Source organism: Carassius auratus, chromosome 46 (genome assembly GCF_003368295.1).
Source record: "Carassius auratus strain Wakin chromosome 46, ASM336829v1, whole genome shotgun sequence".
Taxonomy (NCBI): domain Eukaryota; kingdom Metazoa; phylum Chordata; class Actinopteri; order Cypriniformes; family Cyprinidae; genus Carassius; species Carassius auratus.
Window position 1 is genome coordinate 16,067,486 of NC_039288.1, and position 288,358 is coordinate 16,355,843.

General features: G+C 35.8%; 13 protein-coding genes, 1 long non-coding RNA gene and 1 pseudogene across 24 annotated transcripts; 6 read left to right on the plus strand and 9 right to left on the minus strand.

The window, feature by feature from the left end:
- Window positions 1-12,233: 12,233 nt before the first annotated feature.
- Window positions 12,234-18,691, minus strand: LOC113063758 (proteinase-activated receptor 1-like). Of its 2 annotated transcripts, XM_026234081.1 has the most exons (3): window positions 18,515-18,691; window positions 13,980-14,045; window positions 12,234-13,670 (listed from the first exon to the last, which is right to left on the minus strand). In XM_026234081.1, exons 1-3 carry the CDS (start codon window positions 18,576-18,578, stop codon window positions 12,631-12,633), a joined length of 1,170 nt encoding a protein of 389 aa, XP_026089866.1. In that variant the 5' UTR covers window positions 18,579-18,691; the 3' UTR covers window positions 12,234-12,630. The 2 variants fall into 2 exon arrangements, 1 of the variants encoding a protein (XP_026089866.1); XR_003278734.1 differs by lacking the exons at window positions 12,234-13,670; window positions 13,980-14,045 and adding an exon at window positions 17,375-17,454.
- A 2,588-nt stretch (window positions 18,692-21,279) lies between these two features.
- On the minus strand, window positions 21,280-34,568 carry LOC113064373 (proteinase-activated receptor 1-like). Of its 3 annotated transcripts, none has more exons than XM_026235137.1 (3): window positions 34,408-34,568; window positions 25,559-25,654; window positions 21,280-22,807 (listed from the first exon to the last, which is right to left on the minus strand). In XM_026235137.1, exons 1-3 carry the CDS (start codon window positions 34,469-34,471, stop codon window positions 21,714-21,716), a joined length of 1,254 nt encoding a protein of 417 aa, XP_026090922.1. In that variant the 5' UTR covers window positions 34,472-34,568; the 3' UTR covers window positions 21,280-21,713. The 3 variants fall into 3 exon arrangements, with proteins under 3 accessions (XP_026090922.1, XP_026090921.1, XP_026090923.1); XM_026235136.1 differs by lacking the exon at window positions 34,408-34,568 and adding an exon at window positions 26,613-26,780; XM_026235138.1 differs by lacking the exons at window positions 21,280-22,807; window positions 25,559-25,654 and adding exons at window positions 29,806-31,362; window positions 31,644-31,709 and having other exon boundaries at window positions 34,408-34,565.
- Window positions 32,366-35,005, plus strand: LOC113064374 (uncharacterized). Its single transcript, XR_003278814.1, has 3 exons — window positions 32,366-33,013; window positions 33,926-33,959; window positions 34,918-35,005. It is a non-coding gene; the product is annotated as an uncharacterized LOC113064374 (long non-coding RNA).
- A 3,921-nt stretch (window positions 35,006-38,926) lies between these two features.
- Window positions 38,927-43,425, minus strand: LOC113064376 (proteinase-activated receptor 1-like). The gene is made up of 3 exons (XM_026235140.1): window positions 43,217-43,425; window positions 40,567-40,662; window positions 38,927-40,441 (listed from the first exon to the last, which is right to left on the minus strand). Exons 1-3 carry the CDS (start codon window positions 43,278-43,280, stop codon window positions 39,357-39,359), a joined length of 1,245 nt encoding a protein of 414 aa, XP_026090925.1. The 5' UTR covers window positions 43,281-43,425; the 3' UTR covers window positions 38,927-39,356.
- Window positions 43,426-46,879: 3,454 nt separating this feature from the next.
- LOC113064375 (proteinase-activated receptor 1-like) lies at window positions 46,880-51,645 on the minus strand. The gene is made up of 3 exons (XM_026235139.1): window positions 51,399-51,645; window positions 48,639-48,734; window positions 46,880-48,513 (listed from the first exon to the last, which is right to left on the minus strand). The coding sequence occupies exons 1-3, from the start codon at window positions 51,460-51,462 to the stop codon at window positions 47,411-47,413; spliced, it is 1,263 nt and encodes a 420-aa protein (XP_026090924.1). The 5' UTR covers window positions 51,463-51,645; the 3' UTR covers window positions 46,880-47,410.
- Window positions 51,646-53,686: 2,041 nt separating this feature from the next.
- On the minus strand, window positions 53,687-63,951 carry LOC113064377 (proteinase-activated receptor 1-like). Of its 2 annotated transcripts, XM_026235141.1 has the most exons (4): window positions 63,506-63,945; window positions 62,396-62,479; window positions 58,697-58,819; window positions 53,687-56,510 (listed from the first exon to the last, which is right to left on the minus strand). In XM_026235141.1, exons 1-4 carry the CDS (start codon window positions 63,759-63,761, stop codon window positions 55,312-55,314), a joined length of 1,662 nt encoding a protein of 553 aa, XP_026090926.1. In that variant the 5' UTR covers window positions 63,762-63,945; the 3' UTR covers window positions 53,687-55,311. The 2 variants fall into 2 exon arrangements, with proteins under 2 accessions (XP_026090926.1, XP_026090928.1); XM_026235143.1 differs by lacking the exon at window positions 62,396-62,479 and having other exon boundaries at window positions 63,506-63,951.
- A 19,260-nt stretch (window positions 63,952-83,211) lies between these two features.
- LOC113064378 (olfactomedin-like protein 2A) lies at window positions 83,212-100,500 on the minus strand. Its single transcript, XM_026235144.1, has 8 exons — window positions 100,387-100,500; window positions 96,277-96,537; window positions 94,623-94,730; window positions 93,423-93,611; window positions 92,893-93,148; window positions 87,651-87,920; window positions 87,112-87,297; window positions 83,212-86,322 (listed from the first exon to the last, which is right to left on the minus strand). The coding sequence occupies exons 1-8, from the start codon at window positions 100,453-100,455 to the stop codon at window positions 85,709-85,711; spliced, it is 1,953 nt and encodes a 650-aa protein (XP_026090929.1). The 5' UTR covers window positions 100,456-100,500; the 3' UTR covers window positions 83,212-85,708.
- A 2,132-nt stretch (window positions 100,501-102,632) lies between these two features.
- Window positions 102,633-122,543, plus strand: LOC113064379 (nuclear receptor subfamily 6 group A member 1-B). 2 transcript variants are annotated; one of them, XM_026235145.1, is made up of 11 exons: window positions 102,633-102,821; window positions 107,859-107,894; window positions 110,351-110,425; window positions 115,498-115,725; window positions 117,088-117,143; window positions 118,246-118,406; window positions 119,522-119,728; window positions 119,886-120,140; window positions 120,251-120,372; window positions 120,460-120,612; window positions 121,167-122,543. In XM_026235145.1, the coding sequence occupies exons 1-11, from the start codon at window positions 102,665-102,667 to the stop codon at window positions 121,280-121,282; spliced, it is 1,566 nt and encodes a 521-aa protein (XP_026090930.1). In that variant the 5' UTR covers window positions 102,633-102,664; the 3' UTR covers window positions 121,283-122,543. The 2 variants fall into 2 exon arrangements, with proteins under 2 accessions (XP_026090930.1, XP_026090931.1); XM_026235146.1 differs by lacking the exon at window positions 110,351-110,425 and having other exon boundaries at window positions 102,636-102,821.
- Window positions 122,544-129,257: 6,714 nt separating this feature from the next.
- Window positions 129,258-146,670, plus strand: LOC113064380 (nuclear receptor subfamily 5 group A member 2-like). The gene is made up of 7 exons (XM_026235147.1): window positions 129,258-129,494; window positions 130,317-130,435; window positions 130,904-131,045; window positions 132,371-133,116; window positions 142,024-142,143; window positions 142,715-142,862; window positions 145,089-146,670. Exons 2-7 carry the CDS (start codon window positions 130,334-130,336, stop codon window positions 145,340-145,342), a joined length of 1,512 nt encoding a protein of 503 aa, XP_026090932.1. The 5' UTR covers window positions 129,258-129,494; window positions 130,317-130,333; the 3' UTR covers window positions 145,343-146,670.
- Window positions 146,671-152,930: 6,260 nt separating this feature from the next.
- LOC113064381 (proteasome subunit beta type-7-like) lies at window positions 152,931-157,209 on the plus strand. 2 transcript variants are annotated; one of them, XM_026235148.1, is made up of 9 exons: window positions 152,931-153,079; window positions 153,971-154,064; window positions 154,155-154,252; window positions 154,364-154,504; window positions 154,895-155,010; window positions 155,199-155,257; window positions 156,123-156,274; window positions 156,646-156,672; window positions 156,994-157,209. In XM_026235148.1, the coding sequence occupies exons 1-9, from the start codon at window positions 153,018-153,020 to the stop codon at window positions 157,103-157,105; spliced, it is 861 nt and encodes a 286-aa protein (XP_026090933.1). In that variant the 5' UTR covers window positions 152,931-153,017; the 3' UTR covers window positions 157,106-157,209. The 2 variants fall into 2 exon arrangements, with proteins under 2 accessions (XP_026090933.1, XP_026090934.1); XM_026235149.1 differs by lacking the exon at window positions 156,646-156,672.
- Window positions 157,210-158,087: 878 nt separating this feature from the next.
- Window positions 158,088-166,588, minus strand: LOC113064382 (serine/threonine-protein kinase Nek6-like). Of its 2 annotated transcripts, none has more exons than XM_026235151.1 (10): window positions 166,462-166,588; window positions 161,899-161,976; window positions 161,583-161,723; window positions 161,285-161,347; window positions 161,090-161,200; window positions 160,521-160,629; window positions 160,322-160,429; window positions 160,079-160,173; window positions 159,396-159,509; window positions 158,088-158,798 (listed from the first exon to the last, which is right to left on the minus strand). In XM_026235151.1, the coding sequence occupies exons 2-10, from the start codon at window positions 161,959-161,961 to the stop codon at window positions 158,688-158,690; spliced, it is 915 nt and encodes a 304-aa protein (XP_026090936.1). In that variant the 5' UTR covers window positions 161,962-161,976; window positions 166,462-166,588; the 3' UTR covers window positions 158,088-158,687. The 2 variants fall into 2 exon arrangements, with proteins under 2 accessions (XP_026090936.1, XP_026090937.1); XM_026235152.1 differs by lacking the exon at window positions 166,462-166,588 and adding an exon at window positions 166,232-166,404.
- A 2,753-nt stretch (window positions 166,589-169,341) lies between these two features.
- Window positions 169,342-172,775, minus strand: LOC113063683 (LIM/homeobox protein Lhx2-like; annotated as a pseudogene).
- Window positions 172,776-174,340: 1,565 nt separating this feature from the next.
- On the plus strand, window positions 174,341-194,863 carry LOC113064384 (DENN domain-containing protein 1A-like). 4 transcript variants are annotated; one of them, XM_026235154.1, is made up of 24 exons: window positions 174,341-174,508; window positions 175,813-175,877; window positions 178,291-178,334; window positions 179,893-179,942; window positions 180,745-180,864; window positions 180,968-181,037; window positions 181,790-181,870; window positions 182,007-182,060; window positions 183,102-183,212; window positions 183,304-183,404; window positions 183,911-183,956; window positions 184,126-184,227; window positions 184,385-184,510; window positions 184,685-184,786; window positions 185,408-185,495; window positions 185,615-185,655; window positions 185,765-185,836; window positions 186,022-186,078; window positions 186,183-186,299; window positions 187,310-187,396; window positions 187,876-187,946; window positions 189,062-189,190; window positions 190,662-190,944; window positions 191,381-194,863. In XM_026235154.1, the coding sequence occupies exons 1-24, from the start codon at window positions 174,492-174,494 to the stop codon at window positions 192,368-192,370; spliced, it is 3,024 nt and encodes a 1,007-aa protein (XP_026090939.1). In that variant the 5' UTR covers window positions 174,341-174,491; the 3' UTR covers window positions 192,371-194,863. The 4 variants fall into 4 exon arrangements, with proteins under 4 accessions (XP_026090939.1, XP_026090942.1, XP_026090941.1 ...); XM_026235157.1 differs by lacking the exon at window positions 189,062-189,190; XM_026235156.1 differs by lacking the exon at window positions 187,310-187,396.
- Window positions 194,864-195,071: 208 nt separating this feature from the next.
- Window positions 195,072-212,318, minus strand: LOC113064383 (protein crumbs homolog 2-like). The gene is made up of 13 exons (XM_026235153.1): window positions 211,961-212,318; window positions 202,517-203,176; window positions 201,755-201,950; window positions 201,451-201,590; window positions 201,197-201,367; window positions 200,842-200,955; window positions 199,790-200,767; window positions 198,927-199,507; window positions 198,667-198,832; window positions 197,633-198,503; window positions 197,204-197,320; window positions 196,966-197,092; window positions 195,072-196,859 (listed from the first exon to the last, which is right to left on the minus strand). The coding sequence occupies exons 1-13, from the start codon at window positions 212,028-212,030 to the stop codon at window positions 196,638-196,640; spliced, it is 4,413 nt and encodes a 1,470-aa protein (XP_026090938.1). The 5' UTR covers window positions 212,031-212,318; the 3' UTR covers window positions 195,072-196,637.
- A 6,119-nt stretch (window positions 212,319-218,437) lies between these two features.
- Window positions 218,438-220,480, plus strand: casp21 (caspase 21, apoptosis-related cysteine peptidase). The gene is made up of 6 exons (XM_026234082.1): window positions 218,438-218,528; window positions 218,625-218,710; window positions 219,334-219,468; window positions 219,548-219,726; window positions 219,817-219,940; window positions 220,044-220,480. Exons 1-6 carry the CDS (start codon window positions 218,500-218,502, stop codon window positions 220,286-220,288), a joined length of 798 nt encoding a protein of 265 aa, XP_026089867.1. The 5' UTR covers window positions 218,438-218,499; the 3' UTR covers window positions 220,289-220,480.
- The last annotated feature ends 67,878 nt before the right edge of the window (window positions 220,481-288,358 follow it).

Below are 288,358 nucleotides of genomic sequence, written 5' to 3' on the forward strand. Positions count from 1 at the left end.
CAGATCGGGACTTCGGAGCATATTCGCGACTCGGTTGATTCAGATCGGCACTTCGGAGCCTGTTCGCGACTCGGTTGATTCAGATCGTCACTTCAGAGCCTGTTCGCGACTCGGTTGATTCAGATCGGCACTTCGGAGCCTGTTCGCGACTCGGTTGATTCAGACAGGCACTTCGGAGCCTGTTTGCGACTTGGTTGATTCAGATAGGCACTTCGGAGCCTGTTCGCGACTCGGTTGATTCAGATCGGCACTTCGGAGCCTGTTCGCGACTCGGTTGATTCAGATAGGCACTTCGGAGCCTGTTCGCGACTCGGTTGATTCAGATAGGCACTTCGGAGCATGTTTGCGACTCGGTTGATTCAGATCGGGACTTCGGAGCATGTTTGAGATTTTTTTAAATTCAGATCTGGACATCGAAGCAGGAAGTGTTTGTCAAACAGTTAATTGGTGATGAATGGATATTTGGACTTGAGGCTTTTTTTTTTTTACCTGTCAATTCAGCATACATGGACACACACACAAAGGTGGACAAACTCTAGACTTAATCATCAGTAGGGCTCTAAACTTTTCATTCATTGTTATTAAGGACGTAGTGTCACGGATCACAAGAGGCGAAGAGTGCAGGCAGATGGGAAGACTTTATTTATACGTCACCAAAATAAACAAAAACACAACTGAAACCAGAGGAGCGTTCAAAGTTATGAGACATAGACTGAAGTCAGATTCCCAGTGAAATGCTCTCAGACAGCAAATGCAATGAGTTTGCATCCTTTTCTGAGAAGATCATCAATATCAGGAAGGCGATTAGCACATCCTCAAGTAATGCAGAGGTCAGACAGATTCAGCCACAATATCAAAAAGATACTATGTCTATTTTTGAACCAATTCTGGAAGACATAGTGCAGCACCTAAAATCGTCAACCTGCTATCTTGACACACTTCCCACATCTTTTTTCAACAGTGTGCTTAACTGCTTAGAAGCAGATCTCTTAGAAGTGGTGAACACCTCACTTCTTTCTGGGACATTTCCAAACTCCTTAAAGGGGGGGTGAAATGCTATTTCATTCATACTGAGTTTTTTACACTGTTAAAGAGTTGGATTCCCATGCTAAACATGGACAAAGTTTCAAAAATTAAGTTGTACGTTTGTTCCCAAAATACTCCTTCCGGTTTGTCACAAGTTTCGGAAAGTTTTTTTAGAGTATGGCTCTGTGTGACGTTAGATGGAGCGGAATTTCCTTATATGGGTCCTAAGGCACTTCTGCTGGAAGAGCGCGCGCTCCCATATAGCGAGGCTGAGTAGCACAGACATTTCACTGATCAGAGCGAGAGCGTCGTGAAAAGTCACAAAAGAAGTGTGTTTTTGGTTGCCAGGGCAAGACAACCCTGCACAGATTACAAAAAAAAAAAAAAAAAACAGCATTAAGGGACCAGTGGATGGAGTTTATTTTTACAGAGCATCAACAGAGTTGTGCAAGTGTTTTTGTTTGTTCCCTGCCTGGATCTGATTCTGGATCATAAATAAATGGCTGAATCTGACTGTAAGCCATGGTTTGTTTTGGATGATGGGTTTTCCCTCACTGTAATGTCACAGCTTCCACATGCTCTCAACGCAAAAGCCTATTCGCGCTCCTGATTCTTTAGCTCCGCCCACACGTCCACGCCTCATCAAGACAGCATTTATTTGATCAAAAATACTGGAAAACATGTAATATTGTGAAATATTATTAACATTTTTCTATTTTAATATACATGAAAGTGTAATTTATTCATGTGATGTGCAGCTGTATTTTAAGCATCATTCCTCCAGTCTTCAGTGTCACATGATCTTCAGAAATCAGAATAATATGATGATTTATTATTAGAATTATCAACAGTTTTGCTGATAAACATTATTTTGGAATCTGTGATACTTTTTTCAGGATTCTTTGATTAATAAAAAGTTAAAAAGAAGAGCATTTATTTAAAATATAAGTATTTTCTAACAATATTCACTACAGTTCAATAGTTTGCGGTCAGTACATTTTTATCCTTGCTTTTTGTATAAGAAATTGTATTCTTTATTAGATCTTAGAATCTTTTATTCAGGATGTGTTAAATTGATAAGAAGTGATATCAAAGATTAATATTGTTAGAAGAGATTTATATTTTGAATAAACGCTGTTCTTTAAAAAAAAAAAATATACAGCGAAGAATCCTGAAAAAAGTATCGCAGATTCCAAAATAATATTTGGTAGCACAACTATTCATAGTTCTAATAATAAATAATCATATTTTCATGATTTCTAAAGATCATGTGACACTGAAGACTGGAGGAATGATGCTGAAAATACAGCTGCACATCACAGAAATAAATTATATTTTAAGGGATATTAAAATAGAAACCATTATTTTATATGTTTTATTTTGATAATTTTGAATTATTACTGAAATACAACCTTTTTTGTATCAAACAGTTCATTGAACAATAATAAATGAAGTACCTGAAGCTGACAATGAAGTAAATGTATAATTAGCAAAGATGATTAAATTAGCGCTGTAAACGCGTGTGTGAGGGAGGCGGAGACGCGCCGCGGAGCGTCAGACGCGCGTGAGGACCAAACACAGCAGAACGGTAGGAAACTTCACTCCTCTTATTACTTCTCTTTTACTATAGCGATTTATTTTTAGATACGTGATCTGAGTCTTTCATAGAGTTGTAGAGTTATTAGAGTTATTAGAGAAATAGAGTTATTTTTTACATTCTTTGGTCGAAGTTTTCAGATCGGCACTTCGGAGCCTGTTCGCGACTCGGATGATTCAGATCGGCACTTCGGAGCCTGTTCGCGACTCGGTTGATTCAGATCGGCACTTCGGAGCATGTTTGCGACTCGGTTGATTCAGATAGGCACCTCGGAGCATGTTCGCGACTCGGTTGATCCAGATCGGCACTTCGGAGCCTGTTCGCGACTCGGTTGATTCAGATCGGCACTTCGGAGCATGTTTGCGACTCGGTTGATTCAGATAGGCACCTCGGAGCATGTTCGCGACTCGGTTGATCCAGATCGGCACTTCGGAGCCTGTTCGCGACTCGGTTGATTCAGATAGGCACTTCGAAGCATGTTCGCGACTCGGTTGATTCAGATCGGGACTTCGAAGCAGGAAGTGTTTGTCAAACAGTTAATTGGTGAGGAATGAATATTTGGACTTGAGGCTTTTTTTTTACCTGTCAATTCAGCATACATGGACACACACACAAAGCTGGACAAACTCTAGACTTAATCATCAGTAGGGCTCTAAACTTTTCATTCATTGTTATTAAGGACGTAGTGTCACGGATCGCAAGAGGCGAAGAGTGCAGGCAGATGGGAAGACTTTATTTATACGTCACCAAAATAAACAAAAACACAACTGAAACCAGAGGAGCGTTCAAAGTTATGAGACATAGACTGAAGTCAGATTCCCAGTGAAATGCTCTCAGACAGCAAATGCAATTAGTTTGCATCCTTTTCTGAGAAGATCATCAATATCAGGAAGGCGATTAGCACATCCTCAAGTAATGCAGAGGTCAGACAGATTCAGCCACAATATCAAAAAGATACTATGTCTATTTTTGAACCAATTGACAGCAACATTCTGGAAGACATGGTGCAGCACCTAAAATCTTCAACCTGCTATCTTGACACATTTCCCACATCTTTTTTCAACAGTGTGCTTAACTGCGTAGAAGCAGATCTCTTAGAAGTGGTGAACACCTCCCTTCTTTCTGGGACATTTCCAAACTCCTTAAAAACTGCAGTTGCTGATATGCTCACTGAATATAAACCTAACAGAGCACTCAGATCATTAGGATCAAGTCCGTTAGAAATACCAAGGGTTCACACAAAACAAGGGGAATCTGCTTTTAGTTTCTATGCCGCTCGCAGTTGGAATCAGCTTCCAGAAGAGATCAGATGTGCTAAAACACTAGTCACATTTAAATCAAAACTTAAAACTCATCTGTTTAGCTGTGCATTTATTGAATGAGCACACTGTGCAATGTCCGAACTGATTGCACTATATTTTCACTGCTTTTTTTAATGTAAAATAATTTTGTAACTGTTTTTAAATTCATTTTAAGTAAATTGTTAAATCATTTTAAAAGTTTTAAAATAGCTTTTTTTTATTTTTGTTATAATTTTTCTTTATGATTATTTTACTTTTTTTTTTGTAAAGCACTTTGAATTAGCATTGTGTATGAAATGTGCTATATATATAAACTTGCCTTGCCTTGCCTTGCCTAGTGTGTTAGTGGGCGTATGTATATATATATATATGTATATATATATATATATATATATATATATATATATATATATATATATATATATATATATATAAAACACACATACACACACTACCGGTCAGAGTTTGGGATCAGAATGTTTTTTAATGTTTTTTACAGGAATTTATTTTACTCATCAAGAGAGCATTTATTTGATCAAAAATACTGGAAAACATGTAATATTGTGAAATATTATTAACATTTTTCTATTTTAATATACATGAAAGTGTGATTTATTCATGTGATGTGCAGCTGTATTTTCAGCATCATTCCTCCAGTCTTCAGTGTCACATGATCTTCAGAAATCAGAATAATATGATGATTTATTATTAGAATTATCAACAGTTTTGCTGATAAACATTATTTTGGAATCTGTGATACTTTTTTCAGGATTCTTTGATGAATAAAAAGTTAAAAAGAAGAGCATTTATTTAAAATATAAATATTTTCTAACAATATTCACTACAGTTCAATAGTTTGCGGTCAGTACATTTTTATCCTTGCTTTTTGTATAAGAAATTGTATTCTTTATTAGATCTTAGAATCTTTTATTCAGGATGTGTTAAATTGATAAGAAGTGATATCAAAGATTAATATTGTTAGAAGTGATTTATATTTTGAATAAACGCTGTTCTTTAAAAAAAAAAATATACAGCGAAGAATCCTGAAAAAAGTATCGCAGATTACAAAATAATATTTGCTAGCACAACTATTCATAGTTCTAATAATAAATAATCATATTTTCACGATTTCTAAAGATCATGTGACACTGAAGACTGGAGGAATGATGCTGAAAATACAGCTGCACATCACAGAAATAAATTATATTTTAAGGGATATTAAAATAGAAACCATTATTTTATATGTTTTATTTTGATAATTTTGAATTATTACTGAAATACAACCTTTTTTGTATCAAACAGTTCATTGAACAATAATAAATGAAGTACCTGAAGCTGACAATGAAGTAAATGTATAATTAGCAAAGATGATTAAATTAGCGCTGTAAACGCGCGTGTGAGGGAGGCGGAGACGCGCCGCGGAGCGTCAGACGCGCGTGAGGACCAAACACAGCAGAACGGTAGGAAACTTCACTCCTCTTATTATTTCTCTTTTACTATAGCGATTTATTTTTAGATACGTGATCTGAGTCTTTCATAGAGTTGTAGAGTTATTAGAGTTATTAGAGAAATAGAGTTATTTTTTACATTCTTTGGTCGAAGTTTTCAGATCGGCACTTCGGAGCCTGTTCGCGACTCTGTTGAATCAGATCGGGACTTCGGAGCCTGTTCGCGACTCGGTTGATTCAGATCGGCACTTCGGAGCCTGTTCGCGACTCGGTTGATTCAGTTCGGCACTTCGGAGCCTGTTCGCGACTCGGTTGATTCAGATCGGCACTTCGGAGCCTGTTCGCGACTCGGTTGATTCAGATCGAGACTACGGAGCATGTTCGCGACTCGGATGATTCAGATCGTCACTTCGGAGCCTGTTCGCGACTCGGTTGATTCAGATCGGCACTTCGGAGAATGTTCGCGACTCGGTTGATTCAGATCGGCACTTCGGAGAATGTTCGCGACTCGGTTGATTCAGATAGGCACTTCGGAGCCTGTTCGCGACTCGGTTGATTCAGATCGGCACTTCGGAGCATGTTCGCTGCTCGGTTGATTCAGATAGGCACTTCGGAGCATGTTCGCGACTCGGTTGATTCAGATCGGCACTTCGGAGCATGTTCGCTGCTCGGTTGATTCAGATCGGCACTTCGGAGGATGTTCGCGACTCGGTTGATTCAGATCGGCACTTCGGAGCATGTTCGCTGCTCGGTTGATTCAGATAGGCACTTCGGAGCATGTTCGCGACTCGGTTGATTCAGATCGGGACTTCGGAGCATGTTTGAGATTTTTTTTTAATTCAGATCCGGACATCGAAGCAGGAAGTGTTTTTCAAACAGTTAATTGGTGATGAATTAATATTTGGACTTGAGGCTTTTTTTTTTTTTACCTGTCAATTCAGCATACATGGACACACACACAAAGGTGGACAAACTCTAGACTTAATCATCAGTAGGGCTCTAAACTTTTCATTCATTGTTATTAAGGACGTAGTGTCACGGATCGCAAGAGGCGAAGACTCATATGCAGGCAGATGGGAAGACTTTATTTATACGTCACCAAAATAAACAAAAACACAACTGAAACCAGAGGAGCGTTCAAAGTTATGAGACATAGACTGAAGTCAGATTCCCAGTGAAATGCTCTCAGACAGCAAATGCAATGAGTTTGCATCCTTTTCTGAGAAGATCATCAATATCAGGAATGCGATTAGCACATCCTCAAGTAATGCAGAGGTCAGACAGATTCAGCCACAATATCAAAAAGATACTATGTCTATTTTTGAACCAATTGATAGAAACATTCTGGAAGACATAGTGCAGCACCTAAAATCGTCAACCTGCTATCTTGACACATTTCCCACATCTTTTTTCAACAGTGTGCTTAACTGCGTAGAAGCAGATCTCTTAGAAGTGGTGAACACCTCCCTTCTTTCTGGGACATTTCCAAACTCCTTAAAAACTGCAGTTGCTGATATGCTCACTGAATATAAACCTAACAGAGCACTCAGATCATTAGGATCAAGTCCGTTAGAAATACCAAGGGTTCACACAAAACAAGGGGAATCTGCTTTTAGTTTCTATGCCGCTCGCAGTTGGAATCAGCTTCCAGAAGAGATCAGATGTGCTAAAACACTAGTCACATTTAAATCTAAACTTAAAACTCATCTGTTTAGTTGTGCATTTATTGAATGAGCACACTGTGCAATGTCCGAACTGATTGCACTATATTTTCACTGCTTTTTTTTATGTAAAATAATTTTGTAACTGTTTTTAAATTCATTTTAAGTAAATTGTTAAATCATTTTAAAAGTTTTAAAATAGCTTTTTTTATTTTTGTTATAATTTTTCTTTATGATTATTTTACCTTTTTTTTTGTAAAGCACTTTGAATTAGCATTATGTATGAAATGTGTTATATATATATAAACTTGCCTTGCCTTGCCTAGTGTGTTAGTGGGCGTATATATATATATACGTGTGTTTTATATATATATATATATATATATATATATATATATATATATATATATATATATATATAAAACACACGAGCATTTATTTAAAATATAAATATTTTCTAACAATATTCACTACAGTTCTTTATTAGATCTTAGAATCTTTTATTCAGGATGTGTTAAATTGATAAGAAGTGATATCAAAGATTAATATTGTTAGAAGAGATTTATATTTTGAATAAACGCTGTTCTTTAAAAAATATATACATCAAAGAAACCTGAAAAAATTATCGCAGATTCCAAAATAATATTTGGTAGCACAACTATTAATAGTTCAAATAATAAATCATCATATTTTCATGATTTCTAAAGATCATGTGACACTGGAGACTGGAGGAATGATGCTGAAAATACAGCTGTACATCACAGAAATAAATTATATTTTAAAGGATATTAAAATAGAAACCATTATTTTATATGTTTTATTTTGATAATTTTGAATTATTACTGAAATACAACTTTTTTTTTGTTTCAAACAGTTCATTGAACAATAATAAATGAAGTACCTGAAGCTGACAATGAAGTAAATGTATAATAATTAGCAAAGAATAATTTAGCGCGTTTAAGACGCACGTGAGGACCAAACGCAGCAGAACGGTAGGAAACTTCACTCCTCTTATTATTTCTCTTTTACTCTAGCGATTTATTTTTAGATACGTGATCTGAGTCTTTCATAGAGACGTAGAGTTATTAGATAAATAGAGTTATTTTTTACATTCTTTGGTCGAAGTTTTCAGATCGGCACTTCAGAGCCTGTTTGCGACTCTGTTGATTCAGATCGGGATCGGAGCCTGTTCGCGACTCGGTTGATTCAAATTGGGACTTCGGAGCCTGTTCAGGACTCGGTTGATTCAGATCGGCACTTCGGAGCCTGTTCGCGACTCCGTTGATTCAGATTGGCACTTCAGACCCTGGTCGGGACTCGGTTGATTCAGATCGGCACTTCGGAGCCTGTTCGGGACTCGGTTGATTCGGATCGGGACTTCGGAGCATATTCGCGACTCGGTTTATTCCGATCCGCACTTCGGAGCCTGTTCGCGACTCAGTTGATTCAGATCGGCACTTCGGAGCCTGTTCGCGACTCGGTTGATTCAGATCGGCACTTCGGAGGATGTTCGCTGCTCGGTTGATTCAGATCGGCACTTCGGAGCATGTTCGCGACTCGGATGATTCAGATCGGCACTTCGGAGGATGTTCGCGACTCGGTTGATTCAGATCGACACTTCGGAGCCTGTTCGCGACTCGGTTGATTCAGATCGGCACTTCGGAGCCTGTTCGCAACTCGGTTGATTCAGATCGGCACTTCGGAGGATGTTCGCGACTCGGTTGATTCAGATCGGCACTTCGGAGCCTGTTCGCAACTCGGTTGATTCAGATCGGCACTTCGGAACATGTTCGCAACTCGGTTGATTCAGATCGAGACTTCGGAGCATGTTTGAGATTTTTTTTAATTCAGATCTGGACATCGAAGCAGGAAGTGTTTGTCAAACAGTTAATTGGTGATGAATGAATATTTGGACTTTAGGCTTTTTTTTTTTACCTGTAGACTCAGCATGTAGCTACATGGACCCACAGACAAAGGTGGACACACTCTAGACTTAATCATCAGTAGGGCTCTAAACTTTTCATCCATTGTTATTAAGGACGTAGTGTCACGGATCACAAGAGGCGAAGAGTGCAGGCAGATGGGAAGACTTAATTTATACATCACCAAAATAAACAAAAACACAACTGAAACCAGAGGAGCGTTCAAAGTCACGAGACATAGACTGAAGTCAGATTCCCAGTGAAATGCTCTCAGACAGCAAATGCAATGAGTTTGCATCCTTTTCTGAGAAGATCATCAATATCAGGAAGGCGATTAGCACATCCTCAAGTAATGCAGAGGTCAGACAGATTCAGCCACAATATCAAAAAGATACTATGTCTATTTTTGAACAAATTGATAGCACCATTCTGGAAGACATAGTGCAGCACCTAAAATCGTCAACCTGCTATCTTGACACATTTCCCACATCTTTTTTCAACAGTGTGCTTAACTGCGTAGAAGCAGATCTCTTAGAAGTGGTGAACACCTCCCTTCTTTCTGGGACATTTCCAAACTCCTTAAAAACTGCAGTTGCTGATATGCTCACTGAATATAAACCTAACAGAGCACTCAGATCATTAGGATCAAGTCCGTTAGAAATACCAAGGGTTCACACAAAACAAGGGGAATCTGCTTTTAGTTTCTATGCCGCTCGCAGTTGGAATCAGCTTCCAGAAGAGATCAGATGTGCTAAAACACTAGTCACATTTAAATCTAAACTTAAAACTCATCTGTTTAGCTGTGCATTTATTGAATGAGCACTGTGCAATGTCCGAACTAATTGCACTGCTTTTTTTTTATGTAAAATAATTTTGTAACTGTTTTTAAATTCATTTTAATAAATTAATTTTTTTAATCATTTTAAAATTGCTTGTTTTACTTTTGTTATAATTTTTCTTTATGATTATCTTACTTTCTTTTACTTCTTTTACTTTTTAGTGTGTTAGTGGGCGTATATATATATATATATATATATATATATATATATATATATATTATATTATATTTATAGCCCCAGAGGATGTTATAATTTGGTTATATTTTTTTTATTTCAAACATCGCTGATTGTTTCTCAATTCAACTGATTGTTTCTTCAAGCCAACTGGAAAATAGTCCATGAGGCCAGAATCTGTAACAAAACACAGCACAGTCAATCCTTTAATTGGCTTTAGTGCAAAACAAATCCCATATGACAACAGATCTCATTTACTATAACAACTACAGATCACGAGGATAATAAATTACTGTATCACTATTTTACTGATGTATCTCTGAAGTACTTAACGATTATTGTAAGATCCGTAAATGAAGGAAATTCACTGAAGTCCACCATGATTTCCGATTAACTGTCAGTTTCAAGAATTGTTCAATTTAAAATCATCAAACTTTAGAATCTCTACATGGACAGATGCAGCCATGCAGTGTTGTGCTGAAGAAAGTGATTTCTTATGTGTGAAGATGGAAGGATGTGCTTTAAAATGAGGTGACATCACTGAAGTCTTCAGTGTGTGAGATGTGAAGACAGATGTTGATTGGTTTGGGTGTGACTTTCCCAAAAGTGTTACCAGAATCAATTCATTTTCTGCTCTGCAAAACAAACCCTCACATATTAATACATATAGTCAACTTGTTTCTATGTCTTTGTATTTATGATCAACAATATATTTTGTTTTTCTTGTTTTCATTTATCACTTTGATACATTTCAAAATAAATAAATAAATAAATAGTGGTGCAAATTTGCTCAGTCCATGTGTTTGTATATATATTGCATAGATCTGCAAAACATATTACACGCAGCACAAGGAATACTTAATGGACATACTATTAACAATAGCACTCCTTTTAACATTGCGCACTGAAAACAAACCTATAATAATATAAAACAAATCTATAATAATATAAAACAAAACTATAATATAAAACAAATATATAAATAATTCACAATGAAGGGGAAATTACACAATGCATTTCAGCGCCTTGTGGTCTGAAGATATGCACTTTCCTGACCATACATTGAAGCATGTGGTTAGAACACAAATGACCACAGAATGTGTAAGAGCCCAAGTGATGTTGCATGTAATGAGCAGATCTGGAAACTTGAGGCTAATGATAGTTTCTTAGAGGAACCATTTATGTGTGATGGGAAATTTTCTTTTTGGGACATCCTGAAGTGATCTGCACGTTCGCAGTGACTGTGCACCAACACCAAGAAATTAGACAATTTCAATCAAAACTTTACAAATAATATTACATTCATCTGCAATTCAAAGTGACTGACAGGAATATAAAGTAGCTACTCTGTTAATGTGATAACAGATACACTTTGATGATAATTCTATACTATTATTACACATACTGTAAATAACTGATGTCTCTGCTATCCCAAACCAACCCAAACATATTAAATGAATCGCAGCATAACTGTTCAACAAGGTGTATTTTATTAATTATTGGAAAATACCTCACAATAATAATAATAAAATAGATGAGCCAAATCAATATGTATTGTAGTATTGGGTATTCAATGAAAAAACTAAACAAAAAAGAGAAAACAATATTTAACTGTGACACTAAGAACTAACTGCTTGGTGACGATAATTTATTACGTGACGTAAATTATTACTGTTTATCAAAGTGGGATGAGTGATGAACGTCCCAGGACACAAGCTCAGGTTGAAACACAATGAACTCATACGGCTTTATTATAACTAATGATGAATTACTCATGGCTTTGGTGTAATACATTTTAGGATATAGCTAATCTTTTAAGTTTAAAATGCATTATACACAATTGCATGTGTATTTACATTGATTAGACATATTGATAACCACCAAGAAGATTGCTTTCTCACAGCCTCTGTGTGACGACGCTTGTCACGATCATCAGCTGAAGTGCCCATGAACTCTAATAGAGGACACTCCACTCAGGACTATTGCATTTGGTGTCCATTCCCATTTCCAACTCCATTCCCCAGAATCCCATGGTTAGGGCTAATCGCCACCAGGTGTTCCCCATTATCACTCCCCTATATATACTGTGTTTGGACTCTCAATGATTGTGAAGTCATGTTTAGTTCTGTCTGGCATTTTCTGAGCGGTTTCCCTGTGTTTGTTCCTTCCGTGTTTGATCTTGGATTGTGTACATGACTGTGATTCTCTGCTGCCTGCCCCGACCTCTGCTTGTTTCTGTTTTGCTGATTTTGGATATCCCCTGACATACCTGATGCTGTTCTCTGATCTCTGCCTGTTTGACCACTCTTTAAAATAAAGTACTCCATGTAGATCCGAACGTCTCGTAGAGTGCAATCAGTGATTAAATGGCTTTAGTCAAATGTTATTAAAGATTTTATTTATTTTTTATTTATATATTAATATAAATAATGTTATGTATTGAGCAATATTCTCCAATACTTCCACTGACACATAAATGGTACATATTGTTAATATATTTGTGCATACAGAGACAATGAACAGCTGCACTTTATTCCATGTTGGTTAATACTGGAAAATAAACAAGCAAACAAAGGATACAGCTCAGAATATAGATAGATGCTGTTGAGATCTGCTTCTCATTTAATTTTTTCCTGTGAAGCTGTAGTGCAGTGAGAAGTTTTTATGTGTGTGACAGCATTTTTGCTCTCTTTTTTGCTTTATTGCACCAAAACACAGAGCGGATCTGCTTCCTGCATTGAGACGAGCCGTAGTAGTACAACATAGGATCCAGAAAAACACTTGCACTCCCCAAACACACTGCCAACAGGTAAGCCGCATATGATGAATCTCGGTGGCCTCCATTAGCTAAACGATAACAGTGGTACAACATGATGCCATTGGTTGGAGCAAAGCACAACACAAACTCAGTCAGCACGGTGACAGCCATAATCACAGCTCTCCTTCGGCTGCCTGAAGATGAAGATGATGTAGTTAAGAGATCAGACTTTACACTTAGTGCATATATGATGGTGATGTAACTCACTAAGGTGATGACCAGAGGCAAGAAGAAGTAGAAGCAGGAGAGGATGGAGAACAGGTACACATAATACATTACTGTAGTGTAATTTTTGCGTAGCACATCATGGCACGTGATCCCCACATTTTCAGTCTTAACTGTTTGTCTCACTAAGAGAAGTGGCACTGTACCAGCGATCGCCAGCAGCCAGACCAGCACACATATGTATGTGGCTTTCCTTGTGCTCCTCCAGGTCAGAGAGGGGATGGGAAACACCACGGCCAGCAGCCTGTCCACACTCATGCACATCATCAGCAGTATGGAGCAGTACATGTAGCAGTAGTAAGCTGCACTGATCACACGACACACCGCCTCACCGAACACCCAATCTGAAGCATTCAGCTGGTAGTGGATCTTCAGAGGCAGCAGCAGGGTGAAGAGCAGGTCCACACACGCCAGGTGAGACATGTAGATCACAGCTGGTTTCTTCTCTCGAATCTTACAGGTGAATGCTACCAAGGCCAAAGCATTCAGGGGCAAACTAATGAGGATGATGATGATGTAGAATGAGGGCATAATGCGTGTGACCTGCAGGCCTTTGAGAAAGTCAACAGCCTCGTCTGAGATGGACAATATGTCATTACTGTTCTTATTCTTAGGAGTGCCTGGAATCCCACCTGGACCATCTGAATTGTTTTGATGACCTGTAACCAACAAAAAACACCACAAGTTCTCAAACTACTACCAGATAATAACAAAATCAACTTTAATACATGAACAGCTACATATGTTGAATGACTCAAGGAATGGTGTGGTTTGATAATTAAGTCACTGCGCCCAGAATATTATAAACCTGAAAATGTAACTATTATATGAGCCAATTTTGTATGCATTTGTACAATGTTAATCATACAAAAACATAGCATTATTACAAAAAAGGTAAGTGTGCACACTTAAACATAACTGTCAGTGGTTATAGTTATGAATTGCTATAAGATTGTGTTGCATATTACTCTGTGTTAATGAAGAGTCCAGATTAACGATGTTTTTGTTGCAAGATGGTGGAACACAGCCAGAATCTGTAATCAACACAAAAGACCATTAGTGAAAGCTCACATATTACCATCAGACAATAATTAGGAGGCGACATTTGCTAAAAGGCTTTGATGGAATTTATGTAATATTAAAGTAATTGAAATTCAAGGTTCAGGATATTTATAGTGCATAAATACACTTTATGATACTTATGAGGGATGATGAATAAAATATGATACAGCAATTGGCAATGTTAAATGAAACCTTCACCACTGATAGAAACCAACTAACAATAGTGCTTTATTGTGAAATAAACTTTCTTCATGGCAAACAAAATCCAATGTAAAACATATTATCTACCTGAAAGTAGCTGTTGCTCTCATAATATATAAATGAAAATGAATAACTATTTCTATCACCAATCTATATTATATACAGCACAGTGTTGTTAATATATATAACTAACGTTTTTGTAACTGAAATTATACTGCAATAAAATAAAATCTAAATATTAGATGAACAATATAAACTAAGAATCTTAAAATGTGTTCACGACATGTAGTTTCACAGTATATTTCTACATTCAGATGATATTACAGGCAGGCTTGGCAAAAATGTATATTTCTTCATACAGAAATATGTAAGCAGAAAAGCTGCTTGTAACACAACCTGTAACAATAACACCAACAGTGAAAGTTCTTGTGAAACTGCATTGCAATGGAGTAGTTTATTGAAGGGGTAATCCACAAATGTAATCCAAAGGGCAGGCAAAGATCAAACACAAAGGCAAACCAAAACAATGACAGGATCAGGCTAATTCGGTTCTCTGAACACGTCTGTTGTTGATGATTAGTATAAAATTCAGTTTGTAAAAATTGATGCGTTTCAGAAGGCGGGTCATAGAGGAGAAACAGTAATGTACGATATGTCGAAAATAATGTGTTTATCGAACCTTAAACCACATAAACACATTTCATTACACCAAATAATGTTTTTTTTAGCAGCATCATATATAAAATGGGTTATATATCGATATTCAAAACCACAATTATCAATGCAGCAATTGGCTGGTGGCAAGACAGCAATGTAATGACAATATGTAATTAAAAAACTGACGAAAGACTTGACAAATTTGTAAACTTTTATAAGGAAACAGCCAAGCTCACAAAACTGCATAATGTTACAATAGATAAATTAAATGTGCACTTTTTTTTATTTTGATAATTTTACATGATTACCAAATATTTATCTATAGGCTATTTATGTTTTCTGTACAGGCTTTACATTTTTATTTCAATGTAGCAATTAGCAACTCATTTAATTTAATCTTTGAAACAGGTTTGTTTTGTGCCAGCATTAATTAAAGTTTCAAGGGTCAAGACCATGTTATCTGCATCTAAAATAAAACTGGCAGCGAGTAAAACTGGCAGGGTTTACAGTATTATAGGCTACATAATATTATTAGCATATATTATAAACCTGATTTGCTGTCAATAGTAGTGAGAACACCCAAAACAACATCAAAGTTGCTGCTAGTGTGAATGCAGGTTAATCCATAAAACAGGCAGAATAACAAAGACTATATATAACAGGCTTAAAATGAAAGATAACACATACAAAGCTTAGCAAACAATTCTTCTTCTTTCGGTTTTATGGCAGGTAGCACCAAAGTTAGGTGCATTATCGCCACCTACTGTGTGTACCAGAGTTTACCCTTTCAAAACGTAAAAAAAAAAAAAATTATTTAAACAATTAACTGACTGTTTTTCTAAATTCTGTTAATCAGCTCAGTTCTCTAAAGATACAAAATTAAACTCTCTTATCCATAAATAAATATTGTTTCAAGATTTGGGTTATCCCCTTCCATCTTTCGAAGTTCATTTTTCATCGTTTCTCATTCATTATTATATTTTTGACAAACACAAATAACATGATCTACTGATTCTTCCTTTTCACAATGCTCATAATCCTGTAGGATGTTTATTATTTTTAAGGTTTTATTCAGTTTAGTATGCCCAACCCTTAATCTTTTTAAAATATCTTCCTCTTTGGTGCTTCGTTTAGTTATTCTCACTACTCCTACTTCTTGTTGTATTTCATAAAGTTGACGTCCTGTATTTCCTGTATCCCATTTATGTTGCCACTCCTTAGTAGGATATGCTTTAATTATTGCTTAGCAAACAATGGCAGTGAGAACTGGGTTTATAGAGGGTGAGCTAACCATGCTAATGAGACACAGGTGCAAACAATGAGTGCTCATGAGACATCAGGGCTGTGTTCAGCACCCGACAAAACGTTGCACAACGTTTTTTAAACAGAAACGGTGATGAGTTGAACACACTGTTCTGATGACGCAAGTGTTGCAACTATTGCAGCTGAGAAGGCCATTCTTTGAAAAAAAAAAAAAAAGGCCATTATTTGTGTTCTTTGTGAAGAATTTTCGGAGCCATCTATTTAGCCTCACATACTGACTTTATTTGTAGTTCATACGATTTTAATACCCTGTATTTTCTTTCAAAATTAAAAACACTTAATTACCATTGTTTATTTCTATACCAAATGTCATACACTTGCAATGAAGCTAAAAATATAAACAAATACATCATTATGTTGATATCCTATATTTTTACAATAAAACTTACGACAAACATCTCTTCTAATATCCTCAGTTGTTGTGTATAACGAGCTGCAACGAACACATTTGTACATTATTTTCCTTGAAGCCATTGTGCGAGTTCACTTTAATACCGCGTGCTTTATATACATGTTGCTGCTGATTGGACTGCAGTTCTGACACAACCACCAAACAAGAGAAAACGCATCTCAAACCCCGTTGCACACCGGTCACATGACGTTCAATCCGGAAACCGTAGCAAAACGTTGCGCACCGTTTTGAACTTGAACATGCCCCAGAGGATTGTGGAGAATTAAGGAAGTCCTGGATAAAGCTGGGATGGAGTGCCCTCTAGTGGACAACCATGTAGAAGATTTCTTTATCACAGTTTCAGTGTTAAAGGGTAAAATGAAAATTCTGTCTGTATTTACTCACCCTCACGTAGTAAAACAACAACAACAACATATGTTTATTCATCTTCATCTTTTAATGATACCTGAGAGTTTTCTGTCCCTCTATTAGAAGTTCACACAACCAAAACTCGGAAAAGATCCAAAAAGCTCATAAAAGCATTGTAAAACTAATCCATATGAATTAATTTTCTGTATGTTGTAGGTTAGGTGTGGAATTTTAATTGGAGGTACAGAAACTCAGGTTAACTCTCAGGTTACAGTATTTTTTATTTTGTGTTCCACAAATGTATCAGTCTTTTGGGTTAGGAGCAACATGACAGCAAAATCTACCTGGTGACCCTGAACCGAGATCATCAGACATCTGCGTTGAAGACTCGCCGTCATCAGTTGGCTCATCAGTCTGTTCAAAGCTGCTTACAGAGCTCTCTGCAACCAAACATGTCAAAACACCATCAGTGAAAACACAGAAGCGGGAATTGGGTACCATTTGCAAAGAGGCCTTTACAATGTCAAGCTTAAACATTTCCATTAGCAGCCCATCTCTTAGCTGTTGGATCACTTTTAATTTCAGGCAGATTCTTTAACGATTCTGAAGACAAAAGAAAACAAACTCATAAGACAGGCAGACTCATAGAAAGCATTACTAAGACTTCACAGTTCACAGGAAATGACTAGATGTGACCCAAATGCAATGAAGCCTCTTTATGTAAAATATAATAAAAGCAACACTATATTTTTTTAATGTCAATGCATCATAAATAATTAATATGAAACTCTAGCATACATAACACATTCAAACAGCATGCAGAACTTGTCAGTGGCGGGACATTTAAAGGGATAGTTCACCCAAAAATAAAAAATCTGAAGATTCTTTAAGAATATTGGTAATCTAACAGCTACTGTTGACTTCCCTTGTATGGATAGAAATTATGACATTTCTCATAATATTTTCTATTTTTTTTTACAGAAGAAATAAAGTCATACAATTTTGGAACATGAGGGTGAGTTGAAAGAAAAGTTGAAAGAAATTTTATTTTTTGGTAAGCTATCCTTTAAGTGCAGTTTAACCTTGTTGTCCCAGGACAAATAACACCTCACTGAGATTAAATGTCAGTTTAAATTAGTTGTTTACACTTGTTTTATAGGTGTAGAAGCACACCTATATTAACCTGTATACATAGATCAATTGTTACTATGTTTTTTTGTATAAAGACAATATGGTATTTGAAGTTAATATGGTAATTGGCGTACCATAAAAACACCATATGGAAATTAATCCAATTTAGATTAAAGTAAAAAATAGCATAGGAAATTAAAATGATACCATAATATATGAAATGTTTTGCCAATTTAAAGTATAAAATCAACACAAAACAAGCTTACACAGATAATATGGTCAAGGTTTCATCTGCACAGTTAAACACCGTCAAAAGACTGTAATTAAAAGGCAAACTTCTGTCATGCACAGCTGCACTCATGTACTTACCGTTAAAGGTGGCAGTATATGCATGCAGAAGTACAAAGAAAAACAAAATAGTTTTGACCCCCATGAATACCGACCAGGGTTCACTTTCAAACTGTAGATGAGTCTCAGTACAGACAGTGCTTCTTCACTCTCTGAGTGCTCAGTCTCTTCTGTGAGGAGAGTCTTGGATTTAGATATGATGACATCACTGGACCCTCCACCCTCCACTGAGCCTATATTTATTGCTATTCATTGCTACAACCTACAGAGAAAATGAGAAATCCAGCTTTAATTGACAGACATCACAGCTCCAAATGAGAGATAAACAAATCATAGTTTATTTGGGCCTTTTCTCTAAAGCTCCAATATTATTTCATTATATATTGCCTTGATGTGCCCGAAGGCCCTAGTATTATCAGTTCATTTGGCTGCCAACTTTGTAATTTTTGTAATTTATATCAGCATCAGTATATGCAAATGCATTTTTAATCCAATTCTGTTTTTTATTTTTCCTTTTTTATTCCTAAATGTTGCTCCAGCACCCAGTCGTTCACATGTTGCCTGCAACACATCTTGATAAACCTTCTTCATCGATATGATGGGTGTCTCTTGGCCAATTTTTAGCCGTTTTTCCATCTACTGTAAAGTTTTCGCTCTGTTTCACTGCACAGCTGATACCGCCAGCAAAAATCTAGCCCTCAACACATATGAACACATACTTTATAAAACGATCATGTATTTTCATTTGAAAATGTAACTTTAAAACATATTACAGTGCATGTGGCATTAACTACCAAACAGCCATGCACAAATGATTAAAGAAAGTGACTGAATGATACTTTTTGCTTGTTTTATAATGTTTTGAAAGTGAATCAGCATCCACATACAGTGTAGTTGAATCCATTGTCCATCCTCATAGCTGTTGTTTATATTGCTAATATGGATAATGAAAGTTATGTGCTGTTTTCTGGTAATTTGTTTCTGTTTGTACTTGAGCATAGAAAGAGGTTTGTAGAACAAAGTTAAAAATTAGTACAAATTCATATAAGAATTCAGGAGATTAGTAAGCCACGAAAGTCATAGTAGACCTAATTTTAATTACTACTGATGTTCTTACCACATGTATGCACTAAAATAATAGAAAGCAAGAGAGTTTTGACCCCCATGAGCACTGATCAGATCTACTAGACTTTAATGTCATCAAATGTCAGAATCTGTAGATGGACCCCCTCTGGACTGTTTATTGTGGTTTCTCCCTCTGTGTCCATATTTGGTTGTTGCTGTTCTCATTATTAGTTAATCACCTCATTATGTTTACCTGTCTGGCCCTCATTATTGGCTCTATATTAGTTCCTGTCTCTTGTGTTATAGTTTGTCGGTTATTAAAAGGATACTCCACCCCAAAATAAAAATTTTGTAATTAATCACTTACCTTCATGTCGTTCCAAACCCATAAAGCTTAGTTTCTCTTCAGAACACAATTTAAGATATTTTGGATGAAAACCGGGAGGCTTGTGACTGTCCCATAGAGTGCCAAGTAAGTTACCAGCTGTCAACAATTCCTTTTTTTAACAGTCTCTGGCTCTCCACATCACTCTAAATGCTCAGCTGCGCCACAAGGATGCACTGTTTCTATGTGTATTTATGCTTTGATTTGAAAGAAAACAGCGGATCCTTGTGGTTTGGCTATTATTTTTGTCTTCGTCCTCGTTCGTTCGTTCGTTCCCTCGTGCACCAAACCATTACAGAATAACCGACCAAAAAGATGTGATACCCCTCTCAGTTTTATTTCCACTTTTCCAAAGTGTTTTATTTTCAGTTATGGATTATTTAAAATCTCCTTCCCCTTATTTAACTCTGACACTATCCAGATGTCCTCCTCCTGCTGGACCGCAACCTGGACAGCAGTTTCTGTGGATTCTTCCTGGCAAGCTTCAACGAGGTGTGGAGAGCATGGCTATCTGGAGGTGGACCTCGGGAATCATTCGCCGCTTTTGTGGAGTGGGTGCTGGTGAGCAACAAATCGCCTTTGAGCATCATTATCGCCAAGTAGCATCTCACCAGTCCCACTCCAGAACCAGAGCCCAGCAAACCATCACCCCGCTGTGCGGAGCCGAAGCCAGAGCCCACCACGACAAATGAGTCATTACCGAAGAGAGCGACAGAGCTAAGGATTGCCTCTGAGCTTGAACGGGACGCATCTGACCAGGTGCGAGAGCCGGCAAATGAGTGTGCACCAGTGGCATATGCAAGGGAGCCTGAGGGCTTGGAGGAAAGCTTCGCCCACTGCACCACCACTGAGGGTGAGCTGTGCTGAACTCTGAGGAATCTATTGACTTTAACAGGGATTTATTAACATGGTCCCTGACTCTGCCTCAGCCGGTCGATCCTTCGGCTCCGCCATGGCTCCTAGCTCCCTCGTCTCCACCATGGCCCATCAGTCCACCAGCTCTTTTTGTTAATGCTTAAAAACCAAAAAGATTAATATAGTCCCAATGCAATTGAAGAAAGATATCTTATGTTTTACAAGTGTGACATATTTGCTAAAATGCAAGAATGTTTGTACTTTGTGTTTATCAGCAGCTTAGAACAATCAGATTTTATCCAAATATGATCAAAACATAACAGGATTCATTTATTATAGCTTTTGAGCATCATGTCAAGAAATAGGCCTATAAACAGGCAATTGTACCACTTTAATGAAAAAAAAAAAAACACCAGGTTGACATGCATTTAATACGTGTTTATACTTTATTTATTTTATTTTTTTCTCTATGCCAGATATAGATGTATATTTTTTCCCTCCACAAAGAAATCTTTATATGGACTACTATTTCACTTCTAGTTTGTGGAAAAAAGACTTCATTTTACATATCAACGCGTTTCGATTACGCAGCAACATTGCTGAATAATGACAGTGTAAACTATCACAGAGTACACATATTTACAAACAGACGTCTTAACAGTATTATAGCAAAAGCAACCCCCTGAAGTTTATAAATCAAAGACAGTGTGAAAAAATTACATGTGACATTAAAAAGTAGGGGAAGTACAACCTTAAGTTTTGCAAAAGACATCTATGATTAGGCAACAGTTACACATCCCTTCTGCTTTTGAACAGACAAACGCAACAAGTAGTAGCATTTTAACAATTGATGCAAGATATATATCATATAATATATTCAAAATGCAATTTATGGAAACCACATACTGTACTTGTTCAGTTTTTTTCACACTTTACCAAAAGCCTGTCTTTAGTAGCATCTGCTGATTTTGTCTGTGTATTACATGGTGAGGTTGTTTTTTCCCTCCTAAACACAGAGCTGATCTTCTGTCTGCTCTGAGACGAGCCGTAGTAGTACAGCAGAGGGTCCAGAAAAACACTTGTGCTCCCCAAACACACAGCCAACAGGTAAGCTGCATATGATGAATCTCCCTGGCCACTGTTGTTTCCAGTAGCTAAAACATAACAGTGGTACCACAGGAAACCATTGGTTGGAGCAAAGCACAACACAAACTCGGTCAGCACGGCGATAGCCATAATCACAGCTCTCCTTCGGCTGCCTGAAGATGAGGATGATGTAGTTAAGAGATCAGACTTTACACGAAGCGCATATATGATGGTGGAGTAGCTCACTAAGGTGATGATTAGTGGCACAAAGTAGTATAGGCAGGAGAGGATGAAGAACATGTACACATAATACATTACTGTAGTGTAATTTTTGCTTAGCACATCATGGCACGTGATCCCCACATTTTCAGTCCTAACTGTTTGTCTCACTAAGAGAAGTGGCACTGTACCAGCGATCGCCAGCAGCCAGACCAGCGCACATATGAATGTGGTTTTCCTTGTGCTCCTCCAGGTCAGAGAGGGGATGGGAAACACCACGGCCAGCAGCCTGTCCACACTCATGCACATCATCAGCAGTATGGAGCAGTACATGTAGCAGTAGTAAGCTGCACTGATCACACGACACGCCGCCTCACCGAACACCCAATCTGAAGCGTTCAGCTGGTAGTGGATCTTCAGAGGCAGCAGAAGAGTGAAGAGCAGGTCCACACATGCCAGGTGAGACATGTAGATCACAGCTGGTTTCTTCTCTCGAATCTTACAGGTGAACGTCACCAAGGCCAAAGCATTCAGGGGCAAACTAATGAGGATGGTGATGATGTAGAATGAGGGCATGATGCGTGTGACCACTGGGCCTTTGAGGAAGTCAACAGCCTCGTCTGAGATGGACAATATGTCATTACTGTTCTCATTCTTAGAAGTGCCTAAAAACGCACCTCTATGACGGAATTCGTTGTCAATACCTGTAACCAGCACAAAACAGCACAAGGAAAGTTATCACACTAATACCAGACAATAACGAAATCAACTTTAACACATGAACAGCTAAACTGAATGACTCAAGGAATGGTGTGGTTTGATAATTAAGTCACTGCGCCCAGAGTTTTATGAGGAGGCGATTTTGTATGCATTTGAATCATATAAAAACATAGCATTATTAAAAAAAAAAGTTAAGTGTGCACCCCTAAACATAACTGTCAGTGGTTATAGTTATGAATTGCTATAAGATTGTGTTGCATATTACTATGTGTTAATGAAGAGTCCAGATTAACAATGTTTTTGTTGCAAGATGGTGGAACACAGCCAGAATCTGTAATCAACACAAAAGACCATTAGTGAAAGCTCACATATTACCATCAGACAATAATTAGGAGGTGACATTTGCTAAAAGGCTTTGATGGAGTTTATGTAATATTAAAGTAATTGAAATTCAAGCTTCAGGATATTTATAGTGCATCAATACACTTGATGCTTAGGGGAAGTCGTGGCCTACTGGTTAAAGGATTGGACTCCCAATCGAAGGGTTGTGAGTTCTACTCTCGGGCCAGACGGAATTGTGGGTGGGGGTAGTGCATGTACAGTTCTCTCTCCACCTTCAATACCATGACTTAGGTGCCCTTGAGCAAGGCATCGAACCCCCAACTGCTCCCCGGGCGCCGCAGCATAAATGGCTGCCCACTGCTCCGGGTGTGTGCTCACAGTGTGTGTGTGTGTGTGTGTGTGTGTGTGTGTGTGTTCACTGCTCTGTGTGTGTGCATTTCGGATGGGTTAAATGCAGAGCACAAATTCTGAGTATGGGTCACCATACTTGGCTGAATGTCACTTCACTACACCTCACTTGAGAAAATAAGAAATAAATTGAGAAATAAAATATGACACACCAATTGGCAATGTTAAATGAAACCTTCACCACTAATAGAAACCATGAATAATCAAATTTCTATCTCACATCTTTATTATATACAGCGCAGTGTTTTCAACTGAAACTAACATTAAACTATTAAAAAATATTTTTTGTTACTGAAATGAAACTGGAATGAATTAAAATCTAAATATAAGATATAAACTTAGAAATTTGACTGAAATTTAAGTTGAACTGGGAAAATAAATGAATAAATAAAAAAAAAAACACAGATCACAGTTGGTTTCTTCTCTACACTCCTTAAAGTGAACTTCAACTCCAAAGCATTCAGGGGCAAACTAATGAGATGAAGGTGTAGAACGAGGGCATAATGCGTCTGACCATCAAGCATTCAAGGAAATCAATAGCCTCATCTGAGATAGCAAATGTGTTCAAGACATGTGGTTTCATTGTCTTTTTTTATATTCAGATGATAATTGCAGGCAGGCTTGAAAAAAACTTGCATTTGTCCATCCTGATCTATGGAAGTAGAGCTACATGTACACTAACTAAACCTGTAACAAGAACACCAACAGTGAAAGTTCTTGTGAGGCACATCATATACAAACTTTTATAAATACTTTAAATGAAATTAACAATGGTCATTGAACTGCAAAGTGGCAAGAAGATAGAGAACACAAATAGTGTAGTTTGTTGAAGGGGTAACCCACAAACGCAATCCTAATAGCAGACAAAGGTCAAATATGCAAACCAAAAACAATTACAGAATAAGGGGCTGGAGCAAACGTAGTCATCCAGAAAACAGTTAACACAACAAGACCAGGAACCAAGACACAGGAGAACAAGGCACAGAATTGCAGATACACATACATAGCAAGGTCTGCAAGTGAGAACCAGGCTTATATAGGCGGAGCTAACCATACTAATGAGACACAGGTGTAACCAATGATTGCTGATGAGACCATCAGAGGATTGTAGAGAACAAAGTCCTGGATAAAGTGGCAGAAAGCTGGGATGGAGTGCCCTCTAGTGGACAACCAGGGGACCCAGCAGGTGATCAGAACAACAAGGCAATCAAAGGCTAGACTTACAGTATGTATAAACTCTGCCAGAGGATTTCTTAACACAGTTTCAGTGTTAAAGGTTAAAATGGAAATTTTGTCTGTATTTACTCCCCCTCACATGGTAAACAACAACAGCAACATACATTTATTCATCTTCATCTTTTAATGATACCTGAGAGTTTTCTGTCCCTCCATTAGAAGTCCACGCAACCAAAACTTGGAAGATCCAAAAAGCTCATAAAAGCATTGTTAAACCAATCAATATGAATTTGTTTTCTGTATGTTGAGATTCAGGTGTGGACATTTATTGGAGGAACAGGAACCTCTCAGTGGCAGAGTGACAGTATTTCAAATACATGTTTTTGTATTTTAAATTCTTAAAAAAAAAAAAAAAAAAAAAAACATCATGTAGTTTGCATTTAAACTTTTAATCTGAGTATTTTTTAATTTTCAAAAAACAAAAAAAAAAAAGTATCAACCTCCTTAATAAACTGCTGATTTCCTGAAGGAATGGACAATATTACTATTTTGTATTTAAATACCTTAAAAAAAAATCCAATTTATTTTGTATTTAAATACATTAATCTTAGTACATTTTAGTTTTTAGTATTTCTGTATACTTGATAAAGGTAATCAGAAGTCTGATTAAGTTTGGCAAAAAGTATTTGATGTATTTTGAAACTACAAAAATACTAAGATTAAATTTATTTATATACAAAATAGTATATTTTGAAATACTGCCCATCTCTTGTTACACTATACATTTTTTTTATTTTGTGATTATCTACCTGGTGACCCTGAACTGAGATCATCAGACATCTGCTTTGAAGACTCGCCATCATCAGTTGGCTCATCAGTCTGTTCAAAGCTGCTTACAGAGCTCTCTGCAACCAAACATGTCAAAACACCATCAGTGAAAACACAAGCTACTAGACAATTTTCTATATTTGCAAAGAGGCCTTTACAATGTCAAGAGTAAACATTTCTGTTAGCAGCCCATCTCTTAGCTGTTGGATCACTTTTAATTTCAGGCAGATTCTTTAATGATTCTGAAGACAGAAACAAAAACTCATAAGACATGCAGAGTCAAAGCATTACTAAGACTTCACTGTTCACAGGAAATGACTAGATGTGATCTAAATGCAATGAAAGCTCTTTATGTAAAATATAATATGAATAAAGTGGCATAACAGCAACACTTTGATTTGTAGATATCAGTGCATTGTAAATAATTCATATGAAACTCTAGCATACATAACACATTCAAAAAGCATGCAGTACTTGTCAGTGGCGGGACATTTAAAGGGATAGTTCACCCAAAAATAAAAAAATCAGAAGATATTTTTAAGAATATTGGTAATCTAACAGCTACTGTTGGAACATCATGAGGGTGAGTAAAGTATGAAAGAAATTAAATTTTTTTGTAAACTATCCTTTAAGTGCAGTTTAACCTTGCTGAATTTAAATGTCAGTTTAAATGAGTCGTTTACACTTGTTGTTGTAGAAACACACCTATATTAACCTGTATACATAGAAAAATTGTTTTTTTGTTTTGTTTTTTTTTGTATGGTGGCAATATGGTACTTGAAGTTAACATGGTAATTGGTGTACCATAAAAACACCATATGAAAATGAAGCCAATTAAAAAAAAAAAAAATAGTAAATGAAAATGATACCATAGTATATGAAAATAAAGCCAATTTAAAGTATAAAATCAACACAAAACAAGCTTACTCAGATAATATGATAAGGTCAAGGTTTCATCTGCACAGTTAAACACCGTCAAAAGACTGTAATTAAAAGGCAAACTTCTGTCATGCACAGCTGCACTCATGTACTTACCGTTAAAGGTCGCAGTATATGCATGCAGAAGTACAAAGAAAAACAAAATAGTTTTGATCCCCATGAATACCGACCAGGGTTCACTTTCAAACTGTAGATGAGTCTCAGTACAGACAGTGCTTCTTCACTCTCTGAGTGCTCAGTCTCTTCTGTGAGGAGAGTCTTGGATTTAGATATGATGACATCACTGGACCCTCCACCTCCACTGAGCCTATATTTATTGCTATTCATTGCTACAACCTACAGAGAGAATGAGAAATCCAGCTTTAATTGACAGACATCACAGCTCCAAATGAGAGATAAACAAATCATGGTTTATTTTTATATTTTCCCTAAAACTCCAAAATTATTTCATTATATTATGCCTTGATGTGCCTAAAAGCCTGCCTTCATAGAGTATTAAATATTTTCAGTTTATTTGGCTGCCGGGACAACTTCTGTAATTTTTGCAGTTTATATCAGCAGTATATGTACATTCATTTGTAATCCATTTTTGTTGTTGTTCACAGGCTACCCACACACATCTTGATAAACCTTCTTCATCGTTTATGATCCATTGGTTGTTAACTAAATATTAAACTATTCAGTGCACTTTTGCTGTAGGCCTATTTTGACTGTTTTCTAAAATATGACGTTGATGAAATGAGAACTCTCATGTTTTGTTTTATTTTATTTGTCACATTTATACAAATTGTAAGTACAGTAGATTATAAAAAGGGGAAGTTACACTCATCAGCATTGCAAATGCGTGTTTACATATTGCAAAAGAAAGCATGACTATACAAACTTTACAAACACCTTCATTTTTTAGATACAAACTAAAGGCATTTTAATAAAAATACAATGTTTTCAAATTTCAAAGACACAATATGATTGTATATATGCTATAGGATATATTATTGTACACAGACAAATATTACAAATATACATATCAAGCAGTCATTTAAAACTGGCACTTGAAGACACTGAACATCAATTATCTGACATTTTTTTAATTAATCTTTAGAACAAAACAATAACCATCATATCCCAGCTTAAAGTGTTCAGCTCAGGTTAGAGGTTTTTGTTTGACTGGTTGTGTTTGTTGGTATAGTTGTGCTTTTTGTCTTTCTCCAGCAAATCAGAGAGCTTCCCCTCCTCGCTGCTGCCTCTGGTGGCTAAACAAACACATTGGTACAGCAAGATGCCATTGGTTGGTGGTGCAAAGGACATTACAATCCCATCAGCACAACTATAGCTGTAATCACAGCTCTCCTTCGCTTGTTTGTGGATGATGTTGCCAAACAATCAGACTTTACACAGAGCACATATATGATGGTGGAATAGCTCGCTCAAGGTGAAGCCCAGTGGCAAGAAGAAGTGCAGGCAGGAGAGGATGAGAACAGGTACACACACAGACGTGTGTGATACAGTGTTCATTTAAAAAAAAAAAAAGTGATTTAGTTTTAGTCATAGGCTTTTGACAAAAATGCCATTTAGTTTAAGTCATATATTAGTCATAAATCTACAGTAAATTTAGTCGGCTAAAATCTAATGGGTTACAATGCAATTATTAAGCATTTCTCTACAATTTATAAATTCATTATATAGGTTTAGTGATTTATCATAATAGACCGATTTAACTGTGGTGACACACAACATGCCTTTATGTTAAAATGAAATAAAACCACTTCTCATAAAGATCAAGAAGATGTTCTTCCAGATGAATGAAACACCAATGGTTATACAGGCTAATTATGCACACTTTATAGCAACTTGTTTATCATATTCTTCATTCTTTCAAGCAGACATATTCATTTATATAAATACATTTAGATTAATCTTTAGGGCTACTAAATTTCTTCAGTCAAGAGCAGCGTGTGATTTTCTTTCTTTCTTTTGTTGCTTGATTAACATAAATTATTATTTTTATTTTTTTTCCTCCACGAAGAAATCTTTACATGGACTACTATTTCACTAGTTTATTAAAAAAATAAATCAAGACCTCATTTCTTTGAAAATCATTTTACCTTCCCTCATTTTACATATCAATGCTTTTCCAGTTCTCAGCAACATTACTGAGGAATGACTACAATCAATGTAAACTACAATCACAGAGTACAGATATTTACATATAGAAGTCTTAACAGTATTATAGCTAAAACAACCTGCTGAGGTCTGAGTCAAAGATCGTCTGAAATAAAAATTAAGTGACTTTAAAAAATAGGGAAGTTAAACCATATCTAAGTTTTGCAAAATACATTAATGGCTAGGCAACTGTTACATGTTCCTTCTGCTTTTGATCAGACAAACTCAACAAGTACAGTAGTAGCATTTTAACAATTCATGCAAGATATCATTTCATTATAAAACATCAAAAATGCAAGTTATGGAAAACCAAAAGCCTGATTTTAGTAGCATCTGTGGATTTTGTCTGTGTGTTACATGATGAGGTTGTTTTTTCCCTCCTAAACACAGAGCTGATCTTCTGTCTGCTCTGAGACGAGCCGTAGTAGTACAGCAGAGGGTCCAGAAAAACACTTGTGCTCCCCAAACACAAAGCCAACAGGTAAGCAGAATATGATGAATCCTCATCCTCACTGTTGTTTCCAGTTGCTAAAATATAACAGTGGTACCACAGGATGCAATTGGATGGAGCAAAGCACAATCCAAACTCAGTCAGAACGGCGATAGCCATAATCACAGCTCTCCTTCGACTGCCTGAAGATGAGGGTGATATAGCTAAGAGATCAGACTTTACACGGAGCACATATATGATGATGGAGTAGCTCACTAAGGTGATGATTAGTGGCACAAAGAAGTAGACGCAGGTTAGGGTGAAGAACAGGTACACATACAGCTTGTAATGGATCTGCACATCATGACAGGTGATGCCCACATCCTTGATCTCGAATGTTTGTCTTATTGAGAGAAGTGGCACTGTACCAGCGATCGCCAGCAGCCAGACCAGCACACATACATGGGTTGCATGCAATGCCATATTTGCTAAAATGCAAGAATGTTTGTACTTTGTGTTTATCAGCAGCTTAGAACAATCAGATTTTATCCAAATATGAACAAAACATAACAGGATTAATTTATTATTGCTTCTTAGCATCTGGTCAAGAAATAGGCCTATAAACAGGCAATTGTACCACTTTAATGAAAAAAAAAAACACCAGGTTGACATGCATTTAATACGTGTTTATACTTTATTTATTTTATTTTTTTCTCTATGCCAGATATATATATATATTTTTCCCTCCACAAAGAAATCTTTATATGGACTACTATTTCACTTCTAGTTTGTGGAAAAAAGACCTCATTTTACATATCAACGCTTTTCGATTACGCAGCAACATTGCTGAATAATGACAGTGTAAACTATCACGGAGTACACATATTTACAAACAGACGTCTTAACAGTATTATAGCAAAAGCAACCCCCTGAAGTTTATAAATCAAAGACAGTGTGAAAAAATTACATGTGACATTAAAAAGTAGGGGAAGTACAACCTTAAGTTTTGCAAAAGACATCTATGATTAGGCAACAGTTACACATCCCTTCTGCTTTTGAACAGACAAACGCAACAAGTAGTAGCATTTTAACAATTGATGCAAGATATTTATCATATAATATATTCAAAATGCAATTTATGGAAACCACATACTGTACTTGTTCAGTTTTTTTCACACTTTACCAAAAGCCTGTCTTTAGTAGCATCTGTGGATTTTGTCTGTGTATTACATGGTGAGGTTGTTTTTTCCCTCCTAAACACAGAGCTGATCTTCTGTCTGCTCTGAGACGAGCCGTAGTAGTACAGCAGAGGGTCCAGAAAAACACTTGTGCTCCCCAAACACACAGCCAACAGGTAAGCTGCATATGATGAATCTCCCTGGCCACTGTTGTTTCCAGTAGCTAAAACATAACAGTGGTACCACAGGAAACCATTGGTTGGAGCAAAGCACAACACAAACTCAGTCAGCACAGCGATAGCCATAATCACAGCTCTCCTTCGGCTGCCTGAAGATGAGGATGATGTAGTTAAGAGATCAGACTTTACACGAAGCGCATATATGATGGTGGAGTAGCTCACTAAGGTGATGATTAGTGGCACAAAGTAGTATAGGCAGGAGAGGATGAAGAACATGTACACATAATACATTACTGTAGTGTAATTTTTGCTTAGCACATCATGGCACGTGATCCCCACATTTTCAGTCTTAACTGTTTGTCTCACTAAGAGAAGTGGCACTGTACCAGCGATCGCCAGCAGCCAGACCAGCGCACATATGAATGTGGCTTTCCTTGTGCTCCTCCAGGTCAGAGAGGGGATGGGAAACACCACGGCCAGCAGCCTGTCCACACTCATGCACATCATCAGCAGTATGGAGCAGTACATGTAGCAGTAGTAAGCTGCACTGATCACACGACACACCGCCTCACCGAACACCCAATCTGAAGCGTTCAGCTGGTAGTGGATCTTCAGAGGCAGCAGCAGGGTGAAGAGCAGGTCCACACACGCCAGGTGAGACATGTAGATCACAGCTGGTTTCTTCTCTCGAATCTTACAGGTGAATGTTACCAAGGCCAAAGCATTCAGGGGCAAACTAATGAGGATGATGATGATGTAGAATGAGGGCATGATGCGTGTGACCACTGGGCCTTTGAGGAAGTCAACAGCCTCGTCTGAGATGGACAATATGTCATTACTGGTCTTATTCATAGTGCCTGGAAACCCACCTGGACCAGGGAAATTGTTGTCATTACCTGTAACCAGCACAAAACAGCACAAGGAAAGTTATCATACTAATACCAGACAATAACGAAATCAACTTTAACACATGAACAGCTACACTGAATGACTCAAGGAATGGTGTGGTTTGATAATTAAGCCACTGCGCCCAGAATTTTATGAGGAGGCGATTTTGTATGCATTTGAATCATATAAAAACATAGCATTATTAAAAAAAAAAGTTAAGTGTGCACCCCTAAACATAACTGTCAGTGGTTATAGTTATGAATTGCTATAAGATTGTGTTGCATATTACTCTGTGTTAATGAAGAGTCCAGATTAACGATGTTTTTGTTGCAAGATGGTGGAACACAGCCAGAATCTGTAATCAACACAAAAGACCATTAGTGAAAGCTCACATATAACCATCAGACAATAATTAGGAGGCGACATTTGCTAAAAGGCTTTGATGGAGTTTATGTAATATTAAAGTAATTGAAATTCAAGCTTCAGGATATTTATAGTGCATCAATACACTTGATGCTTATGAGGGATGGTAAATAAAATATGACACACCAATTGGCAATGTTAAATGAAACCTTCACCACTAATAGAAACCATGAATAATCAAATTTCTATCTCACATCTTTATTATATACAGCACAGTGTTTTCAACTGAAACTAACATTAAACTATTAAAAAATATTTTTTGTTACTGAAATGAAACTGGAATGAATTAAAATCTAAATATAAGATATAAACTTAGAAATTTGACTGAAATTTAAGTTGAACTGGGAAAATAAATGAATAAACTGAAAAAAACCTAAAGATAAATATAGATATAATAAAAAAAAAAAAAAACACAGATCACAGTTGGTTTCTTTTCTACACTCCTTAAAGTGAACTTCAACTCCAAAGCATTCAGGGGCAAACTAATGAGATGAAGGTGTAGAACGAGGGCATAATGCGTCTGACCATCAAACATTCAAGGAAATCAATAGCCTCATCTGAGATAGCAAATGTGTTCAAGACATGTGGTTTCATTGTCTTTTTTTATATTCAGATGATAATTGCAGGCAGGCTTGAAAAAAACTTGCATTTGTCCATCCTGATCTATGGAAGTAGAGCTACATGTACACTAACTAAACCTGTAACAAGAACACCAACAGTGAAAGTTCTTGTGAGGCACATCATATACAAACTTTTATAAATACTTTAAATGAAATTAACAATGGTCATTGAACTGCAAAGTGGCAAGAAGATAGAGAACACAAATAGTGTAGTTTGTTGAAGGGGTAATCCACAAACGCAATCCTAATAGCAGACAAAGGTCAAATATGCAAACCAAAAACAATTACAGAATAAGGGGCTGGAGCAAACGTAGTCATCCAGAAAACAGTTAACACAACAAGACCAGGAACCAAGACACACGAGAACAAGGCACAGAATTGCAGATACACATACATAGCAAGGTCTGCAAGTGAGAACCAGGCTTATATAGGCGGAGCTAACCATACTAATGAGACACAGGTGTAACCAATGATTGCTGATGAGACCATCAGAGGATTGTAGAGAACAAAGTCCTGGATAAAGTGGCAGAAGGCTGGGATGGAGTGCCCTCTAGTGGACAACCAGGGGACCCAGCAGGTGATCAGAACAACAAGGCAATCAAAGGCTAGACTTACAGTATGTATAAACTCTGCCAGAGGATTTCTTAACAAAGTTTCAGTGTTAAAGGGTAAAATGGAAATTTTGTCTGTATTTACTCACCCTCACATGGTAAACAACAACAACATACATTTATTAATCTTCATCTTTTAATGATACCTGAGAGTTTTCTGTCCCTCCATTAAAAGTCCACGCAACCAAAACTTGGAAGATCCAAAAAGCTCATAAAAGCATTGTTAAACCAATCAATATGAATTTGTTTTCTGTATGTTGAGATTCAGGTGTGGACATTTATTGGAGGAACAGAAACCTCTCAGTGGCAGAGTGACAGTATTTCAAATACATGTTTTTGTATTTTAAATTCTTAAAAAAAAAAAAAAAAAAAAAAATCATGTAGTTTGCATTTAAACATTTAATCTGAGTATTTTTAAATTTTCAAAAAACAAAAAAAAAGTATCTCCTTAATAAACTGCTGATTTCCTGAAGGAATGGACAATATTACTATTTTGTATTTAAATACCTTTAGAAAAAAAGTCAAATTTATTTTGTATTTAAATACATTAATCTTAGTACATTTTAGTTTTTAGTATTTCTGTATACTTGATAAAGGTAATCAGAAGTCTGATTAAGTTTGGCAAAAAGTATTTGATGTATTTTGAAACTACAAAAATACTAAGATTAAATTTATTTATATACAAAATAGTATATTTTGAAATACTGCCCATCTCTTGTTACAGTATAATTTTTTTTATTTTGTGATTATCTACCTGGTGACCCTGAACCGAGATCATCAGACATCTGCGTTGAAGACTTGTTGTCATCATTGATATTTTTTACAATGTTGGTAATCTAACAGCTACTGTTGACTTCCCTTGTATCGATAAAAATTATGACATTTCTCATGATATCTTCGTTTATTTTTCCCAAAAGCGAGAAAGCCGTACATGTTTGGAACATCATGAGGGTGAGTAAAGTATGAAAGAAATTTTTTTTTTTTTTGTAAACTATCCTTTAAGTGCAGTTTAACCTTGCTGAATTAAAATGTCAGTTTAAATTAGTTGTTTACACTTGTTGTTGTAGAAACACACCTATATTAACCTGTATACATAGAAAAAAATTTATGTTTTTTTTTTTTTGTATGGTGGCAATATGGTACTTGAAGTTAATATGGTAATTGGTGTACCATAAAAACACCATATATAAATGAAGCCAATTTAAAAATAAATAGCATAGTAAATGAAAATGATACATTAATATATGAAAAAATCAAGCCAATTTAAAGTATAAAATCAACACAAAACAAGCTTACACAGATAATATGGTCAAGGTTTCATCTGCACAGTTAAACACTGTCAAAAGACTGTAATTAAAAGGCAAACTTCTGTCATGCACAGCTGCACTCATGTACTTACCGTTAAAGGTGGCAGTATATGCATGCAGAAGTACAAAGAAAAACCAAATAGTTTTGACCCCCATGAATACCGACCAGGGTTCACTTTCAAACTGTAGATGAGTCTCAGTACAGACAGTGCTTCTTCACTCTCTGAGTGCTCAGTCTCTTCTGTGAGGAGAGTCTTGGATTTAGATATGATGACATCACTGGACCCCCCACCCTCCACTGAGCCTCTATTTATTGCTATTCATTGCTACAACCTACAGAAAGAATGAGAAATCCAGCTTTAATTGACAGACATCACAGCTCCAAATGAGAGATAAACAAATCATGGTTTATTTTGATATTTTCCCTAAAACTCGAAAATTATTTCTTTATATTATGCCTTGATGTGCCTAAAAGCCTGCCTTCATACAGTATTAAATATTTTCAGTTTATTTGGCTGCCGGGACAACTTCTGTCATTTTTGTAGTTTATATCAGCAGTATATGTACATTCATTTGTAATCCATTTTTGTTGTTGTTCACAGGCTACCCACACACATCTTGATAAACCTTCTTCATCGTTTATGATCCATTGGTTGTTAACTAAATATTAAACTATTCAGTGCACTTTTGCTGTAGGCCTATTTTGACTGTTTTCTAAAATATGACGTTGATGAAATGAGAACTCTCATGTTTTGTTTTATTTTATTTGTCACATTTATACAAATTGTAAGTACAGTAGATTATAAAAAGGGGAAGTTACACTCATCAGCATTGCAACATAATGAGTGTTTACATATTGCAAAAGAAAGCATGACTATACAAACTTTACAAACACCTTCATTTTTTAGATACAAACTAAAGGCATTTTAATAAAAATACAATGTTTTCAAATTTCAAAGACACAATATGATTGTATATATGCTATAGGATATATTATTGTACACAGACAAATATTACAAATATACATATCAAGCAGTCATTTAAAACTGGCACTTGAAGACACTGAACAGCAATTATCTGACATTTTTTTAATTAATCTTTAGAACAAAACAATAACCATCAAATCCCAGCTTAAAGTGTTCAGCTCAGGTTAGAGGTTTTTGTTTGACTGGTTGTGTTTGTTGGTATAGTTGTGCTTTTTGTCTTTCTCCAGCAAATCAGAGAGCTTTCCCCTCCTCACTGCTGCCTCTGGTGGCTAAACAAACACATTGGTACAGCAAGATGCCATTGGTTGGTGGTGCAAAGGACATTACAATCCCATCAGCACAACTATAGCTGTAATCACAGCTCTCCTTCGCTTGTTTGTGGATGATGTTGCCAAACAATCAGACTTTACACAGAGCACATATATGATGGTGGAATAGCTCGCTCAAGGTGAAGCCCAGTGGCAAGAAGAAGTGCAGGCAGGAGAGGATGAGAACAGGTACACACACAGATGTGTGTGATACAGTGTTCATTTAAAAAAAAAAAAAGTGATTTAGTTTTAGTCATAGGCTTTTGACAAAAATGCCATTTAGTTTAAGTCATATATTAGTCATAAATCTACAGTAAATTTAGTCGGCTAAAATCTAATGGGTTACAATGCAATTATTAAGCATTTCTCTACAATTTATAAATTCATTATATACAGAAGGTTTAATGATTTATCATAATAGACCATTTTAACTGTGGTGACACACAACATGCTTTTATGTTAAAATGAAATAAAACCACTTCTCATAAAGATCAAGAAGATGTTCTTCCAGATGAATGAAACACCAATGGTTATACAGGCTAATTATGCACACTTTGTAGCAACTTGTTTATCATATTCTTCATTCTTTCAAGCAGACATATTCATTTATATAAATACTAGTGCCGTCAAAATTAGCGCGTTAACGCATTCGATTAATTTGAAATATTTAACGCGTAAAAAAATAATAACGCAATTAACGCGGTTGCAGTTTTTTTTATTTCCAGTTGTGGCCTATGTGTGTTCAGCGTGCAAAGAAATATGGATAAGACCAAGGAAGGACTTTTAGACGGAAAGTTTCAGTATAAAACTCTGCCGGATTACTCTTCAGTCTGCCACAAGAAACATTACTCTTCATTCAGTCTGCCACAAGAAACAGCAACATTAAAATCATGAACTCAAATGTCATTGTTTAAAAAAAAAAAAAAACAATGACTGTAAATCAGACCTTTCTGTAACGCTAACGTACGGAAGTTCTAAGCGGCCATGCATTATAATTTTTTTTCCTTTTTGTTTTCTCGTTATAATGACTTAATTTTCTCGTTATCTCGACATAACGAAAGTCGTTTTCTCGTTATAACGACTTATTTTTCTCGTTATCTCGACATAATGAAGTTCGTTTTCTCGTTATAACGACTTATTTTTCTCGTTATCTCGACATAATAATGTCTACAATACTGTATATAAATAAAGGCTGATCAATCACTGTTGATTTTTCCAGAGACAGTACAACGAACGTTTTGTTTTTGTAATTAACATGTTTAAATGGCAACACCGCGAAATTAGAGCTGCTTGGATTAAACTCACTTTTCATTTTCCCTTTATTTGAAATAAATTATATATAATTTGTAATTTGTAGTAGTCATTATATGATGTGGCAGATATCATGTGTGTTACAAGCTTCTATTTGAAAAGAGCGTCCATGTGTACATGTAGTGTGTGTGTGTGTAGAAAAAACGATTACAACATTATAGAACAAAACTGAATTAAATAAGCCTATGGATTTTACATATATATCACATTTCTCATTAATATGGTTAACAATAAAGATTAGTAATAAGGAAAAGAAGCACATCAGCCTACATCGTTAAATCCCGTCCTACTGTAGATAAACAGAATACAGTTATGTCAACCTTGTATTGATAAGCAGTTATTTTATGACACAGAACGCGTTGGTGAAACTCATGCATCTAGCAGGAACTTAATACACAAAATATTCATATTGATTCAAGCATATTTAACATTTATGAATTAATTAAATGTCAGTAATGAAGACTGCACAAATTATAGCGATCACGAGGAAGGTCCACGTACAGTAAAGTGTATAGTATACAACACCCCATCAGTTATATTCAGGTCTATAGTGCCACCTGCTGGCGCAGTTTTGTAACTTCTTAGAGAAAACTTGTTCGTTATAATGAGAAAATGAACTTCGTTATGTCGAGAAAACGAACTTCGTTATGTCGAGAAAATGAGAAAATGAAGTCGTTATAACGAGAAAACGAACTTCGTTATGTCGAGATAACGAGAAAATTAAGTCGTTATAACGAGAAAACGAGAAGAAAAAATATTATAATGCATGGCCGCTTAGAACTTCCGTACTAACGTTAATAAGCTTAAACGAAAATAACGAAATAATTGTGTAGCGCGAACTGTCAATCTCTCCTGTACGCGTGCATCACTGTCCTCAGCTGCAGCAACTTGCGCTCTCTCTCTTCATCAAGCTTTAAAACACAAAGGGGACAAAAAGATAATATTGTCTTTGTGCATAGGCTATAGATTAATTAGATAAATGAATATCTAAATTTGTGCCTTGCCGTCTACAGTATTTTTTTAGAACTTAGAAAAAAGATGCTGCAGCCAATGTACAGCCAGCGGGGGCTGCAGGACGACTCAACCTCCGCAGACAGTTTTTAATGTTTATCAGACAATAAATACTCAAGATTTTGCTTTAGTATAACTCACAACGAGTTTCACACACCTTCTCCGGCCATGTTGAGTTGTTGACACTTAACAGTGGGAAAAGCGACACATGCGCTATTCACTTGTATAACTTAAGGGTGAATGGGTCATGTAGTTTCTGCTCTGGGTGGGATGAATTAGGAAGCTTGCATTGTGAAGGGCGCTCTGAAAATCGGCAGTGCAGGTAAAAGATTAAAACCTCTATTAAAGCAGATGTCCAAATGAGCGTACCGGTACGCTAAAAGCACGTTCTGGGTGCACAGAGAGGTGGCGGTACGCTCAAGAGCTATATTTGGAAGTGGCGGTACTGAGTACCAGTGCATACCGGCCCACTTAAAGCACTGGCAATGACTATACTTTGGAATTTTTTTGCAGTCCACTTAGAATTCAACATGGAAATCATTTTTGTTTTTTATTGGCATTGATTGTTTTGAAATTCAAATGGTACTTACATGCCTGTGTTTTTATTTCTGTAATAAATATGGCTTTCAAGCCAACAGTTAATTTGGAGGATATTGATGGTTTATTGCAGGTATGTTGTTTACATGAGAAAATCTGTGTTACAAGTTAAACAAAAATTCCAATAAACAATCATATTTTGAATTTAAATAGTTTCTTTGTCTTGAGTTTACATTAATTCTTTACATTTTACATTTACATATCCAAAAAGTTTCAGTCTTTTAATTGCGATTAATTTTAAAAATTTGTGCGATTAATTAGTTCATTTTTTTTAATCGATTGACAGCACTAATAAATACATTTAGATTAATCTTTAGGGCTACTAAATTTCTTCAGTCAAGAGCAGCGTGTGATTTTCTTTCTTTCTTTTGTTGCTTGATTAACATAATTTTTTTTTTTTTTTTCCTCCACGAAGAAATCTTTACATGGACTACTATTTCACTAGTTTATTAAAAAAATAAATCAAGACCTCATTTCTTTGAAAATCATTTGACCTTCCCTCATTTTACATATCAATGCTTTTCCAGTTCTCAGCAACATTACTGAGGAATGACTACAATCAATGTAAACTACAATCACAGAGTACAGATATTTACGTATATAAGTCTTAACAGTATTATAGCTAAAACAACCTGCTGAGGTCTGAGTCAAAGATCGTGTGAAATAAAAATTAAGTGACTTTAAAAAATAGGGAAGTTAAACCATATCTAAGTTTTGCAAAATACATTTATGGCTAGGCAACTGTTACATGTTCCTTCTGCTTTTGATCAGACAAACTCAACAAGTAAAGTAGTAGCATTTTAACAATTCATGCAAGATATCATTTCATTATAAGTTATGGAAAACCAAAAGCCTGATTTTAGTAGCATCTGTGGATTTGGTCTGTGTGTTACATGATGAGGTTGTTTTTTCCCTCCTAAACACAGAGCTGATCTTCTGTCTGCTCTGAGACGAGCCGTAGTAGTACAGCAGAGGGTCCAGAAAAACACTTGTGCTCCCCAAACACAAAGCCAACAGGTAAGCAGAATATGATGAATCCTCATCCTCACTGTTGTTTCCAGTTGCTAAAATATAACAGTGGTACCACAGGATGCAATTGGATGGAGCAAAGCACAATCCAAACTCAGTCAGAACGGCGATAGCCATAATCACAGCTCTCCTTCGACTGCCTGAAGATGAGGGTGATATAGCTAAGAGATCAGACTTTACACGGAGCACATATATGATGATGGAGTAGCTCACTAAGGTGATGATTAGTGGCACAAAGAAGTAGACGCAGGTTAGGGTGAAGAACAGGTACACATACAGCTTGTAATGGATCTGCACATCATGACAGGTGATGCCCACATCCTTGATCTTGAATGTTTGTCTTATTGAGAGAAGTGGCACTGTACCAGCGATCGCCAGCAGCCAGACCAGCACACATATGTATGTGGTTTTCCTTGCACTCCTCCAGGTCAGAGAGGCAACGGGAAACACCACGGCCAGCAGCCTGTCCACACTCATGCACATCATCAGCAGTATGGAGCAGTACATGTAGCAGTAGTAAGCTGCACTGATCACACGACACACCGCCTCACCGAACACCCAATCTGAAGCGTTCAGCTGGTAGTGGATCTTCAGAGGCAGCAGCAGAGTGAAGAGCAGGTCCACACACGCCAGGTGAGACATGTAGATCACAGCTGGTTTCTTCACTCGAATCTTACATGTGAACGTCACCAAGGCCAAAGCATTCAGGGGCAAACTAATGAGGATGATGACGATGTAGAACGAGGGCATGATGCGTGTGACCACTGGGCCTTTAAGGAAGTCAACAGCCTCTTCTGAGATGGACAATGAGGAGGAGTTGAGCTTTGCTTGGTCCAGAGTAGAAATATTGTCTGGTCTAGTAGTAAAACTGCCAACACAGTTGACTGCAGATGAACATACAAAAACACATCACTATTATTGAAAGTTACCAGGGCTATGTGGTTATGCCAGGATGTTATACAGGCAACTTTCAACTATTCAATGTAAACAGATGCTTCAGCAAAAGTACCTGGTGCTCCTGAACCAAATTCATGAAACGTCTGGTTTGAAGACTTCTTGTCATCAATTGGCTCATCAGTCTGTTCAAAGTTACTCACAGAGGTATCTGCAACCAAACAGGCCAAAACACCATCAGTGAAAACACACAAGCTACTAAAGATAACTGGGTCTCATTTGCTAAGTGACCTTGATTATGATGTGAAGCTAAGTAATTTCCTATTAGCTCTATTAGCAGCCCATCTCTTAATTGGATCTCTATTCATTTCATGCAGATTATTTAATGATTCTGAGGGGAAACAGACTCTTAAGACATGCAGGTATATAGAAAGCATTGCTAAGAGTGCATGTAGTTACCTTACTTCTATGCACGAACATAATAGAAAGGAAAAGAGTTTTGAGCCCGATAAGCATTGATCAGATCTAACTTTATACTTTAAAGTCATGCACTAAAAACATGTCAGCTGCAAATGTGAATAATGATATATTTTTTGGATCTGTGACCGCAGTATTTTCTACAGCCCGAGTCTGGCTGTAGAGTCCGGGCCATTATTAGCAATGACTCGGCTTGTTTCAGTCATAGGTGGTTATATTAATATAGTAATAATTAACATAAAACTGTTTTAAACTTGACTTAGGACCTTTACAGTATCTTATAGCCTAATGTTAACTACACCTTAAATGTCATGAATCTGTCAAAAACAAAATATCTGCAATAAAATGTACGTAAAATACGTGACAGTGAAGATTTGATTTTGTGTTTATAAGGTCGTTGTTTTCAAATAACCTCAACTAAATACATAAGCTAGTTTCAGTTATTTTTATGATGAGAATGTTCTGCAGTCATATATGCATCAGTATTTCTGAGACCATCTGCTGTAGCTCTGTCCTGCCAAATACATGTGACTACAACACAAACACAGAATCACTTTTGTAGCTACTTTAATTGTTTCTTTACTCAGAGACACACAGAATTAACTGATTATTTCCCTTAACATTCTACAAATTAATTTGAATATTTCTATGTTTTGTAGTAATCAAGAGTGATCTCTGAAGGAATGGCAGATGTTTCTCAGACACCTGTAAACACAGAGCAGTGGTTGTAGTCCAAGACAGTGGACATCATCTTTGTTATATTTATTATATAACCATGTTATTTTCTGCAGTCATTGCAGGGAATATTAACTGAAGATACATGATCAACAGCAAGCTTTGGATCTACTGAATGTGTATTTTTCAAACATTTTATTGCGGTGTGCAGTGTTATTTTTCTGTATAGTGATGACTGGTAAAAAAGTGTTTATTCATTTACTTCAATGTATAGTTATCCAGAATTCTGTCCATTATGTTTTACCAAATCTCTGACTTCTGCAGAACTCAAAAGAAGATACTTTGAAGAATGCTGATAATCAAACCCAAGAAATTTGTCAGGTATATGAGCAACATGAAGGAAAGTAAATGATTTTAATTTTTTGGGTGAACTCTCTTTAATTAGTATGCTACACTAAATATGAATCATGCTGGGGATAGCCACATATTGTGTCATTACAGTTAGTGCTGCAAATAGTCTGTCAAACAACAGGTTCATTGCTACAACATACATTTTATGTAGTTCATGTTGATGCCTTTACATTAGAACTTTACTAATAGATACTTTTTAGATACTCTTTACAGGTGCAGAAATGAAAGCTTCCAAACAAAGATGTAACTGGATTAAGATGTGGAAAGACATGTTACAACACTGCAAACAATAAATCCTGAGCGATTTGGAAATAGGCAACAACCAAGGAAAAAGTACTCATTGTTTCACTCAAAAATGATCCATGGTAATAGTTGTAAATTATAAGATAAAGTACAAAATGTGTTTAATTTTAAGTTTTGGTGTCTCTTTAAAATAAGGTATCATTAGTAAACATTAGTACATTTTGAAATTAACATTAAATAAGCAATAGTTTTGTTACAATATGCATTCATCTTTGATACTGTTAAAAAATCAACAACTGTTCTTTGTTAGTTCATGTTACTGTAGCTCAGATCAATTAATGTCAACAGGCACAACGTTTGTAACCTTATTTATAAAATGTAAAGTGTCACCTAAGTGTTTAATGTTTATACTTGTTCAATTTTAGTATCCAAGTATAAATAGATGCAAAGGTAATTTCGTTAAATGTTATGTATACTTTCTATATAACTTCAATATATACATTTTATTTTTGCTGTAATTGCTTAGTATTGTAAAGTGTTGTGTAATTTTTATTTCTCACGCCAATTTAATCAAGTGAGTTCTTTACTTTAAAAATGCGTTCATCATAATGAGATGTTTATATCTGTATAATTAAAATGAAAGTAAACGTTTTGTCTGCATATCAATTTTAAATGAAAGATTAATGAACAGTAAAGTAGATATTAAAAATGAATCCGGGCCACGTCCTGCGCGCTGTGTAACTACTTTACTATCTGGGATAAACCCATTGCCTGGTTTGTCTAACAATCCCTTGGATGCAACATCTATTGGATTCTTTAATTGGCTTTGAATTTACCTTAACTTTTTTTTCTTCGTTTTTTTCCTTTCTTCTTTTAACATCGCATCTAATAACATAATCGAACATAACATATGGTCCAGCTTTTCTCATGAATGTTGAAGTGACGTAAGCTATACTTACCATTAAAGGTGGCCATGCATGTATGGGCGATTACAACTAAAAACAATAATGTTTTGATCCCCATGATGATTTGCCTTTCAACTCCAGATTTTTACTCCAAAATCTCTAGTCAGATAGAATCATCCGATTTAGCGGAATCTTTTCACTGAATCAGTTGAACCGGTTGAACCGAGCTGAGCACAGCTTTTCAGTCAGTCTGCCAAGATGATGAAAAACTGAAGTAGATCTCTCAACATTGTCAACCAAAAAAAAAAAAAAAAAAAAACGCTGGGTAAAAAAAAAAAGGTAAACGCCTGCTGAGGTCAGACGATACGCGACTCATAAGCGACTCATTTAAAATGAATGATTCGTTTGACTGTTGCTGCTTCAAAAGCAGATCATACCGGTGTAATGAGACCCATGCGGCATTACAAGTCCCAGTGGTGAAAATATTACTAATACAGTTTTGAATGCAGGTAGTACAATTTGTTTCAATAAACAGCTATCTATTATAATATATATATATATATTTTAAACAAAATAGAACACAGTTAACATTAAACTAGGCTAGCATTACGTAATGACGTAAATGTGTTGCTGAATGTGTTGAATAGGTTCCTTCAAACGAACTTTTAAAAAGAACCATTTTTTATTTTTATTATTATCCTACAAAATTAGTACAAACATATTCATCTCGCAACAAATATAAAAATATGCAAAATGGTATAAAAAAACGTATACACAAATATGTGATGAAAAATATATTTCCCAGGGGTGCAAATGTAGCCTAAAACATTGAATTAACCAAATTTAAGTGACGTAGTTCTTGATAATTCTTTTCAGCATTTTTGTTTCTAATATTGTGTAAATATTAGGCTACCTTACAGTTACATTTATTTTTATAAAATTATCGAAATTTATCTTAGCTTTAGCCCATTTCTTTACATGGATGATGAAATACAAGTAAAATGATTTGTTGTGTAAGAAAAGAGATTATAATTTTAGAATCAATGGTATCTTAATTAAAAAAGGTTACATCATACATTTCAATTTGAATGTTTCGAACATCCTAGAAATGAAGTTAGAGACATAGCTATAGCAAAATAATCTTACACAACACTACTAAAAGGCCACAAAAGTGTTTTTTTCCCTCTCACCCTGGACACAACCTGTTTGCACTTCCCCTCTCAGGCAGATGCTACAGGGGCCTGGGGTCTCACGTATAAAACTTTCCTTAGATTTCATCCTAAAATGCATATGCACTCTTTTACTGGCGTATTAGCGAAGCTTTATGATTTCAGACTCTCTTTTCATTTCAATACAAACATTTAGATTAAATATTCCGTTTGATTCTGTTAGATTAAATATTGACATTACATAAAGTCATTATTCAAAAGTTATATTAAACATATGCATTTAGATATTTAGACTCATTTGTAGTGGATGCGCTGTTTTTGAGCTGGAATACATCAAGCCCTGTACCGATACTGTCACTGTGGACAAATACATCCGATCTATCCCAACACAAAGCCCTGGATCACAAAAAAGGTGCTCCACCTGCTCAGGGAGAGGGACACAGCCTTCAGGTCAGACGATCAGGTGCTATATAGTGTTGCAGGGGCTGATCTGAAGAGGAGGGTCAAGGACTGCTTCCAGAGTAACAACCCCAGGCAGGTGTGGCAGGGTCCAGCATATGACCAACTATAGACCAAGCAACTCTCGGCCACCGCCATTGACGCCTCACTGGCGGAGGAGCTGAACCACTTATTCGCCCGCTTTGGAGGTGGAGCCAACAGGGATCACCAAAACACATCCACCAGCCCACAGCAGCCACATGCTCATGGTGGAGGAGCATGAGATGTGTCGCAAATTGAGGGCTGTGAACCCAAAGAAGGCTATGGGTCCTGATGGTGTCTCGAGACAGGTGCTGAGGGACTGTGCGGGCCAGCCGGAAGGGGTCTTCACCAAGATCTTTAACCAGTCCCTCTCTCAGGCTGTTGTTCCATCCTGCCTGAAGACCTCCACAATCATCCCAATCCCAAAGAAGAACACCATCAGCTGTCTGAATGACTACTGGTCTGGAACCACATAGTCTCAACCCTCCCACCCAGCTTCGATTCTTACCAGTTCGCCTATAAAGCCAACAGGTCAACGGAGGAGGCCATCGTCATGGCTCTCCACTTGGTTCAATGCCACCTGGAGTGACGGGGGAGCTACGACGGCTGCACTTTGTGGACTTTAGCTTCCCTGACAGACTGGTGACCAAACTGCTAGACCTGGGAATATTTTACTTCATCTGTCTGTGGATTAAGGGCTTTCTGTCTGTTTGCCCGCAGAAGGTGAGGGTGGACCGACACCCCTCCTCATGCCTTAGCCTCAGCACCGGCTCTCCCCAGGGCTATGTGCTAAGTCCTCTTCTTTTCACCCTATACACCCATGACTACACCCCCACCCGCTCCAGCAACACCATCATCAGGTTGCTAACATCAAGAAGGCACACCAGAGACTGTACTTTCTGTGAACTCTTATGAAAAAAATAACAAAACTGTTTATGTCCTTCTACTGCTGCTCCATAGAGAGCATCCTCATATACTGCATCTGTGTGTGGTTTTCCAGATGCACAGTTTCAGAGAGGAAGGCACTCCAGAGGGTCATCAAAACGGCCCAAAAGATTATGGGTCACCCCCTCCACTTCCTGGAAGACCAGTATTGTTCCCACTGTCTCAAGAAGTCACAAAATATTCTATTGAACTGCTATTGTAATTTAACAATTTTTTTTTTTTTTTTTATCTGGCTGGATGAATTAAAAAACTTAATTTGTCTGTTTCACCCCAATTTGAATGGTGCTGTATAGAGTTAGAAATTAGTACAAATTCACAAAGTAATTCAAGAAGATTAGCAAGCCATGAAAGTCATATTAGGCGTACTTTTAGTTAATGATGTACTTACCACATGTATGCACTAAAATAATAGAAAGCAAAATTCTATTATTAAGATTCTATTACACTGATCAGATCTAACTCTAGACTTTAATGTCATCAAACGTCAGAATCTATATATGTACCAACACCTGCTCATGTGTCTCTTTTTTATACCAAGATATGATAACTATCCAGTGAAAAGAGGTGTTTCAGAATATGTTAAGCATCACCCTCAGGAGTTCTGTGATGTTTGCCTTTCCTGTTGAAATGCTGTTTCAAATATGAAGTTGTGTGATTTTGATGAACACAAACTATAACCATTAAATCAACATATAAATTATAGATAATACATTTAAAACTAGCTAGGGTTATTTTGTGTTCAATAACAGTTTACCAATATTAAATATTAGTTCTCATAGCAAAAAAAAACAACAAGACACTTTCACATATCACAAAAGAATGATATAAGATGTTGTTTCATTTGGTTGTATCTCCTCTTACTCGGAATGACTGAATGAAATTAATTTATAATTGATTTTGCACAATTACCATTAGTGGCCATTGTACATCCATTAAACAAGAGTAGAAAATGATGCATGTGATTGTGTGAGTGTTTGTACTTTATATGCGCAGCCATCCATGCCCCAACCCAATTTATGTTAAAGCTTAAAAACCAAAAAGATTAATATAGTCCCAATGCAATTGGAGAAAGTAAACTTATGTTTTACAAGTGTGAATGGATTGCATGCAATGCCATATTTACTAAAATGCTTAAGAATGGTTGTGCTTTTTATCATCAGCAGCTTAGAACAATCAGATTTTATCCAAATGTGAACAAAACATAACAACAGGATTCATTTATTATAGCTTATGAGCATGATGTTAAGAAATATGCCTAAAGAATAATCCAATAATCACAGGCTCTAGATACCACACGCAATAGTACCACTTTTCATCCACAGCAACATTACTGAAGAACAATCACAGAGTTCAGATACTGTATTTATATTTAGAAAGTCTTAACAGTATTATAGCTAAAACAACCTGCTGAAGTCTATGAGTCAAAGATAGTGTGAAAAAAATTACATGTAACATGAAAAAAGGGAAGTAAAACCATATCTAAGTATTGCAAAAGACATGTATGACTAGTCAACTGTTACATGTCCCTTCTGCTTTTTGTCAAACAAACAACAAGTAGTAGTATTTTAACAACTAATGCAAGATGTACATTCAGAATAATACATTTATAATATAATATACCGAAAAATGCAATATATGGAAACAAAATACATAATCAGTTTTTTTCACACTTTACCAAAAGCCTGTTTTTAGTAGCATCTGTGGATTTGGTCTGTGTGTTACATGATGAGGTTGTGTTTTCCCTCCTAAACACAGAGCTGATCTTCTGTCTGCTCTGAGACGAGCCGTAGTAGTACAGCAGAGGGTCCAGAAAAACACTTGTGCTCCCCAAACACACAGCCAACAGGTAAGCTGCATATGATGAATCTCCCTGGCCACTGTTGTTCCCAGTAGCTAAAAGATAACAGTGGTACCACAGGATGCAATTGGATGGAGCAAAGCACAACACAAACTCAGTCAGCACAGCGATAGCCATAATCACAGCTCTCCTTCGGCTGCCTGAAGATGAGGGCGATGTAGCTAAAGGATCAGACTTTACACAGAGCGCATATATGATGGTGGAGTAGCTAACTAAGGTGATGATTAATGGCGCAAAATAGTAGAGGCAGGAGAGAATGAAGAACAGGTACATGTACAGCCGATCTGCAGAATTGACATAGATCAGCACATCATGACAGGTGGTGCCCACATCCTTGATCTTGAATGTTTGTCTTATTGAGAGAAGTGGCACTGTACCAGCGATCGCCAGCAGCCAGACCAGCACACATATGTATGTGGCTTTCCTTGCGCTCCTCCAGGTCAGAGAGGGGATGGGAAACACCACGGCCAGCAGCCTGTCCACACTCATGCACATCATCAGCAGTATGGAGCAGTACATGTAGCAGTAGTAAGCTGCACTGATCACACGACACACTGCCTCACCGAACACCCAATCTGAAGCGTTCAGCTGGTAGTGGATCTTCAGAGGCAGCAGAAGAGTGAAGAGCAGGTCCACACACGCCAGGTGAGACATGTAGATCACAGCTGGTTTCTTCTCTCGAATCTTACATGTGAACGTCACCAAGGCCAAAGCATTCAGGGGCAAACTAATGAGGATGATGACGATGTAGAATGAGGGCATGATGCGTGTGACCAGCAGACCTTTGAGGAAATCATCAGCCTCGTCTGAGATAGACAATGAGGAGGAGTTGAGCTCTGCTTGGTTCCGAGAGGACAAAATGTCTGGTATAGCAGCAAAACTGCCTACCATAAATTTCTCTGCAGATGAACATACAAAAGCACATCACTATTATTGAAAGTTACCAGGGCTATGTGGTTATGCCAGGATGTGATACAGGCAACTTTCAACTATTCAGTGTAAAGAGATGCTTCAGAAAAAGTACCTGGTGCTCCTGAACCAAATTCATTAAACGTCTGGTTTGAAGACTTCTTGTCATCAACTGGCCCATCAGTCTGTTCAAAGTTACTCACAGAGCTCTCTGCAACCAAACAGGCCAAAACACCATCAGTGAAAACACACAAGCTACTAAAGATAACTGGGTCTCATTTGCTAAGTGACCTTGATTATGACGTTAAGTGAAGTAATTTCCTGTTAGCGCTATTAGCAGCACATCTCTTAATTGGATCTCTATTCATTTCATGCAGGTTCTTAAATGATTCTGGGGTGAAACCAGAATCCTACATATTAATGGAAAATGATCTGACTTATATTACTTTCTTTGGATATATAAAAATTTTTGTGCTCTCAGACATTTGCAGTTTTTCTTGTTTTCATGTTCTGTGCTTGCTTTTCCAAATGTTGTTTAATGTTTCCAAAAGTGTTTAATGCAAATCAGGGCAGGCTTAGGTGTCATCTTGGTCCACTAGTTCCACTAGTTCTGGAGCTGTCAATCTAAAACCAGTGAGCCAGTGATGACACAAGACCGCCCTGATTTACATGAAACGACCACAACATTTGGAAAAGCAAGCACTGAACAAGGAAACAAGAGTGAAAAGAAAAAGAGCCAGTGCCAGCCCATGGGTTTTTGGGCCTAACCTGATTTTACCAAGTGAGACATGTTCCTGGGACAACATCGTTGTTGACCCTGGAACAACATTGTGATTAACCAATCATTTCCTCTGATTTTAGGGATTACTCATGGTTAAGGTTAGGTTTAGGTGTAGGGATATGGTTAAGAATATATTTTTGGAGTAAAATGTTGTTCCAGGGTCAACAAAATATGTTGACCTAGGAACACATCGGACTTGGCAAAATCAGGACGTGCGGTTTTTGGGGCCCTAGGCAAGATAATGAAAATGGGCCCCATCAATACTAACCATAATATTACAATTAACCCCTAAAAACATGACAATTGCAAACGTGAATAATAACTTCATGTCAAATATTCACATAAACAATTCATGCAGCAAAATGAATGTAGGCTACATAGAAAATGTGCACAGATATGTGTAAAAATGTAATAAGCTAAAAATCTGCGAAACCAAAGTAATTAATTAAGTAATTACAAATTAATTAGCATATTTAACATTAAATAATATAAATAGGGCCCACATTTAAAATAAATTAATAAACGTAATACATACAACAGTACGGTGCCCGTAAAGTGACTTGTTCGGTTTGCTTAGTCTTGTCGTGGCCACGAAATAATAACTCGTGGGAACGTGATAATATGTCGTGGCCACGGGAGATTGATTTGTGGGAACGTCATATTAACTCGTGGGAATGTCATATTATGTCGTGGCCACGAGATCATTTTGTCGAGGTAACGGCATCCTTATGTCGTGGCCTCGAGATGCTATGTTGAGGGAACAACATCCATTTCTCGTGGCCACGACTTCTTATGTTGAGGGAACAATATGTTTTTCTCGTGGCCACGAGTTTAATGCGTAAACAAACCTGCGTGACCATAGAAACCCAGGATTATCAGAAATGGATTCATTCATATTTTATTTTGATTTAAGTAATTATTATATTAACCATTTGCTCTGGCTACTGGGCTGTATTACATGCGATCGTCAGCATTCAAATGAAGTTTATCATACATAAATATGACATGTGCATAATAAAATATAAAAACTTTTTTTTATCCATCCTACAGTCTTGTAAGTCCATTAACTGATAGTACTTCCCACGTAATATGTGTACATTATTAATATTATTAGCCTTATATTGTTGTTTTTTTGTTTAGTTTTTTTCGTTTATATACATTTTTTTGCTTCAATTTCGATCTCTTTACTTAACATTCTGAATACTTTTGTAAATAATAGCATACTGTAAATGCTCGATATTAACATAAAATGTCATAAATGCATACATTTTATATGTATAAATAATATAATAATTTCTTAATTCAAAATAAAATATGAATGAATCCGTCTCTGATAGGCCTAATCCTGGGTTGCTATGGTCACGTAGGTTTGTTTACACATTAAACTCGTGGCCACGAGAAAAACACATCGTTCTCTCAACATAAGAAGTCGTGGCCATGAGAAATGGATGTTGTTCCCTCAACATAGCATCTCCAGGCCACAACATAAGGATGTCGTAACCACGACAAAATGATCTCGTGGCCACGACATAATATGATGTTCCCACAAATTTATATCTCGTGGCCACGACATATTATCACGTTCCCACGAGTTATTATTTCACGGCCACGACAAGACTAAGTAAACTGAACAAGTCATTTTAGGGGCACCGTAGATTTCCGTTTGTGATCAAGTGATTTTCAGTTAGGAGCTACTGCGATGCATTTTAAAGCATTATACAAATGTAATGCTAATTAAATTTGTCTTTATTTTAATGTAATAAAAAATATTTTTTGTCAGTAATGGAAATGTAATTTAAGACGTGTACGCAAGTTTAGTTTGAAAAACTTTAATAGTAAATACACAATTAGACATTTTTTTAATTAAATAATAATAATAAGAAGAAATATTTAAAGTTATCTGCAACAACTGATGGAGTGCTGAATGATGCAAGCATGTGCAGTGTTGTCAAGATAACCTTAGGTCAGTAATTTCCTTCGTCAAGGGAGTTCCAAATGCTTAAACGAGACAGTAATGTTCGGCACCCTTCAAAGAACACACTTCAAGGGCTCTGATGAAACATAATTTTGTGAAGTGAGGTAGGCTAAACTTACCATTAAAGGTGGCAATGCATATATGTGCGATTACAACTAAAAACAATAATGTTTTGATCCCCATGATGATTTGCTGTCCAACTCCAGATTTTTACTCCAAAATCTCGTCAGATAGAATTAGTCGTACTAGCGGAATCTTTTCACTGAATCAGTTGCACCGGTTGAACCGAGCCGAGCACAGTTTTTCAGTCAGTCTGCCAAGATGATGAAAAAGTGAAGTAGATCACTCCCATTGTCAACCAAAAAAAAAAAAAAAAAAAAAAAGGTAACCGCCTGCTGAGGTCAGACGATACGCGCTCATGTAATAACTGTCTCATAAACGACTCATTTAAAATGAATGATTCGTTTGACTGTTGCTGCTTCAAAAGCAGATCATACCGGTGTAATGAGACCCATGCGGCATTACAAGTTCCTGTGGTGACAATATTATGAATATAACATAACGAGCTGTATGACAATTTTACATGCATGTAGCCTAATTGGTTTCAAAAAACAGCATTTTATTAATATATATATAACTAAATTATATATATATATATATATATATATATATATATATATATATATATATATATATATATATATATATATATATATATATATTAACAAAATAGAACATCATTTACATTTAACTAGGCTGGCATATTACCTCATAGCGTAAATGTTTTGCAGGATTTGCTTTGAATAGGTTCCTTGAAACGAATTGTTCAAAAGAACCAATTTCTTTTATTATTATTATCCTGGAAAATTAGTCCAAACATATACATATCGCAACAAATATAAAAATATGAAAAATGGCATTCAAAATACCTGTATAAACAAATGGCATGTACATATAAAACATTTCATTAACCAAATTTAAAGGTGCTGTAGGGAACTCCTGTAAAAAAATTTTTTTTACATATTTATTAAACCTGTCATTATGTCCTTACAGTAGAATATGAGATAGATAATCTGTGAAAAAAATCAAGCTCCTCTGGCTCCTCCCAGTGGTCCTATTGCCATTTGCAGAAACTCCATCGATCCCGGTAAAAAATAACCAATCAGAGCTGCGGTCCGTAACTTTGTTTGTGTTCAAAATGTAGAAAAATGTATATAATAAGTGAGTACACCATGAATCCATTTTCCAAACCGTGTTTTTGGCTTGTCCTGAATCACTAGGGTGCACCTATAATTAGTGTTTATATTCAGACTATTTTAGATTGCTTCGGGGTACCGCGGCGGAGTAATCCAGTACCTTTGTGATTCTTCATAGACATAAACAGAGAGAAGTAGTTCCGGCTACGATGATCTTCCGCAAGACGCAAGCAGTTCTGTTTATTAACCGCTAGAGCGTCAAAAGTTCCCTACCACAGCTTTAAGTCACGTAGTTCTTGATAAGTCTTTTCATTTTTTTTTCGGATATTGTGTAAATATTAGCCACAATCTTACATAACACTATTTTCAGAGGTTGTAACAACAGAGGTTGTACTTCCTTCCTCAACTGAAAAAAGGCGCAGATGACAGTTTTACACTCTGTTTTGGGGCAGCCAGAAACGGGCTTTGTTTATACTTAAGTTAAATTTTTTTAGACTGAAACTCGCCAATTTCCTTATCAATAGTAACAAACTGCAGATGTAGACTACGAACGATGCAAGTGAGAGAATAATTTAACATACCGAGTATGGACATTGGTCATAAGAGGAATTATGAGTGCTTAAGCTAGACTGACTGTTCTCTTTAAGAGTGTGTTCTTTCACTGCATGATTCAGTATAATAAACTAGCCTATTATATAATTTCATATAGTTAATCAATATCACACAACAAGTGTTTTTTCCCCACAAAAATCACAAATGTAATATTGATTTTATACAACAGTTAAATAAAAAAAAGTTGAGAGACTTACATTTTAGACACCATATTATTATTTTTTTGCTCCATTTTACCAACAAAAATGGTTCTTCACTGATTTGTGTCCGTTTCTTTTCTGAATGAATCAACCATTTAAATTATTCGGTTCAATCGCAATGACTTATTAACAGCTGCCAATTGCTGCAATTTTAATTTCACATTTAAAGTACCTTTTCATTTTTTTTTTTTTACATTTTCAAATACCAGTATTAACGTTTTAGGATTAAAGTATCAAAACATTTATGCATTTGAAGGTTAAATGCATTCATGTCTTGCATTAAACAGTGTCTATCAATGAAGTGATTATTTAGTACACCTAATTCTATGATCATCGTAAAATAAACTTTTATAAAGTTTATAAAGAGGACAAGACAAGACAAAAAAAAAATTGAATCATATTTATACAAAGCTTTATTTATTTTTTTGAAGGGTGCATGGGGGTGGGGGATTTGGTTTGGGATATCCCCAAGAGCTTTGACACAATTCGAACACTGAAAGTTCCTCTGTTATGGATTTTTGAAAATGACATTTTATACAATGTGTAACACACAGGTCGAAGTGAATGAAAACATTCTGCAAAGTTTTAAATCTGAAAGTGTATACTGTGTATAAAATTATTGTCTCTCAAAAGCAAGAGTCAACTGTGAATCATTGAAATAAGTCCCAAGCCTTTTCAAATTGACGTCAATGTTATTTATGGAATGGGGAATTTATGCTTATCTGTACATCAGATAAATACAATGTGACAGAACATGGCTAAGCTTGTCTCTGCTGTAAGACAAGATTTTAGCATTTCCATTTTGCCACGACCTGCATGAGGAAAGAATTATATACAGATACTTCAGCAATAAAATATGATATAGGGGAGAACAGGGCAAGTTTTTACACTTTTTACTCCAATCAAATTTTCATTATATTTCTGAGACCAGAATGTAAATGTTTGAGAAAATAATATAATAAAATAAACTTTTTTGACAATTAACCCCCATATTACAAATATAAAAGCTAAGATCAGTTATAAAATATAATTATCTTAGAAAATGTGCACAGATTATCCATATATTATTCATATGAGCATATAACTGAATATGCAGAATTATTTACACATTCGAGCTGTTGGTTAAAAATAGCAATTTAATATAGTGGAGTGAACCTGTAAAGAAAGATAGGTTATATCTTAACTGAATACAGAGATGGAAAAAAGTATACATTTAAAAAAATATACTCAAATATACAAAGATAACATGTCTGCATGCAAAAAAATTCTTACAATGGCTGCAGCTTAACTTTTTGCCTCCAGAATTACAAAACAGTCAATATCATGTTTTTTCCACCTACACACTCTCTGGGATTGACTGCTTTAATATGCTGTATTTTGACTGCTGGCATGTTCCACAAATAAGGCACTGAATAGAGCATGAAATGTTTTCATTATATCTTTCTAAACAAATATTTAGTGAAAACAGGTGCTTAACTTTTAGAAAATGCTGATTAATATTACAGAAAATATTAAAATGATCTGTTTTATTATCTATTCATTTGTAAAAAAAAAATTGTCTAAAGCCCTTATTTGTATACTTTTGTAATTGTCTAGCAATTAAAATTTTTTAAATAGATGTAACTGTATCAAATAAATGTTAAAATAACATATCTTTAAAAAAATGTCTGCTATACAATATTCTGTTATGTTTTAGACAGATTTACTGCCACTTAACTCCAATTTCTTTAGCCTGAAAAAATGGTATCTAAAATAGTGATCTAAACAGGGCGATGTAAAATGCTTTCAGTAACACTGTGTTTCTCACATTTCCATGTCACAAACAGGAAATGGAGTCTCTTAAGCAGTGAATAGGTTCAATCAATTTGACCTGGATGCTGGATTTTACAGCAACAGCATGGAAGGGATATTCATCCCACTTTAACATGAATCAGGATTCCTGGCCAAAAAAGAGATAACTTTGAATTCCATATTCTTTCAATGGCACATTATATGAATATACAACTGCTGAAATTTCATTAGCTCTATGTTGAAACAATTCCCACCTTAACGTGCGCCTGGCTGTACTCACAACTCACAAAAGAGGATTTTGTCTCAGTGTTTGAATTTGATAAGGTGGTTTTCCCCAATCTCCACCAAAACACAGACTTGATCTTCTGTCTGCTCTGAGACGAGCCGTAATAGTACAGAAGAGGGTCCAGAAAAACACTTACACTCCCCAAACACACAGCCAACAGGTAAGCCGCATATGAAGAATCTCCCATCTTGGTGTTGATTTCAGGAATAGTTGCCACATATGATGAGTCTTCCTTCCTGCTGTTCATTTGAGCTAATTGAACACAGTGGTACAACAGGATGCCATTGGTTGGAGCAAAGCACATCACAAACACCATCAGCACGACAATAGCCATAATCACAGCTCTCCTTTTTTTATCTGAGAGTGATGAGGATTTAGTAAATTGATTAGACTTGGTACGAAGCGCATATATGATGATGGAATAACTCACTAAGGTGACAATAAGTGGCACAAAGTAGTAGAGGCAGGAGAGGATGAAGAACAGGTACATGTACAGCTGATCCGTAGGGTCATCATGTATCAGAGCATCATGGCATGTGACACCCACATGCTTGATCTTGAATGTTTGTTTCACTGAGAGAAGTGGCACAGTACCAGCGATCGCCAGCAGCCAGACTAATGTGCATATGAATGAGGCATTCCTTGCTTTCCTCCAGGTCAGAGAGGCAACGGGAAACACCACGGCCAGCAGCCTGTCCACACTTATGCACATCATCAGCAGTATGGAGCAGTACATGTAGCAGTAGTAAGCTGCACTGATCACACGACACACCGCCTCACCGAACACCCAATCTGAAGCGTTCAGCTGGTAGTGGATCTTCAGAGGCAGCAGCAGGGTGAAGAGCAGGTCCACACACGCCAGGTGAGACATGTAGATCACAGCTGGTTTCTTCTCTCGAATCTTACAGGTGAATGTTACCAAGGCCAAAGCATTCAGGGGCAAACTAATGAGGATGATGATGATGTAGAATGAGGGCATGATGCGTGTGACCACTGGGCCTTTGAGGAAATCAACAGCTTCTTTTGAGATCTTGAGTATCAGGACTAGAGTCTGGTTGCATTTTGTTCCATTCAGATCAGTGACATTACATGGATGTCCTCCTTTATTAGATAGGGACGCTTGTTGGCGTGTCTCTGTAACCCGACCTACAAAAACACAACAGCATCAGTAATAGCTCTCACTAAACAAATGAATATGACTGAGAGGCCTCGATGAAGATGTTTAAGACATTCACACCAATAATGATGACTAGCATTCACAACAACAGGCGATAACGTTATGTTTATTATAAAGGTGCATATCAGTAAATTAGAATATCGTGGAAAAGTTTATTTATTTCAGTAATTCAACTCAAATTGTGAAACTCGTTTATTAAATAAATTCAATGCACACAGACTGAAGTAGTTTAAGTCTTTGGCTCTTTTAATTTTGATGATTTCAGCTCACATTTAACATAAACACACCAATTCACATAATCTCAACTAATTAGAATACTTCATAAGTTATTATAAGTACATTTTTAGTGAATTGTTGGCCTTCTGGGAAGTATGTTCATTTACTGTACATGTACTCAATACTAGGTAGGGGCTCAGTTTGCTTTAATTACTGCCTCAATTCAGCGTGGCATGGAGGTGATCAGTTTGTGGCACTGCTGCGGTTGTATGGAAGCCCAGGTTTCTTTGACAGTGGCCTTCAGCTCATCTGCATTTTTTGGTCTCTTGTTTCTCATTTTCCTCTTGACAATACCTATTGCCGGCCAGTCAAGCACACCAACACTATGGTAATTTAACCAATTTTTGCTGCTTTTGGCAGTATGGGCAAATCCAATTAAATCAGCATTTTCATAAAGCTGGTCAGCAGAAGGAAGCATGAGAAGGAAGCAGTGCTCCAACATTTCTCGGTAAATGGGTGCAGTGACTTTGGTTTTCAAAAAACACAATGTACCATCACCAGCAGATTTCATTGCACCCCAAATCAGCACAGACTGTGGAAAATTAACACTGGACTTCAAGAAACTTGGGCTATGAGTTTTCCACCCTTCCTCCAGTCTCTAGGACCTTGGTTTCTAAATGAAATACAAAACTTGCTCTCATTTGAAAAGAGGACTTTGGACAACAGTGGAGTTCTTCTTCTCCTTAGCCCAGGTAAGATGCCTCTGATATTGTCTATGGTTCAGGAGTGGCTTAACAAGAGGAATACGACAACAGTAGCCAAATTCCTTGACATGTCTGTGTGTGGTGGCTCTTGATGTCTTGACCCCAGTCTCAGTCCATTCTTTGTGAAGTTCGCTCAAATTCTTAAATCGATTTTGCTTAACAATCCTCATAAGGCTGCGGTTGGTTATGCATCTTTTTCTTCTACACGTTTTCCTTCCACTCAACTTTCTGTTAACATGCTTGGATACAGCACTCTGTGAACAGCCAGCTTCTTTGGCAATGAATGTTTGTGGCTTACCTTCCTTGTGAACAACTGTCAGCAGTCTTCCCCATGATTGTGTGGCCTAGTGAACCAAACTGAGAGACTATTTTGAAGGCTCAGGAAACCTTTGCAGGTGTTTTTAGTTGATAAGCTAATTTACATGTATCCATATTCTATTTTGTTGAGATTTGGAGGGTTTTTGTTAAATGTGAGCCAAAATCATCACAATTGAAAAAAAAAAAACAAATACTTAAACAACTACTTCGGTCTGCTTGCATTGAATTTATGAAATACACAAGTTTCACAATTTGAGTTGAATTACTGAATTAAATTAACTTTTCCATGACATTTTAATTTATTGAGATCCACCTGCAAATTCACATATTATTTTTGTCGCCTGCCACTTTAAATGCTCAAGCTCATTAAAAGCAGGATTCTGATTGATTGTCAATATTTATATAATTCATCGGTTGGAAGAAACCATTCTGCAGTGTTGATATCCTTCCTCTGTGTTGTTATTGCTATAGTGTGAATTTTATATTCATAGAATTAGAATGAGTTTTAACACTTATCGTTACTGTTCTCGTTGTGAACAGTTCTTTATACCACAACCCCAATTGCAGTGATGTTGCAGTATAAACAGTGTTAAACATACCTCTGTCCCAACTATTTTGGAGTGTGTTGCTGCAGCCATCAAAATGTGTTTATATTTGCAAAACCAAATTAAGCTGGAAAGTGTAAACACTGGATTTGTTTTTTGTACTTTAGTCAGTTAAATAAAAGTTAAAAAGTATGAACAAATAACATATTTTGATGGCATTTCACAAGACATTCCAATCTTCTGGAATTGGGATTGTAAAGCCTCAAAATCCAAAAACAAAGACAAGGTCTGTCTGCTGGATATTGTACGTACCTTTACGAGTTTCATTTGGAAATAAATAAGAGTCAGGCGATGTCTCATCCATATTGAAGTCAATCGGCTCATAAGTCTGGGTTTCATAGTGATGCTGAATATGAAAACTGCGTCCAGAGGGGCCTGCAACCAAACACACAACCATCACTGATGGCTCTCATAACCCATCCTGATAAGGAAAGAAAACTGGGACACATTTGTCTTTATAAGTTACTCCTAGCCAAAGAAAAAAAGGAGCAACATATTTAGCATATTGTTGCCTGTGTATTTTACAATTTAAAACTGGATATTTCATTAAAGTGCCCCATTATGGATTTTTGAAAATGACCTTTCATGCTGTGTGTAACGCAGCTCTAAGTGAACGAAAGCATCCTGCAAAGTTTTAAATCTAAAAGTGCTCCATGTATAAAGTTATTAAGCTTTTTTTGCATACATTTTTGGCCATATGACAGAGATCTGATATTATATTTGATTTATTTGTGTTTTGCATAAAACTGAAGAATATTCGGTACATCCTATACTGTATTTTAAAATGACCTGATATTAACTTTTGCATGAATTTTATAGAAAAGAGCTTAGGCTCATGCCACCAGAAGTTTTAAGAAGTATGAATATTCTTTTAAGTTTTTCTTGCCTTGTGGGTTTACAATATTCTAAACAAGCAAAGCAATTCAACATTAATTTCCAGGTGTGTCTGCAACACAGAGGAACCATTATAGTAGTTTTGTGCATGCATGAACATCATTTAGGGTGACCATATTTTAGTTTTCCAAAAAAAAAAAGGACAGTGGGTATGGGCAGGGCGGGGGACTGGGGTGTGATTGGTTGGTGGCTTTTGTCCAAAGTGCAATGACCATATCCCCAGTATCAAAACTGAAAATATCATTTCCATACCTAAAATACATATGTTACAGTCACTGTTATGAATATGTTAATTATGCAATATTAGAATGTTTGCAGGGAGCGAGCGGGATTGGACAAAACAGAAAAAAAATCTGAAGAGCACACAATAATGGTCAGAAATTCAGTGGGAGCAGGATAAAGAAAAAAGTCCCTCGCAGCACTTTAATACAAAAACGCACTGGCGACTGTAGAAAGCAAAAGCCAAATTCCTGACAATTTGTGCGATTTAGAAATCCAGGCCAGACGCATTTTTTTAGGTCCAAACAGAGGAAATGTCCAGGAAAAAGAGGAAAAATGGTCACTCTAACGTCATGGCAACATACAACATAAAGTATCTCACGTGCGAAACACTTACTACGTAACCGCGTAAATGCACGTAACTAATGGAAATCAAGCAAGATTCTATGCATAGACCACAAATTGTTGGCGTAATAACACATTAATGGAGGGAATAATACTGATTTTTTTCCAGAAAACATCTTGCACAAAATAAATTCAAGCACTTTCAATGACCTGCATCAATGTATGTTTATTTTCAAAAACTTTCCAGGGACTTGTTTTTTTTTTTTTTCAGATTCACAAACTTTCAAGGATTTCAAGGACCTAAGGGAACCCTGTTTAAGACATAGCCTGTCTTTTCATGCGCATCGCAGAGCTAGACAAGACGAGCAAAAAGTGATTTTTTTCTTTTTTTTTTGACTGATTGATTCATTATATAAGTTGCGACTGATAAATGATTTGCGACTGAAGAAAGGGAGACTTGAACATCTTGGATCTATGGATGAATAGTGAATGTTTGTCATTGTTATTACTTGTAGTTCTGATAAAGAATAGAGCAGTAAGTTGGTGTACAAACTGCAGTGCTTTATCAATACATTTCTGGTTTGGGCTCATATAACATGGCTGTTTGAGTGTTTATCACCGAGCTGTGGGCTAAGTAACAGTGATGGGCATTTTGTACTACTGCACGTAGTAGACCAATCATGACAGACTGGGTAATCAGACCAATCACCGCAGTTTAGCATCACACAAAGGAGGTGTATGGAAAAATGAATCATTAAACGAATCATGTGGGAGTCGTTGAGCAAAAAAGGAAAAAAATAAATATATATTTTAAGACTATGAAAGTGTCTTTTGACCTTGCATGCATTTCAACCTGTTGTTGGGGACTCCCAAAAACAAAATATGAACCTTTCATTACCCATAATAGGGGCACTTTAAGTCCTACTGTTAACATATACCAAAATCAGAAGTTTTTCCAAACTGTAATACATTATAGATTACTTGTTAGAGTAATTTAAAAGTAATTCCTTACATTACAATATTACTGTCTCAGAATTGTAATGTGTTACATAACTCCTGTATTACTTTTGAGTTACTTTCACCAAAATAACTTCAGAAGCAGACCTGCCAACCTTGGAAAAGACTTTTTGAGTACCATCAGTGTTGAGGGGTGGGGGTTTGGATTAAACAGATTACAGTTTACTGTTTACCATACATGTTTATTTATTTATTTTGCTATTTAGTTGTTTTATGCTTTTTTTAAAAAGAAAAGAAAACTCCAGCACACTTCTGTATAGGGGTGGCTGATATGAAGAAACATGTATATCTCTCTATTTTTTGTCTGATTTGTGGTAAGGTAGCCTATATCTCGGTATTTTGTATTAAACAAATAAAGTGAATGTAAGCATCTAGGCATATATTATGTACAAAAAAGGGTTAAAATCACATTACATTGTAACACTGCAATCTGATATATATATTAAAGCAGAAGTTAAAAATAAAAAGCACAGACTGAGTAAAAAGGCTTTTTTGATTACCCCATTACACATTACAGTTAGTGCTATCATACAAATACACTTACGTATAGGTTTAAGACTCTACATATGTCACATTTAATGTCCAACTATAAATATTTCAGCTGTTTGGCGCGCATGCGCGCGATGGCACTTGATTAGCAATTGGCATTGTAATTGAATAGCTAAAGCAAAAGCTCATGCACTTCTGACAGTAAAATATGAATATTTCCATTGTTTTTTTTTACATTTACAGATGGAGAATATACCTGTGAAGTGCAAGTTATGCATAAAGAAAAACAGCAACATCTCGAACACATTAAACAGCGTGTCTCTGTCAGCCTCACATGCAGCCTTTCTGTCAGAGCTTTGAACTGAAACTATAAACTAGGCTACTAGGAGAGAAATAAAACGCAGAAATTTAAATGCAAAACAAACACCACAAGCAGCTATTGACTGACCACGAACCGGAAATAGATCTTATTTGCTTCATTTTTGTTTTGTTAATGTCTTTTTTTTTTTGAACAATTACATTTTTGGCTAAAAGTGTGTTGTAACGCAAGCGTTACTGAACATGTAGCGAGTAAAATATTACTGAAAATGTATTACTAATGGCTTACACTACTGTGTTATGGCAAAAAGAAATATGTTACTGTAATGCATTACTTTTGTAATGCGTTACTCCCAACACTGATAAACACCATATATGGTAAAACACAAAGACAGAATACCATCAGGGTAACAACACACATGGCACAAGAATAATGCAATAAACATAGAGAACATAAAATACAGAAAATGTAACATAAAACAATGTTTAATATTTTTTATATATATAAAATATAATAATAAATTATACTTTATAGTTTTTATGTGCAAAATGAAAATGTTGACAGCTTTTTTTTACAGTAAAATTATATAAAATGTGATGTTATATATATATATATATATCATGTCATTGCTTCATGTCCGGTTTATAAATGTAAGACAGTAACTATACCATTTCTGGGTTTCTCATGAAGATCCTGTGGATAAGCCGGCTGAACAATTGTTGTATTTTCAGCTAAACTGTCTTCAGCACTAACTGTAATCAAACATACAAAAGAAATACAAGTAAATTCCTATGTAACATTACTAGATAAATACAAGAAAGCAACCATATCTGAAAACTCCATAATGCTAATAATACTTTCAACCAAAACACAGGGACATTTAGGAATGCTGTGATCAGCCTCTTTATCAGAGCCTGTTGCTTTTGCTGTGCCTGGAAGGATTAAGTTTGAGTATAAACTTTTTTGACAGCTTATATTTCAAAGACTTGTTGGCTGGTGCTAGTAGCTGTGTTTTGGAACATGGTAGATGCTTTCTAGCTGATCTAAGATGGGGATTTAGTTGGTCTATTTTCCATATCTAGGAAACACAGGATGAATAACCGATGGATAGAAAAAAAAATTAAAGTCTACGTCTTTATGTGATTTAGCCTACATAAACCAGCCTCTTAACATCTACATGTCTCCACTTAATATTCACTTTATCAGTAAGATATTCATCATTCTCTCACATTGACATACTGAAAGTGTCAACCTGTTTGCACATTTGCCTCTTGTGCATTCCTGTGTATCTTAATATTAAGACTACAGTATAATGTACATATGCACATTACCTCTTGTACAACCCTGGGTATCTTAATGTTTAAGACTACAGTCTACTTTCATGCACATTGTTTTCTATTCTATATTTTACAGAGTAATTTTTTTTTTTTACGTTATATTCTTATATTTGTATTGTTTACTTTTATTTCATTCTTTCATAGCTATATTTATATATATTTTCATCTGTGTTGTATTCTTTAAAAATTGCACAGTCCATGGATCGGCCCTGACTCACATTTCACTGCTGGTTATATATAATCTATCTATATAATTGTGTACGTGACGAATAAAAATCTTTAATCTTTAATCTTTAATCTTGAACATGGCGATGGAGAGAAACAGTTAGAGCGAGTAACAATTAATAATAAAATGATACAAAGTAACTTTCTTCAACTCCTCCCATCAATTATTCGCGTAAGTTAAAGCGCACCAGAGAAAACACCAGAAAATCAACTTACCGTTAAAGATGGCAGTGCATGTGTGCGCATTTAGAATTACAAACAAGATAGTTCTGATTTCCATAACGTCCGTTTCTGCTGCCCGTTTGTAAAACAAAAAGTATAATTTAGTTCGAAAGTAAAACAAACTCTTCAAACTGAAGAAAGCAGTTTTGAAAAGTCGTGAGTCGCTATATGAACATATAACAGCTCGGTCTGCTCTGAGGTGTGCCTCGAGCGCGCGAGGAGGATGTGCGTTCCAGTGTGATGATGACATCACCACCCTGAGTCCCCTAGCTGCTATTATTAAACCCAGACATTGCGCCTGAGTGTCCCACAGACAGGTCTGTGTGGTTGATATGCTAAGCGATATGTTATGAATATGTGGGAGTGCTAAGAAAAAAAAATGATATTGATGACGGCAGAGTTAGCCTACTTCATAAAGAAATTATCCTAAAGCGGGCCTATAAAAAATTCTGAGGGGGCACAGCACAGACATCAACACCGAACCGAGCTATCCTTCACCTGAACGAACAAATTCAATTCGCAGTTTAAACAAGCAAACAGAAAAGACATGAAAAAGCCCACTTCAGCTACATGTCTAAAGTGCTTCAACACCGAATTTTGCCTCTTCTTGCTTCATGTAACGACAAATAGCTACATAAAAAAAATTATGTCAAAATACCATTTTTGGAGAGTTTTTTCGAAAAAAACTGCCTGTTATGTCTAAAGTGAAAGTAAAGAGTGGAGAAAGAAATCGGATGTCTTCTATCATTATAATGATGCATCTTAAAGTGACCGCGCGGTTAATTTACCATCTGCTGTCGGTGTCCTTAATGTTAATTCAAATGAAAGAAAGTAAACCACTAACTGCTCTTCACTGATTTAATTTGTAGTTTTAACAAGAAATAATCCATTCAAACCAAAATATTCAGACACTTTGACCTGACCATGTTTTGCTTAAGTGTTTTTTTACACCACAGACGGAACAAAATCAAGCATTGCATGGAAATTGATGAAAGCCTTGATAGTAGTATTGACAGTTGTGTTAATATTGTCATACTAACAGTTGTCTGAATTTTTAGGTTGATTGTAATTCATTACATAACTTTCTATCAAAGTTATCTGATATTATCAAGATGAATTTGCTCTGACAGTTTCTTTTTTTTATCACCATTTTCTAAAATAGCAAATAAACTGTGATAATGAGAGAAATGTTGAAGGTGTCTGAATAAATTTTGGTTTGACTGTATATTTCATTTTTACAGTAAAGACTATGCAGTGCTATTTTACATTTGATTATTCGGGTTCGGTAACTGGACACCTACAAACTTGAAAAAACATAAACATTGTGTAAACAATAGAAGGAAATAAGTAGAAGGAACAAACAAATTACATAATTTCAAACAGGGTCTATTGGTATAACATGCACCGGGGCCCCGCAAACCCCAGATACGGCCCTGTTTGCTTATTCATGTGAGACTCTAGACTTCCGGCAGATTAAGATAACAGACTCTCTTTCTTTCTCAGTGGACATTTCCGGTTTATATACGGGAAAACCTTTGCTGGGCAGGCAAAGACATGTCCACTGGAAAACGGAGGAGATCAGTATCTAATTGCTGTGTTATTCCAGTCAACTAGCTTTTTTAAAACAGTGTTTCGTTTCTGACTGTGAACACGTTTACACACTGAATGTCTCATTCCTCATGCTCATTTAACTAGTAATTGACACAGATTACTGTCAAATGTGGCTCATTTTAAAGAGATTCACTTTATGTATTTGAAATATGTATACTGTATTTATATTCACAAGGTTTGACATAGACAAACATAAATAGATACAAATAAAAATAAATTAGACAAGAACTGTCAAACTGACATTTGTATATGTGGTGAAAGAAAATAGTTCTGCACATAAGAGTGTTTTGTGTATAAGTGTATATACATCAAAGTACCGCGAGAGTAATTAGAGAGCAGACTCTTTAAGTTTTTGTATCGCTCTCTCAGCACTTTTTTGTCATATGCCAATCGGTCTGTGCATCGCTGATGCATCTCAAACAAGCCTAAAGTTAAACTCATTCTTTTGACTTATATACAGGCCTATGGATATGGAAAAGCAGATATTTCAATTGAACATTTTTATTAACACTAAATTCAAGTCTAATGATTTTACTGAATAGAGAAATCTGAAATGTACATACAACAAATATTGAGCTTTGTCTTGGCTCACGTGCATGTTTTCAAAAAACCTTGATCTGGAAAAATATACACAAATTAATCACCATCTGTCCAGAGTAATACTGGTTTTATATGAATGCATAGTCACATTCCATTCACAGTACTCAGAATGTGGAATGCTGATGATATAACACACACACACACACACACACACACACTCACACGTGGTTACTGAGACATATGACTAACTATAAAGTCTTTTAAAACTTGAAAAAAAAAATTATTTTGTTGCATTTTATTGGAAAAGATTCAGTAGGAACAAAATAACCCTGGGATCTCTGTCCTCTGGAGAGTTTGTTTGAGATGGCCATCTGTTGTTTATCCTACTTTACTGCTTATATATACAGTCTAAATAGTTCCCCTCATCACACTAGGCTAAATATTCTGAACAACTAAGCTCATTCAGTTATTTAAACAGAGAAAATATAATTTTCATTCTAATTGTATGCCATAGTAAGATTTTGTTTTATTGTACTTCATGCTTAATAATTTATACACTCAGATCAGAGTTGTTTTAACTGTCATACACAAAAGATCTTTGTGACTCTACAGTGACAGTAGGATGAAAAAAATGATGAATTCTATAGAAAGATTTGTTTATTGTAATATGTTTGTCTCTCTGATTATTCCCAAATGACTGTTTTCCCCTAGATGTGTTAGTATGAAGTAAGCAAGGGGAAGTTTTTTTTGTAAAGTATGTTTGAACTTAGAGCTTAAAGAATATGTGTATGAGTGCAGTTTTCCCTATTTTTTTTTTTTTTTTTTTTTTAGTTTTTAGTTTTTTTCAAATCATGAAATTAGTAGTACTTTTAAAACGTTCAGAATAATTCTAATATAATGCTGTCTCCTCGCCACAAGGCGTCAGTATAAGTCCACTTGATTGTCACATCGACTAATACAACACAAACATTACTGAGTGCGCCTTTCACTTAAGCTTTTGTGTTTATCGTACATCACGACGTAATATTAATTTAGCTGGAAGCAGAATAAAAGTTACAGAGAGATTTATTTGTAAATCTCATTCCGAGCGCAGCACTGTGATTCCTCACACTTGATTTTAGCTGAGATGTCATGTTAGGCTTCTTTAATAACGGCATTCTCAGACTCGACTCTCGAGCTATTCAAAATTAATAATGCACATTCCATTAGTCATAATGACATATATAGCAAGCCATATTCACTGATTCACTGAGTAATACAAATGAAATGGGGACCATTTTTAAGGTCATAAATTATTTTCCTGCTTGTAGGTAGGATATTCTGCGTTTTGAACTATTAATTATAGGGCTGTCCATTTAACTCGTTCATTTAGTTTTGTTATAAAAAAGATAAAAGATTCATATTTCTTGTCTTAATTGTATTCCGTGCTATTATCTGCCTAAATAAAGCTTCTGAATTATCTTAATTTTTATCAAAAACAAAATATGTAATCAGTTGTGATTACATATTTTGTTTGATAAAAATTAAGATAATTCTTAATTCTTAAGAAAATTATGCAATCTTAAATTTCCTAAACTTTTCCTTTCCTTAGTTCTGAATACACTCAGGTCATACTGAGGAAATATGGTGCCATTTGTATCCGAAAGTTAAATCATTTTATTTGAAATGGTTACTGCAGAATGTATAAGAAATCCTTACTTACACTGTAACCACAATATAAAAAAACCTCTCTAGATAGTAAAACCTTTATTAAGCAAGGATGCATTAAATTGATCAAAAGTATTTTTTGTGTCTGTTTCAAATTAATGCTGTTCTTTTGAACTTTTGATTCATCAAAGAATCTTGTAAAAATTATTGTAGTTTGGATACAAATATTTAACAGTATTAAACTATTTTCAATGTTAATTATTAGAAATGTTTTAAATAAAATGTATTCAAATAAAACAGTTATTTTTAAATGTGGAGTGCCACAAGGATCTGTCCTAGGTCCTCTGCTATTTACAATATACATGTTGCCCCTTAGTAATATTTTTAGAAAATACGGGATTAGTTTCTACTGTTATGCTTGATGATACTCAACTATATATCTCAATGAGACCAGATGAAACTTCTAAATTATCTAAGCTAACAGAGTGTGTTAAAAAGGTAAAAGATGGGATGACCAATAATATGAACTAGCTTTTCTGCATTAGAAACAGGTAATATATTTCGTTTTCATAAACCACACACATCAGCTCTAAGTAGAGCTAGATCTCCAATAAGAGCGTGTGGATGAGTAAGGAAGAGGAAGGGAGGTGATATGTTCTTGCTACTGATATTAATTATAATGATCTCATTCAATAAACATCTGCCAATAAGCCAAAGCACATGCACACAACAGATGTTTTTTCTTTCTTTTAAAACTATCTGTCTAGTGGAGTGTGGAGTGGAGGATTGGTAAAGAAAGTGTGATGCTCAGCAGAAATTTAGGTTAAATTTGTAGAATATGCAAAATTCCAAGTACAACAATGGAAGAAGAAACAAATACGTATTAATGTCAGTGATTCTTATAAGATACCATGTTTGAGCAGTCGCCCAATGTTGGAGAAGCACTAAATTGATTTCTTCTTTTAGCTTATCAGAGACACTTATACACAGCAGTTCAATAGACATTTGATTTGACTGCCAGATGTTGTCAATGCTGTGTGGAGGGGTGTTTGTGTGTGTGTCGTACAGCTGATCTCTGAGGAAAATATCTATATAACTACAGACTTAATATACCCTTTTATTCACATATTTACATTGATCAGCGAACGTAAACAGAAGCTTTGTAACATATGAGTATGAAGCCCTGTACATGGCATGCATGAAAAAAATAGTAGGTTAAATCGTGCGCACAATTTACTAATTCGTTCTCTCGATTTATAAATTGTGCACAAGATTTACTAATTAATTCCCTTGATTTACTAAATCATGCACATGATTTCTAAATCAAGAGAAAGAATTAGTAAATTGATTTAGCAAATCAAGGGAATGAATTAGCAAATTGAGGGTACAAAATAGCAATCGTGTGCACGTTTTAGTACATAGAGGGAACAAATTAGTAAATTATGCGCACAATTGATTTATTTTTTCTTGCATGTTGTGGGCGGGGCTCTGTACATAAGAATGAACCTCAACCAGCATGCTTGAGCTTACGTTTGCCATAACTCATGTGTGTGTTGATTAATGTATAAAAGCCTAAATTAAATATGTCCGTCATATAACGCAATTGAGAAATTTGGACTTAACCGCTCAGTTCCTATGGTATAGTTTTACAATCTCTGTGTGAACTTTTTGAATCAGTGGAGGGAAAGAAATCTTTCAGATTTCATTAATAATATCTTAATTTGTGTTCCAAAAATGAACGAAAGTCTTACGTGTTTGGAATGACATGAGGGTGAGTAAATGTTACATTTTTGGGTGAACTACCTCTTTAAAATTATGCCAAAATTACACGTCACTTTTTGTAGTGCAGGATCAGCATTGCTGAACAGCTTTGTTCTGTTTACACATTCATAATCGGGTTGATCCAAATGTTTCCTTTTCTTTTCTTAACAGTCTTAAGTCACTTTCCAAATCCCTGTAATGATTTTCATCTGTTGCTGCATGAAAATAAACATGGCCTGTCTTCCAAAAGCGTGTCTCAACCACTGTACATCCTTGTGGGCGTAACTGCAATGACAGTTTTCCAGCAGAGCCGGAAACGGCCAGCATTTACAGTTACAGTTAATGCCATGACAACCCATTCTTTGATTTTGTTTATATTCCATTACTCTTGGGTGCAATTGTTTCCTTATAAAACATTTTCCACAGCACTGACCACAGATGTGAGTCTGTTTTTCCTTAACTCCTTAACTGTGGCCCTGACCCAAATGGCACACTTCACCTGCACTTGTGGACTTACAGTGCATTGGCGGCCACATATGTGTGTCCACTATGTCCATAAAACCAGGGTGTCCAATTTGTGATTTCATATTTACTACAATATTTTGTCTTCACAATTCTTGAAAAAACACATATCATAATTTCTGAAGTAACTATTTTGTGATAAAAGTAATATTGCAAAAGAAATGTAAAATTGTACAAATTCATCAGTTCAATGGAGTTTGGGGTGTCACCTGGTGGCTATTTTTGGTACAGCACCTAAACAAAATCACAGTTAAGACTCGAGGTTCAATAACGAAGCTCATCCTGAAGCATGGTTTAATATACTTCGTCTGTTTAGATGTTCTATCATTCTAACCCTGTTGAGTTGTCTGTATGTTCCTCAGTAATCCAGGGGTTAAAAGTCAAGTCTATAGGTTAATGGGATTGACGCGCTCCGTCTCCCTCTCTTTGTGTTTCTCTTGGAGAATATCTCTGACCTTTCTATCCCTTTGAAGACTGGAAAATTTGAGGAGAATTCGCTGGAAGAATGAGTGGGAGAGAAACATAGTGGGGGTGGAATGTCAGTCGCGTCCCATGAACCCGGTTATACACAGTTTCTTGGACAGCTATTTCTGCATTATTCTAATAAACCATGCAAAGGTCAGTGATGCTCTCAGAAGCAGACGGTGATAAAAAAATAATAATAATAAAAAAGAAATATGAACAGCATTAATGTGTTGCTAAGTGAATTATCCTTATTATTTTTGTTTTTGCATGGAGACACAAATGAAATAAAAAAATAATTAAAAAATATGTATACATAGAATTTATAAAAAAAAATATATAAAACAGTATATAAAGAATTTATTTAAATTAAAACTTTAAAAATAGCTAAAAAACTGAAATAAGTAAAGTAAGTAAAGTTACTAAAAAATAATGATATAAAAAAACAGGAAAAAAGCATAAAATGTAAAAAAGAAAAAAGAAAAATACAATTAAATGTGTGTGTGTGTGTATATATATATATATATATATATATATATATATATATATATATATATATATATATATATATATATATATATATATATACACATATATAAAATACTTGTGTAGTTTTATTTCATTCAACTTTTATGATCTCATAGAGACATAGAGAATATTTGTTTAATATGAAGTTAATTTGTCAACAAGGACCTTTAGTGTAGCCAGTAAAAATGCAAAAGATACACTTTCCATGTATACACTTAATGGAACAGATACATATACTTCTTAATATTATGTTATATGCACTGTGTACAACTATATGGTTGTTTGCATTTTATTTTTATTTTTTTTTGCATTTAGCATGACATTAGTAGTTCTCTAATGCAAGTGTTCTGTAAAGCCGTTTTCTAAAGCAGACCCTGAGAAGCATCTGGTTTGTGTTACTTGAGCAAAAGCACTTAACCTGTGCCCTAACCCTGCCATGAATGCACTGTAAGTCACTTCAGATGAGAGTGTGGTTTGTACAGTAGTACCCTCTCTCTCTCTCTCTCCCTCATAAATACACACTTTGATCTTACGCTAAGGTTGATGACCTTGTGGAAAACCAGAAAACATGTTCCACATTCAAGTAGCAGATCAAATGTACTGAGCAAACCCTACAGTATGCGTGTATGTGGGTGAAGCGTAAGTCAGACTGATGTTTGTGCTTGGTTAGCTTGGACGATGTAGATGCTCATGCTTTCCCAGCATGCTGTCGGTCTGGAGGGCATCAGGTGAATGACCTATGACTTCAGAATCAGCAGGTTTATGAGTTAATGACCATCATCACCTGATCCTTACTTCTCTTTCACACACACAGAAAGCAGCTGGTCATGTGCCTGTAAAAATCTGTGAAAGTTATAGTAAAAAAAGGCTGTTTTTGGCAGAACTTTACTGTAAAAATATGGTAGCATAGTTTTTATGAACTGAACATGAATCAAATTTCAACACAAGTAGCTTTTCACAAGCTGAGGAAAATACTAAGATACAGAAGGTGCCCACAAATACAAAACCCCATCATAGTAACACCTGACACAAATAATGCAATACATATTCATTTAACAACATAAGATTACAAAAATAATGCACATAAATGATAATAAATCAGTAAGAAGAACATATGAAACTGTCTAAAATAAAAAGTCAGCTAAAGTCCCCATATAATCAGGCTTGTTTTCGGATGTTATGGTGCCTCAAAATGCTAATTCTCATTATGGGGTAATGACTTCCTGTTGATTTGCATACCTTGTATTTAGAGCACTGTATGCAGTGTACAGCTTAAAAAAAAGAAGGAATTTCTCATTTATTTTTTCATTCACATATCCAACATATTGCTATTAAAATGACTGTGAGATGCATCAGGCAATAAATACACACTCTGGCTTCCAGAGAAGGAAATTCCCCTCACTACGCCCAATTCACTGGGAATCCCCCAATGTTGCCTTTCAACAATGGAGTATCTCACATTTCTTAAATAAAGCCTCTTTGTTTTGGCCAAAACATGCATGTACAATTGATTTGAAAAATGACAAATCCTTTTAGTGTGACATGATATATGATAACCGCCCTTTCCAAATCATGCAGCTCGCTTCTAATTGATTAGTTTTGTTGACAAAGGTTTTCTTCTGGGGATTATCTAATTGATAGACTGATCTTAAACTATTTTGACTAGCCAATTGCTTTACAAACCTTCACCCACAAACACATACCTCAAACGCTTTCCAAACACACCCATGTCAAAATCAAAAGCCAGCACGGAGCCCAGAATCTGGCATGTGTCACATGAATGCATGACTGTAAACCGAGCAAAGGGTTTTTTGTGGTTATGTTTTATGACAAATATATCAAGGAAATTTAGACTCAGTTTAGTGTCATAGAATTTTTAAACATGCTAAATAATTCTGGCTGATGTTTGAAGGAGGAAAGCTTTTTTTTTTTTGGTAAAATAATAATACATTTATATTTTATATATGTTTTCATTTTATATTTTGGTAGATATAATATTGCAATAAACTCCATCAAATTGCTCATTATTATTATTTTTTAAATAATGTCAATATCAATATCAGTAGACAAAAACAATAATATGAACACTAAACTAAATGTTGCAAAAAACCAACTGCATCTGTATTTCTGAGCACATCATTGTTGCAGTTATTGGCTGTTGGTTACAAAGCCCCGCCCATTTGAAAGCACAACCAATCACCATACATTAAAGAGAAGATGGGCTTCCAAGAGGAAAAAACGCATTGATTAAAAATCCTGTGATAACAATCAGATCATTTTACCCATGCAAACAGCGCTCATGATGCTCAGTTGTTACCCAGTGAACACTGATCTTTGCTCCATTGAAATGAATGCTGCAAGTTTCTGCCATAGTGTCCTATTTAAACTCAACCTTACTCCTAAAATGAGTTTCGCATGATGCTCAGAAATACTAATAGTTAAGGATTAGGAATGCATGTCAATAGCACTTGCTAAACACTTTCTGTATTTGTATTTCAGTTTTTAGCTGTGTGCCTTCCTAGCTCTACACGTGTTCAGCAGCTTTATGATGGCATTTGTGTGCGTGTGTGTGTGTGTCCAGGATCTTAAATGATTCCTTCATATTAATTAAAGAAATCAAGTATGGTCTCAATCAAATAAGTTAATTTCCCATGAAGCAGGATGTAATAAAATAGAAAGAGGTTTATTTTGGGTTATGTATATGTTAAAAGCAGCAGATGTCCTCCAGGCAATGCAGAAAAACAGTAACAAGAATCATCTGCAGCGGATATAACTCACTCTCTTCTGCTCACTCCACTTCTGCAGCTTCTCCTGCAGTCTTTCTGCCACTCTGTTATCAGGCTTGATTCTGTGATTAATCATTTACTGTCAACTGAAGTGATGATGCCACAAAATTCATACTGATAATAATTATCAACAAAATTGCAATATAACCTGGGTGCCATTCTGTTGTTGTCAGTGCTTTGGACTTGTGTTTCCTTGTTTTAGCCCTGTCTTGGTTCCTGTTTCCCTTTTTTGGTCATGTTTCCTGTTCATGTCCTCATTATGTTTATTTGGTTCCAGCTGTGTTTTCCCTCATGTCATCATGTTCATTATTTCCAGGTGTTCCCATCTTAGTTTCCTTGTCTACTTAAGCCCTGTGTTTCGTGTTGGCTGTTAAATGTCATCATTGAGTTGTTGTTGTTGTTGTTATTATTATTGTTGTTGTTGTATACCTTTGCTTGTTGGCTTAAAGTCTCAATTGAAGCATTCTCTTGTGTCTCCTCATTCCTTCCCCGAGTGACCTTGACAGTTGTAGCCTTTATCGATGTTTCATTCATTTAATTCTTTTACTCTCTTGGTTTACTAGGAAAAGTTTAGGTACAAAATAATTTTCAAATTTTAATAGGGTTTAATACAATATCCCACTATATATAAGACACAACCTCTATTTCTGGAGACAACAGCTGGCACACAGGAGGGAGAATGGCCAGCGTCCAGACACATGCACAATTTATCTTGCTATAATCGAACATTTAGATTTTGATTGATGATATAAAGTGTAATTTTATTACTTTTTTTTTTTTTTTTTTTTTTTGCTGTCAGCTACGTAAAGTTAAGCCAAAGTGCATATATGCTAGTGTGTATTAAAAGTCAGTGACATTTTACATGTTTGTGTATTTGGCAATCTCTCCGCAAGCCTGTGTTCATTGTGAAGGAAAGATAGAGAAAGAGTATACATTTGTGGCGTTTGAAAGAGGGTATGCATTGATCTATGGAGTAAAGAGCTCTTTGTTCCTGCAACAGAGAGCAGAACATGACACAAGCTAATTAATCACATAGCCTTTAACAAGCCACGGCCTGAGCAAGATTGAATGAGAGAGATATCGAGTGAGACATGGGAATGGGATGAAGAGATAAAAGGAAGTCAGTGAGGTACACAGAGTACACAGAGACATAGCAGTGAAAAAAGTGAAAGTACCAGCTTCATGATGCTCAGGGCATCCAGTTAACATTAATAAACGGTTAATAAAACCCATTAAACAGACGATAAACAGTTAATGAACAGCTCATGAATTGGTGAAGATAAAGCCTTTGTATTATTTAAATTTGAAATTGCTGTTTTTGTGTTAATATGTGTGTGCAGTTTCAAGCTGGCGTGGATGTTCAAGTGGATGTTTCAGTTCATTATTCAGAAACATGCTGACATGTCTGTAACAATCATGGTTTTGTATTGCAAAAGAATTGTGCATGCTTTGAAATAAACTGTTCATGTCTTAGTCATAGTCATACAAGTTTTTATCATGTTAATTAAAATATAATAAATAAAAATAATAAAGACAATAAATGAGATTGTTGTGGTTTTCTATTCCTTTTAGTTATGTGAAATATACTTAAAAAGTTTTAGTACAAGGACATAACTATAGAAAACAGGCTTGCTAAAATTGCAACTGTTTAACATTGCAATATTTTTTTATTTTCATTTTATTTCGGAAATTTGACATTTGACTCAAAATTAATAACACACCTATCTTCAAGCTGCGTGATTTTTGGCATCATTCATGTCAATACCACACATTTTGTGGGAAGAAATATACTCTGAAGTTTAATACTTATGGATAGGGGAAAGCAGGCCATTTAACATAAAACTGCACTTTATATACTGTAGTTAACTGCTTATATTCCTATATAATCTATATTTCCTCCATAGCAGAGTAATCTTTCTGAGCAATGTGAGGTTAGTTCTGATTTCAGTTAGTGCCAGACCACTAAGTTTAACATCTGTCTGTTTCTGATCTAACCTGTGGTTATGGAGTTTGGTTTTAATCATAATTCTTTGCTGTCATTTTACAGTGAGGTCCAGCAACCCGCAACAAACCTGGAGCAGAAAAATCTAAACAGTCGCTCACATCCCATCACGTCACTCACTGCTCTGGATCTGGGGATTTCATGGACGATCTCAAATGGAGCAGCCAGACATCTGATGGAGATTTTAGAGGCCTTCGTGCCATCATACACTGCTGTCATTTCTTCATCAGCTAATGGATGGCCAGGGTGTAGGTGCTGGTCAGCGTCTCCGTGAGTGATGATGATAGTTGGTGTGGAAATGTAACAGGTTAATTGAGTCTCATTTTATGACTCTGTACTGAGTGAGAGATTAATATATCAAATGGATGCCAGACTCCCTAGAGGTCTGAAAAGGTGTTGTGTCATTGAAAGAGGGGAGGGGCTATTACTGTGAGGAGGTGGGGCCAAGACTAGTTACTGTGTACTACTAGGTACATGTGTGACAATACTTTGATCATGATTTTGAACATTACTTTTATTGCTTTATTAAATTTTTTAATAAAATATACACTTGTTTTATATACGTATTTTATTAATAAAATATATTTAAATAAAAAATGTGTAATTTAGTTATTTATTTGTTGCTTAAAGTGTGCCAATGCTATCTTAAAAATGAAATAAAAATGTAGTTTAATTTAAATTTAAATTTAAATTTAAATTTTAATTTAATTTTTTTTAATTTAATTTAATTTAAATAGCTAAAAAGGTCAAAGCAAAGTATTGTGATTTTGCAAGCAAACACAGTTAATCACTGGTGCACTCACATGTAGAGAAGAATAGCATCTCAGTTCTCAGAGGCCATTTATCTGCTAGCCAATCTCATTATTAAAACAAAGAAATATCTGCTGTACATTATCATGAATCATGAATACTGACTGAAAATCTAACACACATGCACACGCTATTCTCACTCTCAGTCTGTTATCTGTTTCCTACCACTGATCTGAGCCATCCAGCCATCCAGCCATTTCTTATGAATAAACCATTAAAACCTTATATTTCAAGACACCTAGCCATTGAGAATGAAGATGGATGGGAGATTAGACATATATACAGTATATAACTAGCAAAAGAGGTGATTTAGCATTGCAGTGGTGGTGTTTAAAGTGTTCTTCCTGACTTTAGTTGCTCACCAAACATATCCAAATGCTGACGTTTTCCTGAGAACAGTAGTGGCATATAACAATGACATAACAGGGAGAGATATCATCTCCACTCACTTTCTGTGGCATGGGTGTGTTTTGCATTCATGTGTGTGTGTTGTGTGTGTGTGAGGGAGAGGTTTGTCCATGTGCAGACCTTTCCTCGCCTCCAGCTCTGGCCGGATAAAGAAAGAGTCCGTTGTGTTGTTTCTGAGACTCTCTTATCTGCTTCTGAAGGACTGTGTGAGTGTTTGAGCTGCGATATAGACAGACACATGATTTTTGCAGAAAAGTATTTGCTGTTGACTGAACATTCAAGGTCAGCTGAGAGCAAAAAACCTTCAGATGCCTCTTAAAAATACACATTCTCTCCCACTGGAGACTTGAAGTACTGAGATAGCAAATATTAATGCTTTTAATTTGTGTGTGTGTGTATACACACACACACACACACACACATATATACAGTATTGTTCAAAATAATAGCAGTACAATGTGACTAACCAGAATAATCAAGGTTTTTAGTATATTTTTTATTGCTACGTGGCAAACAAGTTACCAGTAGGTTCAGTAGATTGTCAGAAAACAAACAAGACCCAGCATTCATGATATGCACGCTCTTAAGGCTGTGCAATTGGCCAATTAGTTGAAAGGGGTGTGTTCAAAAAAATAGCAGTGTCTACCTTTGACTGTACAAACTCAAAACTATTTTGTACAAACATTTTTTTTTTCTGGGATTTAGCAATCCTGTGAATCACTAAACTAATATTTAGTTGTATGACCACAGTTTTTTAAAACTGCTTGACATCTGTGTGGCATGGAGTCAACCAACTTGTGGCACCTCTCAGCTGTTATTCCACTCCATGATTCTTTAACAACATTCCACAATTCATTCACATTTCTTGGTTTTGCTTCAGAAACAGCATTTTTGATATCACCCCACAAGTTCTCAATTGGATTAAGGTCTGGAGATTGGGCTGGCCACTCCATAACATTAATTTTGTTGGTTTGGAACCAAGACTTTGCCCGTTTACTAGTGTGTTTTGGGTCATTGTCTTGTTGAAACAACCATTTCAAGGGCATGTCCTCTTCAGCATAGGGCAACATGACCTCTTCAAGTATTTTAACATATGCAAACTGATCCATGATCCCTGGTATGCGATAAATAGGCCCAACACCATAGTAGGAGAAACATGCCCATATCATGATGCTTGCACCTCCATGCTTCACTGTCTTCACTGTGTACTGTGGCTTGAATTCAGAGTTTGGGGGTCGTCTCACAAACTGCCTGTGGCCCTTGGACCCAAAAAGAACAATTTTACTCTCATCAGTCCACAAAATGTTCCTCCATTTCTCTTTAGGCCAGTTGATGTGTTCTTTGGCAAATTGTAACCTCTTCTGCACATGCCTTTTTTTTAACAGAGGGACTTTGCGGGGGATTCTTGAAAATAGATTAGCTTCACACAGACGTCTTCTAACTGTCACAGTACTTACAGGTAACTCCAGACTGTCTTTGATCATCCTGGAGGTGATCATTGGCTGAGCCTTTGCCATTCTGGTTATTCTTCTATCCATTTTGATGGTTGTCTTCCGTTTTCTTCCACGTCTCTCTGGTTTTGCTCTCCATTTTAAGGCATTGGAGATCATTTTAGCTGAACAGCCTATCATTTTTTGCACCTCTTTATAGGTTTTCCCCTCTCTAATCAACTTTTTAATCAAAGTACGCTGTTCTTCTGAACAATGTCTTGAAGGACCCATTTTCCTCAGCTTTCAAATGCATGTTCAACAAGTGTTGGCTTCATCCTTAAATAGGGGCCACCTGATTCACACCTGTTTCTTCACAAAATTGATGACCTCAGTGACTGAATGGCACACTGCTATTTTTTTGAACACACCCCTTTCAACTAATTCAACTAATTGCCCAATTGCACAGCCTTAAGAGCGTGCATATCATGAATGCTGGGTCTCATTTGTTTTCTGAGAATCTACTGAACCTACTGGTAACTTGTTTGCCACGTAGCAATAAAAAATATACTAAAAACCTTGATTATTCTGGTTAGTCACATTGTACTGCTATTATTTTGAACAATACTGTATGTATATATATATATATATATATATATATATATATATATATATATATATATATATATTTTTTTTTTTTTTTTTTTTTTTTTTTTTCATGAAGACTTTAAACCCATTCATTGTTTTTACATGGATATCCTGCTATTCAGATTTTTCTCCGGGGGCAAGTCCAAATAAAACTTTCCTCTGCCATGCTTAAAAACACAATTCAAAGAGCATGGCCTCCTTAAGTTTCCTAATTTAGAGCTGATATTCATAATTTGCTCCAGAGACAAAGAGAACGTATTTGAATTCCCATGAAGGCAAAGAAACATGCTAGAAATCTAAATTGTTTACTTATTTTGATGATTCTCCCATTTAAGGGCATCCATGAAGAATTGCTGCTATCCTGACATCAAGATCAGCTCCAAACTAAAGCTCCTCATTTCCTTGTGTTTGGCTTGGATTGTGCACATTAAAACACTGAGGATGTTTTCACTCTGATTGAGTAATTCTCTATGAAATAAATCTGACAGCGTCATCCACACTAAATATACTAAATATCATTGTGTTTTCACTGAGGAATAAAGCAAATCGGGTGATGCTGCAAACATTTGCATGCCGCAGTTCCCGATCTGGCAGGCCAGAACCTGATTCAGCTCTATAAAATGTCAAAAGAGAGCATTACTCTGCTGTGGGTTTGGGTTTATGCCTGTTCATAATGCTCTTCACTGTTATTTGATGAATTACTGCTGTCATGATCAATAAAAATGAACACAAACGTCTCTTTTTAATAATTTTTTCTTTATAGCCTGCTATACTCAAAATTAACTGCAGCAGGGAAATAATGCTGAGTTTTTATTATAAGACTTATCAGAAAGCCATGAATGAACTAAAATGAATGACCTGATAATTATTCAAATTTTATCTTTTTTTCCTGACACAGGTTTCAGAAAGCATCAGGGCAAGTAAATAATGAAGATTTAATGTTTATTTTTATTTAATTTAATCATTTGTGTTCATTTATTTATAACTTTTTATTGTTTTAACTGAACTCTGCACTATACTGTATATATATAAAAAAAAAAAAAAAATGACAGCTGTGGTTGCCAGAATTTTACCATAAAAAATACGGTAGCAACGTTTAAGGTTTTAAGTTTTAACCTAAATTTACAGTTAAATACTGTAATTTCATTACCTTTATAATCCTAATATACTGTACCAACATATTGATGCACTGAAATCTGTTTTGTACCTTTGTAATACCCTGATAACCATCAAATGCAGGTGGTGATGAGAAAGTAACATTATTAATCAAAGCCCATCTGAAGCAGCTTTTAGTTATTAACATTTTTAGAAGGTGCCCAGTGTCATTCACACAAACACTAAACACCATCATGGTAACACACGTGAAACTGAAATAATTTAATAAACATTCATTTAACAAGATTAGTGTAACACACAGCCCTAAGATTAAAAACTGATAAGAAAAAAAAAAATAAATAAATATCAGATTTGAAATGTAACACAGGGAATTGTGGGAATGTCAATTTACGATCATTGACTGTAAATAATACAGTCCTTTTCACTTCTAAAATCAGTATTCTAGCATAAAATGTACAGTATGTCCAATACATGTAACGTCCAATACAGATTTTCACAGTATATAGTAGGGGAATTTAACCATTTAACAGGTTTTTACTACAGTATTCTTACAGTCTGTTACCGTAAAATTCACGGTAATTTTTTACAGTGTGAGCATTTTCTTAAATGGTCTCAGTTTGATTCACTTTAAGAAAATAAATTTCAAGCCTACACATATCAAACAATCAAAAAATACTGCAGTGAGTGCTATCTTAGTTTATAGGCTATAGGCTATAGAATTACAGTATTTATTAACATTTTAAATTAGCTTTTATTTTTCGGACCTGCAAATGGGTGAAAATTTCTTAAATCAGCATCGGAAATAATTTCTGATAAATTCTGATATTGGAATAGAAATAATTGTAATAATTTTAGTTATCGATGACAACATCAGTATTAAAATGAATATTGTTGCACATCTTCAATCTTGGTTGAGGATGAACCAGAAACAAGAATCACAAATGCCATTTTGCAAACGTGCCCTTGACCGCAGCACTTAACCCCAGGAAGTCTTAGAGGGATTATAAATTATAACATATGACACTCTGGTGTCTGTATGTAGAAGCACAGTTGGAGGACCATAGCTTACTGACAGCTGCTACCCCACCCAAATACCACAGGATGAGATGCTAGATAATGAGAGTGAGTTCCCTCTGTTCCATCTAATCTGGGGCTCAGTTTTAATCCCTAAACCCTTTGAGGCCTTAACAAGTGCACAAACACATATGTGGCCTGAATGTATGTGTCAGCAGAACATTAGGTCTAGTAGACCTCTGTAGTCCAACGAAACACCAGTCTCCATGTTCCTTAAATTTTAAATTTTTAAATTTCCTTATAATTTTTATTTAATAATTACATTTTATTTTATAAAGTTTTTATTAAGTTTAAGTTTTTATTTATATGTTTTAGTTATTTTAGTATTTCAACTTAAACTAAATTTTATATATTATATATATATATATATATATATACAGTACAGACCAAAAGTTTGGACACACCTTCTCATTCAAAGAGTTTTCTTTATTTTCATGACTATGAAAATTGTAGAGTCACACTGAAGGCATCAAGGGCTATTTGAGCAAGAAGGAGAGTGATGGGGTGCTGCTCCAGATGATCTGGCCTCCACAGTCACCGGACCTGAACCCAATCCAGATGTTTTAGGGGTGAGCTGGACCGTAGACAGAAGGCAAAAGGTCCAACAAGTGCTAAGCATCTCTCGGGGAACTCCTTCAAGACTGCTGGAAGACCATTTCAGGTGACTACCTCTTGAAGCTCATCAAGAGAAAGCCAAGAGTGTGCAAAGCAGTAATCAAAGCAAAAGGGGGCTACTTTGAAGGACCTACAATATGACATATTCAGTTGTTTTACACTTTTTTGTTATGTATATAGTTCCATATATAATTCCACATGTGTTAATTCATAGTTTTGATGCATTCAGTGTGAATCTACAATTTTCATAGTCAGAAGGTGTGTCCAAACTTTTGGTCTGTACTGTATACACACACACACACACACACACCTTTGCATTTTATATTTAATATTATTCCAGTTAATTATTCTTTTGTTTCAAGTAGTGAAAATGTACTTTAGTGAACGATTATAATGTAGCGTAAAAACATCTGTGATGTTACCATGTGTCAATTATTAAAAGCATTTGTTCATTCTCACATGATCTGTTTTTCTGAGAAACTATAGTGTCTTCTCTCTCCTCCTCAAACTATCTGTAGCTCCAGCCAAAACCATAAAGTGCTTTCAGGCACGTCTCTCATCCGCCGCCTGATTCTCTCCATTGGAAGTTTGATTAATTGCAGATTACAGTTTTCAAGGTTTAGTTCTCCATAACATCACTCCACAGTTATTAAAACTCCTCTTGTGTTCCGCAGAGTTAATTCAAATGATTTACAGACGTGACTACTGCCAGAACCACTGGACTACCACACAGAACCAGAGATAGAAAACCACTCAAAAACAACAAAACACATTAACTGACCAATTATCCACTGACAAGAACTCTAACCACTGCAACAGAAAAAACTCCATTTGAATTCAGTCATATACTGTACATCCTCACTGCAATGTATATATACTGTATACACACACACACACACACACACAGTCTTTGCTTTCCTGTGATCTCTTGTATATTTACAGATTACCTGAAATAGTTTGAAGTTCACAATATATGCTGGCACTTGTGTTCCCCAGAATGAATTGTGGCATTAAAAAAATCAAGCAGTAATTTAAAATGTTTAAATGTTAAGTCGTAAAAAAATTACAATTACATTCTGACCATGTGCAACCAGTTACTTCCTGATAACACTATTACACCAGGGAGAAAATTAAGCAAATAAGATCCAAGTTCTCAGTCAAAGATAACACTAATTATGAAAATGGAGAACTGTTTACACAGATCCCACAATGCAATACAGTTTCTTCTTTTAGAGATCAGAAATGTGACACCCATCATTACCTTCCTAAGTAAAATTCTGAAAGCCAGTTAAATATTTTGTAACAAGTTATTGTTAAATGTCATAAAGTTGACATGAAACAAACGTTGCAACTGCCTTTGCTGCCACTATGTGAAAATTTCTTTTGCACAATGCGACCAATTGGTAAAGTTTTTTTTAAGAAGATGTTTTTGACCTAATATTTATGATCCATGAAATGGAAGTTGCAACTAACTTTACTTCTGTATTGTGGTACATTTTAATATGAACTATCAAATAAATAAATAAAAAACTGTGTTGGTTTTCCATGTAAGCAAGTAATATAACAAGAAGAGCAAGTCACATTTTGATTAAAGATTGCAAAGTCAAAACAAATATAAAAATGCACGGATGAATCATTCACAGTAAGACAAGTGTCATAAAATAGGGTCAGTTTTGATTTCATGGCCTTCGAGGCTTTCTAAACAAAACCCATACAATCCCACGAACCAGAAACTACTCCCACTTCTGTACCAACAGTCTTTTTAATCTGTTTAGAAATACATTTCACAACACCAAGTGCACATTTAACAAAATCCAATTAGAGTTTATTAAATTCAGACATGCTGCATTGACAAAGTTAAAGATTGTGTTTCTAAAACTCAGTCAAAACAAAATAAAAAATTATTCTGCTGTTTACAGAGGGCACAAGGATGACAAACTGCTTTAAAACACATTCTAAATGCCGTTAAACTGTTTATACATGACATATGTATCCATATCCATGCATCACAGGCTTTCTTCGCACGACCTGCCTGTTAAAAACATTCTATACATAACCCTGCCCAGTCATTAGAGAGACTTCCAAACATAATTATACACTCTCATTAGCACACAAATCACCCTTTCTCCATTATGATATCATGCTTTACCAGTGCTCTTAGGCTATACGGGCCAAAACACTGAAAGACAATTTTCTGGCACATTCTTAATATGAAAATATACACCACTTTTCCCACAAGGTGTGTCTTGGATGCTTGTTATGTTTATAAAATATCATTACAGGTACATGAAACATGAGGTTACGTTACGGTGTTGGTGTGGTTGACATGACAAGCTTTTATTTGTGTTAAAAAGAGCAGGTCACGAAACACTTAACTTAATGATTTGCACATGTCCTAACCAGGAGAGATGCGTAAGACATGGGTCATCAGCAGGATTTCAGAGCAGTGAGATGCCATGGAAGGCAAATCCTATTCTAAATATGTTTTTGTCTAATTTACCTGTTACAATATATATGCTGTAAACAAGATTGATTCATTTGAGATGCAAAATACATTATATTTTAAATATTAAAAACTAAAAACCTTTTTTTTTTTACACTTAAAACTGATAAAAATGTAAGTTACAAGACAAAATACACTTGTATTAAATCCATAAAAAGGGTTTAGGCAGTAATTCTTAGTAGTAAAGTTATAGAGTTTTGAGATTATTAGATTTTTTTTTTCTTCAAAATTCTATTTATTTACTTGCATTGTATTATTTAATTTTTACATTTTATTTATTATTCTTTATTAATTAAATAAATGTATTATATACAACATCTTTATTTTTAATGTTTGTTGCTTTATTGCAGCATACCTGGTTAGGACGGTGTAAATTATGTAAACATTTGTAAGGGCTTTTTAACAGATATTAAAATTAACTTAAATTTCTAGAAGCAGAATCTGCCATTTTTGTCAGACAAACTAAGCAGTCAGGAGAGTAGATTAATGTTGGCTTGAAAAATGGTGTGTGTTGACATTTTTCCAAAGTTGAAACAAGGTATCTTCTGATTTTCATTCATGTTTATTTCATGCTATTACTAGTAAAAAGAGAAAGAGATGATCAATTCGTGTGCCGCTTGAACTGAGGCGCTACAGCGATCTCTCATGAGACATTAAAGAGCCACAAAACGGACAGACAAAATTTGAATGCTCAGACTTTGTTAGTGTCCTCTTTGCTCCGTGATGTATTTTCCACTGCGTGAGAATATGATTTGTGGCGTGAGAGCGCCGTGGCTTGTCGGACGTAGCAACAATAACTAAAAGGGGCGGGTCTTTGCGAAGGGTCAATTGTGAACTCTTTAGAACCTTTCACATGAATTGTATTAGATATTGTATTGGACTTCAGGACAAGTGTTATGTGCTAATAAAGCCCCATTCACACTGCCATTCCGGCAAATACATGGGTAAAGTGTTCTGGGCAATTGTTCGTAACGACACGTGCCATCAGGGCGTGAATGTGTAATGTACGAGTCGAAAACGCTAGGCACGTTATACTTTCACTGAAGCAAGCGAACGATCTTGGCACGGAAAGTGAGTAACTAACTGATCTCTGCTTGATTACAGTTTGCACAAATTTTTTCGTTGCGAACGTTGATCTTCCTTCAAAACAGCCGGTAAAAGAGTCGCGCCATAAGGTGCGTCATCACTTCGACACGGCGTTAGATCTGGCTTTTGTTCACACAGCGCTCGTCCCGGGTCGAACCCGGCAATGTTACTAGGTCCCCGACCCGGGTTCAATGCCGGAATCAATCCCGGAAGTGTTTGCTTTCACACAAAAGGTGACCCGGCAATGTTCCGGCAATTTGCCGGGTCTGACATGCAGTGTGAAAGGGGCTTATGAAACCCTGTCCTGTTCTTAGGTTAAGTCGCAAAAAAGAAGGAACGTCATACAAATTTTGCAGTAATCATGCTTCAGAATGTCAGTGGAATAGCTTTGTTCCCTGGAGCTCAATGTGAATCATCTGAAAGGGCCTTTAGATTTCATTAGTTGGGATTCTAGATCTTGCATTGAGTTCTAGAGCAACGGTTATGCAATCCCTTTGCTATATAATCTCTAACAAATGGCTATTAAAGTTCATGAGGACCCGATGAACCGTTTCAAGAGAGCGGTTGTCAGTGGAATCAATGAGACCGTTACAATCAGATACACCGGAAAAGGCCATTGCTTCGAGTAGATAAGATTGATAAAGTCTGGTTTCATTTCCTTTCCTGCTCTGCAAAGTTGATGTTGTAGGTGAGCTGGTGTCCACTGTCCCAGGCATACAGAACTTTCTCTTTCGGGTTGTAATCGACTTGTGTGGTGAACCCGTATTCATTAATGAAAGGTAAACGTGGAGAAGCCTCGGCCCCTGTGAGCGTATCATATGCATATGAAACCTCCCCTTCCCTCTGATTGTAAATGTCCACCGCATACAGGACGCCACATATTATGAAGCAGTTCCCGAATGAATTTCGCCGCAGTCTCGTCCTCCATGTGCTCTCTTTTTTGACAGACAGGTCACCGGGATCTAGTCTACTGACTACAATGACCTCGGTCTGACCGTAGTCATCGTCAACAGACGGGTAAATGACCCAAAGTCCGTTCTCGTCCACGGCGAAGTCGATATCAGAGTGGCCTTTCCACTTCCAAGGTGTGGTGTCTTCGTAGACGACGTCATGGAGCTGAGCCCAGGCGGCTACAAACCGTTGCTTGAGGTCATATTTGATGATGTTCTTGGTGAAGGCACGGTTATAGTAAAACCCTCCTCTGTACACCACATGACCCGTCCCGATCCAGTTATAAGGTAGCTTGTACAAGTTACTCCAACGGCCTGCCAGGCAAAGAGAGAGAAGTTGGTAAATGTTGCTATATTTTTGGAGTAAAGGTGCCCAATCATGAAATTTCGCTGGCAAAAAAAGTTAATTTGCTTTTGTCAGTAGTGTAGTAGTTTATAAAGCAAAGCGGTTTTCTATTGGTTGATATATATATAATTACAAATCATTATATAAATTGTACTTTAAAAAAAATAAAAATAATAATGTAAATTGCGACCAAACTTAAAGCAGTAAAAAGTTGGCTATCTTGCCTATCTTGCCAAGCAAGTCAAAACTGCCACTGTTGCCCCTGAAAAAATGTAGTGTATGACTCCCCTGGCTCTTTCTTGAAAGGATATATTTTTAGAAGTCTATTAATACCAGTTTAAACAGTCACACACTCACACACTCACAGAAACGCACATTAAAATCAACTGTAACGTCTTCCAAACTCTTTCTCTTGTTCCAGGGCCAGACTGACACACACACACACACACTTACACACATATTCACTGAGCAGCACACAACCGGACACAAAAGCAAACTGGCTTGCTCTCAAGCACAGACATCGACACCATTCACATTTACACTTATTTAGAAATCCAAACCTTTTCCAAGGAAAAACCTTTTCATTGTTTCCTTAAAACAATATGAAGACCTTTTAATTCAAAACACTTCTGTGTCTTCTGTGAACTGATCTGTGTCACACAAAAGGTATCGCCCGAAATGTCTTTCATTGTCTCTATCTAGACAGCTGCATTCAATAAATGATTACAGCATTAAGTTGGATGAATTATCTTACACACCCTGTTTAAAGTTGTCCAAGTTCCGGAACTCCACAAGGTTGTTGCCATAGTAATAGTTGGTGACGTAGATTTTGGAGTCCCTGGCGACGGGGTCCTTCATCCATGCGCCCTCATTTCTACCGTAACTGTGCTGTTTGACCGGTAGATCGACCGAGGCCAGCGTCCCTTCACAGCTGTGCTCTTTAACTGCCAATAACACATGAACATCAGCTCAACAACAGCTTCAAAAACACACATGCACCAGGATGTTTGTCTTGGTTTTAGTTTAGGATCATTTTTTGTTATGCTTCTTTTCAACTGTATGAATTTCATTCTAAATACAATCTGATCTCACAGGAAAACGTAACTACTTTGTTATTAGGTGTTGATTCCGTATGAATTTTTAGACAACGTTTAGAAAAAAGTAGGCATGAAGCTCTCACGCAACCATCACTGTGGCATAAGCAGATCATATGAAATACACTATGAATTCATCTGAAGTAGCTATCAGTTTTTTTTTATTTTTAATTGCCATGAGATTGGGTTGAAATCTAACATACCTGTGATGTATGAGTTATTGCTGGTGTTGTCCAGCACTAGTGCAATGGTTGGAGCCGGTCGCTCCTCTCTGTATAATGTTCTGCTAGTTGTTGTCGGAATCTGGCTTGTTGTTGTTGTTGTTGTGGGAGGAGTGGTTGTTGTTGTAGTTGTTGTCGTGGGCACGGTTGCCGGGGTTGTCTCTGTTGCTAAGGTATCAGAAAATATGGTACTTTCTTTTTCCTCTACCTCTACCTCAAGCAACATGTCTGTTTCATCAGGTCTCTCTTCACCTGAGAAAGAGAAACATCAGAATCCCCTCACATATCACACTTAAAGGGATACTCCACCCCAAAATGAAAATTTTGTCATTAATCACTTACCCCCATGTCGTTCTAAAGTCTTCGTTCATATTCAGGACACAATTTAAGATATTTTGGATGAAAACCGGGAGGCTTGTGACTGTCCCATTGAATGCCAAGTAAATTACACTGTCAAGGTCCAGAAAAGTATGAAAAACATCTTCAGAATAGTCCATCTGCCATCAGTGGTTCAACCGTAACATTAAGAAGCAACTAGAATACTTTTTGTATGTGAAGAGAACAAAAATAATGACTTTATTCAACAATTTGTCTCCTCTGTGTCTCTCTGCATCACCATAGTGCCATTTTGGAGAGAATCCACTGAACGCAAGCAGTGTACGCACTTCTGTGTCAGCTTCGCTGCATGGATGCAGTGTTTTTCGTTCAAATCAAAGTGTAAATACATATAAAAAACGTATCCTTGTGTCGCAAGTGACACAGAATAGCATACTGAATGCAGTTTGTGGTCAGTGGATATTGTCCAAAATGGTGCTACGCTGATGTGGAGTGACACAGGGGAGACAAATTGTTGAATAAAGTGGTTATTTTTGTTTTCTTCGCATACAAAAAATATTCTTGTTGCTTCATGACATTACAGTTGAACCACTGCTGACAGATGGACTATTCTGACAATGTCTTTCATACTTTTCTGGACCTTGACAGTGTAACTTATTTGGCAGTCTATGGGACAGTCACAAGCCTCCCAGATTTCATCCAAAATATCTTAAATTGTGCTCCAAAGACGAACAAAGCTTTTAGGGTTTTGGAATGACATGAGGGTAAGTGATTAATGATGAAATTGTAATTTTCATTTTGGGTGGAGTATCCCTTCAAATGAAAAACACTGAAAACAGAAACTGAACAGCAAAAAAAAACTTCAACTCTTGATAATAAGAAATGTTTTTTTGAGCAGCAAATCAGCGTATACCATGTGACATTGAAGACTGGAGTAATGATGCTAAAAATTCAGCTTTACTGAATCTAAAATAAACTCAATCTACAATCTAACTCAAATAGAAGACAGTTCTCTTAAATTGTTTTTCAGAATATTATTGGTTTTACTGCATTTTTGACAGAAATAAATGCAGCATTGGTAGGCACTTCAAAACAATCTTCATTATTCCAAATGTCTGAGTGGTATTTCATATGAATTGACATATTCTGAAATAATAGACAAGAACAGATTCTAGCCAAGTACAGACTATTTATTTCCTACACCTGCTCTGTGTGGGTATATGAAGTCTCTGGAAACATTGTCATCAAAAAAAAAAAAAAAAACTTGTTGACATGTCAAAGTTTGAGTTTTAAATTAGTTTCTATTAGTCAGAACTTCCAGGACAAGGTGACTCGCATCTAAAAACAAAGTATTTATAAACTGACTGCTCTCCAACAATATAAACACACCTGGTTTCTCATGTCGAGAATGTAACACGCTCAATCGCACCAGGGTTTTTCATATCTTCACCTGCTGGGGTGGCACAGGATTGTGGGAAAGTTATATTTAACGAGAGGCTGGATTCGATTACTGTACATTAGATCACAGGGTGGGATGACGAAAATAAACTGCATTTAATAGTAAAAGTAATTTATGTTTATTAGAACATATTTACTTGACTTGCCCTCTGTCCGCTGGTTTTTGTATTTACTTTGCATTCCTGTAAGGATAGATCATAATGAATCTCCATCACAACTCTGTTATACATTATCTTAAACCAGTCAAACAAATCCAGCCCAATAGCCAAGATGTGCTAACAAAGTTAAATAGACATTTGGTCACAGGAGACACCATATTCAATTTGACATGAACAAAAACAAGGCTTCTGAGGTACAGTTTTCTTTAACTGATGAAACACTGAGAAAAAAGTAGCATCATAATTATAGCTGACAATCAACATTTAGGGAACATGAAGCACAGATTATGAAAATTAGAAGTGACCTAGGATCTAAAGACACTATATACAGTTAGCAAATTATTTTATCCACAATAACATACATCAATGTCAAGTTAAACATTTAATCAGTTCATGCATTCCCTGGGAATCGAAACTTTTTATTTTTTATCTGTAAACCAATACTGCAATGAGACATTTCCAAAATGCTACTGTACAGACTCATCTAAGGGCCATTAGTTTACAGTATTTTATGCTTTAATCAAATTCATTGTGATTGTTTCTAGCATGCACTGACATAGTTGGGAACACATTAAGGGCTTAAATAGAAAGTGGGGCCCAATATGAATGGAAACACTGTTGCATTGGAGACATTTGGCTGTTTTTGTAGAAACCCTGCAGCCGATATGAATGTCATGTGTGCATCAGAAACTAAAGCTAGTTCATTAGCACATGTTGACTATCATTTCAGACTCTAAAGTCACTCTCTGGCTGGCGTCCTACACTAGTATCCTGTTAATGTGAGTGCTGGATCATCAAGTCCCAAGATCCTGGGATCCAGTTTCACTAAGACTCCAGTGTGTTTGTACTTGGCTATAGTTTCGGACCAAAAATATCCCCAAAAGAGAGAGAAATCTGACAAAACCTCCCTCTGGGGACATTCAAGGACATCCTCAAATGGAAAATGTAATCAAAATATCACTTCATCTGGCAGATTTACATAAAATATCTCTCTCTCTGTTAGTATTTTGATCCTATGGAAACGTATTTGCATCTTGGGATAAAACTGTAACAATTCTGACTTTTTTTTTTTGAGAATTACAAGTTTATATCTCGCAATTGTACGTTATAAATTTGTATTTGTGAATTTACATCTTGCATTTAATCCTGATACCTTCTTGATTGATAGCTTCCTGTATTCGCTACATACGTCTCCTATGTCCAGCGTTCAGGGGGGGAACGAGTTACAAAGTTGGTAGGGCCTAGTTATCACAACATTGTCAATCGCGTCAACAATCACAAACGATAATTTATTAAAACGTCTCGCTACAGCAACTACCTACAGTAGCTTAATTTGTGGAGGAGGAAGAGAAAACACCCATTTGGTAAATGAGCCAGTGAGAAATAATAACTTTTAAGTAGGGTCCAGTGCCTTTTCAATACTTTTAAAAGGTACCGGCGCCTAAACAGTGCCTGAACCGATACTTTAAAAAAAGAACCTCAACAAAACTATGGATAACTTTAAAGAACATTACAAATAGTTAAAATAAATCCATCGATTTCACCTTGGATGCTCTCATTTCCCAAAATGTGCTTCCCTTAATCTAAGGCTAATAAATGTATTTCACAATGGTCATTATTTAATACAAAACCACACATAATATTTCTACTGTATATCTGTCACTCACTCTGATATTTAGTTAAAATGAGTGCTGTCTGTCACTGTCTTTAATCAGTTCTGTGAATTACTGTATGGTCATTCTTTATAAAATAGCAACGTTTTTAAAATACGGTACTGTGCAAAAGTCTTATGGAAAAGAAAAAATTGTATTTTCACCCCAAAAAAAGGGTTTTAAGCCAGTTATTTATATCCTTTGCTGTATTGTGTCCATAGGAAATATCAGTTTGCCATTAATTTTAATAATAATCTAGTGCGATTTTGAATGAACAAGCAGTTTGACAACGGCAAAATGAATGTTTGGAAATGTAAACTGATATTTTCTACTGACACACTACAGCAAAATATATAAATAGCCCAACACCATTCTTTTAAGTGAAAATACTAACGTGCCTAAGACTTTTTCACAATAGCTAGTGTATGTATAAAGTACTTATGAATAAGTTTAATTAAAGTATGTGTTCGTTCATATGTGTTAAGGGCTAGATTGTCGCTGGAGGAAACGGCTGTGGTGTGATGAGTGGTGACAAGCGAAAACTTTACAGTAGATGAGAAAGCGACTGCTTCTTCGTGACCTTTTGTAAACTGTATTTATGACAAAGAACTGCACAGATACGGATATTCTAACAATCTATCGATAAACACACACCTTGTGTCCTCTGTCTCTGTTTGAGCTCACGCTGCTGCGCCGCGGTCTGTGGATTGAAGAGCGCGCTGAAAGACGGGAGGAGACCGGTCTGACGCCGGTTTCATATGAACTTTAAGGGGAGAAATATATTTTTTGATGAACCCAAAACTGGCTACTCCTTGCTGGAGTGTGAGGTGATTTGTGTCATGTGCAGGTGCGATGGATCGCGTACAGACCAATAGGGTGTCGGAATGGTATCTGTTTATACTTCTCATCCAACCACAATCAAATTCACTCCATCCGGGTGGCGCGATTTTTCTGGATACGTTTTTTTTTTTTTTTTTTTTAAATGATGACAAGCCGGAATGAAAACAAGCCCAAATTAAATGAATAAAGCAGTAACGAGGCTATTTTTAAAATGTAAGGAGTAGAAAGTACAGATACTTGCGTGAAAATGTAAGGAGTAAAAGTAAAAAGTCGGCTGAAAAATAATTACTCAAGTAAAGTATAGATACCCAAAATTTCTACTTAAGTACAGTAACGAAGTATTTGTACTTCGTTACTTGACACCTCTGTTAATAACTGTATGCCAGATCTATATAAGAACTTTTTATACTACCAGAAAACAGTTTTGCATTTTCAACAGATGACGTGGTTTATTGTCTGTTTGTTTACTGTCTATTAGTTTATTGGCGGTGTTGATATGAATGTGTGCACATGTGTTTTAGGTTATGAGAGTATGTCTGTGCTAATATCGAATGAAGTGTGTGTCTAAACTGGCGTGGACACAAGCAGCTGTGCTTCTATGGGGAACACAAAGGAAACAAGTTTGTCTCTATAAGAATGTGTGTTTCTGGGTATGCGTGTGTGTGACAAATCAATTCTTTTGTGGGCAAAACTGGTGAACATTTGTATAATGCATTTACTCAATGCCAAGTTATTTGTGGTTCAGATTGGCTATATAGAAAATAATTGGCTGTGTCTTACCTTTTTGGTTGCCTGTCTCATCCGTTTTAGTGGCTTTGTAGTATGTGATTCCCCGGATGAGTCCTGGCTGGTTCTGTAATGGTTTGGTTTTACTGGGCAGTTCTGTTTGCTCTGGTTTACCGGGTTTGTTAGGTTTTGTGGTCTCTTTCTTCAGCTTGACTGGCTTTTCCTTCACTGGCTTTGGTGGAGGTTTTCCTTTTTCTGGTTTCTTTGCTGGAAATTTTGAAGCATCTTTGATATTTGTCCCCAGTGTGTCCTACAAACATAATGCATGTCTAACTCAACAGATGTTAGAGATCTCATCCCAAAAACTCCATAAACCCTTACATATTCTCTATGTAATTATATAAGCACGTCTCCTATTACAACTGCACGCAGTGTGCATATTTTTTCTGCACACTCTGCAACAATCTCAAGTTTGACTTCTATTACCAGCATAGCAAATTAACTAGAACTTATTTTTTTTTATTTTTTTTTTATATAATCAACTTAAATGGCCGAAGTCAGAGATGAAAGATCATGACCATTACCTGTGCTTTGCTTTTAGGGCCCGAGCCGGTGGAGTCTTTCTGGAGCAGCTGAAGGCCCAGATTGGACAGTTCCTTCTTTATGCTCATCATGATGTCAGAATGGTTCTCATACTGCCGTAGTTGGTTTGTCAGAGTCGCCACACTGTCTCTCACAAAGTCATTCTCCCGAGAGAGGTTCATCTTTATCATCTAGAAGGAATGCACAACTTAAAATCACTAAATATGTTTGCATATATACAGCAGCATGAACTTAAATGCTCATCTTTCTCTCAAACCGTTATGCTTATAATACAGTGCTACACACTACCATCCAGAAGTTTGGTATAGGTAAGATTCTCCATGTTTTTAATTAATTATCTTATGCTCACAAAAACTGCTGTTTTTTCAAAAATACACTAAAATATTTTATTTTGAAATATTATTAAAGTTTAAAATAACTGTTTTCTATTTCAATATATTTGAAAATGTAATTTATTCCTGTGATGCAAAGCTGAATTTTCAGTATCATTACTCCAGTCTTCAGTGTCACATGATCCATCAGAAATCATTCTAATATGCTGATTTGCTGCTAAAGAAACATTTCTGATTATTATCAATGTAGAAAACAGTAGTGTATCTTAATATTTAAAAAATATAACACAAATCAGGATTCTTTAAAGGCTGGATTCAAAGAACATCTTTATATTTGAAGTAATAGAGATCTTTTTTAACATTTTAAATGTCTTGTTTACTGACTTTTGGTCTATTTACTGGATTCTTTCTGAATAAAAGTATCAATTTCTTTGGAAAACTAAATAATCTTTCAACTCCCAAACTTTTGAATGGCAAAAATGCAAAACAGGAGCATTTTCACGAGCAGTCTCAAACTTTATAACTAGGCCTTTGACAATGAACCACAGTGTACTTGCTGGAAATCTTTTGCGGTGCAGATTTCCAGCCCAGCTTTACCTGATAATGAACAAAATTTTATTGAAAATAAAAACAGTACATAAGTTTGAATATTTCATGACTTTCGACATTCCTCTCTCTGTCCTGCTATTTTTTACACGTTCATTATTTTCCCATCCCTCAAGGCAAAGTGGAGCAATATAACAGATAATAACTTCAGCCAGAGCATTGTGGGTAGCTACAGAATGTCCTGAGTCCAGTTAAATGTTCACGTGTATGTTCACACGCACTGGGCAGTACAGTCACACTCACCTCCTCCAGGTTATTCATTTGAGACACCACCTTATTGATGTACGAGTGAACTTTGAGAAGGTCCATGCTGAAGAGAGTTCCTTCCAGAAGGTCCACCATGGACTGCAACTGCACACAAAGAGACACGTGACTTTCAAACATCAGTGGAAAATTAGTTTGGAGGTTAACAAAGCAGATACGGTTTCATGAAACTTCAATGGTTATATAATAACTAATATATTCCTTTCTAATATATTCCCACCAGGTTTACCAGAAAAATGCTGGTCCATCGGCTACATTCTTAATAATAAAGGTTCTTTATGGGCATTGAAGGTTCCGTAAAGAACCTTTAACATCCAAGGAAACTTTTCATTCCAAAAAGTTCCTTTTTAGTGGAAAATGGTGGAAAAATGCCCTTCATCCTAAGAAAAAGATGGTTCTTCTATGGCCATCCCTTTCTGGAACCTAAAAATATTTCTGAATGTTCTCTGAAAGTTCAAAATGTAATATATATATAAATAATATATATATATATATATATATATATATATATATATATATATATATATATATTTGAACATTAGGTGAACATTCCATTTGATCATTATGCAAACGATAAAGGAATGTTACTTTTAAACATTCTCTCAACATTCTAAAAAAAGTCACATTTAAAAACGTTAGTCAAACATTTCAGAACAACATTCCATTAATGATTTATAAATAACTTTTTTTTAAATGTTTTTTTAGAACATTTTTTGATAAGATAACATTGAACAAACTTTCTATTGAATGTATGTTTATAGCATTTATTATTGTTTATAAAATTTGTTTTCTGTATTTAAGAGTGAAGACCATAACAAAAACTAGTTTGGATTTAATCAGTTTTTTTTTTTCAGCAGAAAAAAAAGTTGAACAGGAGCATTCTTTTCTTCATGAGAGTGAATTCCTCATATGCTTATTGCAGAGAGTTCAGTCGTGTAACAGCTTGACTGTCATAGTTATTTATGGCTTCATGTGGCATCAACAGATATGAAGAAACTTTCAAAACAGATCCACATGTTTGGAGCTAAACAGCACAATATCAGTAAATGTTTGAGGTGGAAATATTAAAACCGTTGTGTTGAACTACTGACTAATTGATTTTGAGGCTTTTAGCAGAGTTGTAGTAATACAGGACCAAACCTGGCTGGATTGTCTTGTGGCTTTCAGTGTGTGTGTGTAATGTGGAGATATGGACGGAAAGAGTGAACCAGACAGGAATGGTGCAGAGGAAAGAGGACAGGTGCTATAAAATCTGCCGTCCCAACATTCTCTAGTGAATCAGTGTGCTGTTAACCTCAAAAAGAGCACTTCCTTTCCTGTTTCTCTTCAAGTTATGTCACAGTTGTGTATCAGTGATGTATTTTTATAGTAGCATATATATAAAATATGTTCTAAGTATGTTTTGCTAATATTCCCATTAAGTTCTGAAAATATTATTTATGAAATTTCACATTTTTTCTTTTTTTCCCCCTTTATTATGTTTGTTTTTCTTGTTTATATGAATGTTAAGGGAATGTTCCATTTTTATATTTTGTAAACATTATGGGAATGTTATGTTTGAACTACAGTGTTTGCCAGAAGGGCATGAAATAAATGTAATTATTAAGGTAAGTAACAAGTGAATGAGGCCTACTTTGAGCAGCTCTGGTGCCTGTTTCTTGAGTTTTTCCATCTTCCATTCGTTCTCGCAGGGGTTGAGAGAGGAGGGTGGAGCCGTGCAGGTACATTTACAGTCGGCCCCGGAACTCACCGTCTCCACCGTGTAAAAATCCTCCACGCGCACACTTCCTGTCCGCAGGCGAGCACATGCGTCCCGGGTCAAAGGCCGCATGATGCACTTACAGCGGCAGTCGGATCCCTCTGATGTCATGCGGACTTGTTCCTCCCCGAAGATCTGAAAAGGAAATGGATTGAAAGAGAAGGAAATTACATCATGGCCTACTTCAGTGTCACTTTAGTTCTCTGTAGAGATTAAAATACACTCACCTCACCTAAAAGACATTCAAATGTCTATTTTTTATATAGAGGTCAGTCTCAAATCAACCTAAGGCTTGAGTTTATTGATCAGCACTTTAACTGCTGACTTCTTGACATAAGATATGAAAGTTTGAGGTCAAGAGGTCACCAGTGCCACACGGCAGAATTGAGCCACATGTGCCTCAGTGACCTATGACCTTTCCTCTTCCCAAGCTCCACGTGTCCATTATTACTCAATTACTAAAATGTAATTAGTGTTTAGTCGTAATGGCGAATGAACTTTTGCTGTTAATCATATAAACTCAAATCCAACAACACAGAATCTTTTCTCAACCTTTGAGCTTCAACAGACCAGTCTGAATCAACTAGTCTGTGTTAACATGGATAAATCAGTCTCATGAGCTGTAGAATACACCATCTTTAAGGTGACAGAATTACTGTTCATCTGTCTTCTGGGCCATTATTGTCAGTGGACTGAGTGGAAAACAAGCAGATGGTTTCAACAGAGTGACCTTTGACCTCTAAGAAAAGAAAACCACATCTTACAAAGTGTATCCTAATTCAGATCGATTTGGATGCTGTTTAAAGGAAGTATAAATGCATTTAGTCAATTTCTTGCAGGTATATGTGTGTGTGAGAGGTGGTTTAACATCTTGGATTACTTATATCCTCTCCAGCAAAACTCAGACCTTCTGTAAAAACACATCGAGACACACATCATCACACCCTGCTAGCTTTGGTAATTTAAAGCTTAAGGGAGATCGTATTGCTTGATCTGCACGTCTGATAATGTGGTTGTAAAGAGCATGTGGGTGATTTATGAGCTAACTAGCTGTTCGAACATGTTTTTTATTCTATTGCCCTGCACTTTTATGTGTGTTTGGATTATTCTGAGGCATCAGTTTATTGACATAGATGGCAGTTTATTCAGAATATAATTAGCCAATGTCATATTACCGTGGATGTAGTCACCCTTTCCCAGCTATTATCTGGCATGTTTAGGATAGCAACCAAAGTCCAAACAAACAGAGGGCAAGTGTCAGCTGTGTTGTGCTAAAATAAGCGAATCCACTCTGATTTCCTCAGCAGGGATGCATTTCTTCCACTGAAATGCTGGCTGCATGACAAATCCCCTAGAATTAATAGCTATATTGAGTTATACAGATCGAACTACTGTATATTGAAGTAATATGTTATTTACACTATATTTAAACATTCTGTAACACAATAAATGTAGCATAGTAGACTAAATTCTTCTTATAAAGTCATACATAAGGTCATTATCAACTGAAAATAGTCTTCACTGCAACTCTTAAATCACATGTGACCCTGGAGCACAAAACCAGTCTTAAGTCGCTGGGGTATATTTTTAGCATTAGCCAAAAAAACATTGTATGGGTCAAAATTATAGATTTTTCTTTTATGGCAAAAATCATTAGTATATTAAGTAAAGATAATGTTCCATGAAGATATTTTGTAAATGTCCTACTGTAAATATATTAAAACTTAATTTTTGATTAGTAATATGCATTGCTAAGAATTCATTTGGACAACTTCAAAAGCGGTTTTCTCAGTATTTTGATTTTTTTGCACCCTCAGATTCCAGATATTTAAATAGTTCTATCTCGGCCAAATATGGTCTAATCCTATTAAACCATACATCAGTGGAAAGTTTATTTATTCAGCTCTCAGATTATTGAAATTGATACTAATGACTGCTTAATAAACATTTCTTATATTAATAACTGTTGTGCTGTTAATAGTTTTGTGTAAACTGTGATATAATTTTTTTCAGTATTTGTTGATAAACAGAAAGTTCAAAAGAACAGCATTTATTTAAATAGATTAAATAGATAGATTTATTGAAATAGATATCGTTTGGAACATTAGCTTTACTGACACTTTTGATCAATTTTATGGATCCTTGCAGAATAAAAGTATTCATTTGTTAAATAAAAGAAATCGTACTGACTCCAAACTTTTGTCTATTCTGTCCAAGCTGAATTAGTATCCACATCTCTCTTTGTTGCCCCATACATCAGCTCTGACTGTGACCACAGGGCCTAACCACCCAACACAGGTGCAGAATGATGATCAACATGACGACTATGCTTCAAACCCCGTGTGGCACACATACATGCACTGATAAAAGCACAATCTCTGATTCACACAGCAGCTGACATAACAACTGTGAGAACGCTGAAATTTAAACCTCACAAGGAGAAGACAGATAAAAGTAGAAGAACATGAGAATTCTTCTTACAAGTAAAATCCTGTGTAATCCCATGCTATGGACCGGACTGGCTTGTGCCACCAACGCTGCTGTCCAGCAGAGATGAGGACTGTTTTTAAGTTTTTTTCCACTGAGAATCTTCTCAGTTTATTACGTCAAAATAAGAAAAGATGTGATCGCAAATCAATCAGAAAAAAAGGGCATTACATGCAAAATTTTTACATGTAAATCTCTCTAGTCGTGACCAGGGGCGACCTAAGCAAATACCTCACTCACAAATAAATATTTTTGGTTGCAACTGTGTTAAGTTGCAGTCTGGAGCCCTGTTACATTGAAGTTATGAGCCATATCTAGAGAGCAGAATATTGGAGACTTGGCCAGTCAGTAACCACCTACAAAACATTCACAACATCCTAGTAAAACCATATAACAATGTCCTGGCAACACCCTAATATCATGGCATTGGGCATTGGACAAGTTATTTCTTCTCTTTTTTTTTAAAAGTGAAACACACACATTTTCTTACGCCCAGAACAGGTAACAATTTTGTGGAAGGAATGAAACAAAAAAATCCATCAACAGTGAGGATTGGGGCCCTGTCGTCCTCTCCAGTGAGCCGTGACCTGTGATAAGTGCGGCTCCTGATGTGTCATGACTCCTCAGAGTCGTTTTCTCATGTGCAGTTTCGTGGTAAATCAACCGTTTTTAGTAAGTGACTTTCTCTGTGCACACATCAGCCTTTCATCCGTCCTCCACAGCTGGAAAGGCTTAAAGACAAGCTTCCAATGAAGTGGTAAACAATTCTCATTAGGTGCAATGTGAACAATTGGGGTGAACAACTTTGAAGATGTTCAAACTTTTAATTGTAACATTAAGGCTAAAGAGCTGTGAAAGAGCAAGGTGTTCTTCTGTGCAGGTAAACACTATTCGAATATAGTTCGAGCAGCACGGCAGAAAGCTTCAGGAGCAGGATTGAGCATATAAAGGGATTTTAGACTTTAGTGTTATTATTATATTATATTTTTTCTCTCCAGAGCGCGAGACCTTTGACCTCGTGCCCGAGGTGCGTTGCGCGCATTGTGTCTGCCCTGCTGGAGATTTTAATCCAAACACTTTCAAAGCGCCCACCCGTGCGAATAATCACTGAAACTATAAAAACACCAAATCCCAAAGAACTGAACATATCCGCTTTTATTTTGAAAACAAGTCATCCCACAGACTAAACTTCCAACTGATAACGTCATCTCATGCGTGGAGTAGCCTACATAAATAAATAAATAAAATGACTGAACACCAATGTATTTGTATGCAACAGAGTAAAAAAACAAAACAAACAAAAAAAATACAAAAAATAATGTTCTATATTTTAATACTTCGCGCATAAAAGAATGAAACTCTTTAGTATGATTAGCATGATTACAGATTAATTAATTAATTCATTTATTTTTGCATGATCTAGTTTTGCAATAATGCCTTTTTTCAATAAATGCACATAAATGCAAAACTAATTCTCAAACTCTGACTCTTTCTTACCTTGTTCAGAGATGATACGTGACTTGACATCATAAGTAAACACGCCACGAGCTCCACTATCCGCCACATCTCGGTCTCTGAACCCCTCTGTGTGAGTGTGTGTGAGATGCGACTACACACCCAACATCATCACCACCACCACGACCAGACCCCCCCCCCCCCCCCCCCCTTCCTCTCTCTCTCTCCTGTCTCTCTCTCTCTCTCCCTCTCTCTCTCAACGCAACGCCTCCACCTGCTGGACGCGTGAATCCCTAAAAAAACGGTACGTAAAAAAAATAATGGTTTAGTAAGCTACTCAAATTGTTTGTATTATAATAAATGCCAAAGTATGTGGTAAATCATATTTAAAAAACATATAAGAAAATCTTCAAAATATTGTTATTGTATTTATAATTATCTGATGTATAAGTAAATTTTATTTAACGCTGACCAAAGTTCTGAACAGAGTATTAAAAATAATAATAAAAAATAAATACAAACCCGATTCCAAAAAAGTTTGTACACTGTACAAATTGTGATTAAAAACAGAATGCAATGATGAGGAAGTTTCAAATTTCAATATTTTATTCAGAATACAACATAGATGACATATCAAATGTTTAAACTGAGAAAATCTATCATTTTAAGGGTAAAATAAGTTGATTTTAGATTTCGTGGAATCAACACATCTCAGAAAAGTTGTGACAAGGCCAAGTTTACCACTGTGTGGCATCCCCTCTTCTTCTTTTTTTTCCTTTTTTTTTTAAAAAAAAGGGGGACTGAGGAGACAAGTTGCTCCAGTTTAGGAATAGGAATGTTGTCCCATTCTTGTCTAATACAGGCTTCTAGTATTAGGTAATCTTTGTTGCATCTTCCTTTTTATGATGCGCCAAATGTTTTCTATAGGTGAAAAATCTGGATTGCAGTCTGGCTATTTCAGTACCTGGATCATTCTTCTAAACAGTCATGATGTTGTAATTGATGCAGTATGTGGTCTGGTCCGTCTAAGGGCCAAAAGATCACATCCAGTATGGTTTTCTGGCCTTGACCTTTATACACAGAGATTGTTCCAGATTCTCTGAATCTTTGGATGATATTATACACTGTAGATGATGATAACTTCAAACTCTTTTCAATTTTTCTCTGAGAAACTCCTTTCTGACATTGCTCCACTATTTTTTTACCACAGCATTGGGGGAATTGGCGATCCTCTGCCCATCTTGACTTCTGAGAGACACTGCCACTCTAAGAGGCTCTTTTTATACCCAATCATGTTGCCAATTGACCTAATAAGTTGCAAATTGGTCATCCAGCTGCTCCTTATATGTACATTTAACTTTTCAGGCCTCTTATTGCTACCTGTCCCAACTTTTTTGGAATGTGTAGCTCTCATGAAATCCGAAATGAGCCAGTATTTGGCATGTCATTTCGAAATGTCTCACTTTCAACATTTGATATGTTATCTATATTCTATTGTGAATAAAACCTAAGTTAATGAGATTTGTAAAAAAAAAAAATTACTCACAATTTGTACAGTGTCCCAACTTTTTTGGAGTTTTTTTCAGGTTTTTAAATAAATAACAAATAAAATAAGATTAAAATAACATGGAAGACAATATACTAAAAAAACACAGAACTAAGATATAGGATAGTATAGGATCTATATAAAAATGCTTTCATAATCATTTTATTTTATTTTTCCACTACAAATAATGAACAACTAAATAAAGAACAAACTTTGTTGTGCACAGAAAAACAACAACAACAAAAACATTTAAATTACATAAAAAAAAATCTACAATATTATTTGAACATTAAGTGTAGGCTATTTGGAACTAGTTTCATAACTGGCATTAAATATATGTAATGCACAGTTAATTACAGGTGTGTTGAAGTAAATTACCACAGGGAGGCAGCAGAGGACAATAACACTGTCGTATGACAGCGAACAGCGCTGGCCTCTGTGTCTGTGTCTAAGAGCAGAGTTCATGATGGCCATCATAACAAAAACATCATGGTTATCACATGAACCATCAGATACAATTTCATATATTAATTAAATAAATTATTTAACATAAGAGATATAAATGTGTCTATCTATCTATCTATCTATCTATCTATCTATCTATCTATCTATCTATCTATCTATCTATCTATCTATCTATCTATCTATCTATCTATCTATCTATCTATCTATCTATCTATCTATCAACCCTAATCCTATCTGCTTCAAGAACTGCAAATCCCAGAAGGCGTCGCGGGGGCGTGTCGTCACGTGACCCAAGCAAGGTGTTTTCACATGAGAGCGCGGAGAGCAGAGGGCTCACAGAGGTCAGAGCTCAGAGAGTGCAGGCGGACCGCAGAGAGACACGCTCAGTTCATCTTCAGGAGGATGGAGGTGGAGAACCGACCCAACGGATTTGACTTCTCCAAACGGGACAAATTACTGAGCAGCGGTGAGTTTCTGGTGCTCGTGCACAGTTATGCGGTCTCAGATAAAAATTAAGACGCTTCAGTTAGTTTTGAATCTTATTATAGATTCATGAGGGCATAACTCGGACATAGTGTGTTTTGCTTTATTGTTTCTAAAAGTATCCTTTCCAGGTGTGTTATAAATAGTGTAGTCTACTTTTAGAGCTTTCTCAAAGGAATTATGTGCAGTGTTTATGCAATGTGTAATTTTACCCCTGTATGGAGTAAAATGTGATGAATGGACATCCAGAGCTGGAGTTAGGGGACAGTGAGGTCTTTTAAAGGGTTGCTGAGGAATGTTTTTTATATGCACGTCCGCGAGGAATCGTAAAAGATGAACTTTTGAACTTGAGCGAATCACCCTCGAGCGCCACAAAAACACGTCAGTGGCAACAAACAAGCAGCTGTAGCATTTTTAATCAGCGAAAATAAATCAATGAAGAGAAAAAAAATTCAGATTGTATGTAAAAAAAAAAAGTAAAAATATATTTTTTATTGCATTTATTAATTAATTTACATCGTTTAGAATATTATTAATAATAATACATTAATTATAAACTTTTTGTTTTTGGAAAGATTAGGAGAGTAGTTATTTAATGCTTTTTTAAATTTTAAAATCTGGAAAAACATTTAAAGTTGAATATATTTGCTCTGTTTACTAATTACTAATATAGGTTCTTTGTCTTAATCTATGATTCCACAATGGACCTATTTATGGGTCAGCTATTAATGTAATTTTTCCAAGGGGTTCCAGGACCTTCAATGTCTATAGTGATTATGGCCCTGGTAATATGGAAAATAATGTGAAATTTGCATGAAAAGGAAATGAATCTCCCTACTATGTAATTAATCACTGGTTTCTGCTGGTAAAGCGGACTCATGACTTCACCCTCTGGAAAGAGATGCGTCAGATGGACTGGTAATAAGAGAATGATTTAACATTACTGTCTGAAGACAATGAATGAATGTTGTTGGTGTAAATGCATGCATTTACTTAAAATTTCTATATGAATAATGTTGCATTTATTAGGTAAGGACTACAAAAGTACTATACGTATGTATTTATTTATTTATTGCACTTTTTTGCATAATTTTTATTTAATCAGGCTGATTCAGTTATATATATATATATATATATATATATATATATAAATTTTTTTTTTTTTTTTCGTGAAAAGCCCAAAGCTTTCAGTCCATGAAGGAGATGTACATATACTCTTAAGTTGACCAGCTTGTTTTTAGCGCACACAAAGGTTGCCAGGACTTTCAGATTTTACAGCTGCATTTCCAGCATCTGTTTGACACAGATATGTACACACACACACACACATACAGCAATTGCGGACAACAAAAACACACATAAACACACACACACATGTTGCTATAGAAACACTGGATTGTTCACTGCACATACCAAAATACAACTGTATAGTCAACAGCCTTGACCTTTCACTTCTGAGTGACCTTTCTCCTCTCACTGCCCTTACAGAGCAGAAAAAAAGGAGATGCCGACATGTATGTGCTTTATATGCACATGCATTTAAATACATTTTCACTATAAAAAAGTAATTATTTTTTGATGATTTATATAAACTACTAGACTTTAAATTTCAAGCTGAAAAAAACAAAACTCAAATTTCCTTTACTGATCATACAATTACTGTGAAAGGGGGTTTGTGTGCGTGTGTGATTTAAAGATTTTACCTATAAGGTTGGTTGCCCTTCCCCCACAAAAAACAAACACACAAACACATCATAAATGCATAGAAGATAAACTTCCTGTCCTCCCACCCTCACAGGGATCATAAACCCCCCCGCCCCTGGCCATTCCATGACCCCTTGTTTTGACCCTCTTGTTGCCATAGAAACCTTGACGGACATGTCAAACAGGTAGATTTGTTCTGCCCCATGAGAGTTTTTGTTTTTCATTAATTTGGCCTTATAAATTGTGTTTTTAAAGCAGGAGACTATTATTGCATTATTGCAAGGGATAGTTCAGCCAAAATTGAAAATTCTTTTAAATCTCATGTCATTCCAAACCTGTATGACTTTTCTTTCTTCTTTGAAAGACTTATTTTGAAGAATATTTGTAAATAAACAGTTTAGGTTTCCATTGTCTTCCATTGTGTGGACGAAAATAGGTTTGGAACGACATGAGGGTGAGTAAACATTTGAGGGAACATTGAGTTTTCATTTTTGGCTGGACTGTCCTTTTAAAGGTGTTGGAAATCTTTTAGGTTTCATTTTTATAGATAACATAACAAACATCTTAAAAAGATGCTTAACATCCCAGCTTAACATTTTCTCTTCTTTTCCTTATTTGAACCAACTTTTATTTTGAATCGCTTCTAAAAAACCATGCAATAAATTGCTGCCAGGCAGGAATTAAATCTGATTCTATTGTAAATCAAGCAACTAGATTTTGAAATCTTGAAGCTAAAGAAAATGCAAGTGGTTGCTTCTGTGCAAAAGCATGCACATGGTTCATAATAAATAGATGCAAAAAAAAAGCAATTTTCAGTGTTCTTACATTTATGCCTGGATATGTGAGTGTAGATGACCACACATACTCATATGCACATTGTGATGAGCAGAGACCGGGGGGTCAGCTGGGATCTCATATCCTCGGATCTGAATGATGAAGCTTTGGAAAATGGAAAATAAATGGATATTCAGGTTACGTATCACCACTACATCTGTACAGCTCCCCTCCCGATCCTCCTTTCCTTCCACCAGCCAAGTGGAACAGAAGGCATCTGGGCAGCCTCATCCTTCTCTTCTGCAGACGGGGGGTGGGGTGTTGGTATGTGTGAGTGACTGTGCTTATACACATATGCCTCTATACCGGTGTATATGCATGCCTGGACTGTGTGTGTGTGATTGTTGTCCTATGTGAATACAGATGGTGCAGTGCAAGATCATGCAGAGTTTTTTTTCCGCTTACAACCTATTCCATTATTTTTGTATTTATATTGTATTATTAAAAAAATCTAAATACATTTTATATAAAATAAATTGTGTATAAAATGTGAATTTATTAATATAAATATATTAGGTATTGTTTGTAAACACCATACATTTTTTATTATTAAATTTTAATTTAAATTGTAAATAAAATACACATTTTTTAATATATGAATTTTTTTTATAAAATTTTTTTTGTTAATGAACAAAAGGGAACTGGAGCTCTGCTGGTATCCCTTGTATCCTCTGGTGCTCATGGAAGGGTAAACTGTTCATGAAAAAGAATTTGGAAAAAATCCAGGTCCAGGCACTCAGTAGGATGCAAAAGTTAAAAAGCCTTTATTGTTTAAAAGGGGTAAAGCATAAAACAACCAGCATCGGGGCGATACGCGTTGGTGCTTTATGCTTTAGCCCTTTTAAACAATAAAGGCTTTTTCATAAACTTTTGTTAATGTTGATATTTATTTTTTTCATAAATAAAAAATAAAAAATCCACTTGATGACATTAAACTGTCATTTAAATTGTATGTAAAGTACATATTTAGTTAATGTATTTAATATTGTTTATAAAAACATTTTTTTACCATCATTATATTAATATCACTAAATTGGATAAATTAAATTAAATTTTACAAATGTAATTTTATAAATATTTTCAGTGACCACAAAGTATTTGCAAACTTTAAAGGCACAAAATGTATGAATTGCATTGATTTAGATTGAAAATATCATTTTAAGTAGTATAAATTTAGAAAAAAAAGAGCCACTGTATATATAGCTGAAAAACACAGTTTGGTGAACCACTAATGGAAATTTAGCAGTATTTCTAGATTGAGAAGATCCAGCCCTAGATATCTTACCAGTTAAACATCATCCAGAAGTTAAATACTGTAACTTAATGTTCTGAGGAGGGTTGAGTGGGATGGAGAAAATGTATGGCACAGAAGGCAGACGGTGAGCATTCGCTACTGTAGCTCAGTGCCAATGGCCTACAGCCATCACAGATATTAGATTATCTTCAAGGAGCCTGCGGTTGGTGGAGTGTGTGTGTGTTCTGCTCCACCATATGCCATGGGTAGCTGGAGTGTGTGTGTGTGGAGCCCTGCGTGTGGCAGATCAAAAATCTGCAGATGTCATCGAGCCAAAGAGATTACACTCATACACACACACACACACGTGGCACTTTCTGAAGAGGTCGCGGAGGTCACATCCTGAGGGACAGAAGTGAGAGGTCTGGGCAGATGGGTGTATGTGTGTATGAGAGGAAGATAGATAGAGAAAGTGTTGTTTTATGAAAGAGAGGAGGCTTTGTTTTAATGCGCTCTTGATGTTTTGTGTGGTATGAGGAACTGCTGTTCAACATTTAAGTGTGTCCATTGTAAGAACATTTTAATGTTCATTATAGCTTGGACCTCAATGAAGGACACAATTTTAAACAAATTTAAAATTTGGTTAACCTAAACTAAAACTATTAAAAAATTACAAATAGTTTTAATTTGGTGTTAATTGAAATAAAAGTAAAATAAAGAAAAATATATTCATTTATATAGAAAAACATTCTAAAACTGAAATTACATATAAATTAAGGCTAAATAAAAAAATTAAGAAATTAAAAATGATAAAATTAAATTAAAATTAATTAAAATCCAATTCAACATATTAATAAATGTTATAATGATAAATAAATAATACTAAAACCTAAATAACATTAATTTAAATAAGTCAAAAACGGTAATAACTAGCATTTACCCAATGATTTCACTGTGATTTATATATTGTTTAATTGGAACAGTGTGAACAAAACCAATTACTAAAATGAGTCAGATTTTTGCTGTTTGTAAAAACTGCAAGCACGATAGATGTGGAAAAAAAAAAAAAAACATATAGAGACTATTTGTTGATAAGGACAAAAGGCTCATTACCAGATTCCAAAAGTTGTATCATTCATTCTTATGTCTTTTTAGATTTTTTTTAAAATCTCCTGTATAAATACAAACTTCCTAATGTCCTCTTTTTCTCTTCCCTTCATATCCTCTCACTCTTTCTCTCATCTGCAGGTTTTTATGAAGAGAACTCCCTTCAGGACGACACAGGTGAGGGAACTGTCTGTGCTTGATCTCCATGCTGACAACTACTCGTTTCTGTGCTTTGTGTCTCAAACTTTTTTTTTTTTTTTTTTTTTTTATCTTAAGGAATAATTACGATTATATTGTGTGGTGATCTTCTGTGTTTTTATATTTTTTAAAGCAGAGTTAGGGATAGTAAAAATAAAAATTCTTAAATGAACATAAATATGAACATTCGTTCATCATTTACTCACCCTCATATTATTCCAAACCTGCATGAGTTTCTTTTACTCAGTTAAACACAAAGGATGATATTCTGAAGAATAGTAACCAAGCAGTTGCTGGTAGCCATTGACTTCCAAAGTATTTCTTCCTCTTTCTATGGAAGTCAATGGCAAAATATCTTCATGTTTAACAGAGGAAAAGAGCTTGTACACCTTTGGAACAGCTTGAGGGTGAGTAAATTATTAAAGAATGTTCCTTTTTTGGGTGAACTATCCCTTTAAGAATCAAATAAACTCAAATAAAGAGGGAATTAAAAAATATAATGTAATGTAAAATGTGACCAGTTGAGCATGTCAGAAAGCGCTCTCTCTCTCTCTCTCTCTCTCTCTCATTCTCCAAAGCTCTGGTGAAATTGCATCTTTTAGGGGTTAAATTAGTTCAAGAGCTTCTGATCTCATGTTGCCAGCAAATTCTTCTCTGATGCATGCATGTTATTGTAAAGCTGTACAAGTAAGGGTTAAACATTGTTAGAGAAAGAAAGCAGTTGATTTATGTGAGAAACCAATTAAGCCGTAAAGAGGCGGAAGAGCATTTCTGAAGCACACACACACACACACACACACACACACACACTGTACACACACATACTGGTGACATCACCTTCACTCCCTGTGGCAGTGAAGTCAATGTTAGTTCAGCAATCAGGCACCAATAACAAACAAAATTGTAGGCATCTGATTGGCTAAAAGTATTCTATATTTAAATATCATAATATTTAAAGAAATATTTCACACAAAAATGAACATTTGCTGAAAATGTCCTCAACCTCAGGCCATCCAAGATGTTTGTCCAATAGAACAGATTTGGAGGAAATGCAGCATTACATCTTCTGCAGTGAATGGGTGCCGTGAGAATGAGTCTAAATAGCGGATAAAAACATAACAATAATCCACAAGTAATCCACAAAACTCCAGTCCATCAATGAATGTCTTGTCAAGTGAAAAGGTGCGTGTTTGTAAGAAATAAATCCATCATTAAAAAAAGTGACGTGACATAAGTATTCTGAGTATGGTGTATGGTGACCCATACTCAGAATACATGCTCTGCATTTAACCCATTCAAAGTGCACACACAGAGCAGTGAACACACACACTGTGAACACACACCCGGAGCAGTGGGCAGCCATTTATGCTGCGGTGCCCGGGGAGCAGTTGGGGGTTCAATGCCTTGCTCAAGGGCACCTCAGTCGTGGTATTGCCGGGGCGAGACTCAAACCCACAACCTTAGGGTTAAGAGTCAAACTCTCTAACCATTAATCCAAAACTGTCACTTCTGGCCAAAATATGAGTCCATAATACATAATAACACTTCGTCCTGTGAAAACTGTTTACGCTTGTAAATGCTGCTTGATTTGTGCCCATTTCTCTCCTGATTCAGACAAGAAAACTTTTCCACTGGAGAAAGCAATATTATGGATAGAGGACTTTTTTGAAGTTAAAAGCATTTTAATGATGGATTTGTTTCTTTACAAACATGCAGTTTTTCACTTAGCATATCGTAAATTGATGTACTGGAGTCTATTTTAATTGAGGATTAATGTGATGTTTTTAATCAGCTGTTTGGACGCTCATTCTGACGGCACCCATTCATTGCAGAGGATCCATTAGAGAGCAAGTGATGTAATGTTACATTTCTCCAAATCCGTTCTGATGAACAGACAATTTTATCCACATTTTGCTTGGACTGAGAGTGAAATTAGTTCAGCTAATTTTTGGGGGAACTACTCCTGTAATATTATAATTAATATAGTAGTCATAAAATTAACATATTACACAACATAATTATTCAGTTTAGTCTCACTCTATGAAAATATCTGACCACTGAACAAATATTTTAAACTCCAAGATAACTTTAATAAAAACCAACAGTACCACATTACTTACCTTACAATTTACACCATCCTGTGCTTGTTGAGTGAAAGTTTGAGAAGTTTATGCTGTTTTCTCAGCTAATTTGACATCTATAGGTCAGTATTTTGTCCGTTAATAGTTTTTTAGGTCTTAAGGTCACAAATGCAATGTCTGAAATGTCTTATCAGACGATGTTCCAGTGTTCCTACTGCAGTGTGCACTCATTGGTCAGTGAGTCGCTTGCATGTTAAACCCAACGACATCAATGAATGTATATCGCAGTCATGAAAATGAGATCAAGCAGTGTGTTAGGAGAGAATTGACATGTGTAGTATATGGTGATTTCAGGGCACAGCCAACGGTCGATGGTTTCTTATGCATCCAAACTCACCGACAGCGTTGAATGTTCCCAGAATGCACCAGGTGTGTCTTTTACATATCCCGACCGCAATGTTAAATATGCTGAATCTTATGTAGATTTATCCTTCGATTCAATGCGTTTGTTAGATCACACTGGGATGTTGTATAATTATATGCTGATTGTTTTATATAATTACTATCATGTGCTCAGAGAAAGCACCTATTATTATTTCGAGGGAAATTATGTGGTTGTAATCATCTGCTATTGTATTCTGCTCTTTAGTGGTATTCATTTGAATTAGAAATGAGAAAGCGAGTCATACACCAAAGCACAGTTATACACTATTATCCTGTAAAAGAGTTGCTGCCATTTGAGAATGCTTGAGAAGCTTCTAATGCTACCAAATAACCAAAAACCATGTTTTATTTTATTGTTATTTGAAATACCATATAAATAGATTGGTTTCTGAGTGTAGTAGTCATTTCATACCATGGTATATATATATAAAAAAGCTCGATTTTCTTTGTGTACCATTATGCTCTTTGGAGCACCATTTAAATACCATGGTAAATGGATGTGAAAACAATTAAGTAGCTGGGTAAAAGTACCATGGTATTAGTATGTTTTTTGATCTATGTACCATGGTATGGTACATGGATATGATAATCATTCAGTACCATGGTATATAATATGGTGCCGTAATTTTATCACAATCCCATAATAGTTCTTGATGCAATACAGACAATGATTTCTTTTAATATAATAATTAGATTCTAATCAGCAATGCAGTCACTTGCATTTGCAGTCATTTTACATATGCAAAATCTGTTTAACTGGGTCAGTGTCAACAATGCATAAAACCAACTGAATCAGACAAAAGAGCAACTGAACTTACAATGAGAGATGGAGAAATCTACAAATACATTAAAAGAGAAAGCATAAGAAATTCTTACCTTGACATATTTACCTTGAATCTCCAGTGTTGACACTAATCAGATAAACAAGACTAGCTGCTTGTCGTCTAAAGAGTTAAATGATAACTGGAGAAATGTCTGCTTCTTCTCTTTCTGGCATGAAGAAACTGCCATGCTAAACAAACATGCTGGATGAGGCACTACAGAGCGAGCATCCTCATTGTTAGCTTGCTGTATTTGAGATGAACTATATATGACCCAAAAGATGTGCCGCTACGAATTTGGACATGTGCAATAAGTGATGGATTTTGATTGGCTGAGATTCCTGATGCTCTGAAATTGAGCTCTCTGATTGGCTGGGGCTGAATTCATTTGCATAGATGGAGAGAAAGACAAAAAAAGTCAAACAGAAAGAGGCGAGAGACTCTTGGGAATAATTGATGAAAGATATAGTGATCAAAGAGAATAGAGCAGATGTGGTAGATGGATATTTCGCCATCGGCAGTTATCATCTGCTTAATTCATACGGTTTGTTATGCTCTGCTTTCAGCTGGGAGCAAAAACACACACGTCTGAAAACAACAAAAACATTTGCATGTGTGTTTGTGAGGTTTTATCTTCTATGTCATCTATGTCAATCATTCTAGACACTCTAGGGGTGCATTTCCCACAATCCTCTTTGCATGTGGTGACCCTCTTGCACAACATGTCTTAACTAGGTCAATGCATGTACATAGGAACATATGAAGTTACCAGGCACATCTAAAACCCCATAAAATAGGACTGGGGCTCACAGACCAGTGATCTAGATGCTGGATCCAGTCACACCAGGTTCTTCTGCGGGTTTAAATCCTTCATTCTTTCAAATCAGAAGGAAGACTGATAAGTTACACTCCTCTGTGAAAATGACATTTACAGCAACAATACTATGTAGTGCACTTTTTGTGAGTACTTAATACAGAAATAATATACTTTAAAATATTAATAAGTGCAAATTTAAAGTGAAAGTTCACCCAAAATTAAAATTGTAATCATTTACTCTCCCTCAAGATTTTGAAAACCTTTGAGTTTTTCTTCTGTTAAACATAAAAGATGTTGTGAAGAATGTTGGTAACCAAACAGTTGATGGTAGCCACTGACTAGAATGGAAAAGATACATGTATGCCATGTATTTAAAAAATATTTGTAATTATTACATACTGTATTTGTAATGATCAGTTTACAGTTAAATTAAATGTATGCATTTAGCAGACGCTTTAACCAAACCGACTTACAGTACATTCAGGCTATCAATTTTTAACTATCATACAGTATCACCTATCGTACAGTTAAATCTATAACTATATAAAATATAATTAATTTTTATTTAAATGTTAAATAACACACTACAATTAAATAAAAAATCAAGTAATTAGTAAATTTAGTCCTTAATAGTCAATTAAATTATTATGTGGTTTAATTTCAAGTGCATAGTTTGGTCAACAAGTCACAATAAGTGGACTTTAAAGCACAACAAAAGATTAAAACAATGTTTTAAAATTTACTTTTAAGTAAAACTTAATTTAAAAGTGTACTTAAGTGTGTTAATAAACATAGTCATGGAAGTTTATTTGCTTAAGTACACCTAACTTCACTTAAGTACACTTAAGTGGTCTTTTATTTCATTAAAGCGGTCATATGATGCGAAAGACTCAAGTCTCAAAAAGAAATGTTCTTTATCAAAGTTAAGAGTCTGCCACACCCCCCTAAAACAACTAATTCCGACACGCCCCCACATGTCTACATCACTATGTGAAAATATTTGTGCAATGCCACCCAAATGTTCACAAAAAAGAAAGAAGGCGTGGTTACCATATGCTTTTTTTAATAAAGATTCAGCATGTTGTTTTACATAGGATAAATGTATACTTAGTGTCACTTTAAGTTTAGCATGAACAATTAATTGGTTATTTAGCCAACCAGCTAAATAAGACTAGAAACCAATACAAAGGATACTTGATTGTTGAAATGTCGCTTTTTAAATGTATATTGCTATTATCTTCTTTAGCTATGTCAATCTTCAGATACTTAAAGACTATTGTTAAAATCATGATGGCATGAAGTAACACCTGATCTGGTCATTTTATTATTAACAATTTCCTCTAAAGCTGTTACTTCATATTTTCAGTGGTTTGGTACTCTCTGAGTGATATAAACAAGCTAGAAAGATAGCAAGAGACATTGTGATTTTTATTGCTTCTGAATGTAGGAGGCAGTAATACACACTGACAGATCTAGAACAGCACAAACGGGATAAAGAGATGTGCAGTGAGAATGACAGCGGGATGTTGGGAAATCAAGGGATATGTTGCTCCTGTTGAGAACTAGATGGGCCGGCATCATCATTACACGCTGACTGTGAAATGACCATTCCTTCTGATCAGCAGAATCACATGTCTGTTCAGAGTAGAGTAGTAGATTACTGTATACTATATGCAGGAAGTATACTTTGTTTAAACTGCATGTGGAACAGTATGCATTATGCAATGATACACATTTGAAACACTCGTACACTACTTTGTTGGTGCATGACCTAAAAAGTGCTATGAGCACATGCACTCTTAAGCCTACCAAGGTTGCATTTATTTGATCAAAATACATAAAAAATATTGTGAAATATTATTAACATGAGATTGGATGTCACCGTGTGTTATATCCCATTAAAATATGTGCATATATAGCACATTGACTGGCTTGTTTATTAATAGATGATGCTGCTATGTATATCAGAAAAAATTTCTAACCGTTTATTTTAAAAGTCTTAAATTCCTTGAAATCAAACATAAAACCAGTTAAGATGAAAACAAACTGCAATGGTCCAACTGCTGGTCTATGATATTCTCTCTCTCTCTCTCTATATATATATATATATACATGTATATATAAATTTGCATACTGTATGCTGATTGTAGTATGCAAATTTTGAACAATGATATGGTTAATTTCATATTATTATTATTTGCATTTAAAATGGTTTTGTTCTCCATGCTGTCTGAGTCTGATCAGACCTTTGACTGATTTCTGGAATGCAAACTTGCAACCCACCACTTTTATTTTATTATTTCTACCTTTTTTTTTGTGGCATTAAGACAATTAATCCCTTTTTTTTAGCATGTGGGTGATAAAAAAAATCTCTTGGTTTTATTTAGGTATCGGACACATTAGATGGAGTGAGAGAGAGCGGATGTGTGTCAATTTTAAAAATGTGTGTTCCATAGTTGGTGTTGGCTATAAAGTTTGACCTGGGTTTGACCCAATCCACACAATACTGTGCCCTTACATCACACAGCCTTCTTGAGGGTTGTAAAATGGCTCTAGAGTTCAGGGTTAGGTTGAGTGCTTTCCATACCAGTTTATGACACTCAGGCTTTTAGGAGACCTTTTCGTGACCCCGACACTCACCTGCTCCCTCTACAGTTCACCGGCATTCTTGAGAAACCAATGTCTGCCAAGTTTAGCTGATTAATTTCTGTGCATCAGTTTATCTAGGCATTCAAAACTATAGATTGATTTGGAATAATAATTGCTAAAGGTTGTACGTAGAATTGTACATATTTTTGGAAAATTGAACTACTGAATATCAGTCAAACTGTGAGACTGTGATATTGTTTAAATATAGATTTCATTCAGTTGTCTCACTTTCTAACGTGTCCCATCGCCGCTCCTGTCAGCTCGGTGTCTCTGTGGTTTGTAGTGAATCTGGGTCACGCTGCATGATGCTGTAAGTCATCTCAAACGCACAGCGAGACTGGAGAAGATTCCTGGCGCGTGTGCGGGTCGCTTTATTTGTGTAATCCTGCTCTCTGTTGCATTGAGATTTAGATAAGAACTTTTAGGATTTTATTTAACTTTATAAATTTGAGATTAGAATGATTTCATCAGCTCCGTAAACCTAGATTAACCTACTGTCAGACGTCACAGAGATAGCAGTGTGTGTCATTCTTTCACTATGTGAAAATATAATTGTATTATTTTTTTATTATTATTTTTTTATTTTATCAATATATTTATAAAATCAGTGTATTAATGTATCTGATTTGAAGACATACCTTACCTATGACTTCTGTTGTTTTTATACAAAGCTGATAATAATTAATATGGACCTCCATGTTATTTTTGAAAACGAGGCCTCACTCGTTGATTTGTGTGTACTTAAATGACATCTCTTTCTTACTCTGTAGAGGACGGTGGTGAGCGCTGGTGTCTGATCTGTGGGGACCGGGCATCCGGGCTGCACTATGGCATCATTTCCTGTGAGGGGTGTAAGGGCTTCTTCAAACGCAGTATTTGCAACAAGCGCATCTACCGCTGCAACAGGGACAAGAACTGCCAGATGTCCCGCAAGCAACGCAACCGCTGTCAATACTGCAGACTGCAGAAATGCCTTCAGATGGGAATGAACCGCAAGGGTGAGAGAAACACGAGCAACACACACACACACACACACACACACAGGTAATAATGATTCAAACCAGAAGATTGTGTCCTGATTAAATCAGCTGTGCTTAAGAAATAAAGTGGCAAACCTATTTAAATCATGGATGTTATTATTATTATTGAAATGAAAATTAGATTAAAAATTAAACATTCATTAACTAAAAAGATATCATAATATATGCATAAAAATAATAGAATTTAAAAAGAACAATGTAATATAATTTCTATTTATTTCTAATTCTAGTTTATTATTAAAAACAATATAATTTATGTATAAATGAAAACGTTATTTTGTAAATAAAAACATATTTTAATTATCATTAACATAATCTAAAAGAAAATAACCATGATTTAATTTCAGTTTAAGTTTTTGATGCTTAAAATATTATAAAACTTTAGATCTTTTAAACCTTGGCTATTAATTGGCTAAAACATCCTTTTATCTTCTGGTTTGGCCTTGTTTTTTCTTATCTTTACCTGTGTAATTTTCTTTTTCTTTCACTTTTTCACACACATCCATTCAGAATTACAATTTCACCCTAATTATGCAGCACGTCTTTTGTATAAACACAAAAACATAATGTTCAAGGATTATGCACTTTTTATAATTTATTTACATCTTAACTCTGTCCACCTCATCTGCTCTTTGATGCTTAGAAGCAGATATCAGATTTTTCTTCTATGTGAAGAGATATAGATCAGGGTTTGATCGGGCGTGCCTGAAGAGAAAAACGCACAGAAATCAGATAGTAGATCTGGGTTGTGATGCTGATAACAGATGATTTCTTGGTCCAGAGCATGCTGTACCTTTCTTGGCAAAATTCTCTCTCACACAAATATAAACATATAAATAATACACATTTTCTAGGCTTTAGCCTACGACACTGCTGATTGTACTTGCCTGCGGTTTACACCAGAGGGAGCTGTTGCTATTTAATGCTCGATCAGCCACCAACTTCCTTCATCCCTCTGGCAATATTTGATTTGCAATAATAGCAATAATAATTACTTATATGCTGTATAATGCATTACATTTAGGTATACCAATGCGGGTAATTTCTAAATAAATCAATTTTATGTAAAAAAAAATAAAAATAAAATAAAATATCTTAAATGTTTGTGGCTCCATTGAGAAAGCTTGATTGATATTGCTGGTTAATTTGTCAAATTGAACATACAACAACATATTGAGATAATTGCATTGTTGCATATAATATTTGAGATGTGATCGTATTGTTTCTGGAAAATAATGATAAATCGTCCAGTATTTAATACAAAAAAACTCGCTGAAATAGTATGCAGTCCAAAACATAACATTTTGATCTCTTTTTCAGCAATCAGAGAAGACGGGATGCCAGGAGGGAGAAACAAAATGATTGGGCCTGTACAGGTACGATTTTTTCTCGTAGCTATATTTTTAGGGCAAATTAGTCCTCAGAAGTGACCTAAATCTGATAAAAACACTATTTTGAGACAATTTTTAGTAAGTTTTTAGTAAGGTATGTGGGATATCCTTATTTAGACATTTAAGCTAAAATTAAGCTTCCACAAAGGTAATACATAACACATCTGTTTTCAGCTTTCTTGAACATCGAATCAACATATTAGAATGATTTCTGAAGGATCATGTGACACTGAAGATTGAAGTAATGGTGCTGAAAATTCAGCTTTTGCATCACAGGAATAAATTACATTTTAAAATATATTCAAATAGAAAACAGTTCTTTTAAATGGCAATACCATTTCACAATATTATTGTATTTTTGTTCATTTAAAAGCAGCCTCGGAGAGAATTCTTTAAAAAACATAAAAAAAAAATCTTACCGACCCCAAACCTGTAGTGAATGTGTGAATTAAACCTGATGTGCTTCTCACCGCCGGGTACTATTGCTTGCGTCTCATCTTTGTGTTTCCTCTGAGAGCTGAGTGAGATTCTGAAGGCCACGAATGGAGCAGATCGATTGTTCTTTGATACAAACAGAAACCCTCTCCTTCTCTCTCTCTCTCTCTTTATTAGTATGTATACAGCATAGAAATCTATAGAGCATGTGAACGAGATGCACAGTGTGTGTTTGTGTCTCGGCGTCCTTGTTATATGAACTAAAGTGTTTATTAGCCTTGTCGCTCATTTTTATTTCTCTCATTCTAGCATGAGTTCAGTCATTCGTTTACATCTCGCTCTGTTTAAAAACACAATAGACGAATCTATCGCTTTCAGTCCGAACCGGATGACAGTCGAGGAGGGGCACAAGATAAGCAAGTTTGTTTGGAGCCGAGTGTCTATCCAAGCACCCCGTGTCACTATTGATTTAGTCTTATTATTGATGGAAATAAAACAGATAAATACAAGTACATTCTCGTCAACAATTTCAGCTTATTCACAACAAATCGCTCTGTATTGACCGATCTCAATCCTTTATTTCCCAGCGGCGTTCTGCTCGCTGTCGATGGCATGCATTCATCACTGATTCTCTCTGTTTCTCTCTGTGTAGATCTCGCTGGAGGAGATCGAACGAATCATGTCTGGCCAGGAGTTTAAAGAAGGAGCTGAACTATCAGACGTGTGGAGCCACAGCTACAGTAACCACAGTTCACCTGGCAACAGTATCTCAGATGGCGGTCAGACCTTATCTTTTTCCCAGCTGTCAACCAGGTGTGACCCGAATGAGATGTTCGAGCGCTTTTACACACAGACACACTGACCTGCGTCTGTCCTTTTCATGTGCAGGGACAAATGGCTTTCATTAAACTGAATTAGGAGATGTTTGTGTTGTGGAACAAACAACATACTACACACATGAGCAAAAAGTGGAAATTGATGTTATTAATGTTTTTTAATTCATTGATTTATTGTGTTATATTGTAAAGAATTTTTTTTTCATAATCTTGCATATGCTATTTTTACTGTTTTTTTTTTTTTTTATATTGTGCATGTTATCCCAATGACAAATTTTTCCATAATCCATAATTTTTCCATGACAATTTTTTTTTTTACACACATACTACAACAAACAGAATCAGGGAGTTCGTTCAACAAAGAAACACTCAAAGATTTACTATCACAAATGATAAAAAAAAAAGTTTTTGTTATTTTTTATTACCAAATATAATCTTTGTTCCACCACTAAAACAACTTTCCTTTTCTGCCAACGTCTTTCCATAAATAGACACTTTTCACCATCTGGTCAGTTCCCAATGGATGAAATGTTATAGATAAAATACATTTTTATATCTGATTATCGTTTTTACTTTTAAATATGTGACAGAATTTAAAATTTAGAGTTATGATCGTTACTAAAAAAAAACTAAAAGAAAAGTTTACTTTATTTAAAAGTTAACTGAAATAAAATATTGAATACTTTAAATAATTTTTTGTCATCTAGGTGACAAGGCAACATTTCCTATTTCTGTTTAGTTGACGTTGATGTACTAAAATAACTAAAACTAATAAATTAATTTAAAACTTAATAAAAAGTATAGATATAATAATTTTTTTATAAATTTATAAATTTTATAAAATTAATAAAAATTATAAGATAGTAAAAACACATACAATTAAAGAAAATTTAAAAATAAACAAAAAAGAGAAAGTTTAAAAATAAAACCTAATTCAAAATATTAACAAAACCTATAATAGTATAACAATGATACTAAAATTGCACTGTTGCCAATGATATTTCATATTGACTTTTGGCTTTTATATCAAATTCCATATATATGCTAAGATTGCTGTATGATGTATAATTTCCTTTCTTGTTCTCTCTGCAGCCGTTCTGTGGATGTGAGCACATACCCTGTGTCCTGTAGAGATCAGTGCAGCGGTCCTAAGCTGACACACTCTTTCCTGTTGTGTAAATATCCTTTACCGCCCTCTACTGGCAGCAGCCTGAAGACGCAATCACACACACTGTCAGCCCAGCTCCTCGCTGCTGAAGATCTCACACCTCTCACTACACCCATGGTCATAGAAGAGGGGTAAGACTTGTTCCATTTCAATTCTATATTACCCAGCTTTCAACACATAATGGAAACTGTTTTCATTGTTCTTTTAATTGGGCATTCACATATGAAGTCTTACAGACACTAAAGCGAAACCAGCTTGTTTAACTCTAAGGTTCTGTCATTTATTCAGGTATAATGTGACTCAGTCGGAGCTGTTGGCTCTGCTGTGCCGTATAGCTGATGAGCTGTTATTCAGACAGATCGTCTGGCTGAAGCGTTTACCCTTCTACAGCACTCTGTCCATCAAAGACTGCACTCGTTTACTGGGGGCTTCCTGGCATCAGCTCATCCTGCTCTCCTCACTCACTGTGCACAGCGGACAGATACTGGGAGAACTGGCTAACATCACACACCAGTACACACCGTCCAACCTAACACTTCAGGGGTGAGCTAAATGTGTATGAACATTAGTGATCTGTAATGCACGGGAACTCCACCCACTGTAAAATCTCATTGGTCCAAAATATCTATGAACGTATACATGTGTGTATGCAGGTTTGGTGAGGATGCCATGGAGGTCATGGAGAGTTTAAATTTTCTCTTCCGTAAGTTTCATCACCTAAATATCAGCAGTGAGGAGTACAGCTGCTTAAAGACCATCACCCTGCTCAATCAAGGTAATACGCACATTACACTAACCTTGATTTACACTGATCTTTGTGGTAATAGCAGATGTGTGTAATTCGAGCGTGTGTGTGTTGTAGATAAGGCAGGTTTGTGCAACACGTCCACACTGGAACAGTTGAGTGAACGTTACTGGTCCGTGTGTCGTGACCTGACCGAACGACTCCACCCTCGTCGACCCAAACGCTTCTCTGACATCATCACCTGCCTCTCCGAGATACGCCTCACCTCAGGTGTGTATCTGTATAATACTAGAGGGAAATTGCAGAAAAGAGTGAACGAATTCAAAAAGATACATTTTTTCTTAAATTGTTCAAAAGTTTGGGGTCCGTACAAATTTGTAAAATGATTGAGTAGGATATATATAGAAATTAATACTTTGATTCAGCAAGGATGCATTAAATTGACTGGAGAAATGCTGTAAATGCAACTTGCATTGAACAGTGGTGTGTTTTAAAGCTACAGTACACTCAACACAACCTCATTTTATTCCAAATCTTTGTGACGGTCAGCAGCATACATAATAATATTCACAGCGTATTTCCAGCATTTAGTGGAAAACCTAAAGACAGTTCAAAAACATTTTTAGCTCCAAAGTAGTTTTATCCAAAAATCACTGCAGCACAATATTTCAGACTTGATGTGAAATATTTCATAGACTTATTGTTTCCTATTTAAAATCTTGTTGCGGATCTACTTCATGATACTACATGAATACACAGTTTGAATATACAACAATTAGCCAATCAAAATGTAGCTCTCCTAACTATGTCCTTATTGGTTATAGGTAAGATGATGGCCGTTCCACTGGAGCAGCTCCCACTGCTGTTTAAGGCGGTACTGTACTCCTGCTCAACCAATCAAAACCCTAGGCTAGCCAACAGCTCCACCTCCAAGACATAAGCCATGACTCCAACTTGCTGTTTTAGTTTTTTCCCCCAAATGTATTTATTACATGACAAAGTTGAATGTAAAACTCTTGACAGATTCGTGTGTGATTTCGAAGTGCACCAAATGTAGCGTTTAACCAAATTGGATTTCAAAGACGCCTGTAAAGATTACCTCAGGAACATGGCTTTTGAAAGAAAAAGCCTTTGGAAAACCAGAAACTCTTTGACCGTTGTGTTAATGATCAAAATGAAAAGAAAAAAATAAATGAACGCACCGCAAGCCATTGTTGAATAAAGCAGCCTCTAGCTATGATATGAAATGTCCTTGTGTTAAAGGATGTCACTGATAAAATAGGCCTGATAAAATAGTGAAGGTGCTGAATTTCATTTAAAAACAACGTTTCTTATTCAGATGATAGCTACATTTGAGCTATAGAGATTTAAATAGTCCGAATGATCATCCGCAGATCACAAGTTTGAGTACCAAAGCTGAGTGTGCCACAGTATACATGCTGTTGACCATAATTTTTTCAGGATGGAGACTCCCGGTAATGTTTGAGCCAGTCGCCGGGGTAGTGAAATGCAATAAGCACACTCTTTATCCCAAAATAGTGTGTGTGTGTGTGTGTTACATGTGTGATTTCCTCTCTCACGTGTCTTCAAGGAAGTGTGAATGTTTGAACAGGGTTTATGTGTTTGTATTTCACCGTAGTTGTTGTTTTGTTGGAAACGTAATTCCTCTATTCCTGTTTTTGAACATGTTATTAAGTGTTTTGCCTGTTACCAGAAGAGCCATTTCTCAGGAAGGCCAGAGGGTTGAGTTTAATGAAACCTCTCCGTGTTGTACAGAGGAACATTCCAAATATTACTAAACATTGTCATTGTCTTGAATGTCATGTGGTCTTAACCTTCCATTCCTTCTCTGAAAGTTTACATTTCTGTTTTTGCCACAGCAGCAGACAATGAGAGAGTAGAGTATAGCAACACACTCGAGGGTCGCTCTGATAGATAGCAGAGAAGGGGGGTAATCATTTTCTTTGTGCGTGCTATGTTTTTCTCTGTTTTTTACCATCTGAGGCCTTGAAGTGCATCTGTAGTTGATGACATAAAGACCGTGGCGGCAAACGGACTGCATCGCTCAGCTGTCTGTCCTTCTGTTGATATTCTTTGTTCATCTGTTTAGCATCATATTTTTCTTCTTTGCATTTGAATGTTTACAGCATTTTAAATTACATTGTACTTATTTTTGTTTCATAAAGGCAGCGTGAAAAACATGTCTCTGTGTGTTGATTTATCATCAGTGTCTCTTGTGTGGTCTTCTCTACGGTGCTCTATTATATGTTTTCCTGGTTCTTAGGCCTTGTAGGTCCAGACTAACATGCTTTATTACAATGGCCATCTATGTGCTAAATGTTGACTAATTTCTCTAGTCTTTATACACATGATTTACATTCATTCTCTTCTGGAAAAACGGAACACAATTATTGATGATGACACCCTGCACCACAGATTTTTGTCCAATTAAATGCACTCTACAATTTATATGCCCCTCCCACAATTCCACATCCAGTCAAATAACAATAAAGCAAATGCTTACCACATATTTTATATATGAAACTATAATTCTATAGATTTATCCATCGTTTTATTCATCGCAATGCTTAATGGGACAGTAATTCTTACCTACATTGAATTCACTAAGTAGCACAGCACTAAGTACAAAACAATAATGTTGTGATTCATCTCATAGCTGATTGGTTTGGTTTATTGCTACTATCAAATGAAGCCTTTTAAAAAAATCCCTATGGGAAAAAATACTTCTAAAGCCAAGGCTGCTGAAAACATGGTCATGCAGTTGTACACCGTTAGCATCATCAGAAAAGTGAAGTTATATTTACATATAGAAAAAGAAGAGAAGATAAATATGTTATGTGGCTAAATACCCTGATGGATAGAAATCCAATCAATTAAAATGCATAAAGTATCTTTGTTCTCTGATACTTCTGATTTCCTTAGAACTACAGTAGATATGGGTCTGATTTATCTGACTTTATATCATCTTCATGAATTGAGAATGAAGCCTAAGCACAATTTCAGGAAGAAAGGTTATTGAGAGAGAAAAAGTTCATTAATGAATAAACTGTGTAAATCTCAGATGTCAAAACTTGCAGAGTTGCCTTTAGGTGCTGAATATAGAAGCATGTCTTTGTCTCTTTTTGACTTGTGAGCAGAATTTTTGAGTGTCCACTTGAGCTAATTTAGACGTCCATGACCTTACTCGCATTTCATTCAGTTTTCTTTCCTCTCTCTCTCTCCTTTTCTCCATCACAATCTGTTATGATTGAGTAGTTTGGCTGAACTGAACAATACAACATATTTAGCAAACTTAGAGAGTCAGATATCCTCAATCATTTTACAGAATAATAGAGTTCTGTGTGAGTTTTAAGTGAAGATCCTGTTTCCTGTGTCAGGCTCCGCCTCTTCCTGCAGGGAGTGCAGAAATTGTGACTGTTTTTGGCACAGCTCTCCTTCTCTTCCTATTTTATCTCTCTACATTGATTCTCTTGGTAAAAACATGCAATCACATATTTTACCTTTCCACAACTAAACACATGCTTATTGCTTTAGTTTGTCATAGATAAATGCCTAAATGTCTTTATTCAAGTCAAAATGTTATTTATTGTGTGTAAATTAAACTGTTACATCAACAAAACCTAGGAATTTGTAAAGGTGTGATCGAGTCTCGCATTTATTCAGTTTTCACCTCATGTATTAGGCTAGTGAACAAACAGCATTCTTTCAACAACAAAAAGTGTTAATTTCAATTTATGATGCATACATGATGGACAGACACAATCCTTCTGTTATAGAACTACATTGACTGTGACATTTTCGCACACTTCCAGCACACAAGCACACTACAGCAAGAGTGTTGAGTATAAACCATACAAGGTTAGGAATAATAATTTTTACACAATAGCTGTCAATTAATCTTACATTAAACAAGTACACTTAAGAGGTAAAGTGTTGCCAGTATGAAAACAAATACTGTTTATTGATACCCCTCCCCCCAATTCTCGTTCTTAATGTTTTTTTTCTTTCTTCTAGTCATATTTTATCCTGGAATATCATTTTATTAACTATAGTTAAGCCATGTTGGTGGAAAAGCCACGAAGGTCAAAGACTACAAAGAAGATGCTTCTGAATCTCTCATTTTTCCTTTTTCATATCGGAGATAGACATGACAACTCCATTGGACATTCAGGGTTTCGACCTTGCTAGAGTCTTTTTGTTGAGGTGCACAAAGTCTCTTTTTGTCACTTAAAATGTTTTTTTCTTTTCTGGAACAATATTTTGATGGACAGACCACAGATAAAAAATATTAATTGAAGAGAGATATCAATCATGTCAGTGAAAAGGAACCAGTGTTGTAAAATAACAAAAGTACAATAATAACCATTCTCTTAAGTTTTTTTGTTAATATTTTCTTAGACTTTAGTATTTAGGTGCTTTGTTGTCTTAAATTGATTGGTATGTGTGTGTGTGTGTGTGTGGGTGTGGGTGTGGGTGTGTGTGTGTGTGTGTGTGTGTGTGTGTGTTTTGTGACATATCAGGACACAACTCTGTATAATGGCATGGGTATGACACAGGTATTACAAAGAGAGGGTGAATTATGAGGACATAACCCATGTCCCCATTTTTCAAAACGCTTATGAATCATACAGAATGAGTTTTTTTGAGAAAGTAAAAATGCACATATTTTCCTGTGAGGGTTAGGGTTAGGTGTAGGGTTGGTGTAGGGCCATAGAATATACAGTTTGTACAGTATAAAAACCATTACGCCTATGGGATGTCCCCACTTTTCACAAAAACAAACGTGTGTGTGTGTGTGTGTGTATATATATATATATATATATATATATATATATATATATATATATATAAAATATATTACAGCCATTTATCTTAACATATGCATTAAACACTAGTAAACGATGACAAAGCATTTATTTGATTATATGATCAATGATTTGGGTGTGGCTAATGTTAATATATTGAATTATAGTAATGTGCCAAACACCACAATGTAGAATTATAATGATTTTATCCTATAATATATAAAATATCAGAATCAGAGTTTTATTAATTATAAATATTATACTACTATAATATAATTTTAACTAATATAATGTAAGAATAAATGCATTAAATATTTATTTAATACTGTTTTTGTTGCTATTTTTAATTAATTGATAAATTATATTTATTTTTTACACTTCAACAATGTTAGTAGCGGTATTTTTTTGGAGGGGGGGGGTATATTTTGGCTGACAAAAGGAAGTCAGAAACGGAAACAAAGTTTCAGGCTTCATTGAAACAATTAGTCGTGCAGATGCATCATGCATGTGATTATTTCCATCAAACGGCGACATGTGACCTGTTATTTAGTTCTGATGTTGTTCTGGCACTCGCCTGTCCGTGCTACTCAAATATTTTGTGTATTAATTAATATGCTAATGAGAAATTAATGTGTGCCTGTCAGCTATTGTATGTATTGTGAGCAAACACATGTTCCACGTGCCTTTGATAGAGAATAAAAGCGCAAGGGAACTCCGCACAAATAAGATGTCTTCAGCACCTCTGCATGTTGGCTGCATCCAAAATGGCATACTTCCCTACTATCCTGTAGGCAAAAAGCAGTAGGCGAGCGAATACGTATGTTTGAATCCTCAGTATTCATAAAAGAGTAGGTGAAAATGCTGCCATCAAAGGCTTTGAGTAAGTATAGAAACTATAGAAATGAATAAAACATCTTTTAAATCTCAAGTTGTAGTTTAAATATTGTGACTTCAAACAGAGCTATTACAGCACTTTTCGGAACACGTGTTTGGGTGAACTAACCCTTAAACCCCCCAAATAGAAATATGTGTAAGCGTTTATATTATAGTAGTACCTTGAAGAAATAAACTTTAAGAAATAAGCAGCTTAATTAAGCATTTGTGCCAAAGACACACAAAAATCACATTTACATTTATTTATTTGGCAGATGCTTTCATGCAAAGTGACTTAAAGTGCTCTTATTACAGGGACCCTGGTCCCCCTGCAGCAACCTGGAGAAAAGAGGCACGCTCAAGGACACAAACCAGTTCAGTTGTAGCATGTAATTGTAAACATATGAAATGAAATTTGGCAAGAAATGGAATGCTGACAGCCTTAATGTGTAAATGCTTTACAGGTAGTGGTGCTCATGAAGAGCAGGCGCACATATGTTTTAAGCAGACACAGTGATAGCCAGATTGTTCTCCCACTCTTGCGTCAGGGTTGTGTGGTTCAGGTGCGTCATCATGGACTTCCTCGTCCTCTCTGTGCACTCAGGCACGGACAGCCTCGATGTCCCTTTCCCATCCATGATCTGATTCAGTCTGACTGCAGTGATGGACGGCAGAGACAGCTGAAGGTGGACACAGTGGTCAGACAAAACATTACAATTTGTTTGGTTTACTAAAAATCCATAATTAATTATTGGTGAGTAATTGTTGGGGTGAGCTCGCAATGAATTCTGGGGTAATCTTAATATTTAAGTAATAATACATTACTTATATTTTTGATGATTAAGATGATCTTTGTGCAGATATTACAAATATTGAAAACACGGAGGAGAAGCGTACTAGGCTTGTGGAGTTACTGATGCTATGAGGTGTTTGTGCACTTGTCCATCTTATTTTCTTTTTATTAGGCCTATTATTACTGCAGAACTTATAATTACATACAAGCAGAAAACAAATATAATGGGTTTGCATAGTATGAGGTTATATATACAGAAAAAAGGATTATATATTGGAATGATCATGATATTCATATAACCATGGTGACACATTAAAAAAATACATGTTTTTTTTATTTTATTAGCCTGAAACGAGAGAAATTCAACAAGAAAAAAGGAAAATAAATGAGATTTAAGCCAGTTTTGCATGTAGATTAACCATTTTACACATAAAATAAATAAATTAGCATATTGAAGATATAACACTTTTGGGTTTTTGTAATTAGAAATAATATATTTAAGGAGTAAACTGGGTCATTTTAGTAGAGTTAAAATATAAAAACTTAGATCAACAAAATGTGTTGGTTATACTACAATCAATAAAAGGGCAGCTGTTTCTTCAACAAGACCATAAAATTTACTAATTTCATCAACTTCAAAATATTTACTGATAGATTAATTAAACCTGTCGCTCATATCTTTTAGGTTGTTTCGTCATAGGTCACATGATAACGTCAACATGGAGGATAAAGTCTAGATCGCATTCATATACTTCACGATGGTATTTAGAGTACGTATCTTTTAGCGCTCGGTAATTAAGTAGCCTACTTATTGAAATGATGTAGTCATTGAGTATGGCGCTTCGGATTCAGCCGTTGTGGTTGTCTTTCACTTTATTTATTGATTAAGTGACACAATGACTGATGGGAAATGCGCCATATGGAGGCTGACACTCGTGTGCACGAGTCACACAGAATGACAGATTCTTTTGTGCTTGTGAGCGCGTGTGTGCGGTTAGAAGGCCAAAACCGATTGCTTCATTAAGAGAGATTAAAAGGTATTAATTTATGCTGTTAATTAGAGTTGCGCAGGACGATATGATTGATGCAGTGTGAAAACATGCAATGCTGTGTGTGGTTCAGGTTTACCATACGTTACTAGGGATAAAATGTCTCCACGAAGATGCAAATCTTTGTCCTTGTAGGGAAATTTTTTGGTCCCCATTGTGAAACAATCAATAAATCATACAGAACTAAGATTTTTGATTTTTGAGAGGTGGGTTTCGGTACAGAGTTAGAGAAGGGGATAGAAAATACAGTTTGTACAGTATAAAATCAATACGCCTATGGAATATCCCCATAAAACATGGCAAACCAACGTGTGTGTGTGTGTGTGTGTGTGTGTGTGTATACGTGATTAAAAGGAAACGGTGACTGTCATATGAAAATGCAACGAGGATATGAGGATAAACGTTTAAGTGTCAAGAGATAACAGCAATTCTTTGCTTTGATTTTCATTAATAATTTTAAATTTAACCTCTTTAAATCGAAATATTTCACATGTGACCTTTTTTGGCACAGGCAAAACATCTGAAAAATCTATTTATGAAAAGGTACATTCTTGCATCACAATAATTCAGTGATACTTTACAGTCTTTGAAATGGGTACTATATCTATTTTCGTCGTGTTCTCTCTTTTTTTTACATGACATTCTTGTAATTAAATGTCTTCTATAGCTCGACGAAAGAAACACTTACTGGGATGTGTTAGTCGAGTGTGATTGTGATGAAGATGATGGTCGACCAATCAGATCTCATTGGGAGAAAAAGCACGTAAAATAGTGGTTTAATTATTTTATTTATCTTCTAAATTAAATGTTTTTTTAAATAAAGAATATATATATATATATATATATATATATATATATATATATATATATATATATATATATATATATATATATATATATGAATAAGCTGAAGGTCACATTAAGATGTGAAAGTGATATAAAGGTATATTAATAAGGAACAAAATCTGTCATTGGAGCAGTGCCTACACTTGTAATTTTTGTTTTTAGGTGCGTATTACATTAAAAGGCATATTAGTACCGAAAGTGTAAATATTAGTACCTAAATAGTGCATATTAGTAATTTTTAAAAGAGGACTGGTGACAGCTTTTGTACTTTTTTTTCATAAAATAAGATAAATATAGCTTGTCTATATGCATATTAACAACAAAAATAGGTAGGTCGATTTGAAAGCAATTGTATAGTTAAATTGTATAGTTATTTTTAATTATAAAATTCTTTGAAATTATTCAGAGTTCATTTGAAGCAATGGCTTGGAAACTGTTGTCTCCTCCCTAGTAGCCTACCTGTTGCAGATAGGCGCTTCTTTCTGTCGCTCATCGACTCTTTGTTCGTGTGTGTGTGTGTGTGTGTGTGCGTGTGTGTGTGTGTGTGAATATGAGGGCATGTCTGCTGTGTGAACGCACAAGGCGAAACACTAAAGAGCTGCTGCCCTCGCGCTGTCCTCGCACACAGCACGCGGGGTTTTTTCGGGGAAACATCCACGCACGGATCCGGGAGGATAGCGCAGTGTCGCGGCTCTGGAGATTAAATTCCTCGCGCGGAGATCAGCAGCACTGAAGTGCCGCAGAGGAGCAGAGAGTCACTGACAGGTAAGAGTTTCCTTTCACGTCAACTTCACATGCTTTCGTCTCAGTCATTTGAACCTATTTGCATTTCAAACGAAGAATGCGTATTATATTAATAAACTTAAAATTGTTTATTGTTATAATAATATAATAAAAATAATACAAAATAGGCACATGGTAGGCTATTGCATTAGTTCTTAAATGACAACGCTGTAATATTTTCTCGTTTACTTAATGTAAGGTGATTCATTTTTACTGTTAAAACTCACAAAAATTGCAATACTAAAATGTCAAATATAACATTTTTTCAAAAGAAACGTATCAGTGACAGGAACGTGAATACCTTCATGGTTTAGAAAAATTTAGGCAGAAATTGCTAGTAAATTTCCCAAATAAATAGCTACATAATCTATAAGTAGCCTAATAACGTTGAATTTAACGCAAAATTCTAAAGCAGAAGTAGGCCTGCTGAAATCTTTGCTGTATTTACAGCTTCTAAAAATATTTTTAAAGTGTATATCGGTGTATATATTGAATATGATAGTTTCAATGCCTTATTATAGTTATTTTCGTATCAGGTTACACTTAAAATAAAGGTTAGGCCTAGGCCTGCATCTATAGCGTCAGCATGGGTTTTACTATTTGGGGGATCAATTTGATAAAGCCTATTATTTTATGGCGTATATTATTAATATATTTTTTCTATTTTTATTATTATTATTTATAGAAAACCTTCAATGTTATGGTGCTGAACCATATACAACGTTTTCGATCAGAAGAAGGTTGTTTGGTGAATTGAAGAACTATTTTAAAAGTGTGTGTGTGTGTTGATATGTTTGTGCGCAGGCGCTCGGCGGGGCGGGATGGACTACAGTTATGACACGGACCTGGAAGAGTTGTGTCCGGTGTGTGGGGATAAAGTTTCTGGCTATCATTATGGTTTATTAACCTGCGAGAGCTGCAAGGTATTAAATCAGACGGTTTCAATAGGCTATAGCCTATACAATTTTCGAGTAGGCTATAACCTAAATCCTGATTATATTAATATATATTATCAGGTTTTTATTGTCTATTTAAGTCTAAAAATCATTTGTTTAATCTAAATATTTAATATAATTATCCTGAATAATATTTTTTATAGCTAGCAAAGTAGGCTTTTTTAGGGTCAGTTCAAGTAGAAACAGCTATTTAAGATGACAAATGCAATTTCCTTTTTTTACATCATATAAAATGACAGACTTTTTTTCGATATATTAGATATGAAATAAAGAATATTTCGATGTTTTAGTGACTGCGAACACATCACGTAGCCTGTTTATTCATTTTAAAAGTAATCTTTATTTAACCTATATTTATTCTAGCTAGAACAGCTTTTTAAAATGTTTGTTTTAGCGTTGTCGAATGTAACAGTTTGTTCCCCCTTCATTTTAAAGGGTTTCTTTAAGAGGACCGTACAGAATAACAAACGGTACACCTGTGCGGAGAGTCAGGACTGTAAGATTGATAAAACCCAGAGGAAACGCTGTCCGTTCTGCCGCTTCCAGAAATGTCTGAACGTCGGGATGCGGCTGGAAGGTGAACGAAATATGTTTAATCTCACATCCAGTTTCAGTAAACAACTAGGCTACAGAAATCTAAAATTCAGAAAGGATAATTGTAGACCATATAGCCTAATAATAATAAAAAATATATAGTTTTTTATAGGCTGTAGCTTAATATAGGCTACTGATCTTACTATTTTTATCATTCATTACTCGAATCTAAATGTTTATATTATCTATATCTATAGATAAAGGTTGTGAGAGCTCAATATCGACAAATTGGATGAAAAATCGATTAAACCAAATTTCGAAAAGCATTCGTCTGTTTTAAAAAACGAATAAGAAGTTTAATTGTATTGCAACCGTTGGAGTAATTTCAGATGTAGATGTAAAATTTTAGAAAATACTAGAAATAAAATAAAATAAAATAAACAGTGAAAAAGAATCGCTGTTCTTGTTGCAAGGTCGCTATTATCTGCAGGCACCTTTGCCTTACCGGCTGCGCGCGCTTCGCTTCTGGATCAAGGTTAAGTATTCATTGAAGCACAGCTCTATTTTTAATCAGTCAGGCTATAGAGGTATTTTTAACTAGTTCGTGAGTTAATAGAAGGACGAATTTTAGAGAGACGGACTAGAAGCAACATGAACACGATCTTCTAAATATAAAGATTCCAATTAGAACCAAATCTGTTAAACAGTTTAATATGATAGAAGAAACCTATCGAAGTTTCATGAATTTCTTATTATCATTTATTTATTTTTAGGAAGAAAGAAAACTTGAAAGCAAGAACAACTGATTACTGAACCTTTATTTGATATTTATTTGACTATAATTATACAACATTCGATTTTATATTATAATTATTATGTTTAAAAATATATGTATGTGTGTGTACACACACACACACACACTACAGAACACGTAACATACTGTTTTTATTATATCCTTTTTGTATAAACCACCTTTTATTCAGACTGACTAATGTGCAATACAATATTTTTAAAATGATATATAATATTACTATACAGTATTGTACTATCAAATATTATAATGCAGTAACTACCATACAATGCTATATTCATTATATATTTCGTACTCTTTGAAGTTGTGTGTGTGTGTGTATATATATATATATATATATATATATATATATATATATATATATATATAAAATTCAGAACATGTGGCATACTGTTTTTATACTATTTACTATTTTGTATATCCTTTTTGTTAAAATGTGTTAAGACAGATTAAAACATAATTATACAATCATTTTTATAATGTATTATACTATAATATACTATAAATTAACATTATTTATTCAGTGTGATGTAATATGGTACGATTTATGCCCACAGCTGTCCGTGCGGATAGGATGCGAGGAGGGCGCAATAAATTTGGCCCCATGTACAAACGAGACCGGGCATTAAAGCAGCAGAAGAAAGCTCTCATCCGGGCTAGCGGCTTAAAGATGGAAGCCACGCCCCCTTTGCTGTCATCACCTCAGTCTGACTACAGCTTCAGCACCGCTCTGTCCACCCCAGTTCCAGAAAACATGCAACCAAACATCGGCACCACGGTGGCCCCTATCGATTATGAACGCAACCTCTACGCATCCAGTTCCCTGGGCTTATCCGTCCCCATCTCATCCCACACCCCTCTGCCAGCACAGTACCCAACGTATCCCACCCTGCCCAGCCGTGCCATCAAGTCAGAGTACCCAGACCACTACACAAGCTCAGAGCACTACACCAGCGCCTGCTCCCCAGAATCTGTTCCAGGCTACACATATGTTGAACAGTTGCGAGTGTCGACCAGCACACCGCTCGCCCCGCCGGGTTTAACGGTACCACCACTGGTTCTGGAGTTTGTTCGCTGTGAGCAAGATGAGCTGCAGGTGCAAAGTAAGATAAGCGCTCACCTGGTCCACCTGCAGCAGGAACAGAAGTCTCGGAGCACGGCGGACAATCAGGAACAGAACATACGTCTTGCTGCCAAACAGGAACGGCTCAGCACCTTTGGCCTGATGTGCCACATGGCCGATCAGACGCTCTTCTCTATAGTGGAGTGGGCGCGGAGCTGCATCTTCTTTAAGGAACTCAAGGTAAGTGTGAACATGAGTGAAACTGAATTCAAAGTGTAGGCCAATGCAAAATGAAAATCCTGTCATCATTTACTCACCTTTCAGTTGTTCCAAACCTATATGAGTTTCTTTCTTGTGCTGAGCACAAAAGAAGATATTTTGAAGAATGTTGAGTTGACGGTAGCCATTGACTTCCATAGGATGTAAAAAATTAGTATGGAAGTCAATGACTACTATCAATTGTTACCAACATTCTTCAAAATATCTTCTTTCGTGTTTAGCAAAAGAAAAATTTTAGGTAGGTTTGGAACCACATGAGGGTGAGTAAATAATGACATAATTTCATTTTTGGGTGAACTATCTTTTTGATAAAAATGCCTTGCATCATATTTGTGGAACAAAATCCAATGCTTGTTTCTGACAAATTTTGGAGTGCTGATTCAAAAAATATAGTCTGTTTTGCTTAAGCATGTCACCTTTTCTTGCAATGTATGCATTCTTATCAAGACATCTTGTATTATATTAACTATTAATTCGTATTGTATAAAAAAAACCCTGAACCTTATTGAAGTTGTATTGATATTTCATTTCAGCAGATTAAGTAATATTAGGCCTTTTACAAACACACACACACACACACACACACAATGTTTGCACGAACAGAGTGGATGTGGTTGGCATGATGAAATGATGCTGACATGGAAGACTAGGGAGTGTGTGTGTGTTTCCAGATGAAGAGTCCCAGCCTGCTGTGTTTGCTCTGGCTCGTTGTCATGTTTATAATGGCTCAAGCATGTGGACAGTGACGTCTCATGTGATTCAATCAACAGGTGTATTTTAGGAAAGTAATATGGCTGTCTGGTCATTTTAAGCAGATATGAGGTTTTGTAGCATAAATGACACAAATGGGAGGAAACACTGGACTGTAGTGATGGTTTGATGTTGAAGGAAAAGCATGGACATAGTAGAGTGAATAATGATAAAAGGGCATTTTGTGCACATTTAAAAAGATCGATAAGATTTATTAATGTTTTTGAGCATAAGATGTCTGGATGCATTTGTTCGAAAATACAGTAAAAATTTTAATATTGTGAAATATTCACAAAAATATGCTCAAGGAACATTTCTTATTATGAATGTTGAAAACAGTTGTGCTGTTTAATATTTAGGTGGAAACAGTTATAAAAAGATTCGGGATTCTTTGAATAGAAATGTAAAACAATCAACATTTATTTGAAATAGAAATATTTAGCAACATTAAAAATAAAAAGTATTTACTGTCACTTTTGATTCATTAAAACTTTGATTAATTCTGAAAACGATTTGCCTGATGCAGAATTTTCATGAATCTTGCATTAAAGCTGTGGTAGGGAACTTTTGACGCTCTAGCGGTTAATAAACAGAACTGCTTGTGTCTTGCGGAAGAACATCGTAGCCGGAACTACTTCTCTCTGTTTATGTCTATGAAGAATCACAAAGGTACTGGGTTACTCCGCCGCGGTATCCCCGAAGCAATCTAAAATAGTCTGAATATAAACACTAACTATAGGTGCACCCTAGTGATTCAGGACAAGCCAAAAACACGGTTTGGAAAATGGATTCATGGTGTACTCGCTTATTATGTTCATTTTTCTACATTTTGAACACAAACAAAGTTATGGACCGCAGCTCTGATTGGTTGTTTTTTACCGGGAGCGCATGACTTTCTGCAAATGGTAATAGGACCACTGGGAGGAGCCAGAGGAGCTTGATTTTTTTCACAGATTATCTGTCTCATATTCTACTGTCAGGACACAATGACAGGTTTAATAAATATGTAAAAAATATATATTTACAAAAGTTCCCTACAGCACCTTTAATACATTCTGAATCAAAGGGGGTCGTTTCTTGCATACTGTATTTCTACTTTATGTATTTTATGATTGTAGAAGTCTGTATTTATTGTTAAATCGAAATGCTGAGATATATTTCAGATTCACTTCAGAGGGCTCAACATTTTCAGGACAATCATAAATTGAGAGCTTCGGTTATATTCTGTCCATTATAAACCGTGGCATTGAGGGGTCTTTAAATAAAACACTTGAGTTTTGGTGGTCCTGAAGAGCTCTTTAAATAAACTCAAGAGTGTTTGTTGTCTTAAAGGAAATAGAGGATATACTCCTTTCTTTTGTTCATTCTGAGCTCCTGTCGCTCTCTGTAGTGTTTCCAAACCTGCTGACAATGCATGAACACAATAACATTACGGATTTTCAGTCACACACACACAATATACATAGTAACACTGGCCATCATTCACACACACACACACACACACACACACACACACACACACACACACACACACACACACACACACACAGACAGTGATTCACTGTGAATTTTATACACACTTAATAGAATAAACTTCCCAACACGCACACACACGTGTTGATATGTGTGGACTTTTATAAGTGTGATGGTTTTTATACTCTACAAACTGTGCTTTTCAATCGCCCTACACAAGCCTACACCTAAACCTACCACTCACTGAAGACTTTGTGCATTTTTAGATTTAATTACAGTTTTATTAAATAAAACACCAATTAGTAAATTTTTTAGGCCTTTGGAATTAAATGTACACAGGAAGTGTCCTCATAAACCACATAAACTGGCGCACACACACTGACACACACACTGACACACAAATAGAAATAAACAGAGGCTTAAAAAACAATAGGAAGGCTAAATTAAAATCTGAAATATTATTAAAATCTGAAACAAATAAAATAAAATAACAAGAGAGAGAAGGAAAACACGGAATTATTGTATTGAAATAGCAGCATTAATATCACATTCAATTTTTAGTTTCAAATAAAAATACAAGACAGCAATAAGACACATGATAGTCAGATCTGAATTTGATTTAAAACAACTTTTAGTGTCTGCACCAGAAAAGACTGAATCTTTTGTTTATTTATTTTTTTACATTTTAGTGCAATTTTTGCTTCTCAGTACATGTGTGTGTGTGTGTGTGTGTGTGTGTGTGTGTGTGTGTGTGTCCGTGCCTGCATGTGTGTGTGGGGGTTTAGCAACAGCATTCCATTCCAGATAAGGGGAGAATGTGTCCATGTGTTCAATATGGCTGAAGACTTTTCTTATTCAACAAGTCTTACTCTTTTTAATTCATCAGATTCCTTCAGAAAATAGTTGTAATGTTTTAAATAATAGTTAACTGACTATTATTCGCTCCTAAAAGATTCCAATTAGAAACAAAGTCGTTTTTCTACTCTGATGTAATGAGAAAACCTTTTTACATGAAAGCTTTTTATTTTATAATTCTTTAGAAACCAATACGCTGATCTGAAGAACTTAAAGAACTTTTTTTTTTATCTCCAAAGGAGCCAATGAAAACAACATTCTTTGCAGAATCTAAGAACTACTGAAGAAACTTTCATTTTAAGAGAGCTGATATTTCTGTTCTCGCTGATTTATAAATACCAGTAAAATCAATATTTACCTCCACTTTTCAATCCTTTCTAGACAGTAATCAGTGTTTACTCTGATTATTTAATGGGTATTTATTTTGTTACTTTAAAATGCAGTAAATGTGCTTCCATGGCCCATCAGTTTGATTTACAGAGATCATGTTAATGGCTCCACAGGTTCATCTGGCTAACAGGATTGTCTATAATTATTGTCTTTAAGCATTTGCAACATGCTGTTTTTAGTCAAAATACACAGATTTCAATGGACGAAAATATTCTGTCATTTAGACTATGTATTTTTGGCCTCTTATGTTATGCTGTTCTGAAGAGGCTTCAGTGTTTCACAATTAATATTGATTTATATATATATATATATATATATATATATATATATATATATATATATATATATATATATATATATATATAATAAGTACTGTTGTGCAGGGTTAACTAAAACTAAAACGATAAGCATATAAAAAGAATCTGTTAACTGAGATAAACTAAAATATAAAAACTTTAATTTATTATTATTTTATTTCAGCTAGTTTCGAAGGCAACATTTCTCCTTTTAATTCAGTTTTACTTGAAATTTTAAAATAGCTAAAAATTAATAAAAAACGAATAAAAAAAAATTAAAATAACAAATTTTACAAAATTTACAATATAAAAATTAATTATAATAGAAAATATAAACAATATTATAGTATGAGTGAAACTAAAATAACACTCTTGTGTTGCATTCTCAGAAAAAAAGGTACAAAAGCTTTCACCTTGGGCAGTATCCTTTCATAAAGTACTAATATTCACCATTTAGGGTAAATAAGGCACAAATTTGTACCTTTTATAAAGGCATCACACCAGGTTTTATACCTTTTGAGAGTGTACACAGTCATGGTGTCAATGGGTAATACCATGGTATTTTGATATAGGCATATAGCTGTACCAAACTACCATATTCATATTGAGCTACGGAGATGGTAGTTTTTGTACTGCGCTAAACACACTGAGACAGGATGCTGTAGTACTAACACCATCATCACTTCCTCTGTCTGTGCTGATAGACTGTTTCCACTTCACACTGTTACCTGAACAGGTGTGTTCATACACACAGATACACCGGATGTGAAGTGTCCGTTTATTTACCCTCTGAAGACAAACATATGCAGTGTGTGTCTGACAGTTTGAAAGATGTTTAGGATGGTTTGTGTGCATCTCAATCTACAGCCAGTCTCTAGCAATGTTGGGAAAAGCATCCTACCAAATTTGCAGACAGTGTGTATGTTTTGTGTTTGTTTGTTTTTTGTACGCCTGCAATTCTCTGATGTCTCTCTGATGTCTTCTATTATTTTTTATTATTGATATTTTATGAGTCTTTTAGATTGACTAAGGCTGCAATGTAATGCAAAAAAAAACAAAGTCTGTAATGTTATGAACTATTATTACAGTTTAATAAATAAGTATTCTTTTTGAATATATTATAAAAATGTAATTAATTCCTGTGATCTGAAGCTGAATTTTCAGTATCATTACTCCAGTCTTCAGTGTCACATGATCTTTCATTCTAGTATGCTGATTTGCTGCTCAAGAAATATTTCTGATTATCATCATCAGTCTCACAGGAAACTTTGTGCATTTTTTACTTTCTTAAAAAACTCACTCTGTATGATTTATACGCATTTTGAAAAATGGGGACATGGGTTATGTCCTCATAAGTCACCCTCTCCTTGTAATACATGTGTCATACCCATGTCATTATACAGAGTTACAAGTGTACAGTTATATTGAGCAGTAATATAGTATGTAGTACATTGTAAACAGCTATACTGACCAGTATAAGCAATACACCAAATCTGCTTTCTCAATGTAGCTCCTGTCCCCTGAGGTCTTTTTGTGAGTTTTACTTCCACATTCACACAACTGGACATTTGTGTCCTTGTGGGTCAAAATCTCAAATTCCTGCAACACAAAAAGAGGATGATTTAAGAAAGATACAATGGAGATAGAAATAGCATCAAGAATAAAGCCTGTGTTGTGGAAGTCTGGGGCAGCGAGCAGGTATTATCATTGATAAATGAGGGTTGCAAAATACATGCTGACATGCTGACAGGGAAGTGTTGTGGCGTTCAAGTGTGGATGCGTCTGTGTGTGATTTCTGAGTCAACAGCTATTGCTGAGAAATGGACAAGGGTCTTGTTTTACTCATAATCTTTTCAGAGCAAAGCTTTTTCTCTGTCCCATATAATAGCCCACACTGGGGTGCCAAGGGCATCTGACACTCTCCAAAAGCGGCCTCACACAGCACTTATGGTGATGACGCTGAGGACAAGCTGAAAAATGCCAGTACACTAATGGTAGTAAGTTGCAGGTTCAGTATTCAAAAGGGAAGTCCTTACCGCAGCCCTTAGCATCATTTCTTTTGTTGATTTATTTTCTTTGGGCTTTTGTCACTTTAACTAATAAACCTATTTTACTTGACCTGTTTTTCTTTGGCAATCCTGTGAAAGTCATGTGAAAATAAGGTAACTATATAAGGAATAGTTGACCCCAAAATGAAAATTTCCTGAAAGATTACTCAACCTCGCGGGCCACTGAAGATGTAGATCTTTAGTGTTTTTCTTCAGTGGAACAGATGTGGAGAAATTTAGAACTTAGCATTAGTATATTGCTTACCAGTGCAGTGAATGGGTGCCGTCAAAATGAGAGTCCAAACATCTGATAAAAACATCACAATAATCCACAAGTAATCCACACCACTCTAGTCCACCAATTAATGTCTTGTGAAGGGAAAAGCTGTCATTAAGGCGTTTTAACTTTAAACCATTGGCCAAATACGAGTTCATAATTCAGAACGCTTCAACGCTTCCTCTAGTGAAAAAGTCTTGTCTCCTATTGTCCTCTTACATCAAAATGCATTGACATTATGTGACCCTGGAGCACAAAACCAGTCGCTGGGGTATCTTTTTTTGCAATAGCAAAACAACATTGTATGTGTCAAAATTATCTATTTTTCTTTCATGGCAAAAATCATTAGGATATTAAGTAAGATAAAGTTCCATGAAGATATTTTGTAAATTTCTTACCATAAATATCTCAAAACGTAATCTTTGATTAGTAATATGCATGCTAAGAATTCATTTGGCCAACTTTAAAGACGATTTATTCAGTATTTCGATTTTTTTGCACCCTCAGATTTCATATTTTCAAATTGTTGTATTTCGGCCAAATATTGTCTGATCCTAATAAACCAAACACCAATGGTAAGCTTATTTATTCAGCTTTCAGATGATGTATAAATGGTCCAGGGTCACATATTTGTTCAGAACAATTTTGGACTGTTTTTGCATGTAAACAGTACTTGATCTGTGCATATTTCTCTCCTGATTAAGACAAAATGAAATTTTCACTGGACTTGGTAGTAGAGGTTTAAATTTAAAATACATTAATGATGCATTTGTTCTTAACACTCTTTTTGCATTTAATTGATGGAGACGTGTGAATTATTGCAATGTTTTTATCAGCTGTTTTAACTCTCATTCTGACGGCACCCATTCACTGCAGAGGATGCATGTTAATTTGTTTGTTTGTTAATTGCATTACTAATGCACAGTTTTAATGGGAATGAATGAGAAACGTGGGCATTTTATTGTGCTGCTGCTGTGCACTTGATCAGAGAATGTGCATCTCCCCTGATTCTGTATCATTTTCAGTGTGTCATTTAATGTGTTTTCAGATACCTTCTGGTGGTCCAGTTTTGTGGTAGCACTTTTAATGTCACTCTGAACATGAGGTAACATTGCTTCTTGTTTCAGCATTAGCACATTGCTTTAAATCGTACTATCATTTGATCGTTCCTTGATTCTTTACAGTAATGGCTACACTCTTAAAATTGTGTAACATCGCTAAACACTAGATTCCAGCAGGTTCACTTCAGGCTAATAAAAGTGTTATGTTTGTTCATAAAGGCAGCTGGAAATGCAGCAAGATTTTCTTCTCAAGTAAGAAATGACTTGCTTCAAAGAAGCTTTAGTCTGAAGCTGTTTCTTTGTATTCTAACTAACGTCAAAACATTCACTAGCCGTAGCTACTTCAGCAAGCTTAAATAAGCTATATCATTACTTGCTTTTTATTTGTTGTTTTTTTCAAATGACAAGGTTAAAAGCATAGATGAAAAATGATAATATCACCATTTACTCACCCTCATTTCATTTCAACCCCATGTTTATTTCTCATTTGCATTTTGAGTGAACTATTAAGACATATATTTGATTTTTGAAATGATTTGTTTAGAGAATGGTGAAATGGTATTTAATAACATTCACCTTAGCATTGCTTTCCACTGTTTGCATGGAAAGCTTTGCATGTGTGTTTTTGACGATCGTGTAGTAACACGATGTACCTGCGTATCTACATCAGACAGACTCCAGCTTCCTTCACTGTGTGCAGATCTCTCGTCATGGCAACAGGAGTGTGGAATAAAGGGAGTGGTGGAGCTGCAATCCAATTCTATGCGCTTTAAAAAATAACAACTGCGTTTCTGCTGCAATTAACTGTGCCACCTCGGGAGGCTCCTGAAGGGTCACGAATCTTGTATGCAACAGTGAGCTCAAAGTTGTTTCTGTAGAATTATTTCATCTACATGCCTATTTTCCATCCAATTCCACCTAATTGGACTGTGAATAGGCACAATAGAGGTTGGCTGTTAAATTAAGACATGACTCATATCTCTGCTAACCTGAATAATGGTTCAGTCCATTCTCTTCCATTTTTATACAGAAACTCAAATCTTTTGTGTTGGTGGTAAAAAAACTTGCAACTCTCTGGAAATTTGGTGTGGGTGAGGCTCCTTTTAAACAAGTCTGAATATGTATTTTTTTGTAGGCACAATGACACATTCACATTGAATTGCACCAAATATATATATATATATATATATATATATATATATATATATATATATATATATATATATATATATATATATATATATATATATATATTAAGCAATCAAATAAATACATAAATTATATACTGCTCATCAAAAAAAAAAAAAAAATATATATATATATATATATATATATATATATATATATATATATATATATATACTTTTAAATTACATAATTGTCTAATTTTTTTGTTTTTACCTACTGTAATTTAGCATTTATAGAGAAACAGCGAGATTCACAAATCAAGTCAAATATAACTAATATAAAAATATAAACAAATATAAATTATGGTGTAACTGTAAATTAATATGAAATAGTGTTAAATAATAATTAGCAATTAACATAATTCCATTAAATTTCCTGAACTATTAAAGGAAAACTTCTGAGCCACAATATTTTAAAACAAATAAATTATAATTAATAAAAAGTATACAAATCTACATAATGCACATATAAAATATTTGTAAATTAATTTGTGTCTGCTTTCATTCATTCACTTTCTCTTCGTTCCACAGGTGGGAGATCAGATGAAGCTGCTGCATAACTGCTGGAGTGAGCTGCTTGTGCTGGACTACATCACCAGACAGTTGCATCATGGGAAAGAGGACAGTGTGCTTCTCATCACAGGACAGAAGGTAACACACACACACACTCACAGTTGTTTTGGTGAAAAGTGGGGACATCCCATAGGCGTAATGGTTTTTATACTGTACAAACTGTATATTCTATCGCCCTTCACCAGCCCTACACCTAACCCTAACCCTCACAGGAAACTTTGTGCAGTTTTACTTTCTCAAAAAAACTCATTCTGTATGATTCATAAGCGTTTTGAAAAATGGGGACATGGGTTATGTCCTCATAAGTCACCCTCTCCTTGTAATACCTGTGTCATACCCATGTCATTATGCAGAGTTGTGTCCTGACATGTCACAAAAACAAGAACACACACACACACACTAACACACACTAACACGCACGCACGCACGCACGCACGCACGCACGCACACACACACACACACACACACACACACACACACACACACACACACATTTGAAATAGACCCAGTAGGCACATATGTAGTTGATCTGTTGATTTCATGTAGTATATGTGTATGTGTGTACACACACACATTTGAAATAGACCCAGTAGGCACATATGTAGTTGATCTGTTGATTTCATGTAGTATATGTGTATGTGTGTGTCAGGTTGAGCTTGTGTCCTTACTGGCCCAGGCAGGGGTCACTCTGAGCGGGATGATACAGAGAGGTCAGGAGCTGGTGCACCGTCTACGAGAGCTTCAGCTGGACCGCAGAGAAACTGCCTGTCTCAAATACCTCATCCTCTTCAACCCTGGTGAGACAACAACAGATGGATATCAACTTAAACCAGAGAATTATGATTCTAAAATGAGTGTTGTTAATGTAATTATTAAACTTGGTAAAAAAATTACAAATAAATACAGGGAGAAAAAGTCTGCACCTATAATGTTAGTCAAGGACTTTCATATGTAAATAACTTTGATAAGATTGGCTGATGTCTTTCCATGTGAACTACTAGGTTTGAATGGACATTCATTTAATCTATACAGTTCTAACCTTTGGGGATTTATTTTTTAATTATTACAATTTAAAACAACTGTTTTCTAATTAAATATATTGCAAAGCAGAATTTTCAGCATCATTACTCCAGTCTTCAGTGACGATACATCAGAAATCATTCTAATATGCCGATTTACTGCCCCAGAAACATTTTTATAACTTAATACAATATGTTAAATGGGGAAGTCGTGGCCTAATGGTTAGAGGGTTGGACTCCCAATCGAAGGGTTGTGGGTTCTAGTCTCGGGCCGGACGCAATTGTGGGTGGGGCTAGTGCATGAAGAGCTCTCTCTCCACCTTCAATACCACGACTTAGGTGCCCTTGAGCAAGGCATCGAACCCCCAACTGCTCCCCGGGCGCCACAGCATAAATGGCTGCCCACTGCTCCGGGTGTGTGCTCACAGTGTGTGTGTGTGTGTGTGTTCACTGCTCTGTGTGTGTGCATTTCGGATGGGTTAAATGCAGAGCACAAATTCTGAGTATGGGTCACCATACTTGGCTGAATGTCACTTCACTTTTTAAAAACAGTCGGGCTGCTTAATATTTTTCTGGAAACCATGATACTTTTTTCAAGATTCTTTGATGAATATAAAGTTTAAAACAGCCTTTATTTCAAATAGAAACCATTTGTAACATCATAAATGTGTTTACTGTGACTCCAATCAATTGAATGTGTCCTTGATTAATAACAGTAGCCTATTTAGAATTTTTTTTTAACTTTGCACTAGTCCATTAATGTGCTTATGGTTTTGACGTCATAATCAAGATGATTTTAGCAGTTTATATTTTGTGGAGGAATAATGATCATGGCTATTAATAATACTTAAAAAAAAGTTTTTAGAATTTACTGTTTCAAAACACACACAAACTTTCCCATGATATGTCATTTTTATTAAGATTGTGTCCCAAAATCTCGTTAAAGTAGCTAAATGTTTCGCTTACACTTGTTGAATTCCTCTAACGTGATTGGCTGACGGATTGATAACTTTATTTTAGTTATCCGCATGTATCATTCGATTCCTAGTAGGATGTTTAATAATTTTTTATTTAATTATGTTTCCCTTAACATGTTCCGCTCAACTGTTTGAATGAGTTTAAGTCTAATTCCTAATTCCACTATGTTTTTAATTAGTTTAATGTAAAAGACATTTTCATAGGCTCGGCATCAACGCCCGTCACCCGTCCTCTGGGTCTTATTGAGCGTATCCATATTTCCTCTGCTGGGGTTTGACCGAGGCTAATTAACTTCTCAAAAGATGAATATTGCATTGATTTCCAGCTCCGCTAACAAGGACGCGCGTGTATCGGGCTATTTGTTGTAAGTGGCAGCGTGTTTTGTGTGGCGTGGGGCGAGCGGTAACTGGGTAATGGGCTTAATTAAAATGAAAGCCTGCTGAATTGCTGCCGTTTACAAAGGCAGGGAGCCGGACCCCGTATCTGCTCGGAGACGCACACACATCATCAACAGCGAGACTCCGGCTCAAAAGAAGTTTAATGGATTGACCCCATATTGGTCCACGCCGCCATGGAAAAATGCTCCTTTATTGTTCGCGTTCTCTTAAGTGAGAGCAATTTAGTCCCGACAAAAGCTGCTTTTCATAATAAGAGTGCCTGAGAGCTGTGTGCGCGCGCGTGTTTGTATTTGTGTGCGTTCAGAAAGTGCTTGAAAACCCATTTTCCACTCATGCAGTTTTTACTGAGACTCCATCGGTTCATCTCAGTGTTGCAATGGCAACTAGCTACAATTTGTATTAGTTTATATATATATATATATATATATATATATATATATATATATATATATATATATATATATATATATATATATATATGTACACACATATCAGTTATTTTTTTCTTATTTTTAGTTTATTTACAATTTAAAAATATGTCAATTTTATACATAGAAGTAAAAGTAATGTAAATGTTTTTATAGTTTTAGTTAACGATAATAACCCTGCTGCCTCTCTGTAACTGCAGATGTGAAACTGCTGGAAAACCAGCCTTACGTGGAGAGCGTGTACGAGCAGGTGAACGCCGCGCTGTTGGAGTACACACTGTGTGCGTATCCGCAGTTCCTGGACAGGTTTACCCAGATTCTGCTGCGCCTTCCCGAGCTCAGAGCACTGAGCACACAAGCCGAAGACTACCTGTGCTACAAACACCTGAGCGGAGAGGTGCCATGCAACAACCTCCTCATAGAAATGCTGCATGCCAAGAGAACCTGCATCTGACACACACACACATTCACAGGCCCGATTCCTTTCGCAGAGGACACTTTTATCGACCAGATGTTTAGCAGAAGTCGTCTTTCGCACACAGAAAACCTCATCAACCATGCCACTGTGTTTCTGAAAGGAAAGAGGGGAGATGTCAGTGTTAATGACTGTGTTTATGATATAGAGCGATGCAATGATGACCTATTTTTGTTGGCCAAACAGGAAGTTAGCATTAACCTGGTTCCTTTGACAAAAACCCAGTAAGAATTTTCCATTGGTTTTTGATTATTGTAGAAAATAAGCTCTATGAGCAACAAATTTAAAAACAAACACAAGCATGTATTATGTATTTTATGTCATAGAATAAAACATGAACATATCTTGAGCTTGTTAAACATAGACCTTATTTTAGTCATATTAACCCATTTAAAACCCCATTGAGATCAGGAAAATGAAACCGGAAGTGCTTCATAAAATGCTTGTTTTCAGTTTTTTTGGCCTACAAAAATGCATCATCCCTTCAACACTCTATTTAAAAAAGCAACAGATTGTGCCTTCCCTATCTCATTACACACACACACACACACACGCCGTCTTAAGAAAAAAATACAGTAATCAAAAAGTGAGGCACAGTCACAGACTCATAGCCAAGAACAGCCCACTTAGACAGGAAAAAGGTGACATGTCCATCATGTATTTAAAAAAATGTAAAACTAAGTAAAGCGCAAATGAATGACAAGCTGGAAAATTTGATGATATTCTCAAGAAATGTCAGTAAATGAGCTAAACAACCTTCATTAGCTTTATCTTTTTAAGCTAGAGGGAGAAAGAAAGAAAGAAAAAGAAGAAAGAAAGAAAGAAAGAAATAGGAAAGACCTCACTCAACACAAAGCATTTCCTGCACACACATAATAGCTCTGCCATAAAACCTAGTGAGCTGCCTACATAGACAGCATCATAGACAGCATCATCCAAATGGTGGATGAGGCAGGACTAAGACTTATTTTATTCAATATTAAAAAGTACTGCTAATGTAATCACATTTAAATAAAAACAACCTATTTTAGTTCTGTGTATTTTAAAATTAAACATTAAACATAATTTGCATACAAATATACTATAGTTCAAAAGATTTTTTAATTAGCAAGCAAACAATTGATCAAAAGTGACATTTATAATGTTACAAAAGATTTCAAATAAATGCTGCTCTTCTAAACTTTCTATTTATCAAAGAATCCTGAAAAGAGGGTATCAGCATTTCCACAAATACACATGAAGCAGGACACACTGATAATAAGAAATAATAAGTTTCTTGGGTAAATCAGCATATTAGAATGATTTTTGAAGGAGTTATGATGCTGAAAACTCAGCTTTGCATCACAGAAATAAATCACATTTTTAAATATATTCAAATAATAATTAAAAAAAATCATTATTTCAAATCATAATAATATTTTAGAATTTTACTGACTTTTTGATCAAAACAATGCAGGTAAGAAACTTCTTGTGCTAAAAGCATTAAAAAAGTTACCAACCCCAAACATTTGAATGTAAATTATGAAAAATACATTGACCTATTTGAGTATCACATCATCATCTTAGCTACAAGCTAACACTGAACTCTCGAGTTTCAAGTTATTCACTCATGCGGTGCAATGATGATAACAGTGCTACCTAGACATTAAAATCAGTAGACAGCAAGGCAGCGCATTAGGTTTTGGAACGAATCTCTTAATGCCTATACAAGTATTTATCAAACAATGCACACTAAAACCCAGACATTATCACCACATGATCATATGTTTAAAATGAGCTGAGTGTGTGTGCATATGCTGAGGAAAGGGGATGTAAATTAGGACTTGCAATTCTGCCTTAACACTAACACTGTTGATCCTGTGACGCTGAGAGAATCAATAGGCATAAATAACTATTCAGATGTGTGTTTGTGTCTCTGTGTGAGTGTGTGAGAGGGTTTGTGTGTGTGACTGCTATCTCGATATTAAGCCCCTCTCAAGCTTAGGCCGAGCTGATTATGATATCTCAGCATGTTTCAGTTTTGTAGTGGAGTGTCTGATTGGTCAGGTTCTCATTCATGTAACATGTTTGTGTTAATGACATTTATTATGAATGTGCTTAACTGTATTGTTTCAAATGAATAAATACAGATTATTTAAACCAGCAGATATTAGTTTCCCTCAGTTATTTGTCTAAAGGTGTGGTCATGTTCAGTGGTGCTTGGCGAATTTTTGCGGGCAAACTCCAGTCAGGAATTTCGTAACTTTATGTATTTTTGCCCATCACTATCGTAGCTGTATGTGTGGCCATTGTTGCAGTGAAGCAAACCACCCTTTTTGCAGAATACCAAGAGAAAGAAACAGAAGCCATTCCCCATATAAGCAGTCAGCATGCCATAAGAATGATTTTGAAACTGATATTTCAAGGTAAGCTTACATACACATACTTAGTTTGCATTAGATTAACAGCATAAAGACATAGCATTTCAAACATAAAATGTATGCATCATTTAATTAAACCCGTCAAATTACTTACTGTGAAATGTGGACTTATGCTGTTTTCTTTTTAAATAATTAGTGCATGTTTCGATATGATGTGATAACATGCACCATATTCCTCAAATTAAAATATTTCATTATTTTATGCAGTGCGGAAAAAAATAAAAAACTGAAAAAAACTGAGAAACACATCGATATAAAAACAATTCAAGAAATATATTAATACAAATAATAACAAATTGCCTTCTCATTGCCTTCCAGATTTTAATGGTTTTTAAAAATAAATGATAGTACAAAAATAAAGCCAAATATTATAAAATATAAAAAAATTATATACAAATCATTCCTTTTCCAGAAACGTGTATATATATATAAATAAAAAAACAACACAAATAATAATAATTTCCTTCAGAATTTTGATGAAAATAAAATAAAAAAGGAGTACAAATTATTAATTAAGTACAAATAACTCATATATATCTAAATAAGTACAAGTAACAGAACACATTGACCTAACAGCTAAAAGCAAAATACAATATTACATTATTTCCTTTATACTGCACTAAAATCTAAACAGATTCTCTGCAAGAAAAGGGAGAAAATCGAGAAAAGGGGGAGAGCGGGAGAGCTCAGCTGGCTCTTTTGAAAGTACAAAATTAAAATGGATTAGAAAAATCATTTTTCTTTTCACAGATCTTCAAAGAGCTGCGTGTGTGCATGGTTGTATGTGTGTGTGAGAGGGTTCAATACTGCACCTGAGAGAGCCGGAGTGAAAGTCAGGACACAATTAACGTGAGAGCTTCTGGTTTAGTGCCAGGGCAGCCCGTGTCTGTGTGAGAGAGTGGACGTGGGAACAGGTGTGTGAGTGGCTGATGTGTTAGAGAGCCCTAAAATGGGTCTTTTCAGCCAGTGTGTGGACGTTTGAGAGTGTATGTGTGTTTGAGGGAGGGTGTGTGCAAACATGACACACTTAAGGGCCTCTTCAGCTCCATTAATTGGTCATTTGACATGAAGGACCTCATACCACCTTTTTTACACGGCTGCTTCCCTGAAGACCCAAAGAGCTTCACCCTCAGAAAGGACACACACACATAAACGTAACATCAACCTGTCTATCATCTCTTGCTCCTTTTGATAGATAATTCTTTTTTATTGTCAGAACCAGTGATGTCATATCCTGTGACCAAAGCAGGAAGTGACGTCTGATATGTTTATATGTCCCTGCACACGAAAGGTTTTCATCATCGTAGGTTCAGAAAAAGTATTTTTATAATATCTCTTTCTGTAGTTTACCCTAAATTGGACAATTAACTGATGAATTTACCCTCATGCTGTTCTAAATGCTGCTGCACTGATAATATAGATAAGTCATTCATTATTTGTGTATGATGGCTGATAACTCAAAAATTATCAAATATATTATTTTTGTGTTTAACATTTTAATGGAGAGGGCCAAAAACTTAACTTAATTGAGGGCCATGTGCTGAAAGTAAATGTTGCATTATCCAACTACTAAAATGTAAATTTTCATGTAGAAACTAAAAAAGTTTTTAAAATAAAAATAAAAGTCAAACAAAGACAAATTATCAATGAAGATTACTATATTAATAGTAATTTTGATTGATAGTTTGAATTAATTTATATATTTAAATTGTAGTATTTTTGATTTTTTTTATATGTCAGACAAAAACTCTCAATTCAAATAACATGGCAGATGTGTGTTTGTATGTGTGTGTGTGTGTGTGTGTGTTTGTACCTTAACCATATTTATGGGCCAAAGTTGTTCCCAAAAGTGAGCAATACCTGACAGAATCGCCATAAAAAAAAACATTTGGGGAAGTCCTCATTTGCAAAACTGGTATAAAAATAAAAGTAAACAAAGTCTTTTTGAAATTGTAAAAACGCAGAAAGTTTTCTGTGAGGGTTAGGGTTAGGGTTTGGGGTGGGATTAGATTAAAAATGTGTATAACTATCTGTGTATGAAAACAATAGAAGTCTATGTAATGTCCCCGTTTAGATAACTAAGTAAACGTGTATGTGTGTGTGTGTGTGAGCATTAACCTTGTGTGTATTTAGCTATCTGATCTGAGAGTGCCCACCTGTGGTTGTCCTAAGTTACATCAGAAACTTAATGACCTTAATGACCACCTGCCTGGCACGTTACCATGACACCCGTGTGTGTCTGATCAAACCGTTTGATACCAGATCATTTGAGCTCTTCCCTTCTGCTTTGTCTTTTACAAAGAGGCACACACACATTTGAGAAACACCTCCAGGATCTCAGTGAAACCTGTGGATTTTATATTGGGCTAGAGTTCAGGTTAGGGTTTGATTTAACACAGGGGTCACCGAACTCGGTCCTATTTAATATCAAAATGGTAATGACTAAGCTTGGCATCTAGCAGATATTAAACTGCTAAATTATACACAATGAAACTTTTTTTACAGTATATACTGAGTCGAGTTTCTTGAGTCTGTAGGAGCTTTATCTGCTCTCTGAATGAACTGATGTGGTCAGAAGGAGAACACAATGTTCCTAACGCTGCTTTCATTGTCTGAAGACACTGTAATAAACTTTTGTGTGTGTTTGTGTGTGCAAGTGACATATCAGGACACAACTCTGTATAAGACATGGATATGACACAGGTATTACAAGGAGAGGGTGATTTATGAGGACATAACCCATGTCCCCATTTTTCAAAACGCTTATAAATCATACAGAATTAGTTTTTTTGAGAAAGTAAAAATGCACAAAGTTTCCTGTGAGGGTTAGGGTTAGGTGTAGGGCCATATAGAATATACAGTTTGTACAGTATAAAAACCATTACGCCTATGGGATGTCCCCACTTTTCACAAAAACAAACGTGGGTGTGTGTGTGTGTGTGTGTGTGTGTGTGTGGTTTGTCCTACACATCCTGTGGCTCCTTGTGGGAGAGACACTCTTCACATCCGTAAGGAAGAAGAGTCTTCCTCTTGTGTGTGTTGTGGAAAGAACCTAACAAGTTTTTACGAAGAGCATAATGTGTATGTGTTTGTTTGATCTTAGTTTAATCATAAAATACATATTTATAGGTGTACTGTGATAGAAATATATGTAGACATTTTATCTAAGTGTGTATTATGTTTGATGTTTTTTTTTTATGTTGTGCCAGGAGGACAGATTAGACCTTGTTTACCCATCTTCCCTGTCTATAAATCTCCCATACAGACACACACTCTCTCACATGCAAGTGTTTTCTCACGAAGAGCAATTCCCTGTGTTGTTTAATTCGTGATCTGACTCTGACATCTGCCCAGAACTGCTCATTAATTCTGATTTACTACAAATGAGAGAGAGAGAGAGAGTTAGTATTTTACCTTGCAGAATACCTCGTTAATGCTCAGAGCATTAAGCAGAGCTCTGTATAACAGAGAGGAAGCTCAGCAGCACACCTTACACCTGTGTGCGCGTGCTCTGTATCCCGCTGAATACTGTCCCCATGACAACCGTCTAAAAGTATGTCCTTACTGACCAGATCTGACACACAAACACATGCATTCACACACATTCTTTCAGAGCACTAAAAATGCAAAACATGTTTATGATTCAAAGTATCCTTTCAGTCTGAACTTGATTAAAAAGGAGAATATGCTGCAAAAGAAACTAATGAAAGGAAAGCTGTCATATTTTTTTAAAAACCACACACACACACACACACACACACACACACACACACATGCAGGCAGTCTCTGCAGTTCGCTGGACTATTTGAGCTAGTCTTTGTGTCCTTTCGTTTTGAGTGGATGAGAAGAGCGTGTTTAGATTAATGGAGTCTTTTGTGCTTATTTCTCTTTATTGTATTCAATTCTCTTTCAAAGGGAAGGATTTCAGCGCACACTGTTCCAAACATTTCGTGAAGTCTCATCTAATGGCTGGAGAAATTACTATAGACGTCAAGTGATACAGTTGTGTACAGAAATGTAGGCCTACAAAATCAAATGTTTTTTTTTTAAGTGTATTTTGTTCAGGAAAGTGTAAGATGACAAAATTGACAGTGCATAGTTCAAGGGAAAGACTAAATAAAGGGGTTTAGGATGAAGCCTTAAGCTTCAAATCAGGGAAATGTAGGGTATAAGAAAGTTGTATTCTTTCTTACCCTGTTCCCATTTGTATACTAAGATCTGAGTGCATACTGCCTTCTACTGGAAGGATGTGGAACTGAACAAAGTGTTACACCTACACTCATCAATCCTAAACCCAGTTCTCTTGTTATGGGTTACTATCATTTATGACTCAGTATAGTGGATAAAATACTAAACTCAGCGTTTGTAACTATTGTATCTTTAAAACAGCAGGTTCTAATTGTGACAACTTGGTAAGTCTTTTATACACCCTTATATTATTATTTTATTATATTTTTGTACTTTAAATTACAAACACAGACTCACTTTCTACTTCCTCAGCAGTAGCAGTAACTCACAACAGCCCTAATTTTCTATTTTTATACAAATTAATCTTAATCATAATTATGTTCGTTATTTTTTATTATTATTTGTGCATCAAATGAAGAACTGTTATTGATATGAATTGTGAGCATGTTTGAGTTTTTTAACAAGTTTGATTGCCTCGCAAATTTGTAGCATCAACTGGGCTTTTATTGTACATGCCACTTGAACATTCACCTTTTAACTTTTTTGGATCCAAAGAAACAAAAATAAATAAATAAACCGATTTTTTCTTTTCCAGACAGCAGGTTCTCGTTGTGACAACTTACTCCATATGGTGTGACCAAATGCCATTATCTTTCTAACAGTGAATATGTTCAAAATACGTTTATTAGCCCAGACTTTAAAGCGACTGCCTGGAAATGGGCTTTGTGTAAATGAAAAGTGTGGCAACTAAGTTAGCTCCAAAAACTCCCCTATTTCTAACATTTATACAACACATATAACCTTTAATAGTGATCTGGGAATGTAAACACTGATTTTCCATGTCAGCTGTCTTTAGAATCTGAATTTGAGAGAGAATTACGCGAGAGCGTATGAAGTGTTACACGCTATACGTTCCTGCTCTATAGGTTCCTACCGCGCTTATTCTCATAGCTTATTCTATAGAATTCACGTGAGTCGCGGAAACTGAAGCGTGTGACACAGAGGGAAGCTAATCTCGCGCTTCCCGGAAACGGGACTGCAGAATCATGGCGACCGTCTCAGTGTGCCAGTATCATCGCGGCGGTTTCAGTTTCGAAAACTGCAAGAGGTGAGGTTTATCATTTTGTGTAAGCGGGAATTTAGCCGGTGGAGTGGGGTAGTTTTTATTTCACTGTTTCGGTGAAATAAAAAAAGAGCTTCAGTGGGTTTTAAACGCCTTTTAGCGATCGGTTGAGTCACGGCCTTTCGGGATGACTCAGGAGAATTTAACCACTCATATTAATAGCGGTTTTCTTTAATGAAAAATACATTAAATGTCATTGTACGTTATGTATAAAAAGAAACCTGTTTTATAACGTCAACGTGTTTTTGTTTATTATTTTATATATTTCGTTGTTATTGCTGGGCTTCGACCCCGCTCTTAAAGTAAAGTCTATATGTCGCAAGTTCAGACTGAATTAACAATTAAGTTACATGAGTTTATCCATTTTTACATCAGATCTTTTATTTTTATTAATCATATAATTCTGCTATTTGTATTTGAATACTAACTGACAGAAAATCTAAGAGTTTTAATCTTGACTGTGATACATGACTGGGTCTTTTTGTAAAGAAGAAGCGTTGCCTTTGTTGCTGTCTTTATTTATTTATATATTAATGCAGCTAAAGCTTTCTGTTATATATAAACCCCATTAGATTGGCTTATTTTGTTTCTGTATAAATGTAAATAAACCACAGAAGAGTGCTGATATGAAGGTGCATTAGAAGTGTCCACTAGTTGTCAGGAGAACTTTGCAGATGAATCTCTTGTTGGCATACTGTCAGTATGAATCAAAAACATAATACATACAGTACATGTGCTCACTGGTCAAACCAGAGGCTTTTCTTTTTTTTTTTTTTTAATGTAGCATCTTTTTTAAGTATTAAAGAAGCAGAGTTTAAATATTAAGAGCTGAAATATTCAATTTGGAAAGAATGTGAAATGTTGGTGTTGTTATAGAAATGCTCTTCTGGAAGCAGACATCAATAAGCTCGGTCTCAGCTCTCCTGCTGCTCGTAAAACCGGCACCACCATTTGTGGACTCGTTTACAAGGTAAGAAAAAAGGGTTTGATTTAAAAGCAACAAACCAAAGATGAACTAGAAGGAAGATTTACTCATAAAAAGCATCTCTCTCGCTCTCAGGATGGTGTTGTTTTAGGTGCAGACACTCGTGCCACTGAAGGAATGGTCGTTGCCGATAAGAACTGTTCTAAAATTCACTACATCTCTCCCAACGTATAGTGAGTTCAAACACATCATTATGCAAAACTCATATCTTTCTGGTTTACAATCCTGGAAATTCTGTGAAATTTTCTGAAAGGGGTCTCTTCTCTCTTTCTCTTATTCTGTAGTTGTTGTGGAGCCGGAACCGCAGCAGACACTGAGATGACCACACAGATCATCTCCTCTAATCTGGAGCTCCATTCTCTGTCCACCGGCCGTCCCCCACGAGTCGCCACAGCCAACCGCATGCTCAAACAGATGCTCTTCAGGTAATGAAGCATCACAGCACTCTATGATGTGAATCTGTACTACCAGGTCAAGTGGTTGGAATAAGATTTAGGATGTTTTTAAAAGCAAGTCTAAAATCCTTACCAAGGCTGCATTTATTTAATAAAAAATGCAGTATATACAGTAAAACTGTGACAATGAAGACTGGAGTAATGGCTGCTTAAAATTCAGCGTTAAATTACAGGAATGAATAGCATTTTAAAATGTATTGAAATAGAAAACTGTCATTTTAATTTATTCTATTTTTGATCAAATACATGCACCCTTGGTGAGCATAAGAGACTTATTTAAAAACGCTTGAGTTAAAAAAATGTAATCATTCCAAACTTTTGATCGGTAGTGAATGAGTCAACTGTGTGTTTCATATGTAGGTATCAAGGATATATTGGTGCTGCGTTAGTTCTCGGAGGAGTTGACTGCAACGGCCCACACTTGTACAGCATCTATCCTCACGGATCAACAGACAAACTGCCCTACGTCACTATGGGTGAGTTACATTCCTATGTGAATCATCTTCCCACTCCACCAAAAGGGGGAGACATTGTGTTTCATAAAAGCCTTGCCTCAAATGATAATATGACACATATCATTTAATGAGTATCTATTATTGCTGAGGATGCTTGATTGTATTGGCTCTTTCTCACTGGTAACATCCTCATGTGTTTGTTTGGTCAGGTTCTGGATCTCTGGCTGCAATGGCTGTCTTTGAGGATCGCTACAGGCCCAACATGGAGGTAACCTTTTGTCAAGTGCATTTATATGTCTTATATGTTTTTTTTTTTATATTTTTTTTTACGTTCAAAGTTTTGAGGTTTGCAAGGTTTTATTTTTTTATAGAAAGTATTGCTTTTATTTTGCAAATTTTATTTTTAATACAGCATTGGTAAGCATAAGGGATTCCTCTTAAACATAAAAAAAACACACCTTAACTTGAGTGTTAAATCTGCAGTAGGGAACTTTTGACGCTCTAGCGGTTAATAAACAGAACTGCTTGCGTCTTGCGGAAGAACATTGTGGCTGGAACTATTTCTCTCTGTTTATGTCTATGAAGAATCACAAAGGTACTGGGTTACTCCACCGCGGTACCCCGAAGCAATCTAAAATAGGCCGAATATAAACACTTATTATAGGTGCACCCTAGTGATTCAGGACAAGCTAAAAACACGTTTTGGAAAATGGATTCATGGTGTACTCGCTTATTATGTTCATTTTTCTACATTTTGAACACAAAGTTACGGACCGCAGCTCTGATTGGTTGTATTTTACCGGGAGCGCATGACTTTCTGCAAATGGCAATAGGACCACTGGGAGGAGCCAGAGGAGCTTGATTTTTTTCACAGATTATCTGTCTCTACTGTCAGGACATAATGACAGGTTTAACAAATATGTAAAAAATATATTTTTACAAAAGTTCCCTACTGCAGTTTTAAAGTGTGTGTGTATGTGTTTATTTATATATATATATATATATATATATATATATATATATGTATGTGTATGTATATGTTCGGAAACAGACATGGACATATTGACAGTATCATTATGAACAGTTTATTCCACTGAAGTAAAGATAATGATGATGCTGCTTGTGTCGATCAGGAGGAAGAGGCCAAGCGTCTGGTGCGGGATGCGATAGCGGCGGGTATCTTTAATGACCTGGGCTCAGGCAGCAACATCGACCTGTGTGTGATCACCAAGGGGAAGGTGGACTACCTGAGACCTCATGATATGGCCAACAAGAAGGGTGTCCGGTGAGCATCTCTACTGCTAGTGGAACATCAGCTCCTAAACGCCTGTCTTAACTATGCTGTTACACTTGTTGCATGGGGGCATGAAGGCACGGATGAAATCTGTATAATAAGTCTAATTCACATGAACATCGGATTGTGTGCATTTTAAAAAGAACCTCAAACTGACATTAATTCCCAGCCAGCATATACACCTCTTTAAATGATGATTATTACATAATCTGCTTATTGCAATCATTGTGCATGTAGTCTAAGTCTAGACACAAATGGTCAGTATGATTAACAATCTGTTAATGCATGCAGCCAGATGTGTATGATATTAATCCGATATTTTAACCAAATGAAAGGCTCATGCTTCACTGTTCCCTTTTAAGGGAGGAAAAGATTTATGGACACCCTGTGTGAGTAACCCGTATGTTAAAACGTGCACCGAGTCTAGACAAAACTGTAACCTGCATGTGTTTGACTAACCAGGTGTGAGGTTGAAGTAGTTGAGTTGTTCAAACTGACAAGATGTTTGGTGATTTTTCTCTTACAATCTTCTGTTAGTACATTATACATGTTTTGTAGAGCACCAAAGTGTATTTCCGTTTTATCTTGTGTAAAACATCAGTGTTGCAGTCCTGATTAGATTCATGTGTGATTAGACTTAGTTTCTTTGCAGAAGTTGCATCTTCTTTCATTTCATTGGTTTTTCTTGTGTATGTGTATTTTCCTCACAGAACTGGAAACTACAGGTACAAGCATGGAACTACCGGTGTTCTGACGAAAACTGTGACTCCTCTGAACCTGGAGGTGGTGGAGGAAAGTGTGCAGACCATGGACACCTCCTGAGATGACTGAGATCTGTTTGTTTCCCCCATAACCATTCTCCCCAAGTCTTCTGTGGTGGTTTAGTAATTTTTCATTATTTCCAATAAAAGAATTTGTGAGTTGAAGTTTTCTTTTCTTGTGCATCTTCTCTGCCATTGTTTTTTTTATTTTAAAAAGCATGGGATCATTTATTTTGGATTACCCCTTATCTTGTGTTTTTAATCTAAATTAAATACTGGGTCAATAAATGTCAAGATTTTTAAAAAAATGTTTGAAAGAAGTCTCTTCTGCTCACCAAGGCTGCATTTATTTGATCAAAAACACAACAGTAAAACACTAATATTGCGAAACGTTATTACATTTCAACATAACTATTTTCTATTTGAATATATTTTAAAATGTAATTTATTCCTGTGCTGCAGCGCTGCATTTTCAGCATCACAACTCTAGTTTTCATTATCACATGATCTTTCAGAAATCATTCTAATATGCTGATTTCCTGCTTAAAAAACATTTTTTTTTTTTTACCTAATTTTCCCTTCAGGGTTCGTTCTTGAATTCAAAGTTAAAAAGAACAGCATATATTTGAAATATAAATCTTTTGTAGTATTATAAATGTCTCTACTGACACTTTTGATCAATTTAATGCAACGTTTTCCTAGATCTTACTGTGCCCAAACTTTTAAATGGATGTATGCATAAATCATTCTCCAAAAATTGTGAATATATAATTTGAGCGAAGATGCGCTAAAGTTACCGTAGCTGAAAGGTTGAAATGCAAACAAGTAAAAGTTTAATTTGTATTGTTTTGTTTGATAAATTATAGTACTTAACAGTATACCTGTTTTTCTACCATGGGGTGGTAAATATTCTATATCTCAATTGATAATAATTTGGGTCTTCAGAAAACCAGGGGGGAACGAAAACCCTGATTTGAACAACACTTATGAAAATGGTTTAAAATGCTTCAGATGTCCTTCCAAACAAAGTTGTCACAAAGTCAATATTTCCAGTTACATTTTATTGTTAATTACACATTTAAACATAAGACAATGCTTCCTTAAAAAATAACATCTCTTTGGAACAATGTATGTAATGAATTCTTTCATATGACAGATATTTGACCAAGGAACAAAACCGCCGAACTCACCGTCCAACACACGTTTTTCTTTGCGAAACACTTAATTTTATGTGTGTGTGTGTGTGTGTATCAGAAACATAAAGAGAGATAGGTAAACGCAACAGTATGGCTCTTTATATGCTGTTATGAATATAAGCCTACAGAAAAAGTATGTATAAATGGAACCACCTTGCTTTGACATCATCAACATGAGGCACTGGTCACCTGACCAACTTTCTCTAAACCAATCAGCATTCAGCACTTTGATACATCATTCGAAGGCACAAAAGAATATATCGGCATTCCTTTCAATACAGATCTAGACAAACGCTCAGCTTAAAACAGTACAGACACTGTTCGCATTCTCTCTTTACTCATTTCTAGATCTTTCTATAGCTTGATCAGTTGGACTGAGATAGCAGAGATCGCAGGTTTGCGCAATGGTTCTCCTCATTGCTGCAGGTGTGTGTGTGTGTGTTTGTATCAGGTGCTGGACGTCCACATGTGCATCTGTTTTGCATACTGCAGGACGAAGCTGATGTCAGGCCGCTGGTCGGGTTCAGGGTTGATACACATACAGACCAGATCTCTGAGCTGCAACAAGTTTACAAAAGTTTACAAAACTGTTCACATGCTGTATTTCATATTTGATGCTAGAGTTCAAAAGTTTGAGGTCAGTAAGATTTGTATTTGTTGAAGGAAAAAAATGGAATATTAGAATGTTTTTCTGAAGATCATGTGACACTGAAGACTGGAGTAATGATGCTGAATATTCTGCTTTGCATAACTGGAATTAATATTATTTATTAAATCTATTATTATTATTATTATTAAATTAAATATATTAAAAAAGAAACCAGTCATTTTAAATTGTAATAATATCTCACAGTATTACTCATTTTACTGTATTTTTGATCAAACAAATGCAGCCTAGGTGAGCAGATGAGTTCGCAAAACTCATAAAAAATGTACAGACCTCAAACGTTTCAAAAAGGAAGTGTATTTTTGTTTTCCAGGATTACTACTTTTTCTATCAGAATCATGACTGTTATTCTTGCAATTCAGAGAGCTTTTGCCTTTTTTTCCGTCTTTGCAGAAATGGCAAGATATTGGTGCATCGTGTGTTTCTGTGCTCACTGGAGTATTGAGATGTCAGCTTCACTCACCGGTGTAAATGTGTGTGTTATGTACCTTCTGTGAGTAGTGCTCTGGTGGCAGAGGAGGGTAATCGCACTGTTCGATCTTTTGGCACAGTGAGAGCAGGTTCATCTTGTCACTGTAGAAGGGGCTGTGCAGAGCTGCCATCTGAGACACACAAAAATCTTTTTCAGAATATTAAATAAATATTGCAGTTCAAAGACTCCAATAAAAAATTCCTGGATTCAGAGTTTGAAACCCTGATTTAAATGCATCACATGTGTGTGATATTTATTTATTTTAAAGAAATTAATACTTTTATTTAGCTAGGATGCATTAAATTGTTCAAAAGTGGCAGTAAAAATTATAATGTTCCAAAAGATTTCTATTTTCAAACAAATCCAGATCTCTTGAACTTTCTATTATTTAATGAATCTTGAAATAATCACAGTTTCCACCAAAATATTAAGCAACACAACTGTTTTTTTTTTTTTTTTTTACTTTCAAAATGATTAGAATGTTTCTTGAGCATCAAATCATCATATTAGATTGATTTCTGCAGGATCATGTGAGACTGAAAATTCAGCTTTGAAATAAAAGTAATAAATTACATTTTAAAATATATTCAAATATAAAGACGTTCTTTTAAACTGTAATAAAACTCACACTTTATACTGCATTGGTGAGCATAAGAGACTTGCTAGTACGCAGTTCTGAATGTGTATGTGTTTGTGTACCTCATACAGCAAGCATCCCAAGGACCAGATGTCCGATTTAAAGTTGTAGCCGTTTTCATGAATTCTTTCGGGAGACATGTAATAGGGAGTTCCAACTGCAAAAGACACAGACACATGTTAAGCAGGTATGCAGTTCCTGTGCATGTATGAATTTGAATCGACTGGCTAGTTTTGTTATTTCAGCCTTTAAATATGCATGACGTGTGTGTATATTTGAATGTTTGTGCGGAAGGTCAGTGGTACCAAGAGAGTGCGCAGCAGTGGTTTTGGAGCTAAAGAATCGACCTAGCCCAAGGTCACCGAGTTTGACCTCTCCAGTAGCTGTGATGAAGACGTTGGCTGGTTTTATATCTGACACACACACACAAACATTCACAGAAGAACAAAATAAATGGGGGAACATTAATGTAAAAATCATGTGTTTCTGTTTCTGCGAGTGTACCTCGATGCATGACTCTGCGGGAGTGCATGTGTTCCAGTGCGCTGCACAGCTGCACGAAATACTTCCATATCGTCCTTTCAGGAATCAACCTCCGCTTCTTCTTAAAATACTACACACATGCCAGGGTTACAATGGTTAACTAAAACGACTACTAAAACCATAAACATGGTCTTTTCTTGAAAAAATATTAACTGAAATAAAAAAACTAACTTATTTTATTTCAGCCAGTTACAAAGATGCTATGCTAAAATGTTGATACAAATACAAAATAAATAAAAAATTTTATTAAAAATATTAACAAAAACATTAGTTAAGCTAATGAACTAAAATAATTAAACGAATAAAATAAATAAACTTATACTTAAAACTAAGACTTAAGAAAAACGATATTTTGTATATATGCATATTTAAAAAAATAAATGACAAAAACCCAAAAAAATTAATCAAACTATATCTAAAATTGAAAACAGAGAATGTAAAAATCATATCCTTTTCAAAATATTAACAAAACTGACACATGCACAAAAAAAAAAAATTTGGCCCTCTATAACGTGTCGCAAGAGACTGACCTTAATCATCTGGGAAAGGTCACCGGCGCCTGCTAACTCCAGAACGATATTCAGCTCGTTGTCTTCAATAAACGAGTCCAGATACTTAATGACGTTTGGATGGTTCAGTTGCTGCAATCACAGAATGAATATGAAACATCACCAACTTTCACAAACAGAGACATGAGTATGAGTTTAAAAATGCACGCTGCTAACCTTTAACAAGTCGATCTCTTTAACGCAGTCCTGCCGGGCTTTAGCATCCATCATTTCAAAGATCTGAGAAAATAACACAATATTACAACATCCGCCCAGACGCACGATTCTTTCAAGTTTGGTCATTTCATGTTGAGTAATAAATGAAAAAAAAAAACGGGTTCTTGGTTCAATTGCACACTAGCAATGACGAATTTATTATTGCACATGGATTTGCATTACATTTGCATTTAGTATACAAACTGCAACAGTATGAGTAGTATGTTACAATGCAGTTTAAAGAAATCTAAACGTTCACCTGTACTTTCTTTAGTGCCACTTGCTGGTTGTTCAGTAGACACGTGGCTTTATAAACCTCACTGAACTGACCGCGGCCGATCTTTTTCTCAATGAGGAAGTTAGACGTCAGAGAATAGAATCCATATCCTAACATGTTCCTCTGAGAAGACAGACAGAGGAACAGAAAGAGAGTGAGAGTCAGAGCAGTGCGGTTACCTCAGCATCATTGTTACGATGATTCAGAAAAGCTTCTGTGTTCTGTTCTGATGAGTGTAATAACAGAGTGTACCCAGGCGTGTGCCAGCAGCTGCACGTGTGTGTGTGTGTGGTCAGACCTGGTCGTTCTGTACCGGCACTGTGTAATTTTGATTCTGATCTTGAAAGCTGTTCTGCTCCATAATGATATTCCAGACCTACAGGCAAACACAAAGGACAGAGTCAATCAAAAGACAGACATTTGCAGCATCTGTTTTATCAAACGGTTGCTTTCATTTCCAGACGGCTGCTTTGTTTAACTGTAGTTTTTCAGTAACAATAAAAACAATCCTCGATTGTTCAAACAAAAGCTGGAATCAAATAAGCAGCTGTCAGTACTTTAAACCAGCAATGGATAATTACAGACGAGAATCATTATTACATTTTCTCATATTTAGGAGAAGTGACTGGAAGAAACATAGAATTAAAAATTTAATTTTTGTAATAAAACATTCTGCATTTTTTGTGCGTTGGCCTTTTGATGACATTCAACAGATATTCAATATTTGTATTTAGGGCTGCTTTATTTGATTAAAACACAATAAAACAGTATTTTCTATTTGATTATATTTTAAAATGTAATTTATTCCTGTAACACAAAGCTGTATTTTCAGCGTCATTACAGTTTTCAGTGTCACATGATCCTTCAGAAATCATTCTAATATGATTTGCTTAGGACACAAAAAATATGAAAACAGATTCATATTTTTATTTTATTTTTTATTTAATATTATATGAATTATTTTAAATAATAGCTTAATATTTTTGTTGAAAACATGATCATTTTTTTTCAGGATTTGTTGATGAATGGAATGTTCAAAAGAACAGCTTTTGTTTTAAATATAATTTTTGTAGCATTATAAATGTCTTTACTGTCACTTTTGATAAACTGTATCTTTACTGAATAAAATTAAATAAAAAAACAGAACCCATCTTTTAAACATTAAATCAGAGGAACATTTCAATCAATAAAAATAAGTAGCTTTAAAATGTATTATGTGAGTAAAATGCAGTATTTCAACTGTTGCTTGCAAAGCTTTATATTACCAGCAAAAGTTTTACAAACATAATGTGAATTTTCAATATATCGCCCAGACCTATGCTGCATACACACCAACAGGTGTCAGCATAAAGTCTAATACCACTGCCATTTATGCCTCTAAAACATGAAGAACATTTTTAGTTTTATTGAAAAAAAATCTTACTGACACTAATCCTGATTCTAAACAATTAACATTTCCCCCAAATTAGTATCAATTATTTTTTTTATGAAAACACATGCATTGCAACTTCTTCCTGTCCCTTTGCACCCAGTTTCAGTAATTTTCTTTTTTCAAAACACCCACATTCAAAATACTGAGGGAAATTCTTTCAAAGTTCTTAGGTACTACATGTTGGACATGAAACACATTACAGATGAAAAGATAAAACCTTCTGGAGAAGTGCAGGGATACACCACATGCTACTTTATCCTGAGTGCGATTCTGATACCTGCCAAATGATGCTTTATTTGAGCTCGACAGTAATGACCACACCTAACAGACGGGATCGCTCACGTCTCACTTACACCTAGCCCGTTAAAAAAAGGTCCGTTTTGGTTTCAGCACCTATTCAGGATTAGTGTAACCTGAGAAAAGTGTTCCAAAGAATTCATCTCAATCCGCTGTATGTGTGCAGACGCATGGGAACAGTGGTTAGTGTGAGCGAGGGTGTGTATAGTCTTAAGGCCATGTGTTTTCTTCTGCACTTTATGGCTTGACATGTACAGACAGCTCCTGTTTTATTTTAAACCAAACTCCAGACAGCCCTACTGACCCACATTCACAAATACACACAAACACAATATGACTGATCCTGTAACATTCTGTGCCTTTGAGGCATAATAAAGAATTAGCAGAATGAGCGCGTTCAACACGTTTGTGTTTGTATGCGCGTGCACATGTGCTCGTCAGAAGCATCTATCCAAAGTTATAGAGTTATTTTTGGATATATATTTGGAGATATATATGCAAATGTACAAATACATATCCAAAAAAGTATTTATCTATCTATTGTTACAAAGTAATACGTATATTTTTGGATGCATATTTGGAGATAGATAGATGGAGATAGTATGCTAAGAGAAAACGGACTAAAGGACTGTAAACGATATAGCTAACATGAGTACAGTAACACTGCTGACTAATATAATCGTAATCATATAATAAAACAGATCACAAGTGCACAGAGCACATCTTTTTCTCATTAAAACAAACAAAAACAAGTTAGTCCCTGCTTACAGTGATGGAGAAAAAAAGAGAGATTTTGGGGAAGGGAAGGAGAGGGTGGTCCAGTACCAATTTCCTTCCATTCATGCAGAGAAAAATACAGAGGAAGAATTCTTTTCTACCGCCTGCAACAGTGCAGGTCTTCACACATACACACACACACACAAAAGGAAACATTATAACAAGACACATATGCACGTGCAACACTCTGTTCAAATTGTTTCCAAAACCACAATGCTTATGTGTGCTTTCGGTGTGTATTTTCAGACGGGTTAGCGGTGAATCGCGTTTTTCTTAGAAACCCTAGAATACTTAGAAAGCTGACAAGCATCATCGTCCTAATGCTTATCAACACAAGATTTGTAACACAACGGCTATATTAAGAATCACATATAACACAACTCTTATGAAAGTGTATACTGTTTCTAGCATGTGACTTTTCTGGACTGAAAGGGTGCAGTAAATGGATATATATAAAAAAGATATTTTTTCAAAAATAAATAAATACTATACTTAGTAAAAAAAAAAATGCTCTGTAAAATGCTACTGTAAAATGATAAATGATGATAAACGGAAAGATGGTACCAGAAATGGTGAAAAACTAAAAACATGATATGTAATTTTCATGTAAACTACTTTGCTTTACTTATTAGTAGCCTACCTGATCAGTAGCCTATATTTTTGTATTAAAAAGTAGATTTTAGTTATATTAACAGTATATCACTTAATAAAATATACAAGTTGTAAAATAAACAGGTACCGATGTAAACTAATGTAAACATTTCTGATGTTTATTGGGTAAATTTAACATGATATTTTTAGGAGATAGACAGAATATAAATTACCATGCATTAAAAATATTCACTAATGCTAATATTATATTATATGATATAGATGTGTTCATCAGAAGACTTAGTTTAAATTTAAATCTTTTCAGATTAAGGTCGAGGGGTTTCAGATTAGCGGTGGTCTTGAAGCAGTAGAGTGCGCGCGGTTCAAGCAGTCTGACTTCCTCTAACTCTGGTGAGTCACGCGCATCTGTTTCCGCCCGGTAAAATGCCACAGATCTAACAACTCATTTGCAAAAAACCCCGTCACATATCCACAATCTCCCTTCCAAAAAGGCCCGAGCGTGTACAGAAACCCACACACACGTGTCTGATCAAACAGCCCTGCGTGATAATATCATTTGACTTTGATGAAAGAAGCCCACATCAGTAAAGCCTAAATCGTAATCTGCCACAAAAATGAACAGGTTTGAGTTGTTTGGCACTGAACCACTGAGCCTGGATGAAAACAACACAACGGACAGTTAAAGTTATTAATCACATTCCAACAGAACTAATTATCTTAATAGCCCAAATACCCTATTTTGACAGGAAGAGAAGCCATGAACGTGATAAGTGACATATCATGTCAGCTACTTAGTTACCCAAGTTTATGCTGTTTTAGAAATATTGGGAAGACAATATTTTTAAGGTTTGTTCGTTCATTATGAGTTACTGAATGCCACGTGATTAATCTTAAGTAGTATTTTAATTACATTTTTAATGTTAATAGCCTATACATTTTTTTGTTTATTGCTATCGAGCAGTGTTTTTGACATGGTTCCTTTAGTATGAGTCATCTCCATGAAAAGGTGAAAAAAAAAAATACTTTTTTTGTGTGTCCCAAAACACGTGAATGGATACAAACAAACAGTGTGTGGGCGGAGTCAGAACGGCAGCTTTTCCTTATAAAAAACAAGCGCTTTGAAATACTATCATACACATAACCGAACAATAAAACAGACTTATTATCATCATAAATGAACCATAATCACATGCAAGTGTTGATTCGGAGCAGTACGTTATACTTGCACATATAATCGAAGTTGCAGTGTGAAGGTGGGTGTTCCCGTTCAACTAGAGGAGCATTTATTTAATGTGCCTTTTATACTGTCTTATTCCCCCTATACAGTATTTACAGTGCGATACAATTGTTTTGGGTTTATTTATTGACATTACAGCTTCTGGAAACAATATAAACGAGAAGAACTAGGTCCTTATATGCATAAAACAGATGCATGAACTTTCAAAACAGATCTACTTTCCGCGCAAGAGCATTAGATGTGAACTAAAGCATATGCGACACTCGCTCTGCCTACCTTGCGTCGTTTCTTGTAAACTCAATTCAGATCAACTAAACAGCCATGTGTTCATTTAGATATTCTCTCTTTTTTTCTTATTGCAGTACAGCGACATTATGCACCCCAATAATAATTTGGCACGATCCTTCACTTTAACATGAACACGTTGTGCAACTGTAACGCGAGGCGCTCGAGCATCGTGTTTTCACAGCAAATTGGGTTAAAAGTCATGCAGCAGTTGTACTTACCTCTCCAGCGCGGTGCCTCAGACATTTACAGGGCAGAAAAATGCTGCCTTTGGTCAATTTCCAGATTCACAAATATCACGGACCACGTAAGTTTGAGTCACACCCCGCGCATCACATGGCTGTGATCTGTGACTACAGTAAGACACTTTCTCTGTGAGACACAGTAAGGGAAGAAAAGAAGAAGAAAAAAAATCTGATGCTTCGCTTTATGGTTTGCAGCTTAAAATTCTTCTCATTATTGAATGATAATAATTAGTTTAATAATTATTATTTATTTTATATTTTATTTAAATGTTACAATAACACCACCACGTAATAACGACTACTACTAAAATAATATTAATTATTATTATTATTAGTAGTAGTAGTCATACCAATAGTATTTAACAGTGAGTCATAATACTTTTTTATATTATTTAGTTTATTGACATAATGCCACAACCACATAACAATAAGCAGTCTGATAATTATTTGTTCTATATATTTTTACTTAATTTGTTTTTAACAATATATTTATATAAGAATAAGTAAAAATATAACAAAAATAGGTAGTCTAATAATTATTTTTTATAATAAATTATTTGTTTTATTTCATTTAACTGAAATAATATAACAACCACCTAATAATAATAATAATAAATGTTGACTTTTATCTTTACAATTTTTAATAACACAGTAGTAGTTGTGGTATATTGATAGAAAACAGCCTAATACGTCCCAAACCTGATCTTAAGGATGTGTAATTTAGGCGGGTTGATATTCTATGACAGTGCCATGACGTCATTGTTTCGGTGTAACCCCAAGGGCAATAACGGTACGACAGTAAAACCCCCAGACTCTTCATGTGGCCTGCTCTGGTTTATGGAAAGCGGACTCACACCTTTCTAGAGTTTGCTGTCTCTCTCGGTCTCTCGCACGCACACACGCTCATTTTCTGCCTGAATAGTTTTCATTCTTGTGAGGAAATTATGAACAAATACCTTTCAGACACGTGTCTGCCTTAACACACAAAGCACCCACAGACACCATGTCAAAGTTTGCTGTTGCAGACACAGTCGTGTTTGACACGTGTTGTACTAGAGGAAGTGGCAAAGAACTCTGTTTAGTGGCATTAAAAAAGAATGACATAAAACGGTAGAGTATGTGGAGGACTTCTGCTTTTTAATTTTAAGTGTGTGTGTGTGTGTGTGTTCGTGCGTGCGTGCATGTATAGAGGAACTATGAATGAATGTGTGGTTTGTGAATTTTTATGATTCTTTCTTGATCAGTCTTAAGGCATTTCAGTAATTTGAAGTACACATGCGCCCCCTCGAGGTTTGAGAGAGAGAGAGGGAGAGAAAGAGACTGTAAATGGCATTATATTTTTGGACAAATAGCATGAATACAGTAATCATTCAGACCACAACTACCCAGTGATTTTGTGGGGCATTAGAGAAGTTTAGGGAAATGGGTGTCAAATATAGATGATATAATATACGTTTTAGTTTTATATATATATATATATATATATATATATATATATATATATATATATATATATATATATATATATATATATATATATATATACAGTAAACATTTGAAGTGGATCAAAACCTTTAAGTTGTCCTAAAACCAAAACGATTGCCGTTCTTGTCTTAGGACAAATTTGATTAACTTTTTTGATCCACTTAAAAAGTTGACTTGTATAACCCATATATTATAAAATATAATGTTAATTTAAATACATTTATTTAAATGTTACTTTTGAATATATTTTAAACTCTTTACAAAGATAAAACGATAGAATATTAAGCACCTTTACTGTATAGAACACCACTTTTAATATATTTAAATGAATTTAAAACATTTATTTGAATTGTAATATTTTTCTAAATATTACACACACACAATCAAACCGTGTGTGTGTTTATGTATATATATATATATATATATATATATATATATATATATATATATATACACACACACACACACACACACACACACACACACACACACACACACACACACTTGGTCGAACCACAACCACAAGCATGAATTGTGCAGAATATAGAAATAGTCCAACTCAAACAAAACCCTTTAAAATTATTTTCTACGTTCTTCTTCCTCTTCCCATTTTCAGGGTGAAATTCTTTACTCAAGAATTTTAAAGAACCCCTAACGAAGAGAAATTCCTGAAAATATTTTCTGCAATGCAAAACTAAGATTTCATTAACAGCTAATAAAAATGTGGTCCTGGAAGAAGGAGAGCAGCGGATCTCTTTCTCTTTTTGATGCTGTGCACGCGTATCTCCACCAATCTCTCCAACACTGGCGGACTTCAGTCTCAGCTCGTAACTGCACAATGCAAAGCACAATCATCTCAATAGGGATCAGGACAGTCACACTGGATAAACTTTGCACACGCAGACTCTTACACACTCAACAAAAATAGGAAAACAACACAAGAGTACACACCGCTCACCAGAGAAGAATAATCAGCACCACACACTCCAGTGCTGAATAAATAAACATCTTATTTTCAGAATGTGAATACTTTAAGCCAATAATCTTATTCAGAGAGTTCAAATAAAAATAACCACATCTGATTTTTCTTTGTGTGTGTATGGGTGTGTGATTTTATGTATGTGCAAATATTCTGTTCGGTGTTAATTTTAGTCCTGAAAGACCTAAAATGATGATTTACAGTCTTAATGACTTGATATTAGTAACAAACTACCGTTCAAGAGATTGGGGTTTTGAATGTTTGCAATGCTTTTTTATTTTTAAGGGTGTAACCAAAATGCTGATATGAAGGTAATAAATTAATAATAACAACTACTTTTAAGAGTGGTAGAGGAACTCAGAATACATTGACGAGGGAGCACTGTGACTGGCTTATGCTGTTGTGTTTTGTGTGTGTTGTGATGGAGAGGTGCCAGTGGTGCTGGACGGGCTCAGGGATCTGTGGGACAGTCAAGGGGAAGGCACTGATGGGGACGTGATTGTGGAATTGGCGCAAACATTGTCTACTCCCATGCTCTCCCGATACAGACGGTTTCTCCTGAATTTTGCACATGCATTCTGGAACCAAACCTACAGAAAATAAATATAGAATTTGGATTTATTTACAAATGAATCACATTATCAGTGTTGTAAATGTACTTTGATTAGAGGCCTAATATATTACATATATATACAAACCTCATATATTTTATATAAATCTTTCATTATTTAAACAGTTTCTAAAGCCTGTTTCCACAATGTAAATTAAAGAGGTAATTGCAACTTTTTATCTCATAATTCGGGCTTTTTCTCTCACAATTGTAAGTTTACATCTCGCACTTCTAACTTTTTTTCTTGAAATTATTAAAGCTTGTTACACCAAAAAATATAAATGTAATTGCAACTTCTTTTTTCTCTGAATAAAAATTGTAAATCTTGCAATTTCTCTCATTTTGTCATACTTATATATCTCACACTTCTTAATTTTTCCTCACAATTGCTTGTTTAAATCTCACAATTCAGACTTTTTTCCAGAAAAAATATATCTCAAAAATTGCAAGTCATAATTTGTAATTGCGAGTTTAAATCTTGCAATTCTGACTGTTTTCTTGTAGTTCTGCAATTATGGAATAAAAAAAGGTACTTGTGACTTCTCATACAATTCTGACCTTTTTACTCGCAACGAGTTTATATCTCACAATTTTGTCTTTTTTTTGTTGAATTCAGAAGTCTGAATTGCGAGATGTAAACTCAGAATTCATCTTTAGGATTCAACACCATTCGAAATTGTGAGATGTAAATGAGATGTAAACTTGCAATTACAAGATACAGAACTGTTAAATATAAACTCTGTTTATTTCCATGTATAAATAAGACTTTTAAAGCCACATTTTCAATGTGGTCTCAGACTTGTGGAGCCCACTGTATATCTAAGTCAAGCAAAGGTCCAGAGATGTTTTTCTGACCTGGAGCACACGTTTGGTGAGGCCGGTTTTCTGGGCGAGCTCTTTGAGGTCTTTGGCATCTGGACTGTGCTTGTGGTTGAAGAAGTTCTGCATGCTCTGCAGCTGGTGATGCTTGAAAGACGTTCTCATGCATTTGGACTTCTGACAGCTCACTCTCTCCGACAAGTCCACACCCATATCGCTCACATCTAGAGTGCACACAAACAGTTAATCATCACATATGACTCACTGAAAGTCTAAAGGCTAGGGCATTACCATCAACACTAGCAAACATCGTCTTCTCATTTTCAACTTCTGCATGCATTTCCTTGAGAACAAAGTAACAGAACTATGATAATTCACTCTTAAAAACTGTTTTCTATAGAACATGGTTTATTACAGTCAATCTATAATATTTATAGTGATAATTAATAAATGAAAAGTTGTTTTAAATATATTACCAAGTACATTATATTTTTTTATGTTACTTTACGTATTTTGTTAGTACATTTACATATTAACAATTAAAATTGTATTAATATTAATCATTGTTTTATTTACATTTATATATTTAATGAGATCTGACTTCATGATGCTGACATATTGTTTGATAAGAAGTATTAATTTTTTTATTCTGTTAATCTCAAATATATTTAATATGTATTACCGATAAAAAAATCTGGAATAATTAAGATCGATTTTTTTTTTTTAAACAGTAAATGTCTCTTATGTTATCCAAGGCTGCATTTATTTTGATAAAAACAATAATATTAATAATAATAAGTATAAGCAACGATATTCTGAAAAATTATCAGTTTGAGTATATGTTGAGTATTCAAAGTCACACGATCCTTCATAAGTCATTCTAATATGCTGCTTTGGTGCTCAAATATTAATAAAAGTTCTTGTTAACAATGTTGAAGTTGTTTTTAATGCTTCAGGAAACTATGATGCATTTATTCCTAGAATTCTTTGATGAATAAAAAGGTAAAATAATTATTTATTTTTGTTTTAGTTACCACAAACTTTTGAATGGTAGTGTATCAAATAAATAAATAAAAAAAGCAGCACAGCTATTTTCAACAGCTTTTCCATTGCATAAATAGGAAACATTATAACATTTTTTTTTTATTTTTATTATTATTTTTTTTTTTACAATATTACTGTTTTTATTCTCTTTTTAATCAAATAAATAAAGACTTTGTGAGTATAAGACTTTAAAAACATTTCAAAGACACAATTATTCTAAATATTGACAGGTGGAGTAAAATAAATACAATTATGCTAATATCTAAACTGCATACCTGAAGTATAAGAAACATGGTCTGTTGCATCAAAGTTTTTCCTCTTCCGGGCCAGTTTTCTGTGCACATTGCAAAGGGAGCCCCTTCATTGCATTTGCCGCTCTCAGGGTTTGGCTCATGGAGACATTTCTGAATAATAGAATTCTGTAAGACATTCCTTCTGCAGCATCTTCTCGAAATGTACCCGGCAATTCACTGACATCTCCCTCATCCCGTAGTGATCTCCAGTGAGCAGCACTTTGTCGCAGGTGGCACAGGAGAAGCAGCTCAAGTGGTACACCAGATCCCCGGTGCACATCACCAGTTCGGCGGCACAGATTCCCAAGTGGCACCGCACACATCTTTGTGAGGAAAACCTCCTACTTAAGAGAATGCATCTTAGCTTTATTAATCAGATATATTTTAACTTTGGGCAACTTTCACAAAACAATTTAGTGTTTATAGCATATTTTTTCTTCACATTTTCTAAATCTAATTTAAAAGCTTTTTTTAACTTTAGATACAATTTTATTAAATGATAGCTCTGTTCTTTTTAAATCAGTGTCAATAAACAACAGGTTCATATTTTGACAATATCCCTATAGTGAAAGGTCAGCGGTCGTTAAATGAACTGTATTTTCTTTGTCTTTTTCTTCTTTTTTTCTGGTAAAAAATTATGGGGATTAAACAACAAGAACAACAACAAAAAGTACTAAAAATAAAACTACTCTGGGAAATATTCGCTGGGGTAAAAAGCCTGACAACTAGCCCCTGTGTGAAGTAATGGCAAAGCGGTGAGTAACAGTCTCATTTCGTAGTTGAATAGAGATATTGTGTCTAGGTTGTCTATAAACAGGCTACATTTATTTTACCTGTAACTTAGTAGGCAATTCCTTACAGTAAACGTCTCCCGGTCTCCGTGTTTACTGAAGCACGTGATATCTGACTCCAGGTCAGCGTGACACGCGCTGCATTTTAAACAGCGCTCGTGCCACCTTCTGTCTGCCGCGAGCAGGCATAAGCGAGCTGAGATGAGCGCGCCACAGCCATCGCACACCGGAGATTCACAGCCCTGGAACACCACACCACAGCTGAACATTTACCGCAATATCTCATCCTGAATGTCTTAATTTTATTTTATTTATTTATTAATTTTTTTTTCTTCCAAAAATGGTTAATTCTAGCTTATGGCTGTGTACGAGTTCTCGTTCATTTTCAAACATTCTAATATTTTGTGAATGCATGAATATTTTATATATTTATATGAACAATAATGTTTTGAAGACGACTACTTCTTCATTAATCAGCCTAAAAATAATCCATGGATATTTTGCCACCATTCATAGGCTATATAGTTTGTGAAGTTTACTGTAGCCTAGTTGTGCCATGCAGAACTTGTGTATTTGCAACATTACAATTTATACACAACAAAAATATAACGGTGTTGAATATTAATATTGTTAATACGTAATTTTAACCTAATATATATTTTAAAACACAATTGTCAATTTTCATATTAATTAATGCTGTAAATGTTATATACTGAATTCAATATTCAATGTCTTTTAAACACATCTCAGGTAAAATAAAAAATGTACGTAATATTGTAACATCTAAATTAACAGTTTTTATAAACTCAAAATGATTATCTAACATGAATCAACTTGTTTAATACACCTATTGACATGCAAACTGTTTAAAAATTGCACATTTTTACTTTTTACATTGCTGTAAGTTAAAATAACAAAAAATGGATTTATCTATTAAATATTTTTACAGAAGGATAAAATCAATTTCTTAACGATTCATTGTTTTCCATGTTGAGAGCAGTAAGGTCCTTCGAGTAGCAAGAAATAGCTTTTCCATATTAATTTTATACTAAGTATGTTTCAACAAGCTTGTGCATTCTATTCTATACTATACTATTCTATTCTATTCTATTCTATTCTATTCTATTCTATTCTATTCTATTCAGAAACAGCTCTATTCTTAAATATACAAGGAAGGAGGTATATGTAACCCCAATGTAACCCCAAGTAAAATACAATATACTGATACTGACTGGAAATGATTTGAACAATAAAATTATCATAGAAACAATTGTCACCTAGTCAGAGATAATATACTAGGCCTATAATGAAATGACCTGTGTTATATAGCCTTAATGTTGATGTAAAATGTATAAATGCAAAAAAAAAAAAAAAAAAAAAAAAAAAAAAAAAAAAAATATATATATATATATATATATATATATATATATATATATATATATATATATATATATATATATATATATATATATATAAATGTATGATTATTATTTGTGTGTTCCTAAAAGAAAGAAAGAACAATGCAATAACACTACCAGCAACCTAATTCTAAGTTTATTTCCCATCAGCAGGCTCCGTAGGCACCCCAATCGACAAAATATCACAGTAGACTCTGACTCAGTCACAGCACTCCTGACATTACACTCATCCACACTGACCATCTGCCATACAGCTGTGACAGTTGTTATTGCAATTCATTGTTGCAATGCCCATACTACACTCCTGTCTGTGTCAGGCGACTCGTATGCCACGGATTCGTCGCTGTGTGGGAAATGTAGTTTGGCGTTGCGTCGATCGTTAGCCGGAGACACGCCCAGAAAACTACTACTCCCATAATCCCCCAAGGCTGTAGTACCGTGATCCGCGCGTGGAGACCATGGCGTTCCTGTGCAGAATGTGACGGGGATAACAGGAAATATAACTCCGACAGCGGGTTATTTTTCACGTTATTCTGAAGCAAGGATTGGATTTAAATAGAGAATAAAATGGGCTCTCGTATCAAGTAAGCGTCAATGTCTCTCTCCTCTCCTGTATCACATAACGTTACAGCGTTGTTCTAAATGCGAGTTTTAACCTCCCTAAAGGGCCTGTTTAGACTTGTTGCGAAAGAAAGAGACGGTGCTTTGGGTGTTTATTTTGTTAAATGCATAATTAACGTAGTACTTAATTATGTTTTGATGTGTTATGTTACCTGGATGGTTGTGTATTTGTACAGTACTGTCTTATAGGAGGAGGCACACGAAGTTCATGTCACTGATCATTGTTTACATGTCCTACAGCAATTAATTTGTTAACTTTTTTATGTTAATAAGAAAAAACCTTCACAATATGATCAAACGAATGCATATATATGTAAATGAAAGTAGAAACATATATTTATATGGAGATTTTGGAATCTATTGACAGTGTTTCCAGATCAGTGACACTTACTTGCTTTGGCAATTCAATGCACTTTATGAATAAGACATGATAGAGGCTTGCTGTGGTCACAGTGTTGTTCAGGGTTTAAAATCAGACCGTGATAAGACTGTTTTGGAAACAGCCTGAAGGACAGAACAGAGTCGAGTTTAAACACATTTTCCCTCACTAGTAAAATGCTTAGTACATGCTTCACTTTTACAGCCAGATGATGGAAAAGACATTCAGTGTGTGAAGTTTGTTGATCTTTCTGTTTATAGTCGATAGTAAAGGTATTAGATGCCATGAACTCTCATATTTTTAAGCAATCACTTTTAACAGGTTTACGTTATATGTTAGAGTTGTTCAAATATTATCCTTATTGCATAAAAGCATATAGTAAAATAGTATCGTTATGGATTTATGTCTGTTGTATTTGCTCCAAATTTTATTTGAAATCATTCCTCAAACAGGTTTCTGCAAGACTTGTGAACTACTTTAAAAAGTTTGTTAGTCAGTGTATTATTTTAAAATTACACTCAGCTGCTTTTATTTCCAAATTGCTCAAAATATTAACTTGTGGTTTCTGGTTTGGTAATCTAATAGGAAATTATTTTTGCTACAGTAGACAAGCCTACTTTTTGTGGGGAATGTGACCATATTCAATTCATATCACGTTTTACCTCACATCAGATCATGGTCCCTTACCTGTATGACAAGAGCAATTTAATTACATTTTTCATTTGTTAGCCTGACATTATGACTGGATGCTATTTTTGCAGAAGGCATATGTTTTGCATGCTCACATTTACTACTTTTAAAAGTAAAAGTCATTCTTATTAGTCACATTCCTTAGAGTGTATTCATATTTGACTTCTGACCCTTCAACCTGTGTTATTTCTGTTTCAGAGAGAGCCCTGGGTCACCCTTTGAGGTGTACATGGAAGTGGTGCATTCTGGGACGGCTGGCTCTGGTGAGTCCTCTCACACTGACAATAAGTTAAAGTTTCAGAAACATAATATGCTTCTAAAAATATGCATGTTGCCCACACATCCTTTCTCAGAATGCAGTAATCCACTTTAGTTCTTTTTAATTAGAATTCTGTTTCTTTTACTTCCTTTTCTAGTAGGGAAGATCCAGATTAGAAAATGTAGTTCCGTATATGATAAATCTATAAGGGGACATTAGTCTGGAGTGATTCAAGTTTGTAATGGTTCAATCAAATCAAACAAATATTTAGTGTGTAACCCGTTTCATTTTCTGGTTTGTGATCAATTAGGTCAAAGGCCTGTTGGGTATTCAGTGCATTGGTTAAATCACTTAAATGAACAAACCTACTGGAGTGTTTTATCAGTCCACCAGAAAACCTGTTTATTAGAAACGAGGGCTGTCACTTTTAGTTTGAAAATCGATTGCACAATCGATCTGACCAACCAAAAAAAGTTTCGAAAATGAAAATAGGGAATCGATTTTAACCAAATATGTACACTATTAATTTTAAAAGAATTAAACAATGAAAATATATATATGTAACAAAACTCACAAACAATCAGAAAAAGAAAATAAAGAATTCCCAAAGTGCAGTATGCATTTCGAGAGCTAGACAGAAAATACCAGCAATTTTTCGCGCCTATGAGACCCCTTATGCTGTTTTCGTTCACACCAAACGCGAATAGAGCGTCTGGCGCGAATGATTTCAATGTTAAGTCAATGTAAAGACGCGTTTACACTCATCTGGAGGTCTCGCGGCGCGGTAGACGTGAATTTGCCTCATTCACGCATTTAGTTACAGGAAATGATGGGTTATGAAAAGGACCGTTGCAAGCTGAGAGCGACAGGCTTTTGTGGTGGAAATTGGCAGTAATACCCCCACCTTGCGCAGCTGTAGCCTACCTGAGTGTCCCTGGGACATCAGTGCGGTCGGAGCGCGTCTTCTCAACAGCTGGACATATAGTGAATAAAAAACGCTCTCCTCTGGACCCCGAAAATGTTGATCGACTTGTTTTCCTGTCCAATAAATTTGTAATGGCCCTAGCCTTTAATTATGTCTTCCTAGTGCCAGTGTCAGTTACGTTCAATAAAAAAACACACATGGCCTGTTCTCAAGTCCGTTTAAAGTTTAATTTTTTGAACAGTTGTTTGAAATGGATTGTGACATTATTAAAAATAATCATGGAGATCTTTGTATATAAATAAATGCAGCCGGGTTGAAGCCTGCAGTGATATTTTTCTTTTGTTATGGCAGCCGTCCCCTCTGCACATATATTTTTTGCTGTTTGTTATTCTGCAAGAAACTTCATGCCAATAATTAACTAATATTGCTGACTTGTGCGTTTCCAGCGCTCTCTTTACGTTCGTCCGTTATTTGACGTTGAAAAAGGAAACGTCTTTTTTTGGACATGGAAAATCGATTTTACAATCCATTCAATGAACACTTATGTCTTAAAAATCAAAAATGATTTTTTCACAAAAGTGACAGCCCTACTAGATACCAGACTGCCATGGTAAACACTTCTGATGAATAAATATTATACAAAATATTTTATAATATAAATGTTTTATGTCATTAAAACCTTTGCAAGAGATTTTGCAAGAGGTTTGTTTGAGATATGTTCAAATGTTGGGAAAAAGGAAGAATTTTTAAATAGCTTTTGAAAGAAGTATTTATGCTCACTAAGGCTGTATTTATTTGATAAAAAATATAGTAAAATAATAAATAAAATAATATTTTTATAAATATTATTAGTTTTAAAATCTCAGTATTATTATCAATCAACAGTTAGTGCTTAATATCTTTGTGGAAACTGTAATATAGTGTTTTTTTTTGATGAATAGAAAGTTCAAACAAATGTTATTTTGAAATAGAAATTTTTTATAATATATTTTTTACCGTCACGTTCGATCATTCTAATAATTTTGATTATGAGCTGTTTGAATTCCCCTCATGCAGACCCCTAGACGACTGTTACTTAGGGACCGTATGGTTTGATGATGTCATCAGGAGCAAAGCATCCTGGGAATTTTCTCCTGAGACAAACCCTCCCACAATGTTTACACATCCAGAGTCACATATCCCACTGAAAGAAAGAGGAAACCCTTTCAGAGGGACTGTTGCATACATTTTTGACATTAAATCTGTGAGATAAAATAAAGCTGTTTATTTTACCTGCCATTGCGGTTCGTTTTGAAAATGTGAGTGGGTTAAGGACATGCAAAACTGATGCCTTTTACTTTACATGTTCCTGGTCTTATTATCTAAAACTGTCTGATAATGGAGATAAAGTGGGCTGGCAACATGTGGGGAGACCTAGCTTCTATAGAAAAGCTTTTTCTATCTGTGTGTTTGATTATATAACGCTAAAACATGATTTCTGGGTTATTTTCAGGACCAGAGGTACGAAGGAGTTTCCCCGACACATACGCTGACCAGGTTTGCACTTCATTATCTGTTCTGTCTCTCTCTACGGATTTTGGGGTGGGGATCTCTTAATTGTTGTTCACCTCAGTGATAATGCAGTGAGCACCAACAAAATAATACATAGTTCAACATAAAGTGTAAAGTCCTCGCTAGCTGCTATATGTTTTGCGTTGAGGTGATACTTGAGGCTCGATGTGCTGCCGGTGATATGCGAACGCTAGTTGGTGCTTCAGTATAATCGGTCCGCCGAAACTCATCCAGTGAGAAACGTTCCTCGGTGCAAAAATAAGTTATTAAAAACGCGGGAAATTTTTTTTTCTGTAATTAATTAATCTTAGTTAACGCGTTATTTTTTGTGTAATTAATTAATCTCAATTAACGCGTTAAAGTCCCGGCCCTAGAAATAACATTATTTATTTTAATGCATTTATTTTTAATGTCTTGTTGACCCTAAACTTTTGAAGGTGGTTTTATTTTATAAAAATGTTAAAGGTGCTGTATATGTTTTTGACTCTACTAAAGAATAAAAATGTCATAATATGTTTGCAGATATTTAAGAAAAAAGTTCAACATATTTGTTTATCTGAACAAATACCACAGTCAGTTATTCTCCTTTGAAAATGTGCTTTCTGGGCCGGTTTGTCAGTCTCTGTTTTGGTTTGTAAAACCCGCCCACTGCCAGTTTACCCAATTATATTTCGGCACCCTGGGTTGCCACATGCTGTATTTAATTTCAATCTTGGAAGTTGGCAAATGACAGGGGCAGAGCCTCAAAGTAAAGTGCAGCAACAACAGTTTCAGTGTTTATTCCTACTCCGATTTCGTTATAGTGTTGGCCCGATTGGAATTAAGAGCAAAGGTCTGTTTAAATGCCAACGGGAGCTGCATTTGAATTACGGTTGTTTTTTTCCTAGTTGTAGTTATGTTCACATTCGAGTGATGCCTTTTGAAAACTTTAGAATCAGCTGTAGGACGGGATTTGTGCTGAACGCGGAGACTTCCGCCACTTAATATGTTTGTGTGGAAACACGAAAATGTACCTATGTTCCGCACACAAAATATTGCATTCGGTCATTCGGTACACACGTGCACCATACGAAAGCCCTGTACCGAAACGGTCCGGTACGAATACACGTACCGTTACATCCCTAGTGTGTAGGTATAACTAAAACAGATTTGTATATCTGTCCACTCTATATACCTGTTGATTGCGTTTTCAGAAACCCTCTCAGCTCACGTGTACAGACGCAGCTTTACTCACCCTGATTGTTGGGTCCAGTGGTCCCAGAAGACACTCTGGGTGTCGTATCCAGCAGTGAAGCTCTGTAATCTGGGCTGTGTCCCCTCCCTCTCCTCTGTCGTGCTATTGTTAGGGATTATCCCTAACTCCTGACACAGATGAGGGCAGGAAAACACAGACACTTACTTACACTCACCCCTGTGTGTGCATAGTCCAGCATAGTCCCTCACGCATACACAGTTTGTCTGTACCTGGTGGTCTTTTGTGCGAATGAAGCTAATGGTTATGTTTCAGTGTGTGAATTCATTCTTTCTCATAATCTGTTTTCAGAAAACGCTACAGACTATCCCAAAGTTTTGTTTCCCCTTCAATATGGACAGGTAATGTTACAATCTTTAATCAAGTCAAGTCATCTTTATTTATACAGCGAATAATTCACGCAAAAATGAAAAGTTGCTGGAAAGTACTTGTCTTCAGGCCATCCAAGATGTAGATGTAGTTTGTTTCTTCAGGTTTGGAGAAATGTAGCTTTACATCACTTGCTCACCAATGGATGATCTGCAGTGAATGGGTGCCGTCAGAATGAGAGTCCAAACAGCTGATAAATACATCACAATAATCAACAAGTAATCCACACCACTCCAGACATCAATTAACGTCTTGTGAAGCGAAAAGTGTGTTTGTTTAAACTTTATACCATCGATTTTGTTCATAATCCACAATAACATTTCCTCCAGTGAAAAAGTCCATCTCCTGTTGTCCTCTCACATCAAAATCAACCAATTGTCTTAGAAATGGTTTGGACTCTTTTCACTTGTAAACGGTGCACGATTTCTCTCCTGATTCAGATGAGGCATCGATTTGTACCACACAGCCAAACTTTTCACTTCACAAGATATTAATTGATGGACTGGTTTGGAGTGGATGATTGTGATGTTTTCATCAGCTGTTTAAAAACAAGTTCAGTTATAGTTCAGCTATAGAAGCAGTTCTACTGAACTTGACTCAAATACTGTCTAGTGTCTTTATTCAGCTGTAAAGCAGCTCTACAGAAAACAATAGTCACCATTCAGCTCAGTTCATTTTTTTTGTCGTCAAATCACTTTCATTTGATTCCAGCATCTCTTGAACCTTCATTTTATAAGTTCGAATCAGAATTTTGTCTTTGACCCTGTCTTTCAGTAAAGCAGTGGGCCAGGTGGGGCAGAACTTCACGTTTGTTCTGACGGATATCGAGAGTCAACAGCGCTTCGGTTTCTGCCGGCTCTCTTCGGGAGCTCAGAGCTGCCACTGCATCCTCAGGTACAGATTGTTGGTATACTGTTTTTTTCAAATGGACTTGTTTTTGTCATCCACCTTCTTCAGATCAGTTTAATCTAATTGTAGTCAAACTGTCTCTGTTTAGCTACTTGCCCTGGTTCGAGGTGTTTTACAAGCTGCTGAATATCCTGGCAGAGTATTCAACCAAAGGACAGGTCGGTGGTGCATGAATGACAACCACACTCGTATGTCACTGTGTCTTATACACGCAGATGTACACATACATATTTAATTAGCAATGTGAATAGGATTTATTGCTGATTTCATACTTTAATATAAATTCTAAAATTACAATTACCTTTAACCTGAATATAAAAGTACAGTTTTTTATTTATTTATTTATTTTTTATATATACAAATATTTCCCTAGGACAAAAGTGTTTTTCCCCCTCCAGATTTACAGTTTGGTTAGAAGTTTGGGGTCAGTATGATTTAATTTTTTATATGAAAGACATTAATGTTTTTAATTAGCAAGGACAAATTCTATTTATCAAAAGTGATAGTAAAGATATTTATATTCTTATAAAATATATATATTTTTTAATTCCTGGAATTTTTTTTTATCAAAAAAATAAAATAAAAATACTAATTACAGAAAAAAAAATTCTATCTTGATAATATAAAATGAAAATATATTAAAACAAAAACCCTGGTGAGCAGAAGATACTTATCTCAAAAACATTACACAATCTAATCAACCCCAAACTTAAAAGTAGTGTAACACAAAATTTCCTCTGAAGAGATTTTTCAGCTGTCCGACCTCAGACGTGTAGCAAGGTCATGAATGCGTGCCTATAATAATGATGTTGCATTGATTATTCGTAGTGATTTAACATCTTATCGTTTATATAGGATAAAATCTGCATGTGAGACTTACTGTTTTAATTTGTTTGTATTTGTGTTACAGGACAGTCAATGGAGATCGTTGTTAGAGTGTCTTCACACGTTAAACATCCCTGATCCTGGAGTGCCTGTGCATTTGAGTGTGGTAATATACAGTAATACACACTCAATATACACATATGACGCTTGCATCAGAAAAGATGATCATATTACAATCAATTTATTGTATAAAGCTAATTACATTTCTCTCTCTCTCTCCTTATCTGTCCCTCTTTCTTTAGCATTTGTTTTTCACAGTGCCTGATCCTAGGGAATTGCCCAGTATACCTGAAAATGTAAGTCTGGCTTATTACCTTGACCCTGTTAGTCACAATGTAGAAATTACCTATTTATCCACAACTATTCGGATGTGATTAGTGATAATTTAAACTAAGGACGTCTGAGACTTCAGGTTTAAAGGTGCAAAGAACTGAGAAATCAAAAGTTCCCATATAACAGGTCAATGTATAAAAAAAAATTCAAAACGGTGCTGTTGTGTCATGTCACAAAACAATTTAATGTCTGGGATTTGTTTTATCAATCTGTGCCACATCCAGTGTAGACAGAATCTGCGATTTATAACCAAGTCTCTAGTCGCGTTGCGCCGCTTGCGTCAGCTGTAAACACTGGGTACAATTAGCCAAGAGCTCCAGATTGTGTCGGTGAAACACTGTTTGTTTGTTTGCTTGCTTTATTTTGCTACGGATTAATTTTTAAACAAGACAGTGTGATGCAGGCTTTTCAGAGAGACCAAAAGTAAATTATGATTGTGGCCTGCCACAAATAAATCAATGTGTGGGAAACCCTGGACTTAATTGGATCCAACAGTAATGTTGCTTTTACCACGACTGCATTGTCTGTTCCAGACCATTTAATATATATATACTGAGTATTTATACATTTTAACCAAAATGATTCATGTTGTTTCCAGAGTATGTCACAGAAGCGTCCAACTGTTATTTTAATAAGGGAAACTGTTAGCTAGTCATAGCTGTTGTTGTTAACTTGCTCATCTTAAATGCGCCCACGCCTGTATAAAAATAAAAAAACAACAACCAGACAATTCTGCAGAGAGGCTTAAAAAAACAGGATAGAAAATAGCCTATTACTTCTTAGTTATGTTTTTTATTTTTATGTAAACTCACACTAACATTATAAGTGAACCTCGAGGAACTTAAAATAATAAAAAATGCGGTTTATGAACCCTTTAGAATGATTCAAAATTGTCTGTGAAAATCAAGTTTACCTAGTTAAATTCAAGGCAATTCAACTAGTTGTCATCAATCCATATAACATATTACAAATAACATGACTTGATTCTTTTTATGTATTTACAGAGAAATCTGACGGAGTATTTCGTAGCAGTGGATGTGAATAACATGCTGCATCTATATGCTAGCATGCTGTATGAAAGACGAATCCTCATTAGCTGCAGCAAGCTGAGCACTGTGAGCATCATCTCTACGATTATCTTTCTCTCTATTGTTGGTTGTTTTTTCTCGTTTTAGAGATATTAATAAACCTTCTTCTCCCTCTCAGTTAACGGCATGTGTTCATGGTGCAGCAGCCATGTTGTATCCCATGTACTGGCAGCATGTTTACATTCCAGTACTGCCACAGCACTTATTAGAGTACTGCTGGTGAGAACACACACATTCTCATATATACATACTTGAGAAGGACCTTATATTTCTTTTGTTTTAAAATTGTTGCTAACCAATTTTTTTTATATTACAAAAATAGGCATTATTTTGTCCAGTTATGAACAATTATTTGCTCATAAGACTGTCCTCACAAGTTAAAGGAGGATTTAATATGTTTACAAAGGTTTGATTAAATGTATAAAAATAATTATATATTAAGATTAAGAATTGTTCATTCTGGAGTTGCTTATTCATATTTATTGAAAAGGAAAGAGAATCCAGTTTGTAATTTATGTAAGAAATTGAGTTTAAAGCATCTTCTAAAAGAATGTCCATTTTAAATGATATTATATATATTTTTTAGTTAGTATATTAATGTACAGATTTAAAAAGGTTTCTTCTGGAACAATTTTAGAATTTTAAGTACCATGTATGTAAAATAATCATATATTTAATACATTTTAAAAGCCATAAATTATGAAATATTGTTTGTTTGTTTTTAGCGCTCCAATGCCATACCTGATCGGAGTGCATTCCAGTCTTATGGAGGTGACTGATTGCTTTATTTTATTTTACCTTAACTGCATATTCATATTTTTCTGTGCTACAGATTCATATTTCAATCACAGCGCTGTTTTATTGAGTTACGTGTAGTGTAGTCAACTTCTAGGATGTATTTAGAATTGTTTGTATGTGTTTGTGTTTGTTGTCGTAACAGAAGGTGCGAGGTATGGCTCTAGATGATGTGGTACTTCTCAATGTAGACACAAACACCCTTGAAACGCCATTTGATGACCTACAAAGCCTTCCTAATGATGTGGTGAGTAAATAAGCATAAATACGACCTGCTCAAATCTCCAAAAAGTCTTATTTGTTTTGGGCATGGTGTTGATATTGATTTTTCGGTGATGATCTGATATGGAAATATATTTATAATGGTCAATTAAGTGATATGTGTGTGTGTGTGTGTGTTTTAGGTTTCATCTTTAAAGAACCGCCTAAGAAAAGTTTCCTCGACGACAGGAGACGGAGTGGCCAGGGCGTTTCTGAAGGCACAGGCAGCTCTGTTTGGCAGTTACAGGAATGCACTACAAATTGAACCGGTGAGAGTTTGAAGTGTTGATGTGCTTATGGTTCGGACTCAAATGTTGGTCATAAATGTTGGCTCTGAGCATATAAACATGCAGGGTAACTGTGAGAGTCTAGTGGACAGTCCGTGTAAAATGCTCAGGAATGAAGCTGCATGTTTTTGACTTCCCATGTGTCTAAATGTTCAGGAGGAGCCAATCACATTCAGTGAGGAAACGTTCATCACGCACCGATCCAGCACAATGAGACAGTTTCTACAGAATGCTATCCAACTACAGTTATTTAAACAGGTATTACACAAATATTAACCTAACTATCTAAATGAGAGTATACAATAGACCTTTATTGTTTTTATATAACACTAATTATAAATACAGCTTCAAATAAATATTCCTTCTTTTAGTCTATGCACTGATAATATAATTTGTTTTATAAAACTACAGCTTTTTTTCTGTTTCTAGTACAATTCATGCATATTAAGGCGCTTATTTTGTTAGTGTTATATCAGAACCTTTTTTAACAACATCAGACTTCAGTGTTGCTATTGTTAACTAAAGCTATAAAAAAATCCTTTTTGGTGTACTGAAGCTGAAATAAGTTTAAAGGGATACTCCACCCCAAGAGAAAATGTTGAAGCTAACAAAGTTGAAATCCCATAAATGTTGAAATAAAGTAATATTTAAACTATTTTAAATAAATAAAAATGGCAAAAGCACACAACCAAATTACTAAAAAAAACAGAAAAAAGTTATACAAATATATTATGCTAAAATATATGAATAATACTGCTTTACGTGTACTGTATTCATTTTACAATCAGACACAGAGCTTTTGTCAATCAGTATTACAGTGGTTCCTTTCACGGTGTGTGACACCTACATAAAGATCATTGCTTAAATGTGTGTTTACAGTTTATAGACGGGCGTCTGGAACTGTTGAACTCTGGTGAAGGGTTCAGCGATCAGTTTGAGGAGGAGATCAACATGGGAGAATATGCTGGTAAGAGACCTTAAATTTGTCTGTATATTTATTGTAAAGCTATTAAATGCATGTTATTCTGTGTTATTGCTGTTTTTACATCCACTCTTCTCTGTGAATGTTTCCTATTTGTGTTACAGGCAGTGATAAGACATATCATCAGTGGCTTTTCACAGTGAAGGTGAAGTTTCTTGATTTTTGTGTGCTGGATGATTTGGACTGATTCTTTGTGTGTTTGCTTAGGAGCTCTTTCTCAGATTGATGATGTCTTTTTCACCTTTGGCTTATAGAAAGGCAGTGGGGCCATTTTAAACACAGTGAAGACTAAGGCAAATCCTGCGATGAGGACCGTTTACAAATTTGTATGTATCCATGTGTAAACACTTTCTTTCTCATTTCTCTATCTGTGAGTGAATTCTTGTTTCGTCTGTGTGAGAGTTTCTACTGTTTTTTTTCTGTTTTTTTGGGGGTCTAGTTTCTCTTTCTTTTCTATGAGAGATTTCTCTGTGCTTTCTGTGTAAGGAATCTTCTCATGTTTCTTCTACAGGCCAAAGACCATGCCAAGATGGGCATCAAAGAAGTCAAGAGTCGACTCAAACAAAAGGTGCTTATACAATCACCCACCCAAAACAAAATTATTGTATTGTATATTGTATGTACATACATTTTTTATTTATAATGTGCAAACAACTGTGTACTGACTTGCAGGAGCTTACAGAGAATGGTTACTCAGAAGAGCCTGGCTCCACCCAAATCCCCTCCACACACAGCAAAGACTCCCTCACCTGGGACCAGAGACAACCAATCACAGTGCACTTTGGACAGGTGGGTGTGGGGAATTAGAACTGTTTTGGAAATTACAAAGTTTCTGCAAAGAACATTTACATAGTATGAATTATCAGTCAGATGATACAGGTCATTGGTGCAATGGACATGTCTGTATAGTTATCATGGCCACTTCAAAATAATGTAATAATTACCTAATTATCCAAATTAGATTTTTGAAATGAGCTTCTCGTCTACAAAAAGCGATTAAAATTTAAAACACTGCGGTGTGCAACATTGTTACTGACTTCCTTTTGTTGTATTTATATATTTCCATTTATATTTATATGCATTAATGAATTTATTTTCACAGATACATTTTAATGTTTTTCAATATGTGATAAAAGCTTCAGCAATTACCGTGATATGAAGCTTTGATATTGTCACATGCCTGTTTCTTATGTATGTTAAATGGAAAGTGTTTTGAGATGGACATAGTAATTAGGATTCAGTCCATGTGTCGAACTGTGAAAAGGGATAGTTCACCCAAAAAGGAAAATTATGTCATTAATGACTCCCCTTCATGTCGTTCCAAACCAGTAAGACCTCCGTTCATCTTCGGAACACAGTTTAAGATATTTTAGATTTAGTCCGAGAGCTCTCAGTCCCTCCTTTGAAGCTGTGTGTACGGTATACTGTCCATGTCCAGAAAGGTAATAAAAACATCTTCAAAGTAGTCCATGTGACCTCAGAGGGTCAGTTAGAATTTTTTGAAGCATCAAAAATACATTTTGGTCCAAAAATAGCAAAAACTATGACTTTATTCAGCATTGTCTTCTCTTCCAGGTCTGTTGTGAGACCATTCAAAACACTGCAGTGTAGTGATATCCGATTCGCGAACGAATCATTCGATGTAACCGGATCTTCTTGAACCAGTTCACCAAATCGAACTGAATCGTTTGAAATGGTTTTTCCTTTTTGGGTGAACTAGCCCTTTAATTTTTAGGAAGTGTGCGAGAGAAGTCATGTTTTCACAGATAAAAGTGTGTGTGTATGTATGTTTGGAGCAGACTGAGCAGTCACGTTCCCCACGGCCCCCTCGGCCACAACGTCCCCCTCCCCCCCATCCCTCCAAAATACAGCACATCACACGACCAGTGAGTACAGCACTCTCATCCTGACCTCTGACCTGTCAAACTGAGCTCAAATATTCCCCTCTGCCCTGACTGCTGCACTGGAGTGTGTTATATATGTGTGTGTTCTGACAGGATACTGTTTGTATGGGTGTGGGTATGTGTGTATTTACATACCTGTGATCTAACTTCAGTTGTTTTTCCTACAGATTAATGCTCACTCACACACAAAGCGAGTTTGTCATGTGTGTTTGCACTTACTTTTCTACCGCACAAACTTTTTTCCTCTGGTTTAAAGGGTGCTTTATACTGTCAGCCATTCTTAAGTTCTTGGATACCACATTTCTGCTAACATTTGACAGGTTCTTGACCTCTGACCCTTGCTGTCTGAAAGGAGCAATTGACTTCTGGCTTAAAAGTGACTGCGGTGATACCTACAAAGATTTTACAAATCCAGAGACACTAGTATGCTGTTTAGAACATGTGTTTGCGTGTGTTTGCAGGCTCGGCCTCCTCGGCCTGTGGTGGCAAAGAGACCACGCGGTAACATTGGCATAGAGGGAAGCCCTGAACAGTAAGACTTAAACACTTAACCTTTCTGCAATTGCAAAACACAAACTAATGGACAATGGTCTTTGTGTTTCTTTCTATGGAAAATTTATTTTGCATTCACGGCAGATTTTATTTTTGTTCAATGACTGCTAAACTGTATATTTGTCCATTCAGAATAAGAGTGAACTGGTAAGAAACACAAACAACTGGATGAGAGAAAACTTAAAATAGAATACAGCATGCTATATTGTAGCTATGCATGTTAACTAAATTATTTAAGAAAAAATTACTTTGATTGCAGATTGGTAATAATATATAAATGTAATATTTTATTGTTGTATCAGTGTTTCTCTTGTTGTTAGGTTGATTGTTTACATTTGTAATAAACTATTTCACAGAACATTTTAGCCAATCTTAAATAAAGAGAATGAAAAAATTCTAACTCAAATCTATTTTAAAAAAAATATTTGTTTGATTTATATCAGTGTAATAAGTGGGATAATGTTCAGCCAACCGATCATTATTATATAATAAAATCCCACTTTTTGAAGCCTCCTCTACTTCCGGGAGCTGATATCCTTTTATTTTTCAGTAGTGGGTGATACTGTTTTTTAGTATTATTTTTATACTATAATAGTTTTTTTTATTAATATTTTGATTTAGTTTTTATTTAAGTTAAGTTAAGTTTAATGTCTGCTGACTCTATGTACTTTTGCCATTTTTATGAACTTATGTTTTAAAAAAATATTTAGATATATTAAAAAAAAAATATTTAAGTTTTAGTTTTGTTTTTATTTCAGTCAGTAATTTAAGTACTTTAAGCATTTAAACCTAATTTGTTAAACTTCTAGTAGGTTGCCAAACAACATAAAAAAATACCTATGAATACCTCAAATGCCTATGATATACAAATCAGCACAGTAAAAATATTGTGGTCTTGAATAAGTGATTGCATGTCTCACCAACTCTTCTTTTTCTCCTTCACTCTTGTGTTTTCTCTTTCACACTGGGATGGTCATTTTTGTGATTGTGTGTTTGTGTGTGGTTACACCCTATACTTGGCCTTTCTGTCTCCAATTTGTTTACGCTTTCTTTTTTTGTTGCTGTTGTGCTTTTCTGTATGTCCTGACACTATAGTTACATGCGTCCAACCTGTCACTATACAGTGTTTCTGTGCGAGGACTCTTCGGGTGATGAGCTCTCTCAGGATGATGACTCCATTGCTGCTTTTCCTGAACACTTCCTGCTTTCTGCTCCCTTTGAATGGTCTCTGTTCAAGTGTTTTTCATCCTTGATCTCGCTAATGATCATTAATCATAAAGTGAATATTTGATTACCTTTTCACATACTGTGCCCGCAATAAGTTTTTGGACACTAGAAATGTATAGATGCCATTGCATTAGATAACAAAATATCAAACAAAGTGGAAAAATTAAATATACTGATTCTGTTCAAAACACATTCTAGTTGTGGAACTAATCTATAGTACAGTAGAACAAATTTGTAAGTATAAATTGCATTGACTGTACACAGAGAGACCCCAGGGCTTGGTGCTTGGACACCTAATCATATGCCAGTGTTCCCCTAGCTGACCCTGCTTGTACCTTCTTGTACAAACGATTGTTAAATTGCCATTTATAATTCACTTGAACACAAATTTTGCGTATCTCTAGTAGATGGCATACTACACATCCCACACTTCTTGCTACGTGACACAAGGGCATACTACATTCTGGATTTTAAAATTCACATTGCATAAAACGTTGTGACTGCAGTACCTGCCGTGTATTTCGAATTTGCACTACATTACATATGGCATACTATAATGCATACAGCACTACATATTGTGTCCTAGTAGAAGCTATATACTGCTTGCTGCATAGAGCATAGTGTGTGATAAAGTGCATCAGAATGTTAGCGTTTCTGAATGGATCAGCGTAAACAGCCCTGTGAAACAAAACACTGCCCCCTAGAGCTCTGAAATAACTGTTCAAAACACATTCTAGTTGTGGAACTAATCTATAGTACAGTAGAACAAATTTGTAAGTATAAATTGCATTAACTGTACACAGAGAGACCCCAGGGCTTGGTGTTTGGACACCTAATCTTCTGCCAGTGTTCCCCTTGCTGACCCTGCTGCATAGGCTGTTAAAGATGTTCGTGTAATCCAGAATTGGCCAGCATGTTTGCCTCCAATAACAAAGTACTTGAAACTAAAAATTATTTTGTACCTGAGCATGTCATATAGCTCCCTCTAAACTCTTGTCATCTCTAAATTTCTCATGCACGTACTATTGAAGTTCTGCAAATAATCCAGAATACGGCAAAGTATTTGGTTCTGAATAAGGCGCAAAGAGCAATTCGTTATCTAACGCAGTGAAAAACAAATTTTCAAGTGTCTGAATACTTTTTGGGGCTACTGTTCACCATAATATTTAGTTGCGCTGTGGCTTTTTAGATTTGTCTTTAATGCTGTCTTTTATTGCATCAGTTTTATTGCATGGCTAGATTTAATCAATATAATGTCTTAGCCTAAGGCATGCAACAGCTTATTTATGTAAAGTTATATTCATTGTTTTGTTGATCAAATCTGCCCATTTCAACAGCTCTTCATCTAACATGAAAATTATAATGTGTTTTTGTACTTGTTTGTGCATGTGTTGTGCTTGTGCTTGTTTGTGTGTTTTTGTGGCGTGGATGTTGTGTGCATGTGTTTTTATTTGCATATGTGACTCAGGCCCCAGCCATACAGGTCTTTGAAAGAGGCGGAGCTTGTGGAAGAAGGTGAAGAGGTTCGGGAGTGCTTCCAAGGTAACACTGCTCCGTCCAGCCCTGTCCTAGACAAGTTCTCTGACCTGAGCCTGTTGCAGGATGCTTTCCGTACTCAGCAGGGCGAGCCAGAATGTACCAATACCACAAATACCACAAAATCCTCTAACAGCACACGCTCTACACTCAGTTCTGCCAGAAGTTTGGAGGAGCTACGAGCAGACCCACAACATGCCAACTTCAACTACCAGGTTAGATTGTGCTGCAAAGTGTTTGGGAGTGACGGCAACATGCACAAAAGAATCCCATAAATCAATTCCCAGTTTCCCAACTTTGTTCCTTGAGGCACACCAAAAATAAACATTTTTGAACTCTTTGTATTCAAACGCCTGGTACAACTGCTCCTTAGCAGACTTCAGGATCTGAAATGAATGGGTCAGATAAGGGAGACATCCAAAATTGATTTTGCTGTGTCTCCAGGATCATGTTTGAGAAACTCTGCGCTAAATTATTATTCCACTTGTAGGGACACTGCCAAACTCATGTTTTGTTATCTCACTTTTAGGAATTGATTGTGGTTGTCACTCTCGCAATCACCCAAACTATAGGTGATCAGAATGGGTTTAAGTTTATTGCTGTACATGGCCTCTATCTATTTAAAACTTGTTTTAATTGTCTGTTCTCCAGCCGATGGATCTTACTTCTGGTGAGCGCACACGCACATTCCCTGGTCTTAAAACCACCAATCCATACAACAAGCTCTGGAGCCAAAGAGATGTCCCGTCCACATTGCTTGGCCAAGAGTCACCTTCCTGGGAGACACCTCTCTCCATGCCACCCTTGGAACCCCCTGAGGCACAGCCACCCAGCATAGAGAGTTCAAATCCTAGTGCAGAGAAGACCGAAGGGGCTTGTATCACAATCCCTCGTCCCCAAGGTCGAAAAACACCCGAACCAGGTGCAGTTCTATCACCAGCTGTGACCCTTCTGCGTGGGGTTAAACCAGCTAGTGAAAAGGAGGGAGGAGTGTCTGCTGGAGGGCAGGAGTTTCGGCAAGCACTGAACATATCTCCTCACTCCCAATCACAAACTCAGGCAGACTTGTTGAAGCCCAGTGAGCCAAACAAGGGACAGGACTTGCTAAGCTTGTTGGACCCTCTGTGCGGAGCAACAAAGAACGAGTCCACCCCACCCCTTTCTAAACCCCCTATACCTCCTCGACCCAACCTCCCAAACTTGCCTGCCTTCCCCCCTTCAGTATCACTAAACCCCTTTACCCAACCACCCCAGTACCAGCCACAAAGGCATTATAGTCCTGTTATCCCAGGTAACCCTTTTGCCCAAGCATACATGCCTCGCCCAGGTGCCAACTACTTCTCCACCTCTGCCCACCCATTCTCAGTATTTGGTCAGACATCTGCTGTGGGTGTGACCCCAACCGGAGGGTCATGGCCAATTGGACATGTTCCTCCATCCTCCAATAGTAGCGGGTCTCTTTCAACCCTCTTAGACTCACCTGCTCCGGCTTCTCTGGCCCAGTCTGCGCAAGTTTCTGCAGATGAACCCCTTGACCCATTCAGTGACCTTCTTACTATGGCAACAACACCAACAGTAATGGCCACGCCCCCCAAAAAGAAGGTAGAGGATTTGCGAAGAAGGTGGGAAACTTTTGACTAGCTCTGCCCTCATCTTTCCTCTGCTGCTGCTACCAACCAGTGAGGGTCTGAAAATTTAGAGCCAGTGGGTATTTAAGACTGTGCCACCTAGTGGCCTGAAAGCACTGTTGGACATTTTTCTTTCAGAGATGCTTTTTTTTTTGCGCCTAGCTCACACTTAGCCTTATGCACACATGCTAATGATGTGTTTCCCATAGCATCTGGATGAACAGTTTCGTTCCAATAGCAGCAAGATTAACACTGAAAAAACATATTAGCTGGATAACACTGTATTTTCTGTAGCTAGTGTAGTCTAGTTTCCATAAGGATCGAACTACAGTACTAAAGATACCACACAGTAAGTGACCCAAGTCCTACATTAGCAATTAGACTGGCATTTTTGCTTTTATGGCGGTTACTGCATGAACAGTCAGTGCCAGTTTTATAAGAACTTTTTTTTTTTTTTATCCTACACATTAATTCAAAATGACATACACTAGTGTCCACCTTCTTGTACAAATGATTGTTAAATTGCCATTTATAATGCACTTGACACATATTTTGCGTATCTCTAGTAGATGGCATACTACACATCCCACACTTCTTGCTACGTGACATAAGGGCATACTACATTCTGGATTTTAAAATGCACATTGCATATAACGTTGTGACTGCAGTACCTGCCGTGTATTTCGAATTTGCACTACATTATTTATGGCATACTATAATGTATACTGCACTACATATTGTGTCCTAGTAGAAGCTATATACTGCTTGCTACATAGAGCATAGTGTGTGATAAAGTGCGTCAGAATGGGTCAGCGTAAACAGTCCTGTGAAACAAAACACTGCCCCCTAGAGCTCTGAAATAAGATTTTAGAGGACAAAAATGCAGTATGCATTTGATGAATTATATGTGATGAATGGCTTCACTGGTACTGGCTTTACTTCTGGTTTTGCTTGCCTGTGTGTCAGTCCAAAAGTAATGGGTCTTCTGGAACAGGGTTCTGTTCGGTTTCAAAATAGTTTAGTTTAGATGCTAATTGTCCATTTGCTTTGATTTGATGTTGAAGTTCTCTCATTTTATTCTGAGCATCACATGATAGACTTATAGCTTTCATAAAGCAAACAGTCACCACCCTTCTTTTTAGCACTACCCTTTCCATTTAATCTGCTACTGCCGTGCGAGCTGTATTATGGGTATTTATTCTAAGAGCTGTTTTGTGCTTTTTAAACATACATACTGCTATAAAGTGTGTTAAAATGAGACCTAACTCTTTAACAGTTGGTTTTCTCATAATGGACTCTGCCTGTTTTCTTTATTTATATATACAATCTTTGTTTCATGCCATTTATTTAGGTATATTTTTGTCTGAGACAAGTAGGAGAACACTGTTTGTGCAAATCTTGACATGGAAAAGAATTGTGTACAACCAAACGCTCAAATCCAAAAGAAATATGTTTTTGTCCATGTCATTGATCATCAGGGAGTGAACTGGTGTCTCTTCTTCTCTGGTTTTGTTGTATTTAAAATATGAAATAATGTTATTTGTGTTATTAAAGTGTTCTTGAACATCTCTATCCACCCTGTAGAGCTGTTAAAAGTTCACCTTTCGAATTTGGCCTTAAATGAGTGTGTGTGCGCGCGCGCGTGTGTTATGTGTGTAAATTGAGAGCTGTTTGTTGTGTATTCTTACTGCATGGGTTGTTTATGGTGTTTTGTTTTAAATTTTGTCTTAATGTTAAAACGATGATTTATACATCACCTGGTAGGTTAAAATGTTATTGGTGAAAGCACACACTGTCTTTGGTCAGTAATTCCTACTGAAAGTTTAAAACAAATTCAGTGGAAATGGAAGCTTATACACCATTACAGAATAGACTGAGTGGACCTGCACTGGATTACAAGGAACTTCTAGGACTTCTCTGAAATGCGTATGAGCATATTGAAGTGCACCTGTGTAACAGAAAACAACTTTAAATGTTAAAATTAAAACGAGGCATTTATTTTTTTTCAGCAATCATCAAATGACCTGAAGCTGAGATATATATTTTTTTCTATACAGAGATTTAATTGACAAGACATCCCAATTTGTTTAGGTTTAAAAGTTGTTCTGAATGAAGTATTGTAGATGCACATGAGGCCCATCACTGAATGTGACTATTCTGAGACCGAAAAAGTGTCAAACTATAATCTAACATGTATGGGTTAAACAGGGTTTGAAATTAAGACTGGAAATATGTATTTAACAAACATTGTTGGTCCTATTTTGACAGTATCCTTTAAGGTTTAGATATCTCAGCTTGAATGGTAGGAGAGTGCAGCTTCGGCAAGGTGGAACTATCCAGACGTGTTTCTGATTTGTAAAATACAATTTTCTCTTGGAATGTATCCTAATGTGAACTTATATTCAGTTGTTATCGTCTTGTTCTTTTAAAAAAATATTTTTAATTATTATTATTTGGATGTTATCATTTGTGTTTGCCATAATTAAAAACTCAGTATATATATTCATTTGAAAGTGGTGAGTTTGAGATTTGTTTTGCTCCCATTTATTCATTTATTTTTAACCATTCTCTTTGCCCAGTATTTTTGCACATTTTGTATTATTATTATTATTTTAGGACTGTTTGTTTCACAGTTAAAAAACACCACTAATCACGAACCTGAAAATTGCATCAATTATTAATTTTCCTCATTATTTTAACTGTAACTCCATTTAAACATTCAAACACAACCATTTTATTAAACAATTTTTGAAAATTTACATATTCAAAAATATATTCCTAAAATGATGTTGCAGTTCACACTGTACTGTTTAGATGTAGGGAATCCTATGCATGCATTTGAAGAAAATCTGACTGACAAAAAAAAAAAAAGAGAGAGAGAGAAAGAAAACAAATTATAGCCACAATTTACAAAATATACACAACCTGTAAAATTAAACCAACTTGCAATCGGTCAGTTTTAACAATATTTAGATATCAGAATGGATTTTGTCCGCACGTTTATCTCTTATCTTTCTTATTTCATCTTCATACCAAGCAGAACTTTATTTCACTGCTCAATGCGATCATATTTGCATGTGTATGGAGAGGTGTGTACAAATGGCGGTGGTGGCGATGTTTAGTATCTGATTTATATGTACATTCCTAAAAAATGTTAAGTGCGGTGATTGTCAAACAGTAACATGTTCACAGTTATTTCCAATAACGGTCTCAAACAGAATAACAAATTATTGCATTCACATTTTTTTGGAATTACCGTAATTCCTTGATGTCAATTTTGCTCAGATTCTGTTAAAAGCTATTTGTCTTTTGACTTCATCCATAACAGCTAAATAGCTGTGCAGCTTTGCTCTCTATGATAGCAAAAAATGTAATCACTATATTTAATCACTTCTCCTTGCTGTCTCATATATGGAATATTAGAAGTGCAGATTAGTGTCTAAAATAAAAAGGGCATTATAGACAAAGATGAGCTGAAATTGCTACCTAACTAGCATTACTTGGAGTCTTTTTTTGTTTTGTTTTCTATCATAACTTGTAATTGTGCACTGATGTGAATAGCTTTTAGTATTCGGAAATGCATAATTAGGGTAATTCTGACACAATGTGAACAACAATAATTCATGCAAAACAGCAATGTATTGCTTTAAAAGGGTAACTAGTTTTGGTTGGTTCCCACCCTAGTACTGTAAATGCTAATATATGGCCAATTGTTCACATTGGCATGAATATGAAGCCACATTCTTCAGTATTGATGATCATATGCAGTGTAGCCCACAGCAGGAATAGTAGCTAGTTAACAGTCTTGCTAAAGACATTATACAGTGCCTTGTACATTCAAATGCTGTGAATTATTAATTTTTTAACTTGTACATAAGCACAATTTTTAGTGCTTATCTTTTGAGAGGGATTCGTTTAAGATTTAAAATGCTCTGGGGAGAATGTAAACTCTTTTATTTCCGTCTCTTTGCAGTCAAAGCCGTTCAGGCATACGGTTCCATGAGGTAAAGAATCACCAAGTTCAAGTTCAACTAGACTTGAGAAAGTTGCTGGTTAAATTTTTAGGTCTTCACTAAAGGTCAACTATTTTTAATGCCTTCATGTTTCCCGTTTTTCCTCTCTCACTTGTTGTACAGCACATCTTCAGGTTTCTTGTTTGATGTAGCACTTGCTTCTCACTGTGGCTCTGTAATGCCACAAGGCCTTGGAATGTTTCAGTGTATTTCCATAGAGTCACACAGACAATATTAGAGCCCCTTTATCTACATCTGTTTGTTTGTTCAAATGAGACGCTCTTCAGGTGGTACTTTCAGCATGCTATCCATCTCCAGGCGTGCACCAGCAATCTCCTGATGGCTTGGGGAATAAGCTCCTTCTGATTGCCGCTTCTTGCGTGCTGTCATCAACATAAAAATGAGTCCAATGGCCACCAAGAGGATACAGCCACATGCAAGTGGAACCGCAATGGCCAACCAAGGTAGATGTTCTTGCTGAGCCTGTTTCTGCAGACAGAGATTCAAATCGGTACTGTTGGCAGGTATAAAAATATAACACTCAACACTATGGAACTAATTTGCATGCTTATTTTTATACTCCGTGTTTTCTTACATTTGTTTCACAGAACTGGCCACTGAATCCTGCTGGACACAAACACTGAAAACGGTTCAGCCGATCCAGACATGATCCGCCATTTAGACATGGGCTAGATGCACACTCATCAACTTCTCTCTCACATCTGTGGAATTAAACATGTACTCACATAAGTACTTAGACTTCGCCGTCTATTTCAATATATTTATATATTCAGTTTATTTCTAATGGACAGTGATGTAAGTGTTAATTCTACCTGTCTCCTGTGAATCCTGGAGGGCAGGTGCAGTTTGCCCCCCATTGAGTGTCATGACAAATACCCCTATTTTCACATTCAACATCTAGTTCACACTTAAGAGGAGGGTAGTTGTACCTGATGAACAAGAACACACACAAACAAATTTATAAACTTCTCAATGAGACTCAACAGTCTCACTAGTTCATTCAAACTCAGGTAACAAGAAATAACTGTAATGTGAAACAAAGTGGGAGATTTAAAAAATTTATTAGTATATTATTTTATATTTTTTACATTAGTGTTCATTAACATTTACAGTTGCAACCAGTTTTGCAGCTGTCTCTCTAAAGGTCACGTTATAACCCATTCTCTGTTGGAAGACATAGTACTGTAATTTACACTGAGTCAAGTCTTTGACGCCTGTGTGTGTGATCTGTAGGAACTCACTGACAACGTGTTCCGCTGTACTTTGGTGGACAGATACAGGTGAAGTCATTAACTCCATCTACACAGGTTCCACCATTCTTACACTTCGATCCTTTGCAGTCGTCTATGTTTTCTGAACATGTAGGTCCAGCATATCCTGGGTGACACAAGCAGTCATACCCATTAAGCTTGTCTTTGCACTTGCCATGAAGACAGGGTCCTGAGACACACTCATCAGTTTCTTTCTCGCAGGTGAGCCCTTCCCAGCCAGGTGGGCAATTGCAGCCAAACTTATTGAAAAGATCCACACACATACCACCACGTCTGCAGGGATGAGAGAGGCACACTGGAGCCCCATTGCAGCCTATGCGCACGCGCTCATCTTGTTGTCGCCAAAACTGTGATATTTGGGGTGATTTGGTATGGTCTACAAATGGAAGGTACATCTCACCCACTCTGACAGCACCTAGACATCCTGTGTACGTCTCTGCTAGTGCTACTTCACTTGACAAGTCTTTAAGAAAACTTAAACTACCAGCAAGTTCTGGGGCACTGCTACCATCCATGACACCATCCACCAAAATGAACCATTGCGATGCGTCACGTTCTGGATTGGCCATGGCAACCATGAGGTGATGCCAGTTTCCATCTGCAATGTGTCTTTGTCCAGAGAATATAACTGGTTCTACTCTGTTCTCGGTATGAAGCTCTACATGAATGGCTGAATCCACTAGACCAATCAGTAGAAGCTCCACCCCTTTCCATGCACGAAGTAGCACAGCATTTTCCTGCCTTGTACGGAGCTCCATGGTCACATTAGTCACTGGGTAAACTAGAGATCCTTTAGCACTGTAGTGTAAGGGTGTGTTGTCAAAGGTCGCATTAGCAATGCCTGATAAGACAAAAAAAAAAAAAACGTTTGATAACAAATTACATTTACTATTTTTTACACACATTTATTTTTATGACTTCATCAATACATAATATTACTAAATTAATTAACAGGATCTTCAAGAAAATGGCAAATATAAACTGAATGTTTAAGATAAGCATACACTCAAAACCATCCAAGAGATCCACGCAGTGTCCACCATGTAAACATGGGTCGCTGACGCACCAAAGCCGAGTTTCACATGTCTTTCCGGTGAAATCCCGAGAACAAGAACAAGTAAAGTCATTCCATGTTACTGTGCACTCTCCACCATTTAAGCAAGGCTCCACCTGCAAATCAACCACCCAAAATCAGATCTTTCCAACTGTAATTATCCATTTAAATCGATAAAGTGGAATAAAAGCTACATATATTTCTACATACCTTGCATGTGTCATCACTCATGCATCCAGGAAGCACGTTCTCTGCATGACTTGAGATATATAGGGTCTCGCTGAGGCTACTGTTCCAGATTTCCACATTCAGATGCTCGTCGTTTAGTCTCAGGTCCTGCAGGCAGCCCTTAAAATGACCTCCCCAGTTAGCTGCACCCTCTTCACCTGGAACCCCACCAACATAGACTAGGTCTCCTTTTAGAAATTCCAAGTCAGACAGAGAGCCAAGCCTGTATCGCAATCCACCATTGCTAAAGAACATCTGACCCTCCTGTACATCAATCTGAAGCATTTGCTTCTTTCCATTACAGACAAACACGGGTGAAGATAAAATGGGTGACCCCACCACAGAGGTAACATGTACTCGTCCCATTTCCAGATACATGGTAAAATAAGGATCATCCTCCTCTGTCCTCTGAAGCCCTGCCCTACGTATCTGAAATAATAATCCACTTGATTTAAGAGATCGTAGGAAGAATGACACACTAAAGTTCCTGCCAAAATCAGACAACAGTTCAAATGCGAGAAAGCTTGTAGAGTCCTCGTGACTGAATGTCCAAAATGAGAAATCTGTGGAAGACAGAAAGAGAGTAAAAATTCTAGCATAACAATGTTTTATTATTTCTAATATAATATAATATTTCCAATATATTCCCCTACATCACAAGTCCGTTCCTGGAGGACCTCTGTTCTCCAGAGCTTTTGTCCTAATCTTGATTAGTTTGTTCAGGTGTGTTTGAACAAGATTAGAGCTAAACTTAGCAGAAAAGTTGACCTCAAGTTTAATTGCCCCATCTCTGTACATTACCACAAGACCATCGTTTGAGTGTATGAGCATATGCGTATGCATACCTTGGCTGCAGTCACGTCCATAGTGAGGTCTATAACAGTCACAGCGGTAGTCTGTCCAGAGGTCAACACAGTGCCCTTGTTGAGAGCAGGGATTTGGGTCCACCTCGCACCATTCAGTCTTTATACAGCCAAACTCTACACTTGCCCCCTTGTCTCCAAGATCATGTGGCAGTACATGATGGCCATCCACCTGTAGGTCCTCCATACAACCCAAAAAGCCATGTCCACTTAAGGTTAGATTCATGTACTCCTCTGGTACTCCACCCACATATAACTTTGTGAGGCTATCGTGGTGCAAGAAAATTGCTTGACCATCTGGTAGCTTGTATTCAACTCTGCATGCTTGATTGCCACAGCCTGGACCAATAATTTGCAGAACGAGTCTGATATCCTGATCCCATCCATCAATGTTCACCACTGCCTCATGCCAATCTCCGTCACTTACAAGCCCTGGCAATTGTGCCTCCAGTGACCCGCCCTCCTTTGATATTACCTTGGCATGCAGCTCACCCGCAACAATCTCCAGGGAGAGAAAGAAATCAGCATTGTCTCGAAAGAACAGCAGCATATTAGGCAGTGTGGTGCGGAAGCGCATGCGTACCCCCAGAGGGTGCTCATGTTCTTCTATGTCTCTCCTTATACGCTTGAGTGGTGGAACTTCAATAAGAAAGAACTTTGGTGAGGAGAAGGAGAATGTGGTTGGTATTGAACATACTTCATCATAGAATCCAGGTGGACAAAGACAAGTATGTTTGTGTGCCTCTCCATCCAGCCATGGCAAGCAGGTGGCGCCATTTTGGCATGCATGTTTAATGCAACCACGGAGTTGCACAGTGCATTGGGGTCCCCCCCATGGAAGGAGACCTTCCTCGGCTTCTGCACAGTGACACTTATATTCAGCCACTCCATCTTCACATACACCTCCATTAAGGCAGGGGGCGCTCTCACATTCGTCTATATTTACCTCACACTCCACACCTGAAAAAAAGAGATAACAAAGTTAACAATACAAACATACGTATGCAAACACTTTCCCATATGCAAACACTAACCTGCAAACCCCTCTGGGCATATACACATATATCCGTTTACAAGATCTTTACAGCTTCCTCCATTGTGACATGGCTCAGATACACACTCGTTTATGTTCACCGAACAGTTCTCTCCTGGGGAGAACAAATAAACAAAACAAATAAACAGCATGACAAAGCTCTTTTTGTATGTAAAAACACTGCATTAATACTTGAGCAACCTTGACCATCCATTCAGTCATGCAATGGGTGACAAAATAGTTTGACTCAGCTCTGGAACAAGTTTTTAAAATGAAAGCTGTTGTATTGCTGCCTTGTCTTTATTGATTTATTGTACTGTTTTACATTTACATCGGTGTTTTTATGTTGCCAGTACCTGTGTATCCTGGTTGGCACTCACAGATGTAACCTGCGGCTGTGGCATAGGTGAACTCCAAGTCTGCGTCCCAGTGTTCTGGTTTTGACTTCTCAAAACATTCACCATCATTCTCACAAGGAGTATCAGCACATTCATCTATATCCACCTCACAGTTATCTCCTTCAAAACCTATTCACACATCAACATCATTTAAGATTGTTACAAAATTAGATTAAAGACTTGAGTGTCATTTTTGCATAAAGGAGAGCTACCTGGAAAACAGGTACAGTTGTAGTGGTTAATGCCCTCTAGACAAGTTGCTCCATGTTGGCAAGGATGTGATGCACACTCCAGAATATCCTCCTCACAGTGGTCTCCCATAAACCCAGTGCCTTCACATTCACACTCATAACTGCATACAAATGCACCCCATATCAGACAGTCAGTACACACACAGTCTTATACATTTAACTATCAACATAAAATGTTTTTCTGGTCAATAACCAACCACTTATACAGGAAGAGACTGACTAATATGTAACTTCATTCATTCCCATAATTCCTGATTTCCTTTACCTATCAATGAGGTCAAGGCAGATTCCTCCATTCCGACATGGATCACTCTCACATTCATTGATGTTAATTTCACAGTCTGATCCTTCAAATCCCTGCACACAGTCACAGGTGTATAGCCCTACTAGGTCATGACAGGTGGCTTCATTTTGGCATGGATTTGACTCGCATTCATCGATCTCCATCTCACAGTTTACGCCTACAGAGATTTAGAAAACAATACATGATTATCAATGATATGCCATTTGTTGTCAGTGTGAATGTCCATGTAAACCAGGAATGCCCAATCCTGCTTTTGAGGGTCCATAAATCTGTAGAGTTTGCTTCCAACCTTAATTAAACACTCAAACCAGCTAATCAATGGGTTTAGGGGTTGCACTTTATTTTACAGTACGTGTACTAACATGTACTTATAGTGTACTTACAGTGTATTTATATAAGAAAGTTCTGGTAAAACAAGGTAACTACATGGGGTAGGGTTAGGTTTAGGGTAGGTTCAGAATTAGTACCTAGTTATTACAGTTATTGTAATTACTATAATAAGTACATAGTATGTACATGAGGAACAGGACTGTAAAATAAAGTGCTACCGGTTTAGGATTACTAGAAACTTCCAGGTAGGTATGTTGGAGGTATACTTTGCAGAACCTTGGCCTATCAAGAGCATGATTGAGCATACCTGCTTTAGACTGTTAATAATATCATTACAAGATGGTAAAACTAAAGGTTTCAAACTAGATAATGTGAAGTTCCCACACAGATTACCTGTATACCCCAGCAGACATTCACACAGGTACTGGTCTTTTCCATTAATACAAGTTCCATTGTTCCAACAAGGTCGTGATGCACACTCGTTTATGTCAATCTCACAGTTGTGTCCTTGGTATCCAGGCACACAGAAGCAGTGATACTTGTTGATCCCATCCACGCAGATTGCACCGTTCTGACAAGGATGTGAATCACACTCATCCACGTTCTCTTCACAGGTCTCACCACGAAAACCTTCTGAACAGGTGCATTCAAATCCATCCACTATCCGTCTACAGGTGCCATTGTTGAGGCAGGGTTCATCAACACAGTCTATGATGCGTCGACTGCAGTCCTCTCCTCCGAAACCAGGTGGACACAGGCATTTGTAGCCATTCAGCTCATCTACACACTCAGAGAGGGCCCCAACACACGGCCCACTTTCACACTCGTTGATGTCCTCTGGGCAGGTGTAGTGCTCCGTGCCTGGTTCAGTCACACACCCTTCACATTCAGCAAACACACAAGCGTTGTACAGCTCATCGCAGTCCTTCCCCATGTACCGCACTCCTTCCCGTGAACACAAACACACATAGTCATCCATTGTATCCACACACGTCGCCCCATTTTGGCAGGGTGAAGATGCACACATGTCATATGACCCCGAACAGAATATACCTGGAAAAAGAGAAACAGGATTTAAATGTTGTACCTCTTAGGCCCAACTCCTAGTTCTAGTTCATAGCCCTTCACCTACACCTACGTCTACCCTTCCCCATTGCCCTTGAAACAGTGTCAAAAATTCCCCTATTCCCCTATAATGTTCTATATTAATGCGCTGCTTTCATTGACACACTCACACACACACACACATACTGATCATGCAGTGCATACATAAACATCTAGGAGGAAAGAAACTTGTCACAGCTGCTCCATGACTGTAATTAATAAAATAGCTTCAATACTGAATTGCTACATTATATTTTATAGCAACGAGAGGATAAAATAGCTGTTTTTGAAGTAAACACACTCGTTGTAGAGAGAGAGAAAGAGAGAGACACGTATGGAATTTTCACAAACAACTCTCTCAAAATGGCCATATTTGACTAAAAAAGTTTTGAGATTTCTTATTATACTTGTCCCCCTCAATGTCTATGGTGGTTAGGGTTAATAATGGTTTAACATTAATGATTTAATTTTACCAAAGTTTAGCAATTTTTTTTTTTGTAAACATTTCTTTGTAGATCATGACCGTAAATATAAGCTCAAGATTGAATGTAATTTAAAATCCTTTTTTGTGCCAAAAATACTGCCTGAGCGAACCATTTACAACCCGGCAACAACATCATAGCTCTCTAACATGTGAGTGGTGAGTTCTGCATATATTACTATGATAGTAAAACAGAAAACAAACAGAGACACCCGAGACAAAGGTAAAACTGATAGGAGTTAATAACAGGCTGTTGATCCCAAACCTTAATCCTGGGTAAGACTGACTGAGCCCGAGGAATAAAGAGAGAGAATCTCTTCAAAGTCAGCATTACACATACCAAGCCCATCTGTGAGGTTGATCATCATTTGTGAGGTCCAGCATTTTTTTTTTTTTACCTTTTCAGTCACAACAAGTCTTTAAAAATGTAGTTTAGACCTAAAACGAAGAGATTGAATTTGTGAGATCCCCTGTAAATTGTGACCTTGTCTGTTTTTGAGTATTTCAAAATGCATCTTTTGTTTGTGCATATGAGTTTGCATTTTTAGAGCAGAGAGTGGTACAGAGCATTCACGGGGTTTTTCTCGTACAAATCAGCCAATCGCACGAGAGCTCTTTGAGTCATTCCAAATTCCTGTTATCTGCATGACCTCGACCCTCAACCCCCACCTCATGCCCAACTTGGATCCATTAATGTGGCCCTCCCCTTCCCTAAACCTTGTGGGGCCCCTTGTGCCCCTAAACTCCACTCCCCCTCCTTCTCTCAACCACTTTGCTGCCCTGGCCCCCTCAATGTCGCTTTAATCAGACCTTCATCCCAAATATTCATTCAGGCGGAAGATATTAATGAATGGGCAAAAGGAATGAGGTGCTGTGTGCATCTGTCTGTGTGTGCATGCTGAGTGTTGAGTGTGTATCAGGCTAAGACAGTGCAGCAGGAATGGAACGGCATCGAAGATAAGAAATGTAGTTCAGGAATGTTTGTGTGTTTCAGCTTTCAATTTTGTGAGAACCAAATGTTCCCTTAAGGATAAAACTTGATTCTTATTTTATTTTTATTTTTTAAAACCATCTGTTATATGAAGGTCACATTAAACCTGGAAACCATTTACCAGACCATCATAATCTATTTTGTTAATTTTCAAATGCCTTTTATCGTCTCAGTCTCAGAATTTACCAAAAGCCATCATAAAAAAAATATTATTACATTTCTAATTCTAACTACGTAGTTGCATATGCGTAATAGGTAGTTGCTATAATGTGTTTTTGGTGGTTGCTTAAAAACAATACTTATAAAAAAACCTTGCATTATTGCATTGCCCTGGTATTTTATTTCCTAATTTTTTTATATTTGTTGTTGTTAAACGAGTTGAAAATACACATCTCTCTCTCTCTCTCTCTCTCTCTTTCTTTGTATATCAACATGCACCAGTATTAGTGTAAATTGACTATTTTGCATTTATTTTTCATCCTAAAGTTCCCAAATCATTGTTTTTTCCAGGTTTAAATAAGATTTTGAATACCGGATTTTCAGTGTCAGACTTTTGGATCCGATGTGTTTGCCCAGACACTTTAATCAGCATGGAAGTGTTACTTTTAGAACAGAAACGTCTTATCAGTCTCAGAACACAGACTGTTCTTACACAACACAACTGAGAGCTTACACGCTGATCTTAGTGTGAAAGCACTCACATTGATCTTAGAAAGGACACGTGACTTACACCGTGATCTTAAAGCAAACAAAACAAGCACGCAGGGAAGAGGAAGTTATGAGTAATTGCTTCTTCCATTCCATAAGCACATTATTTTCTCTTATTCATGCAAGAAAACTTATTTGAAGTATTTAAACAATAAGCTTTACCAAAACCTCAAAATGAATTGTAAAAATACTTTGATTTTAGTATGTGTCTGCAAACAGTGTAGGATTCAGATAGTCCTACACCCGCTCAAGCATTCATTCAGTCCAGGAAAATGAGCTCCATGCAGACTGACCCAGCAAGTGTCCACTGACTGGGTCTCAGTGTCCATAGTTACTTCTATGCTAATCTTGCCCTGAGACGAAGAGACCTCTGTGACCCCAGATCCACCTCCTTATTTTCCTCATTTCCATTTATTTCATGAGATCTTTACCCTAGGTTATACCATTGTCTTTCTCGCGGTCTTGGATCTCTTCAACGCTCATGTCATTTCCTGTCAGCGTAGTCTGATAAGTAAAGAAGATTTCCCAGCTCACGCTGTCATAGACGTGAACCGTCACTGAGCCAGATGACATAATGATGTCAGCCACAAGCGTCCAGTCCATTGATGGCACACATACATGAATAGACGACTCTAGTTTTCTTCTTTTTTTTTTTTTTTACTTTGTCTCCCTCAAACTCTCTCCTTCCTGTTACTGAAGGACATTGATTATCTGCTTTCTGCTCTGTCCTCTATATTGTGCAGCCTGTTTACCGAAAATTAAAGTGGATTACGCTGTCGGTACCTCATTTAGCTTATGTTCTCTCACACAAACACGTGTGCCTGAACACTCTCACCGACTTAACCTTTCATTCAGAGTATTTCTGCACACTTTGGATACCATCAACATTCATTTCAAACTGAATGTTTTACTCTTTCTGTCTTGTGCAGCTAGTGAAAAGACTATTTAAAGTCCATTAGATGTTTGTACCATCAGTGTCTGTAATGTACTGAGATGACCGTAATCCTCTCAGAGTGGTGTGTGTACAACAGGACAGCTTTAGGTTAGTCTACACTACTAAGCCAGCTTTTGTTACCTTAGGATATAGTTCTCTGCCACTTTGTTTTAAAGAGATTACAGAGAGTGACTATTTTTCATGAGTTAGATACAGAAACTGCAAGGCTTGTTATATAAAAAATATAACAATTAAAAAACAATAGATTAACCATTATATATATTTTTTGTCATTACTTTCATTCAGCATGGATGCATTCAAGTGATCAAAAGTGGAACTGAAGACTGGATTAATGATACTGAAAATCTGGGTTTTCAATCAAATTAATAAATTGCATATCAAAATATATTAAAATACAAGTCAGTTATTTTAAAATATGATGCGTTTAGGCTCCAGGTGGAGACAGGCTGTAGTGGATCTGATAAGCCAGACTTTAACATTGAGGTTTCACAGAGATCTGAGAGGCTCTGGCATCCCACGGCTGACAGAGACATTCTCCTGACATCTCTCTAGAGCACTATGCCTTACTCCTTGTGTGTCAGTGTTTAAGGTTATCTTTGCGAGACCTCTGGAAGAATGTTAGCCATGCAGGTTCTGTTCTAAGAGCTACAGCACTGATACTGGCTGTCAATCAAGTCAAACCCCTCCCCTTTTGTTTACATCACTGTCAATCATCCCTGTTAGTGTCTTACTTCCTGCTGTGAGGGGGTGTGACATTTTAGTTTTACAATTTAAAGGGGCTATAGATTGTTTTAGTGGGGTCAGGTGGGGAAACGCATCTTTATGTGTGTGTATTCAAAGAAAAATAGAAATAAATGCAACAACAACACACCAGAGTTATTTAAGTATGAGTTGAAAAACTGTTATAGTATTAATATTTTGTTTTATTTAATTATGCGTTTGTGTGTGATTTCATTTTATTTCAGTTTGTGTTCTTTATTTGGATGCCTAATTCCACTATAAAAAATAAATAAAAAGCTAGTTATTAGTGTTTATCACACATTTGAGACTTTTCATGTATCTCATATATAATTATTTAATTTATAATTGTGATATATATTTGAGGCAGAAACCAAACACACACTTACACAAACACACACACACACACACACACACAGAGAGAGAGAATTGCTCTAAACTGCAAACTCAGAGAAAAAAAGTTCGGATTTAGTTTTTTCCAGAATTAATTGATAGTTTATATGACTTTTCTGTATTTCTTTCTTTTTTTAAATTGTAAGATATTAACTTTGAATTGTGAGGAAAATTTTGATAAAAGGTTGCAATTACCTTTTTTCTTTCTTATTCTGTGACATTAATTAGCTTCCGTGATTTTATTTATATTTTTTATGGTCGTGGTTTTAGTTCCATACATTCAAAAATAACAACCCTGTGACACACAGTATAGATTTGGGAGTTAAGAGTCCTACTGTCTCTATGACTGTGAAATTTGTCACCGGTTTAATAGTCCATTCAGATCTGTATAAGATAATAACCACTAAATATGCATCTGTCCAGAGATATGGGTGGGAACGGATGGGTAACAGAGAGAACGAGAGTGAGACAGCAGCTGGGACGTGTGTGTGATGTGTGACAGGACTCTATGATAACCTGTGATCTGTTTATTTTCACAGATGCAGGAGAGTTTTTTTTTTCATATGCATGTTTAATTCTTCCTCGTTCTATGTGAACCTAAAAATTCTGAGATTCTGAGAAAGTTCTTAAATCAAGAATTGAACTTTTCAGACAAATATAAGTGATGTTTTGATTTATGGTGAATATAAGAGAATTAATAGCTTACAATCAACTCTCAGAATTAATTAATTCACACTTAGCAAATCTTTGTCTCTAGGCTCTAAGACACAAAGTTTTAACCATTAAGACTTTATAGGTTATGCTTTTAAGTGTTATGCCACATGAGCATCAACAGGAGGATTTTGCAGGAACTGAAGTCTAAATGGTATTTTCTTACACAGGTGGATGATGGTTGTGTAACATGATGTAATTCCTGCTAACGGGATTTTCTCCATGTATGGCATTGTTGTGACAGTGTTAAAAGATTGGATCTATCATGACATTGGCTAGGTTGGTAAATGATTCTGCACATTTTTTTATTTATTTTTTACATTTTGTTATTATTTTCTGTGATAATTATGTCACAAATGTTGTTCACAGAATTTACTTTTAGATTATTCTCATCCACTTATTACTTATAATAATATATAACTCTATTACCAAAATATTAATTTACTTCTCTAAATAAATCTGATCCTTTTGAGCATTTATTCACACAAAACATGTGGTAGTATCTAGCCCACTTCAAGTATTAATAACATATATTATTTTACATAGTATAACTCTATTATTACCCAAAACATTCATTTAACCCTCTAAATATGCTGCTTTATTGAGCAAAATTGACCAGCTTGTTTTTACTACAAAACAAAAAAAAGCTTGTTTTCTTTCACGAAAACAAATTCCTCGTAAGTGTAAACATACCTGGCAATAAAGCTCATTCTGATTCTGATTCTGAAAAACATGGTTATTATACTTAAACCTCCGTAACCACAAATTAACCATTCATACACTAACCATTGTTTAACCACATAATTTATAGTAAAACTATGGTTATACAAATGGTAATCAATATGCTTAAAAAAAACATGGTTACTACACTCTTTCTATAATAAGAGCATGGTAAAAATTTTTGTAAGGGTGGATCCATAAAGACGCTATTTGTACATGTTAGCATCAACACAAACACCTATTATAGGCTCACTTTTATTAGCAGAATCTTGACTGCGAGAGTGCAGCTGACTGTGTTGTGTGAATTTATTCTTCCCTCGCTGTGTTCTTGTTGGGATTAGTGTTGGGGGCAGGGTACATTGTAGACATTTTCATTGAAAAAGTCATGTGAATTCCAGAATCCCCCTTGTTTCCCGAAGTGCCTGACATCACATTTGCATGCATGGATTGACATGAACTTTCAGCTCAGTCAGAAAATCAGACCAGTTTCACCCACTGTTCCTCTCGTTGAATTTCCCCGTTGACTCCCATTAGTCAATGCAAATGCACTACAGATGCATTGTTTGTAACGGCCATACCACACTTGAGACCTGGACAGCGTCATCTGTGAGTGAGTTTTGACTTAGCAGTGATAATGTAAAAGCCAAACTTCCATTACCATTCCAACACTTAGAACCAAAACTAATGTTGAGCAGAGCGATATCGGCATGCTGTTTGTTTCGCAGAACCTGATTTCACCAAGTGAGATTTGAAGAACCAGTTTATAGATTTTGTGAAGTTTATGCTTAAAATCATTGTTTGGTGCTTGTACATCAGTGTCATTAATCTATCATTTCCTCTGATTTTAGGGATTACTCACGGTTAAGGTTAGGTTTAGGTGTACGGATATGTTCAAGAATAAATTTTTGGAGTAAAATGTTGTTCCAGGGTCAACAAAATATGTTGACCCTGGAACACATCTAACTCAGCAAAATCAGGATGTGCGTTTGTTTCACTGGAACACAGAGTTTATTAAATTAGCTCCATTTTAAAAAAGTCTTACATATTCAGTTCTTTAACAAATACTTCAAATGTTTGACACTTTTTCAACATGCGGTTCATTAATCTTTGTTCCAGTAAAAATGATCATTATTGCTCTGGTTAAAGTAAAAAATAAATAAATAAAAATTATAATTACATTTTTTTTTGCACTGTGTACACGCACTATTTACTTTTATTTATATCTTCAAACAAGTACTTTGGACTGAAAACTTTGTTACTATCCATTGAAATATCTCCTACACATGATCATCATAGAGTGAAATACTCAGAGACAGCTTGGCCGTGCAGTCAGATGAAAGAGCGTTAAGCCTACGGCACGCAAAAGCAAACAGAGCTCGTTAGAAGTGCTTAACGCAGATTCCACCCACACACAACGTCCAAATGACTCAGCCCTGGTGTCATGGCAACGGGACACAATGGAACCCACCCCCAAAAGTTTTTCTTTTTCAGACAGTGTCCTGAGAGAGGGGCGGAATCGGACTGGATGGATGGAAGGAGGGAAAATAGATGAGTAACCTCCCCCATACTCCCATCTGTACCACACTCCAGTTATTTCCACCCCCCAGACAGGACGAGGAATGAAAGTTAACACTCCAGTGCACATCTTTGGGAGTGCCAGATAACAGAAAATGACACCCATAAAATAGAAGTAAACAAGGAGATGGAAATGATGCACTCTTAAAAATAAAGAGGGGAGGGAGAGGGTGTGGGTTTCACAGTAATACCAGACACTCTTAAAAATGAAGGTTCCTTATCGGCATCTTTGGTGCCATGAAGAAACTTGCTCATTTATGGAAGCATTCCCTCCAACAAAAGGTTCTTTATAGTGGAAGAGAGTGTTTAGATTATTAAAATATTCTTAATCTTAAGAACGTGGTTCTTTTAAGAACTGTTCGCTGAAAGGATCTTTGAGGAACCAAATATGGTTCTTCTGTGGCATCTCTGCAAAAACGTAGACCTTTAAGACATAGAAAATCTAGTTTGGTTCCTTAAACAACCTTTCAGTGAAAAGTAAAAAAAAAAAAAAAAAAAAAGCTAAACTAACTAAAAACTATGATACCAGAATGTTGTTGGTTGCTAGGGAGTTCTGGGTGGTTGCTAGGTAGCTGCTTACAGGCACAAGTCAAAAGAGCCCATCACTCCTTCTATATTAAATTCTGGTCCCTAGATATGGCATTATAATATTTCTGTTTTAGTGTGGATAAAAGTACATGCATTTGCTTTCATCTACCCCATTATAAACAATAAAATTAGCCAAAGAAGAGGCAATAGAGCCACACAAAACATTCAACCTGTTGCTCTTGACTCTAGCAGAGACACATATGATAGAACTTGGCCTTTCTCAGAATAAAACACGTATATGACCCTGTACCACAAAGCCAGTCAAGTGTCAATTTTTCAAAATTGAGGTTTATACATCAGCTGAAAGCTGAATAAATAAGCTTTCCACTGATTTTGCTGAGATACAAAAATTTGAATATCTGGAATCTGAGGGAGCAAAAAATCTAAATACTGAGAAAATCACTTTTAAAGCTACGCAAATGAATTCTTAGCAATGTATATTATAACTAATCAAAAATTACATTTTAATATATTTACTGTAGGAAATTTACAAAATATCTTCATGAAACATGATTTTAACTTAATATCCTAATGATTTTTGGCATTAAAGCAAGATCGATAATTTTGACCCATACAATGTTTATTTGGCTATTGCTTAAAATAAACCCCCAATGACTTAAGACTGGTTCTGTGGTCTAGGGTCACAAATAAATAACCAAATATTAGCAAGACATTCCATTCTGTCTATTTCTATCTATTCTCAACAACTTTTAATGAGCAATGTCCCAAACAGGGACAGCACGTAAAAAGTACATTCTTTCATTAAACCATGTCTTGTTCAACATATGCATTTATGAAAATGTATGTTTATAAAATATAAAACATCTTGTTTACAGTGATTTCTGTAGGTATCGAGAAAGAGAGAAAACTCACCCCATTTGAACATCATCATGGTCAGTAAAACTGTCCCACAGCATTTCAGATGAACTTTCCTGATCTCCATGGTGACGTGAAACAATCCAAACAAACCAGACTAGAAGTGTTTTAAGCTTAATGTCTCTTTGAGTCCTTCATAGTAGAACAAACTTCAGATTACAGCTTCTTGGGGATCATCAAACGTCTGAGTTCCTGCATGATCCTGAAGTTGAAAGTCTGCTCTGTTGAAATTCTCCTTGGTCTCGTAATTCCTGTAAGCACCAGGTCGAGTAGTTCATGTAAAGTTCGTCTGTCCAGCATCGGAGCGGTCAGGCTGAGAGCACTGGCTCATTGTACAGGCAGTAATGAGACTAACTCCCTCACCCAATCCCGCTGTGGTTTACCACACTAATCACCCTGAGAGGGGAGGGGCCAGAAAACCTGAAGTGGACTTCAGCACCAGGACCCCTATATGTGTGTGTGTGTGAGTGGATGGGTGGTGGTGGTGTTTGGGGGGGGGGGGTAGTTCTGTGAGGGTTATCATATAGAATATATTATTGACTTGATATAAAAGTATAGAAGTCAATGATATATAAGCCAATGTGTTTGTATTTGTGTTTGTGGGCAAATCATGTTTGTGTTTGAGGAAACCCAAAACCAACAAAATACAATCAATTTAAAATGTATTGTTTTGTGTCAAGCTATCATGTGTTTAGCATTTTTTCTGAATTATATTCAAATTTATTGTGCACTGTAAAAAAATACTTTTCGAAGATGTAAATAAAGACTACTGGAGAACATTTTAAAACTAAATCTGATTTCAGTTTTTCTACTTTCACGTTTGTTATTCTGAATTTATTTTGCTGATTCATGTATGATATTTTTATTCCTAAAATTATACAAATAATATATGATTACATTTACATTTTATTTCAAACCTCTAATTTCAGATTGTTTTGTATTTATATATGTTTTAACCTACAAATAAAACATGATTACATTTAAACTCATTTTTAATTATCATAATTAATCATTTACACAAACCACCTTTGCTCTTTTCAAGATCTCTTAGTAACATCTTTCTGGAGGATAATAAGCAGGTGGACATCAGACAGTGCAGGGTCAGGTGAGGTTTTGTGTTATATGTAGTGCATACTACGCCAACTACCATAATGCTATGTTGGTAACTCAGACTGTTTTGTTAGAAAACACGAAGCCCAGCATGATAATTTCTTTCACAAATCAAGACAATCAAAAAACCTTTTCTAAGTGATTCCCTGCTGATTTTTTCCAGCAGTGTATAATGAGCTGGTGAGATCTTCTGTCCTGCTGAGAAATCACACAGTCTATTGGCATTAGTCATTCAAGGCTGCGTTTCTTTATACTTACTAAACCAACAATGATCTGTTTTTATGAACTATCAAACTTGTTGACCCAACACCAACCTCTGATTCATCTGTATACTCTAAAAATATCCCAGAGAATATATTTGGATTGAACTTTTCCTTACTGATTGTTTAAAGAGTTTGACTTAAACCCAATTAATGAAAAACAACACACACACACACACACACACACACACACACACACACACACACACACACACACAAAGCACAAAGATTAGCATGGTAATGTGTGGGTTCATTTTCTGTTGTTACTCGCGCTGTGTTACTGGCAGTCACTGTGATGTAAGATGTTACTGGCGTGTGCTGTGAGAATTTTAAAAATGTTTTGAAACAAACTCACAAAGCTTCTTGTATTACGTATTTGTTTGGAAAAATGCAATGCAGCCATTTGAAATAAAGCACTCTATTAAATATGTAAACAGAAAACATAGTTAATCATTACTGCAATATATATATATAAAAAAACTTTAATATAACGTCAGCTACTTAAATATGAAAAATATGCAATTATTTTTTAGAATCCTTATTTTCATGTAATGTGATGAAAATGATCAAAATCTATGAGTTTGTCTGCACAACTTCCTGTAAGGTTCATCCCACTTTAGAAAATGATTAGAAGAAACACTCCTATTTCATGTATCTCTGACTCATCGCACATTTTGTTTATTAGAGGAAATTTTCACACTGTTTTGTTCTCTTATCCAGGAATAGCATGAGGTGTCCTATCTGTAAATGTCTTTGCACATTTCACCGGATGCTGACTTAGCTCGTGACAGTGTGTCACTCCTGGCCTTGAGATATGGACAGAGATGTTTCACACTCATTCACGTACATCTAGCACATCTTAAAGCTGTCATTTACAAAGCTTTAATGCAGCTTTGCAAGCTTACAACATCATCCCTGTGCTGCAAGATGACTGTCATAAAGCGCCAGTGCCAATGCAAACACATTTAACCTCAGTCTGAACTCTGAATTTTAATGTTCTATACTTATGAATTCTTAAAACTTGTAAAATAGTTAGCATTTTATGCACAGTTTTATAATAATGTAAAAAGCTATTTTTGGTCCGATTTGGAGCTCAACAGCCTGAATTCCCCATTATATATAAGAAAGGAAGAAAGCAGCTCAGAAAGTCAGCTAAACTTTTCCTATTCCAACAAAAAAAGTTTTACAGGTTTGGAGTGACATCAATGTGATGACAGAATGTCATTTTTTGGCATTATTTTTTATAACTAAATACTCTTAAGGTGTGCTTTAGTGAATTGTGTACTATATGCAGCTCTTCTTGTATCCAAACCATTATGTGTTCCCATTGATAACTAGAACGCATTAATCAGAATGTCTTAGAACTGTAGATATATTTGAATATTTAAACCATTTAATAGTTTTTCAACAAAATGTAATTTAACTTCCTCATAGGATGTAATGTGTACTAGTTTTTTAACAAAATGAAATGAAATGCAACATCCTCTTAGTTCCCCAAATAGAATGTGTGAACTGGTGGATAAGTAAGGTTAGCAGTTATACTGGATGTGGGTATGAACTAGATTTAATTGGCTCAGCAAATTGGAACTTTTTGTCAGGCAGGTTTGATAAAACATGATTGTAGTTTGCATTGTCATTCAGTCTGGCTGTGTAATGTTTGCATTGAGGTTTTTGCCAAATTAAGGCTTTACTGTATCAAGACAAAACATAAAGATATGCTTTTTGCAGTTGTCTTTATGTTGAGGCTGTACATAAAAATGATGCAGTAACATTAATAGAAAGGATGCTTTTTATTTGTTTAATTTGGGATATGCATCCCTACATGGAACTTTATTAAGATTAGATGCACTGAATTGACAATACTAAGTCAGACCTACATTCACCAGCAACTAATCAACACCCTCTAAACAACCACGGGGACTTCAGAACAGGCACATATGGCTGGAACAAAAGAGTGCCCCTTTATGCTGTAAGACCCCCCAAGATGTCACCCTAAGTGCACTAATAAACAGTAATCTGCTGTCTGCATTACAACAACACATGCACTCTATGCTTGTAACCGCAAGCAAGGCTTGGTACAGAACAATGACCATGATTAGATTAACAGTCACAAATCGTTTTGATAGCACAAAGACCGTGAGCACTTCACTGCACTGTCACAGTGTAATGACTACGACTCTTCATACAGAATACATATACACACTTACACAGGTGTAGTATGAACGTATTTCATTTTTAACACAGCATAGTAATTATAGATCATTTTTGTTTTTCTGCAACCTTAAAGTTGACTTTGAAAAAACATTATTTCATGAATTAAAACATACAACATGCTGCAATCTATTTTATGTGCTTTAAAGTAATATGTTTCTAGTGGCGTGTTGAGATAAATATAGAATAGATTATAAGTGTATCAATATATATGTGCAGAATTGGTTTTTCATTCTTTCATCAGAATGTTGTGGCCTTTTGGAGTAGTTACTGCAAATTCCCAGCAGAGGGAAGTATACAGCAGTATTATCGCCCACAACCATTCTGTTTTGATGCAATATAGTACAACATTGACTCCATTGCTAAAAAGGCCCAGCAGAGGTTGTACTTCCTTCACCAACTGAGCAAATTCAACCTGCAACAGCTGCTGAAACAGTTCTACTCAGCCATCACAGAGTCTGTCCTGTGTTAATCCATAACTGTCTGGTATGGTTCAGCTACCAAATCAGACATTTAGAGACAACAACGGACAGTCAAGACTGCTGAGAAGATTACTGGTTCCCCGCTGCCCAACCTTCAAGATCTTAACACCTCCAGAATGAGGAAAAGCTCCAAGAAAACACACCCAGCTCACTCTCTCTTTCAACGGATACCCTCAGGATGGCGCTACAAAGCACCGACCTCCAGAACAGCAAGGCACAAGAACAAGTTATAGAACTATACATTGTCCATTATAAGTGACACATTTATACATAGCATATGAAAACCACATTTGTAAACTACATAAATTACACTTGTAAATATCAAACAATTATATTTGGCTTTTATTTATATTTCTACTTCTTTCTTTTTATTTTCTGTTTTTCTTATATCCCTGCTGAATCCCTCCAGCAGCTAAAAGCATCCTAAGATGGTTAGCTGGTCATCCTGTCTGGTCATAGCTGCTCAGTAGGCTGATTTTAGAGGGGTTTCGAGCACTTCTTAGCTGGTCAAGCTGGGAGATCAGCTGGAATAACCAGATAAAACCCGCTTTACCATCCTAGGCTGGGATAGCAGCTAAAACCAGCTACAAGAGCCACAACGTGACTGACGTTATTTATGTCACTGATGTCAATCCAAAAAGTATTCTCAATATTTTGTAAGTCTTTTGAGGCTATAAGACTGCAACTATGTGAGGACAAAACAGAACTGAATTTAACTGATTAGTCACAAAAATTCTGATCTCTGTTCTGTATTTGCGACACGATTGCATGGTTACTTCACAGCGCCATATAAGGAGAAAAAAGGAGGAGGATAAAACTCGCCTGTTTGTCAAGAGAAATTATAATTTGCAGAAAGTGTAACAACATATCTTAGTTTTCATTCACGTGACTGGCTCGAAGATCAATGGAACTGCAGCACAAGCCTGTCAGTTCAATCTGTTCCAATCCAAAAATATTTAGATGACCTCTCAAAAGAATAAAACAAAGATATGTGAACAAAATTCAAGTTCTGGCCGTTAGCAATCCATATAAAACATCCACCGCAATATTATAGTCACTAAAAACAGTGGGACGTTTAATGTGAAAACACTTAAAGTGCCTTTAAAACAGTTATATTAAAGATTACATCCAGTACTCACCTTATTGATGAAGATGCATGCTTTATACAGGCAAGCAAATAAGCCTGGGATATGAACGCAATGTTTTAATCAATTAATTATCTTCGTTATGGTTTTCTTTGGGAAAACATTTAATATTAAACTTTGCCCATAACATTTATTTTCTGGGTTCACCTGCTTGCCTATACAAAGTATGCATCATCAATAAGTTGAATACTGAATTTGGCTTTTAAATATCAGTCTTACTACTGTACATTACTAATTTAAAACTTAAAAAAAGCCTTATGTTGCCTTCCATGTTGGCGTTTCTGTATGGGTGTGACGTCACGTGAAAACTATGAATTGAAGATTTTCTTCCAACATAAATGATACACATCTTGTGAAAAAAAAAAAAACATGTAGACCTAGGGGTTTGGGGTGGGGGGTGCCACAGGAGTTTTTTTGTTTTCTCTAAAGTGCGCCCTCTTGTGACCATCATGCATCCTACACCCATATATAAAGCAAAATAATTTCTAACAGTTAACATCATTTTAGTACTGATCTGTAGTCAAACTTATTTAAATAATGTTAGAATAAAAAGAAATCGACAGCAATGTAAAATCATAAGATTTAACAATATGTCATGTTTATTAAATACAGTAAATAAATTTAAGCTTCTGTATTGTTGTTTTAATATCAGTTACACTACCACTTGCTTTCAATTCACCAAAAAATGTCTTAATGGCTTTTGAAAAAGACCATGACTAGGACTATAATCTAGCATTCAAAAAAAATTAATAATCAAGTTTAAGTATGTAATTTTCCACTGCATGTATGCACAGAATTGAAATGAAAGCTATGGGTATGCTAATTATAATAACTATCTAGTTAGCTGGCTAACATGTATAAATAAAATACAAAATGTAGCCTTTATTTTGTTGCCTTTGTTGTCTGTTAGACTACTTTAGGCATTTCATAGTGCTCATATTTCCCTTCATGTAATAAGTACTTTTCACTGTTCATAGTTGTGGGAATAGTCATGCCTGGTCTCTTCAATAGGCTTTTAACGCTTCAATATCTCCATTTATTTATTATCACAGTTTATTTACTAATTATTTATGTTAATACTTATCAGTATTTATGGTATGTTATATTATAGTAAAGGTTTGAAAAAGTTTTTTTTTTTTTTTTTTGTGGGGGAATCTAAAATCTTGCCTGCCCTGTCCTGCCCTGCTCCACCTGCACGGTGCACCACAGTTACGCCTCCAGCGGACTTTGAAATCATTCCCAGTAAAGTGAAAGCAAAAGGGAAAGAGGGACATTTAGAATGAGAGAAGTAAGACTGTAAGCTTGACTTTCTTGAATCAAGTCTCAGAATGAGTTCGCAAGGTTCCGAAGGTCACAGGTAAGACTCCAGTTGAAACACTTTTGAAGTCAAGCACGTTTAAATTAATTTCTAAACTTTTGTTTATGTGTCTTAACTTTCATGTTCTGTTCACAGTCCTGTGGAGATGGCCTGTTCATTTGAACCTTATAAGAAGCATAAAAACGTAGGCAAATGTCTAATCATCAGTAATGAGGACTTCCGTGAGTATCAGCCTCTCTGAACTATATGAAGTTTAATCTCCGAGCTGCTTACAGTATTAGGAACTGTTCTTTAAATCTTATCTGTCCTTTTGAATGGCTAAATTGAATTTATTGCTACTGTAACTTTTAAATGTTAACTATTTAACACACTTTGCATCAAACCTGGATTCTTGCTGACTCCAGCTCTTCTGATTTAAGTTTTTATACCACATCTGCTTACAGTCTTGAGTTCTTATTCATGTGATTTTTTAGCATATTAGTCCTTTTTGTGGCATTTCTCCAAGTATCTGTTCCTGAAAAATAATCTTCTAGCATTTTGATGAGATATTTCTCAGGGTTTATTTTGCGATAATGAATGTCTGACTCTGCATTAATACCCACTTTTACATGGTCATGTATGAAGTTAAGCAGTGATGAGTTTAAATAGTTGAAATGAATCAGTCACACACTGATGCTGTCAGTTGATTAATATTTAACTCATTCGTAAAATGTTCTTTTCAGTAATTTTCAACTTCCTCAATAATTCTAATAACGGAACTGTTAATAGAATTGGAAACAAAACTACTATAAACTACATGAAATTCCTTACATTTCCATTCCATAGTTTTGTCTTTTTGTTCCAGGCTCACCACAATTTTGTAGAAAAGGCTGTTCAGTAGACGAAAACCTACTGTCGAACACGTTCAAGTCCCTGGGTTTTCATGTTCAGGTGGAGAAGAACTTGTCAGCTAATGAAATGATCGGTGCATTAAGGAAAGGTACAGCTTGCTATCATTTTCACTATTCTGGATTTGTCATTGTGCGTGGATGAATTTTTATACATGGTGTGTGGCACAGTTTCTAAGGAGAACCACACAGAGAATTCCTGCTTTGTATGTGTACTGATGAGTCACGGATTGGAAGGAACAATTCTGGGATCGGATGAGCGCTGGATCCCTATCAAATCTCTGACCTCTTTAATGACCTCTGACTTCTGCCCTACTCTGCGGGACAAACCAAAACTCTTCTTCCTACAGGTAGCTGTCATCTGCAAAAAGCATGGCTCATGTCATAACATTGACAACTATATTGTTAATTATGTGTGGTTTGTTTGATTCCCTATCCAGGCCTGCAGGGGGCAGGAATATGACCCTGGTGTTGAGGCGGACAGTGTAGAAGCACCAGAGGAATGTTTTGGAATATCTGACGCACCCGAAGCAGATTTTCTCTGCTGTTATTCCACAGTGGAAGGTTTGCATTGCACTGACATAGTTGCAGCACACTTGGATTTATCACATTTTCATACTCTCTCCACGTGCACATGTGCATTTAAAAAATATTGTTTTCTTAACAGGGTACTTCGCTTGGAGAAATCCAGACACAGGCTCTGTATTTATCCGTGAACTTTGCAAGATGTTGAAGGACTGTCATCTAGAGATTATTCAGATTCTGACAAGAGTAAATCATTGCGTGGCCAATCAGTTCCAGTCTAACACCAATGACCCGGATACACATAGAAAGAGACAAATGCCGTGCTTTGCCTCCAGACTGACCAAGGAGTTTTACTTTCATGTGCCAGAGAAGAAAAAGAAATTTTAATTTTTAAATGATTGACAGCAATCAGTGATATTGTTTGCGAGTCAGCATTGTATTAATATGTTAGCCCTTATATGCAAATACTTTTCATTCGGTGTTCTGTAAGAATACATTGGTTAATTAATTGATATGCAATGGAAGATCAATATCTAAACTGTCTAAGTGCATGCAATTAATTAAATACTTCAGGTACTTCATCTTTGTGTTTGTTTTCTCTTTTTTCTAAATACAATTTTCAAACTAAAAGATAAGATTATTTTAAAATAACCAAGTCTTGCATCTCATGTATGTATATCAGTCAGTGAGATGTTAGATTTATGTTTATTCCACTCTATGTTTCGATTGTTCATATATATATATATATATATATATATATATATATTTATATATAAAATTATATAAAGATTCAACAAAATCTATACATAAAAGGCAGATCTTTTGAACATTATGAAGTCATGGTAAAAGTTTCTCCTAGCTTGAATCAAAATTGAGCCCTGACACATAAACGTGTCCATACTAAAGAAACACCCATATATCTTTTAGTTGGAATGGTGAAAACAGCTAACGACCAGGGGTCAAGTAAAATTATTTACACTTGATGAAAGGTAGTTTTCCTCCTTTCTCTCTCTCTTTCTCTTTCCTGGTCCTGACTGCTGCAGAGCTCTTAGAACAGTCATATGATAAAACAACTAGATGCAGAAGAAGAGGATCTGCTGTGCCACCATGCATTAGAAGTAAAACTCAGTCAAGATAAACCACCAAATTATAGTTTGATCCAAAAAGGCTCCAAAAGATGCCACCAAGGCAAGCTCATCTTCTACATGCGGAAAAACAAAACTGTAAATTGAAAAAAAGTCACTTATTTTCCTCTGTAAATGTAAAGGACTGTTTTATAGTTTAAACATCTAATTTCTTACCCATGTGCGCGAGTCTTGATCTTTTAGATTGATTCATATTCTGTTTTGACAAACAACAGTTAAATTGAAATAAACTCAAACTCAAAAAACTCAAAATATGTATAGAATATGGAATGTGGCACAAACACTTCTCACCAGCCGCTGGTGCATCTTCATGTTCAGTGATAGCTGGGTGACTTCAGCTTTTTGTGAAGTAGAGAGACATGGGATTTGAGTACAAAGTCTTCATGATTTAGACAAGCCCATACCGAACCAGACTGATTAAACCAACTTTGACTATTACTGATGAGAACATCATTAGATTAGATTTGTAATAATCTGTTTTGTGTTGTGATGTTGGAGTAGTATTTAGTTCAGTTGTGTTCAGAGCTTTAGACAAATTGAAAAGCGACTCATGTCAAATAAATACGAATGTGTTTTTTTTTTTTTGGACAAATGCACATCGATACATTTTCATTCATACCACCTGGAATGGAAAACATATTAAGTACCAGGTTTTAAAAAAAAAAAAAACCTATTCATTACCTTTACAAAGCTTCTCTTGCACATGCAAATTTAATATATATATATATATATTATTTAAACTTCATTTTTATTATTTTTGTAGAAACAAGTATGTGAACTTAGCATGCTTTCTAAATGTCTGCAAACACATTATGGTCTTTTTAAGCTTCATTATTGCTCCAAAAAGCAAATCTCTGCAAATAGCAACATCAGTGGACAAAGTCAAGCGGAATAATGGTTCATTTAAGTAAGACTTTATTGAATAATTTCAGTTTATTAAGTAAAAGGCCCATTTACACCAAGAATGGTAACTATAAAGATAAATAACATGTAACTTATATTAGTATCCACACCATGCAATTCTTAAATTCTTCAAAAATGGAGTTATTAATGGTTCCATCAGCTATGTAGTCCTACAGAAAGGCAGTTTTCCAGCCCTGTGAATGAAGAGTAGAGGTTGCACAAAACCAGCCAGAAAGAAACATGTAAGACTCAGTGATTCTAGTTCATTGCTAGCTGGGATTGATATAATATACTGCAATGCGGTGATTGAACTGGGAACGTAAGTGATTACTAAAGTCACAGTAGTTATTAGAATGAGGTAAAAGGCTTTCCTCTTTATGTGGTTTTCTTCATCTCTCTGTCTCTCTCTCTCTCCAGGTCCTGGCTTCTTCAGAGCTCTGAGAACAGCTAAACAGCAGAACAGGTTTATTGCGAGGAAAATTATGAAGTGTACCAGGTAAAGGTATTTAAAAAGTGGCAATGAACACGGTTTTACAAGTTGCAGAGAAAACACACAACATGCAATAACCATTATCCAGGTAACAATAGAGCATGTGACTTTGTATTTGAGATGTTTGAACTTCAGAAAGGTTACAGGATGAACCACTGCCAGGTAATACTCAACACACATCAGACACTGAAAGAAACGGGCAGTGATGACAAATCCTGACAAAAACATCATAACACTCCAGAGGATTGGAAAAACATGGCCAAGCACAGAATTGAGTGAACGCAGACACGACATAATTTCACAGACGGAGATGTTCAGAGTGAAGAATTCAGATGCAATTCCTCTTCCTGTCCCTGTGACAATAAGCCACAAAATATAGGAGTGTGTAGGAAGACCAAACAGGATAGTGATGACATGTAGTACTACATTATAAGGTGAATTGTCATAATATCTGGAAAAATCGATATTGTTACATGCTCCATTTGTTGGACGTGCAGCAGTTTCATTTGAGATGTTCATCATACAACGGTCTTTGCATTCACCTGAGCAAAAATAAGGAATAGAATCAGACGTTAATCTGCAGAAAACAAAATATCAAAATACAATGTAAAACAAACCATTAATCAAAGGATTAATCAAAAAGATTGTAAACACTTATCTTGACTCAGCATCTGATATTACATTTTCATTTATAAGAATAAATCGGTTAAGTATTAGTGTAATAATGTTATACATAATCTATATTATATTATATTATAATTAGTGCTGTCAAATGATTATTCACAATTAATCACATCTAAAATATACGTTTTTGTTTACATAATATATGTGTGTGTACTGTGTATATTTATTATGTATATATAAACACACACACACACACACATACAGCATGTATTTGAAAAATATTTATATGTATTTACATGTATATACTGTAAGCATATTCAAATAAATTATTTCATATAAATATATTTAATATAAACATTTTTCTTAAATATATACATGAATGTGTGTGTATTTATGTATACATAATAAATACACACAGTACACACATATATTATGTAAACAAAAACTTTATTTCAGATGTGATTAATCTTGATTAATCGTTTGACAGCACTAATAATATAATATAATATAATATAATATAATATAATATAATATAACATTACACTACATTATATTATATTATATTATATTATATTATATTATATTATATTATATTATATTATATTATATTATATTATATTAACATACACTTTTAACAGATTCAGCATATATAAGTATTAAGATATGTAATACTGTATAACTATAGATCTGACAATTTTATCAAATCATATTTTGTTTGTAAATGTTTGGATTACAGATATAACATTTTGAAGAAAAATAATTGGTTACCAGAATAATAATAGTCAAATCTCTCCACTCTCTCAACAGAAGTGTACAGCTGTCTTCAGTGCATCAGCGATCAGTGCAGTTCTCACTCAGAATCGACAACGCTGGCTGTGTCGTTTGTCAATTTTATTATTCAATGCAAATTTGGCATTGCTAGCACCATGCTTTACTATTAATACTTAACTTTACATGCTTTACATAGAGCAGCCAATTCATAATTTATGTGGACAAAAATAATAATCAACAGAAGTAAATATATATCAAATTAAAATCTGCTGAATTTGGCAACATCCTTTTGAATAACTTCAGTTGTTTCAGTTTATAGAGTCACTTTTATTTATAAATATGATGTCATGGCTCTTACACTAACATTTAAAAGAACAACATACAAACAGTGAAATATGTACACACTTAGCAAACATTTAGTAAAACATTTTCATAAGCTGTATATATGAATACCATACAGAGAAGTCTGACATCTTCATTGCAGCTTTATGAAAATGAGAGCAAAGAGCAATAGAAAATGGTTAGATCAGCTATGGAGACCTACAGAAGGGGAATCTGCCAACCCTGTGAATGTAGAGAAGAGGTTGTACTAAACCAGGCAGAAGGAAACATGTAAGACTACAGTGATGACATTTAGTACAACATCATATGGTTCATTGTAATAAGGACAAATAGGTTACATGCTCATTTGGAGATATGGCTGTTTCATTCGAGATGTTCATCATACAGAAAACAAAATATTAATCTACAATATAAAACAACTAATTTATCATATTTTGTATTTAACACAAAAATGGCAAATATGGTTTCATTAATTAGAATGTATTAAAGTATATTGTATTGTATTACTATATTATAGAATATTCAAATGTCCTAGATGTAGTCTAATAGATTTAGCATTTGATCATTTTGAAGTCTTAAGATATGTGATCTGACTATTTAGATCTCACAGTTCAGTCATCTCAAATTTAGTTTGTAAATGATATGATGATAAAAATAAGATTTTGATCGAATACCAGAATAGTAAAAGTCAAATCTCTCCAAACTCTTGTCTTCAGTGCATCAGCGATCAGTGCAGTTCTCACTCATAATCTACAACGCTGGCTGTGTTGTTTGTCAAATTTATTATTCTATGCAAATTTGAATATGCATATGGTGATTTACGAGTGTTAGCTTAGATAATATATCATTAGTTAACGTCTAATTCATAGATGCTCACATATTCGTTTTTTAAAAATAATTGAGGTAGGCAATGATTTAATTGTACATCTTGTCTCTGTATTCATTTGTTCTAGTCCTTTGTTTCATCTCAATTTTTTTTTCATTTAATTTTCATGCTAGTTTCAAATGTTTCTTCTAAAACAACAACCACATTTTTTTTTTTTTAATTAGGGAATATAGTTTTTCTCGACATTAAAACAATATTAAAGTAAATGGAAGCACAAGCATCTAAAAAGATAAATTTCTTATTTACACAATAACAGCAGGACACTACAGATCTTTATATACTTGCTAAGACAAGTAAGTGAGAATAAATAAATAAAATTGTTATATACTGTAATTAAACATAACATAAGTGTTGCTGTTCACACCTGTTCACAAACATTTTCATACATTTGACATCATGGAAATCAGAACACAGGAAATTTGTTTTACTGATAAGAACAAACAATGAACATGACACGTTGTGGCATCTGTTACCCACCAGACACTTTTTGTGCAGTGCTTTTCAAATAGTAAGGTAATAAATGAAAAGGGTTTTGCTAAGACTGAGACCTACAGAAGGGCAGTTAGATTAAAGGTTGTACAAAACCAGGCATCATGAAACATGCGAAGCTTAATGAATCCAGTTCTGAGATTTTCTGTACTGGAAGTATATGTTGCAATGCCACAAAAACACTTGGAACATATGTGATTACTAAAGTCAAAATAGTTATTACAATGAGATGAAACGCTCTTCAATGTAACTGCAAGTATGTAAAAATGCGAGTAAAACAGACTTGTGTAAAAAGCAAACAGTAGAAACCAATCATCATCCGTATTAAAATGGAACATGCAACTCTGTATCTGAGAGGTTTGTACTTCAGAAATGTTACAGTGAACCACTGCCAGGTAACGCTCAACACTTAACAACACTCAACCGCTGCGCTGATAATGTACCAAGTACTTAAGAGTAGCAATATTGAATATTTGATGGCCAACAGATTTACCAAGCTGTCATTCAAACAGTATATATACAAATAAAAAATAAAGAAAGAATAGGCTTAAGATATAGGCTAATGTTACAGACGTTGGCTCTTTCAACACAGTCTTTTGAGAATGGATGGATGTTTGCTTCATGTGATAAGCCAGGTAAAGGAAATTATATTTTCTTGTTGTATGTGTGTCGATTACCATAAATCTTTAAACTTACACAAGGATATAATGCTACATATCACAAATAGATAAAACATTTTTATAGAATAGACAACAGAGTTTACATAAATGTGGAAAATACACATCTGAAAGTTTCTGATGCATTAATGCAAATCATTTTATGGGATATGAAGCTCACTTAAAGAAATGTCCGTCAGCGGCTGTGGGCGGGGCCTGTGCAATATGACGCCATAATGCTCAGAAAATCAAAACAACTTGATTATTGAGACTGTTAAGGTTTTTGGGGATTGAAAAAATAGTGAATTGATTTTCATAGTTGTAGGGTGGTTGTGTCCACACACTGCTGAGACACATTACATGCAAATACAACCTAAAAGTGAATTTTTCAACCCATAAGAATGATGAGCATAGGGTTAAAAGAGTAGATGTTAAATATAATCTGATAATGATTCCTTTAATTACATATCTTGCAGCTCTACACAGCAAAAATGACAGAACTCCATAAAAACAGTGCAGTTTGCTTGTACACGTTTTCATACTAGACAAATTTTACAATCTTTGAGGAAGTGAGGCAGTAGTTTAGCATCCCGGTGCAGATAAAGAACAGGTTGCACAAAACCAGCCAGAATAAAACAACAAAGACTAGGAGACCAGATCAGTGAAACCTCATTTTGTTCTTTTTCCAGAGCAGTGAGGAATCCTGTGAAAATTAAAGGTGCAAACATGACAATGAAGGTTACAGCAGTTATTAAGATTAGATTAAACGCTCTTCTCTTCATGTGGTTTTCCTCCTCTCTCTCTCTCCCTCTCTCTCCTGGTCCTGACTGCTTCAGAGCTCTGAGAACAGCCACAAGACAAAACAACTGGATGGAGAGGAAGAGGATGAACTGCAGTGAGAAGAACCATGCATATGCTTTCAGATTCAAAAAACTTAGTGTGATCACAATGCACAAACAGGAACCAAGAGTGATTATCCAGGCCACGGTGCAACAGATCACTCTATATCTGAGAGGTTTGTACTTCAGAAAGGTTACAGGATGAACCACTGCCAGGTAACGCTCAACACACATGAGACAATGAAACAGAGGACGACCTGTGATGCCTAGTCCATGCATAAACCATTTTAGTAACAATACATGTCTGGCATCTTTTGACAGGTATGATAAAATAATCAGAGAGTAAATTAAATTACATATAGTGAGATTAGCATTGAAGAATTCTGATACAAATCTTCTTCTTTGAGCAATAAGCCACAGAACATAGGAGTGTGCAGGAACTCCGAACAGTAGATTAAAACAGAGCAAACCAAGACTGACACCATTCAGTAACAAGCCTTCATATGTTGTGACATTGGTGGAAGGATGAACCTCAGTTGAGGTGAAGTTCTCAGAGGAGACGTTCATGCTCAGTGCTTCTCAAATCTCGAAATACAGTATATATTTGTCTAGTTGTAATCTACAAAGGAGAAAAGAAAGATAAATTGCAAGATGATACAGGGTGTCATTCAATCACACCAATCTACACTGTATATAAGAAGTGTAAGTTGAGAGTTTAATATCAGTGTATTTTATTCAAGAAATGTGTCTTGTTTCAAGATTAACTGTAAAAGTTCATAAAAAACCTTTTATCATCACAATAATGGTAAATTAGAAAAATCGAACAAATTAAGATCAAAAACATTCAACACAATAGCTAATGGATCTAAACGAACCCCCACCCCCCACCCACATTTTAATAATAAAAAAAAACATGTTACCTGAAGAGTGAGTTGACACCAGACATCCACCTCTGTGCAATGCGCTCTGTAGAATGACTAAAAATATTAGAGCATAATGATATACTAACAGCTTATGTGTGGCATGCAAATATGTAGATTTATCAACATAAGGCACAAAAAGACAAATAACACTGAAAAAAACTTTCCAACATTTAAAAGGAAGACATTTATGTGGAAAGATTTTTTATCGTTTCAGGGTATACAACTACGCAACTATATATAGATATAAATAAAAATTTTCAATGGTTTGAGTTTGGTGTTTAGAAAATTACTGAAGGATGATCACAATTTGCGAAAATAAAAGTTTTGATAAAGTACCACACTGAAGTGTCTGCTAAATGAATAAATTTAAATACATTCATATAGAAAGCCTCATCATTTTGCATAGAAAACAACACAGTATGTTTATGGATTTTCTAGTTTGAAAGTTTATACATTTTAAATAATAACACTGAACGATACTAGAAAGTTACACAAACCTTAATTATAAAAAAAAAACAACAACAACAACAACAACAACAACAACACATGATAAAGAATGGGTTGCACAAAACCAGCCAGAATAATACAGTCTAAAAAAACGGATTAATTCTTTCTGTTCTATCAATTGCAGACCACTGAGGAATCTTGTGATAATGAAAGGTTCAAACATGACAATGAAGGTTACAATATTTATTAGAACATAAGGCTCAAAAGGCATGTCCTTATAAAGAGCATTTTTTAAATCTTATAACTACATTTTATTTCAAATGAAGGTGACAGTAGAAACTGTAACTGTAGTTATACACATGTATGATTATCTATATGTGCAATATACTCCAGCAGATGATTTTGCTAAACTAACACAACCCAAGATGATAATAATATAATAATACATATTAAAAAGACAAACCAAAATATTTGATCTCCTTTCAAATTTACTGGAAATTGCAGCAGTTTTTACAACCAGGTGCTGATCTTGATTATTATTGTGAGTGACGACAGTTCCAAGATGGCAGACATGTTGACGTGTCGAATGGCATCTGTCATACATATGTGGTTTGCATTGATTTTTACGGCCCCGTAAAATGCTAATCTTATATGCTTTGCAACCAACAACAAGTCGGATGTCTCATTATCATGTGCTTTGGACAGACACAGAAACACTGTATAACACTGTGTTGGAGAAACTTTTCAGCAGTGTTGGGTGTAACGCATATAATCCGATTACTTTTTTCAAGTAACTAGTAAAGTAATGTATTACTTTTTAATTTACAAAAATAAGTAATGCCAGTTACTTTATATTTCCCGTTTATTGACTGACAGCTCTCATGTCCCCATGTTGAGAGAAATTATGGAGTAAGTGCAGAGGCATTGTGTGGCCATATAATTTTTTTTTTAATTCTGAAGGCTGTTGAACTTTCTTCTCTTGCATCTTATTATTCATACCATCCAGAATGGCACAGCTGAACACAGCTGAAAAGAAAGTTTGAGCTCTGCCCTCTACTGTACAGACGTGAATTTACCTTTCCTTCAGTCTGCGGCTTATTCATTTCACTGTTGTTGTGAAACGGCTTTTACATTTGCCAGAAATATTACTTTTTATATTAAAAACAAACAAGCAAGCCCAGCTCAGATGAGCAAAATTAATGCATTACTTTTCATAAAAAGTAACGAAGTAACGCAATTGGTTATTTTTTTTTTTTGGTGAGTAGCGCAATATTGTTAATAGTAACTTTCCCCAACACTGCTTTTCAGCATTTGAGGGGAACAGTGTCAAATGAAAAAAACTAAGTAACTGGAGTGAAGAAGAGACCATGTTATTCTTGGCTTTATAAGAAAAATCCATTTTGGAAAACTCTGGTTATACAAATGGTAAGCAATTCGCATCGCATGCATTGTTCAAAATGAGTGTCTAACAAATCATCCTGCTTTTTTAATACATATGCCTGACAAAAAATGTAAATGACAGTGTCAGAAACAAATTGTTTTTATTCATTAATACATTTTGACTACACATACAGTATAATAGGCTTAATACATACATTTAATTCAATATTTTATTCAATTTGATGACCTCCTAATAAAACAGAACTGTTAATAGCTGACCTTAACTAACATCTTAAGCTATAATTTAAAGAATTTAAATGTAATTATTTTAAGTTTAAGTTAACTTTCATAACATTTAGTAATTTAAGTAAAATATCGTATTATGCAGGCTTTATTAAGAACAGAGGCAAGAGAGTTTCCCATAGCGCTGAAGATAAAGAACGGGCTGTAGAAAACCAGCCAACGCGAAAAAAATGAAACCAACATTCCAAAGCATTTCAATAAATATTTGTGCCACAAGGGTAAACAATGCAGCGATAACGAACGGTAGATATATGACAAACATGTTCACAGTAATTATTAGAATGAGATAAAATGCTCTTCTTTTTACATGATTTTCCTCTTCTTTCTCTCTCCCTTTCTCTCCTGGTCCTGACTTCTTCAGAGCTCTGAGAACAGTCAAACACAAATACAACTGAATGGAGATGTAGAATAAAAGCTGCATCAGGAAGAACCATGTGTATGTATACAAGTTAGACATTGTGATCATGCAGACTGAGCAAGAGCCAAGAGTTATTATCGACACTGCAATGGAACACATCACTTTGTATCTGAGAGGTTTGAACTTCAGAAAGCTGACAGGATGAACCACTGCCAGATAACGCTCAACACAGATCAGACACTGAAACAGAGGACGACCAGTGATGCCTAGTCCGATAAAAAATATTGCTAATGATGAAATAACTGGAAACCAGTTTGACAATATAAAGAACAAACAATTCAGACAGGTACCAATCTCACAAACAGAGAGACTGAGGTTGAAGAACTCTGATGCAACTCCGCTTCCTTTTCCTGAGAAGATGAGCCAGATCACATAGGTGTGCATTGGAAGACCAACCAGGATATTAAAGCTGTACACAGCAATATTCATAATGTTAATTTTTTCTGTAGTAGTGAAGTTCATAGAGCCTGCAGATGTGAAGTTAACTGTTAAGTTTTGCATCTCCTCTTGTTGATCTTCTCAGCTTATGAGATCAGCTTATAAATCATCAAAAATGCAACTTTGATCTATGGGAAGAGAAAAGTATAAATGTACACTGAAAAATAAATAAATAATTAGAAAAATTTTCACTTAGAAATTGCTACTATATCAAAGAAATAGTAAGTAAAGTATAGTTAAACTAAAGTAGAAAATCTCAAATAGCATTTTCTTTCTAAAATTATTATTATTTTTTTTTACAGTGTGCCGGGTAATTTGCATCTCAAACAACATCAAAACAAGTTTACATCCTAATAGTAAATAACCCAAAATATGATTATATTAATGCAAACAACTTTGTTTGCATGGTAAAACAAATCATATTTCCTTTGGATTGTCATCTGTTCTAGACAACCTGAGCTATGCCCCTGTCACAGCTTATTTTACATACCCATTCATTTTTATAATCTTTACATCACAGTAACATTAAAACATATTGTTCAGTGGAAAATAGTGTCACCTGAAGAGTGAACGATCTCCCTGGATCTGTGTCAATCCCTGTGTTGTTTCACAGCTGTCACAGGGATTTATATGTCTGACTTAAAATACTGCACACCACATAAAAACCTAAAATGCAAATATGAGATTAAATATGAGATGGCCCCTCTCAGTAAACTTCATAACATTTGTATACAAACCAATGCAAATCATCCACATATTGTTTTATGTCCTTGTACACAAATAATTGTATGTAATTTAAGGCATTTTCTAATCCATATTTTTCATATAAATACATCCGTTTCCACACCAGAAGATGGATGGTTTTGTGTTTTAAAATACACACAAAATCTTAATATACAAATATTGGACAGCCATCTCTTAGTAACAATCAAAACATTTATATATAAAACAATGCATGTTGTCTTCATACTATTTAAATTTACATGTAGTCTAAGGCATTTTAATCACTATGTTCCATTCAGATGCATTTGTGGCTACACCAGAATGCACCATGATTTTCTATAAACATATACTTGTAAATACTGGAGAATGATTTTCTGGCATTTGCTTAGTATTTTTCTGAACATACTCTTAGTTGCTGCCTGTAGACAGTTATTTTTATTTGAACTTTTCTACTTCTTTTGCTTTCGTTGCAGCAAGGAATCAGATAACCATTCTACTCCACTTTTCTGTTAACGGCATTCCGTTCACATATCTAAAATATGTGAGTGGTAAGCATTCATAATTAATGAATCCAATTTGTTTCAATCTAATACATTTTAACTAACTTAAAAGTCATGTTTCACAGTTAGCCATAGCCATTTAAGGGTGTTCAGATTTTTAACTGAAAAATTCTTCTTTATAATGAGCAGATGTATGAATAAATGCATTTCGAGAAAGACAAACATCACATTTTAGTTTATTAGTTTGTTAAAACTGTGTTATACAAATGAATGAAAATTTGATATGCATTTCAAATACATAAATCTTACATTTAGGTCTAAATATTTGTGTATGCTGTGACAAACAAATAATAAGTGATTTCCATATGGCATCACTTGACATAGAGACTGGTGACCCTGTGTCAGAGATTAATAACTCTTGTTTGACAGCAAACACAAACCACAACAAATGGGATTGGCTCCTAACCCCAATTCAGTAATTCAGCTAGTGACTGTAGGACAGATTGTCAGTTTTAAGACCCAAATGTTTTTGTGAAATTCTTTAATTTATATGATAAATAAATTGACCGCAAAACATCAGAATCAGGGCTACTATAAAATAAGTTCAATGAATAAATGCGTATCTCGAGGACCTTGAGTTATAATCATGCATTAAGTGATTTTCTGTGTCTTTTTATTTTACATCTTTAATCCTATGATTATTAAAGATAGTCAGAAGAAGCCTTGTTCAAGTTCAAGTTGAGCTTTATTGAAATTTCTATACTGTACATGTGTGGACATACAGTGGTTTACTGCTACAGTACATAAATACAGACATACAACAATGAAGTTAAACAGTATAAACCTACACACAACTAACCTACTGACAGATTTTGACTATAAATATATAAAGTATATCAATGTTGCCCTATACATAAACTAAAAAATACAAACTATACAAATGCTACACATAAACATTGTACTACTGACAAAATTTGAATATGATTTCACTATATATAAATGTTTACCTATACATAGACAAAAAAAGAGGACAATAAATAAAAATAATACTGTACATGTGCAAAGTGAAATGTCATAAGTCAAGCAGCTGGCTGGGGAAAAGAGCAAGATGATTTGTAATGCACGAGCATGTAAACATACACATATTACAGAGTCTTTGTGGGAATATGTACATGCAGCAGTGTGTGTGAAAAGTGTCTAGTGTGCATAGAGGAGAATTGCACAAAATAGATTTATATTGCACACACACAAAAAAGTAGTATTCATCCAGAGACATGTGCCCAACCCTACATTGGGCGCCACGTTTCTTGGTATGTCTTATTCTCGGACTTGTCAAACCATATGATAAATCAAGTCTAAACCATTATGTACTGAAAGTTGAAATCTTTAGGAATGACTTTTTCAAGATTTCTTGTTGTTGTTCTTGTTTAAGGCCTGATTTTTAGCTTCACCCTCATCTTGTGTCTAGTCATTCTGACTATGATCTGTGCATATTTCTCTCCTGATTCAGACAAGATAACCTTTTCACTGTAGGAAGCAATATTATGGATAGTTTAAAGTTAAAATGATGGACTCTTGATGGTGGATTTATTACAAACACACAGAATTTTGCTTCATAAGACAATAACTGACTGGGGGATTATTGTGATGCTTTTATCAGATGTTTGGCCTCTCAATCTTGCGGCACCCATTCACTACAGTGGATCCATTGATGAGCAAGTGATGTTATGCTATATTTCTCTAAACCTGTTCTTGATGAAGAAACAAACTTTCTTGGATGGCCTGAGAGTGAGTAATCAAGCACCTTGGTCTATCTTATTGTAGGTTCAATCATGTTTTTGAATTTAATAACTCCAGTTAATAATAAAATATGTCAAAAAATGTGAAACCACAAAAAGCTCTTTGCAATAAATGAATAACATCCATCATGTTGACACTTATATTGGTTTATTTAAGAAGCATTTTATAGAGATTATTTAGCTAATTAAACAATAAGTAATACAAGTTGGTTTTAACTAAATAATAAAATAAATTGACAAAATGAACATAAAGTAACACCAAAGTATGAAAAAGTCAATGGGGCTTTACAAAAAAGTTTTCCAGTTCTGTGAAGGTAAACGAGAAGCTGAAATCATACAATTTTTATATGATGTATCTTAGTTGTTACATAAATGGTGTACAGCATTTGCATTAAAAGATCCCAGGATTCTTTCTTCATGCGTGTTATTTTCAATGCATAAAATAATGTCCTTTAGATGCATGTGTGTTTCATTTTTATTCACTTGAATGTCATTAATATACTGTGCCATTCTGTTCTCCTTTTTGGAAAGTCTGAGACCTGTGGTGTCCATTTGATAATTCCAAAGCTTGATATTAGGTTTAAAAAATAAATAAAATAAATAAAAATAAAATAAGAACACCTTTACCTGAATAATGTCAAATCTCCCTTTTAACTAAAGCTCTGTTGATCAGTGCAGCTCACATGCTAGAATCTACGATGCTGGATTTATTATTTGTTGCATACAACAACTGTACATGCAAATATCAAGAATCATAGATCAGCCAGATGAAAAGCAATGTGTATATGTATTTTGATTTTGACACTTGAATCACAAAAAACACAGTTATGCTTAAAATGATGGTCAGTGGGTTTGATTCTTGCTGTGGTATAGAGATTCAAGATCAGTTCTTGCATTACCACAAAATAATCACCATATAAATGAAAGCTAAAGTGCTAATGGAACTATAGAGCTTTACAAAAAGGTAGTTTCCCAGTCCTGTGGAGATAAAGGAGGGGCTGAACCAAACCACCCAGCAAGAAACAAACCTGCCCAATAGACCAGAGTGTTAAAATAGGCTTATGTGCCAAAACATAACTGAGCCCTGAGAACAAATATGAAGCATATATGAGAAGCATTGCCATCGTAATCATTACAATGACATTAAATGCTTTTTTCTTCATGTGGTTTTCCTCCTCTCTCCTTCTCTCTCCTGGCCCTGGCTGCTTCAGAGCTCTGAGAACAGCCAGACAGCAGAATAATTTAATCGATATAGTGAGCAGAGCCTGACACAAGCAGTAGCATGAGAACACATATGCTTGAGATTCAATTACAGCAAAAGTGGCAGACACACAAGACAAAATAATAATCATCCAAGCCACAGCAGTGCATATCACTTTGTATCTGAGAGGTTTGTACTTCAGAAAGGTTACAGGATGAACCACTGCCAGGTAACGCTCAACACACATCAGACACTGAAACAGAGGACGACCAGTGATGGAAAAGCCAGACAGAAATTCCACAAGTAAAATGATCTCTTGAAAAGCTCTGATCAGTAGAGAGAAGAAAGACTGCAGACAGAAGACAATCTCACAGACAGACAGATTGAGGCTGAAGAACTCTGATGCAACTCCATTTCCAGCTCCTGTGACGATCAGCCAGATCACATAAGCATTTTCAGGAAGCACAACAAGGAGGCTGAAGATCCATCCGGCAGTGTGAAAGTCCAAGAATAACACAGTGTCGCTTGTTATGTTGTTGTCGTTGAAGAGAAAATCCATTTTTTCACTCTTGCTCTCGTTTTGCACCTGAATCAAATTTAAATAATGCTGTACAAGCATTACAGTGCAGTTTCTATTCAACAATTTTATGATTTTAACTACATAAAATGAATTGTTACCTGAATAATGGAGTTTGAATCATTTAAAACTCGAAGCTCTGTCTTATTGTGAGGTGATCAGTGCAGCTCATGCTAGAATTTACAATGCTGGATATATTAGCTGCAGACACAACTATATGCAAATAGTATGAATAATCAAACAGCCAGGTTTAAATATCATGACTTCACACATACATCACAGAATTGAATAAAACTTTTTTATAGTTTCGACTTAACCCATCACAATATAACACCCCAATTTTTTTTTCTGACCCCAAATTTTGAACAGAGTATGTTAATAACATTTCAAAGTATGTCTTAGTAGATATAGCTGTGAATATAGAATTCTACATACTATTTATTACTTTAGTATGACTTATTTATCTTCATTGTTGCAGAATTGGTGTACCGAATTTGCATTAAAATCTCAAACTCCCTCAAAATTCTTTCATCATCTTCATGTGCATTATTTCAGGGGATAAAATATTTTCCATTTGAGCCAGGTGCATTTTCATCTGTATTTGCATGCCATTCATTTATTGATATTTCTGCAGTTCATCCATTTCATTGCAAAGTATGAGACGTATGGTGTCCACCTGGATTATCATATCTCAGGTTATGATTTCTCTATCCATTCTTATTTAAAATATATACTGTCAAACTTACATCATTCTTTGCAGGTGTTCAGTCTAGTGACATCAAAGCTGTATCGCGAGCATCGAGCCACATATTTGATGATAGAGCTATTTAGGACGACCAGGAAAACAGAAAATCACTTCAAGGTAAACAGGTTTTTATTATTATTTAAGTCTAAATCATATGGGTCAACAAATGTAAAAAGATCTATCAGCTTTTTAACAAAGATTGTTGCTTTGTTTCTAATGCATGATTCTGTATTTTTTAAGTGTAACTTTATAGCATTTTTATACATTTTAAAGTACATTATTTATTTGTCTAACATAACAACTATACCGCTAACATATTCCTTTTTTTTTTTTTTTTTTGTATCAGTCAAGAAAAGAGAGGGAGAAAAAAATGTATGTTTTTAATATGTCAGAAAGCAACATCAACTCGTTACTCTGTGATTTGAACTCTCCTGGACTGATATTCAACCTCATTGTTGTGCTTCCTGAAAACCTTTATGTGATCTGGCTGATCATCTCAGGAGCTGGAAATGGAGTTGCATCAGAGTTCTTCAGCCTCAATCTCTCCGTCTGTGAGATTTTGCTCTGTCTTCAGTGTCTTTTGTCTCTATTAAGCAAAGCTTTTCCAAGTCTCTTGCAGGTTGTGACATTCCTACTAGGTTTCTCCATCACTGGCCGTCCTCTGTTTCAGAGTCTGATCTGTGTTGAGTATTACCTGGCAGTGGTTCATCCTGTAACCTTTCTGAAATACAAACATCTCAGATATAAAGCGATCTGCTGCACTGCGGCATGGATAATAATTGTTATTGCCTGTGTGCTTATCACTGCTAATGCAACTGTATTTCAGATGTATTTGTTCATGTGTTATTGCTTGTGTCATGGTCTGCTTACTTTGTCTGTGAAATTATTCTGCTGTGTGGCTGTACTCAGAGCTCTGAAGCAGTTAGGACCAGGAGAGAGAAGGAGCAAAGATAAAGTGAAGGAAAACCACATAAAGAGAAGAGCATTTAATAGCATTGTACTGATTATAATGGCAATGGTTCTCATATATGCTGCGTATTTGGTGGCAGCCTTCATTTATGTTCTGACACATCAGTTTATTTCAGTGCTCTGGTTCGTTGCTCAGTTGTGTTTTCTGCTGGGTGGTCTGATTCAGCCTCTTCTTTATCTCCACAGGACTGGAAATATACCTTTTTGTAAAGCTCTATAGTCTTGTTAACAATACATTGTCCAAATGCCTTGTTATCCTTGTTATACATTTTTCAGATGTTTTATTTCAAGACATTTGTCTAGTTTTCTTTCGTATTTATAGGCTATGTATGCAGAACAAATTTTGAGTCTCATCCCAAACTTCCAATTCCAAGTGAGTGTCTGTTCATTATGCATACATACGGAGAGAGGGGGACAAAGAAAGCACACATTCAGTATAATTAAGTGATAAATCATGAAAAATAGTTTGTCATTTTTATTTGCTCTGTCATTGTGGGTTTTAGTGTCTTTGCTGTTGTAGAATTGGGTGGAGTTGTAGAATTGGGTGGAGTGATCCAGTTTGGAACTGTAATGTGGGTGACAGATCTGGAACTGGTATTGTTGCCTCTTCAATGAGAGAAATATATACTGTATAATTCTTGACTTAAATGCACTATGACTATATTCAGTTTGGAAAAACCTAAAATACATGTCATATTGTAACATCTAAATTGACTGTTCTTATTAATGCCAAAAATGAATGAATCATCCTGACAGCATAAGGTTATAACAATAAACATAATTTTTGCAGTCAGATCATGTTAGACTAGTTTTTTAACCGTTAAATGGTTTACTTAATTTATATTTATATACATTTTTAAACAATTGGCCCTCTAACACTAGCACTCTCCATTTTATCGACTTGTTTTCTTTCTATTTATTATTAAAATAATAGACCGTTCCACTGAATCCAGCTGTATCTGCCATAATTTTAAAGTAGGTGCACATCACTGATCATTGTTCTCACTAAAAAAATATTTTCTCATAACATGTTTAGTTTAAAGACAAATTACTGTGCACCTATTGCACTCCTCGCTGTCATTAAAACATAACATATCAGGAAAAGTAATCAAGGGAATCCACTACAAACAGGCTATGTCTAAATTCATATAATTTTGGTCTAGCATGACTTTAAGGTACACTGCACAACAGTTGCTCAAACAGAACTACTGTTTACAAAAAGATGCTTATGAAATCTGTCGTAATGCTGGCATGTTGAGACAAAGATGGTACTTGTCACAGTGTCTGGGTTGTGTTGCCTGGGGTTCCACTAGATGTCCTCCTTTCTCATGGTGTCTGTCACCTTATCACTTCCTGTTCCCTTATTTGGTCACCTTCCTCCTTGTTGAGTAATTGATTGTTCCCCACCTGTCTCCTGTTCCCTCATTATCCTTCAGTGTATTTATACCCTGTCTGTCTGAGTCTGTGTTACGGAGTCCTTGTTTAATGTTTGAAGATTAATTCATGCCTTGCCTTGCCTTGCCTTGCCTATGTTGTTTGGATATTCTGGTTTTGACCCTGCCTGGACTGTTTACCCGTTTGGATTACCCTTACTAAATGACTTACCTGCAATTGGTTCCCTCTCCCGTGTTTCCAGTACACCGATCGTGACAGTACTTACATTGGAGTGTATAGGATGTACTCTAGTTATTGCCTTTCCTCTTCCAACAACATCTGTGTGTCTATGAGTCGGCAATAGACTAAACAAGCTACAGTTGCAGCAGTCCTCAGCAACTTATCTTTGCTTGTACGGTAAGAGTTGCCTTCTGTGTGCCAGAGCCCCGTAAATATCGCGTTGTTCAATGCACGCTCAATAAACAATAAAGCTCTGCTTTTGTTGGACATTGCAGATCGAAAACTGGACCTATTATATATAACCGAAACATGGCATAAACAAACTCGATGGACTCATCTGTAACCAGATTACTCCTGAGGGGTATGTACTTGATCTTCTGTGCCTTATTGGTAGAGGTGGGGGGATTCTTGTGGTTCACAATTGGCAATTTAACATCAGCACTGTGTGTGTACCAGAGTTTTCATAATTTGAATGCCTTGTTTTGAGCATCTCTACCCCTAAAGCTGAGTTTGCTGATTTGTTGTCCATGTTGTGTTTTAAATTCAAGAACATCCTTACATCGTTGGACTTTAATATACACATGGACCAAAATGACTGTGATGACAAAGGACTTTCTATTTTTGTTGGAGTGTTTTAATAAGAAACCGTTTATTAGCGGCCCAACACATAACAAAGGTCACACATTAGAACGTGTGATCGCAAATGATCAAATAAGAATGTTTTCTGTTGATATTGGTCTCTCAGATCACCTGGCATTTTTCTTTAACCTGGATCAGTTTCTCCCTTGTATTTCGTTTTCACATGCTGTTAATTTCCATAAACAAAATTGTATTTATTTGTCAAGATAAAATCTTGCAATTGAACATTGTTCTTTCCTCAAATTTGGATTATTTTACTCCCTTGAAGTCTTGCTGTGTCTCTTTTGCTCGTTCTGCCTCTTGGTATAATGACGACTTTAAGAAAGCAGCTTGCCGTAAATTGGAGCACAAGTGCCGTGACTCCTGCCTGAATGTGTTTTATCAAGCTTGGAAAGGCCACTTGGGGGAATATAGTGCAGAAATTGAGTTTACCAGATCTTTTATTTTTTTTCTCAGATTATAGAAAATAATCAAAGTAATCCGAGACATCTCTTTCATACTATAGACAGACTTCTCAAAGTTGATGTTGGCACTTCTGTACCTGTTTCAAATAAGCTGTGTAAAGATTTTCTTTATTTCTAAAATTTAAAATCTTTACAAGCTTATTCAGGCTGCATCTGTTTCATTTTCAGCAGTTTACCTGTCTAGGTTTAAACTTTTTCTCAAATTGACTCTGAGCTGCTCACTAGGGAGGTATCATGTATGACAGCTACTACTTGCACCATTGATCCTCTCCCTACAAGCTTATTTAAGTTTTGTTTTGACTCTTTGTGCCCAGCTGTTCTCAGCATTGTAAATGATTCTCTGCATACTGGTTTTGCACCAGCACCAATGAAAACTGTTGCTGTAATACCTGTTCCAAAGAAGCATAATGCTGATTTGGATAACTTAAATTATTATCGCCATATATCAAACCTTCTATTCCTTGTGTTGTGGCTTTTGGATAATTAAATAATATTTAAACCTCTTTAGTCTGGCTTCTGAAAATTTCATAGTTCTGAGAAGCTTGATTTGCTAATAGCCTCAGATTCTGTTTCTCTGTCTGTTCTTATTCTTCTTGATCTTAGTGCTTCTTTTGATACTGTTAATCACAACCTTTTACTCAATCATCTGGAAACTGGGCTGACCAAAGGGCATGTACGCAAGTGTTGGACATCAACAGTGCTGGAGGAACCCAGGGTTTTGACTGAGGAACTCACCTGAGGGGAATAGCGCACGCATCCAGTCCATGGAGTGTACCCGGGAGGACACGGGCTCTACACGGAGATTATAAAATCTTGTGAATGTGTTAGGTGTCGCCCAGCCCGCAGCTCTACAGATGTCTGATAATGAGGTGCCATGCGCCAGCGCCCAGGAGGAAGCTACGCTCCTAGTTGAGTGAGCTCTCAACCCTAGGGGCATGCCAGGTCTTGAGCCTGATAAGCCAGGACAATAGCTTCCACTATCCAGTGGGATAACCTCTGCTTGGAGACAGCCTTTCCCTTCGGCTGGCCTCAGTAACAGACAAAGAGCTGGTCTGAGGTCCTAAGGCACCGAGTTCTGACCACGTAGGTGCGGAGCGCACGTACTGGACAGAGCAGCGCCAGTGCTGGGTCTGCCTCCTCCAGGGCAGCGCTTGCAAGTTCACCACCTGATCCCTAAAAGGAGTGGTGGGAACTTTGGGCACGTACCCAGGCCGGGGTCTCAAGATAACGTGAGCGTTAGCCGGCCCGAATTCCAGGCACGCTTCATCAACTGAAAATGCCTGCAGGTTCCCGACCTTCTTCACCAAAGACAAAGCCGTGAGGAGCGCAGTTTTCAAATATAAAAACTTCAGCCTTACTGAGAGCAAGGGTTCGAAGGGAGCTCTCTGCAGTGCTGATAGAACCACTGCGAGGTCTCAAGAGGGGACTTGCTGAGGGCGAGGCGGATTGAGCCTCCTTACTCCTCTCAGGAACCTGATAATCAGATTGTGCCTCCCAAGAGACTTGCCTTCAACAGGGTCATGGTGAGCCGAAATGGCAGCCACATATACCTTGAGGGTGGAAGGAGACAGCCTTCGTTCCAATCCCTCCTGAAGAAAGGAAAGCACTGACCCAATCGGACATTTCCAGGGGTCCTCACGCCGTGAAGAACACCAAGTGATGAAGAGGTTCCACTTCAAAGCATGGGCATGCCTGGTGGACATGGCTCTAGCTGAAGTGATGGTAGCTACCACCTGGGGTGGCAAGGTACCTAAACCTTCCAAGACTCGTCCAGAACCCACACATTTAGGTTCCACAGATCGGGACGTGAGTGCCAGAAGGTGCCCCATCTCTGAGAAAGAAGGTCCTTCCTCAGAGGAATTGGCCAGGGAGGGGCTGTCGCGAGGAGTACAAGTTCGGGGAACCAGGTCCAGCCGGGCCAAAAAGTCGCAACCATGAGGACCTGCTCCTCGTCCTCCCTGATCTTGCACAATGTCTGTGCAAGAAGGCTCACTGGGGGAAACGCATACTTGCGCAGGCCCAGCGGCCAGCTGTGTGCCAGGGCGTCCGTGCTGAGGGTGCCCTCGGTAAGGGAGTAAAACAGTTGGCAGTGGGAATTTTCTGGAGAGACAAACTGGTCTACCTGAGTGTCTCCAGGTGTTCCCAAATCAGCTGAACCAACTGGGGGTGGAGTCTCCATATTATGAAGTAAGGGCTGTAAAAACCTGGACTTCATGTCGGCTGGAGGGGCCGGCTCTATCGCGCCCTTTGCCAGCAGGGTCTTGACCTCCGCGCGCATGACAGGGGCATCTTTGCCCACCATCGTCGCGTGGACACCGCAAATCCTGGGGGGATTCCGGGCGAACTGAATCGCATAGCCGAGCCTGAGCGTCCGGATGAGCCAGCGGAAAGGCCTGGGGAGCTCTAGCCAGGCTCCCAGGAACCGAACCAGTGGGGTCAAGGGGACTACAGGTGTACCCAGAGTGGGTACACCCACAGTGGGTACACCAGCTCTTGCTTGTAACACTCCGGTGATTGCAGCAAGTGATGTGCTCGGCTCCGAAGCGAAAGCGTGAATGAGAGTTGCTCGCGTTGCTCCTTATATACCCGCTCTGCGGGGCGGAGCTCGCGATGCAAATCCCGCAGACCAAGGTACTTTGTGTACCATTAGCTCGTTTTGTACCACTCGAAGGTGACTGGGCTCTCGGGCGAGATCCCATTCGTAACGTCGAACGTGACTGACTGAAAGGGAATAACAGTTATTATAAAGTGGTAACCATCTATTTTTTCTGAAAAAAAAAGTGTCTGAAAACATTTTTAAACACTATATCCTTTAGGTTTTCATTTTAAACCATCTTTTGTTTGTCAAATATACTTCTCAATCATATCTTATGTGTCCAAATAGCTTTAGTCAAGGCTAAAGCAGAACTAAGATAGACTCAGTGCTGTTCTGGGTTTGTATTTTAGACAATAGCAAATGCAATCATTAAACAATTTAAGGAAGACCTTTACCTTAAAATAATGATTTTTTTTTTCAGCCGGTCCTAAATAGCTCTATCTTCAGACATATGGCTTGATGCTCTTGATACAATGTTGATATCACCAGACTAAACACCTTTAAAAAATGATGTAAGTTTGACTGTATATATTTTAAATAAGAATGAATAGAGAAATCATAACCTGAGATGTCATATTCCAGTAGCCAGATAGACACCACAGGTCTCATACTTTACAATGAAATGGATGACCTACAGGAATGTCAACAGTAAATGAATGACAGGCAAATACAGATAAATGAAAATGCACCTGGTTCAAATAAAACTGTATAATGTACACTCGTAAATACTACATGTGCTTTTTAAATGTGATATTTAAAAGTGATTATCATTAATGCTGTAGGCAAATTATTTGAAATTAACATTTTAAAGTAATTGATTTACAGAAATTAACTGTTCTTCCATCAACATGGCTTTAATCAAACTATTGTTCCAAACCAGTATGAATTTCTTTATTTTGTTGAAAACAAAAGAAGATTTGAAGAATGTTTGTAACCAAACAGGTGCTGGTAGCCATTGACTTCCAATGCATTTTTATTATAGTAAGTCAATGGCTCCCAGCAACTGTTTGGTTACCAACATTATTCAGAGCATCTTCTTGTGTGTTCAACAGAAACTACTAGAGGTTTGGAACAACTTGAGGGTGATTAAAGCATGACAGAATTTATATATTTTTTAAATCCCTTTAACCTGTGTCCTGTATTTGTGTTTTTCTTTAAGATATACTTTTTATATCATTTAAAAATATTGCTAAAAACTTATCTGCTGAGATGCTTTGCATGCAACAACTGTGGATTTCAGTAAGTAACTAAAAGTAGCACAGCTGTAACTAAAAAAAAAAAAAAAAAAAAACATGCATTTTTTAAATTGAAAGTCTGACTAGTGAATTGATTCATTTGGATAAATATATATATATATATATATATATATATATATATATATATATATATATATATATATATATATATATATATTTAAAGTTTTTTATATATAATTTGAGCTTTTCTAATAGTAGTGGGATTGTGTTTTCTGTTATTTTAAACAGTGTTTTTTCTTGTTTTATGTATTTATTTATTTTTGGATAAATCAATCTGCTCTCGTTGACTGAGTGAGTTGCAGATCATGACAGCTGCCTCATTTCAAACTGCAGCACGGAGTGCATGTGAACTGATCATCTCCTCCTCTTTCCTACTAATTATAGAACAAAGAACTTCAGAGTAGAGCATATTGATAAAATAACGTAAACATAATGTTAAATATAAGTAATATACATTAAACATTGTTATATTTTTATTTTATTTATTTATTTAAAAATGTTGTAATTTGAATAGGTCTCCTAATTCTGTCGATAAAATATGTAGAAAATTTACTTCTGGGTCAAAACGATTCAAAATGATGAAGCATGTGAAATATGTATTAAATAAAAATAACTGCTCATTACTGTTTTATCACACTTTTATTTGTATTTGTATTTTTACATTAATATGTATTTTATTCATAGTTTACAATTAGCTTACTGCTGGATTAGACAGAGCAGTATAAAACACAGACAATATATTTTGCTTCCTTATAATACTTGCATAATTCTAATAAATTGTAGAATAGCTAACTGATTTTCTGAAGTGAAGACTGACTCTAATTTAGCATACATTACAGCTGGACTAATTTCACAATAATTTCTGAAGTGAAGACTGAGTCTAATTTAGCATACATTACAGCTGGACTAATTTCACAATAATTGCTTAATAACTGTATGCAAATAGTCCTTGAAGTCTGTTACATTACTCATAACTCAAAAAAAAAAAAAAAAAAATATATATATATATATATGACCGTTCCCATAACTTTAAAATTATACATGGCTCAAACTATTATAAAACTACAATCATTTACAGTTGGTGAAGGGCAGTTTTCCCACCCGATGGATAAAGAGAATAGCCTGCACCAGACCAGACAATGAAAAGCTAATACGAGCGATAACTGAGGCTACATAAGAATCGTTATATGAACTCATGGAAAAGAGCTCTGTAATAAGTATAATATAGGAAATAATAGTAGGAGCATATATGATAAACATGGACCCAGTAATTAATACAATGACATTAAATGCTTTTCTCTTCATGTGGTTTTCCTCTTCTCTGTTTCTCCCTCTCTCTCCTGGTCCTGACTGCTTCAGAGCTCTGAGAACAGCTAAACAACAGAACATCTGGATGGAGAGATAAAGGACGAACTGTGACACTATAAAACCATAAATCAGCTCAGCGATGTCTAAATTAACAAGCAAAATATGGATCCCACAGGAAGCAAAAATGGAAGTCCAGACAAGAACAGTGCAGATGACTCTATATCTGAGAGGTTTGTACTTCAGAAAGGTTACAGGATGAACCACTGCCAGGTAACGCTCAACACAGATCAGACTCTGAAACATAGGACGACCAGTGCAGGCGAATCCTTGTTCGGAAAAATGAAACAGGGACACTATTATAATTGAATTGCTGAAAAATTCGAACAAAGAGTTTAAACAGAGGAGGACCTCACAGACTGCAAGGTTGAGACTGAATAATTCAGCCGCCAGTCCATTCCCTGCTCCTGTCACTATAAGCCATATCACATAGGAGTTGGTAGGAACACTCAACAGAGCGGTGATGTACGCTATTACCATCGGTTCAAAATCACTAATTTCTGGCCATGTAGCATTAAAAGAGAGGAGCTCAGAAGAGTTTGACTTATCAGTGGTGAAGATCTCACTGGAGAAGTCCATCTCTTCACTGTGTGCACTCAAAAACAGAATTGGGATCTATGGATTGGAGATACAAGTTAAAATTATTCTAAACATTCAAATTTTCAATAGACACATGTTCAGGTTTCAGTATATGGTGGAATGCTCTCTAAAAATAAAGGTTCTTTATTGGCATTGATGGTTCCACAAAGAACCTTGAACATCTGTGGAACACTTCCATACTAAAAAATGCTTCTTTAAAAAACTGTTTACAAAAAAGTTTATTTGGGGAGTCCACAATGGATCTTCTATGGGATCTCTGTGGAAACCCTCTTTTGGAACCTTTATTTTTAAGGGTGTATATATTAAAGAGTGTGAACTTTATGATGACATACATTAAAAAAATATACTGTATCAATGTATTTCATACAAACAATAAGCTTTATTACCTTATTTTCCAGTAGTCTGCACTTGATGAATTCAGAAAAAAATGATCTGTGAGGGTTATAGATGTAGGTGCCCAAATCTACCTCCCAAGTCCATTTGTCTTACAAAGGGATGCAACATATTCATATCTGGAGCCCCGTATGCAAATACAATAAATGACATCATATTTGCTTATTAAAAAGTATTTATTTTAAGAGTGTTACCTACACAAACTGAGACAGGGATATCAAAACAACAAAACAAGATGTTAATCTAGTCAGGGATATGAAATGGTTTATCATGGATTATGTTTAGTAAAATAGGTAATTCTATATGGATTAGACACAATTTGTAAAACAAATAACCAGCCACACTATCTCCATGGTGAATTAACATAGATTTGCTCTTAATTTATGCAAATGTCACAACAAATATTTTTGTCACATTTCTCTACAGTCATGATGGAAAGTCTCTCACAGCACATAATGTAACTACATTTACATGTCCAGATGAAAATCCCAGAGCCAGTGTCCAAGTACAATTTTTAGGTTTTCTTTATTGTGAACATGAAATGGATAAATAAAATATGATATATAATAATATATAATAGTAAAAATATAATATGCAAATAAAAACAAAATAGTAGACACTATTAAATATACCAATGCCATTATCAGTTTTGGTTACGTTTTACACATTCTATCAAAGAAAACTAAGTTAGCTGTAATATTTCTGAAAATATAGGGATTATCTGGAAACATACTGACTGAAAAAAAATATAGTATACAAATATGGACACAGTTAAACCTTCAAATAGTTTATTGAAAACAATGGTATCATAACAGTTTTTACTTAGAATTTGCTTTTAAATGTCATAATTACAAAGAAATGGCAAGTAACACAGAATTAAATATGAATTTCTAAAGTAGAAATGTTTGTTTTATTTACAACATATACAACATAGCTACATTAAAGCAGGTGTTTTCAACCTTTTAGGACATGCCTTTCCTTGTTTTTTTGTTTTTGTTTTTTTGTTTTAACATAAACTGGTTATTGTAGCTACTTTGTTTTACTGTAGCTCTTTTTTTGGTTGTATTTAGGTTTGTATGCAGCTTTTGCCATTTCCATGCCTCATGCGTCCGGTTTCAGAATGAGAATGATCTTTATTGCCAGGTATGTATAAACACATACAAGGAATTTGTTTTTGCTCCGCAGTTCAACAGAATGACAGCAACAGAACAAAAAAAGTAGAAATAGTAAAAATACAAGTAATTAGGTAAGGAATGACAATATACAAATTGACAATTGTATGGCAGGTATATTACAAAAAGCAGTTATGTATATACAGGTATTATGTGCAAAACGTAAGTGCACACTAAGTATGTGTGTAAGATAAATAACTATGTGTATATAAATATAAATAGTGTAGCTATTCCTCAGCTGGCGAAGGAAGTACAAACTCTGCTGGGCCTTTTTCACTAGAGTCAATATGAATGTCCCACTTCAGGTCCTGAGAGATACTGGTGCCCAGGAACCTGAATGACTCCACTGCAGTCACAGTGCTGTTCATGATGGTGAGTTGGGGGAGAGCAGGGGGGTTTCTCCTGAAGTCCACTATCATCTCCACTGTTTTGAGCGTGTTAAGCTCTAGGTTGTTGAGAGTGCACCAGACAATCAGCTCTTTAACCTCCTGTCTGTAAGCTGACTCATCACCGTTCTGAATGAGGCCGATGAGTGTGGTGTCATCTGCAAACTTCAGGAGCTTGACAGAGGGGTCCTTGGACATGCAATCGTTAGTGTACAGGGAGAAGAGCAGTGGGGAGAGAACACAGCCCTGGGGAGCTCCAGTGCTGATTGTACGGGTGCTGGATGTGTATTTTCCCAGCCTCACTAGCTGCTGCCTGTCTGTCTGTCAGGAAGCTGCTGATCCACTGACAGATGAAGGTTAGTTTGGGCAGGAAGAGGTTTGGAATGATAGTGTTAAAGGCCGAGCTAAAGTCCACAAACAGGATCCTCACATATGTCCCTGAACGGTGTCTAGGTGTTGCAGAACATAATGCAGTCCATTGTTTACTGCATCGTCCACAGACCGGTTTCCTCTGTAGGCAAACTGAAGAGGATCCAGCAAGGGTCCAGTGATGTCCTTCGGGTGAGCCAGCACCAGTTTTTCAAATGACTTCATGACTACAGACGTTAAAGCCACAGGCTTGTATTTAGTCCTGTAATTTTGAATTTCTTTGGGATGGGGATGATGGTGGAGCGCTTGAAGCATGAAGGGACTTCGCACAGTTCCAGCGATCTGTTGAAGATCTGTGTGAAGATGGGGGCCGGCTGGACAGCACAGGATTTCAGACAGGCTGGTGTAACACGATCTGGGCCTGGTGCTTTTTTCCTTTTCTATTTCTGGAAAACCTGGCGCACCGCATCCTCGCTTATCTGTATTGCAGGTGTGGGGGAGAGGGGGGATGCAGGAGGTGTGAATGGTGAGAGCGGATGTTTGGAGAGGTGTTCAGGATGGGTTGCAGGAGTTGTGAATGGTGTGAACGGTTGTTTGGAGAGGTGTTCAGGGTGGGTTGCAGGAGTAGTTAATGTGTGAATGGTTGTGTGGAGATGTGTTCAGGGCAGGTGATGGGTGTTCTTCTTTACAACCTGGTGATCTCTTTCAGACTTTTGCACACTGATGCTGAGTCGTTGGAAGTGAACGGAATCCTTATTTTTCCAGAATAATTCCTCTTTGCCACTCTGATCTCCTTTCCAGTGTGTATTAAGCCTGTTTATATAAGACATTGTCCCCCTTTATGTAAGCATCTTCTTTGGCCTGACTGAGCTGTCTGAGTTTTGCAATGAACCACGGTTTGTCATTGTTGTAATTTAGATGAGTCCTTGTAGGAATGCACATATCCTCACAGAAACTGATATATGATGTTACGGTCTCTGTGAGTTCATCCAGATCAGTGGCAGCAGCTTCAAAAACACTCCAATCAGTGAGGTCAAAACAAGATTGTAAATCCTGCTCTGCTTCATTAGTCCATCTTTTTACAGTCCTTGATACAGGTTTAGCTGATTTAATTTCTGCCTGTAGGTCGGTATAAGATGAACCACACAGTGATCAGAACATCCCAAAGCTGCTCATTGAACAAAGTGATATGCATCCTTTATTGTGGTGTAACAGTGAGCCAATATATTATTGTCTCTTGTGGGACATGTGATGTGCTGTCTGTATTTTGGCAGTTCACTGGAAAGATTTGCTTATTAAAGTCCCCGAGAATGATTAAAACAGAGTCCGGGTGTTGTTATTCTGTCTCTGTGATCTGATCAGCGAGTTTCTGTAAAGCCAGGCTTACGTAGCTAGCTGAGGAATGTAAACACTCACCAGAATGAACGAGTGAAACTCCCGTGGCGAATAGAAAGGCTTGCAGTTGACAAACTGCACTTCTAGATCTGAACAGCACATCTTGTTTAACACTGTTACATCTGTACTCCACCTTTCGTTGATGTAAAAGCATGTCCCGCCGCCGCGCGATTTCCCTGTTGATTCTGCATTTCGGCCCACTCTGAACAGAACAGCTGAAAGCCCAGCAGATGGAGCACGCTGTTCGGTATGGCGTCATTCAGCCAGGTTTCCGTGAAACACAGATCAGCAGAGTGTGAGAAATCCTTATTTGTCCGGGAAGGAGTTCGTCCGTTTTGTTGGGTAGAGAGCAGAGATTTGGCAGATTGATGCTAGGCAACCGCATTTGAAGTCTGCGTTTTCTGAGTCTCACGAACGTGAAAGCTCTTTTCCCCCGTCTTCGCATCCTCCTGAAGTGTGTGATCAGCGGAGCTGCTCCCCCGACAACAATGTCCAGCAAAACATCAGAATAGTTGAAAACCGGGAGATGTGTGGTGCCGAATGTCCAGCAAGTCTGTTGTCTGTTGAAAAACCCTGCATTAGAGTGATTATTAATTTCTGAATATGCATATTTTTTCTTACCAGAACGCATCGATTCGATACAGAAGGCCTTTGTTCACACCCCAGAGTCATCAAACATCTTGAAAGATCACAGAATTTTTTTTTATATAACTCGGACTGGAATCATCTGAAAGAAGAAAGTAATATACATCTAGGATGCATTGGGGGGTAAGTAAAACACAGCCTAATTTTCATTTTTGGTGAACTAACCCTTTAACATCTTTTAATGAAAAGTTTTTTTTTTTTTTTTTGACAAGCAGCATGTAATTTTTTTTGTCTGCTATATACAGTAGCATTAATTCACATTGTGACACCATTGTTACAAAGTAATGTGGCCAAATGTTTAAATGTAGGTAAGGCAAAAAACAAAACCATATCAATATCAAGTATCAAGTAGTTTAACCTAATGCAAACTTACAATGGAATGGATGAACTACTGGAATGTCAACAGTAAATTAATGAAATGCAAATACAGATATATAAAATGCACCTTGTTCACATCTAAGCTCTTTAATGTACGAAAATAGCAGTCGTAAAAACAACATGCTTTGCATGTTATATTTAAAGGTGAGCGCATATTCAGATAAAGGTGATTACCGGTATATCAAAGGTCACTGATATTGTAGACAAATTTAGAATTTTAAACAATTATTTGAAATGAACATTTTAAAGTAATTGATTAACAGAAATGAACTATTCTTCTATCAACATCCCTTTAACCTGTGTCCTGTCTTTGTGTTTCACTTTAAGAAATAATAGATTTAGCTATTAATAATAGAAATAATAGATTTTTTATGTCATTTAAAAATGTTGATAAAAACTTCCACGTATCTACTGAGATGCTTTGCAATGCAACAATTGTGGATTTCATTTAAATGGCATGTGAATCTCTGAGACTTAGTTTCGAACATGCAAATAAAATCAAAATATGAACCCTATCATTTACAGATACAGGCAAATTGGTTTAAGGTATCACAGCATTATAAAGCATAGCTGCATTCAAAGAGAACATGATTTCTTTTTTTTAAAGATAATATGAAACCTACATTTATGTGGGTACTGTCACTTCTGTATGAATGACATGAAAATTCAGGACCATTTCTAGCCGTTCGACGCCTTAGGCAAAATCTCTATTGGTACTTCCCATCCCATTTAAAATAATATAATACTGATTATGGAAACACTAAAATCTTAATTTTTCAACAAAAATGAGTTAAGCAATCATCTAGCAATCCCAATGCTCCAAATAATAATTCAACATCTAAAAGTATCCTTATTTGTCAGTTTTCTGAAAGGAGTACCTTTTCTCCATTCGCTTCTTCGCACTTACTGTCTTCCAAAGCACCCTTATAAAGTATGGTAGATATATTTAAGTATTCATGCAAATATGATCCGTTATATCTTAAATATCTTAAAGGGATTATATCTTAAAGGGACGCTCGTTCCAAACCCGTAAGACCTCCATTCGTCTCCGGGAAACAGTTTAAGGTATTTTAGATTTAGTCCCAAAACTTTCTGTCCTCCCATTGAAAGTGTGTGTACGGTATACTGTCCATGTCCAGAAAGGTAAGAAAAACATAATCAGAGTAGTCCATGTGACATCAGAGGGTCAGATAGAATTTTTTGAAGAATCGGAAATAAATTTTGGTCCAAAAATAGCCAAAACTATGACTTTATTCACAGAGGTGTCAAGTAACGAAGTACAAATACTTCGTTATTGTACTTAAGTATAAATTTGGGGTATCTATACTCTACTTGAGTGATTATTTTTCAGCCTACTTTTTACTTCTACTCCTTACATTTTCAGGCAAGTATTTGTACTTTCTACTCCTTACATTTTAAAAATAGCTTCGTTACTGCTATTTCATTTCGGCTTGTTTTCATGCCGGCTTGTCATCATTAAAAAAAAAAAAAAACCTATCCAGATAAATCGCGCCATCCGGATGGAGTGAATTTGATTGTGGTTGGATTATAAGTATAAACATATACCATTCCGACACCCTATTGGTCTGTACGCGATACATTGCACCTGCACGTGACACAAATCACATCACAGTCCAGCCAGGACATAGACAGTTTTGGGTTCGTTTATCAAAACATATATTTCTTAAAAGTAGGGTTGGGTATGGAACCGGTATCCGATCGCCTCAGAGTCAGTCCGCTTAAATTTCACATGAAACCAGCGTCAGACAGGTCTCCTCCCGTCTTTCAGCGCGCTCTTCAATCCGCAGAGGCGCAGACCGCGAACGGAGCAGCGCATGCGCACTTAAACAAACAGAGGACACAAGGTATGTGTTTATCGATAGATTGTTAGAATATCCATATCTGTGCAGTTCTTTGTCATAAATACAGTTTACAAAAGGTCACGGGGGAGCAGTCGGTTTCTCATCAACTGTAAAGTTTTCGCTCATCACACCACAGCCGTTTCCTCCAGCGGAAATCTAGCCCTTAACACATATGAACGAACACATACTTTAATTACACTTACTTAAATATACTTAATTTAATCATACGTACTTTATACATACACTACTGTGCAAAAGTCTTAGACACGTTAGTATTTTCACTTAAAAGAATGGTGTTCGGACAGTTATTTATATATTTTGCTGTAGTGTGTCAGTATAAAATGTCAGATTACATTTCCAAACATTCATTTTGCCGTTGTCAGACTGCTTGTGCATTCAAAATCGCACTAGATTATTATTCAAATTAATGGCAAACTGATATTTCCTACTGACACACTACAGCAAAAGATATAAATACCTGGCTTAAAACCCTTTTTGGGGAGAAAATACTAATTTTTCCATAAGACTTTTGCACAGTACTGTATTTTAAAAACGACATTGTTGCTACTTTATAAAGAATGACCGTACAGTAATTCACAGAACTGATTTAAGACTAAATATCAGAGTGAGTGACAGAGATACAGCAGAAACATGTGTGGATTTGTATTAAATAATGACCCAGATTGTGAAATGCATTTATTAGCCTTAGATTAAGGGAAGCACAACTTGAACAACAAGCTATGGATTTATTTTAAATATTTGTAATGTTCTTTAAAGTTATCCATAGTTTTTTTGTGGTTCTTTTTTTAAAAGTATCGGTTCAGGCACCGTTTAGGAGCCGGTACCATTTTAAAAGTATTGAAAAGGCACTGGACCCTACTTAAAAGTTATTATTTCTCACTGGCTCATTTACCAAATGAGTGCTTTTTCTTCGTCCTCCACAAATTAAGCTACTGTAGGTAGTTCGGTAGCGAGACGTTTTAATAAATTAGCGTTTTCGATTGATGATGCGATTGACAATGTTGTGAGAAGAAGGCTATGCCAACTTTGTAACTCGTTACCCCCCGAACACTGGACATAGCAGACGTATGTACCAAATACAAGAAGCTATCAATCAAGAAAGTATCAGGATTATGATTTCTTTTTCAGTTTTAGTTTTTGATTAATCACTTGGATTAATCATTCATTTTGACAGCACTATAATGTTTACTGTAAATAGACAACCATACAAGTGTAATTGTTACTAAGCCTGCACCAATGTTCTTGTCCATTGCCCTCGCAGATTCCTGCAGCTAATCTTGGATGTACATTCCATTAAAAAATTATTGATGACAAGCCTCTGAAGTTTGACTTTTTGCACCATAACAATACTTATTGGCAACTAGTCATCATATCTCTAGTCCTTTAATGTATTTGCATTGTACTAAAGTGCGTTCATTTTAAATGGGCATATATGCGGCTGAGGAAGACCTGAAGGTCGAAACGTTGCTTGATTAAATTCCTCTGGAGCAGTAGTTTTCAGTGTTCAGACTTCACTTCTTTATTTGTCTATATCATTTAGTTGTCTTGCACCTTCGTCCTAATTGGATGTTTGGGATGTGCACCATTTTTGTATTTTCATATATGCGGCTGAAACCAGAAGCCTAGTGCATCCCAAATTTTTCAACATGAACATTTTAATATAACATTATAGTCATTATGGCCTATGGCCTTTAGAAAATTTTTTTTTTGAGGTGGTGGGGTAGTGCGCAATAGGCCCCTGTGGTGCGGCCTAAGCTTTTGTTCTTAATGGCATTTTTTCCCCCTTACTTTTTACTTTTATACTTTTAAGTAGTTTTTTAAACCAGTACTTTTACACTTTTACTTGAGTAAAAAGCTTGAGTTGATACTTCAACTTCTACAAAAGTCTTTTTAAACCCTAGTATCTATACTTCTACTTGAGTAATGAATGCCAGTACTTTTGACACCACTGTTTATTCAGCATTGTCTTCTCTTCCGGGTCTGTTGTGAGCAGTGTTTGGAATATCGCTGTTTAAAAGAACAGCGTTAGGTAACAATGTATTTTTTTCCAATAACGGGGTAATCTAAGTAATTACTATTCCCAACGTTACAACGCCGTTAACATTACTGGATGTTTAATGCGGTGTGTTACTATGCATTGATTTAATAAACTATGTTATCCAAACGCACCCCTTGCTCACACAGTTAGTGAGCACTACTTCAAATTCATTGTGGTCCTGTGTCGAGTGGATTGCACACTTCAGGATGCACTACCCCAGTCGTGTTGCAAGCAACCATCTCCCCTGTGCGCCTCAGCTCTAAAAAGAGCATTTCCTGAGAGCAAATGTCCTCTAAAAGAGCTCCACAGGTGCGTCTTATAAAAACGATGGATCTTACTTATAAGGATGCCATTTAACCTGTGCGTTTCTGGATGCGGTCATTACCTGGAACCAGGTGATGGTCACAATCACTACCTCACGTGTCTGTGCGACAAGCACGCTGAGGTGGCTTTCGTAGATGTGTCATGTTCTGGCGACCGACAGACGAGAACCACTTCCGGCAGTAGCGCAGCTGGTTTGAAGGTCACAGTGGTGGCAAACCCAGCAGGGAACCAACCCTCTGGGGACCACCACTCCTCTTGCAACGTGCTGGGCCCTGGGCCACCGAGAGGGTATGGCTCGAGTGGAATAATCTCTCACACAGACACTGTACAAAGTCTGGGAGGATGAGGAGCAAGTCTTGCTGGTGGCGCCGAATTGGCCCACTCGGACCTGGTTCCCCGAACTAGTGCTCCTCGCGACAGCCCCTCCTTGGCCGATTCCTCTGAGGAAGGATCTACTGACTCAGAGACCGTTTGGCACCCGCATCCAGACCTTTGGAAACTTTAAGTCTGGTCCCTGGAAGGGACGCGGAGGTTCTAGGTGACCTACCCCAAGTGGTAGTGAACACCATCACTTCTGCAAGTGCACCATCAACGAGACACGCTTACGCCTTGAAGTGTTACCTGTTTGTCGAGTGGTGTATCTCACCAAGAAGACCCCGAAGATGCCCAATTTTGGTCATGCTGTCCTTTCTGTAGAAAGGGCTGGAGGAAAGGCTGTCTCCCTCCACCCTCAAAGTCCAGGTTGCCGATATTGCTGCATACCATGAACACGTGAATGGGAAGTCTTTGAGTAAGCATGACCTCATCGTCAGGTTCCTTAGAACCTCTATGCCCTCTTGGGACCTGACTCTAGTGCTTAAATCACTACTGCAGGGCCCATTCAAGCATTTGCATTCAGTTGAGCTAAAGTTTCTTTCATTGAAAAATCTGCTCTTGCTTGCACTGGCCTCCATCAAGAGGGTAGGGGACCTGCATGCATACTCAGTTGACGATTCGTGCCTAGAATTTGGGCCGGCTGACTACCAGGTAATTCTGAGGACCCGGTTAGTGTCGGGTTGCTTAAACTGCTCTAGAGTGTCCATACTGTAAGGCAAGGCAAGTTTATTTATATAGCACATTTCGTACATAATGGTAATGGTATGGTGCTTTACATAAAAGAAAGTAAAATAATCATGAAGAAAAAAAATAATAAAACAAGCAATTTTAAAACTTTTTAAATGATTACAATATTTAAAAACTGTTAGAAAATGATTTTACATAAAAAAAATAAAATAAAATAAAACAGTGAAAATATAGTGCAATCTGTTCGGACATTGCACAGTGCTCATTCAATAAATGCACAGCTAAAAAGATGGGGTTTGAGTCTAGATTTAAATGTGACTAGTGTTTTAGCACATCTGATCTCTTCTGGAAGCTGATTCCAACTGAGGGCAGCATAGTACCTAAAGGTGGACTCCCCTCATTTTGTGTGAACCCTTGGTATTTCAAACTGACTTGATCCTAGTTATCTGTGTGCTCTGTTAGGTTTATATTCAGTGAACATATCAGCAATATATTTTGGTCCTAGGTTACTTAGTTACTTATATACAAGTAAAAGTACTTTAAAATCAATCCTAAATGTAACTGGAAGCCAGTGTAAGGACCTGAGGACTGGTGTGATATGCTCAGATTTTCTGGTTCTAGTCAGAATCCTGGCAGCAGTGTCTGGATGAGTTGCAGCTGTCTAATGGTCTTTTTGGGAAGGCCATTGAGGAGCCCATTATAGTACTGTAGACCCTGTTGAGATACTCCATCACCCTAGGCAGCTTGACGAGGCGGAACATCCAGTGCCAGGCCTTCATGATGAATCTGTGAGAACCATGGATGGCTGGGTTCCGTACTTAGAACTAAGCAGTACTTGTATGTGTATAGTCCATGGTATAGCCTTATAGCCCGTGTTTCCCCTGTAGACTTATGACTTCCCAATGGGGTTTTAATCACCTCAAATTTCTCCATATACACCTAAAGGGATGTTATATGTGTATTTGCTCCCGAGACCTCCTTCGGGAAGTATGGGGCATCTGCAGCGTCCCTTTTCCAAGTGGAACGGGTACGTTTTCCCAGTGTTATCCAATCTCACCCAGTGAGGTAGTGCTTTGACAATGGTGAGTGGAACTACTTGTTCTGAGCCCTGGCCTACACCTAATAGGGGCACAGGCGGCTCACACAGGGCACTGGAAGGGGCAGCACCCATGGCACTTTAGTAGATCCCATTTTGCGTCGGTCACATACATGGCGTTGAGAGTGACCGACTGAAAGGGAACATCTCCTTACGTATGGTAACCCTCGTTCCCTGAAGGAGGGAACTGAGATGCCACATCCCGTCCCATCCCCATGGTTGCTGCACTGACGCTGAGCTGTGGGTGTCCAGCTCGGCTCCTCAGCAAAAACCTGGTATGCATTGCACCTGCTGCCTTATAGTCACGCTGTGATCAGCTGGATGCAATAATTGCATGCCAATGTGCATTGGCTCGTTTAGTTTACACTCCAAGTAGATTGGTCTATCGAAGCTATATCCCATTTTGCATCGGTCACCGACGTGGCATCTCCATTCCCCCCTTCAGGGAACGAGGGATTACCATACGTAACTGAGACGTTACTTTCACTGGTAACGAGTTACTTTTACTATAGAGTAATTTTTTTTTTTAAAGTAATGTTCCCAACAGTGTTCATAAATTAATTAGCTGTTCATCAGCATTTGGCAATTATCTGCCATTCTTCTCCTCGCCTCTTCCCCTCTTAAACACTGTCAGGTTGGATGGAGGCAGATGCACATTTTCAGGTTTCTCCAGAAATATTTGATTGGGTTCAAGCTCAGGCTGTGGCTGGGCCACTCATGGACATTCACATAGTTGCCTATAAGCAACTCTTGCTGTGTGTTTAGGTTCATTGTCCTGTTGGAAGGTAAACATTTTGCCAAGTCTGAGGTTCTGAATGTTCTGGTCTGGGTTTTCATTAAGGCTATCTCAATATTTAGGTGCACTGAGCTTTTCTTCTACTCTGATGAGTCCCCCAGTCCCTGCCCCTTAAAAAAAGCCCCACAGCATGAGACTGCTACCAGCACACTTTACTTTTGGGATGGTACTCTGCAGGTGATGAGCAGAGCTGGTTTTCTTCAAACATGATGTTTAGAATTGAGGTTCTTCAGACCAGATAATCTTGTTTCTCAGAGTCTGAGGGTCCTTTAGTAAATTCCAAGCATGTTTTTATGTGTCTTAACTGAAGAGAGGATTGAGTTTGGACACACCGCCATAAAGACTGGATCGGTGGAGTGTTGGAGTAATGTTTGTCCTTCTTTAGATTTCTCCTATCTCCACATATGATCATGGAGCTAAACTAGAGTGACTAACAGGTTCTTGGTCACCACACTAACCAAAGCCCTTCTCCATCAGTTGCTCAGTTTGGCCAGGAGGCCAGCTCTAGGAAGTTGTTTCACATTTTTTACATTAAGGGTAACAGAGACTACCTGCTTCTATGACCCTTCAATAATGCAGATTTTTTTTTCTGAACTCTTTCAAAGATTTGTGGCATGACGCAAACCTGTTTCTGAGCTCTACAGGCAGTTTTTTTGACCTCAGTCCTTGGTTTTTGCTCTGATTTGCATTATCAGCTGTTAGACCTTTTATTTAGATGTTTGTGCCTTCTCAAATCATACCCATTCAATTGAATTTGAAATTTTGTTTTTTTTTTGTGCTTTACGGTTATGGTGTATGGAGTATAGATTCTTGTGAAAAAAAAAAAAAAAACCTAAAGAAAGAACAAAACAAATTTGAAGCAGTTTAACATAAGGCAGCAACAAAACAAAATGTGAAAAAAATATGAATAAATAAGGGGTATGAATACATGACAGGAAGTGCTAAATAAACTTATCACTGCATCTCAACCAACAACATGCCTGTTAGATCCTGTACCCACTAAATCCTGAAACAGTTGTTACCTTTAGCAGAAGAACCGCTTCTTAATATTATTAACTTGTCGTTATCTTTAGGTCATGTGCCAAAGCCATTCTAGCTGGCGGTTATTAAGCCTCTTATTAAGAAATCACAACTTGATCCTAGTGAACTGGCAAATTACAGACCTATTTCAAATCTTCCGTTTAAGGCTTACATTTTTTTGAAAATTGTGTCTGTTCAATTGTGCTCCTTCCTACCAAAAAATTATCTCTATGAAGAATTTCCCCACCATAGCACAGAAACTGCACTTGTTTAAGTTACACATGACTTGCTTCTTGCGTCAGACCAAGGCTGCATCTCATAACTAGTTTTACTTGATCTTAGTAGTGTGTTTGACACTATAGATCATGACATACTCATAGATCGATTACAAAACTATACAGGTATTTAAGGGCAGGCTTTAAGATGGTTTAGATCCTACCTGTGCTATCACTACCACTTTGTTCATTTAAATGGGGAGTCATCTCAATTATTACCAGTAAAATATGGAGTACTACATGGATCTGTCCTAGGTCCTCTGCTATTCTCAGTATACATCTTGCCCATTGGTAATATTATTAGAAAATACGGGATTAGTTTCCACTGCTATTCTGATGATATTCAACTATATATCTCAACAAGACCAAATGACACTTCTAAATTACATAAGCTAACAGGGTGTTATATATTAATTATTGGACCAAAAAACAGTACACAGAATCTCTTGGATTACAATTTGGAGCAAGACGGATATATGGTTACTTTCCTCTACAGTCAAAAATCTGGGTGTTATATTAAACAGCAACTTGTCTTTAGAAAATCATATTTACCATGTTACAAAAACAGCATTTTCCATCTTATCTTATAAACAAGCTACAGGAAGTCCAAAATGGTCAAGAAAATATGATCATATTACCCCAATTTTACAGTCTCTGCACTTGCTATCTATTCAGTTCTGTATCAGTTAGAAATTATTATTACTAACCTACAAGGCCCTTTATGGTTTAGTAGCTCCTGCATACCTAACTAGTCTTCTACCACGCTACAATCCATCACGCTCTCTAGGGTCACAAAACTCTGGACTTCTGGTAGTACACAGGATAGCAAAGTACACTAATGGAGGTAGAGCTTTTTTGCATTTGGCTCCCAAACTCTGGAATAGCCTTCCTGATAATGTTTGGGGTTTAGACACACTCTCTCTATTTAAATCTAGATTAAAGACACACCTTTTTGGCCAAGCATTCAAATAATGCATCTCATAATCTTGTAATGTAGTTATATCTGATCAAATGCACATTATTATTCTTTAGCTTGGGTTAAACTAATTAATGTTACTTGGTTGGAACAGCAACTATGCTTATGTCTCTGTTTGTTTCTCTGTTTCTGCCACTGTTTCTGGCAACTAGGATTACTCAAGCTTCAGTATGAATCCAGAACACCTGAGAAGAGATGATGTCAACCCCTCAGAGGACCTCAGATGATGCTAACCCTGAAACAACATTCAGAACTACCACGTTTTGCTATAAGTTTGATTGCATCATAAAATAATTGCTGTTAATAGTGATCATTGTCTGTTTGATTACGTCTTTAATTGAATTTTCCATACATTTCTGCACTACTGTATGTACATAAACTGTTGTTACCTCTGATAAGATACTAGTAAATATTGCAGAAACTAAATTTTCTGTAAAGTTGCTTTGCAGTGATTTTTTATCATAAAAAGCACTATACAAATAAACTTGAATTGAAATGAATTGAATTGAATAGTAAGTCAATGGATACCAGCAAATGGTTACCAAAATTATTCAAACAGAAACTACTACAGGTTTGGAACAACTTGAGGCTGATTAAATGATAACAGAATTGATTTTTTTTATACCTTTAACCTCTGATCTGTTTTTGTATTTCTTTTTAAGATATTATGTCATTTATAAATATTGCTAAAAACGTCCATATATATATTAATATGCTTTGTGTAGAACAATCGTGGACTTCTTTAAATGGATTGTGAATCTCTGAGAAAAATCACAGCATTATGAAGCATAGCTGCATTCAAAGAAAACTATTTTTTTCAAGAGTTATTAAGTTTATTGGGTAGCTGAGAAACATGATGCTTGTCTATCATTTGACCAATAATGCTCTGTACTGATAAACCTTATTCCATTATTATGAAGCATACATTGACTTGAAAAATGGGTTGTGATGAGTATCTGTACATCAAGGTACTTTAAACAATTATAGTCCTTTAAAAACCTTGAAGTAACTAAAAGTAGCAGCTGTAAAAAAAATTTACAATTAGACAGGACAAGCATTGTTTTCTGTTATTTCATGTATTATTTATTTTTGGATTAATCAGTCTGCTTAATGTTGGAGGGACAGATCATGACAGCTGCCTCATTTCAAACTGCAGTACAGAGTGTATGTGAACTGATAATCTCCTCCTCTTTCCTACCAATTATATAAAAAAATAAATAAAATAAAAAAACATCAGAGTAGAGCATATTGATAAAATAACGTAAATATAATGTTAAATATATGTAATATACATTATTTTATTTATTTAATAATTATTTTAATATAATAATTATTTTAATAATGTTTAACAATTTTGTATTTAGGTTTGAATAGGTCTCCTAATTTGGTCAATAAAAATGCAGAAAATGTGCTTCTGGGTCAAAACGACCCAAAATGATGAACCATGTGAAATATATTTAAATAAAAAAAGTTGTTCATTACGGTTTCATCACACTTTTATTATTTATGTTTTTGCATTTACATATATTTTATTAATAGTTTACATCTAGCATACTGCTGGATTAGACAGAGCAGTATCAAAAACACAGAACATGAATATTTTGCCTCCTTATGTTACTTGCATAATAATAAAAAAACGTATAGAATAGCTAACTGATTTTCGGAAGTAAAGACAGAGTCTAGTTTAGCTATACATTATAACTAACTGGAATAGTTTCACAATAATTGCTTAACTGTATGCAAATACTTATTGCAGTCTGTTACATCACTCATAACTACAAACAAACAAACAAAACAACAACTGAACTGATTGTTCCCATAACTTTAAAATTGTACACAGCTCAAACTATTATGAAACTAGAATCATTTACATTTGGTGAAGGGCAGTTTTCCCACCCGATGGATAAAGAGAATAGCCTGCACCAGACCAGACAATGAAAAGCTAATACGAGAGATAACTGAGGCTACATAAGAATCGTTATATGAACTCATGGAAAAGAGCTCTGTAATAAGTATAATATAGGAAATAATAGTAGGAGCATATATGATAAACATGGACCCAGTAATTAATACAATGACATTAAATGCTTTTCTCTTCATGGGGTTTTCCTCCTCTCTGTCTCTTCCTCTCTCTCCTGGTCCTGACTGCTTCAGAGCTCTGAGAACAGCTAAACAACAGAACATCTGGATGGAGAGATAAAGGACGAACTGTGACACTATAAAACCATAAATCAGCTCAGTGATGTTTAAATGATCAAGCAAAATATGGATCCCACAGGAAGCAAAAATGGTAATCCAGACAACAACAGTGCAGATGACTCTATATCTGAGAGGTTTGTACTTCAGAAAGGTTACAGGATGAACCACTGCCAGGTATCGCTCAACACAGATCAGACACTGAAACAGAGGTCGGCCAGTGCAGGCGAATCCTTGTTCGGAAAAATGAAACAGGGCCACTATTATAATTGAATTGCTGAAAAATTCGAACAGAGAGTTTAAACAGAGGAGGACCTCACAGACTGCAAGGTTGAGACTGAATAATTCTGCCGCCAGTCCATTCCCTGCTCCTGTCACTATAAGCCATATCACATAGGAGTTGGTAGGAACACTCAACAGAGCGGTGATGTATGCTGTTACCAGCGCTTCAAAATCACTAATTTCCAGCCATGTAGCATTGAAAGAGAGGAGCTCAGAAGAGTTTGACTTATCAGTGGTGTAGATCTCACTGGAGAAGTCCATCTCTTCACTGTGTGCACTCAAAAAACCCAACTGTGATCTATAGATTGGAGATACAAGTTAAAATTACTCCATTACCCACTTTTTTATAAACATGTTCAGTTTTTAGTATACAGTATGGAGGAATGCACTCTAAAAGTAAAGGTTCTTTATTGGCATTGATGGTTCTCCAAAGAACCTTCAACATCTGTGGAACCATTCCATTCTTTTCAGTGGAAAACATTTCTTCAGATTATTAAAATATTCATCACACTAAGAAAAAACAAAATGCTTCTTTAAAGAACTGCTTACTAAAATGTTAATTTTTGGAGCCCAAGTGGTTCTTTTAAGGCATCTCTGTGGAAACCCTCTTTTGGAACCTTTATTTTTAAGGGTGTATATATTAAAGAGTGTGAATTTAATGATGACCTACATAAAAAATATATCAATGTATTTCATACAAACAATATAAATAATCTTTATTACCTTTTTCCCTGTAGTCTGCAGTGATGAATTCAGAAAAAAAAATGATCTGAGAGGGTTATAGATGTAGGCGCCCAAATTTACCCAGTCTATTTGTCTTATAAGGGGATGCAACATATTCATATCTGGAGCCCCGAATGCAAATAAATTAAATGACATCATATTTGCTGATTAAAAAGTGTTTATTTTAAGAGTGTTACCTACACAAACTGAGACAGGGATATTAAAACAACAATACAAGATGTTAATCTAGTCAGGGATATGAAATGGTTTATCAGGGATTATGATTAGTAAAATAGGTAATTCTATATGGATTAGACACAATTTGTAAAACAAATAACCAGCCACACTATCTCCATGGTGAATTAACATAGATTTGCTCTTAATTTGTGCAAAAGTCACAACAAAGATTTTTGTCACATTTCTCACAGCACATAATGTAACTACATTTACATGTCCATATGAAAATCCCAGTGCCAGTGTCCAAGTAAAATATTTAGGCTTTCTTTATTGTTAACTTATAATAGGTAAATAAAAAATGTCACAGGACCAATCAAAATGTAATATGCAAATAAATACAAAATAGAATACACTATTAAATAAACCAGTTCAATGATCAGTTTTGGTTAAATTCTAAACTTTCTATCAAAGTAAAATAAGTTGGCTTTAATGTTTCTCAAAATAAGGATTATCTGGAAACATATTGACTTATACTGAAAAACATAAATATGTACTATACAAAAGTATATAAGTATATAATTAAATATTCTATACATTTCATATAGTTTATTGAAAAAAAAGGTATAATAACATTTTACACTAAGAATTTGCTTGTAAAATGAAATGTAAAGTAACACACAGATTTAAATATTGATTTACAACTTTCAAAAGATCTTTAACAATGTGGTTAATTTGTCAACATATGTAAAGTTAAAGTTCACTGTGTTCATTAATGTCCTCAATTAATTCTTGATGATGTCCTCCCAATAAAATCTTTCCTTACATTTAAAAGGTTAACATTCGTAAATTAAAAGTTTTTTTTTTTTTTTTGATAATCAGCATGTCTTATTTTCTGTTGGCTCTATACACTAGAATCAGTGCATAATGTGACACCATTGCTGAAAAGTAATGTGGCCAAATGGTTAAATTTAGGTAAGGCAGAGAAAACCAACATCGTTTAGTATGCAAATAAATGTAAGACGAAAAAGCAATAGGTATTGGGAACAGGAATACATTGCAATGTCCTCATCATTGTAAGTTACATGTCCCAAGTCAGATGACTCTTATCTTTAAAAGTAATCTTTAACATGATCTTTATCTGTCTACCTATATACCTACCTGCATACAGATACATATGTAACAAATCCATACAGCTTTATCTAAAAACAAAAATTTTGAAGTTGCACATGAAAAATCACATCAAAACTTTTATCAGTGTTATAACATATCAAGTAGTTTAACCTAATGCAAACTTAAATTTGGAATTACCATAAGAATGAATGAAGAGATCATAACCTGAGATGTGATATTCCAGTAGCCAGATAGACACCACAGGTCTCATACTTTACAATGAAATGGATGAACAACAGGAATGTCAACAGTAAATGAATGACATGCAAATACAGATAAATGAAAATATACATGGTTCAAATGTAAACTGTATAATGTAATAAAATAACACTCATAAAGACTACATATGCTTTGCATGTGGTTTTTAAAGGTGACTGCATGTTCAGATAAAAGTGATTATATCAAGGTCAGTGATGTTTTATACAAATTTGGAATTTTTCCAATTATTTGAAATTCTCATGGTGTTCCAAACCAGTATGAATTTACTTCTTCTGTGGAAAAAAAATAAGGAATGTTGCTGGTAGCCACTGACTTTCATAGTATTTTTTATTATTGTAAGTCAATGGCTACCAGCAACTGTTTTCTTACCAACATTATTCAGAACATCTTCTTGTGTGTTCATCAGAAACTACTACAGGTTTGGAACAACTTGAGGGTGATTTAATGATGTCAGAATTTTCCTTTTTTTTATCCCTTTTACCCGTGTCCTGTCTTTCGTTTCTTTTTAAGATATAATAGACTTCTTTGTATAATTTACAAATGTTGCTTCTACGTATCTCCTGAGATGCTTTGCATGGAACAATTGTGGATTTCATTTTAATAGCATGTGAATCTCAAAGACTTAGTTTCGAACATGCAAATAAAATAAGGATAGGATCCCTATCAATTACAGATACAGGCAAATTTGTTTAAAACATCACAGCATTATGAACATTTTTAGATAGTATGAAACCTGCATTGATGTGTGTACTGTCAGTTCTGTATGAGTGGCTGCCTGTCGCATTAATGATAATCACATGATAAAAGAAAAAAGGGATTCACTCACTGCCTCTAACTGAAATGCTTTTGTAGTTTTAATAATCCATTTATTTGTAATGAACACACTTATGAGATTTTTACATTTTACTATTTTTTCACTTGATTGCTTGTTTAGATGTAAAATAAAAATAAAAAAGTATTACACTATAGAATGCAGCTATTTACAGTATTTCTTTGTTACACATTGACACGTCACCTTCCCCTTTAAATACAGTAACGTGATTCTCTGCCCTATGTGTGTATGATACTGCTCACTTTAAGCACTGTTAGAAGTGAATGAATTGATCCAATATTTTGACGTTGTATACATTTTTTTGATGTATATATATACATATATGCATATATATGTATATATATCTTGTGAATTAGAGAATTTTGCTTTACCAATATTTTTTAATCTGCAAATAATATCTAAACAAAATACTGACTTTGTGCACTTTTTACTGTACCAGTATTTTAAATTGGCCTTTGAACTTGCCAAAGCACTGACAGAGCCCACTGATCAAACAGTGTTTTGAGTGATGAGGCAAATTCAGATTGACAGTACTCTAGCCCAGTGATGTTGGGGGATCCAGTAGAAGTGGCAATCATATTTCAGGGTGGCCGTGCCACTTTATCACAACCCTGCTAAAATATAATAGCAGTGTGTGCACTCATTGGCGCCCCCTCCAGCTGGTAGCGACCTAGGCAACCATCCAGTTCACCTATGCCTAGTACTGGTCCTGTAAGATTATTGGGTTACAGAGAAACATGATGCTTGACTATCATTTGGCCAATAGTGTGCAGTACTGATAAACCTTATTCCATTATTATGAAGCATACATTGACTTGACAAATGGGTTGTGATGTGTTGTTCACTATGTTAAGGTACTTTAAACAATCGTAGGCTTTTAAAAACATTTTTATTTTATTTTAGAGTAAATAAAAGCAGCAGCTGTAGGTAAAATTTTTTTTTTACTGTATAGTAAGACAGGATAACACGGTCTCACCCCTCATGGTCCCGTATCGACGCTTGGTCATTGACCTCTGGCGTTGACATCCGAGGCACATGGTACCCCCTTTGCGTCGCTTTTAAACGTAGAGGGCCATCCGATAAACTTCCATGTAAATCCTTCACCTTATAGTGCGTTAAAAGATGGATATAGATCACTTCAAGACGCATATCCATATCCGTTATACGTACAGGTAAGGTTAAGGAATCATGTAAAAAGTCCACACATTTACCATATTTTTACCATTGTAACTGTCACTCGAACATGTCATGTGTAATCAATCCCTTAAGAAAATTAACTATGGTTTTATTATTTACTTTAAATTACTATAGTATTTTTAATTTTTGTAAGGCATGCACGTTAACTACAACATATGCCATGCTCCACTTTAAATGTAGTTTTACTGTGGTATTGTTACGTATGTTAATCACAGCATTTGTCATTTTACCATAGTAACTGTACCGTCGAAAGCACAGTGTAACACAGCACTTATCATGGTTTTACCAAAGTGACTGTATTTTTATGTGGTATTTGTAGTTAAAGCACATAACCACTACACTTACAGTACTATGGGTTTATGTCAGTAACCATAGTTTTACTGGGGTATTTGTAGTTAAACCACAGTAACAACAACAATTACCATGCTTTTACCACAGTAACTGTGTTTTTACTGTAAACTATTTGTAAACCGCAGTAACCACAATGTTTGCCATGCCTTTAATACCTTTTTGTGAAATGATTTAAATTAAATATTTTTTGCAGTAATATCAGATCACACTCCACAACAACCTGTAATCCAGCAGCTCTTTTAAGAAGCCATATCTTGTAAAGGTCTCCCCCCAAGCCTTTCCTTTCCTTTCCTTTCCTTTCCTTTCCTTTCCTTTCCTTTCCTTTCCTTTCCTTTCCTTTCCTTTCCTTTCCTTTCCTTTCCTTTCCTTTCCTTTCCTTTCCTTTCCTTTCCTTTCCTTTCCTTTCCTTTCCACTGTAATCCACTGTAACTGTAATCCACGATTCATTCACACAGTTTTGCTCTGTCTCTTTCTGTGGTTCATCATGGCCTGTTTTTAAAACTCAGAATCAGATTCTCACCAATTCTGTCAGAAAGCTGCTAGAATTAACAGGGAACTTGAACTCGAAGCTCAATGTTGATTCAGGAGAAGCTGCCAAGAGGCTGAATCCAAAGGTGAGGGATACACATTGATTTACATTGGCCCTCTACATTTAAAAGTGACGCAAAGGGGGTACCTTCTGCCTCGGATGTCGACACCAGAGGTCAATGACCAAGCGTCGATACGTGACAATGAGGGGTGAGACCGTGTTGGACAGGAACTGTTTTTCAAAACGCAGTGTGTCTTAGAATGAGATCTCACATAGCATAGACCTATTTAGATTTTACTTATTGAAATCTGACTCGTGAATCGATTCATTTGCATAAATAACTTATTATAACTTATACAAAATTATTGAATTATTTGAGTTTTCCTAATAGTGGGGGACAGTGTTTTCTGTTATTTTATTTATTTTTGGATGAATCCGTCTGTTTAATGTTGACTGATTGAGTGAGTTGCAGATCATGACAGCTGCCTCATTTCAAACTGCAGCACGGAGTGCATGTGAACTGATCATCTCCTCCTCTTTCCTACTAATTATAGAAAGAAGAACTTCAGAGTATCTCTGCATTATGACTAATTAGCTGAACTAGTTTCACAATAATTGCTTAACAACGTGTATACAAATATTTCTTGCAGTCTGTTATATCACTCATAACTTATATATATATATATATATAAAACACTGAAATGGAAGCGTAAGCGCAATCACTAGGAAAACTTAAAGCCATGTCACATATTGCTAATAGATCTAGCCTATCGGCAACTCAACACAAGGAGTATAAAAGCCCACTACTCACCCTTCATTGTGTTTGCAGATACTGCCTCCCCACCACCACTAGGTCGGCCCTGTCCATGTGGGGGTAGGCTCTGCCCTGCCTTAGTCTTCGGCAAGAATAGCTGGAATCAACAACTTTAGATTCAAGCTATGGATGGGACCTATGCCAAAATAATTATGTTCTTTGTATTGGGTTTGTAAATACTTTTGAGTTGTATCTTCACCTCCTGAGTCTTTCTGGTAGAACTGACTGTTCCCATAACTTTAAAATTGTACACAGCTCAAACTATTATAAAACTAGAATCATTTACATTTGGTGAAGGGCAGTTTTCCCACCCGATGGATAAAGAGAAGAGCCTGCACCAAACCACACAATGAAAAGCTAATACGGTCAATAGTTGAGACTATATAAGAAGCATCATAACTCAGGGAAAGGAACTCTGAAATAACAATAATATAGAAAATAATAATAGGCGTATATATGATAAGCATGGTCCCAGTAATTATAATGCTGACATTAAACACTTTTCTCTTCATGTGGTTTTCCTCTTCTCTGTTTCTCCCTCTCTCTCCTGGTCCAGCTAAACAACAGAACATCTGGATGGAGAGATAAAGGACGAATTGTGACACTATAAAACCATATATCAGATCAAAGTTGTTTAAATTATCAAGCAAAACAAGGAGCCTACAGAAAGCTAAAATGGAAGTCCAAACAACAACAGTGATTTATATCTATTTTAAACCTATATACAGATCACTCTATATCTGAGAGGTTTTAACTTCAGAAAGTTTACAGGATGAACCACTACAAGGTAACACTCAACACAGACACTGACACAGAGTACGACCAGTGAGGGAGAGTCCTAGTACAGAATACATAAGCAGGAACGGTATTATAAAGTCAGTGAAAAATGTGCAGAGAGAGTTTAAACAGAGGAGGACCTCACAGACTGCAAGGTTGAGACTGAATAATTCGGCCGCCAGTCCATTCCCTGCTCCTGTAACTATAAGCCATATCACATAGGAGTTGGTAGGAACACTCAACAGAGCGGTGATGTACGCTATTACCAGCGCTTCTAAATCACTAATTTCCGGCCATGTAGCATTGAAAAAGAGGAGCTCAGAAGAGTTTGACTTATCAGTGGTGAAGATCTCACTGTAGAAGTCCATCTCTTCACTGTGTGCACTCAAAAAAAAAAAAAAAAAAACAAACAAAAAAAAACAATATTAGATCTATGGATTTGAGATACAAATTAAAATGAACATCAAATCAATAATAAATCAACAATACAAATAAATTTTTCAATAGACACAGTTTTCATTATATGGTGGAATGCATTCTAAAAGTTAAGGTTCTTTATTGGCATTGATGGTTCCACAAAGAAACTTGAACATCTGTGGAACCTTTCCATTCTTTTTAGCAGAAAACTTTTCTTCAAATTATTAAAATATTCATCACACTATGAATGAAAAAAAAAATGCTTCTTTAAAGAACTGTTTACTAAAATGTTATTTTGGTGAGCCCAAATTGGTTCTTCTATGGCATCTCTGTGAAAACCCTCTTTTGGAACCTTTATTTTTAAGTATGTAGAAATTAAAGTGTGTGAACTTTATGATGACATACATTAAACAAAAAACTGTATCAATGTATTTCAAACAAACAATATAAATAATATTTTTTACCTTTTTTTCCTGTAGTCTGCAGTGATAAGTTCAGAAAAAAACCTGATCTGTGAGGGTTATAGATGTAGTCGCCCAAATTTACCTTCCTAGTCCATTTGTTTCACAGGGGGATGCAAAATATTCATATCTGGAGCCCCGAATGCAAATACATTAAATGACGTCATATTTGCTGACTAAAAAGTGTTTATTTTAAGAGAGTTACCTACACAAACTGAGACAGGGATATTAAAACAACAATACAAGATGTCAATCTAGTCAGGGATATGAAATGGTTTATCAGGTTTTATGATTAATAAATCAGGTAATTCTATATGGATTAGACACAATTTGTAAATCAACCACACTGCAGACTGAGGCAAAAAAAACAGCCACACTGTCTCCATGGTGAATAAACAGATGTTCTCTTAATTTTTGCAAATGTCACAACAAAGGTTTTTTTTTTTTTTGTTACATGTCTCTACAGTTGTGATCAAAAAATCCAGTCAATGCACACAATGTAACTAGATTTAAATATTCAGATGGAAATGCCACTTTCAGTGTCCAAGTGAAATTTTTAGGCTTTTTTTATTGTAAACATGAAATAGATAAACTAAATATGTCACAGGACCAATCAAAATATAATATGCAAATAAATACAAAATAGAAGAAGCTATTGCTATTAGAAGAAACTATTACTAACTATTTACCAATGCCATTATCACTGTTGGTTACATTATATCGAAGTAAAGTAAGTTAGCTTTAATATTTCTTAAAATAAGGATTATCTGGAAACATATCGACTAATATTGAAAAAACCTGTAGTAAACAAAAGTATATAAATATATATACACAATTAAATATTATTTAAACTTGATATAGTTTATTGAAAAAAATCGTATAATAACAGTTTTTGCTTTTAAATGTCATAATTAATTACAAAGAAATGGCAAGTAACACACAGATAAAATATTCCCAATAAAATATCTCCTTGCATTTAAAAGCTTAATATCTGTAAACAATTTTACTTTCAGCACACGTCTTATTTTCTGTCAGCTCTATAAACTAAAATCAATACATAATGTGACACCATTGTTTCAAAGTAATGTGGCCAAATGGTTAAAAGTTGGTAAGGCAGAAAAAACCAACATATATTTAACATGCAAATAATTGTAAGACAAAAAAAGCAATGGGAATTGGAAACATCTCGGTTATGTACGTAACCCTCATTCCCTGATGGAGGTAACAGAGACGTTATGTCGAATGAAATATGGGGTCTCACTTGGGAGGCCAAACATCTCTGAGTTAAAGAGAAAACGGCAATGAAAATTGGCAAGTGGATTTTGCATGCTGGGCAAACTCCCTGTGCCTACTGGTATATACAAGGAAACAACACACATCCACTCATTAGGTTTTACACTTTGGACCCAAGAATGTGTCCTGGCAACAGAATGTCTCCATTCCCTCCATCAGGAACAAGGGTTACATATGTAATTGAGACATTCCCTGTCTGTTGGTCCCTACAGTTATGTTGAATGACATTTGGGGTCCATGGAAAACACCACAACCTGAACACCATCACAACCCTGTGGCGCTGCAATTGCTAAGAAGCAAAAGCTATGCTGAGGTTGTAACCTTCCCAAACCCCTAGCTCAAATTCACTGACCTTGGTACTGAAGGGGACCAATGGTGAGTATATCGCTGCGGAGAAGGCCATGCTGCTGTTCAGTCATAAATCGATTACAAAACTATACAGGTATTCCAGGGCAGGTTTTAAGTTGGTTTAGATCCTACAGTACCTGTCCGATCGCAACCACTTTGTTTATTTAAATGGGCAGTCATCTTAATTATCACCAGTAAAATATGGAGTGCAACGAGGATCTGTCCTAGATCCTCTGTTATTTTCAGTATACATGTTGCCCCTTGGTAATATTATATGTAATTAGTTACCACTGTTATGCTGATGATACTCAACTATATATCTCATCAAGACCAGATGAAACTTCTAAATTATCTAAGCTAACAGAGTGTGTTCAAAATGTTAAAGATTTTATGACAAATAATTTTCTATTAAAATTCAGATAAGAATGATATATTACTTTTTGGACCAAAAAACAGTAAACAGAATGTCTTGGATTACAATTTGGAGCAAGACGGATGTACTGTTATTTCCTCTACAGTCAAAAATCTGGGTGTTATAAAAGACAGCAACTTGTCTTTTGAAAATCATATTTCCCATGTTACAAAATCAGCATTCTTCCATCTTGGAAACTTTGCCAAGCTACGAAACATTTTACCTACTTCTGATTCAGAAAACCTAGTTCATGCATTCATGACCTCTGGACTATTTCAATGCACTGCTAGGTGGTTATCCTGCATCTTCAATAGACAATCTACAGGTAATCCTAAATGTAGTGGATACAGTCCTTACCAGGTCAAGAAAATATGATCATATTACCCCAATTGTACAATCTCTGCACTGGATACCTATTAAGGGCCTTGTAGATAAGTAATAATATTTTGTAACTGATACGGAACTTAATAGTTTAGCTTCTGTATATCTAACTAGTCTTCTACCATGCAGGTCACAAAACTTTTGGTAGCACATAGGATAGCAAAGTCCACTAAAGGAGGTAGAGCTTTTTTGCATTTAACTCCAAAACTCAGTAATAGCCTAGATTAAATCGGTTTAAATCTAGATTAAAGACACACCTCTTTGGACAAGCATTCAATTAATGCATCCCATAATCGTGTACTGAAGTTATTTCTGGTCAGATGCACTTTAGCTTAGATTAAACAAATTAATTTTGCTTGGTTGTAAAACAGCTATGCTAATTATGTTTCTCTGTTTCTGCCACTGTCCAGAACACCTGAGAAGAGATGATGTCAACCCCTCAGAGGACCTCAGATGATGCTAACCCTGAAACAACAAACAGAGCTACCACATTTTGCTATTAGTTTGATTGCATCATATAATAATTGCTGTTGTCCAATGTTAATAGTGTTTGATTAGGTCTTTAATTTATTTTTCTGTACATTGCTTTTTATTTATTTTTCTGTACATTCATATGTACTTAAGGTGAGCGTGATTTCACCAAGAACAACATGTTCCTGGATCGACATCCTTATTGATCCTGGAACAAAATTCCAAATAACCAATCAGAATTGAGATATAACTTTTCAGGAAATGTCAGTTTTAGGTTTTCAATCAGGATTCGGTACTTAAACACCCTTGTTAATCAGCTATTTTTCCCTGTGATTTTATAATACATTTTTTATCCCTTTAACCTCTATCCCATCTTTGTATTATCTTTAAGATATTATAGACTTTGATAAAAACTTCCACATATCTGCTGAGATGCTTTGCATGGAACAATTGTGGATTTCATTTAAATGGCATGTGAATCTCTGAGACTTAGTTTCGAACATGCAAATTAAATTCAAGATAGGATCCCTATCAATTACAGATACAGGCAAATTGGTTTAAAACATCACATCATTAGGAACCATAGCTGCCTGAAAACATGATTTTTTTTGTTTCTAAAGATAATATGAAACCTGCATTGATGTGGGTACTGTCATGAATGACATTTGAGTAATTGGGTTACTGAAAAACATGATGCTTGCCTATCATTTGGCCAAGTCAGAAGAGTTTGACTTATCAGTGTGAAGATCTCAATGAAGATGTTCATCTCTTCAACATTTGTAATCAAAAAACAGAACTGTGATCTATGGATTGGAGATATAAGTTAAAATTAAGCTAAAAAAAAAAAAGAACCTTCAACATCTGTGAAACCTTTCCATTCTTAAAAAAAAACCTAAAAAAAAAAAACCTAAAAAAATAAACACTAAATGTTACATACATTTAAGCAAGGAGAATTGGCTGAAAATAGTTTCTTACAAAAAGCATTGACAATTTGTATACATCATGTCATTGAATGACAGTGCACAATGTTATATTACTTTTACATACATCAAAAAAGCAGAGTCCATTATACCTGTAAATACAATAAAAATAACATGAGATGGAGGCACAAATTCAAAGTCAGTCAATTTAGAGTTGATTAAACCAACTAATTTCCCATCTCAGGGTAAGTCAACTCAGAGTTCAAGTTTAGAGTTGGTTGAACCTCCTTCCTGAAAAGGGCGATCCTCTGTGATGTACTGTTTACAATGTTAATTTCATGTCATTTCATCTTAAAAGTCTTTTAACTAGGTGACACATTTTTGGCATTTTTTTTTTTCATCTTGGCCAGGCTCGGCCACCACCCAATCACAGCGAACACCATTACCTGAGTAGCCTAACCATTGTTTGGAATGTGCACTCTCATCAAGACTCATATAACAGCACACACCTCTCTTCACTCCAGTCTCCGCTCTCGTTCATACGAAGTGGATTCTATATGCTATCCATGCGATATCATACATTGATCTGCCTGCCTGTCGTACCAACCTCCTGTGTTTCCTCAAGTCTGTTTTTCTGTGTGTTCCATAATTGTGGGCAGAGCGAGTCTTCATGAAACACTGAAACAGTCGAAGCAGATGTGCCGAGGCTTCAAAACAATTATCTACCAGTCTCTACAGTGACATCTAGTGGTCATTTTCAAGTATTACACTGAAAACGCATTGACAATGAATTACTTAAGCGAATTATAAAGTATATGTTTTTCCAACTTTTCAGCATATTTGGAAGTTTTGGCTTTATTGTTTTGTTCTTGTGAAGTGTTGTGACATCTTCATGACAACTGAATGAACTCTTTGTGAATGTTATTTTTTGGTCATGGAAAAGTAAACATTAATAAAAGACATCAAGCCACGACTGGCATTTTTTATATGCATATTATAAATATTTTTATTTACATTTTTTAATTGTTCTGCTGCAGTAACTCCACTTTTATAATTAGTGGGAGTTTAGTTAAGCGCAATTGCGCAGTCAGTTGTTTTCCCGACCATGTTGACCAAAAACAGATTCAGGTCTCGAAACTCTTTTGAAACGCCCCATAGTCACGTGACTTCATGGGTGTCTCTTATCACACTAAGCGTTTCGAAACATCTGCACATCAGGATCTCTACACCGTGTCGAAACGTCAGTTCCATGTTCCATTTCTTCATCTGTTCCAGTGATCATCTCTGGGATATTCTCAGTACCCGTAATCTGGGGTGTGTGCTGTCTACCTTCCACAATCTCCTGCTAAACCAGTAATGTTTACATTAAACGGTTACATTCTCACCCTCTTACCATCGGCATCATTTGTATGGAGTCAAAATAACGCATTATATATACGCAATAAAATAAAATAAAAATAACGATTTGCAAAAGAAAAGAAAGTTTTGCAAACGAAAATTACAGTATTGAGGAAGATAAATTTGCTTTTGCTCTAAATAAATAACCAGTTTGTGTACTAATCCTCTCTGTGAGTCTCCCTCCGTAACACATTTGGGGTATTATATTCCAATATCATTATGCCTCATTTATCTTTATAGATTAAGAGTTGTTGTTTTTTTCTGTACAAATGACTTGCTGCTGACTAATGACTAATGGTGTAATCAAAAGGTTGTGAGTTCAAATCTCATGCAGGCAGGGAGTGTAGGTAATGTACAGTGCTCTCTCCACCCTCAATACCAAAACTGAGGTGCACTTGAGCAGGGCACCGAACCCCCAACTGCTCCTCGTGCACCACAGCATAACCAAATTTGCTTCATGCTAATTAAAAAAAAAGATCAAATAAATTCACACTTTAAAATATAGGATGTGTCCTGAAACCCTGACATGCAAATACATGTATTTTAATAATAAAATCTCTACAGTATACACATAAAAAAATAAGCTAAAGGAAAAAAAAATCACAAAAGTAATCCATGATCATCTGAGTGACATGAATTTAGTAAAACTTTCAAATACACAACATCACACCCCAAAGAGCCACCTGCTGCATACAAAACACTGAAAACTGATACTCTTCTGTCACACTGGATTAGCCTAAAAACAACATAGGCAGGTGTGCATGATTCAGCTTGTCATCAGTCTTCTTACTTTTTTTTTTTTTTTTTTTTTTTGATGAAAGTAAGTAATATCTGAATGCATTAAAGGAATACTCCCCCCCCAAAATGAAAATTTTGTCATTAATCACTTACCCCCATGTTGTTCCAAACCCATCAAAGCTTATAGTTCATCTTCGGAACACAATTTAAGATATTCTGGATGAAAACCGGGAGGCTTGTGACTGTCCTAGATTGCCAAGTAAGTTACACTGTCAAGGTCCATAAAAGTATGAAAAGCATTGTCAGAATTGTCCATCTGCCATCAGTGTTTCAACCGTAACGTTATGATAAATAAACAGTTTTTTTTTTCAGCGTACATATTCTCATCGCTTCATAATGTTACAGTCGAACTACTACTTCTAACGATGTAGCACATATACATTTGGTGTTATTCGAGTTACGGGAAGTGTTCACGGTTCCAGCTTTCCTAATTAATGCAGTCTAAAAATCCTTTAAAGGATTTAAACATTAGAATGTGTTATGTGTAAGCCAGGTTAAAGAGATCTAGAATTAAACTAACAAAGTGTCTGCTTCCTGAACAGTGTTAGTTAGGTAATTCCAGAGTTTGGGTGCTAAATAGGCAAAAGATATGCCATCTGCAGTTGATTTTGATTTTCTAGGTATTATAAAATTGCCAGATATTTGAGAACGCAGCAGATGTGGAGGACTACTGCATTAAGAGCTAGTTCAAATTTTGAGGTGCTAAACCATTCAGGGCTTTATAAGTAAACAAAGCAAGGTGTTAAAATCTATACAATGTTTAATAGGGAGCCAGTGTAGTGTTGAAAGAACCGGGCTAATATGGTCATACTTCCTGGTTCTGATAAGGATTCTAACTGCTACATTTTGGGCTAGCTTGTTTATTAAGCCTACAGAACAATTACCCTATAAAGCATTACAATAATCTAACCTTGATATCATAAACACATGAATTAACATTTCAGCATTTGACAATGAGAGCATCGATCATAATTTAGATATATTTATTAGATGAAAAAATGCAGTTTACAAATACTAGAAATGTAGCTTTCAAAAGAAAGATTGCTATCAAGCACACCAAGGTTCCTAACTGATAACGAAGAATTTACAGAGCAAACATCAAGTCTTAGACAGTGTTTTAGGTTATTACATGTTACAGGACCAATAATTAACACCTCTATTTTTTCAGGAATTTAGCAGTAAGAGATTACTCGTCATCCAGTTTTTTTTTATATGAACTATGCATTTTGTTTTTCACATTGGAGTGTTTCACTGGGCTTGAAAAGTGTGAAAAGTAACGGACCAAGTACGGAGCCTTGAGGTACTGTACTTCATACTGCACTTGTGATTGATATGATACCTTTTTATTCAGTGCTACAAATTGATGGCGGTCAAATAAATATGATTTGAACCATGCTAATGCACTTCCACTAATGCCAACAAAGATTTCTAGTCTATTCAAAAGAATGTTGTGGTCAATAGTGTCAAATGCAGCGCTTAGATCCAGTAGCACTAATAGAGAGTGGCAATGTATCCCCCCTCAGAGGACTTTACATTGATTTAACTAGTTAAAATAATTATTTAAATTTTAAACTAATTATATGGTTGATTACAAGCTTTAACTTCAACCCTTTTACTAATGCACTAAACAAACATTTTCTTTAAATTAAAAGACATATTCTCATTGCACAATCAAAGAGTAAAATTACAGACAGTTACTGATAAAAGCCTCAGCGATTTTTTGATATTCAATATCATGTTTAAATGACACAAACACAGAAATGTGTTTAATATTTTTATATTGTACATTATATTACAACCTACTGTACAACAAAATTGGAATGACACTGTTGGTCACAAAATGTCGGCACCAGAGCTGCATTCTTATTCTATACTAAATATCAACATCTTTATAGATAAATATAAAAATATACATTTGGCTCTCAAATGTATAGGTGTTTTAATTTGTAAATAACATCAGAAACATCAGCAAACTACTATAAATAAAATATACACAGTGCTTAAGTATAACTCTTGCAATCAATTGTAGCTCATGTAGCAACAATAAAAAAATAGCTAAAATGATGTTTCTATCTCTGTCTTTTAGCATGATGATAAAGGATGGATAGGCTTCATAATGATGATCAAAGTACAATTATTGACACTTTATAAATGACAGTTTCCCCACTCGATAGAGAAAGAGAAGAGGCTGCACCAAACCAGCCAAAATATAACAAACAGAAATAATAGATAAGATTGTGACAGTATTATCTATTGAACGTAAGTAAGCTAACAGAATTATATAGGGGGCATATATAATAAGCATTGTCAAAGTAGTTATCAGAATGAGATAAAATGCTTTTCTCTTCATGTGGTTTTCCTCATTTCTCTCTCTCCCTCTCTCTCCTGGTCCTGACTGTTTCAGAGCTCTGAGAACAGCCACACAGCAGAACAACTGGATGGAGAGGAACAGGGAGAACTGTGCAAATAAAAAAACATAGTAGAACATGGACTGGTACAAGAAGAAAATTAAAGTAATCCCGCTGGAGCCAAAAGTTGCCACCCATGAAATAACAGCGCAGATGACTCTATATCTGAGAGGTTTGCACCTCAGAAAGGTTACAGGATGAACGACTGCCAGATAACGCTCAACACAGATCAGACACTGAAACAGAAGACGACCAGTGTTGGAGAGTCCTTCTAAAATACTCACCACTATCCAGAGAATGTTTAGTTTATAAATTAGAAAAAAAAAGACAGGTTCCATACATATGAAGATCTCACAGACAGAGAGGTTGAGACTGAAGAACTCTGCTGCAAGTCCATTCCCTGTTCCTCTTACTAAAAGCCATATCACATAGGAGTTGATAGGAAAACCCAACAGAACGCTGAGGAAATATAGTAAATTATTTTCCTCAGCACCATTTTGAAATGAGTAACTGGAAGAGTTTGACCCATCAGTGTTGAAGATATCACTGGAGATATTCATCTCTTCAATGTGTCCAATCACAAAAAAAAAAAAAAAAAAAAAAAAAAAAACTGTGATCTGTGAATGAGACACAAGTGTTAGTAAACCAGAACATTCTGGAACTGTACAGGGTAAACCTGATTACTAGTATTAGCAGTTAATGTCCAAAATCCTATTCTAAATTGCAAAGAATATGTTACATTTATTGCCAATCAGACACTGCCCAAATAAGCTCTTTACCTTTTGCGTCTATAAAGATGGTATGATTCATGCAATTTTGATTTCAGAATTAGCAGAGATTTAGATCTATAGTCACTTTTATAGCTGGACGTCTGACTTCCAAGTTGATGTGATAATGGGATGACACTTGCACTTTAATACCTGGGATGAAACCTTGATGTATATGCAAATACATCAAGCATCATATTTGCTTAAAAGACAGAATGCAGTTTTGAGAGTATCACAAGATAGAAGATGTATTGAGGCGACAATAGTAGTAACTAATCTCTAAACACAAGAGAATAAGTGAAAATTTCCACAATAAGTAGAGAGCAAAATTCATGTAATTCATGATCATCTATCTGAGTGTAGTGGGTGTGACATACTTTCTGACTATATCAATAAACCCAACCCTCATGATTGGCAGCTGAATGTGTTAGGCACTGGAACGTAACTGCAAAGGGAATTTCAATTCCATTTCAATTTTGTTATGACTGGAGCAGAAAAATGGGTTATTTTTTATTGCTACCCTTATGAAAAAGAAGTTTATATATGTATATATCTATATATATATATATATATATCTATAATTTTATCCAGAGGCGCAGAAGGTCAAGCGTGTGTTCTTCATATTTTGAAGTGATCAATCCGGGTTCGAATCCGCCTTTTAGCAAAATCTTTTCTACATTTTGTAATTTCAAATCACACCAGAAAAGCATTTATTTTGTTGCATAACTCTCTGAAGACTTGTTCACTTTGGAATCGTCTCGCAGCAATTATTTTCATACCACGGACGCTAAAAATTATGAATTATACATGCAGACATTCATATGAGGAGTCTAGCAGCAAATTAGTCAATCAGAGAACAAATTTTCTTTTTGAACATGAAAAATGTACAGAGTTAAGCAACAAGACTAGCTGTCCTCAAATAATAACGTGCAATAACTATTTACAAAGAAACTCTTCATATTTACAAGAACAAAACAAAGAAAAGAAAAATAGAAAACAAACATTTGCTACAATAAATCAAACTAAAACAACAAATTTGATATACCACACAGCACTTTCAGTACATTAATACAATTCACATGAAAATAATTTGGCTATGAATATGAAAAAAAAAAAAAAGATTAATGAATCTTTTTACTCAAAAAGCATTTTTAAATGTCAAGCTGTCTTTAGGATAAATTTATGTACTCAAAGATGATACTGTAACTCTAACTGAGATCTTTTTTTTTTTTTTTTTTTTTTTTTTTTTTACCAAATAAATACTGATATGATTTTGTAAAACAAATTATATTATCTGACAGCAATTAAAATGATTGAAAAAATATTGTTTTAGGGTAGTTATGATTACTTTTACAACTGGTTACCAATAACTTACAAAAATTATTTAAAAAACAAAGAGAGAATCAGAGAACACTTCATTCCCAGATGTACATATGTACTTTATTTGTAATTAAATATTACTAAATACAATTAACATATAAACAAATCTACTATGTTCTAAAAAAGTACAGAGCTTGAGAATTTTTTTTTCCTTTTTTTTTTCTTTTCTTTTTTTTTTTATAAATTTTGAATTTATATTATTTATGGAAAAAAAATCTTTAAACAGGTCATCTCTACACATAAAGAAAGTAAACAAGCAATAATTTCAACATTGACAATTAGTGTAAGTATGACAGCAAATGTACTGGTCAGAACATAATTTTAAAAACAATTTTTTTTTCTAGTCTGTTCTATAAATCTTATAAATAGAGCAATTAATTCCCTTTGAGCTATATTAAATGTTTCACTTATGTCATAGCAGTATAATGTCAAATATATATACAGTACAGTATGTTCTTTTTTATTTATTCGTTTTAACCCAGTTCCCTATGCGGTAGAAAAAGAGAAGCGGCTGAACCAAACCAGCCAAAAGAGAACTAACATAACCAATATCCAAGAGTGCTTCTGCATTACTTCCTAAACTAGCAAGTATTACTGAAATCGTAAAGGGAAAAAATGTTATTAGCGTAGTCACAGTAGTTATCAGAATGATATTAAATGCTCTTCTCTTCATGTGGTTTTCCTCCTTTCTCTCTCTCCTTCTCTCTCCTGGTCCTGACTGCTTCAGAGCTCTGAGAACAGCCACAAGACAAAACAACTGGATGAAGAAGAAAATGGGGAACTGCCCTAACAATAAAATAAGATTAAAATGAAAATGAAAAAAGAGCACAATATTGGTCCCACCAGAGACACAAACTGTCATCCAGACAATTACTGAACAAATTGCTTTGTATCTGAAATGTTTGTACTTCAGAAAGGTTACAGGATGAACCACTGCCAGGTAACGCTCAACACAGATCAGACACTGAAACAGAGGACGACCAGTGATGGCAAGTACATCAAAAAATCTATAAAATTCTGAGGGAAATCGAAATTTATAGCTGAGGAAAAACAAGAATGATTCAGTACATAAAAGCATCTCACAGACAGCAACATTGAAACTGAAGAACTCTGCTGCAAGTCCATTCCCTGCTCCGGTCACTATAAGCCATATCACATAGGAGTTGATAGGAAAACCCAAAAGAATGCTCATGATATCCACTGCAAACAGTGAAAAAACGGTTTCCCCCCCCGTGTTATTGTGAAAGTAGTAATCTGAAAAGTTTGACTCCTCAGTGGGGAAGATCTCACTGGAGATGTTCATCTCTTCACTTGACAAAAACCAGAACTGTGATCTATGGATGAGATACAAGTGTTAGTAAACTTGATCAAAAGTACTTTAAATAACACACAATCACAAAATCACAGAAAAAGAGTTATGTTTGAAATATTTGGCCAGTGTTTTTTTTTTTTTTTTTTTTACCTTGGTCCGGTGCTGTTCTCTACAACACTGATTTTGAAGAAAATTTAAACAAAAGAAAATTATGATTCTTGCAAAAATAAAGTGCAAAAATAGTGGACAAAGTTATATAGCTGGACTCTCTGCTTTCCAAGTTGATCTGAATGTTGATGGAATGAGACTTGTACATATAAAAGTTCATCGGTGTTCTGTAATAGTGTTATAAAAAAAGGAATCAATTCATAAGTACAATTTAACAAGTAGTAATTTCAACACTGCTAAAAATGCAAAGTTCACAAAAGTAATTCACCTGCTTTTAATAACCATCCATCTACAAACAAATTCATTCAAAATACTGAAACAGATAGTCCTCCATCACACGGAGCTACAAAAACACTGTCATAAGCAACAAAGTCAAACCAAAGCAGCAGAAGTGATTTACTGTATCATGGAGTAAAATAGTGATTTCAGCCTGTCTCACCTCAGAGTTATATCCTTTATGAGAAACAAAACACCTACAAACCAACATTCTGCCCAAACAAGCTATAACCACTAAAGAGTGAGCTCAAATTTAAGCTAAATTCATAATACTGTTCCTGTAGCTTAGTAAAGCTAGTTAGTAATTAGTAAACAGTCCTCTAATACTTTTACAATGAATTACATGAGAAAATAATATTTCCGTTTACAGTATATAATAGAACTGGATGGACAAATGTGGACAGTGTAGACTTTAATATGATTCGATTCATTTATTAGTTAAGAATTATTGACATTTAATGAAGGACAGTTTCCATGACCTGGTAGAGAAAGAGAAACAGCTGCACCGAACCAGCCAAAGTAAAACAACCATAACTAACAGACAAGAGTCTAGCAGTAGTATCTGCTGAAATCCACAGTGGAAAATACTACACTTTTTATTACAGTTTTTATTTGATTATACAGTATAACTAAAGATTAAAAAAAAAATTTAGTGTAAATGTATTTTTGCAAGGATGACCATTTTGTGACCATCCGATCAGCCAGTACAAATCTCTGGATTCCGCTTAAAAATTAAAAATAAATAAATAAATAAATAAATTTGTCAGGACCTACCTCAGAGATCTTAAACCTTTGACTGTAGAAAAGAATTGAAATAATACAAAAATGTCATATGAACCTTGTTATTCAATTAGCATTTTCAAACGCTCTACATCTCGACCTAGAACAAACTCATACAATAAATATAATCAACAATAAAAATAAAAGATAGAGATATCACTAATTGTGCTCAGATTAAAATGTGCTTTATTCACGTTTCAGTATTACTAATTGCTACTAACATAAAAACATAAACAAAATGACAACATTCCAAACGACAACAACAAAAGATAATATAGCTGGAAAATAGAAAATGGATTTTAGACTCCATCATTTAGGACATTTTGTATGACATAAATGCCATTTATAGCTGAATTATTGACATTTCATGAAGTGCAGTTTTCTGACCCGGTAGAGAAAGAGAAGAGGCTGCACCAAACCAGCTGAAGTTAAACAAAAAAAACCAGCACACACTAATATTTGTCCATTATCCACTGAACCAGAAAGAGTTAATAAAATCATGTAGGGAATAAATATAATTAGCATGGTCACAGAAATTATTAGAATGGTGTAAAACGCTCTCCTCTTGATGTTGTTTTCCTCCTCTTTTTCTCTCTTTCTCTCTCCTGGTCCTGACTGCTTCAGAGCTTTGAGAACAGCCACAAGACAAAACAACTGGATGGAGAAGAAAACAGAGAACTCTGCCATGATGAAAATGTAATACAAGTCAAGCAAGGAGAAGAACACAGTAATAATACTGATTCCACCGGAGATAAAACTTGCCACCCAGGTAATAACACAGCAGTTGACTCTATATCTGAGAGGTTTGTACTTCAGAAAGGTTACAGGATGAAGCACTGCCAGGTAACGCTCAACACACATCAGACACTGAAACAGAGGACGACTAGTCAGAACAAGTCCACTTACAAAATTTGAGGCTATCCAAACATTTTCAATTTTATAGCTGATGAGATTAAAGAGACATTCCACATAAAAGAGCATCTCACAGACAGAGAGGTTGAGACTGAAGAACTCTGCTGCAAGTCCATTCCCTGTTCCTGTTACGATAAGCCATATCACATAAGAGTTGATAGGAACACCAAACAGAATAATGATGATATCCATTGCAATCATTGCAAAACCAATTTCATCAGTGCTGCTGATAGCAGTATGATTTAACCAATCAGTGGGATTACTGGAGATGTTCATCTCTTCACTTCAAAAAAAAAAAAGAACTGTGATCTATGAATGAGATATGAGTGTTAGTACACCAGAACATTCTGGGACTATACAGAGTAAACCTGATCAAAACCACTTTAAAAAATACAATTTTACCTCTGTAGTGTGCAGTTGAGAAAACAAAATAAATGTTATTCAAAGATTGTTTTAAATGAATATAAAATCACTTATAGAATGTCTGCCTTCCAAGTTGATCTGTTGTGATGTGTGAATGTGATGTAAATGTGATGAAACTTCTACTTTTTCCTGAGTTCTGAATCGTTGCAAAATGATATGCAAATATATTTAGTGACATTATAATTGTTTTAAAAAGACCAGCTGCGTGTTATACAATGGAGTTGGTAGATGGTAGATTGGTTAAAAAAAGATTAATCACTTCATCTTCACACATAGGTAAAAGTAAAGAACATTTATAAAAACAAGTCAACAAGGCTGATCAAAATGCTGTACAGCTTGCTATTGGTTGCAACATCTATAGTTTATTTTATTTTATTTTATTAAACAGTCAGAGGTGGAAGAAGCTGGAGATGATAACAGTATTATTATTTTTTTCTCTGTTGCCACACTCAAATTCAGCAAAAAAGCCCAAAACAGAACTCTGAGGGACTCCACAATCCAGGCTACCCACAGAGGATGTGACATTACCTACATTATTTTAACTAATTTTCTTTTAGTTAAAAAGATTTCAGCCGATTTAGAATGGCATTTGTAATTCATATTATTTCTATTTCTATCCAGGGTTTCTGCAGCTTGCTTCAAAGAGCGGGTACTATGATTAAGCCAAGTCTCGGATCTGGATTTTTGCTTTATGAAGCTTGAGCGGTGTTTTGTGTGAATGATCACAATAGTCATTCAATTATCGTCTGATTTTAATAACCTTCAATACACAAACAAACTCATTCAAAATACTGAAAACAGACACTCATCTATCACATGGGGTTGGAAAAACAATTTCATCTGCAGTACAACAAAATCAAGCCAATGTAGATGTGATTTATCATGCAGCAAAATTGTGATTTCAGTCTGTCTTGATTATCTTAACTGTGTAACAAATAAAATCTATATTAATTTCATTGTAACAAGACTATTTTTAATTACATTTTTTTTTCAACAGTTTGCATGGATCTCTGATATCTCATAATTCTTTGTTGCATAGCATGTAACCAACTCAATTTCATGACTTTTTTCTGTATTGTTGACTGCATTTATCATGCTCAACTCTGCAAGGTATTGTAAGAACAACAACAGCAACAACAAAAGAAAAACATTAGTTAATTTCTATGATATATGTTAAAGTTTATAGCTAGTTAAAGCTTCATTTAGCCTAAATTTGAAATGTAGCTTTCCCTAGTAAACAATATTCTTATTTCTAATATGAATAACATCATCAGCAAGTAATATTTCAATCTATTATACTGGAGCTGCATGGACAAATAATAGAGACTTAATGATGACTACTAAATTAATTATTGAATAATGATTTAATGAATGGTAGTTTCCTGACCCGGTAGAGAAAGAGAAATGGCTGCACCAAACCAGCCAAAGTAAAATGAACATAATTAAAAGAGAAGAGTGTAGCATTATAATGAAAAGTGAAAGTGAAGTGACATTCAGCCAAGTATGGTGACCCATACTCAGAATTTGTGCTCTGCATTTAACCCATCCGAAATGCACACACACAGAGCAGTGAACACACACACACACACTGTGAGTACACACCCGGAGCAGTGGGCAGCCATTTATGCTGCGGCGCCCGGGGAGCAGTTGGGGGTTCGATGCCTTGCTCAAGGGCACCTAAGTCATGGTATTGAAGGTGGAGAGAGAACTGTACATGCACTCCCCCCACCCACAATTCCGTCCAGCCCGAGACTAGAACTCACAACCCTTCGATTGGGAGTCCAACCCTCTAACCATTAGGCCACGACTTCCCCCATAATCTGCTGAAATCCAATCTAAAACTGACAAAACAACAAAAGGAATATAGAAGAGAAACATGGCCATAACATTTATTAGAATAATTAGAAACGCTCTTCTCTTGATGTTGTTTTCCTCCTCTCTCTCTCTCCCTCTCTCTCCTGGTCCTGACTGCTTCAGAGCTCTGAGAACATCCACAAGACAAAACAACTGGAGGCAGAGGAAGAGGGAGAACTGTGCCGAGATAACAATAAAATAAAAATCAATGAAAGAAAAGAAGACAGCTATGATATTAATCCCACAGGAGACAAAAATTGCCACCCAGACAATCACAGAACAAATCACTCTATATCTGAGAGGTTTGTACTTCAGAAATGTTACAGGATGAACCACTGCCAGGTAACGCTCAACACAGATCAGACAGGTAAGCAGAGGATGACCAGTGAAAGAGAATCCATCTAAAAAAAGCACAACTAAATGGAGATTATTACATCTAGTGCTGAAAAAAGATAAAAGAGATTCTATACAAAAGAATATCTCTGAGACAGCAATGTTGAGACTGAAGAACTCTGCCACAAGTCCATTCCCAGTCCCTGATACTATAAGCCATATCACATAGGAGTTGATAGGAAAAACAAACGGAAAGATGATAATCTCTACCACTGACATCCTTGCAAAACAAATGTCCACCTTAGTAACATTAGAAAAGAAGGAATGAGAGAAATTAGATCCATCAGAGGGGAAAACCTCACTGGAGATGTTCATCTCTTCACTGAGTGCTGTCAAAATAAAGGGATCTGTGAAAGAGAGATACAACTGTAAGTCCACAAGAATAACATCATTAAAAACACTACATTTGAATTGAATTTATGCATTTAGCAGACGCTTTTATCCAAAGCGACTTACATTGCATTCAAGCTAACAATTTCCTCCTAACGTGTTCCCTGGGATTCGAACCCCCAACATTGCGCTTGCTAGCGCAATACTCTACCACTTGAGCTACAGGAACACAAATTTGTATAAAGTTCTGTTTCACTGTAAAAAATGAATCATGGGTCTTGTAATTTTCATCAAAAAAATTAAGGTGATAATTAAAAATAATGTGTGGATTTCATTAAAGAAATTGTGATTCGGTGTTGTATAGAAAATAATGAGGACTTTTTACTAATAAAACCAAGAGATGCGTTTTCCTCATTTTGTTTTAGGAGACTTAAGCAATTTTGGTGCTTGAATTGGGGAACTGATTAAACTAAAATAATTAAGGAAAGAAGGCTGCCTATTTAATTTAAGTGAATTAGCTCAATTTTGCAGTTTTATTTTAGAGGTGATTGTTAGTTCCCAGCATGCTTTGCATATGGCTGGATATGGAGAGTAAATTTTGAAATTAAATGCTACTTTATGTTTTTGAGTGAAGGGAGGAATCTATTAATGTTTAATGTTCAGTTACATTTGACATTTGTAAGAGTTTCTGTAACATCGAAGTTTCCATTGCACCGTGCAATCGTTACCACTGTGCAGAAGAGTAGAGCTTGTAGTTATGGATACTACTCTTGTAGTACTACTCAAGGTACTCTAACCTTGTTTAATGAGCAGTAGCAGTACTTTCCAGTATTTCTCAAGTATTTTCCTATTTGAGCTGATTGGCTGAATACAGTCTTGTAAATGTATAAAATAACAAAATACAAACAGATCTCATTTAAAATCACAGACTTTTGAGAAAAACTTAAAATAAATGAGCACATTTCCCTAATTATATTA

Excerpts from the sequence above, each read along its gene's own strand:
- LOC113064373 (XM_026235137.1), bottom strand. The coding sequence starts at position 34,471 with ATGGGGGTCAAAACTATTTGGTTTTTCTTTGTACTTCTGCATGCATAT. Across the intron at positions 25,655-34,407 it reads ATATACTGCCACCTTTAACG|AGAGCTCTGTAAGCAGCTTT; the intron begins GTAAGTACATGA and ends GTTTGGTTGCAG. Across the intron at positions 22,808-25,558 it reads TCTCAGTTCAGGGTCACCAG|GTATTGACAACGAATTCCGT; the intron begins GTAGATAATCAC and ends TGCTGGTTACAG.
- LOC113064377 (XM_026235141.1), bottom strand. The coding sequence starts at position 63,761 with ATGTCATCATCACACTGGAACGCACATCCTCCTCGCGCGCTCGAGGCA. Across the intron at positions 58,820-62,395 it reads TCATGAGAAACCCAGAAATG|GCCCCTCTGGACGCAGTTTT; the intron begins GTATAGTTACTG and ends GTTTGGTTGCAG. Across the intron at positions 56,511-58,696 it reads TCCAAATGAAACTCGTAAAG|GTCGGGTTACAGAGACACGC; the intron begins GTACGTACAATA and ends GTGTTTTTGTAG.
- LOC113064383 (XM_026235153.1), bottom strand. The coding sequence starts at position 212,030 with ATGGAGATCAGGAAAGTTCATCTGAAATGCTGTGGGACAGTTTTACTG. Across the intron at positions 198,833-198,926 it reads TGAGTGATGACACATGCAAG|GTGGAGCCTTGCTTAAATGG; the intron begins GTATGTAGAAAT and ends GTTGATTTGCAG. Across the intron at positions 198,504-198,666 it reads TCTCTTGGATGGTTTTGAGT|GCATTGCTAATGCGACCTTT; the intron begins GTATGCTTATCT and ends TTGTCTTATCAG.
- LOC113063758 (XM_026234081.1), bottom strand. The coding sequence starts at position 18,578 with ATGGGGGTCAAAACTATTTTGTTTTTCTTTGTACTTCTGCATGCATAT. Across the intron at positions 14,046-18,514 it reads ATATACTGCCACCTTTAACG|ATTCTGGCTGTGTTCCACCA; the intron begins GTAAGTACATGA and ends TGTTGATTACAG. Across the intron at positions 13,671-13,979 it reads GGACTCTTCATTAACACAGA|GTCATCAAAACAATTCAGAT; the intron begins GTAATATGCAAC and ends TGTTGGTTACAG.
- LOC113064380 (XM_026235147.1), top strand. The coding sequence starts at position 130,334 with ATGGACTACAGTTATGACACGGACCTGGAAGAGTTGTGTCCGGTGTGT. Across the intron at positions 131,046-132,370 it reads CGTCGGGATGCGGCTGGAAG|CTGTCCGTGCGGATAGGATG; the intron begins GTGAACGAAATA and ends TTATGCCCACAG. Across the intron at positions 142,144-142,714 it reads TTCTCATCACAGGACAGAAG|GTTGAGCTTGTGTCCTTACT; the intron begins GTAACACACACA and ends TGTGTGTGTCAG.
- LOC113064382 (XM_026235151.1), bottom strand. The coding sequence starts at position 161,961 with ATGGAGCAGAACAGCTTTCAAGATCAGAATCAAAATTACACAGTGCCG. Across the intron at positions 161,724-161,898 it reads TGCCGGTACAGAACGACCAG|AGGAACATGTTAGGATATGG; the intron begins GTCTGACCACAC and ends CTGTCTTCTCAG. Across the intron at positions 158,799-159,395 it reads CAGAGCACTACTCACAGAAG|CTCAGAGATCTGGTCTGTAT; the intron begins GTACATAACACA and ends AACTTGTTGCAG.
- casp21 (XM_026234082.1), top strand. The coding sequence starts at position 218,500 with ATGAGTTCGCAAGGTTCCGAAGGTCACAG. Across the intron at positions 218,711-219,333 it reads CATCAGTAATGAGGACTTCC|GCTCACCACAATTTTGTAGA; the intron begins GTGAGTATCAGC and ends TTTTTGTTCCAG. Across the intron at positions 219,469-219,547 it reads GATCGGTGCATTAAGGAAAG|TTTCTAAGGAGAACCACACA; the intron begins GTACAGCTTGCT and ends TGTGTGGCACAG.
- LOC113064376 (XM_026235140.1), bottom strand. The coding sequence starts at position 43,280 with ATGGGGATCAAAACATTATTGTTTTTAGTTGTAATCGCCCATACATGC. Across the intron at positions 40,663-43,216 it reads ATGCATGGCCACCTTTAATG|ATACCTCTGTGAGTAACTTT; the intron begins GTAAGTATAGCT and ends GTTTGGTTGCAG. Across the intron at positions 40,442-40,566 it reads ATTTGGTTCAGGAGCACCAG|TCAACTGTGTTGGCAGTTTT; the intron begins GTACTTTTGCTG and ends GTTCATCTGCAG.
- LOC113064381 (XM_026235148.1), top strand. The coding sequence starts at position 153,018 with ATGGCGACCGTCTCAGTGTGCCAGTATCATCGCGGCGGTTTCAGTTTC. Across the intron at positions 154,065-154,154 it reads TTTGTGGACTCGTTTACAAG|GATGGTGTTGTTTTAGGTGC; the intron begins GTAAGAAAAAAG and ends TCTCGCTCTCAG. Across the intron at positions 154,253-154,363 it reads TACATCTCTCCCAACGTATA|TTGTTGTGGAGCCGGAACCG; the intron begins GTGAGTTCAAAC and ends CTTATTCTGTAG.
- LOC113064378 (XM_026235144.1), bottom strand. The coding sequence starts at position 100,455 with ATGTGGCGGATAGTGGAGCTCGTGGCGTGTTTACTTATGATGTCAAGT. Across the intron at positions 87,921-92,892 it reads TGAGACAGGCAACCAAAAAG|GTGAAGAGAGACCTGATGAA; the intron begins GTAAGACACAGC and ends TCTCTTTCTCAG. Across the intron at positions 86,323-87,111 it reads CTTGGACAACTTTAAACAGG|GCCGTTGGAGTAACTTGTAC; the intron begins GTGTGTAAGATA and ends TTTGCCTGGCAG.
- LOC113064384 (XM_026235154.1), top strand. Across the intron at positions 175,878-178,290 it reads TTCTGGGACGGCTGGCTCTG|GACCAGAGGTACGAAGGAGT; the intron begins GTGAGTCCTCTC and ends GGTTATTTTCAG. Across the intron at positions 180,865-180,967 it reads AGCTGCCACTGCATCCTCAG|CTACTTGCCCTGGTTCGAGG; the intron begins GTACAGATTGTT and ends GTCTCTGTTTAG.
- LOC113064379 (XM_026235145.1), top strand. The coding sequence starts at position 102,665 with ATGAGAGCGCGGAGAGCAGAGGGCTCACAGAGGTCAGAGCTCAGAGAG. Across the intron at positions 115,726-117,087 it reads GATGGGAATGAACCGCAAGG|CAATCAGAGAAGACGGGATG; the intron begins GTGAGAGAAACA and ends TCTCTTTTTCAG. Across the intron at positions 120,141-120,250 it reads TCCAACCTAACACTTCAGGG|GTTTGGTGAGGATGCCATGG; the intron begins GTGAGCTAAATG and ends GTGTGTATGCAG.
- LOC113064375 (XM_026235139.1), bottom strand. The coding sequence starts at position 51,462 with ATGGGGATCAAAACATTATTGTTTTTAGTTGTAATCGCACATATATGC. Across the intron at positions 48,735-51,398 it reads ATGCATTGCCACCTTTAATG|AGAGCTCTGTGAGTAACTTT; the intron begins GTAAGTTTAGCC and ends GTTTGGTTGCAG. Across the intron at positions 48,514-48,638 it reads ATTTGGTTCAGGAGCACCAG|AGAAATTTATGGTAGGCAGT; the intron begins GTACTTTTTCTG and ends GTTCATCTGCAG.